Source organism: Barbus barbus, assembly GCF_936440315.1.
Source record: "Barbus barbus genome assembly, chromosome: 15".
In the NCBI taxonomy this organism is placed as follows: domain Eukaryota; kingdom Metazoa; phylum Chordata; class Actinopteri; order Cypriniformes; family Cyprinidae; genus Barbus; species Barbus barbus.
Window position 1 is genome coordinate 20,499,082 of NC_136743.1, and position 288,358 is coordinate 20,787,439.

At 38.0% G+C, this 288,358-nt stretch overlaps 9 protein-coding genes and 2 pseudogenes across 15 annotated transcripts in view; 4 read left to right on the forward strand and 7 right to left on the reverse strand.

Moving 5' to 3' along the window:
- Positions 1-18,047: 18,047 nt before the first annotated feature.
- On the reverse strand, positions 18,048-20,475 carry LOC306881573 (RWD domain-containing protein 3-like; annotated as a pseudogene). The gene is made up of 4 exons: positions 20,457-20,475; positions 18,615-19,060; positions 18,276-18,388; positions 18,048-18,159 (listed from the first exon to the last, which is right to left on the reverse strand). The product of its transcript is annotated as an RWD domain-containing protein 3-like (transcript).
- On the reverse strand, positions 20,233-23,985 carry LOC306881575 (holocytochrome c-type synthase-like; annotated as a pseudogene). Its single transcript has 6 exons — positions 23,877-23,985; positions 22,707-22,924; positions 22,503-22,651; positions 22,261-22,380; positions 20,970-21,056; positions 20,233-20,826 (listed from the first exon to the last, which is right to left on the reverse strand). The product of its transcript is annotated as a holocytochrome c-type synthase-like (transcript).
- A 3,368-nt stretch (positions 23,986-27,353) lies between these two features.
- On the reverse strand, positions 27,354-29,150 carry LOC306881251 (TLC domain-containing protein 4-B-like; the record flags this gene model as incomplete). The annotated part of the gene is made up of 6 exons (XM_079435256.1): positions 28,990-29,150; positions 28,801-28,890; positions 28,607-28,665; positions 27,921-28,015; positions 27,763-27,836; positions 27,354-27,672 (listed from the first exon to the last, which is right to left on the reverse strand). Exons 1-6 carry the CDS (start codon positions 29,142-29,144, stop codon positions 27,354-27,356), a joined length of 792 nt encoding a protein of 263 aa, XP_079291382.1. The 5' UTR covers positions 29,145-29,150.
- Positions 29,151-32,491: 3,341 nt separating this feature from the next.
- On the forward strand, positions 32,492-51,788 carry LOC306880997 (calponin-1-like). 2 transcript variants are annotated; one of them, XM_079434796.1, is made up of 7 exons: positions 32,492-32,798; positions 47,960-48,081; positions 48,825-48,891; positions 49,023-49,160; positions 49,260-49,376; positions 49,506-49,652; positions 50,667-51,788. In XM_079434796.1, exons 1-7 carry the CDS (start codon positions 32,742-32,744, stop codon positions 51,003-51,005), a joined length of 987 nt encoding a protein of 328 aa, XP_079290922.1. In that variant the 5' UTR covers positions 32,492-32,741; the 3' UTR covers positions 51,006-51,788. The 2 variants fall into 2 exon arrangements, with proteins under 2 accessions (XP_079290922.1, XP_079290921.1); XM_079434795.1 differs by having other exon boundaries at positions 32,618-32,798; positions 49,023-49,376; positions 50,667-51,781.
- A 10,594-nt stretch (positions 51,789-62,382) lies between these two features.
- LOC306881106 (tissue factor-like) lies at positions 62,383-67,907 on the forward strand. Its single transcript, XM_079435015.1, has 6 exons — positions 62,383-62,578; positions 62,853-62,976; positions 63,109-63,296; positions 63,381-63,559; positions 63,675-63,843; positions 66,751-67,907. Exons 1-6 carry the CDS (start codon positions 62,509-62,511, stop codon positions 66,882-66,884), a joined length of 864 nt encoding a protein of 287 aa, XP_079291141.1. The 5' UTR covers positions 62,383-62,508; the 3' UTR covers positions 66,885-67,907.
- On the reverse strand, positions 67,287-77,427 carry LOC306881105 (ATP-binding cassette sub-family D member 3-like). Its single transcript, XM_079435014.1, has 23 exons — positions 77,116-77,427; positions 76,882-76,918; positions 76,611-76,709; positions 76,388-76,476; positions 75,995-76,064; positions 75,296-75,393; positions 74,169-74,292; positions 73,990-74,046; positions 73,757-73,899; positions 73,600-73,669; positions 73,442-73,511; positions 71,831-71,928; positions 71,439-71,530; positions 71,212-71,303; positions 70,776-70,845; positions 70,542-70,605; positions 70,354-70,431; positions 70,200-70,265; positions 70,018-70,107; positions 69,163-69,282; positions 68,947-69,051; positions 68,646-68,702; positions 67,287-68,545 (listed from the first exon to the last, which is right to left on the reverse strand). Exons 1-23 carry the CDS (start codon positions 77,220-77,222, stop codon positions 68,468-68,470), a joined length of 1,974 nt encoding a protein of 657 aa, XP_079291140.1. The 5' UTR covers positions 77,223-77,427; the 3' UTR covers positions 67,287-68,467.
- Positions 77,428-78,580: 1,153 nt separating this feature from the next.
- LOC306881725 (rho GTPase-activating protein 29-like) lies at positions 78,581-122,598 on the forward strand. 4 transcript variants are annotated; one of them, XM_079435959.1, is made up of 23 exons: positions 78,581-78,724; positions 81,518-81,868; positions 95,106-95,249; positions 98,468-98,564; positions 99,325-99,397; positions 100,381-100,435; positions 101,278-101,433; positions 101,520-101,584; positions 102,174-102,284; positions 102,375-102,455; positions 102,541-102,708; positions 103,107-103,244; positions 103,787-103,977; positions 104,327-104,499; positions 107,599-107,730; positions 108,624-108,722; positions 109,191-109,354; positions 109,443-109,631; positions 109,724-109,861; positions 117,194-117,420; positions 117,678-117,948; positions 118,033-118,135; positions 120,660-122,598. In XM_079435959.1, the coding sequence occupies exons 2-23, from the start codon at positions 81,598-81,600 to the stop codon at positions 121,598-121,600; spliced, it is 3,987 nt and encodes a 1,328-aa protein (XP_079292085.1). In that variant the 5' UTR covers positions 78,581-78,724; positions 81,518-81,597; the 3' UTR covers positions 121,601-122,598. The 4 variants fall into 4 exon arrangements, with proteins under 4 accessions (XP_079292085.1, XP_079292086.1, XP_079292087.1 ...); XM_079435960.1 differs by having other exon boundaries at positions 120,663-122,592; XM_079435961.1 differs by lacking the exons at positions 78,581-78,724; positions 81,518-81,868; positions 95,106-95,249 and adding an exon at positions 97,443-97,837.
- Positions 122,599-125,617: 3,019 nt separating this feature from the next.
- LOC306881257 (retinal-specific phospholipid-transporting ATPase ABCA4-like) lies at positions 125,618-167,530 on the forward strand (the record flags this gene model as incomplete). Its single annotated transcript, XM_079435263.1, has 50 exons — positions 125,618-125,683; positions 127,426-127,519; positions 127,682-127,823; positions 128,140-128,279; positions 130,022-130,149; positions 131,279-131,476; positions 137,790-137,879; positions 141,318-141,558; positions 141,690-141,829; positions 142,756-142,872; positions 143,332-143,529; positions 146,980-147,185; positions 148,426-148,602; positions 149,123-149,345; positions 149,659-149,880; positions 150,228-150,432; positions 150,550-150,642; positions 150,777-150,992; positions 151,350-151,527; positions 151,640-151,771; positions 151,856-151,995; positions 152,550-152,687; positions 152,831-153,012; positions 154,164-154,263; positions 154,361-154,566; positions 155,159-155,213; positions 155,345-155,398; positions 155,851-156,005; positions 156,212-156,336; positions 156,425-156,523; positions 156,687-156,879; positions 156,978-157,072; positions 157,157-157,189; positions 157,697-157,802; positions 157,929-158,003; positions 158,142-158,311; positions 158,878-159,055; positions 159,179-159,294; positions 159,384-159,531; positions 160,295-160,418; positions 161,693-161,822; positions 162,016-162,136; positions 162,310-162,372; positions 162,483-162,589; positions 162,666-162,807; positions 164,120-164,254; positions 164,335-164,438; positions 165,239-165,331; positions 165,541-165,790; positions 166,081-167,530. 50 exons carry the CDS (start codon positions 125,618-125,620, stop codon positions 166,198-166,200), a joined length of 6,963 nt encoding a protein of 2,320 aa, XP_079291389.1. The 3' UTR covers positions 166,201-167,530.
- A 359-nt stretch (positions 167,531-167,889) lies between these two features.
- On the reverse strand, positions 167,890-186,606 carry LOC306881086 (very-long-chain enoyl-CoA reductase-like; the record flags this gene model as incomplete). The annotated part of the gene is made up of 13 exons (XM_079434992.1): positions 167,890-168,017; positions 169,331-169,376; positions 169,592-169,680; positions 169,916-169,973; positions 176,441-176,484; positions 176,564-176,636; positions 177,073-177,178; positions 177,485-177,600; positions 177,713-177,816; positions 178,259-178,303; positions 178,692-178,743; positions 179,202-179,252; positions 186,469-186,606. 13 exons carry the CDS (start codon positions 186,604-186,606, stop codon positions 167,890-167,892), a joined length of 1,050 nt encoding a protein of 349 aa, XP_079291118.1.
- A 12,846-nt stretch (positions 186,607-199,452) lies between these two features.
- Positions 199,453-206,792, reverse strand: LOC306881369 (noelin-3-like). Its single transcript, XM_079435449.1, has 6 exons — positions 206,558-206,792; positions 203,595-203,738; positions 202,863-203,018; positions 202,279-202,498; positions 202,043-202,149; positions 199,453-201,110 (listed from the first exon to the last, which is right to left on the reverse strand). Exons 1-6 carry the CDS (start codon positions 206,624-206,626, stop codon positions 200,433-200,435), a joined length of 1,374 nt encoding a protein of 457 aa, XP_079291575.1. The 5' UTR covers positions 206,627-206,792; the 3' UTR covers positions 199,453-200,432.
- Positions 206,793-217,252: 10,460 nt separating this feature from the next.
- Positions 217,253-288,358, reverse strand: part of LOC306881365 (collagen alpha-1(XI) chain-like) — an 86,284-nt gene continuing 15,178 nt past the window's right edge. Inside the window, exons 5-67 of the mRNA XM_079435437.1 lie at positions 279,323-279,448; positions 276,812-276,910; positions 276,063-276,146; positions 274,483-274,788; positions 273,782-273,841; positions 269,187-269,228; positions 268,987-269,049; positions 267,387-267,461; positions 266,917-267,000; positions 266,601-266,657; positions 265,238-265,291; positions 264,019-264,072; positions 263,437-263,490; positions 262,404-262,457; positions 261,615-261,668; positions 261,466-261,510; positions 259,328-259,381; positions 259,192-259,236; positions 258,221-258,274; positions 257,093-257,137; positions 256,514-256,567; positions 254,712-254,756; positions 254,402-254,455; positions 254,263-254,307; positions 253,562-253,615; positions 253,325-253,432; positions 252,929-252,982; positions 251,454-251,507; positions 251,231-251,275; positions 251,083-251,136; positions 250,938-250,982; positions 250,776-250,829; positions 249,962-250,015; positions 248,571-248,624; positions 248,341-248,448; positions 248,070-248,159; positions 246,254-246,307; positions 240,434-240,541; positions 239,719-239,826; positions 239,130-239,183; positions 238,455-238,508; positions 236,323-236,430; positions 234,123-234,176; positions 233,571-233,624; positions 233,438-233,491; positions 233,257-233,310; positions 232,097-232,204; positions 231,940-231,993; positions 231,435-231,488; positions 231,308-231,361; positions 228,943-228,996; positions 228,241-228,348; positions 227,969-228,022; positions 227,804-227,857; positions 226,595-226,702; positions 226,401-226,454; positions 225,969-226,004; positions 225,824-225,877; positions 225,449-225,698; positions 221,233-221,345; positions 221,053-221,121; positions 220,299-220,532; positions 217,253-218,989 (exon numbers count right to left, since the gene is read on the reverse strand). Coding sequence (XP_079291563.1) covers positions 218,843-218,989; positions 220,299-220,532; positions 221,053-221,121; positions 221,233-221,345; positions 225,449-225,698; positions 225,824-225,877; positions 225,969-226,004; positions 226,401-226,454; positions 226,595-226,702; positions 227,804-227,857; positions 227,969-228,022; positions 228,241-228,348; positions 228,943-228,996; positions 231,308-231,361; positions 231,435-231,488; positions 231,940-231,993; positions 232,097-232,204; positions 233,257-233,310; positions 233,438-233,491; positions 233,571-233,624; positions 234,123-234,176; positions 236,323-236,430; positions 238,455-238,508; positions 239,130-239,183; positions 239,719-239,826; positions 240,434-240,541; positions 246,254-246,307; positions 248,070-248,159; positions 248,341-248,448; positions 248,571-248,624; positions 249,962-250,015; positions 250,776-250,829; positions 250,938-250,982; positions 251,083-251,136; positions 251,231-251,275; positions 251,454-251,507; positions 252,929-252,982; positions 253,325-253,432; positions 253,562-253,615; positions 254,263-254,307; positions 254,402-254,455; positions 254,712-254,756; positions 256,514-256,567; positions 257,093-257,137; positions 258,221-258,274; positions 259,192-259,236; positions 259,328-259,381; positions 261,466-261,510; positions 261,615-261,668; positions 262,404-262,457; positions 263,437-263,490; positions 264,019-264,072; positions 265,238-265,291; positions 266,601-266,657; positions 266,917-267,000; positions 267,387-267,461; positions 268,987-269,049; positions 269,187-269,228; positions 273,782-273,841; positions 274,483-274,788; positions 276,063-276,146; positions 276,812-276,910; positions 279,323-279,448 — 4,788 coding nt within the window. The 3' untranslated portion in view covers positions 217,253-218,842. The remainder of the gene's footprint in view (positions 218,990-220,298; positions 220,533-221,052; positions 221,122-221,232; positions 221,346-225,448; positions 225,699-225,823; positions 225,878-225,968; positions 226,005-226,400; positions 226,455-226,594; positions 226,703-227,803; positions 227,858-227,968; positions 228,023-228,240; positions 228,349-228,942; positions 228,997-231,307; positions 231,362-231,434; positions 231,489-231,939; positions 231,994-232,096; positions 232,205-233,256; positions 233,311-233,437; positions 233,492-233,570; positions 233,625-234,122; positions 234,177-236,322; positions 236,431-238,454; positions 238,509-239,129; positions 239,184-239,718; positions 239,827-240,433; positions 240,542-246,253; positions 246,308-248,069; positions 248,160-248,340; positions 248,449-248,570; positions 248,625-249,961; positions 250,016-250,775; positions 250,830-250,937; positions 250,983-251,082; positions 251,137-251,230; positions 251,276-251,453; positions 251,508-252,928; positions 252,983-253,324; positions 253,433-253,561; positions 253,616-254,262; positions 254,308-254,401; positions 254,456-254,711; positions 254,757-256,513; positions 256,568-257,092; positions 257,138-258,220; positions 258,275-259,191; positions 259,237-259,327; positions 259,382-261,465; positions 261,511-261,614; positions 261,669-262,403; positions 262,458-263,436; positions 263,491-264,018; positions 264,073-265,237; positions 265,292-266,600; positions 266,658-266,916; positions 267,001-267,386; positions 267,462-268,986; positions 269,050-269,186; positions 269,229-273,781; positions 273,842-274,482; positions 274,789-276,062; positions 276,147-276,811; positions 276,911-279,322; positions 279,449-288,358) is intronic.

A 288,358-nucleotide genomic window follows, 5' to 3' on the forward strand; every position in this document is an offset into this window, starting at 1 on the left:
CATGAGTGAAACATAGGCAATTAAAATCAGTCTCATGTCTGTATACAAAAATTTGTCAAAATAAAGATTCTATTGAAAAACTGTGGAGCTTTGCAAGCGATGTATTTTGTAAGGCAAGAGTACAAACCTTTCCGGCTTTAATTATAAATTTGATGTATAAATTTATTTGTCGGTTGGATGATTCACAGAATGCTATTAATAACATTGCTGTCAAATCCTAGGTTATTCTGCGCAAGACCAGTCACCTATGAGATAACATTGTTATAACTTTCTTTTTTAAGTGTATTGCATTGTTTTGTATTCTGTACTGTCTGTTTTATTGTTTTTCTAATGGAACTTGAGTCTGGAAATAAAATTAAATGAATGAATGTATGAATGTTAGTATACAGTATGTATTGAACTGTTATTTTTTAACTGATAGACAGATAGATATTGAGGCAAGTTGCCACATTTGTTGTATATTATTTTACTATTACTATTTTAAATTGAAATGTAAATTCATTATTTGATTTCTTGTTTATAATTGTTGTTTTTTTAATGTTACTAAAAAGTTGTTAAAATTATTTTAAACTATGCTGGTGGATGTGATTTTATTATTTTTTTTCTTAAATCAACAGCAGTATAACTGCTTCCCTATTTATTGTGACGACAGGTTGATTAACTTTTTTTTTTTCAAAAACTTTGAAAATGTTAAATTGTTTAATTTTTATATTTAAGAGTTACATGTTCTTGCATGTTGTAGTTTTTCTTTTACACCCTGAGAAATATTCAGTAAAGTAAACTGTGACAACCCAGTCTCATCGACTCAATAAAACATGGCAGTGATGATTATAACAAAAGCATACAAAATAAAGCTGAAATTATTGTTTAAATAAAAAAATCTTGGGTCTTTTTATGAAGACAAATGCAACAGAGTACAGTTCCCGACAAACGGCTCCTGAAAAGCGACTGACAGCGACCGTTTCTCACCATTTTTCACATCCATTTTTATATCTTCCTCCCTCTGTCTCCTTGCCCCGCAAGCCTCCCACAGCTTGTTAAATCACAACATGTCACGCTGCTTGATTGCAACAGTCAAGATCTAACATATGCCACCTGTGGGTGTGCTTTAAAGCCTGTAAATTATATTAAGCCTATAAAAATAGATCAGCTATCACAAGCCCGTGATGGACTGGAATAATTATGGCGGGTCTCACTTTGACTGTAAAGCTCACAAGACAAAGAGGTAGAAAGGAAGAATGATCGAATAAAATCCTGTGTGTACCCCAAGGAGACAGCATGCGTGATTCCAGACCCCCATCAGAAGCATCTTGTCATGCAACCATAAACAATGGCTATTATATCACACAAGCCATTATTTCGTAAAATACATCTGAATACTGAAATTAATATGTTGGACTTTTTAATCAGAGTTCTATGTAGTTATTTCAGTCTAATTAAGACTAATTAATTTTATGGGCGTGGTTTATTATCACACTGAATATGAGTAGGAAGAATCTCCTGCACAAACGATCACCACGCACTGTGGTAAATTTAGTTACAAAACACGGCGCTCTCGCTGATGTGACTGTTCCAGTGATGACATGATTTAAGGGTCAGCTCAGCTAATTAACTCTCAAGCCACAGATTTCATTACCCACAGTGCTGCTGGTCTGATCAGTGTCTCTCACACTCTCACACCTATAGGCTGGGTTGCGTTGTGGAGGTGTGCTGGTCAGTGGCTAATGAAAAAGATGATACAAGTATATCTGGCAGGCAACAGAGTGAGATGAACCTGTTCATGTTAAGTGTGGCTCATAATGATTTCTGTGATAAAATTGTTGTTTTAGGTGACAAAATTATATATTATTATATTATTTATAAATGCTGCTCATTGTGTCTTTTGTGTGTGTTTAAAAACAATGTAATCAAAATTCACAAATCCTTACAATTTCTACCCATTATCAAAAACTATATAGCCATCTATCTCCATCCATCCATTGGTGTGTTCACAGAGGCTTTCTTTTGATTAAACATGGCATTTGATATTTGTGTTTGCACACAAATGCAGAAGTATTCTGCACTGTATTCTGGCCCAAAGCAACACATACTTAATTTTCCATCGTTCAAACAGCAGTAATGGCAACGCTGTCAGGTACAACTACAAATTAACAGAACATTTCTCAGTTGCTTCCAAGTCCTTACTGAATGGTTATCTATCTAGTTAGCTATCCAGCTGTCTGTGTGTCTGTCTGTCTGTCTAGGTAATGTATGAGACCTAAGAGCTGTCTATAAATAATGTTAATACAACATTTTCTACATAAAATCTTATTAGGACATTAAACATTCTAAAATTGCTCCATGAAAGGTTCTCTCAAAGTAAAATGTTGTTTCAAAAATGTTGATAGAACATTTTCCATAAAGAACATTCTTAGTCTAGATAAATAATCACAAAACATTCTGTAAAGGTTCTCGCAAAGTTATAAATAAAATGCTCTTGTAGTAATGTTATTCATCTATCTATCTATCTATCTACTGTATCTATATGTCTGTCTGTCTGCTTGCAACATGTAGGTAATAATTGAGATATAGTCTGTCTAAGGGATTACCAGTGCTTGGCAGTTTAAAAAAAAAAAAAAGAGAAAAAACCATCTTTTCAAACAGACAAAGTCGACTCAGCGGAGGGAGCACAAATTGGTGTTGTTGAAGGAAACCTTGTATTGTTGAAAAAGGTGCTTTTCAAAGAAAGTGAAGGGGGCAGGGCTGAGTTGCAGTTGTGGCCTTGTCAGAGCAAAACACTTGCCATTTACCTGATGCTTTCATCTGAAGTAAGTTGCAGTGCACTAATTGCAGGGACAGTCCCTTCGGAGGAACCTGGGGTTAAGTGCCTGGCTCAGAATCCCATCGGTGATACAGCAGGATTGTAATCTCAGTAATGCAATGAGATCACTCCACTTCAGTTGCATTTTTACCGTCAAATCTGTGCAGTTATTAAAGGTAAGATTTTTGAAGAATTTAGTTTAGTATCCACCAACAAGACATGAAGAGTAATGTTATCTTTTATTTTTACAAGAAAATACACTGGTCTTGTAATGCAAATGTTATCTCCCAATAGTAACAAATCTCCCAATTAATACATCAAATTTTCTGATAATCCTTCAATTGCTGTGTTAGTATACTTACTTGTTCTTCAGAATTAAAGTATGGCAAGTCAAATCTTTAAAACAATCAAACAAATAGAATTTGGCACCATATCATGTGTACAAGAAGCCTCATTTAAGACAATCGCTGGCATAATTTACCTCGTTTATATGCTCCTTGAATAAACCAGTTAATCGTTTAGTTTTTTCTTTTTAAAGCCAGAATTAAATCTAGGGGGCTGTTTGTAGCTGATGATTAAAATTTAGGTATGCATCAGCGCTTTAGTCAAACATGTGGTTAACGCCTCCTGTGCTACCTGTTTTCAGATTTAAACTCGTCTCTCCCAGTCGGCCAAAAAAACTCCTGAGCACACCAGAAAGTGAAAGAGCATCATCTGTTCCTCACTTAGATCATCTGTTATTCAAATCTACATGTGTGCTCTGTTACCTACAGTACGAGCCAGATCCAGCATTAATGGACACTGCAGTCTGTTGTGGGATATTCAATATTCAAATGATGCTGAGGTCATGGGGTCCAACTCATTATGAGTAATGAGAAAAGCGCATTTGCACTGCTGGTATAAAATGTGGCGCTGTCAATGCGGCCTGTCCATAAAGGGCTGGTCATAATGAACAGCTGCCAGGTATGTCTGTAATGGCATTGTTGCCGTAATTGCGGTGATATCACGTAATTCAATCACGCATGCGAGTTCCAGCATCCAAGCCGCATGGAGATTTGTGTAAGAAAAAAGTTGAGATGATTATTTCATATGAAGCGTTCTGGAGAAATATGAAAATGATTTTTTTTACATTTGCTACCTGTGAAATTTACTTTTAGTGAGTCACCTTCATGTGGTATTTGCTTTTAATATATTACACGCCTCTACGGAGAAAGTGGTCTTATTCAAAAAGTCAACGGTTTCATTTCCCCAAAGGTTCAAATCTCAAACCGTAATGAACTACAGTAGAGGAACTCTTCAAAATAATGTCACCTTGCTTAATCCTAAAAAGATTTAGCTTTTTTTTATAATGTTAACAGGTTTTCAAATATTTAAAAGTAATAATAACAATAATTATAAATAGGTTTTCGAAGTCTAAATATAAAAAAGCAACAGCTTTTACAGCTGTTCAAATAGACTTCACAGAAGAGTGTAAATTCCACGTCAGTTTCATCTATGTTCAAAATTAAAATTCCCATGATGTTTGCAAAATGATAAAATGGAACATTCCCTTAATTTTTTTTCTATAGCATTTGCATAACAAAGACATTTTTATATATATATTTTTAAGAAATTCTGTTTTGAACATTTCAAATATTCAAAAGTAATAATAATAATAAATTGGGTTTAAAAGTCTAAATATAAAAAGCAGCAGCTTTTGCAACTCTTCAGATAGACTTGTGTAAATTCCACATGTCAGTTTAATCTGTGTGGGATGTGGCTCAATCTCACCCAGGCCTTAATTGGAGTGAAAATTGTTTATGTGATAATAATGAAAGAATCCTAATTTGAGGAGTTTGTTAGTGTTAATGATTTGTGGGGCAGGGTGTATTCCAGTTTGATGGCGCGTTAAACCAAACCCACAAATTCTGCCAGAGAGAAACAAATCAAAGTCGTTGCATTCCCACAATGACCCTGGCACAGGAATGAAAAGTAATTGTTTCTGATCACAGTACGCAGTTATTTAAGTTCTGCCTGCTATGCAATTTCAGCATGCTGACAAATTTGTGTGTATTTGAGCATCTCAAAGAGAGGAGGTGACACATGTGAAAATGTGCCATTAAGCTGGCAGGTGGCTCAATTATCCTCTTCCCAGCAATTAGGCAGCACACATCGTCATCTTCAAGGGCATCGGCAAATATGTTTTCTCACTTGTTTTCCAGCAGGATGAGTCAGCCGCAGCCAGCATAATTTTCCTCCAATTGTTTCCAAGCCGGAGGATGACATTTTACAAAACTACAAACTTCCGGCGCTCAGCCCTAACAACTTGTGGAGCGTGGACCGGCTTTTTGTTTACACCCTGCCAACAGCAAATATCGGACAAAACTGCCTATTTGCACTTGGCAGAAGGAAAACGTTCACACCATCCCCCGCACACCATGCAGATCTAACAAACAGCATTTTAGGAGAATGCTGCACTAGTAAACTAAACCCGTCTGATTTAATGATGTGTTATTGTGAGACGCGTACGCCGACCCGAGAGGGGCCATGTGTGGAGACATGGAGAGGAAAGCTCTGTTTGGAAATGTGTCTGGGATCTGTGATGATGAACTGTCTCATCAGAACATGCAGAGAAGGTCACGTTCAGTCATCGACACTCACGAGTGGGAAATGCACAACGCTATAATCACGCTCTTGAGCGCTGCGACCACAACCCTCTCAAGTCTAATTCACACTGCAACGACAGACGCCGACCAATGGCGACAATCACCAAATTACAGTGTCACTTCCCAGACATTCCACAACCCACCAAACGCTGACCGAACATGTTCACTTGGCGGAAACAAGAGCTGACCAGCGCCAACCAAGCTAACAGGGAATGCTCAAAAAACTTTGGCTAACATTCTGGCAAGATTCTGTCAAAGTTATAGGAACAAACGTTCTTCCTGTAACATTAATGCAAGTTCATTCAAAGTTATCTGCTATTTAATAATGTCCTCAAAAGTTTTTTGTTTTTGTTTTTCCCCACAGAAAGTTTTTTTTTCGATTTAATTGAAGGTTTGTCTAACATTTTTTAAATGTTCCTATAGCTACTTGTTTTAGAATGTTGAGAGAACATTCAAAATTAATGTTCCCATAATTTTTGCAAAATGATAAAATGGAAAATTCCCTTAATGATTTCTGACATTCGCATAACCAAGAAAAATTTACTTAAAAACATTTTATTTTTTAAATTGAAAACGTTCAGAGAATATACAGAAATTGTGTTTTCTTTATATAATTTAACAGGAACCTTAACAAAATACCTCGACTTACCTTAACTTAGTTGATAGCTGGGACCAGACATTGACGGGGTAACATGCTAATTCAACAAAACCAGACGAATGTGTTTGTCGCCATTAATTAGCCTACAAAGTAAACTTTGTTGTTTACACGTATACTATCGTGTATGTATAGTATGTACACGCGCATTTAGATTTTTCTAACCATGTGTACAATGTGCAATCTATTCACACCTGTGACTTAAAGAGATAGTTTGCCCAAAAATTTAAATTCTGTCATAATTTTCTCACCCTCAAGCTGTTCCAAACCTGTAGGCCTATATATTTTTTTTTCTTTTGTGGAACACAGAAGAATATATTTTTAAGAATGAGGGTAATCAGTTAACTGAAGTTACATATCAGTAAATTGCCATAAAAGTAATTTTAAAAATGTGCTGTTCACACAGGCAATCTTTTGAGCAGTAAAGCACCATTCACACATCAGTTTCAAAATACTGGAAAATTCTTACATTATTAACCAGAAATGACCTCAAAATGGCTGCGCCTTCCAGTGTTGTGTTTGTAAACATGGAGAGATTTCCGTTGTCATTGTTTTTGTTGATGTTTTTGTGTCAAACGTTCAAATTTTTGCAGCTGCTTTGGCCCAGAGACATCGTATTAGACAACCTCAGATATTTCTTTGACTTCCATAAATAGTCCGTAGTAAATGCGTCATCTGCATCAGAATGTTATGATTGGCCCAGAGTAGACATCTTAAGTCAGCATGTTCTGAAGTTGTACGCGTTCATATCGGTAATCTCGTTCTGCATTCACACATCAGAACAAATTTACCAATATTTTTGAAAAGGTCCTGTTCACACATGATTTCTTAACGGTAATTTACCAGAAAAGACTGTATGTGTGAAAGTGACTATTGACTTCCTAGAAAAAATATTCTAGAATACTTTGGTGTTCAGGAGAGGAAAGAAATTCATACTGGTTTGGAACATCTTGAGGGTGAGCAAATGATGACAATTTTATGTTGTGTTCTTGTATTATTGATTCACCAGAAGAGAGCACTATGGGTTACTAAGTTGGTACCTATAAATGGTGTAGAAGAACAGTTGAATATGTGCAACCATGTGGCATGCTAGCTGTTGACTGCTGATGCCAATAAATCATTGAATTGTAACCTCTGGAATCTGACTCTTCATGCTTACTTGGATTTGAAATACTACAAAATTGGCGACGAGGATTTTACCTTTATGAATGAAAGATGGCTGCAGTTGCTTCATTTCCTACGCCTTTCCTGCCATGTCCTGGTGAGCATGCATTACCTTTTGATGTTTGGCTGAAGATGTTCAATAATTATTTACTGATCATTAATGCATCTGGAGAAGAATGGCCTGCTGCACGAAAGAGAGTTTTATTTCTTCATTGTTTGGGCACAGAAGGTCAGAGATTATTTTATACTTTGCCGAATCAAGGAGAGACGATGGAGGAAGCTATTGAGGTTTTGCAAGCATACTTTGTTCCTCGACGGAATGTAATTGCAGAACGGCATGCTTTTAGAAAGCGAACTCAAGTACCTGGTGAAATAGTCTTACAGTATGTAACCTCACTCCGAGATTTAGCAGCCACATGTGAGTTTGGATCAAATCTTGATGAAATGTTATGTGGCCAGTCATCGTATTAGAGAAAAACGGTTGCTGGAGACTGACTTGACTCAGTAAAGCCATCACAATTGCTACTTAAATTGAAGCTGCTGGTGAACAAGTTAAAACCATATCAGACCAGAAGTGGGTGCCTGTGCAAGCAATACAAGGAAAGTCTATGGCAGCTGTTGGTCAGTATAAATCTAAATACTCTGCATCTACAAAGCCTTCTGGTTCCTCTAAGATTTTTAAGACTTCTATATCTTCGAAGATGACTTCATCAGTTCGTGCGTGTTATTGTTGTGGATCAACAAAACATCTTGCAAATGATTCTAGATGCCCTGCTGCTTCAGCAAAATGCCATAATTGTCAAAAGATTGGACATTTTTCAAGAATATGTCGTTCACAACAAATACGCTCAGTATATGAATTTGAATTGCCTGAACTTCAAATTTTATGCATGCAAAATGTGCTAACTGATAAGATCAAGTGTACTGCTACAATCACGACTGCTTCTGTACCTGTGGGGTTGATAGTGGATTCTGGGTCCTCTGTTTTCATTCTGCCAAAATCTGTGTACGAGATATACTTTAAGAAAGACTCCTTGCAGCCTCCTTCTGTTAAATTGGTGACTTATTCCCGTGATCCAATACCAGTGCTTGGATGCTTACCTGTTACTGTCACCAAGAATGATGTTAACTGTGAGACTTCAATTTTTATAGTTGAGTCTGGCACTGCTCCTCTGGGAATGGATTTAATTAAAGGCCTGCATCTTCACTTTGGAGAATCTTCAATTCCGACGAAATCTGCTCAACCCCAAAGGGTTTCCTGCATAAGGTAAAGACCTCTTCTAATGTTGCACCTGTACGTCAAAAACTCAGACGTTTACCATTGTCTGTTCGGAATGCTGTTTCTGAAGAACTTCAACGTCTTCTTGACCTAGGTGTTATTGAGAAAATTGATGCATCACCTTGGGTTTCACCAATTGTAGTAGTGCAGAAAAAATCAGGAGGCATTTGCATTTGCGTAGATCTACGAGAAGCAAATAAAGCTGTGATTATGGACAGTTGTCCTCTGCCACATATTGATGAATTGTTGTCTAAGCTATGTGGAGCAGCTCTTTTCTCTACAATTGACTTGGAGAGTGCTTACTTCCAACTTCCATTACACGAAGAAAGCTGTGATTTGACTGCATATATAACACATGAAGGCCTATTTAGGTTTTGCCGTGTACCATCTGGCCTAGCTTTGGCACCTTCTGCATTTCAGAAAATGTCATCAACCATACTACAAGGATTGACAAATGTGGCCCATTATCTTGATGATATCATTGTCTGGGGCCAGACACAGAGTGAACATGATTGCATGCTCAACAAAGTTGTTCAACTCTTACAGAGTGCAGGACTTCAACTGAATGCTCCAAAATGCCAGTTGAGTAAGACAAGTCTATGTTTTCTGGACCATAGTGTCCGCACAAGGTGTTCATCCAAACGAGGATCATCTTAATGCAATGCTTCATGCACCAGTTCCTACAGATGCACATCAGCTTTGTTCCTTTCTTTGGTTAATATCATGGTACAGCAAATTTATTCCAAATTTTGCCACTGTGGTAGAACCATTGCGTGCTTGTATCATAAAAGGAGTTGACTTCAGTTGGTCGGAAGAAGCTCAGAAAAGTTTCAACACTGTGAAAGAGTTGCTGCTTAAAAGTTCTGCTTTGGCTTTATTTGATCTTAATTTGCCCATGGTGGTTTCAACTGATGCATCAAATTATGGACTAGGTGCTGTACTGGCTCAAATTCATGAAGATAAAACTGAACGCATTGTTGCATTTGCTTCCATGACTTTGTCAACTGCTGAACGCAAGTATTCAACAGTTGAAAAAGAAGCCTTAGCATGTGTCTGGGCTGATGAAAAATCAGAGAGTCTATGGGGTCGAAAATTTTTCTTGCATACTGATCATCAAGCTTTAACAGTGCTTCTATCTCCCAAAGAAACAGATCGTGCAGGAATGAGAATTGCACGCTGGGCAGCACAACTCTTATGTTTTAATTATGAAGTCATTTACAGTTCTGGTTCACAAAACCATACTGCTGACTGTTTGTCTCGATTGCCTTTGTCAGCCACTGAAGAGGATCTTTCTGATGCAGAACCTGAATTCGTTGCATTTTTGTCATCTGAGATGTCTGCTGTAACTCCAACTGAGTTTGCTTCTGCCTCTGCATCATGTCCAGAACTGAATTTGTTACGTGCACAAAATGATTGTGGATGGCCTTCTTCATCAATGGCTGTTAATAAAGATCTACATCCCTATTTTCAAGTAAGGGATGAACTGAGTGTTCAAAAGAACTTTGTATTCGGAGGGTCACGTCTTCTTGTTCCTGTTTCACTACGGCACATCTTGGTGAATCTGGCCCATGATGGCCATCAAGGAATTGTACGTAAAAAGCAGCGCCTTCGGGAGCTCTACTGGTGGACAGGTATTGATTCTTTGGTCAAGGAAAAGGTCAAGAACTGTCAAGTTTGTGTCTCTTCTGATAAGACAGCTATTGTTTCTGCTGCACCTCTGCAACCTGTACCTTATCCTTCTGGCCCATGGGAAAAAGTAGCTGTTGACATTGTGGGCCCGTTTCAAACTGCTACTTGGGATTATCGTTATATGATAACTCTGATTGACTACCATAGTAAGTGGCCTGAAGTGGCATTTACTTCCTCGATCACAACTCAAAATGTGATTAAGTTCTTAACATCTGTTTTTAGTCGATTTGGAAATCCTCTGTACCTTGTGTCTGACAATGGATGTCAATTCCGGTCAGTGGAGTTTGCGGAGTTTCTGGAAAAAGCGAGATATTCAGCATATATGTACATCAGTCTATCATCCAGCTGCAAATGGTGCCATTGAAAGATTTCCTCGTGTGCTCAAGAGCTGTATTCAAACTGCTATTGTGTCTGGAAAGCCATGGAATCCAATAGTAACACAGTTTCTTCAAGTTTACCGTGCTACTCTGCATGCTGCTACTGGACAATCTCCATTTGAGTTATTCTGTGGTAGGAAAATGCGTACATGTCTGAACATCCTTCCTCCTCCTGTAACCAGCAAAAGTGTTGTGAGTCAGAAAGTATCCCTGTCACAAAAGAAAATGAAAGCATATACAGACTCTAGATGAAGAGCTCATACCCCTAACTTCAAACAGGAAGATTGGGTGCATATACAGAGTCCAGTTCATGTTCCAAAAGGACATCCAAAATTCTCAAAAGCTTTGCAAATCACTCGTCAGATTGGTTCATGTACTTACCAGTTGTCAGATGGGAAAAAGTGGCATGCGTCTCATCTATCCTCTACCTTGGCACCTATAGAATGTTCCACTAAAAATGAACTTGTGGCCCTGCCCCTTCATACGGGTCCCTCATCTACCTCTGGAGTGTTGCTTAAAAATGAACAATCAAACTCACCTATTCAAGTTCCTCTTTCTACAGATCCTTTAACTGCTTCTGGAAGAGGTTCAGCACGTCTAAGACGCCCTCCACGTTGGCTGCAGGATTGTTACTTGGTTTTAAAAAGTAACTAGTATTAAAGTAGTGCATTGTTCCATGGTGTATATTTAGAATCAGTTATGCTGCATAGCTAAACTGTTCATTAATATTTGCTTTAGTGTGAATAATATAGAACTGTGTTAACTTAAAATTTTGGATTCAAGAGGAATGTATGATTTTCTAAGTAATGGGGGAATATGTTGTGTTCTTGTATTATTGATTCACCAGAAGAGGGCACTATGGGTTACTAAGTTGGTACCTATAAAAGGTGTAGAAGAACAGTTGAATATGTGCAACCATGTGGCATGCTGGCTGTGTTTGCTGTTGCCAATAAATCATTGAATTGTAACTTCTGGAATCTGACTCTTCATGCTTACTTGGACTTGAAATACTACATTTTCGTTTTCAAGGTGTTGCAATAGTTTCTCCATAAGGTGACAACAAAAATGTGTGAAGACATTTTATCGGTGAAAGCTTCTGGAGAGAAATAGTATGCTGGACATTTTCTAGTGCACATGTTGAGCACCTGTATTTGCGTACCAATGAAATGGAGCATACTTTGCGTCAAAACTGAAATATACTTTTGCACTTTAGTCTCCGTCTCCTGGTGCAGTAGTGTGAATTAGCCTTTAGGCACAGCAAGCTGCTGTCACGGCACATTTGGATTCTAAATAATCAAAAAGCTCTCTTGAGAAATATGCATACAGAAATAGTGCCACGAAATATGAGTGGAAGCCCCACAGAGCATGCCAGAGGTAAAATTTTAGTCCCGATTGCACTGTAATTGACTTTATAACCTGGATCTCTTCGGTAACTCATCCTGGCTTTAACCTCCGCCATAATGCCAATAATCACCCAGCAAGACGTGATGTGTAGCGAGCCACAGGCATCAGATGTGACCATCTGCACTGTCCAGCAGAGCATCCAGATCCTCATCAGTGTTGTAGGTGGGACAGTCCTCAGAATGGCCTTTGAGTACAGCACAGTTGGATAGATGGAGGGTAAATAGTGACTATTTCAGGTATATTATAGTCTGAGACTGTACGCCTATGAACCGCCCACAGCCTGTTTACTGACCATCTGATGCATATTACACACAAAACTGGCAGCACTATCCGAAAACCAACAGTTCCAGTTTGATTAGTTGGTTTAAAGTATTATCTGAGAGTCACAAAAATGCATGATGCAATATATAGGCCTATGAACTGCTTATTTTACCAACTATACTACCAGTCAAAATGAAAAAAACAAAAAAAGTCCAGTACCAGTCAAAAAGGTTTTTAAATGTTTGAGTCTCTTATGCTTTTATTTAATAAAAACTACAATAAATATATTTTGAAATATTGTAACATTCACAATATAATATGGTAAAATATTATTGTTTTTTTTGCATTTCAATATATTTTAAATAGTAATTTAATTTAAATGTACAGTCAAATGATCCTTCAGAAATGATTCCAATATGTTGATTTGGTGCTCAAACATGTCTAATTATTAAAACGTTTAAAACATTATGTGCTGATAAATATTTTTGTGGAAATCATGATACATTTTTTCAGGATTCTTTAATGATTTGAAGGTTCAAAAGAACAGAATTTATTTGAAATAGAAATTTGTAATGTTATAAATATCCTTACTGTCACTTGTGATTGATTTAATGTGTCCTTGCTGAATAAAAGTAATAGTGCCTTTATAAAAACCGACCCCAAACATAAAAAATAACAAAGAAAATTAATAAATATGGAACTCAATAATGAATGAAATTAGAATTTTAATTAATTATAAACCGTACGTAAACACCAGATTTCAAAACTGAATTATATCTGCCTGATTTTTTTTTTGTTTTTTTACACTTTTGCATGGACATATATTATGTTCACAAAATCAACATGCATTTCCACTCATTTCTTTGGGGTTTCCCTTCACGGACTGTTGCTTATGCAATCATTTAATTGGTTTTTTTGTTTGTTAAATTGTAATTGGTCACTGTACATGTCTAAATGGGACAAACATCAAAAAAGTTGGCAGTGTGTGACTACTGGTGATATTTTAAAGCTCTGTGATGGAAAGAGTGTAATTTTGCAGATTTAACAACAGGTACAGGTGACCTGTGAACTGAAGAGTTATTGACAGAAGCCTCAATTCTGATTTCCACCATGACCTTGAGCGAGGCACTTAACCCCAGGATGATCCACACGGCTGCCATGCAATTAGAGCACAGGAAGTTGGTTTGAACAGACAAAACCCTGCTAAATGACAGGTAAGAAGCACAGACCTTTCAGTCAAACACATTACAGTGCTTCAGGAAGTCATGTCAGATTCACAATTAACTTGTGTAACACAAACCTGCCAAGCAGCTTTCAATCGAACATGATTTCACCAGCCAGTGACAGAGAGGTTCTCCACTGATATTAGCCCTGTCAGGTCACTTGTCCTCAAGTCTACCTTCCAGGAAGAGAGAGAGATTTAAAGAATTAATTGAATTCCCTGCACACAGACATGGGTACGCCACCGGAGCCCAAAGGGGACGTTTGCTCGGGGCCCATCTGGAGCGCTCTCCACTGCATGGCTTGTCAGGACTCTGTGATTTCCACACACGTCACTGCATTTGAGAAGGTTAGCAGTGAATCACAAGAGCAGGGAGACATGGAGAGAGAAGACAGATGCACAAAAATCTGATAACCTGACACGTGTACCTTTCGGATTTGACACAGTTATCCGGGCTCAAACTGGCAGTCACAGGACCTGTATGTGGTTGCACACGTTTAAAAGGCTTAGTGGTTATTTTATTACTCTTGAACTTCAGGAGAGTTAAATATAATCCAGCTGTCTGTCACCATGTCAAATGCTTGATAGGCTGAAGAAGTCGTGAGACAAATCACGCTTGAGATCTGCGTGCGCTCAACAGCACATCAGGGCCCTCTGCTGTTTGCTCACAACTCACACAAGTTTTCCCACGTTAACTGACAATTTTCTATCTGTATTACCGTAGATGCTAGCTAGAACGATACAAGCAAACTGTCTAAAGCTAAAACACAAAAAGAAAATAAGTTATTAAATACTGATTCAACATTTAAATATTTACCCAGATCTCTTAACCCAGCCCAAACTAATTACAGTTACCCCAGACAGCAGCTATTCCTCAAATTACCCTGCGTTTAGTCTTCCTGTGTGTTCGCTTGACATCCGAGACTCTCCTTTCTGTCTTCCTTTTTTTACTTAATTAACAGCAGGTTTATCTCTCACCTAAAAAACATCCTGAGTACTCCAGTTTAATTAAAACAGGGGGCTTGCATTCACGCGCCACATTATTCAGGAGTGTGTCTCTGCATGCAAACAAGCTAGTGCATCTCAGCCATTATGATAATTGGGAATATGAGCTCAATAATGGAGAATCCAAAGCTAATGCCAGGTAAAGACAGATGTGCACCTCTGCAACCAGATGGGATCAGAGCATTAACATGAGTCAAAAATGATTATTCACAAGAGAATTTTATTATTGGGCTTTTATAATGGGTACTTTATGGGTCATTGCCGCTTCAACTCTGTTACTTGAAAAATGTATGTTATTTAAGGAAATATTTCTATAAAAGGGTAACAGAAATGTGCTGATCAGGCACTTCATAGTATTTATTATGACTTAATTATGCACAGAATTGCAAGAAAATTAACAAAACAGAACTTAACAGGTTGGAAACTTTCATTGCTAATATCACACCACTTTCTGTACATTTATTAAACAGGATGACATTTCTGTTGTGAGGAAAAAACCAACTGATACCACAAAATAAATGGTCAATACACACTAGTTTGTGCTGTTGTTTGCTTCCCTATCAATAGTGATGCCACTTCCTAAACAATAACGTCATTAAGGCCAGACCTTTGCTGTGTAAAGATATAGAAACTAAAAAGATGGAAAGTAATAATAATAATACAATCAAAACAATGTTCCCCCACAACAAAACAAAATAATAAAAAAAACTTTGTTTGAAAGAAAGAAAAGAAGAAAAGTTTTTGAGGAAACGTTGTTTTGATTGTTGTTGTATTCCTTGATTGTTTTACTTTTGTCTAATATATCCTTACATAACAAAATTGATAGGTCTCCAGGTGCTATACAACTTTTAACAAAAAAGAAAACTTTTTTTGTTAAAAGTTGTATAGTACCATGGTGACATGGCAGATAAATAAACAAATAAAATCAATAGTTAGTGAAATAAAATAATTAAAACCACACCAAATGATTTATGATTTAATTAATTACATTAAATTGAAATGAAAAGTAATATGAATTCCATTCCTTTAAAAATGTTAATATATTATACAATATTAAGGCATATGCTGTATGAAGATGCAGTGCATAGCAGGAATGACCCTTATGTGTCGCTGTGATTAAGTTTCTTTTGAAATTAAAGTTGCGTGGTCATTCAGACTGAGGCTAATCGTAAGGTTTGCTTGTGACAGAGTTCATACGGCATCAACCTGAGTAAAGTTGGACACGGAGGGCCGCATCGGTTCATCGGTGCCTCTGCATTGAATTAACCAGTCTTCAGCAGTCGGATAGAATTCCAAATTGACGCTTTTAGCAAGATCAGAAAAAGCAAAGAACAAAAGTCATAGATGTAGCATGAATTTTCCAAATTAAAATGTCATTTGGCTAATAAATTTTTAAGTTCAACCTAACCTTTGTACATTTTAATGGGCCATAATTAAAATATTCAACATGTAACAGGTGCGTGGGGTCGCCGAGCGTGGCCTCATGGCCTAGGAAAGGTAGGAAAGTGTGCTTCTCCTCCGGATCAAAGCCCTGTTTTATACAAGTAAATGCCACTGAGTGGATGACATTTAACAAGCAGTGTTGTTTTGTAAGAACATGTCAGGGAAAAGGTCAGGCAAGGTGAATTTATAGTTCAGAGTGGATCATTGTAAAGGGCGAGGAGGTGATTTTCATTAAGCCGTGTTAATTATGTTTAAAAAAAAGTAATTTCATGTCAATTGCTTCTGGACCCTCCTAGGCAACAGCTGTCTACACAATGTGTATAAGATAAACATAAGATGACAGCCAGCTATACAACGTGTGCATGTGGGTGTATGAAAAACAGAGCTAAAAACAGAAATGCTTCATACCTTTTGCCTAATTAAAGTTGATGTTGAAAAACCAATCTCTTATAAAAACAGATCGCTTATTAACCTGCAGAAAAGTAAGCATAAATTAAAAGATGAGTCTTAATTTGTTTGAAGTACGAAAGCTGTCTTTAAGGTCACTGAATGTGCCAAATTCAATTTACAAGTTTAATTTAAAGAGCATCCTCACACCAAAAATGTACTTTGTCTTAATTGTATTAAAGAAACACGCTGAGTTCTATTCTTAACATTAAGAAGAAAACTTTGTACTTAGTGTTTGTTCTTATAGCGAGGAGTAAGGTAAACTGAAGCAGTAACGACGGCTTGTTTTTGCCCCCTAGAGCTTTCACTCTTCCATTGCAATTCAAATCTCAACAATATCCCTACATAACTGGGAACATCATATGTGCTACCACTCTTACTTCGGGGTACAAAGATTTGAAAGATGACATTAAAAAAGGTACAACTAATTAGAAATATTTAAGATTTGTAAGTCACTAATCAAATATATAAATTTGAGACGCTGTGTGATAATGTGACTCTTTGTACAGATGGTCAAATCAGGTACTTCCAATCTTTAGATCTTCTCAAGTCATGCTGGAGAATATGATCAACAAGTTTAACACAAACGTTTATAGTTCATGCAGCTTGAAAGCTGCTGTCATTAAATTCATGCATATTTCAGCTTTTCACCCAATTTTGGCTAATGATATAAATAGTAATAGAAAAAAGTTATATTGCACTTGAATAAAGCAAAATAAATTAGCACTGATACGCCACCCTAAAGGAACAGTTCATCCAAAAATAACAATTTGTTCAAGATGTAGAAGAGTTTGTTTGTTCATCTGAACAGATTTGGAGAAATGTAGCATTATATCACTTGCTCAGCATCCACTGCAGTGAATGGGTGCCGTAGGAATGAAAGTTTAAACAGAGCACAAATCCATTATTAAGACGTTTTTAACTTTAAACGGCTGGTTCTGTGCAAAATAGCAGTCCGTAATCCATAGTAATGCTTCCTTCAGTGAAAAATGGACAGTCAGAAGCAACAGTTTAAGATTAAAAACATCTTAATGATAAATGTGTTTCTTATAAACACACAGCTTTCCACTTCACAAGATGTTAATTGATAGACTGGAGTTTACTTGTGGATTATTGTGATGTTTTTATCAGCTCTTTGAACTCTTATTCTGATGGCACCCATTCACCTGTTCACCAATTTCTCTAAATCTGTTCTGATGAGGAAACAAACTCATCTACATCTTGGATGGCCTGAAGTGAGTACATTTTCAGCCAACTTTCATTTTTGGGTGAACTATTCCTTAAATATATTTACAGAAAACAGGAAATTAAATTATAATAATAAATCAACAATTTACAACATGCATTTACAACTGAGAGGGTTCAAATGGGTTGTTGAGGTTTTGTCATGCACCTCAGCGATGCCAACCAAAAGTTATTTTACCATACATTTTATTATAATGTTGTTTGATGTTGTTGATGTGAACATTTTCACCTGTCCAACTCTATGAGGAGACATGTTGTCATATGCTGAGAATATAAAACAGCATATTTTACATTGTATGCTCCTTAAGAAAACTGCATGATGCTTTTATGATGGGATTCCAACAGCAGTAGACAGTACTTGAGTCCGGCTCCACCCAGTGGAGAGAGAGTGTGTTAAACAGCAGCTTCCTATCAGATGAGTGAGGACACAAACTGCTTATAAAGCTCGGTCAGTCCAATAAGATCAAACTCCATTTTGAGGTCGTCAAGTGATAAAATGTATTTTACTTCAAATGTATACATCCTAAAAAAAAAAAAAGTCAGCTGTGACACAATTAACAGTGGAGTAAATATAATACACAAAATATCATACAAAATGTAAAAAGATGTGTTTAAAAAGTAGGCATTGTATATGCCTACATTATCTTCTCTGGCTGTGGAATCTCACACAGGACACGCATCATCTTTTCCTTACAGCGGTTCCCTGAAGAATCAACATCAACTTTAACTGTCTTCTGAAGGTGGATGTATTCCTACATGTATATTAGCTATATGTCATCATTAGAATGAAAACACAAATGAAAAACCAAATCAAATACTCTAGACAGCCAGGAATCACATGAGAAATTCATTAAAAAAAAGAAAGAAAACATAGGTGCTATAAAGATGTCCAGAAAATCCAGTAATGGCTTTGGTATTTATATAAGTTACTGAATCAACTGTCTGGAAAAAAGAAACTTTATGATTTTGTACTCCTACTTTAATATTTGCCTTCCTTCCTTGCAGAAGAATCAATATCAGCTTCCCCGTAAAGAGTCTCCCAGTGAGACACAGCTCTGAAGCCCATTTCTCGATCAGTTTGATGTATTTTGCTTTGGACCTCATGTGATCTAAATGTAGTAAAGCAGTCCAGGTTTCTTCAATGTATTCTGGTCTGATCTCCGCTTGATGTTTTGATCAAGTCGGAGAAGTTTTCCTGAAGCCACAGCATTAAGTCATGGACCATGGGCTCTGGTGGAAGTGATTGTGCTGTTTCCAGTAAATGCAGCCTCAGGTCGTGACACTGTTTTCTTTATAAGCGGCTGGAAGTGATGCTGACATCTGGAGGGGTGTGAGGGTAGTCAGGACGAAAGTAAGGGCTAGTGGTGTCTTCTCATTGTTTCTTTCAATAAGTGTGTGTATGTGGTAGACGATTCCCCTCTCAGCTGCATTTAAACATAATATGACATATGAACAGAACTGGGAATACAATTATGGGGTTAGAACTTTTTTATTTGTCCATATAAATAGATTATGATCTACAGATTGTTTGTGAAACTCTTAACATATGTTTGTGGACCTCATTCTGTTTATTAGTGAATTGTTTATTTTGTGTGAATCTCTTCACATTTATATTGTGGATTACAATCTGTTTATCTGGAAATATGACATAGTTCTATCTCCATATAATACAATTGATTCAATAAGCCCCTTTCACACCAATTGAAAGTTGGCTGAAAATGTACTCACTTCAGGCCATCCAAGATGTAGATGAGTTTGTTTCCTCATCAGAACAGATTTAGAGAAATTGGTGAACAGGTGAATGGGTGCCATCAGAATAAGAGTTCAAAGAGCTGATAAAAACATCACAATAATCCAATTTGTATAATGAGATGGGTATGACATAGGTATTACAAGGAGAAGGTGACTTATGAGGACATTTCCCCCATGTCCCCATATTTCAAAAGGCTTAAAAATCATACAGAATGAGTTTTTTTTTTTTTTGAGAAAATAAAGGGGTAGGTAAGGGGTAGGGTAGAGTTGGTGTACGACAATAGAAAATACACAGTATAAAAAGTACAGTACAGTATAAAAACCATTACGTCTATGGAATATCCCCACAATTCACAAAAACAAACGTGTGTGTGTGTTAATCAATACTCGTTGATAGATGATTCTATTGCAGCACTGCACAAAAGTGCAATTTCCTGGAAGCTCAAATACAAATTACAGCATTTAAATAAAATGAGTTTAATGAATTTACACACCAGGCATAAATAGTTTTGTTTAACTGTATTTGATTTCAGTTCTGTAGAGTAAATTATTTCTCGTATTTTGTTTTTAATATTGGTCAAACGATTAATCGCAATTAATCGCATCCAAAAGAAAAGTTTTTTGTTTCCATAATATATATGTACTGTGTATTTTTATTATGTATATATAAATACAAACACATGCATGTATGTATTTTGAAAATATTTTCATGTATGTACATTTCTATATTTATATTCTTATATTATATATAAGTATATTTAATATATAAACATAACATATTTTTCTTTAATTAATCGTTTGACAGCACTAGTTTTTAACAACATTTTAGTTAAAAAAAAACTTAATGGACAACAATTCTTTTAATAATTGGCATCATGGTAAAATAAATATAATTGATAAGCAAGAAAGCAGGAAAAACAAAAAAAAGATGTATCTGCCTATTTACATTCATTGGATTCTGTCATTTTGGATGGTTAACATTGTAAATATTTTAAAATAAAACAAGAAAGCAAAATGCATCTGTCAATATTAGTTTCTGAAGTCATACTTTACATTTTATTTTCACACAGAGTGTGAAGGCACTCATTTTCAGAGTGCCTTCATAATGCTACTAAAAGATGTATGACACAATGATATAAGGTCATTCTGGATTCATTTAAACAAAGAACATGTCAAAAAACGATTCCACAGACTAAGCTATATCAATATCAGTTCCAGTATGTCCTAAAGATCACAAAAGAAAATTTATGTGGAGGTCTAGCGCCACCAGGCCACTTTCATACGGTCCCAAACAGCTTCTAAGGAATCAAAGGCTGGACGCACATCAAGGATAGTGTGCTTGGCCACCTGGCCTCCATCATAGTAGTCTATCACATATCTGACTTCTTTTCCACACCGGTCAATAATCCAGTCATGCCTGTCAAATGGTAGCTCTTGCCTACAACACAGAACACCAAAAGCAACTTATAACTGTATTGCCATTCCACTTATATTGTCCTGAAGATGATCACAGAAGTTTTATGCAGAGAAAAATTAAGCAAAAACATCAAATCAATTTTATACAGAGATAAGATGACTTACCCCATCCAGTGGCGAAATCTGGCTCTGGGTGAAAAGTCTTTTGCTTTTCCACCAAACCTTAAAAGAGAGGGTCCACATGGGCATTCTCTGTGAAGGACTACAGCAGGCTCATCTGCTTGATGACATGTGAGGATACACAGTTGCTTTTAAAGCAAAAGTTGCTTTAAAAAGCAAATTTGCTGAAAATTTACTCATCCTCAGGGCATTCAAGATGTGGATGAGTTTATTTCGTAAGCAGAACAGATTTGGAGAAATAACATCACTTGTTCACCAATGGATCCTCTGCAGTGAATGGGTGCCATCAGAATGAGAGTTCAAACAGCTGATCAAATAAATACGAAAAATAAAAAAAAATCACAATAATCCACATGACTCCAGTCCATCAATTAATATACTATGAAATAAAAAGCTGGGTGTTTGTAAGAAACAAAACCATCATTAAGGAGTTTTAACTTTAAACTTTTTGGAAGGTGTGTGTCCCATTACATCTGGTGTAAATGTAACACAGCATTTCAGAAAAAGAACATCATACCAACAGTAAAATACGGTGGTGGTAGTGTGATGGTCTGGGGCTATTTTGCTGCTTCAGGACCTGGAAGACTTGCTGTGATAAATGGAACCATGAATTCAGCTGTCTACCAAAAAATCCTGAAGGACAATGTCTGGTCATCTGTTCGTGATCTCAAGCTGAAGCGAACCTGGGTTCTGTAGCAGGACAATTACCCAAAACACACCAGCAAATCCACCTCTGAATGGCTGAAGAAAAACAAAATGAAGACTTTGGAGTGGCCTAGTCAAAGTCCTGACCTGAATCCTATTGAGATGCTGTGGCATGACCTTAAAAAGGCGGTTCATGCTCAAACCCTCCAATGTGGCTGAATTACAACAATTCTGCCAAGATGAGTGGGCCAAAATTCCTCCACAGCGCTGTAACAGACTCATTGCAAGTTATCACAAACGCTTGATTGCAGTTGTTGCTGCTAAGGGTGGCCCAACCAGTTATTAGGTTTAGGGGGCAAGCACTTTTTCACACAGGGCCATGTGGGTTTGGATTTTGTTTCCCTTCATAATAAAAAAAACTTAATTCAAAAACTGCATATTGTGTTTACTTGTGACAAACATGCAAAAAAATAACAAATAAGGAAGGGGGCCAACACTTTTTCACACCACTGTATCTAAATCTATTCTGATGAATAAACAAACTCATCTACATCTTGGATGGCCTGAGTGTGAGTACATTTTTAGCAAGTTTGCATTTTTGCGTGAACCATTCCATTAACAAGTGACTTACTTCGAATGGAGCTTCTCCCATCTCAGGATTTCCTGCCAGGCTTGCTCATTATTCTGGTTGTGAATCCTAATGATGTTCGTCATATCTTTCTGGTTGATGTCACCATTGTTCCAGCGCCATCTGGTGAAAGTTTGAGTCATGAAGCAATAGTTGATGATACTATATGTTTCTGGATCCTTTTTGGACATATAAATATACAGAGCTCTGTTGCTCTTTCAGCTATATTCACCATCAGAACTCACCCCTTCCTCAGCATGGCATTCCAGAACATCTGCTCTGAGGGATAAACCCACTTCTGTTCAGATTCACCACGTGGGATGGTAGATTCCTCTCTTACAACAGAAAGGGGAAACGCTTGACCAGATGAAGGTTGCTGGTTAGGTGGTGGCATCTATAGAGAACTGTAAATAAATAAGGCTAAATGTTAAAAAAGGGAAACTCGCTACATCTAGGCTTCTAGGTATTAGGTAACCGGTTTCAAGAGGGCAAATTTCCATGTTTGCTGGATTGATGTCAGACATTGTGGGTTTAGCCCCATTGGCAGCTCTCATAGGACACTAAAATTCATAAGCCCTGTCCTGATGTGGTACATCTGGCACTTTCTTTAGCTTATCGCTTACAGGTGCAGATGCCTGATGCATTGGACATTCTGGTGGAGGGGCACCTGTTGGAGATATTAAGGACAAAAAGTAAGGAGAACATCCACATATTTTTGACGTTTATGTATATGAGGGCTCCAACAAGTAATCGCTAAAAAGAACCTTCAACCTCGCTCCTGGAGGACCACTGTCCTGCAGAGTTTAGCTCCAACCCTAATCAAACACACCTGAAGCAGCTTATCAAGGTCTTCAGGATTACTAGAAACTCATAGCCAGGTGTATTAAAGAAGGTTGGAAATAAACTTTACAGGACAGTGGGTCTCTAGAAACAGGGTAGAACATCTCTGCATAAAATTGCTGATAATTAATCATGAAAATAATAGCGAATGAATTTGATTATCAGTTAATTACGTATGCATGAGGGGAACAGAAAACATCTGCCAATCATGTCACTTTACAGCAGCAAATGGTTGAACCACTGATGGCAGATGTCTTTCATTCTTTCTGTGCCTCGACAGTGTTATTTACTTGGCAGACAATGGGACAGTCACAAGCCTCTCGGTTCTCATCCAAAATATCTTAAATTGTGTTTCGAAGACGAACAAAGCTTTTACAGCTTTGGAACGACATGGGGTTAAGTGATTAATGACACAATTTTCATTTTGGGGTGGAGTAACCCTTTAAAAATGTTAAGTAATCAGTTTTTTTGTGTTTTAGAAGGTAGTGTTTATATTTAATCCTTCGCACACATAATTTATAGCAAACCTACATACATTCACTATATTTGTTTTTGTATTTTTCAAACTGCACAATGCTTGGTGGACAACATTGGTCAGGATACAGAATAACATTTTGTAAATTTATTATTAATTTAATTGTTAATTTTAATTAATTTATTATTTTTTATTTAATCTGGTTAAATAATAACATTATCAAAAATAGGCAATAGGGCAGCAACTAATGATTATGTAAAAAAAAAAAAAAAAAAGAAGAAGAAAAACTGTACTGGTGTCTTACTTTTATTAACATCTTGATGCATCGGACAGCCTTGTTGTGGTGCGCTGCCAAAGTCTGGCACAATGATGCCCTCTGCCTTCACTGTAGGGCTGGACATAGTGTCTCCCATCAGCTTCCCAGACAAAAAGATTAACCAACAGTCAGTTTTGAGTGACCTTACATTTTACATTGTTGCTGTCATATATACACGCGTGTTATATATACAGGTGCTGGTCATAAAATTAGAATATCATGAAAAAGTTGATTTATTTCAGTAATACCATTCAAAAAGTGAAACTTGTATATTAGATTCATTCATTACACACAGACTGATATATTTCAAATGTTTATTTCCTTTCATTTTGATGATTTTAACTGACAACTAATGAAAGTCCCAAATTCAGTATCTCAGAAAATTAGAATATCAATTAAGACCAATGCAAAAAAAATTATTTTTAGAAATGTTGGCCAACTGAAAAGTATGAACATGAAAAGTATGAGCATGTACAGCACTCAATATTTAGTTGGGGCTCCTTTGGCCTGGATTACTGCAGCAATGCGGCGTGGCATGGAGTCGATCAGTCTGTGGCACTGCTCAGCTGTTATGAGAGCCCATGTTGCTCTGATAGTGGCCTTCAGCTCTTCGGAATTGTTGGGTCTGGCGTATTGCATCTTCCTCTTCACAATACCCCATAGGTTTTCTATGGGGTTAAGGTCAGGCGAGTTTGCTGGCCAATCAAGAACAGGGATACCATGGTCCTTAAACCAGGTATTGGTAGTTTTGGCAGTGTGTGCAGGTGCCAAATCCTGTTGGAAAATGAAATCTGCATCTCCATAAAGTTGGTCAGCAGCAGGAAGCATGAAGTGCTCTAAAACTTCCTGGTAGACGGCTGCATTGACCTTGGACCTCAGAAAACACAATGGACCAACACCAGCAGATGACATGGCACCCCAAACCATCAATGACTGTGGAAACTTTACACTGGACCTCAAGCAACGTGGATTATGTGCCTCTCCTCTCTTCCTCCAGACTCTGGGATCTTGATTTCCAAAGGAAATGCAAAATTTACTTTCATCAGAGAACATAACTTTGGACCACTCAGCAGCAGTCCAGTCAAGACGCTTCTGACGCTGTCTGTTGTTCAAGAGTGGCTTGACACAAGGAATGCGACAGCTGAAACCCATGTCTTGCATACGTCTGTGCGTGGTGGTTCTTGAAGCACTGACTCCAGCTGCAGTCCACTCTTTGTGAATCTCCCCCACATTTTTGAATGTTTTTTTTTTCACAATCCTCTCCAGGGTGCGGTTATCCAAATTGCTTGTACACTTTTTTCTACCACATCTTGTCCTTCCCTTCGCCTCTCTATTAATGTGCTTGGACAGAGCTCTGTGAACAGCCATCCTCTTTAGCAATGACCTTTTGTGTCTTGCCCTCCTTGTGCAAGGTGTCAATGCTCGTCTTTTGGACAACTGTCAAGTCAGCAGTCTTCCCCATGATTGTGTAGCCTACAGAACTAGACTGAGACCATTTAAAGGCTTTTGCAGGTGTTTTGAGTTAATTAGCTGATTAGAGTGTGGCACCAGGGGTCTTCAATATTGAACATTTTTACAATATTCAAATTTTCTGAGATACTGAATTTGGGACTTTCACTAGTTGTCAGTTATAATCGTCAAAATTAAAGGAAATAAACATTTGAAATATATCAGTCTGTGTCTAATGAATGAATGTAATATACAAGTTTCACTTTTTGAATGGTATTACTGAAATAAATCAACTTTTTCATGATATTCTAATTTTATGACCAGCACCTGTATATATATATATGCATGCAAGGAAGTATGTATAAAATCTTATAATGGACATAAAATGCTTGAAGTCAACAACTGAACACAACTATCATGTTCTAGCATTAGTAAATGCAGGTTTTGTGAGTCCGCATGACTCTAAGTGGCATCACTTGTCCTCATTTTTGTCTTGTAGTTGCAAACTGTACACCTGACTGACTGTTATGTCACTGTGAATATGCCTATGTACTGAAGATCTGACAGCCACATGTGCCTTCCTTTCTACCCCAGTCCATTGATATGTAACTTAATTGATATGTGCAGCAATTACTACAAAATTATGCTTTTGAGAAGTTGTGCAACAAAAGTTACACAAGACACTTATAGAACAGGACAGAAGCATAAGATAAAATCATGTGCCTGTCTGCAAACCTACAAAATCGCATGCGCAAGATATCGCTAATGAAACATTAACCGCTATGTAACAGTAGAGCACATTACCATCCCCTCTACTGTCAATGTCGTTCACACTACAACATGCCACATATCCCACCATGCTCTGGGTGATTGCATCACGCTCGGACAGACACAAGCACACTGCCCCCTAGAGTATTGGAGAGTTTCGATTATAAAATGAATAGCTTCTAAGTGAAATGGCACTGTAAGTAAAAATTTAAATAAAAGGCTGGTTTGTTCTCTTACTACCTCATGCACTATAACGTATTAAAACCATGTTGTTTATTCAGATTAAAATATTATTGTCACACCACAGAAACACGCATCTCTGGTCACTTACATGAGCATTTTTGACATCACAGAATTTGTAGAAATTCATTCCAGTTGGAATAGCTCATACACCTTTTTCAAAAATCATATATATTGTTGATTTTTAACCACATACGTAACTATTAAGTAAATAATGATAAATAACCTGAAAAGCCTTACCGTATTGAGGCTTATAATGGTGTCATTATTCCAAATCCAACCAACAAACCATATATTACAAGCAAAAAGCTTATACACAGCTGCCTCAAGTTATAGATTTTCAGAAACACATATTATATAACATTGTGTCACCTAATATGTTTTCCATTCCAGACACATATAATACTCTCCATACATAATGTTCGCCCATATATGCAATAATTACATGTAGACATACAAGGTTTCTTGAGTATAATATCCTGCACTGCTGAGCTGCAAAGGCAGGAACTCTCACCCATACATTTTACATTTCCTCTACATTTATAATGGCAATTTCCTCTATTTGCATAACCCTATCCATATTGTAATCAAAAAGTTGTTTATCATGGTCTACAGGCACACACTGTGTATCTTTGTGGAAGTTCAGATGTGCTGTTGCTTTGTTAATTGCATTCATAAAGGCAAGTTGGTTGATCATAATAGCAGCTTTATAATAAATAGTGCAACCACAACTGTTGTCCTGATTGATGTGATCAGTCTCATGCCTCTTCATCACCTGATTTCTTAAAATGTAAAGGGGCGCCTGTGATTGAATTCCTGCAGTTGAGCCCATATTTGATGACATCATGTCTGTCATTATTAAAACAATAAATGGTTTCTCACAACTATGATGCCACAGCATTACAGTAGTAGGAATAACAAAACATATATGGCATTTGCACTCCAGCATAAGGTTGGGCATGAAAGGTTTTTGTGCTGATGTGTTCATTTTCTGTCTGTATCTCCATGTCAGTCTGTCTTTCTAGTTTCCATCTCAGTTCCTGTTTTTCTTGACCAGGCCGAGCGAAGGACTTTGAGACATCCGCGGATGATTCTGCGCATCCACATGATGTTCATGACATCCAAAGACACGCTTGAAATAACCCAGGCACTGCGGCCCCCCAGAGGTAACCGGTAGAAGTCATCCGTACCAAAGACCGAGTACATATGGCTGTAGTAGCCTGGAATGACTGCGATTCTCACCAAGAAGAATGTAAATGCCATGGCAACACCATTAACCAGACTTGGTTTGGAAAGTTTGTGGTAGCCCAATATGTGAAAAAACCAACTGAAAGACATCAAAAATAATGCAATTTAAAAATGAGCTCATGTAACAGTTGCATTGAATGTTTTAGATGGATTTTTAGGTAATACTTACCGCTGGTTCACGAAGGGGGTGGAGAATTCTGAAAGCAGGCGGAAATTAGCAAAGTAAGGCAATATCCCTTGACTCTGCAAAATTAAAAAAAAAACACAAAATGACCTTGGAGATCTTGAGGAACTAATAGTACTCCAGACCAGCTGACAACATCTTACCAGCACATAGTAGTATGCATAGAGAGCAGCAAAATGATGCATGACGAAATATTTCTCTCCAATAGACTCCCATGAAGTAAACATGAGCAGGAGATCTGAAAAAGCAACATTTTCTTTGTGTATCCATCAATTTAAAAGCGAAAACATATTTTCATTTGACCTTAAATACAATAATGTATTTAAATACATCTTAATCAATATTTGCAAACAATAAACAAAAGTGTTTTTTACAAAAATTATTAATTACTAATTAATGAAGCAGTGAAACCATTTTCTTAAAATGTTTCACTCTATGAAATAATAAAATATCATGACAAAACACTAAATATGATTTCCTTTTTCACTTTTTAATGCAGCCTTTTTTGTTTATTATGATATCAGGACAATTATTTACTTTATACCCCCAAAATGAATTTTAATTCAGAAATAAAAATGATCATCAAATAGGTGTATTGAATCATATATATATATATATATATATATATATATATATATATATATATATATATATATATATATAATTATTAAAAATAAATTATTACTCTGAAACATAAATTAAAATATTAAAATTTATTTTAATTGAAATATGACAAAAATGCCCATCATGCAAGAAATGTATTCAAACCATGTATGAACTTTTGCATCAATTAATAGATATAGCATCACATCCTTAGCCCTCCACCCACCTGAGATAAGGTAGCCTGAGGTAACGGCCACATTTAGCTTCACCAGTGTGGCATCTCCCCTGTAAACACAAATTAGAGGTTAGATAAGAAAAACAATTGTGTTTGTAAATCCACCAAAAACATCAAGCCCAGACTGTACTTTCTAGACAGAAACCGTTATGCATTTGTAATGGATTGCATCCTCAAATCCTCACCAGACTGGGTCTTTCTGGATAGGTTCATCAAAGATATATATGTAGAGACAGAAAAGTCCCACAACCAAGGCGTGTACTGTTGAGACGGCCCTTTGAGAAAACAACAACAACAGTGAGAGTTTATAGATCTTCTAACTTTAGGTAAGAGTGCATAATAAAACACATGCTTTTAGAAGATAATTCTGACACCTGGAGTTCCACTCTGTCCTTTGTGTAGGGCTGAGCCTCAGGAAGCCTTTGCAGAGCTTCTCAGACACCCAAGGGCTACCTCTGTGGAACAGCCACTGAAAGCCCAAGAAGCTCCCTGTTACAACCACCAGCACCTGCAGGCTGAGAGGCTCCATGCCTGCTGAGCCCTAGAGAAAGAAAGAGACGAGAGCAAGACGGCGGCGAACGTTCAGCAATAACTCTCCCATTGACAAACCCCCCAGCCCGACACATAATGATCCCCCACCACCCCACAAGCACTCTTTAACAAAACCAAATGAATCTTACTCCAGACCAGTTGCAAGCATAAAAGCCCAGTCATCACCTGAGCTGCCGCAGTACCTCTCTACTGCCAAATCCCCCAGTATACAGAATCATTTGCATATGTGCTGACACAGCCACACAGACATCCAGAGGTCAGCCGACTCAGACACGTCTGAAATGCAACCGAGTCCCAGAGATCTTGGCGTCCCGTAGGAAACAGCTGATTGTGTGGGTTTGTGCTGCATACACTAACTTTTATGCTGGCTGAGGGGAGCGTGTCCATGTTACTCCAGCTATACATCTCTGCAGTATGGACACCGATCGAAATGAAACAGCAGGAAATCAATGTGTGTGATCAATGTGGCATTGTTGTGGTCCACTGGGACACGACCACTCCCCTGCTTTGTCCTCGTACCCTTGAAAAAGACATCATGCTTCAGTGCTTTTAGTAACTGATAGTAGAAGGAAGTCAAGCCGGTGTGACCTTGTCAGATTTGAGTTCTACAGTTTCTTTGAAATGTACAGTTATATTAGAACATGCTTTTATCTGAAGTGACTCACAAAAGAGGAACAAAACCAATTTGTCAAGGAGCCAACAATATTTGTAATATGCATTGCCATGTGTATTTGACAACTAGATTTGGAAGCAAACTAGAAAAGAGGAGAAATGCAGAGATTAAAAAAAAAAATGTGAGTGTGTATGTGCATTATATATGCACAGTAGGAGTAAAAGGGCCAAATAATCAGGTAACAAAGCAGTAGGACATGCTATCTTTATCATTTTCTTTGTCAGATTCATTGGTTCAAGCAAATTCATTTTCTCTTGCATGCGTCCTTAAAAAAATAATTCAATAAGCATATAATGCATGATCAGACTTACCCTTTCCGTTATGAAAGACCCATGTTGAACTGGCCATGGAGAGTGTGCATGCACACAGCTGGACACGAGGATAAATGCAGGGTTTCAGAGATCTGTGAATCTCAGGTGTTCATCTAGGGGAGGATGGCGGAGAGATTGTGCCTTCTCCCTCTCCACTCTCCATATTAACTCAGTAAGTGCCTTCTCTTGTGTGCAGATTCCCAGTGTATTTTTTTTTTTATCTTTGAATCCTAAATTAACTTCATGGCATAGAGGAACCACTAGATGGAGTGAGACATCCAACTGGCTAACTTTTTTCTCTTCATGGTAGCAAAAGAGCTTGTGTTAGACCATGAAAGGGTGGGTGATAAAGTCAAAACAAGGACACTATTGGTAAATGAATATTGTATATTTAGCAAGGGCAGCCCTGTTGTCCTCAATTTCCTGAATCCTCAGCCTGACCATCAGCTTAATCCAGATATATTACCAAACAAAATAAACCCTAACCTAATTTAAAATAACTCCAACAGTAACACTCCGGGGGTTTCTTGTATTTAGAGGCATAATGGAGCAAGTTTAGGGCAGTGTGGTTAGTCTTGCCCTGCAGCTTCAGGTAATAACCTCCCATCCCCCTCTAAAGCACAGTTGTTGTTGTTGTTGTTGAGTCCCTCTGCATGTTGTGCCTCAGGCATAAAGCAATGAGGCATTCCTGTTTGATGAACCATTCGCCCCAGAAGAGTTCTGCTCATGGAAAATAAAACGGACGTTGTATCTAAATGTGTATTGCAATAGAATATATTCTTCTCACTTTATCAGCTCTGGGTTGCATAATAGGACAATGGAAACTAATAGCCAACTCAGTGCTTGCTGCAGAGGCCAAGTGCAATGAACACTCCAGACACTTTTACCGGAGATACAGGAACATGGGGGATTTTTGTTGCTGACAAAACATCCCTTTTTTATGTCTCGTGTGAAATATTAATGGTTTTCGTATAACCTGTTGATTTACTGGAAGACTGCAAACATATCCTGATAAGATACTATAATGAGTTTAAACATACTAATACATTTATAACCATTGAGTATGTATGCCAAATGCTCTTCTGTTACTATTGTTCTAATACTATTGTATTACTATCTGTTACTACTGTTACTTCTGTTACTGCTACTAAGAAAGCCCATTTCGGCCACATAAGACAATCATAATCATTCATTATGACATAAGAGGTTGAAATAATGAGATAAAAAAATCTAAATTATGACAAAAATGTGACAGCGTCAAACGTACGAGTCATAATATGACAAAGTCGATATTATGAGATAAGTCATACTTTAAAGATATATATATTTTTTTAATTATAAGCTTGAATTTCTAACATACTAAGTCATAATTATGAAGACTTAGTATGTTAGAAATTAAGAAGAAATAAGTACCTATTGCATAAAAAGCTACTTTACACTTCCTATCTTATAATTATGATTTACCAAAATCATGTTTGTTTGTTTTTTCTTATGTGGTGGAAATGGGCTTCCATACATTACTGATATAAATGCTATTTCCCATATGCATTTATTAGAAGTAAGTGTTATTCAGGGTTAACCACAGTACTGTTATGAAGTGGAAATAGGTCTTGTGCTTTTCCTGTCTTAAAATAAAAGTCTGGGAACAATCACTTACAATGACAAACACACCTTGTTTTCCGACAGTTTCTTTGTTTGATCACTATAGTGATGGGCTAAACATGAGCCATATATCATTAGAATGCATGTTTTGACTTGTCTTTAATTAATTGCAAGTCTTGAAGCATGATGGTACTTTCCATTTTCATTATAAATCAGGGTTGAAAACAGTTTTATATGTCTGCACTGACACAACATCTTTCGTCTTCAGAAGTTAAAGACATTTCAGATGATGATAACAGTAATTATAGTATAACATGATGTGGCATTGAATGCTGAACCCAAAAATGACCAAGGAGGATTTCAAAAGGGGAGACACATTTGCTTAATATCTTGGATGAATTCTTTCTGGCATTGAATCTTCAGTGTTGTTTCCTGTTAATGGACAGCAGTGTCTCAGGACACAGAGGCTCAGGAAACACATGGTGAGGAGACTGAACTCCACAAAAAAATAAAAATAAATAAATCAAGGTCTAGACCTCGTGAGGGCTTTAGGTTATGAATATTAATAGAGTCAGCCGACGTTGCAATTGGCACCTTCCTGTAGCGTTTAGCACGTAATCTACTTAATATTCATAAGCTAAACTTCCACCTTAGCCATTTCACTAGGGCCACAAACTAACATCTGCATTTTAGCCAATCAGGAAGGTACACTATGTTGCGTCACGCAACCTAATTAATATTCATAACGTAAGTCTTCGACGTAGTAGAATTCGTAAATCGCTCAACCTCAGCAGACCTTCTGCTGCTCTTTAATTACTTTGCTGAAGAGAAAGAGTTCAGTGCATCCGCTCAGCAGCCTAAACTCACATATCTGTGGCCTTTTTTTTAAGTTGTGTAAAGCATCTTTTCTCGAACAAGAGGAGCCGAATTAGAAACCGGGGGGTTTCTGATTATTTCTTTAGTTCGAATCGACGTAAATTAAAAGACAATGACTCAGTTCAACAAGGGCCCTGCATATGGTTTATCTGCTGAAGTGAGAAGTAAGGTAAGGTTTGAATGAGTTTATAGTTTGTGTACTTTAACGCCAGTTAAACGACGAAATGGCGTTTATGTTTCTTTGCATCGCACTGCAACGCATGGATTCAAAAGCATGAAAGTCTAACTGTTTCACTTTAGAATGAACTGCCTAGCATTTCAGACCTGTTCAGAAACAAAAATGCCGCATATAATTTAGTACTAAACGTACTTCTGATGGGCAAATGCACTGTTTCTGTAGGTTTTCAGAGAAAGCCATTGTGTTTCCTTTACACCTGATTCATGTGATTTGATACTTCTAAGATTTTGGTTTTAGGGTCGATGCATCATTTTGTTTTAATGCTCATAAAAGACGAAGGCTCATACTGCACGTAGAAAGTAGGAAATAATCCATGTTTCATGTTGCACTAATCAATGAATGAAACTTTCATTTTTGTGCACGCGACGTGTTTCGCTTTTCACGCCATGTTGAGATGCTATTTGTCATTTTCAAGTTACAAAACCTGACATTCTCTCACTGCAAATGAAGTTTACCGTGTGTTATTCTGGCTGATAAAGCTTGCCTGGTGTGTTGGGTCATGGGGTCTTTTGTTGAGTTCTGGGTGGAGCTCCAGTTTGAGAGAAAGCAGCGAGGCTGCCGCTGTCTATACAGAGAAACTAAAAAAACTGTAAAACCAATTAAACAATGACGCTATCAGCCTAAATAAGCGATACTGTGTGTATAATAAAGGTTTAGTGATGTTAGCGATGTAATTTGTTCTGCTTTGTGTGGAAATGTGTTATGGAAACTTTAGTAGAGGTGATGCGCGTGCAGCATCTGTGATTTTTAAAACAGGAAGGAAGGGTTAAAACGTCACACTGAGGCGTTTCTTCTGAATGCAATGTGCCCCATCTGCAGTGACTGATATTTTCTTTCTTATTTTTATTTCTTCATGTTTAGATTCCATTCTGTGTGTTATTGTCACAAACGCAGCAGAACTTTTTATTGCATCAAAAGTCTGTAAAACTGTGTAGGCCCCAAACCTAGCCTATAGTTCTAGAAAGTACACTAAACCCGACAAGTTAAGGTAACTCAAACCGTTTGAGGAAACCTATTGCCTTAAACCATTTACGTTTTAAAACTAATAAATAAGAGTACTATAACTCATTTACATCGAGTTAAATTAACTTATTTTTTTAGTGTTGGCTCAGTCAGTTATTAGAGTAAACTGAACTTAAGCATTTTAAGTTTATTCCACTCAGTCAGTTTGAATTCAGGTAACTAAGTCTAAACAACTTAAATTAACAACTTGGCTACTTAAATGGTTTGAGGAAACCGATTGCCTTAAATGGTTTGTTCATCAAACGTACTCTGTTACTAACGTAACCTCGGTTCCCTTAGATACGGGAACAAGTACTGCGTCGTTAGACGCTATGGGGAAAACTCCTTTTTCTCAGAGGACTGAAGACTTTTTCAATCACGCAGTGTGACTGCACGGCCATTGGTTCGTGCAGTAATAAAAAACAAACCAATGGCTCGTCAGCTGCACGAGCCTATGGCGGCAAAGCCCGCCAGAGCCCGCCAGAAGGGGCGGGGTCATCTGGCTATATAAGCGGGCACTTCGCCATAGGAAAACAGGCCAATTCGACTGAAGCGACGACCTGAGTCGTGCAGCTGCATGGCATAGTACGCAGTACTCGTTCCCGTATCTAAGTGAACCGAGGTTACGTTAGTAACCGAGTACGTTCCCTGTCGATACTTCACTCGTACTGCGTCGCTAGACGCTATGGGGAACAAATACAATCCCGCCATGCCATGAAGAGAAACGACAAACATAAACTGGCCTTGAGCAATAAGGCTCAGAGGGACCAATTATGAGCAGGAAGAATCCTGCAGGAGGCATGAGGACCAAACTCTTAGAGGTCTGTCCAGCCTAGAAATCGTTTCAACAGTCATAAGTACAGCCTCAGCACCAGGAATGGGGCCAAGAGCATTCTTGGAGAATCAGGCAATGCCTGAGGGGACCGCTTAAGACAGGCGTGTGCCATCTAAGCAGAGAGAACCCGAGCTGGGACATCCAAGTTATAGAACCAGGCAAATGTGGACGGCGAGGCCCAGCCGGCCGCCGCACAAATGTCTGCAATGTCCTCTAGTGGAATGGGCTCTCACTCCAATGGGGCTCTGGAGGCCCAGGGAGGAGTATGCTAGTGCGATAGCGTCATCTAACCATCGAGATATTCTGTGCTTTGTGACCGGAGACCCCTTGGAGCGGCCTCCAAAGCAGACAAAGGGTTGTTCCGTCTGCCTAAAGGGCGCGGAACGCTCGATGTACATTCTCAATGCCCTGACCGGGCAGAGAAGGTTGAACTCTTGGTCCTCCTCAGAAGAGGGGAGCGCAGAGAGCGTAATAACCTGGGCTCTAAACGGAGTGTAGAGCGCATTAGGGACATAGCCGTGTTTTGGTTTTAGGACGACCTAGAGTCGTTAGGCCCAAACTCAAGACGGGCAGGGTTTACGGAGAGAGCCTGCAAGTCACCTACTCGCTTCACCGATGTTAGCGCTAGTAGCAGAGTGGTCTTGAGCGACAGTGTTTTTAAGCTTGCAGATTGTAGTGGCTCAAAAGGAGGACCCTTAAGGGCTCTCAGGACCGTTGTCAGGTCCCATGCAGGTCCTCACCGCGGGCTTGACACCAGGCGGAGAAAAGCGACCATTTAGAGGCGTAGAGGCGTCTCGTGGACGGGGCTCTAGCCTGTTCAAGTGCATTCAGGAGATCTATTGAGTCCCATCGAGTGCCCATAGATGCAGGTGCCACAGCTCGGGCTGGGGGTGCCAGATCGTTCTGTTCGCCTGAGAGAGGAGGTCTCGGCTCAGGGGAATGGGCCACGGAGCCGCTATTAGCAGCTGAGATAACTCCGGGATCCAAAGCTGGTTCTTTCAGAGTGGGGCCACTAGAAGCACTTTGTGCTTGCATTCCCTGATTCGCCTGATTACTTGAGGAATCAGAGCAATCAGGGGAAAAGCGTATAGAAGGAGGTTGGGCCATTCGTGGGCCAACGTGTCCTCGCTCTTCGAAAAATAAATCTGGCAGTGAGAGTTGTCTTTGGAGGCGAAGAGGTCGACCTCTGCCCTGCCAAAGGTCTACCAGACTTCCTGACACGCAGGCCCGGTTCACCCTGACGCGAATGCGTCCATGACGCCACGCATGAGGCGGAATTAGAGGTTTCAGCCAGTACTGAAGTGGTCTCATCTTGAGAAGGCCCAACCGAAGAACTGGCGATGCAGAGGCCATGAGTCCCAGCATCCTTTGAAACGATTTGAGTGGGTAGGAGGCTCCAATCTTGAAGGAAGCCGCGAGCTGCCGTATGGCCAGAATCCGATCTGGCGCGACTTTCGCCGTCATGTGGACGGAGTCGAAAACTGTCCCCAGGAACGAGTTTGTTGGCTGGGGGACAGGGAGCTCCTGGCCAAATTGATCCTGAGTCCCAGGTCCAAGTGACTGAGGAGGGGCTATCTGAATGTGAAAGTAAGCGTCTTTCAGATCCAGCGAATTTGTGAGAGGATCTGCTTCAGTGTAGTCATTCTGAACGGCCGTCTCATGAGGGCGCGGTTCAGATGTCTGAGATCGAGGATGGGCCGGAGGCCGCCACCCTTTTGGGGACGAGGAAATAACGGCTGTAGAAGCCTGACTCGCTCTGAGCTGGAGGAACTGTTTCTACAGCCCCCTTTTTCCAGCAAATTTTTCTGAACCACAGGGGTCTCTGAGCGAATCTAAGTGAATAACCTCATTCTATAATCCCCAGAACCCAACGAGACACTCCGGGGATGGCCCGCCAGGCCTCGGCCCGTGTGGCAAGGGTGTTGGAATTCATTTGGGTGGTGAGTCGCCGTATGGGGACTCGACACACCTGTTAAGAGAAAATTACTCCTTTGAAAATGTTTGTTTTATTTTTCCTCACTATAGCAGTGATCGGCTGTGTGGGGGCTATATGAATGGGCCCAGTTCACAACAGTATGTACACAGACACATTGCCGTCGACACGCCGAGCTAAACGGGGTGTTCGGAAGCATGACAGAGGCCGTTTCGCGGCGCTAAACTCAATGCTTCCATCAGGAGAGCAGTTAACCCCCCCCGTGGGCGGGGTCTAGAGTCTGAACCTGACAGAGATAATCATGATGACAGCCCTTTCTATCGATCTGCCTAAAAAGATCAAACCACTCATTAGAAGAGGGGTGCTGATGATCTTTGTGTGTGAACACTCTGGCAGATCAAAAACTGATGCGCGCATCCCATCAGATCCGTTCGTAGCGGACGAGGGGAGGCAGGGAAAGACCGATCAAAGCTGTATGGAGAGTGAAACACGGGGGTTTGGCCAGCGTAAATTCACTCAAGCCTGAACGCTCAATCCCGCGATTTGATATTTCTTCTCCGAGGTAACTGGGAGAGGAGAAACATGAGAGCAGGGGAGGCGGGGCCAACTTCGTTGAAGTAGGATAACCGCGAGCGCAGCAAGGACAGGTTAATAGTGAAAATAGCGCTAGCAGATCAAAGAGCTGCGAGAGGCGCTAATCCTTAGTGCAAACACACCGGCAAATCAAAGCGCTGTGTGCAGAGTGAAACACGCGGGGCTATGCCAGCACGCAAAATCACTCGAGCATGCCCGCTCAGCCCCGCGATCTCTGTTTCCAGAGAGTGAGAGCGAGGAAGGCGGGGCCAACCAGCACAGTATTGTAAGATCTGTATAAAAGGATTGTGCCACTCAGTGCGATGAGGAGCGCAGATCCTCGCGTATTTAACACACTCTAGCAGATTAAAGTGAGCACACGAGATAAACCGGCGTGCAATACTCAATCCTGATCGCTTCGCTCTGCGAGTTAAGTGTTCCTTCCTCTGAGGTGTCTGGGAGGAGAGGAACATGAAAGCGGGAAAGGCAGTGGCGCCTTATAACGAGCGAATCAGGGGCGGCTTTCGACGAAAGCAGTCTTGTTTGTGGGGGAGCAGCTTTAGCGACTCACACGGACACGCAAAGCTGTCAAAGATGGCTTTCTACTCCGGTCAGCCCAAGAGGATATAGCCGCTCATGTAACGAGGGGCGGTGATTCTCACGTGTAAAAACACCGGCGAATCAGAGCGTCATGTTAAGAGTGAGCACGCGGGCTCTTGAGCCGGCGTGGGATCACTCAAAACCGGTTACTTAGCCCCGTGGCTCTATAGTTTCATTCTCCGAGCTTGCTGAGAGAGGAGAAACGGAAGAGCGGAGTTGCCTTGCCAGCGAGTGGAGAAGAGCGAGACTCATACTCGAGTGAGCATTCTGTCTCAGTGAACGCGCAGTCTGTGTGGGCGTTGCCCACAGAGGAGAAGCGCTCACTGCCCTTCTGCATCGGGCAGAATTCCCTGCGCGAGCCACACTCGCAGTGCAACATTTGCAACAACGTCGCTTGAAATTTTGCTCTTTCAGAGAAATTTGATTTTAGACTCACCGGATGGCCGCAGGGGACGAGGCCGGCATCTGCACAGGTCACTGGAGCAGCTCGAAGAGCAGGCAGAGCAGCGAGAGGACTCGGAGGAAAAGGCAGCTTCTATCCGCAGCGAGGCGTTTCTACGGCGAGTGTCTTCCAGTCTCGAGTGTCAGCAAAGGGATGGTCGTCGTCGCTGAAGGAGAATTGATCTGTTTTCCTATGGCGAAGTGCCCGCTTATATAGCCAGATGACCCCGCCTCTTCTGGTGGGCTTTGGCGGGCTTTGCCGCCATAGGCTCGTGCAGCGCCGCTGACGAGCCATTGGTTCGTTTTTTATTACTGCATGAACCAATGGCCGTGCAGTCACACTGCGTGATTGAAAAAGTCTTCAGTCCTCGGAGAAAAAGGAGTTTTCCCCATAGCGTCTAGCGACGCAGTACGAGTGAAGTATAGACAGGGAACTCAAAGCAATAAAGTTACATAAGACTAAGAAAAAACACTGGTACAAAGAAATCATGACAGAACAGTAGTGTTTTCTCAAGTATTTATTGAAACACAACATAAATATTTTCAAGCATAAAACAAAATCAGTGGGCTGTATATTAAAAAATATAACATTTACGCTATCTTATCAGACTTTTCACCAAATAAGCAACAACCACACAAACAAGGAAATGTTTAACAAAATCCATTTTAAATGTTAAATATAATAATAATAATACTAATAATAAATAACTGCTAAATAATATGAAACACAGTGGATAATTTTTCTGTAAAAAAAGCACCGCTTTCCTCAAGATTAACAGTACTTATATACAAACTTTAAGTAGTTTGTCTACTGTACCTAACGGAATACTTTAGTTCCAAAAAAAAAAGGACCAGTACACTGACCCAAGACTTTGCAGTCATCTTCAAATACAAACAAAATATCCAATGGGTTTAAAGACGATGTTCCCTCTTCCTCCTTAACAGCAAAGATGGCGACAACTGCCTTGTGTACCTGATCAGGCTCCCTTTTTCTAAATGCAGTAAAAAGTTTTGTTAGTGTATGTCACCAAATATCATCATATTTAAACAAAGCGGACATCATATTTAATTAGGGATTAGGGATGTCAACGATTAATCGACGGTCAATTAATTGTTGATAAGCGATGTAATCAATAAAAGCTATCGATGGTCGATTAAAACTGTTAAAACGGTCCATGGGACACCAGTAGTTCAACCGCAATTTTTATGAAGCTGTGAGAATACTTTTTGTGCTCAAAGAAATAAAAAATAATGACTTTATTCAACAATTCTTCTCCTTCGCGTCAGCCTAGTGTTCACCTCAAAATGACAATTGCCATCATTTACCAACTATCATGTCATGCCAAACATACAAATCTTCATCTATGGAACAACATTTTAGATATTTTTAAAACTCTCACCATTTTGTCAATCCATTGAAAGTCCAGGCAATCAATATTAAGCTTAAAGACAAGTTTATCCATGTGAATAAAGTGGTTTCATTCAAGTCTTCTAGGAAGATTCTAAGGGCTTCGGCCAATTTTCCCATCATAGTTCAGACGCGGGCCGGGCCTCGGGCCTGTTTTAGGCTTCTCCTTATTTTTATATTTTAGACATCCATCGTTTAGTGATGAAAAAATTGCCGCGCTGGAAACAACACGAGAGCATTCCGCGACTGAGAGCGGCTCGACGTTGTTTAGCCGTCAGCAGCTGAAGAGTTCTGCTTCAAATACACGCAATAAAGCTTTCTTTCCGTAAAGCCCAAGCAAAGGTAATTACCATCAATGTGTCCGGGCGGAATAGTAAGAAGATATTTTAATCTACTAATAAACAAGTGTTTTCTGTGTCAGTGTCGCAAAGATGAAGATGATGATCCTGACTCGCCATCTCCTCATTAGATGTGCCTTTAGAGAGAAATGCATCTTACCGGATTATAATGAAAGCGTTTTTGTTTTTGATTTGATTTATTTCGATAAGAGGTAATTTAAAGCTTTCTGTAGATATATTTATCATGTCTGTGAGGCATGTATTCGCTGACTTTCAATTCATTTTTGTGAAGCGCTCCTGTTCAAGACGAGACAGCAGAAAGCGCATCATGGTTTTCTTTGTTTTATAAAAGGATTTTATATATTTTATAAAATGTTTTGTGAGTGCACACAAATAAATGTAGACCCTTTACAGTTCCGAATGATGGATTACTCTTTCTTTTATGAGCAAAAATGATAGCGTAATTTGTTTCCATTGAAAAAACTGCAATTGATTGCGCTGCTGCCTCCATGAACTACTGATGCAGCGCACATTTATCTAGGTTTAACGTTTAAACATTGTTATATGCTTGAACTGTTTTAGTATATTTAGATTTTATTTAAGGCACGTCCTGATGATTTGAGAAGGCTAAATTGATCAAGCATGGTTATGATCACCCTGCCGGTCTGTCGTTGGCCGCTTGGTCGTTACTTTAAGAAAGAAAAATAAATTATTTAACGAACGCAAAATGCTCCAAACGTTTTTCTAAATTAACTTAATAAAAAAAACGAAACTATATATAAATTCAAATTTAACTTTTGAACATGAAACATTTATGGAGGTCTGGACCTCATCAGCTGGCTATGGGCCTGGATGTGTAAAGTGAATGAGTGTAAGCTAGCCTATATGAATGAAATGAGCGCAAGCCGCGTTGGGGTCTATGCGCGTCTCTCAGAAATGAGAGCTTTGTCTGGAGTTATATCAACTAACTTGACAAAAATATCCTAAAAACGGTCCTAACATTTAATTATACAAGACCAAGAAAAGCGATGTTTGGTTAAGGCTTTTGGAGGGTCCAAATAATTTGTTGTGCTCTGTTGATAAAATACTCGTAAATTGTACAAGTTTCACTGGAAAACAAGAATAAAGTTATTGTTCTCTTTTGATCAACATTTTCTGTAGTTTTAAATAGAACATATTTACAAAGTCATAATTATAATAAAAAATAATACTTTCTTTAGTTAGCCTATACAATGCATATTTTTTAAATGAAAACTACGAATCAAACCGATTTGCTTTTAAAATGGTATTTCCATGTAATTTGACGAACTTCCAGTTTAACCCACGCCTACTTCCGGATCCATCCGAATACAGATACAGATACAAATAATTCTGAGATTGTCACAGATACAAATAATGGCTCTGCTGCACACCCCTACTATCCATTTAGGACAACTCAAATGTTCAACTATTCAGTCATTTCTGCTGATCTCAGCTAAAAGGTTAAAATGTTGCCAAGTAAATATAAAGTTGTCCTGTCATGTGTCCTACCTTGTGTGTCTTGAAAAAAATCTTTTCAGATAGTAGTAGATCTGCCAGGATCATAGCTTGAATGACGCCATTATTGACCATGAAGACAAAACACAAAATTAGAGAAATTTAACTCGCAATTAAGCAACATTTATGGATAGCTTATTTTTATGAATTATATGAAGTAGGGCTGGGCGATAAAACGATAACGATATGTATCGCGATAGACACGTGAACGATATCAATAAAAAATGTGTTCGATAAAACGTTCAATATTTTTTATTCTTCGTCGGAAGAAAACAAAGGCTGCGAAGCAAGTTTGGTTGCATTAACAAAGGCACTCGCTCTCTGGTAACCTAGCAACGTAGGGAGTGACACGCTAACAGCCAATCATGTAACAGTATCATGTTTGGTTGCGCCATATCGTTGTCTCGTGTCTAAGTGCGCACGCGCGGCTGAGAGGCACGTCTGCAGCCAGACCCTATTGGCTGGTCTGCTGGATTCCTCTTCATAAGCAGAAAATGAGTGCCGCAGCGAGCGAGAAAATTGTAAATAAAAGAGAAAGTCAGCTCGCCAGTATGGCAGTTTTTTGGATATTAGTAGTCAGACCAAATGTCGTCTTCAAATTATGCAAGACCGTCGTCCCCGCCAAGACTGGTAATACCACGAACTTGATGTACCACCTTAAAAAAAAATCAATAATTATCGATATCGACCGATATGAAACACTGATATCGTGATACAGTTTTCAGCCATATCGCCCAGCCCTAATATGAAGACAACTTTCAACCACTACAAACTTAGCATTGGCAATTACCTGACATCTTTATGAAAAACCAAAGCAAGAAGTCTTAACATTTGTGCTTCTGGTCATCATTACATTTGCATTAATAGCAATTCATCAAAAAATAAAAACTGAAGAACGATGTATTTAAATAACTGTTTATAATGTGAAAAATTAAATTTTTCAATTTGTTTAATGTGAATTCTACTTCATTTTAGGCTCATATTAGTTTTGCAGCCGTCCTGTTGCCAATGACATCACACCACCCCTCGCTGCCTTTGCTCTGAAAAGATTGATTTCAAAAGCATGACAACAATTTATTAGTATGAATTTTAAATAAGACAACAGTGTAAAATGTTAACTAAGGTTAACAAAACAGCCATTATAAATGCTCCTCAGCTCCGGCTTCGGCGGATTTAGTAAACTTGATCGGCATTGCATGGATATTCTAGATGAAACTGACAAAGAAGATAATAAATAACGGTTAACAAAGTTTAAACGTATTGTGATACAGGGAATGTGTGTTTGCTTTAACGTTACCTTGCTTCAGATCTGTGGCGCGAGTGACGGTTACAGATGAGGAAGATGGTCTGTCGGCCGTCTCTAGTTTAAAAATACAATTTGCGTGTTTGCGTCTTGCTGTGAGATACCACAAAAAAAAAAGAAATTCTTAATTTACCACCACTGACAAACTGTTGTGTATAACACTGCATATTTAACACTTGACGTTGATAACTTTGACGTAATGGCGCGTTAGCTCTTTGCTTTGCTAGCTAATGTTCCACGCATTATGATAACTGAGCTGGTTAATCTTCAAATAAAGTTGACCAAACACAAAACGTTCAAAAGTGCTTTAAACAGGAATAAAGAAGTTTGAATGCTTACCTGTTATTTTCCGTGACCGGCTGTGACTGAGCGAACTGCAGACAGTGGGGGTGAGCGGACTTGACTGATTTTGAAAAACACCCGGATAATATTTTGTCTCGAGTAAAATTAATTTAAAAGGTTTAATCTATGCTTAATATGAAATAGGTTTATGTATTTATTATATTATGGCTTAGTTATTTAATTAGTTATGAAAGCTATGAAGCATAATAACTTACAGCCCTATGTTGTACAAACGTGACTTCTCGAAAAACAATGTTCGAAATCATGAATTAAGCTCATATTTCTTTTAAATATTTTCTGGTCAGCCATTTAGACGTAATAATCATAGACTGTATGATAATAATAGATTTAAATAATTTATAGTAACTTATTTAGATTGAGTTCTGCTTAACCTAATTAGCTTTTGAGTTCACATCACAAATATATATTGAGCTAAATGAACTCATTTCATTTGTGTATAGTACAGTGTATAGTATTTTATTTATTTAAAGCCGTTACCCGTAGGCTACTAATGACAGTCCATCTGGTGCACATATAACCCTAGTGTCTGCGGTTGGTCACTTTAAGTCTATTCAGGAGTATTCCCAATTCCCATCACACTATGTATCTCATGAAGAGTGTGTGTGAGAGAGAGAGAGTGAGTGTGTGTTTAGTCAGAATGAGTGGGAGGGTGGATAAACAATGTAAACCGCAGTGGGGTGATGCTTTCTTGAATCCTGTGCCATCTGCAGAGGTGTGAGGACACTTGACCACAGCTGACTTTCATTAGCATTTCAACTGGGCCATGCATATATCTGAAGAGAGCTTACTGTAGGACACTCCATTACTGACATTATATTTTGTGTGTGTTTGAAGATAGTTTACTTAAACTCATATTTAATACTTGAAAAGTGGTACAAAATCAGAAAAATTCCTGCCAAATCATACAATCAAGTACCTGTCATTAATTGTTTAATTGTCAACTTTTGAAATCGCAATTTTCTAATTTGCAGTCATGTTTTAATTTAAATATGTAGAATATATTGTACAGTATATAAAATATATAAAGTATCTTAGAGTGACACATTGTTTTGATTTAATATATGTAAAATGTAATTTATTTCTGTGATGTAAAGCTGAATTTTCATCATCATTACTCCAGTCTTTAGTGTCACATAATCATTCGTAAATCATTTGAATATGCTGATTTGCTGATCAAGAAAAATGTCTTATTCTCAATTATCAATGTTGAAAACAGTTGTGCTACTTGATATTTTTGTGGAAACCAAGATTAATGTTTTTCAGGTTTCTTTGAATAGTCATTTATTTGAAATAGAAATCTTACATCTAACGTATAAATATCTTTGCTGTAACTTTTGATCAATTTAATGAATCCTTAATGATTAAAGCCAATACTTTATCAAAATGATTTGAACTGTAGTGTAAATTCATATAGCTAGGCCTATAAATGTGTAGACTGTTCTCCTTGCTTTTCAGGGTTTCAATATGTAGTGGACTAGTGGTCATATAAACCAGTTGTTCTCCAAACATATCTTGTAGTCTGTATATACATCAGAGACCTCGCTGCCACATTATTTGGTCTGCTAGACATTTCCAGAGCAACAGGGTAATTAATTGATCAGCAGAAACGGCTGTGCTGTTCACCAAATCCTCTCACAGCATTAGATCTTTTTTCTCTTTCCTCCAGCAAATGTGTTACTGGATTTTAGACAGGGTCCTTTCTCTCTGTATAGCTCTGGCTGAATATACTGTACCTTATGTACTTCCTGTGTTTCTCTCTTTTTATTATGCACTGTTTTTGCCCTCCACATGACTTTGTCCATGAGGCCAGCAGAACTCCCAACATGTTGTTCTCACATGGCCAAATACAGATGTTCTCCCTGTTTGCTGTCTTCAGGAAGTTCACACTTTGCTCTGGGCCGATGTGCTCTATCTGAAAGTCAGAGAATGTACCAATGCACTCCTACATTGTTTTTTTTAATTAATTTATTTTTTTCTTTAAATGCTCTTGTAAACATTCAGGAACACAAGCTCTATTGTGCAGAAAATTGCAAGCGGACAGTTGGATGTGAAGACACCACTGATGTCTAGTAGCAGAGCACCCAGAGATGATAAAGGACACTGAGAGGGATTCATGTGCATGTGGTTTTTGAACCTCCTTTTGGGCCTCCACACTTTTTGTTGGCCCTTTATATTATTAAATATCTTGTTTTATTCCAGCAAATACTCTCTGGTGAATACTGTCGCTTTAAAGTCATTTCTCTCTTCCATTGTAATGGTTCTGTTGCTTGAGTCCTCTGAAAACTCTGAGTATTATGAAAAGTTGAGAAGATACTTTAACTCGGGGTGCACCTGAATTAAACATGGCCAGTGCCAATAAATATTTTTGGTATGCCCCTTATAACAGTTCCACAACATTGTCTAATTAAATGAAAATAAAAATACTAGAATCTATCTGGTTTTAAATAGAATGTTGGCATCACAACATTATAAAGTGCAGTATGAAAGATGAATGTTAATTGAGATTTTCTGTAGATTACATTAGTGTTAAGTAAATTAGATGATACAAAAGTAATCTAAATGTGAAATTAGGGAAAATGATCATAAAAAATTATCCAGTATTGACTAATATAGTAAACTTAAAAGCATTAATAATGTCTCATAACCAATATGGCACCTGGATTTTGGGCAGCTCTCATTTTTATATGCAAAAGTAATCTGATTTGCTATCTTTACACTGTCATAAATTGATTTTGATGCAAGGATAACAAGTTATTACAAATACAGTTTATTAGCAAATAAGTTATACACAGATATTTGGAGATTATTTCATTTTAGGTTGATTGGAAAGTGTTTGGGGTTGCTGTGAGAAGCACCATATAAAGGCACAGGATGTCCGTCAGCTCTCAAGGGGAGTTTTGTTGTAAAGTGAGATGGGAGGAAACATACAGGTTGATTGTTTTGAGCTTTGTCCTGCTCTGGTGAGGTTTGTTTTCAGTGTATGTTGTGGGTTGTGTTATGCTGTAGTGTTGAAGGATGTCCACATTGATAACTGTGACACCTGAGGCATTGTGTGGTAAGTGATGACTATCTCTCGCTTTTTTTTTTTCTGTTTAAGGAGACTTTACAATAGCACTTTAATAATGGGGTATATGGTCTCAATTCAAGTTCTGCTTGTCATCCATCTGTTGTTCAATTATATCTACCAGGAGACCTTTAAAGAATGATGGCTGTACTCACAGTGACACGTGGAAGGCCCTCTGATTTGCTGTTGTTTCTCTCACAGACCCATTTCCCGTTGTCGTAATGTTGACAGACAGCTGAAGTAAAAGATGACAATAGGATGTAGAGCACAACAGCTGTGTACCCAAAGTGAAAATCCCTCTCGTTTTCTTTTTAGGGAGAATGATTTCAAAGAAGAAAATTTAAAAAGTTGAATTGCCGAAATCCTATTAAAGAACTACTAGTAAGCCACCAATTAGGGAAATCACTGTTGCCATGGAAATGAAGGCAGAAGTGCTTGGCTGCAACCAAATAATTCCTTTATTATTTTTTTAAATCAATGGAATTATTAGTGTTCTGCAGTAACATCTTAGTTTGACCTTTAAATCAAAGTTTGTAGTGTTATAGTTGATTGGTTTGGTTCATGGCTTTGAACGGTTTATTAAAGAATTGATTGAAATGCCTGTGGAGAAAATGAATGGAAAAACAGGCCTCTTGAATCAAGGGGTGGCCGCTGTTATGCTCTATTTGTCCACTTATGAAGAATTTTTAAAAGGGCCAGTCAAAGCTTTGTGCCTTTTGAAAGTGTATTTTTATGAATGTTAAGCTTTGTAAAAATTGTAATACAAAGGAAACTTCCCAATTGTCATACATTTCTTAAAGGGGACAACAGAATTGTCAGTAAAACAGACATGCTCCAACCTGTCACCTCTTTGGATCCTCAGACATTCAGCATGACATTCAGTTGAAGTTAGGAGCCAATCCTCATTTGTTTGGTTGATGGAATATGTTTTACAACTCATTTACAATTGATTCAAGACCAGACCTGTTGAAGGAAATGAACCTTAAAGTGACAATGAAAGGAAGGACTACCTTTTTATTCAAACATGAAGTGACTTGATTTCACTTATAAATTATTTGTAGTTATACATTATTTAAACCATATCTATTTACACATTGTTGGAGGTTTTTTTGCAGACAAGATAAGCTCTTTCAATATTTTTCTGTTTGCTGGATGGCAGTAATGAGGTCTGACAGGTGTCTGGATCTGCTTCTGAAGCCAGAGTTCACAGATGGAGCAATGCTTTGTAATTTCCTGTCCATCTTACTGCACTTGGCTCTAGTATTGCACAAAATACCCAGAGACGAAGAGGAGATGTTTTCCAAAGCAAACCTTAAAACATGACAGTACCTGCATGCTCAAAACCCCTTTGTTTAGGACGTTTATGAATTCATGAATTGAAACTGTGCAAAAGTTTCCTTGTGTGTTGAATGCACATGTTCTCAGTTCCAGACAGGTAAAGAGTCACCAGTGAACATACCTTTGGTACTTCACTTTTCATTAGCCTATCTCAGCGGTTCCCAATCGCAGTCCTTGTGCAGGTGTGCAATTGAAATATGACATTGACTCATACTGATTCTAAAACCCCCAAATTTAATTTAAGGAAAGAATTGAGTCTTGTTGGAATATGTGTCTTTGTATGGCAGGCCTTGGATTACACATGGAGAAACTGTTTAAGGAAGCAAGAGTTTTCAGTCTCTCTTTCTGGTCCCTGTAGATTGCTCAGAAGTACGACCTGCAGAAGGAGGAGGAGCTGAAGTACTGGATTGAGGATGTAACGGGCATGCCAATCGGAGAAAATTTCCAGATGGGATTGAAGGATGGCGTCATACTGTGCGAGTGAGTCTGCGAGGCATGATGTGCGTTTCAGCTTGATTAGGAGCTCAAAACATTGGAGGGCAGATGGCTGAGTGTTTGTTTGGCTCTAAACAATGACTTTCAGCCCACCTGTAACCTTTTGTCTTGTTTATTGTAACCCAACAACACGCCAAAATGTGGGGTGATTTTAATATTCAGGCATGAGACGCAAAAAAAATAACACAGTTCTGCCAAGCTTAAACTGTGTCCACACCTTCTTTTGTTTGCTGTTGCCCTCAAGAGAACTTTCCACAATGTTCCTTTAGAGCCTTTTAATGGGAAGAAATGTTGTGACATGATGTAATCTTGGTATTACATCATCATTACACCTTCCTTTCAAAAGATGATTTTTTTTAAGCAGTCTTTTATGCTTACAAAGGGTTAGGATGCAGTTTTGATCAAAAATACAGTAAAAAAATTTATATTGTTAAAGTTACAATTTCTGTTTTCTATTTGAATACATTTTAGAATTTATAAATATATTTATTACATTTATTTTTGTGATGGCAAAGCTGAATTTTCAGCAGTCATTACTCCAGTCTTCAGTGTCACATAATTTTTCAGAAAAAGTTTCATATTTAATAATAATTTTCTTGTGGACTTTGGACAAATAAGATCAATTTAATGACCTTAATCATTTGAACGGTAGTGTGCACTGCAAAATCAGACCATGTACTATAAGTTGAGTCTCTCTTAGAAGATGTAATATTTGGTCTTTCTCATAGGCTCATTAATAAATTTCAACCTGGATCCATTAAAAAAATCAACCACTCCAAAGTTAACTGGCACAAGGTAAGGAAGACCTGTTTATGTATTGCATTATTTCAATGTTTTTATTTTTTATTTTTTTTAACCCAAGTCAGTTTTATTCCTAATGTAAAAATATAATAGCAAAGCCACTTGTCTTATTCTTTTCACTAAAGCTTGAGAACCTGGGAAACTTCATCAAAGCCATTCTTTCTTATGGCTTGAAGCCTAATGACATCTTTGAGGCCAACGATCTGTTTGAGAATGGGAATATGACTCAAGTCCAGACCACACTTCTTGCTCTGGCCAGCATGGTGAGTTTGGTGCAAAACTTCTTGAATGGAGATGATGAAAGAAAGATGTTTGGATTTGGAGTTTGTGGTATAAAACCACTTTCGTTCTTTCATTCAAAGGCAAAAACCAAAGGTATGGACACAAAAGTTGACATTGGCATAAAGTATGCAGATAAACAAGCCCGCAACTTTGATGATGAGAAGTTGAAGGCTGGTCAATGTGTGATTGGACTGCAGGTGAGGAATGTCTTATGTGTTGTTGCTTTAGGAAACCTTTTAAAACCATTTTTTTCTTGGGATGCCTTCAGTAAGATTCCCTCGCTCATGCTTTGTATATTGATACGCAATCGTTTTCTCAATGGCTAGATGGGGACAAATAAATGTGCTAGTCAGGCTGGGATGACCGCTTATGGCACCAGGAGACATCTGTATGACCCAAAGACTCAAGCAGACAAGCCTTTTGACCAAACCACAATCAGCCTGCAGATGGGCACTAATAAAGGAGCAAGCCAGGTGAGTGTGTATTTAAAGGAATAATTCACCCATATATTTAAATTCAGTCATTTATCTCATGCCATTCTAAACTCATAAGTCTTCTTTGAAAAGCAAACTAAGATGTTTGTAATTAAATCTGAGGTTTCTGTTCCTCTCCTGAAAGTCCAGGGCCCGTATTTATCAAGCTTCTCAAAGTGCCATTTTAGTCTTAACTGCTGAGAATTCATGAAATTTACTCCTACTTTCAAACTTAAGTATAAAAGCAAGTTATGAAATTTCTAAGAATCTAAGAATCACTCTTGCTCTCACAGCTCGAGAGGTCTCTCAAGTGGTTAGGAGTTGCCAGTAGGGGCTTGTGATGACGCTGAGAAGACATGCGCAAATCTTTCAGGAGAGGAAGAATGTTCTTAATGTTTGACGACGAGCAGTTAAAATGGTTACATTTCCTCAGTTATTCAAAATGAGCAAAGAATATTTACATTACCAAAGAACATCATAACTGACTTCAGTCTAGTGCGAGTAATTATACCTTTGTACGGTGACAAAATACAGTCACCTGAATAGGAATCCATGCAGTCTTTAATTTCACATGAGGAACGTGTGAGGCGAAACATTTCCACCATTTGTATTTCACATTGCATTCAACTTTAAAATTTTAACATGCAAATGCACCAGTTTAAAGCTTGTTTTGGAAGTGATCTCTAGTAGTTGCATTGCTACACCATTGATGATGGACCTACTTTGACCACAAAATTTCGCAGAAGGTTCGCTAATGTGACCCCACCATTAGACATGGCTGTTCTATCCTGCTCCTAGTGGGCCAATGTTCTGCAGAGTTCTGCTCCTTCTTACTCCAAACATACTTGCCTAGAAGTTTCTAGTGATGCTTGGTTAGCTGGTTCTGGTGTGTTTAATTGGGATGGCATGAAACTCTGTGGGACTTTGTCCATCTGGGAGCACAGGTGGATACCCGTTGCCTTAAGACATTTTAGTCATTGGATTCCCAACTTTAGTTTTCACTTTATTCCTCAGGCTGGTATGTTGGCCCCCGGCACCAGGAGGGATATTTTTGACCAGAAAGTGGCTGTCCAGCCACTGGACAACTCCACCATCTCGCTGCAGATGGGCACCAACAAGGTGGCCTCTCAGAAAGGCATGAGCGTGTACGGGCTGGGCAGACAGATATATGATCCCAAATACTGTGCCGAACCCACCATCCACAGCAATGGCAGCCAGGGCACCGGCACCAATGGCTCAGAGATCAGCGAGAGCGACTACCAGGCTGAATACCAAGGAGAATATCAAGACGAGTACCAGGCAGACTACCACGAGGAATACAGAGGCAACTATGACCACGGCATTGACTATTAAACTGCAAGCTTACAGCACAGATGAATATTTTTGGATCCTCACATAAACAGAGCGAGTTGTTTTTTCTCTCGCTAGCCTTTTTATACATAACAAGAAACAGATGTTAAGAGGAGTGTTTCCTATATCATCGGCCCTCTCATAATACAGTATTTTATTAGTTAGACAATAGACTATAGTCTATAGTATTGTTTTGCCCTTTTTTAAAAAAAGTTTGGCCCTTTTTAAAAGTCAAGATGGGTTAGAGAAGCAGTGTGTTTGTCAAATGTCATTCATGGCATATTAACTACTTGTTTTTTTTAACTTCCTGCTTTTAAAATCATTTTAAAATTGTGCCATAGACCTTTGTATTTTTAGACAAACTCATGACTTTTTGATCAATCCCCCTCTTTTCGACTGTCTTGTATTTATTGCCAGTAATACTCAATAGAGACATCAGTCCTGTTGAATGGCTTTTTTTTTTTTTTTTAATGAATAAAGTTTTTAATTTCCAAGTCAAGTCTGTTGTCATTCTGATTAAATCAATAAGTCTTTCAGGTTTATCAGTAGGTTTTCTACCTAGAAAAACTAGCTTTTTTTCTACTTGTTTTCTTTCATTTAAAAAAAAAAAAAACTTGCTACGTGTACTGCGTTAGGCTAACTGAGACTTGTCATAGCGTTTGCATATTGTTGCTCTTTTGTTGGTTTTGATTGCTTCTGTTGTCCTCATTTGTAAGTTGCTTTGGATAAAAGTGTCTGCTAAATGTAATGTTTTCTCACACATTTCAATACATTATATTTACATTTATTTTTTGTTCTGTGCTTTAACTTATTTGCCATTCATCAGCCCCACCAGTTTTATATCTTAATCCATCCTGGAAAAGATGAGCCCTTGCGTTTGGACAAAGGGGCATGAGTGAGTCTGAATGCTGCTTTGTGTCGGCATGGAGAGGGAAACCGAGAGCTGTAGAGTGAGAACACATCTAGCACAATCTCAGAGCAGTCATGATGCTTGGAGGACAAGGACTGGCCGGTGTAAAGGGTTCGTGAGAAAAGCAGCAAACCCCCATCTCTTCCTGCAAACACCCCCGACGGGGAATAATCCCTGCTTTGTGTGCCTGTGGAATTTGGCTCTGATAATGCAGCACTCAATTAGACAGTCTGACAGAACAGCACAGGTTTCCCCTAGCAACGTTCCCTTTGTATCAAATGTGACTCCACATAAGCATTTCCAAAGCTGCTACCTGCTTTGGGAAGAGCTTGACTGTTACAGAATAGTTAGTGGTTTTCCAAGTGTGGTGTTGAGAATTTCTACCAAAATGTACTGCTGTTGTGCTCCCTGTCCTTAAAGGGATAGCTTTATCAAAATGGAAAATTCTTTGACAGACTTCTGTGGAAATGGTTTTTCCAATAGTCATCAAAACTGGCTCCTCAAAATATCATCTTTAGCATTCCACAGAAAGAAGTCAGTCATACAACACGAGGGTGAGTAGTGCATTGGGGTTTGTTGCTTTGTTGATGACCGATCACATAATCCTATACTGCCGGTACATTTAATTCCTAACTTATTGGTAACGTTAAAATATGGGTAAAGAAAGTGGTCTAAATTGACTTAAACTTGCAACAAACTGCTGAGATTTCAAATGAACATTGAGAATGAAATTCAGAAATAATGTAACGACCCTGCAGGCTGAAGACTTGAACGGAACCTGATAGATCTTTTTTTTTGTATTGTATGGAAAAGCGTTTAGCAGAAGACAGTCACTTCTTTCATTCTGCTGTGAAACAAAGCAGATAAATGATATAATGGAAAAACTACGAGGTATGAGCTCATGTATGCCTGAAAATGTCAATCTCAAAGAAAACTATCATTTTGCTTCACAAACCACGAGATCAGTCTGAAAACACTGAAGTAACTTGAAACTTTAAATATTTTAATGCCTGTGGCATGAGCTGCTCCTCTTCAGTTACAAAGGCTGTACATCTGCCAAGCATTCTCCAACCCTTTTGAGTCGTCGTCTCATTCAGGCTTTACACACTGTATCATCACAGCGGGCCTGGCTTCAAGCACGAGGTTGGATTGGGTTTTTTGATTAGGACTTTCCACTTGTGGACCAAAGAGAGTTCCTCTCAGCATTCACCATAGCTGCCGAGGGACCGAGACTGGAAATTGTTTGTCACACTTCTCTCTCTTTGTCCCCTCGCTGCTTACTGTGATGGTTTGTACTCTGGACAGATTTTGGCTTATGAATCATCAGATAAGATTTCTGTGAGTGCAAGACAGCTTCCACTGTTTCTTTAAAGTATGTTTGCTTAAACTTAATATTTAAATTTATGACCTTTGACTTCTCAGGTCAGATGTTAGCTGTGGGAATAGTACACTGGACATGATGCCTAGAGCTTGTCCTTGTCTTTTACCCTTATTTACAACATATCTGTGTGGTTTTAAACTCGTTTCTATTATATTAATGTCACTAAATGGAAGTGCAAAAATGGTTGTTTTTAAACGGGTTTCCTAAACATTCCCCTTGTCCTCCATTGGTCAAACAAAAAGATTGCCCCACCCACCCTAAACACAACAGTCTAAACACTGAAATAAACAAAGCAGTGATTGGTCTTCAGTGTCACATGATCCTTCAGAAATCAGTCTAATGCTGATGTGCTGCTCAAGAAACATTTGGATTATTATCAATCGAAAAAGAACTATTTTGTAGCATTGTCAATGACTTTACTGTCACTTTTGATCAATTTAATGCGTACTTTCTCCATAAAAGTATTAATTTCTTGTGAAATTAAATTAATTTCTTTTCAGGATTTTATTTTACAACTCAGTTTTTATATGCGTTTAAATTCTTTGCTTTGAGAATTCTTTTCTTTGCAATGCAGATGCAACTATCTCTTCAGTATTTCATTTGTTTGCTTAAATTGTGGTGATGGGAATCTGCAGAGACCTCTGCTGACTAGTGGCAGAATTACACCCATGTGTCATGTCCTCAGACACGTTACAGATAAATCCTGAGCGCAAACAACTTTAATCCCTTAATATTTTAAAATTATGTCATCTCTTAAACTACATACCAATTATTAAAATAACCTTCGGATTAGAACTTGGCATGAGCATGTACATAACAGCCAAAAGATGGCGCTCACATAGCAAGGTGCAAACAGGGTCTATAAAAGAATTGACTTTAACTAAAAGAGACAACCGTGTTTTGCTAACAGGATGAATTCCAGCTGTTCAGGGAAGGTAGAAGCCACTAATAACATTGAAATTATCAGTATAGCAACACAAACTGCTGATAACTGAGAATAATCAGTCATGAACATTCCAGCCAAAACGGGATTTCATCACTTCAGAATGAGAAAACACAGCAAACATATCTGCTCTGCACAATACCAGCTCTGTTCAGTGAGGCCCATAGTGAACCAGAGCATGTGGATCACGTGTTTAATGATCTTGAAAGCGTCTTTTGACTAAAATCTTTAGTAAATCTAATTCAAGTGCAGCAGATGATTACCCAAACTGTGAAAGTTATATCACAGCTTTTTTAATCTCACCCAAAACAAAATCAGTTATTTACAGCAGAATGCCCAAGCTGCTTTTCTACATTCAATGAAAGTGAATAGAGACCACATTTGTATATTTTCAGTGTATAACAACTACTCTGTTCTTCACACAATTATGACTTCAGAAATTTAGAAATATAAGTTATGAAACATTTATGGTGACTATTTCTATTTATTTATTATTTTTTCTTAGCTTTTTAGAACTTGACTCCCTCTGGTCACCATCAGGGTTGTTTTAATATCATCGAGGTACTGTTTTAGTTTTTATTAATATTTTGAATTTGTTTTTATTTTTTGTTTTAGTTTTAAAACTTTAAGAATTTTGTGTTTTTGTCATTTGTTATTAGTTTTTTTTTTCCGTATATATATATATATATATATATATATATATATATATATATATATATATATAATATTATTATTATTTTTAGTGCAACCAGATAAAATGAATTAAAATTAGAAATATTACTTGGAAATAATAGTTTGGTCTTGTCAAGATCGACTTTCATTGCATGCAAGCAGCTAGAATTTCTGCATTAAATGTCTCCCACTGTAGAATGCAAAACAGTGTGAAGTTTACACATTTTTATTTCTACTGAAACATGCTTTATCATCTTAATTGGTCATGACGCACTGTACATTCTGAGAAACCCAATGATATAATATGCCACACCCATATATTCATCTTTTCTTAATATCAACCTTTTGTTTTAACACTTTAAAGGAAAGAGTAAGTTTTACATTGTATGTAAGCATCAGCATTATAACTTTAATTTTATTAATCAGGGCTATAGATCTGCTAACTACACTCTGCTTGGCATTTGTGTGAAAAGTCACAGCTAGCGGAAGTGACTTATAAGTCATGTGTTAATACAGACTCATACACATGCATTACAAAATCCAAACCTGCACAACATACTCTTTATGGTAAATTAGTGCATCGTGGACTCATCTGAATGTTGTTGATGATGAGACCAGAGTTTGGCATGATCTCCGAGAGTCAGCAGGAATGTTGTAGAATGTGGAGGTTGAACCAGTGAGTTCATAAGTGACTCCTCCCTCGTGTGAGCTGTTGCATAACCACGCTGAGAGCAGTTTAGAAGGTTCAGAGAAGATACAGAAAAAAGCTCAGTTTTCTACCCTTTCATGTTCTGCATGTTTTTCCCTATTAAAAAGAACAGTCCCTTGAGTGAACGGATCATGGTATTTCTAAAATGGGAATGGTTCCCAGTCTGCAGGGGTGTGATCGATGCACATGAGAGCATGGGAAACTCAGAAAGGGACTTTCTTAGATGTCTATATTTTTGTATATTTGTTTTCATCAATCTGGCCAGGACAGATGTTCCTACTGGCCTGTTCTAAATAGTTGACTTTATATGTATGTTAAGTGTAAACGAATGGAGTTTCCCATATTTCCATCACAAATCAGTGTATTTTCACTTTCATTTCCAAATAGTTGGAGACTTAATGGAAGCACACTTTACAGGAATGAATAAATTCTGCTAAAAAATATGAGATGAAGGGTGTGGAGTTGAGTTGGTTGTGGAGCTGAGTGATTGGTGATAACGCTAGTAAATGTTTGTAGAGGGCGATTAAAAACTGTTCATTTGCAGCAGGGATTGATTAAGACTCCTGAGCTCCACTTTACAGAGAATTTTACCAGAGAGTTCATGCTATGTTGTGTTTATTCAACAAAAGGCATTCATCCAGCCATGTTTCAGTCTTTTCATCCATCCATTTATCCATATTTCAATCCGACATCCATCCTTCAGTTCTTAAATCTTTCAATCTTTTCATCCATCTACCCATCCATCCATCTGCCAATCTTTCCACCCATCCATCATTTAATTTTTCCATCATGCTTCTTCAGTCTTTTCATCCATCCGTCAATCTGTCAATCTTTCCATTATCCATCCATCTGTCAATCTTTCCATTATCCATCCATCTGTCAATTTTTCCATTATCCATCCATCTGTCAATCTTACCATAATCCATCTATCTGTCAACCTTTTCATCCATCCAACCGTCCTTTCATCTTTCAATCCATCTTCCATTCACCCATCCATCCATCCTTCAGTCCATCCTTTCATACATCCATCCATCTATCAATCTTTTCATACATCCAACCATCCTTTCATCTTTCAGTCCATCTGTCTATTCATCTTTCAGTCCATCCATTCATCCATCTTTCTATCAATCATCCATCCATTCGTCAATCTTTCTATCAATCATCCATCCATTCGTCAATCTTTCTATCAATCATCCATCGGTCAATCTTTTCATCCATCCAAACATCCTTTCATCTTTCAATCCATTATCCATCCATTCATTCATTCATTCATTCATCTTTCAGTCCATCCATTCATCCATCTATCCATCTGTCAATCTTTCCACCATCCATTCATCCATCTGTCCGTCAGTCTTCCGTCCACCCATTCACCCGTCAATCTTTCCATCCATCTGTCCGTCCGTCCGTCCATCCGTCGATTCATCAATCCGTTTGAATTGCAGTGTTGCGTTCTGTTTGCTAAATTCAGTTTAAATTCAGGAACTGAACTGGAAATTAAATGCATTCTCAGTTCAATTCTGAATGGCACACAACCCTGGTAAAGACTCTTACTAACCATGTTTTATCATACACTGGACAGCTAAATGACGTAAAGATTGTAGACAGTCACCAGCCGGCTGTAACCCTATCTAGAGGAAAGAACACTGTGGAGAACAGACCGGCACTGCTGACAGGTATAATCAGTAATATCCTGGTGCCAGTAGAGGACAGACAACCGCTCAGCGTCTCTGAATTTGAACTAATGCCCTGGCCACGTGTTCACTGTTTCCTGTTATCATAAACTCAGTCCTATGGTCATTATGATGATGGCTCAGGTTTGTAACAATGGCCTGAACCAGGGGTAGGGATCCTTTGTATTAGTCTGATCAGATCAGTTACTCGTGTCTGTGTAATGTGTTTATACTGGATAAGAAGCCGACTTGTTGGAGTCTGGGAGACACCTGGGGTTTCTAGAGCTGGGGTGTAGTAATTTCCTCCCTCCACAGTTAAATTCCTCTGCATAGAGGGATGTTTTAGCAGGCCTGTCTCCTGGGGTGGGATTGGGAGGGGGAGTGTCAGGGGGTGTCTGAGAATGTTCTGTTGAGCTGTCATAAGAGCACTCTGTTGAGGCAAACTCACAGCATGAAATTACACAATAGAAATGTATCTCTTTTTTATTTTTCAGTCAGTATAAGATTAGACTTTGTGGCGCAACCTCCTTTGGCAGTTGACAAAAGGGCACAGCAGAAGGACAAGCAGTGGAGGGTTGAGTAACTTACAACTTACAACTATGTTTAGAAAGCTGTAAGTTACTCAACCCTCCACTGCTCGTCCTTCCGCTGTGCCCTTTTGTCAGGCCTTCATTTGAATTTTCATCATCACAGACTTGATTAGAAGCAGTCTGAAGACATGTAGACTTCTCTGATTGTGACAAGTTACCAAGTAGGGTTTTAGTCAAGAAACTCATTAAAGGAAAAGAAAGGTGATGACACACTTCAAAGTTCTGACACATCATTTCCTCTTTAATAAGCCTTAAAATATAGGGTTAACTTGGCAAACAGCCTAAATATTGACCTGGATATGACTCTTTCTGTGTTCTTTCTGGAATATTCTACTTTCTAACTAACACTGATATAACACTGATATTAATAACACTGAAAGTAGAAAGTACATGAACAATTTTCAGAAATATGTAGTGCTCGCTGAATGAACTCGCCCACATGCATTTTTCACATTCAGTCGCTGGTAAAACTCCAAATTCTAACACAGAGATTTTTTTTTTTTCTTTATTCATTAATAGAAGTGATCAAACACGTTTTTTTTTTTTTATCCAAGAACATTCTCTTTCTGCAGAGTGAAAGATTCATTTGTTAAACCTGAATTTGGTCGTAGTTGGCCAAAGGCTTTACTTTTAATTTCATCACAGCACAATATTTTCCACCAAAAGGCTTCAGTTTTGTGATGCAGCTTCAAGTAAATTCTAGCTGTGACGTAACATTGGTCTTTCTGAGAAGTAGCTCCCCTCTAGTCTTTTTCATAGAACTATATTTGTCTAAATTATTGCAGGAGTGTTATGGGAGGTTGTCAAAAAACATTGTAGGCTGATGTGGTTAAAGGCCTTCCTTCCTTATAAAATGGTATTTTTACCCATGTTACTATCTGCCAGGCAAAAATTATATGTCCAATTAAAAAGTAATTCCATACCTTCCCTCAACAAGCCACATTTTTGTTTATTTATTTTAAAATACCTTGTTTTGGAAGCTTTGGCCAATGACTATGATTTTTCTCACTGTTTACATGATTTTAGTTGCATGTGCAGTATAATGGAAATCTCATCTGCACTGTACTATAGATATGATGATGACATTTCAGTCTGTGGCACTGTTGTTCAGAAGCACGTCACACTCCATATAAGGCCCATGCCCAAGAATGGTAGTCAGACCTGACGGCCCATAAAGGCTGGTATTCTCACTCCTTCCAAACAATGAGACCAGACATTGTGAATGGTGTAGTCATGGAAATTGTACACCACAGGTCTGCCACTCTTATGTACGTTATTGCATCTCCAGGAACAGGGAAAATAACTAAATGAAGTTTAAAATACAGATTTTAAAGAGGACTCGCTTAGTATACTCTCCAACGCAGTGATTAAACACTTTCTGTATTTGAGTAAAATCGTATTCTGTTATTCAAAAATAGAATCAAATCATCCTTTGGTCACACAAGTGATTTAAATTAGTATGAAATATCATTTTGGAGATTATAGGGACATTAAAAATCCACACAGACTGCCGAAATTTCTCACAAGAAGAAAGATTTTGGATATAAACTTTGCTTAGGGAGAGTCCAAACTGGCCACTATTAGTAGCAGCTGTAAAAACAAAGAATCCAATACAATCATGAGGGAATTACAGTACATTTTTGAAAGCATAATTTGTCGTTTATATTTAAACTCCTGAGAAACTGAAAGCCACATTGCATATTTATGAGTTTGGAATTTATAACAATTTAAAATTAGATGTAATTCTATGCTACATATTTTTGGTTGGGATGTGTGGAACTAGAATGCTTGTTGTGTTAGTGTCATTCATTCAACCAGTCAGAAGCAAGGCTTCACTTTCACACAATGCCAAATTGAATTTCCTAACATTTTATTTCTTTATTGTTGCTGTTTTAGATTAATCTTATTATTGGTTCCATTTCCTTCTTCTTAATACCAGACAAACTGTAAAGCACCCTATTATAAGGAACTGTTATTTCCATTATGTGGACAGTAACAGACATCCGTCACAGTTGCCACATTCTGGCAACATCGTTCCTATTGTCTCTTGCATTGAAAACAGAGTATTTAACAATCCAGATTAAACTGATTCATTAGTACTCACACATGCAAGGTTCCTATTTCATCTGTTACTCTCTGTTTACCATAAAAAAAGAGACTTTTATTAGATTGCTTGATGCAACAATTAAGTAAATGAGGAAAAACACAGAATCATTGAAAGAAACTGACCACACATGTGACAAGATATTTTCTGCAGTGTCACTGCTGGGAGAAAAATTACAGTTATGAAACTGAAAGCTCGTTAAACTTGATGATGTCAACTGGCAGCTGATTAAAAAAAGTTAACTTTGTGAAAAAGATGATCATGAGGTTTTTAATCTTCATTCTTTTCTTGTGTTTTCCTGAAAAGTTAGTTTTTGGGTTAGAGTTATGGTTATACATTCATAAAAGAAATTATACATGCATACATAAACTATGCATATATACATACTGTATATGTTTTAATAATGTTTAAATAATATAACAAAAAAAAGTTCACCGCAAATATGAAGTCCACCGAAGACCTGTCATATTCAGCCTCAAATAAAATGTTCAATCATTTTATCATCTCAAAATATGGCATTATGTCATGCTATTATGATATGCCCTGTCTGGCTAATATCTTTCTAGTGCGTGACTGTCAAGATGCCTCAATCTCATACTACATGTCACGCATTTGGAATGACTAGACTTCCACTTAAGCTTTAATAATCAGTCACAGGAAGCAATATTACTCAAACAGTTTGAGTCTCAGATGTTTATCAGTCATAAATAAACACATTGACATTGCAACTACTCTAAACATTTAAATTTAGGTCAACGGATGTAAACTCTTAACATAAACTAATTAATCTTCTGGCATTTAGAATTGAGTTTATCTTTGTAGCCTCCTAATAATCAACGTAATGAATAATCTCAGAGTATAATAATATTGGCAGCAGTAGAACATTTTACTGGTTATTATGCTTTGAATGGATGACTTTATTTGCCACATGTGAGAATGTATGACAGCAGAGACCTTTAGACAATAGCAGCTTTTTCTTATTTTAGGCAATAAAGCCTGTGTTATTAAGAAGCAGAGGTTCATAAAGCTCTTTTAGCCAAAATTGAGCTCATCTGCCATCTATTTCCTCTGAAGGATAACGATGAACTATTTGTTAATCTTTCCTTCACAGAACACATGATCTAAATGAACAGAGTTGCTAAATCTGACTAATTATACACAAATATTTCCATCAATCATAGCCATTTTTATCTCCTTATTTGATCTCAAACCGGTAATGTTTTCACCTAATACCTATTTTGGATTTTGACCAGCTAAGTAAGTACAGCCAAAATCGCTTTCCTGGCAGTCGGGTGGTCCGACAAGGCGTCTTATAAAGAAAGAAAGGGGCCACCTTCAAATATTTTGTCCTAAGTGTTGTAAATTCAAGTGACGGGCTTGAAACAAAAATAAATATTTGTAGGGGTAAGCTAGAAGGAGCGCCTCTGTTTTTTTCCCCATAGGCATATGAAGTTTCCAGAATTATAATTGTGTTTGCTCATAATGAGCTCAAGTCAGAGGCACAGGAACAAGTCAAGCACTGAACTGTGGTTACAAAACCATGCTCGGCTGGTATGATGTTCATTGCCACAGACTTACTTAAGCGAGAACCTTCCCCCCAAGAGTGGAACATCTGACTGAAGAAAAAGCTTTTTTAAGCAAACCTATAGAAATTTAGAATGGGAATTGATAATTCTTTGTATAGTTCATATCAAGTCAAGTCTGCTCTATTGTCAATTCTTCCACATGTACGGCACATACATACAGAGAATTGAAATTGCGTTACTCTCAGACCCTTGGTGCATACAGTTAACATTTAAGACACTGACAGTAGACGTTCAAATACAGATAAGTACAGTTTAAACATATGTACATACAACTATACAGATATACAAATGAGGACATTGTAGAAAAATAAAGAGATAGATAAAGTGGCATAAGGCACATGGCATATAGAGTGCAAACCAGTTAAATAAAACAAAACTGTGCAGATATATGTAAGATGTAATATAATATAAATACAGGAAAATAAACTTCACTTTTAAAGTAGCTTTTAAATTACAACTGACAAAACCTTAAAATGCAAATAAATCTCCCATGTCAGAGTTTGGATGATTGATAGGCCTAGTTAAACACAACTAAATTGAAATAATGCATGTATAATCTTAATTCTCATGCACAGCACAGTATAAAAGCTGCTAAAACGACATAAGAAATGACTAATTTAATGACAATATAACATGATGACATGGCAAAAACCACAGGATTTTTGGATTATCTGTATTAAACCGGTACCCGAATAACCATATATGGTCATAAGGTGCTACAATGGAAGCCCAGCCAGTGACAAAACCCCAAAGTTAAGAAAGGGGCGGAGCGCCATTCATGACTCATGACTAGTCCACTCTGTGGCTGGCAGCGCGAGAGCTCTCCTCGCGCACACACTATAAATACAGCTGCTGGAAGATTTAAATGACAAACGCTCCTCAGAGGGACAAATTGGATTAACTATTTTACGCCTGATTTGGGCTGTTTGCTATCACAAACGATGGAAAACAAGACTGTAATATTTTCGGCACTTTTTCTTATCTGGCTTACGCTCGTAAACGGATCTCCAGGTAAAATTTTAGGGATGCTTTTTTTTTTTTTTAAACCCGTAAACTAATCCAAATGTTAAGTGTTTATCGTTACTCATAGTGTTGTATTGTAGGCCTGTAACGTTAGTATTCTATTGCACCGTGCATTACACTATGGCATGGCACACTAGTGTAAATTAGCAATGTAAACTTTAGATGTAGGCTAGATTTGTTGTATCTCAAGATTGGTTCGTAATTGAAACCATGAAAGCTTTCATACTGTATTGGTTTGACTGATATCCACTGTCCTATTTAGCATCTTTGGAAGTGGGCAAGCTTCCCAAAGCAACAAATGTCTCATGGACATCTTACAATTTCAAAACAATTCTAACATGGGGACCTAAACCTGTCAACTACACATATACAGTTGAATTTTCAAGGCAAGTACACAAATATGCCATTTAAACTGCGTAGCAATTAGTCTTGCTTTGTATTGTTCACATTAATGTTATTTTAAGATTAAAATTCAACACAAAGTAAATATGTATTGATTGGATTAATTTTCTCTGCAGATTTGGGAGGGACAAACAGAGAAACCCTCACTGCATCAGAAGCTCTGAGACCGAGTGTGACCTGACTAATGAACTAGAACTGAAGGGGGTTTATTCTGCTGATGTCCTCTCAGAGTCTCTGCAGGGGTCTTCTGATTATGTGGAGGCCCCATACACCAGATCAAATAATTTCTGTCCTTATAATGACAGTGAGTGTCCAACACTTCCTCCTTCGAAATTCAACCAATTTTTATTTAAAGCCGTTGCTTTAATATTTTTTCTTTTTCATGTAGCTATAATTGGAAGACCTGAGTTTAATTTGAAGGTGAATGGAAACAAGAAGATTGTGCTGATCATACAAGACCCCATCACAGCTTTGCACAAAGATGGCAGATCTCTGAACATCCGTGACATCTTTAAGAAAAATCTCAAGTATAAAATTGCATATAACAAGGCTGGAAGCACAGGAAAAGTGAGTATAAGCACATTTACAAGCTAAAGATGCTATTGAAGATTACACGGCATGGGTTTCCTATTTAAATGCCCTCTAAATTGCAATCTGTACATGTTGGCTGGTTCGTTTTCAGAAAATACTACCTGTGGATGAGAGCAAAGCAGAGTTTAATAGTCTAGATGAGGATCAGAGTTATTGCTTCAGTGTGGCGGCATACATCCCCTCTCGTAAAGGAGACAAGATGGTCGGAGAGTGGAGCCTCCCCAAGTGCTCACCACAGGAGCACAAGAGCCTGATTGAGGGTAAGCTTATCTAATACTTGACAGCTTACTTTTGACATTTACTAGGGTGTTACACCCATTTTAGAGACAGAGGATGGTGGCAAAGGAGTATTCAAGTGTTCCAAATGATTCAACTTTTGCTCAAAGATTTAGCTGTCTAGAATTGCAGTGTTATGGAAAACAGAAACGTTGTTAAGCATGAAGAGGCCGGTTCAGTTAACTGAGTAGAGGAGGGAGGATGACACACACTGCCATTACTCACTGACCTGGGCCGACAGCTGAGCTGAAATGGTGCCATTCAGTTGTGTGGGAACCTCTGTTTCTGACCCTGGAGTTTTCAAACTCGCACTCAGTTAATTCAGCATCAATTTCCATTATATAATCTGTTAATTTAATAAAAATACTTATTCATAATTAATTAAAACATTAGATTTTAAATATTTTAAAACTTCAAAAAGAGTCATATTTAAAAACTATTTAAAGACTCACATTGTTTAGTCAATAAATATTAAATAAAAAAAAAAAAAAACTTTTGTTGAATGTTCTTTCAGGTTTTTCCAAATAGTTTCCAAACTCCCAATATTTCAGGGTCAATGATGCTTTATTTATTTATAAAAAATACATTATTTATAAATTGATGATTTGAGATTTGTGAATACATTTAATAGATTTAAAAAAAAATATTTAATAACTTTTTGAAGACAATTTGTTAGATGAAACTTTGTTAAATGGTTATTCAAGGTTTTTTTTTTTAATTTATTCCAGGGTCAATGATGCTTTTTTTTTTATCGACTAATTTATTAAAGTAATTCATAATGAAAATGTATTTTTAATAAAGTACATTTTTCGTTATGAGCTAATCATTTTTTGTTATTTTGAAAGTTATTAAAGTTATTAAATTGAAAGTTTTGTTAAATTTGTATAAACATTTTGCCAAATGTTTATGAACTTGGCACACTTTTCAAGTTAGATTAAAAAAATAAAAATAAAACCATAAAAGAAAAAATCTTTAACTAGGGGTGCTCCGATTGATCGGTCACAGATAACTATCGGCCAATAATCGCTTAGGGATGTTTGATCGGTGGTCTCTAAAAAGGCCGATCTCGAAAACCCGATCTCAAGCTGATGACGCGCCTGCTGTGAGAGATTTGGCATGACACTCAGTGCACCGTCTTTGTCCGGCGTGGTTGAAATAATTATAATACTGAAGGCGAGGTACAATTCATATTTCTTCATTAAACAATTGAATTTGAAACCCTTATGCGAGACATAATTTCACAAAAAGCATGAGTGAATCACCTCTTTCTCTCTCAAAATGGCAAAAGGCTTCAAATCAAATAGCGTCTGCACTATAAGAGTTGCACACTGAACAGTTGACAGGAACCGTCACTTGCACAATCGAGGCAGGGTCGCGTCGTCACTATAGTTTATAAATTGCATTTATTTTTCATTCTCGCCAGTGTTTAAACCATTCAGCACACACACACACACACGCATAACGCCAGCGTTCACATCTGTATGCAGTGCGTATTTTTCCCACGCTCATAATGGATTAGAGCGTTCACACTGTTGCGTTCCAGGAGCGGTGCGTCTGCAGCAGTGCAGAGATCATTTCCACTGCACGCGCTGAATTAAAGTACATTGTTTGCAGTACATATGAACATGGATTGACACGAAAATGTAGTAATAACACCATAAATGCATATAATTAAAGTCTACTGTGTTTTACAGTCAACACGTATGGCTTTTTGTCTAGGTTTAAAGGGAAAGAGCACTTTTAGATAAGGCAATAATAAATGGTTCTAGTGGAGGTAGAAAAACAAAGTCCTTTATGAACCGCAGGATTGCTTGTAATACATTTAAATGCAAAAGGAAAGGCAGCAGAGCTGACTGTTTCTGTCAATGGTAAGTTTGTGATAACGTAAGAAAAGTAGCTTAAATGTTTTGCAACTTGAGCAACTTAATATATAAATCTAGAAGTAAATGCAAAGGTAAAAAGCATTGAATGGGTTGCTTTGCTTATTTATTGTTTAAACATGTCTATGCAAGATTGTATTACTGTACTGTGTAAAAAAATAATCACAATGCTGAAAAAGCATTTTCAGTGACAATGTTTGGATTTGAAATCAAAATAATTGATAAATGTTTGTGGTAAACGGCCACAGATCAGTTGCAGACTCCTGTGTGAAAGCACAGTCAGTGCTGCTTCTGCACCGCTTGCGTACCGCACATGGACTGCATACACGATGCAAACGGAGTAGGCCTATGTGTGAACCTGGCATAAAAGGCCACCTCATATACAGCTCACAAAATCAGACTTGTGCTATGTGTAAGCTATTGCACGATTGTAAAAACAAAAATGCACAGCATGATCAAACATTTATGTGAGATAAATAATTTTGAAAAATGTCAAAACAAATGGCCCCTTCAAATAAAAAAAATCCCCTCTCACAAGAGCCCTGAATAAATGTCTAAAAATCCTGATTGGAGTATCACTATAATAAATAATTCTACATAACAAAAACATCGGGATCGGTATCGGCAGATACTGCTTTCTGTGATTGGTAATCAGTGATTGGCCTCAAAAATCCCGATCGGAGCACCCCTATCTTTAACATGAACACTTATCATTGACCTTCCATACAAACTAGCAGAGAACCGTTCTGTTTTTTGAGCTGGATTTGAGCAACCGCTGAGCAATATAATAAATTCTGTCTTATGTGAATTTAAAATTGCCAAACCATTACATTTTCCATGGTGCCATGTGCTCTGCTCTTTTCTATACTGGTTTATCAAATGCTGTTTTGACATCACACACACCAACATACCACCTAATTAAACTTTCTACTTGAATAAAATGCATTAAAATGAATTGTACACTGATTTGTAAAAATATGATCATTTAATATTCCAATTTCTTTTCCATAGAGTATGGACTGGCTGTGATTGGAGGAGCTGCACTCATTATACTGGCTTTTGTCATTGCTGTAATCGTTCTGATCGTGGTTTGCTGTAAACGAGCACGAAGACAAACATCGATGGTCAAGGAAACCATAGTATAGACTCTGGCATAAAGGAATACAACATTTCTGCTGTTTGAGCTCAGAACGGGATGTACAGCTGGACTGTAACCGTTTTTGAGTTGAGTGTAACCTGTGTGTGCGTCACATACCTGCAGTACAGCACTGGACCGGTTTCTATGAAACGCTAACACTACACGATATGTTGTACATATCGGACCTTTGATTTAAGTTTTTATGGAGGAATTTAACTATATTTGTTTATTAAATGGCATTATTTATTTTCTTCACAAATACATGTATATTAGCTGCTTCGTGTTTACAATATTATATCTTGTAGAAAAAGTATTTAAGGTTCATAAAATATATATTTTTTTTAAATGTGAGTGATTTAGTTTTTTTAAAGGTCTGGGAACTTCACAAGATAGAAACGGCAAATAAATTATACTTATGAATTTATTTATTTTTAAGAGGTACCCAAACTAAACTTAATTGACCTATGCTTTGTAAGAACTTATTTAAAAGCACTTGCACAATCAAAAATGAGGAAGACGTGCTTTTATGAGACAGTGATTCCTTTTTTTTTTTTTTTTTTTTTAAACCCTAATGGCCTAAAAATCATGTTCAGATTGCGCAACACAATGTGAACTAAAAGGACTTGCACAATCAAAAATGAGGAAGACGTGCTTTTATGAGACAGCGATTCCTTGTTTTTTTGTTTTTTTTTTAAACAAAAAACCCTAATGGCCTAAAAATCATGTTCAGATTGCGCATATGTGAACTAAAAGGAACAGGGCGACACTCACTGGTGTAGAATGTGTTGCATTCTGGTCTCAGTAGCTCATTCTTGTGGTAAGCTATGGTAAAGATGTAAAAGTCTGTTTTTTTTCAGTGCAAGACTTAAAATTGGACTTGAAACATGATGTAACTAAAATGCAAACAATTGTGCATATGTGATATATGACTTCCAAAGCAGTAACCCATCCTAAAATGCTTTTAAAATCACACAAGATCTCATAGTACGTTCTGTAATTCAGTAAAATGAATAAAACAGGTCTGTAAGACACAATGTATCCAGTAGGTTCTCAAACATATATTATTAGAGAAAATCAATTTCCCATAAAATCAAATTCATAAAGACAGCTCATTACACTTTAATACAGTTTCCATATTATAATAATTATTGTGCCAGGGGCATGCAACAGTATGTTATTGACAACAACATATGCCAAATCAAGTATCACAACAAAAAACATGATTTTTAAACGACAAATGCTTGATTATTAAAAGGGATAACAAACCCAATTTTATTCCTTACAAAAATCTTTTCAGATAATGCACAGTAATCTCTCCCTGAGAGATAATTATCCACAGAGTTACAATCCTTTCCCTCACATGAAGAAAAGCTGTTATATTTCAACAACGTCTTATAATATAGTTATGAATTCAATAGGTACACAATAATATTGCTTCAGATCCACATTTAGTAGCAATAGGCCTCATTCATGAGTGTGAATTTCTGTGTAAAATCATTCTTGCACAAATTTTCACAAGCAACAATTTAAGAATAACATTACGAATGGTTTACGCAAAGATTGGCCCATGAATAAGGCCCAGCGTCATTATTAGGATCCAAACTCCACTGTTTCCTGCGTGATGGGTTTAAACTCATAGTTTCCTCTTCCATCCATGTGCAAGTAATACTGCAGTACAGAGATACAAAGAGTTTTAAAACTTCATAGCACATAACTTGAGGTTTGAATTCTGCAAACTGTATGAAGAAAGACAAGGGCAAAGTTGTACCTCATGATGCTTCCATAGTGATTTCCTGTGGGAGACTGTGAACAGTGTGATGCCAACCTGAAAGGAGGAAACAGATGATTCCAGTTGAGCTCAGGGAAACAGATGTTTCTAAAGCAAACTCCCACAGGAGCAACAAATACATTCCTGACTTCTCACTTTTGACAGGAAACGAGCATGATGGGGTGAGCAGCACCTGTTGTAACTTCTCTAACCGTATGTTATGAGCATTTGCCTCAAATTCTTCTTCTTTCACACTAACATTTTTGCATTTATTGTGTATAAGAAGGCGACATCTGACTACCTTTCGACAGTGGCTGTAGATGAAGTCCTCCACATCCACGCTCACAGCACTGGTGCACTCATCCAGAATAGCAAACTGGGGCTTGTGGTAAAACAGACGAGCCATCTGTGCAATTCAATAAAGAAAATGTGGACTTTCGGATATAATACAGGCCACATTAATATCTGTCTCATCCTAAATAGAGGATGATTAACAAATGCAAAGATCAGCGCTTACAGCCATCCTCTGCTTCTCTCCACCACTGAGGACATCCATCCAGTCCTGCACCCTGTCCCAGCTGCCCTCTCTCTCCAGGATATGTCCCAGCTGGACATTGTCCAGATATTCCTTCAGCACCTGACCACAAGTACATAATATATATTAATAGTAATAATAAGCACATTTCTTAAAGGGACAGTTCACCTAAAAATTTCCTCAATGTTTATTCATTTTTTATGTCATTCAAAAAAAAAAAATGAAATACAAAAGACGGCATTTAGCTTTGTTGTTCTTTTCCATACAATGAAGGTAGACCATCAGGCTCCAAAACGGAAAAAAGAAGAGCATCATAAAAATAGTCTATATGATTTTTGACTTACAGTTATACTTAGTTGAAGTCAAAAGTTTACATACACCTTGCAACTTTGAATGAAGATGTGTGAAGATTTTGCCTAAATATCATATTTTTTTAATTTAGTACTGCCCTTCAGAAGATACTTACGTTTCCCAGAAGACAAAATAAGTTAAATTTACCCTGATCTTCAAATTCAGTAAGTTTTCACCCCTCTGCATGGTTTTTCCTTCTTCCTTTTTTTCTACATGTATGTGGACTGTTTGTCAATGTTTATAATCTGTTAATCTTATAAAGAATAAAAAAATATCTTCAAAAGATTTGGATTAAACTGTTTGACTTATATTTATTTATTTTGTAATCTCTTTATGAAATTTCTGAATCCTTAAGTGAAGTTTTTGTAGAATTTCAGTGAAGGAACCTAAATCCCTTCAGTTTTATTAAATATATCTTCATTTGTGCTTCAAGTGAACTATCCCTTTATAACATAACATATTTTGATGTTTTATTATGAAACTCACCCGATCAGATGTTCCTTTCTTCTTTTGGTCTTCATGCGTGTCAGGATAAATCACCTGATCTCTAAGAGAACCTAGTGTCAAATAGGGCCTCTGAAGAAAATAAAACAAATTAATCTTCAAAAGGGAAGAGAAACGCAGAACGTTCTCACATTTAACCGGCTGCCATGAAAGAACAAGCCCACCTGAGGAACATAGAAGAGTTTCCCTCTCTCTGGTTTTGTGAGTTGTCCTCCACATAGAGGCCACAGCTGGGAAAGCAAAGAGACAATGTCAGCAAATAATCAAAAAAACACAGGTTTCTAAAACCACATATTTCTGCTGAATAACAGCTCTAACCTCTCCCAGCACTCTGAAGAGTGAACTCTTTCCGCAGCCGTTGGGCCCACAGACCAACACATTTGTCCCAGAAGACACCTTTATGTAAGAAGAGAAGGTGGTAATTACCAAAACCAGATTACTAAACCCTGTTTTACAAGCTAAAAAACAAGTTTAGACTAGGAAAAGTTTATTTATGGAGCACTAACCTCAAAAGACAAGTCACGAATAAGAACGTCTCCATTGGGCGTCGCTAAAGGTATATGTTCAAACCTGTGGATAAATTTGAAACATTGATGATACACTGGGTTAGACACGGTGTCTACATTTAGAAAAATAAAAAACAGGCCTTGGGAATTGAGGATTACATGAATGCATAAATGTTAAGAAGCTAACTATGATGGCTTTGTTGATGTTTATTTAGTGAATAGTACATAGCTTACTTGATAATGTTGTCTGCGATGATGATTTTACCTCTCCCAGGGGTAAGAGGGATTTTCTCTACTGAATCATCTGTGAAAAATTTAGAAAATAGATAGATACAGAATATTACAATTATTTCTGAAAGATCATGTGACTCTGAAGACTGAAGTAGTAACAGCTGAAAATCCAGCTGCAATCACAGGAATAAATGACATACTAAAATATATTCAAACAAAAAAACTGTTTTAAATTGCAATAATTTTTCACATTATAACAGTTTTTACTGTATTTTTGATTACATAAATGCAGCCTTAGTTTTAAAAGCAACAACAACAAAAAAACTTACAGACACCAAACATTCAAACGGTATTAATATTAATTCATAGAGACATTTTGATATGACACAAATTTATGCTTAAAACAAAAGAAAAACACATTTCACGCAATAGTCCAGACCTTTGAGTCTCTGTGTTACCATGGTCCGTTCATATCTGCCTGAATTCAGCTCCTTAAGGACTTCCTGAATTTCTGTGATCCGTGCAGTGAACCTAATAAATGGATTCAGACTCCAGATAAACACACATATACTCAAGCAGATGAAAGACAGACAGCAGGTGAGCCCTGATAAGGGTAGAGATTAATGATGGCAAGAGAAACAAGCTAAGAATGAATGTAGCACTGACCCGGACAGTCTGGTCATCTCTCTGCCTGCCAGGATGATCCTTCCCAGGGCCTGCGCCAAACTCATCAACATCCGCCCACTCTGGTAATAGTCCTGCAGTGTAAAACAAACACAGAAGAACTTCTATCTTCTGTGCAAACATTTATCTAAGGAAATCATTATTGAACCAATAAAGCAATTTTACAAAACCATGACGACAATTAAATCTGAAGAGATCAAAGGTCAGTAATTAAAAGTGAAATATTATCTGGATTTGCAAACAGTAGCATATTGCCAGCGTGAAAGTGATTTACACAATTTAAACTGCTACCATAAAAAATATCAGGTACTAAATCAAATAAAATAAACCAGCCTTATTAAACAGAATTTCTGAATGTGTTCATGCATACTCACTTCCAGTCGTTCAGAGTATGTGCTGTTCACATGTCGCTGGTTTGTGAGGTCCAGGAACGGCCGACTAATAACCAGGTAGCCCACCACCATGGCTATGTCTGGAGAATCAGAGAAATGTTTTTCCAGAAAAAGAGCCTTTATATTTATCTTAACAATACCTTTCATTCTAGGGCAATATATAGGCCTATATCACATCGTTCTTAGTGACATAAACAGTACAAATGATTTCAGAGGACATTACGTTTTGATTGAAGATTATGAAGACAAAACAATTATTTGTGGTAATATATACAAATAAATCTCTCACAACAAGAACAGAAACATGCATTAAAGGGGTGACTGATTGCAATTTCACTTTTTTTACTTCAGCTAGTGTGTAATGTTGCTGTTTGAGCATAAACAATATCTGTAAAGTTACGGCGCTGAAAGTTCAATGGAAACTGAGATATTGTCTTTTAAAGAAAAGTCTGTTTAATGCCTACAATTACAACTGGTAGTGACTACAACAAGCTACTTACCGGGTTGGTGATATCACAAACCCTGCAATTAACATAAACCCTGCCCCTGGAAACACGCCACAAAGGGGGCGAGGCTATGTTGCGCGACTTTTCCACCGGAGCACATGCAACTATTTCCCGTAATAGTAAGAGACATGAGGTTTCCGGGCAACGTGCAATATGTGGTTAATGAATCACAATACACTGGGCCAGCTAACCAATCTGAGCCCATTACGTATTAAGGAGGGAGTGGTATCATAGAAACAGGAAGTCAACCATTCAAATGACAATGGAGACAGCGGCGTAAAAATAAACGTAAAATATATGAAAAATAAGAGGGTTTTTCAAAAATGAAGCATGAAGACATGATACACAAAACCTCATAAACAATCAAGTCTAGAAAAAATGCAGTCAACCACCCCTTTAAAACAGATAAAGGGATAGTTCACCCAAAAATTAAAATTCGTTCATTAATTTCTCACCCTCATGTCGCTCCAAACCCGTAAGACTTTCGTACATCTTCGCAACACAAATTAAGATATTTTTGATGAAATCCGAGAGATCTCTGATGCTCCATAGACAGCATGGGTACCATGGTCAAAGCACAGAAACATAGTAAGGATATTGTTAAAATGGTCCATGTGACATTAGTGGTTCAACCATAACTTTATGATGCTACGAGAATACTTTTTGTATGCAAAACAAAATAAAATAATGACTTTATTCAACAATTCTTCTCCCGCAAGTTACCATCTTCTGTGTTCTACGTCAGCAGCACCACACGCATGCATCACAATACTCTCTGTAATGGTGCCAGGATGAGAAGAATTGTTCAATAAAAAATTTTTTTGTTTTCTTTGTGCACAAAAATATTCTCGTAGCTTCGTACGTTTATGTGCCTTGACCATGGTAGTACCCTTGCTGTCTATTGAGGGTCAGAAAGCTCTCGTATTTCATCAAAAAATCTTAATGTGTGCTTCAAAGATGAACAAAGGTCTTACGGGTTTGGAACGACATGAAGGTGAGTAATTAATGACAGAATTTTCATTTTTGGGTCAAATGTGATCCATGTGGATTCTGCTACCATCTACAGTAATTGTCCATATCTGCTTACATTTGGCTAAGATGGTGTCCATGACACCCATAGAGAAACGAAAGTGTATGAAGCGACTCAAGTGGTCCACCTAAACAACAAGAAGTCTGATTGAAAGCTTCACCAACATTGTGTTTGAATTAGTTAAGGGAAATCAAAACTATTTTTATTTTCCTCACCAGTTTCTGGAATGTTCCATTAATAGTTTGCTTTTCTCTCCTGTTTCCATTGTAGAATGCAATCTCCTCACTGAAACAATATACAGAAATCACGCATCCTTCATAAAATACATCAGGAGACAAACAGCCAGGCAAAGAGATGGAGTCCCATACACACCTGTTAGTGATGAGGCGAGAGTTGACGTATCTGTACTCCCCCTCATACCTCTGCTCTGTTACAGTCATCTTACCAATCGGCCTGCGTAGCCTTGTAAGGAGCAGACCGGAGAACACCAGATAGCTCAGCAAACTAGCTGGACCCTACAAAACAGCAGGCAGAGGTTTCAAACTTAACACTACAGAGACTGAGGTGCTGAACTAGCTGGTAATTTCTATGAAACTGACACTTACAAGAGATCCAATGGCTGTGTTCAGTTTGCAGATGTAGATCAATATGTCTAGTAAAGGCTGCAGGAAAAGGGAAAAGAATCAAGCAGGCTCAAACTGAAGACATCATATTATCATACAACATACATCATAACAACATATTGTTCAGAATAACAGAGCGCTTTTTGCTTTTTCCTCATTACCTTGCTGACGTTGGAATAGAGGTCAACCACACTATTACAGAATTTCTCCACATCTTGGGTTATCAGCTGGTCTGGGTTGGCAATACGGTTGTCCAGGTTGCCAATTTGATAGTACGTGAAACCCCTATTGGAAGAGATGGCATTGTAAAACAGCAGTGCAGTAGATATGATTAAATTAGTAAAGATCAAATCTTTAACCATAACTTAAGAATTGACCTTGCCTGTTATTTCAGTGTGAATTTGAAATGGATTGGGCCACAACTTACTAACTAAAAAAACGGATATAAACAGGTAATAACTGCATTCTAGGAAATGTATAATGTAATGATAGTCCACTATAGACTTTAGGCAATTAAACTGACAATGAAAAATACTTCTAAAGCATTTATTTAGCTTAGTGTTAATTTCTTAGTTAATGTATAATAACACATTATTAAAATCAACAGTTGTAACAGCATTAGCATATTTATTGGACCTGAGCTAACAACTATCAAAGTCCAGTTGTATTTTTTGACTAACTTTAACATAACTTAATGTAAAAACAATTTAGCTAATGTTAATGTTAGTTAATGCATTACTAATGAGACCTTATTGTAAAGTGTTACCTATAGTTCTTTCACATATTAATCTATTCGAAACATGTTTACTTAGAACATTTCAATACAATAAAATAATACACAAAAATGTTGGGTTTTTATTAAAGCTGTTATACCATTTTTAGTATAACACTTTGCAACATATTTCAATTTCGTGATAATACCGAGATATTGTGAGCTTCATCAATCATGAAAATTTGATATCATCATGTGGGCTTATGGCGTCATTCGTTTCCAGTTATTTTAGCTGCAAAACAACAGTATGTCATGCTCCTTTATGTTGCAAAATGGTATAGTTTCATATTAACAGAATTTCTTATTGTAATCATAAACAAACTGGATTATTGCATAAATCGTTTACCATATATTGCACTGTTATTCTTATAGTTATTAACTTACAGCAGCTAATAAATTGAATAAATGAAAAAGTTAATTGAAACTTGCAAAATCAAAGAAAATAGGTTACATCCGCTAGAAACATGATACACTGGATTCAATTTAAGCATCGTTAGGTTGATGAATATAACTTACGTCAAGTAGTCATTGTAAAGGTGATTGGTCAGTCTCACTCTGAAACACAGCTTCAGTTTGTTGAGTCCTAGCTTTAACACGTTATTCACTAGAGATATCTGATGTGTCACATAAAACACAAAACAAATGGACTTTTAAATAAATCTGTGTGAAAATAAATGTGTATGAAATGTGCAGTTAAAGATGTTACATTCCTACAGCTGCAGAAAAACAATGATTACTAAAATATATCCATACATTACCTTTAAATAATGCAGAATTATTGTTTATGGTATACTAACTATATTTTAGAACATATATGAAGAGTTCAGATGCAAAAGCCTCTAAGTGCCATCTGAAATTTTCATCTAAAATGAGCATTTTTATCAGGCGCCTTTGTTTAGTAATTTTACTCTTATGGCAATATATAGGTCATTTTCTATGCAATTAAAGTAAAAAAACTGAACATAAATATAGGAACCTGATAAAAATGTTCATTATAGATGAAAATTCCAGATTTTTTGCATCTGAACTCTTCATATGATCCCTAACAGATCTGTTATGATCCCTTTATTAATATTATGAGATGGAATATGATCCCTTTTTTATTTAATACTGAGAATTAAACTTTATATTATCAAATTAAATATATGCATAATGCCTTGTCAACCGACTTGTAAATAGGACACAACAACCCTGTGCAAAGTTTAGACCACTTACAAAAGGCATGACTGTGATAAAGTTGACCAAGTATCTTTTGAAAGAGGTTGTCGAACGTCCAATAATTGCACTGCAAATCACACACACACACACAAACATTGAAGAACAGTCATTTTGAGTCTTGTAGTCAAGAAAAACAGGACAGACAGCATTTAAGTGATCTGGCATGTTCTGCTGGCAACGGCACCCAGAGGAAGTCATACCACTGAGAAATGCACTCCACTACATATACAACAGGTTTAGGAACTTAGATCAGATCAGATGCATATGATGTATTTGCATATAAAAACATCCCCAAATATCAAGGAGTGATCTGAGAAATATGCACAGCACAAGAGACTGTACTCTTACAGCACGTGGTAAATGTGATCAAGGATCTAACATCTTGAATACCTCTCAATCATGGTCCCATTATGTATCATCCAGACGTCACAATAGGTTCTGGCCATGAGCACGACAGCAATCAGAAGCAAATATCCTGACTGGGGAGAGAAAACAACCAAAAATATAGCTGTTTATTTAAATTCTTTCACAAAATAGTTTGTATTTGACCTAGATCAAGTAGCCAGTGGAATCAAATGACAGCAAGTATACAGAAATTGAAACATACACTGACCTCTTTGCAAAAGGTCTGTGGCAAAAGGATTTTGATGATATGACAAATGCGCCTGAAGAACACCGTGTCCACCGCAGCCTTGTCAGTTTTTCTATCCTTCTGAAAATGTGAATATATACATATGTATATGAAGAATTTAGATGCAAGTCTCTAAGTGCGTCTGAAATTTTCTTCTAAAATGAGCATTTTTTTTATCATGCTCCTATATTTATGTTGTTATTGTGCAAATATATATCTATATATATTATTATATATAAAGGAATATACGTACATCATTGTCCAACAATGGTTTTGATGCCCCTTTCTCTCTAGAAATGAAAACATGGGTAAGGCGCAAGAAAACAACAACCTTTGAAATCAATGCCATTGAGTTTCTATGTAACTCGTTTCCAGAAGCACGTTAACGTCTGAATAAATGAATTGTCAATGATATTTCAATGTCGAAGAGGTTATATAGTGCACCGGGTAAAGAAATGGCTACAGGCAGAAGAAGCAATGATCTTACCCATTGGTTTCCGAAGACAGCCTCTGTTTTAATACGTACACGGCGAACAGCAAAGCACCTGCGATGGAGGAATTGCCGGCTGTCAGATACTTACTAACAGCCGCCATGTTCAATATGAAACCAATCAGGAAGCGACGGCGGGCAGCGAAGGACCCACGCGGTGGATTTCCTCCTGTTTCTTCAAAGCACGACTGTTAAAGGAGAGTTTCTCTAGGTCTACACATGCCTAAGCTCATACGAACACATAATCACACCTCAGAAATATCACACACACACGGATGTAAACACACAGGTAATGACACTTTCAGCCGCGAGGTGGCGGCAGAGTCACGTCATTCTTCAAAGGCGAGATCAACATTTCTATTGTTACGTTTTTGATACGTGCTGCTTTTGTTTTAGAAATTATTTTATTGCGATAAACATGGATTAGAGTTGTGATTAATAGTTAATCAGGATAAACTTTATATTTCACATTTCCTCCATCTATCTAGTTATTATGGGATCCGCTTCTCTGTGCCAATGTCTCTCGTTTATTAAATATTGATAGTACTATTTACATTTATTTTTATTAGAAAGTTCACAATTTGATATAACATGTGGAGCATCAGTGTTTTTCTTATTATTACGTTTTTTTTCATGATTCCTCCGTTTTACTTTTTTTCTTTTTACTGCCTGTATTTGGTCATTTGTATGTGTATATATAGATACTAAAATATGTCCATACATTACCTTTAAATAATGCAGAATTATTGTTTATGGTATACTAACTATATTTTAGAACATATGAAGAGTTCAGATGCAAAAGCCTCTAAGTGCCATCTGAAATTTTCATCTAAAATGAGCATTTTTATCAGGCTCCTATGTTTACTAATTTTACTCTTATGGCAATATATAGGTCATTTTCTATGAAATTAAAGTAAAAAAACTGAACATAAATATAGGAGCCTGATAAAAATGTTTATTATAGATGAAAATTCCAGACTTTTTGCATCTGAACTCTTCATATGATCCCTAACAGATATAGATAGATAGATAGATAGATAGATAGATAGATAGATAGATAGATAGATAGATAGATAGATAGATAGATAGATAGATAGATAGATAGATAGATAGATAGATAGATAGATAGATAGATAGATAACACTATTTATTAAAATGAGGTAAAAAAAACTCAATCTATCTAGCTATCTCTCTCTCTCTATATATATATATATGTATAGCCTACTTATTAAAGTATGCATTTTTATCATTAATATAGCCTTGCTGACATATCGCTCTATGTGATCAACATCTCACTTACTGTTATCTCTAAACGAAATAAAGCACCTTTATTATTACTGTACATTTCTTCAGTCTCAGAGCAGCACATGTAATTTTGACGAGGAAAACAAGCGGCGTGTTCTGCCGCACTCCACCAGCCAATCTGAAGTTTGCTTTGAGGTCACGTGTTTAAGTTTTGAGTCAGTCAGTCACTCGGTAAGTTTTCTCTCAGTTGTGATGTGAAGAGCGGTCAATCTGCGAGCGTCTCTTTTGAGCTTGTTTTATGGATTTATAGAGGATTAAACTAAATAATTCTGCAGTATGATGCTCTTCATGAACTATTCATGTAAGTACCACTCGTTTGAGACGCTCTAAACACAGAAAATAATTGTTAAAGGGTTGTATGTGTGAAGTGGCTAGCTAGCAGCGCTAAAGTGTAAAGCAGCTATGAAATGGAGAACAGTTACAGTATTGAGAGGTGTTAGTTATTAAACTCGCTTTGTCACAACATGTGCTCCCTAATATACTCTTAATCAAAATAAGAGATTTTAATAATACATACGTGTGTTTTAATGCTTATTTTATGCTCTGTTAAAGAGCCAAGTTTGTCAAGCCAAATCCGTACATTTCATTTTGACGTAAATCTATTATTGGCCTTATTCAACCTCGTGTCCGTGTTTTTTCCTGTCCATTTTCTCGCATAGCACTGAATACAGGCGAGAGGGTCAGTTTTGAGTGACCGGTGTCAAGCCCCTGTTAAATGATAAGATCGGTGCATTACTCGGCAGACATGCGTCACCTGTAGACAAAGGCAGTCACGTAATCATAGTGCACAAGAAAACAGTCCTGATTGCAAGAAATACATGTGAATGGATGATGCATCCGTAGATAACGGGGTCAGTTCTAGTTGTTCCTTCCTAGATCATCATAGTGATAGTGAAGAGCTTGAATGAGAGCCCTCTGGGATCTGTCGAAACTGGTTTTAAAATTAAAGTTCCTGTTTGCTTAGAAAGGCAACCCTGATATTTTGATGAATTTATAACATGTCAGGGTGACCTATCCTTTAAGTATGCAAGTGAGGAGAAATGTGTGCCTTAGATTATTTTTTTTATATCCAAACTAAATCAAAATTCACTTAATATAGACCTAATCCATCTGGAGCAACCTAGGTTGAGGTACAGTATCTCGCTCAGGCGCACAACAGTGAGAAGCTATAGATCACCCTTGTGGGAATTGAACCTACAACCTCCAGTTACCACTTCAAGTTGCCTATCATATGCCAAATAAAGAGCATGCATGCAAACTTTATGCACACTTATATAACAATAATTAAGTTAATCCAACATGATTTTATTTTAAGTTTTTGAAAAAAATGTTCATCAAGGCTGCATTTTATTTACTCTGAAATAGAGTAAAAACGTTAATATTGTAAAACATTGTTACATGCATATTAAATGCATATTATTGCTGAATTTTCAGCAGCCACTTCAGTCGTCAGTGTCACATGATCCTTCAGATAGTATTCTAATATACAGATTAGCTGCTTGAGAAATGTTTCTTCTTATTAATGTTGAAAATAGTTGTGATGCTTAATATTTTTGTGGAAAACATGAGACTTTTTTTCATAATTTTTTTTGTTCAATAGAAAGTTCAAAAGAACAGATTTAATTTGAAATAGAAATAGAATTGTTTTTGTCATTTTTGATGAATTTAGTGTATCCTTGCTGAATAAAAGTATTAATTTTTATCTACCCCAAACTTTTACTGTAAATGCTAATATATCGCAGTTTCCACAAAAATATTAAGTAGCAAAAACTGTTTTCAAAAAGGGCTGCTCGAGATTAATCAAATGCGATTGTCATGCGCATCATGTCAGTAAAGCCGGTTCTGTAATCAGTAGTAAATCTCCATCACGTGCTTTCAGATGGAGCCGCATTTGTTATTATTACACAGAGCCATAGTTCACTGACAAGCTACGCAATATCGCGTTCATAATCACAGACCGATTTAATTGCGTGATTATGAAATCGGAGAAATCGTTCTGCGATTAATGAGAGCTGTATGCGTAGGTTGTCAGTGAACTATGGCTCTGTGTAAAAACAAGTGCTGCTCCATCTGAAAATACAATTTTTAATAAAATATTTTTACGCCAAATTCACTTCGTAACGTCAGTCGAGTTTTTTAAATAAATCCTTCTGTGAGATGATGTGGCTTCTTACACAGAATAAAGGTCACTGCACACTGAGTCCAAAATTTTCGCACATTAAAAAATAAATACGACCTCACGTTGTGTCAATCACGTGTGCACACTGCCTCTGAAACTTTCGTCCGTCAAAAAATTTGGATCTGGTTCGATTTTCTGCGTTTTCGCATCCGTAGCATGCATTTTGATAGGAAAGGATGGGGAATACAAAAAAAACGTAAAAACGCATGCGAAATTTTAGTCCATGTGCAATGACCTTAAGGCACGCAACATATTTCATAGTATTCTAAGCAGTGATAATGGCTATATCGATTAGCATTGCATTATTAGATACTTTATTATAATGAAAATTATAATAAGAACTCAGAAAAATCATATATTGTCATAGTCCTGTGTTTATTAGTCACGTTGAATCAATGAAAGCAGTTAAATCTTCTGTTTATTCAGCTACAGCGAGTTTCTTCAGCTGAGTGTATTTGGAGTTTCCACGCGAGAGCGCCCTCTGGCCTTCGGATGGAGATTTACTACTGATCACAGAACTGTGCTTCACTGACAAGATGCGCTTGACAACTGCAGCTTCTGCCTAATCGCGATTGCGATTTTATTTTCATTAATCGAGCAGCCCTAGTTTCTAGTTCCCATTGACATCCACAGTATTCTTCCATACTATGGAGGTCAATGGGAACCAGCAACTGTTTGGGTGAGTAAATGATGACAGAATTTTATTGAGTGAACTATCCGTTTAATAAAGAGATATTTCTGGGCATTGAGTTGTTGCATATTGCTCTTGAATTTAATCAATTGTTCATAGGAACATTTGGTAAACTGTTCACATTTAGAATCATTCTGCAAATTTGTTTACAAATGAGGCTCCAGATCTTAGGCTCTGCTATCTCGTATGTTGTTTTAATTGATCATCAGCTTTTCGTCTTGCAGTGCCTTCAGCTCTCCACTGGCAGGAGGGCGCTTGGATCCTTGGCTGAGGCGGCTCAGTATCGGCAGAAGCGGCTGCTGGAATGTTCCGTCAGGGCAGCAACAGTGGGAATAAGCGCTTGACAAGTGGTGCTCGTCTCTCCCAGCCCAACATCCCTGGGTCCCTGTTCCCCGGGTCCAACAAAACTCTAGAAATGGGCCGCAGCTCTAAGACGAACCCTCTCAATGCTATGGGCCTGGACCACACCACCACTGCCCCTGGAGGGGACCCTGACTACATCATGCAGCTGGTCAATGATGTGCGCAAGTTTTCTGACATGCTCCTGAGCCTAAAGGAGGCTTTTCACTCAAAAGGTGAGGTTCTACTTAATGCTTGCTACTAAAAATGCTTTGTTGCAGCTGTGGTTGATCTTGTGGTATTGCTGTTTATGACAGATCAGTTTCTTTTAAATGTGCAAATGGGTCGGTCCATGCTGATGTCGAAGGTCTGTAGGCTGTGTTAGTGTTTCTCATTCCCATCACTGGAGGAGTGCCACGTCTGTCAGGATGCCACTGGTAAACTCCTGGCTATCCTGCTGAGAGTGTTTCTTTTCTGCTGCACAAGGCATCTCTGAAATTTGCCTTCTTGTAGTGAAAGATTGAAAAGCTGCTATTATGTTGTCTTCCACAGTAAATACAACATTTATGAGAGAGCTCTGGAGTGTGACTGGCCAATTATGGTTTGTGGTATAAACATATTTAAATACTTTCCCATCTAAGAATAGTCAAACTGTCCCACCCCCAGCAGGGAATTATTGCTTCTTTTTTTTTCTTTTTAAAAAGCATTTCAACACCTAAAATGGTGGTCAGCTGCAAAACAAGTGTGGTAGCTTTAAATGAGCTCTTTTGTCTTAAATATGTTTATGTGCAGGACTGTAAAGGATTTTGGTTATATTAAAGCAGTAATTAATCTATTTAAAATATCTTGTAAACACTATTCCAGTGTAAGTTCAACTAACAGATCTACATTAAAATGTGTGGGGTCAATAATATTTTTTATTCAGCAAGGATGCATTAAATTGTAGTAAACACATGCATAATGTTCTATTTCAAATAAATGCTGTTCTTTTGATCTTTCTATTTGCTGAAGAATTATTATTAAATTATTACAATTTTAAACATTTATAATAAAGATATTTTTTTTTTCTTGAGCACCAAATCAGTATATTATAATACTTTCTGAATATTCATGTGACACTGAAGACTGGAGTAATTGCTGCTGAAAATGTTTACTTTATATCCATCATATATACGCAGCATTGTGAGCATAAAAGACTTCTTTCACAGACATTAAAAAAATCTTACCGACTCCAAACTTTTGAACGGTAGTGTAGATAAAATAACTGTTGCTTGACTTCATCCAGCATGTACACTTTAATCAGACTGCAGAAATATCTCAAATATTCAGTTGTTTTGTGTCTCGATGAATAATTGGACAGATAGATAATAGCTCACTAGCTCGCTACACTGTAAAGAAATTGCACAAATTCAAATTACTTAATTAGCATGACATACTTTTAGATGTATTGCCAAAGCATTTCCTGAAGTTGGTAAAGGGGGAATAAAAAAGCACAATCGTTATCAAAAGATGCTATTATAACATCAGTACTGTGAGAATGTGGCAGGTGGCCACAACAAAAACACACAACCAGCAAATCAAATGGAATGAATAATCCGGATAAAGATTTGGTGCGTATTTGAATGAATATGAACAGCTAATTCTGTTTCCCAGTAGTTCTATCAGTGCAATGGGATTCCAGCTGCTTTTATTTCAACTATTTGGTTAAGTATTGATGAGTGAGATTCTCCACACCACCCTCTGTCAAGAGCCCCGGTGACACTTCCCACAAGCACATGCTTTTGACTCTTGCACTGCCCTGTTCCCTTCTAAGTTGAGGAGATGCTCACTGACCCTCTAAATGTATGATTCATCCCGTCTGCACAGAGATTGATCATCACAACTCTCCTCGCCTCCCTGACTTTTATTTGACGCTAGCTAGGATCTACAAGCCATCTAGGAGGAACGCTACAGGAACTCCTCTGCGTGCTTATTTGCTCTGCAGTCTGAATGCACGTCACATGCGAGATTTTTGAAGCCACAATGTGGTTAATTTAAGCTACAAAACTAGTGGGTTGTAAAGTGTTTATCAGAAAACTGCAGTCACAGTACTTTTTCATTAGTGCTTATGTTGACAACGATGAGCTTGGCTCATGACTTTGATCGGTGCGACCAAACTCTTCTCGTTGGTGATTCCTCCTCCGCCATGAAGCCCCCTCCTCCTGCATACCCCGCATTCCTTCAGAACAAATGTTCACTTGTTGCTATGGTGCCTTCGATTGACTGTTGTTAGGTGTGTGACACATGAAAAATGACTCTTCCTCACCGAAATTTCTGAATGTTTTCAAAGGCACTTTTCACCTGACTTTCACCTGACATGACTGTCTGGCAGCCGGGGAATTTTTAAGAAGTTCAAAGTTGTCATAGTCAAATTGTTTTTAAATGCTTAAATGGTTTTGTACCTTCCTCCTTTCAGATCGACGTCTGTCCTAGTTAAACACAGAAATGATCCCTTTTTGTTGTTTCCTTTGTCATAACACATCAGAAAGCCAAGCCTAGTGTGATTTTTCTTTCAATCCAACACTGAGATGTTTTTAGTGTAATGTTGAACTCCCGTGACAGTTGGACATTCAGAAGGGTGGGATGTTTTTACTGGAAGGGCTAAATATCAAATAATTCCCTCTGTGATTTTAGAGAAGCACGTCCAGAGCGAATGGAAGTATTGTGGCCTGTTGACACTCATCATGAGCTGAAAGAATGTGCTCTTCTGTTGTGAAGAAGAGTTTGTCTTATCACGTTCATTATCGCAGATGAATCGCCTTCGATAATGAACGCGATATTGCGTAGCTTGTCAATGATCTACGGCTCTGTGTATTAAATACCGCTCCATTTGAAAGCAGGTGATGGAGATTTACCGCTAATCACAGAACCGGCTTTACTGACGAGATGTGCATGACAATTGCATTTGATATATCACCCAGCCTTACTTGTCCTTCTTCATTAAATGAAATAATAATCATAATTGTAATTTGCAAAGAAATACAAAACATTTTTACATTAATTTATAAAGGTCATGAGAAACATAAATTCGTAAAATGTGTCCAAGTTTTGAATTTGTAGTTATATTACCATTCCAGTTTATAGGATCTGAACCAGGCATATAAAATATAAAGTAGTCTAAGATTTTATTCCTGTTTTATTTTTATTTTATTTATTTGTGTTTTTTAAGACTTTCTCAACCCTTAAGCGTGGGAACTGAGTCAAGCAAAATGATCTCTAGTTTAAAATTAGCTCAAGTTTTTCTATTTTCTTAGACATGTCTTCCAGTAGAGTTATTTTCCTCTGGTCGTAAAGCTCTTATTATGGCTCTCAAAGATTGTACACATAGGCCACGTACATACTACTAAGTTTTGGGAGTGACGACCACATTTAGATGCAGGAGTACTATCACTGATACACGAAATATGACTCTCTTGACGGTGGGTTTCCCCGAGACCACAGGCCTTGTGGGTGACACTATGGTGCAGAGAGACAGAATCAAAATTTGTAATCGAGTCTAGATGTGTTTTGAACAGATCTGAGACACACCTAAATGATGACAAAATGTTCATTTTTGGCTTTTGTAATTTTTTTTTTGATACTGCATGGATTTGTTCTTTATAGACGTACAATACATTTATTTGTACGCATCTTAAAAATTTGTTTTTTAAAACGTCTGCTGGTTTAAAATTTAAACAGCCAGTCAGGTGGTGGATTTCATTTATTTTTTATTACATTAGATGTAAAACAAATCAAGGTTTCAGGCATAAAAAAGAGTGTTTTCTCATAGCTGGGCCTGGTGGATGAATTGTTTTCGTGAATGCACCAGCCTGTTGGAGGTCTTGGTACAGAGGCCCCTTTGGCATATTGTAGTGCTGTTAATCTGGGGATATGGACAAAACCCTCTAAATTGAAAAAGTGGAAAAAAAAAAGACACCCACCCTCTCGTGTAACGAGTTTTGCGGGTGGCACCATTGCCGAAGCCCCCGTGGTAGGCGATATAATGGCTCGCTGCGCTTGTGAAGTGGAGAAGAGAGATTTGTTGGGCAGTAACTTTCCCACTGAAGGTGAGGGATGTTTTTGTGTGGGCCTGTGGTTGGGTAGCATTTCCTGGGGTGTGGATTTACAGCCGCAGTTCAGCAGATTGGTCATGGGGATGTGCCAGTTGGCCCATGAAATCCTAGCAAAGGACAGGGCCATCATTAGTGCTGGATGAAGAGCGTGTTTTTTGGCGGTACACGTCAGATGAAGGCCTCTCGAAACAGGTTTGGTTGGATGAAATATGTAACTGAACTGAATTTGAACATAAAAAAATGTTACTTGTCGGTTTAGAGTGCTGTGTTTATTTACCTTAACATGCTAATAGGACACTCCAGTCTTTGCTAATTTCCTGCACTTCAAAGAATGCTCTTTCTGTTCCCATAAAAGAGAAGTGGTATGGTGTGAGGAAGGCTGACAGGCACAACGGCAAACCATGAGCCGCTTTCTCACAGGTGAATCACAACAGTGTCGCTAAGCTCGTCTGCCGCTTTGGGCAAAGCGCAGCTAAGGCAGGTCGAGACGTGCCTATTGATTACCTGTTGTTAGCAACAGAGGAAATGCCAGCAGCTGTGCGTAAAAGCTTTGAAGTGTGTGATGACATTGTGTCAAGCGACTAATGTTCAAGAAAACATTTGGAACATATGCTGGAACAAAAAACGTACAACCTATTTTCTCAGGAAAAGTGTGATGTTTTCATTCCTGGCAGTAGCAGCCTTTAACATGTTGCTGATGTTTAATTGACGAGCACAAAATATCATTAGCGTGGAAATAGTTTGTGATAATATTGGGAAATTGAACACATTAATTTCTGCATTTAATGTGGACAGTTTAATGCCTTATCTGCATTTTCTGTTGCTAGCATTAAAAATGGCATTAAACAAATGTTATTTAAATTGTTATTTTATTATTTGAATAATAATTTTAACTATTTATTTTTTTAAATGTCAGCTACAATATTAGTTGTTTCATTAGTTGATTCCATATCAATTTGGGGAATGAATGTGCAAATATATTTATTATTACAGGTTTCAAGGTGCAATTATTATCAGAAAAATGTGTGATTTAGTTGCTTCTTTCAGTTCGATAATTATGATGATTTGACACCACCCAAAATTTTATATAATTTCATATTTGATTTCAATGCTGCTTCTGTTGCTAGAGTTGAAAAGAATACATAATTCAATATTAATTAAGTTATTATTAGTGGTGTAACGATACATCAGTGGCTCGGTTCGGTTCAGTTCACGGTTTTGGAGCCACGGTTCGGTTCGGTTTGCTGTGGGGGTAGGGTTCATGTCATCTTACCAGCAATGCTAAGGAACAATAGATTCACTTAACTCAATAATAACAATAACTTGACTTAACCTTTTCTTTATTAACTTTGGCTTCACATTTTTAGTGCAGTCAGCATACCGGAGTAAACAAAAATGAAATAAATACCTCCAATGTAGACTAGTCAGAATAAAACATTTCTCTCTTTAGTGCAGCCATCTTAACAGAGTAAACTAACATGCGATAACTCCAATGTAGGTACTCAGAAATAAACATTCGTCTCTTTAGTGAAGTCAGCTTACCTGAAGTAAACTAAAATGAAATAAATAAACTCCAATGTACTCTAGTCAAAAATAAACACTGGCTTGTCCACTCTAAGAAACATTTGGAAGTTCAATTAAGTTTTAAGTTCTTTTTCAAAAACACCATCATGCAGCACATTCTGACTGAAATGCGGTCGCCTCATTCGCGCGAATCGCGCCACAGGATGTCTATTCGTGTCTTTGCATTGACTTAACATGTAAATCACTCACGCTTATCACGCTTCATTCGCGTCTGGTGTGAACGCACAATGAGATGTTTTTCCTGTCGTATAAGGGGCCGTTCACATATCGCGCCTAAAAACGCTTGGAAAGCGCTCGGGCGGTTGCGCTCCGGCGGCATCTGTCGTTGCTAAGCAAGTTGTCCGTTACAACAAGGAAATTTCAGCAGTGGATTTCCACCACCGAAAAACCCTTGCTGTAGCTCTGTTACAAGGTTTATTTACTAAGAAAAATAAAAAATGCCGCAGTGTTTGAGTGCACCCCATACTTCAAAAAAGCTGCTGAGGTTACAAAGTAACGGAAAATGTGAGGAAGCTGATTGGCTGGTTCTTGTCACATGACCTGCGGTGCTCTTGCGGCATTCTGAAAAGTTGAGATGTTTTTATCTCGATGCGGCGCGGACGCGCCTGGAAAAAACGAGCCGCTTCCATTATGAGCGCGCATACCGCGCTTCTACATTTGAAATAACGAACTTGAGCGCGCAAAAGACGCGATATGTGAACGGGCCCTAAGAGAGTTTTGTGAAACAGTTACGACAGATTTTGTGCGCTTTGTCTACAACACGAATTCCATTCCTGTAACTTACTCCACTGGAAAACCAAAGTGTTCCCACACAGGAGACTTAAATGCGTCCGGGGATCTGCAATTTCAGTACTATGTGAAGCAGCCATCCTGCATATACTAGCAACCGAGTGTGACGCTCACTCCCAAGTCACGTGAAATGACATGCACTTGGAAAACAGTAACTTTAGAATAGAATTTAGAATTTAGAACAAAATTTAAAAAGCTCTTATTAGTCGTTACTAATACAATTTAATCAAATGTAAGCAAAGAAAAATTTGTTTAAATTAATAGTTAGTTAGAGATAAGTGCCATTAACCTCAACAATGGGAAGCAGGGGGCGTGAGAGTACCGCGGTACGCAACGAGAGTACCGCCATTCGTATCGTGGGTGGTGTATCGCGATCTTTCGGTTTGTGATATCGTTACACCCCAAGTTATTATATATTATTTTATTAATAAATTGCTGAAGATTAATATTTAAATAATTTTATAAGGTTGTTTATATTTATTCAGATAATAAATAATAATAATAATGATTTTATTTTATATATATATATATATATATATATATAAACTACAATATTATACTTTCCTCTGTTGAATTTATTTTAATTAAGTTACTAAATTAAGTAATTAAGTATGTACCGTAAATATGTTTATAATCAGAAAAGTGTGCGATCAACTAGCAGTTGTATCAGTTCAATAGAGACTGATTGATTATAATGATTTGAAGACACACACACTGCTTGGATTTCAGTGCAGTTCAGAGAGACCTTAAGCAAAGTAAGATGAGTCCTGTGATCAGTGTGTCATTAATTTGATGGACCTTCAAGTCTGTAATTCAATAACATCCTGTTGCATTTTATGCCTGTGAGCTAAGGACATAAGGAATTTTAAGACATCCATCTTTCAGTTTAACTGAGATCTAAAAAATGTGTCAGACCAGTCAGTGAAGTGTGTGTGTGTGTTCATGAGAAACTGTATTGACTTTTTTGTCGATGGGACTGAGATGTGGGATAGGGGCCGTTAGCAGTCTTCGTTCTCACACTGCGGTGCGAGGCTTGTTGGCAGTTGGGTGAGATTATGTTAAACGGCTCTGATCAGAGACAGCGGGGCGGGCGAAGAACACAAGTGAAACATGAAGAGACTGAGCGTGAAGCGTGGCTGGGCCAACATGCACACCGAGCGTGGGAGGGACGGAGACTCGCTGCTGGAGCTCCCGGAGTGAAATAGACCCAGGACGGTGGGCCATCAGCAGGGGGCTAGTCCCAAACAATGCATGTGTGCCTCTCTGGCGGTATCCCCAACGAAACAATGCCCCTCAGTTTCCCCTGAGCAGTTTTCATGCATTCTTTTTAAGAACCCATTGTTTCGACACCACTGAAGTGTTTGGGGGCCCAGATGATACATTATTCAACAGAGTGAGAGCAGGTTTGGAGAACACCGGTTGCTATGCTGGCATGAAGACGTCCCGGGACCCCAATCAGCTCTGACACATGACATAGTCCCCAGTGTGGTGGGCCCCCATTGGGTGGACGCAACAGCATTCCATCAGTCTTTTGGGGGGTAGATCATTCCCTGTCAGTCAAGCGGGCCTGTCCTGCATGTCAAGCCACACTTAAATAAATTTTAAATAAACTTTGATAAATCAAACATCTTTAAATACCAAAAGCGCTTCGGTTGCGCTTCTCAGACCGGGCTGCAAAACATCATCATTAAAAAATAAAATAAAAAAAAGCTTGATCAGAGCAGGCATTTTGGTCTGTGACCTGCTGCTTGACCCCTCACCAGTAATTAGGAGGGCAGTGAGGGGAAGACCTGAGCTGGGGTGGGGGCTTCTGATGGAGGCCTTTTGTTTAAGGAACACTTCAAAGTCAAAGAGGAGAGAGGACACTCTTGAGTATCCCTGGGGCTAGAGCCTCCTCTCCTCTTACCGCACTGGAATCTTCTAATCCTGACGGGTCGAAGAGGTGCACCTGGTCTTCCAGGTGGAGGAGGGAGGTCGTTGTGTTGTTGAGATAATGCAGGATCATTTAGTGGCCTTTAATACATTACTTTAAGGTTTGGCTTTTATAAATACTGGTCTGTTGCCCTAAATCTCAAGATAGAGGCCTGAATTGAACGGATTTTTAGTTCCACTCCCATCGACTCCCAGAAAAAATTGGGTTCTGTTTTGTCCAGTTCCTGCATGTAATTTTCAAGTTTTGTCCTGTTTCCCCCCACAAAAGTCCATACAAATATATGTATATTTCGTTCTGGTGCCATAAACCTTTTTTTTTCAATTTTTGTTCCTCTTCAAACTTCACCTTGCTGCATTTGTTGCAGCAGGCAATAGAAAGGTGCTTACCCCTGTTGCCACGTTCAATCCAAAAAGAATCAGCCTAGCACCTGTAAAGCATTTATTTTTGTGGCTGAACAGACAAATAACACATATTTTATTTGTATACAAATAAATTACATTTGATTGAGTTTTATTTCATTTTTTTTATATTTATACTTTGAGGGCGTCCCTTGCTTTTTTTCTTTTTCCCACTTCCTGTATCTTGTATAAATCAGTATCTTCTATTCCACACATGCATTCAGCAATTAAAAATTTGTCCCAAGCTGCACTTTGTCGACATATATTTTTTTTGGATTTGTTCAAAACATTTAACTTTTAATTTAAAGAGACAGTTCATCCAAAAATGAAAATTCTGTCATCAATTACTCACCCTCATGTAATTCCAAACCCAAGACCTTCGTTCATCTTCGGAACACAAATTAAGATATTTTTGATGAAATCTGACTGCAGTACTCTCATGAATGGTTGCGGAGACTGACCAGAAGAGAAGAAATTGTTGAATAAAGTCATTATTTTTGTTTTCTTTGTACACAAAGTATTCTTGTAGCTTCGTAACATTAAGGTTAAACCACTGATGTCACATGGACCATTTCAACAATGTCCTTACTACCTTTCTGGCCCTTGAACGTGGTAATTGCGTTGCTGTCTATGCAGGGTCAGAAAGCTCTCGGATTTCATCAAAAATACCTTAATTTGTGTTCCGAAGATGAATGAAGGTCTTACGGGTTTGGAACAACATGATGGAGAGTAATTAATGACAGAATTTTCATTTTTGGGTGAACTAGGCCTGTCCCTTTAAATTTAGCAGTTTCTGTTGGATATGACGTTTGTTGTGGGAAAAAACAAAAACAGTCCCACACAAAATCTGCGCCGGTAGAATTCCGCAAACAGATTAGCATATTTCAAAGAATGTTAATTTGTATATTAAATCCAGATTTTTAATTATAAAATTAATTTTTATAAATTTTACAAATATCTGGCCCATAATATTTTTGTTATGCCTTTAGCTCATTTTATTTCTGCAGAATTCCAAAAAATTTCCCACAAAATTCTCCTGGGCTATAAAAGGTATCTTCATGTTAATCAGATTTTTTTGTCCAAGAGATGATACGTTTTGTCGGTTGCTTGGTTTTTGATTTCTGAAGCATGACCCAGGGTAGCCCCGCCCACAATGAAGACTCATTGGTCAGAAGTACTTAATCATGAATATTAATCATTACATAATGACTTGATGTAAACAGAAGTCTTACTTACACATAGATTCATGGAATTGAGGAGAGATAACGGAGATTCACGGCAGAGGTGATGAGGCAATAAACAGCCCATCACTAATCATTTTGGCGCCACACTGAAGGTCATGCCTTTGTTTCCCTGACATCGTTACTCGCGTGTTTTTCCATGTGTTTTCACACTGAGGGGAATTAAGGGTGGTAAATACAGGATGATAAACTGAAGCTGCTTAATTGTCAACAGTTTGTGCTTTCTACTTTTTTCTTCCTTTTTCTTTATATTGGGAGAAGTGATCCTCTGTCTCTGCCGCCAAACACACACATACCTTCCACATTGTAACTGCACTCATAAAGCTTCTGTCTCATCCTAGTGGCATGATGTACATCTGCACAGAGAGGATAAAAAACAGATGCTCCTGCTATCAAAACTCTTCGAAGCCTTCACAACATTCAGTTAGATATGAAGTCATCTGCTACACATAGCCAAACGACCGTCCACTTTATCCTAATACAAACAAGAGATTGTGGTGTTCCTTTATGGGTTCGCATGATGTAAACAAATATTTTGAATCCCAATATTTATTTGTTTACATGGAGTCTAAATATTTATAGTTTGAAAAACATGCATAATAATATTTTGAAACTTGTTCAAATTTGTTAATTAATATTTTTCATTTGCATCCAAAATGAAAAAAAAAGAAAAGTTTTTGTTCTCATAATATATGTGTACTGTGTATATTTATTATGTATATATAATTACACGCATGAATATATTTCAGAAAAATGTTGTTTATATATTAAATATATTTTTTCATAATAAATATTATATGAATATACTGTATATGCATATAAATATTTTCAAAATATATACTATGTGTGTATTTACACTCACCTAAAGGATTATTAGGAACACCGTACTAATACTGTGTTTGACCCCCTTTCGCCTTCAGAACTGCCTTAATTCTACGTGGCATTGATTCAACAAGGTGCTGAAAGCATTCTTTAGAAATGTTGGCCCATATTGATAAGATATCATCTTGCAGTTGATGGAGATTTGTGGGATGCACATCCAGGGCACGAAGCTCCCGTTCCACCACATCCCAAAGATGCTCTATTGGGTTGAGACCTGGTGACTGTGGGGGCCATTTTAGTACAGTGAACTCATTGTCATGTTCAAGAAACCAATTTGAAATGATTCGAGCTTTGTGACATGGTGCATTATCCTGCTGGAAGTAGCCATCAGAGGATGGGTACATGGTGGTCATAAAGGGATGGACATGGTCAGAAACAATGCTCAGGTAGGCCGTGGCATTTAAACGATGCTCAATTGGCACTAAGGGGCCTAAAGTGTGCCAAGAAAACATCCCCCACACCATTACACCACCACCACCAGCCTGCACAGTGGTAACAAGGCATGATGGATCCATGTTCTCATTCTGTTTACGCCAAATTCTGACTCTACCATCTGAATGTCTCAACAGAAATCAAGACTCATCAGACCAGGCAACATTTTTCCAGTCTTCAACCGTCCAATTTTGGTGAGCTCGTGCAAATTGTAGCCTCTTTTTCCTATTTGTAGTGGAGATGAGTGGTACCTGGTGGGGTCTTCTGCTGTTGTAGCCCATCTGCCTCAAGGTTGTGCGTGTTGTGGCTTCACAAATGCTTTGCTGCATACCTCGGTTGTAACGAGTGGTTATTTCAGTCAAAGTTGCTCTTCTATCAGCTTGAATCAGTCGGCCCATTCTCCTCTGACCTCTAGCATCAACAAGGCATTTTCGCCCACAGGACTGCCACATACTGGATGTTTTTCCCTTTTCACACCATTCTTTGTAAACCCTAGAAATGGTTGTGCGTGAAAATCCCAGTAACTGAGCAGATTGTGAAATACTCAGACCGGCCCGTCTGGCACCAACAACCATGCCACGCTCAAAATTACTTAAATCACCTTTCTTTCCCATTCTGACATTCAGTTTGGAGTTCAGGAGATTGTCTTGACCAGGACCACACCCCTAAATGCATTGAAGCAACTGCCATGTGATTGGTTGATTAGATAATTGCATTAATGAGAAATTGAACAGGTGTTCCTAATAATCCTTTAGGTGAGTGTATATATACATAATGAATATACACAGTACACACACACATATTATGTAAACAAAAACTTTTATTTTGGATATTATTAAAAAAATGGTTAGTTTGAAAGCACTAGTGAATAGTTTTGGTTTAAAAAAATGTTTGTGAATATTTTGCCATTTAGTTATAGCAAACTTGGTAGCCTTTAAAGTCGCCTTGAAATCAAAGTTGATCACGTTATTTACTCTACAGTTGACCTTTATTTAGGCTGCATGTACTTTTGATATTTGATTATAGAATCTTATGAGGTTCAAATATAAATATAGCTCTTTAGGCATTGCATTAGCCAGCATTCGATCTGGCTCCATTCTAATATGGAAAGCCCACTTTTCTATTCCCAATGGATAAAACAGTGTCCCACCCTGCATTTTGTTCTTGTTTAATATCCTGTTTCTATTGAATTTGCATTACAGAAGTGGATTAACATTCAAAGGGGTTTCATGTTGATTTTAAGGTTGTTTGCATACTTCTGCTTATTTTTGGCATTTCCCAAAACCAACTACAGTAAAACAATTATGTTATGAAATATTATTACAAATTAATTTAACAATTAAATAACTTCTCTATTTTAATATATTGTTTAAATGTCATTTATTCCTGTGATGGCAAAGATGAATTTTCAGCAGCCTTTACTCCTGTATTCGGTGTCACATGATCCTTCAGAAATCATTCTAATATGCTGATTTGCTGCTTCAAATAAATGTTGAACACAATTGTGCTTCGTAATATTTTTGTTGATACATTTTTTCATAAACGTTTTTTCAGGATTTTTTGATGAATAGAAACTTCCAAAGAACCTTCTTTGTTTGAAATGTAAATCTTGTGGAACATTATAAATGACACTTTTGATGATTTTAATGCAAAAACAGGAAAGAAGCAAGTCAAAACCAATGACAGCAGTAATGAAGTACCTCACTCTGTCATTTATAAACAGAAGAAAAAAAAATCTGATCACACGTCTGATAGGCGTGCATTCTAGCTGTTGTTGTGTTTGTCTCTTTTCTTATCTTGTTGTTGGCCATCTCTCGAGTGCACAGAGCTGCGTCTGCATCTCAGCCAAAACGCAGCATCATACCCAGCTCGACGTGTCTCACCACAGGGGCTTGCACCGTCACAGATCAAGCGTGCTGTTAGGATGCACCCGTGTCACACATGGCACTTCATGTGCACTTTGAGGAGGTTTCATATGGGTATTTTTAACCAGACTCAAAATTTCAAACCTTTCGATGTTGCTGCTGCACCTATATTGTTTTAAATTTGTGCATCTTCAAAACTCGTGGAGGAAGTTGAGCCGATGACATTGTGGTCTCTGTCTGTATGTTTGTCACCCACAGAAAACGAAGAGTGCTCGCAGCACGTGGTCAACGAGCGACTTGGAGAGCTGGTACGCGTGCTAAAGACCATCATTGGCAAACACCAGGCACTGAACTCGTCAGAAATTCTTGGTGCTGCAGGCACCGTCATCGCCAAAGTTAAAGGTGAGCATCCTCCTTCAGCTCCACCCCACTTCAGAATCAGCAACTTAGAATTGATCTTGTCTTTTAAAAAAAGTCCATTGCTTGTGTATGTATTAATAGCTTTCAGTCACATGGTGTGGAGTGCTGAAAGGCAAAACATTCATAGAACTGCAAAACAGACATGTTTCATTTGTTTCAAGCCACAGTTATTTAGATCACCTCTAAAAAGAAGAAAAACTTTGCATGTTGCATTGATCTTTTAAAAAAGATATGGTTTAATGCATCAAGACAATGGTTTTGGTGGACAAAATGCATCACTGTTTTAACTTGTTTTTAACTCAAATGTTATATATTTGAAGTTGTGTTTTTGTGTTGATGGCAGTCTTTTTATTCATGTGTTATGAATAATCTAAAGTAAAGTAAAGTAAAGTCGTGACGTATTGTCAAGTATGGTGACCCATACTCGAAATTGGTGCTCTGCGTTTAACCCATCCAAGTGCACACACACAGCAGTGAGTAGTGAACAAATGCACACACACACACCGTGAACACACACCGTGAACACACACCCGGAGCAGTGGGCAGCCATGCTGCAGTGCCCGGGGAGCAGTTGGGGGTTCGGTGCCTTGCTCAAGGGCACCTCAGTCGTGGTATTGAGGGTGGAGAGAGCGCTGGACATTCACTCCCCCCACCTACAATCCCTGCCGGCCGGGGACTCGAACCCGCAACCTTTCGATTACGAGTCCGACTCTCTAACCATTAGGCCACGACTTCCCCACTAATCTTATGTTTTGCATCTATCAACTTCAAAAATGAAAAAAAACTGAAAGTACTTTCATGTAAAAAACACTTCCTGGATTATCAATAGAAAGACATTACGTTGGCGCCGATAGCCTTGTGGGCAGCACGCCGACATACAGCGCCGTTGCACTACGGGCGTCCCCTGTTCAAGTCCCGACTTAAGGACCTTTCCCGATCCTGCCCCTTTCTCTCTCTCACTTCACTTCCTGTCAATTCTGATCTGTCCTGTCACAATAAATGCTAAAAAAAATAAAAAAAGCCAAAAAATAAAGAAAGACTGATACATGGTTATGTAACATATAAAACAAAGTGCATTGTGAATTATACTCTAAAGTTTCAGAGCATGATATTGATTTTCCTAGTCTAAAATAACGGGGTGATTCTTCTGGCTAGGAATGTCCATGTGGTACATCAGTGCAGTTTGCAATCCAGATTGCGGCTGCAAAAGAGGGAGCAGATGATCTCTGTCATACACGAACAGAGTGAATATGTTTCTTGTTGGTTATCCACATAATTTCCAGCTGTTTACAACATTGTGTTTTCACTTTGGCAGCATTGATTTAAGTGGCCACTAGAGTATCATCCTTAACCACTAGAGGGCCAGTGACCCCTCTGAGCTCCCATGTGTCCCTTAAAGGGCCAGACTCGTCATTGTTTCTGTCAAAGGGAAGTCTTTAACAGAGGAAAATAATCTGATTGTCTTTTTCTGACATGCTTCAGGTCTTCGCCTTTTTTTGTTAGAATGGGGAAGTTGAGAAGAAAGGCCAGTCGCCTCAGATACCTGCCTCAAGTTACCTGTAAAACCGATATTCCAGCATGCGCTTCCCACTAACGCTTGCATTTTAACACTCCACAGCCATGTCAGCCGTCAGTCTTTCTCCTGATGGAATGTTATGAACTTCAGGAAATCAGATGCACATATTTCACCCCATTCACGCTCAGTCAGTGCAGTTTTTAAAATGCTGCATAGTTTTGCTGAAGAATCTCTCGGGCGCTGCAAGTGTCAAGTGTCTCAAGTTATTGAAATTCTTTCTTCCCCCGCCCTTGTCTAGAGTGAGTCAGTGGCATCTGACTCACTGTATTTTTATCTTTTCTTCTGATCTGGAGGAGACTCTGTTATCTCAGGTATTTTATCCCATCTTGTGACGCATTGTACCTGATAAAGTGATACCTGCATGTGTTACTTTACCAGTATATGGTAAGAATCATTCTTAGTTATTTTCAGAAATACAGTTCATATTGATGCAGAAAATGCTTTCGAGGGTTTTTCTTTGAGGGAACTGCTTTCTGAATGTAGCCATTCCCGTATTTGAGCTGTGAAGGGGGCAGAAGTGGAAGCATTGTTGTGGAACTGCAGGATGTCCTGAGGAAGAAGTCAGCGTTCCATTGCAGGGGCCACTGAGCCGCCCGCTTGCATTCAGAAGCAGAGAGGCATGCACCAGGAGCCACGCACCTCTCACGCTCTCGTCTTCAGTGCCATCTCCTCTGCTCACTTCATAGCTGTGAGTATGGGTGGCAGTTGAGGGTGGGAATTCCCATCTCTGCGGACAGTCGCTGCATTTTAAGTAACATCAAACCAAAAAATCGCCCATGCGGAACTGGAAACTACAGATGATGATGCTTTTTTTATGGCCTCGTCACTTTTTCTTGTATGTGACGGGGAAAAGTGGAAGTCAAGCTTCATTGAATCATTGTGAACTAGGCTGTGGCATTAGTTCCTGAAGTTCTGGGCAAGTTTTGCCTGTCGTTAATCTATGCTTTACCATAACGAACGTGGATATGACTGCAAGTGCAAGTTACAGGGGTTGGTAAGTTGGGCGAAAGTTGTATGAACGTCCTCTGAATGTTTTGAGAGTTCAAGCTTTGTCAGTGTTTCCTGTAAAGGGGAGGCTCAGCTAGCAGACAGGAAGCTCTTGGTAAATGCAAGTTTCGTAGTCTTTACTTGTTGTCTGTCACATTTCTGATTTTTAAAATTGAGATTTAACATCAGTAGGATTTTAATTTATAGCTCAAAACATTTTTGAAACATTGAAATCAGTTTATGAAGAAAGGCATCTGCTGATTTATTTACATGCAAACTATTCAGCATTTGTTTTGTACTCAAAGGAAGAACGACCTGATAACAAAGCAGCATAGACACTAATTAAGGAAGAACCTGTAGAGGTTCCTTTTCTTGTTCATTGTTCAGAACGAGTCTAACTATACAGCAGTCTAAAATTACTGGAATGAATGAATTCTATATTATCAGAGAGTGTAGTTACTAATCAGTCCTCGATAGCTGTGGTGGTCTACTGTTGAGTGATTCATATTTTCACAAACACAGTGAGATCTAGGTCTACACTACTATTGCTGATCATCATCTATTAAGAATTGTAATTTTGCTGCAGACCTTTGTGCCATTTGGCTACACTTCTCATGTGGTTTATCACTTCCCACAGGCGTGAACGTCAAGGAAGTCAATAAAGAAAACAAAGACACAATATTTGGCGAGATACACACATCGATCGATACTTTGGCATTCACCTTTGGCAATGTGTGAGTACCATAGACATCCCTTCTGTAGTCATATGTATATTCTGAATGCTCTTCATCTGTATAGAGTTACTTTCAGTTTCCATGGCCAGTTTTACTGAATACGTCAGCTGTGCATCCTGTCATCACTCTCTTAATGCTGATGAAATGTACTTGCGTCATGTTGCAATGTTACTTAAAGGGATTGTTCATCCAACATTTAAAATTCAATTACTCATCCTCATGCCATTCCAAACCTGTAAAACTCTTTCATTCTCAAAACACTAAACTGAGAGATTTCTGTCCCTCCCTTGAAAGTCCACACAACCACAACTTTGACACTTCAAAAAAGACGTCACAATCCATATAAATCTAGGTTTAAAAAAGTCCTGCTTTATATGATGAACAGATTTAATTTAGCCTTTAATTCATGTATAAACATCGATGAACACACATACATAGAGCACATCAAACATGGTCAGCGGAAGCTTAACCAGGCTTATGTGAAAAGCGAGAACAAATCTTATTGGTTCTTACATGTCAAGCAAGTAAATTTGAAATTCTGTTTACCATATTTGATGTGCTTTCAAGTTGTTATACAAAATGATCAGAGAATATTAAAACTAGCTTAATTTGTGGTTTGAAGGTTAGAAATGATGTGAGGTTGAGTAAATGATGACAGAATTTTCATTTTTGGATCAACTAACCCTTAATACTGCTCACATTCTTGATCTGTTTGGGATGAAAAATAGCACCAGTGACTTGTCTTACTCTTCCACCTCAGAGTGTCTGACTTCCTTATGGGAGATGTGGACAGTGGCTCCAGGTTGGGGTACCCCCAAGCCAGAAGAAGTCATGTAAGTAATCACCTCCATTGCATTGAAAAAAGAAAAAAACATTATTTACTCGCCCTCATGTTGTTCCTAACCTTTGTGCTATTTGTTCAGTGGAGCACAAAAGGATAGTTTTGCTCTTTTCCATACAACAACAGTTCATAGTGACCACGTCTTCCAATATATAAAGCACCATTAAAGTAGTTCTTATGACTTGTATGCTGAGCCCCATGTCTTCTGGAGCCATACAATAGCTTTATGTGAAAAGCAGACTGACATTTAATGTCATGCCAGTACTCTCTATTTATAAACAACATCAAATAGCTTCACAAGACTTGAAATATTTGAAATGTTTTTGACAGAAGTATCTTCTGTTCACCAAGGCTGCATTTAAAAAAAAAAGTTATTTATTCCTGTGGTTTGGTGCTCAAGAAACGTCTATCTAAAAAGGTTGTGCTGCTTAATATTTTTGAGAAAATTGTGATACATTTTTTCAGAATTCTTTGATGAATAGAAAGATCACAAACAGCATCTATTTGAAATAGAAGTCTTTTGTAACATTATGCATGTCTTTAAGGTCACTTTTGATCAATGTAATGTGTCCTCGCTGAATTAAAACGTGTGTAGTTGTATGGACTAATTTTATGGCATGTGTATGATTTTTATGTCCTTGGCACTTGACAGATGTGGTTACTATGAACTGTCATGTGGAAAAGACATGCATGACGCTTCTGCAGAATTCTTCTTTTGTGTTCCACAGAATAAATAGATAACACTTTTAGAACCAGTGTGAGTAAATAATGGCATTTCATTTTTTTGGTGAACTATTCCTTTAAGTTGAGAAGTCTGCTTTGAAAATAATGAAACCTGGCTGGCCCCTGTGATTTAAAGAGCAAGGTTTGATTAACTGATACATTGAGAGATAAGATAAAAGAGAAGCACTCAAAAGAAGCACCTTTTCATCCCTCACCTCTGTAATCAAACGTATTTCTCTTTTTCTCCTCTAGTCTTTTGAAATCCTCTCTGAAGATTCAGGAGGCTGCAATCAAAATGATCTTGCAGGTAAATGGATTTCCTTTTCTTCTCCTTTATGTCTTGCCTCCTCCTATCAAAGTTTTCATCACAAAGCACAAAGAGGTGTTGAAGAGAATCTATCTTATCACATATTTTATGTGCCTCAGAGCAACAGTAATGCAAACTTCAACAAAGTTTTCTAGTTAAACAAACCACACATGAAAAGTGTTGTTTTAGCAGAGAGACAGATGATATGTACTGACACTGAGCTCTACACACCCTGTACCTTCACACTCGTGTTGTTTTTCATATAGTCTAACATTCTTCTTGTTTGCCAAATGGTTGACATTCTTTGGGGTTTTTTTGGGCGTTTGAGTGAGGAATGGGAACCACATGTGGCTTATTGGGCGGGGTGCTTGGATTCGGCGCAGCTGAGTTGCGTGTCAGTGCATTTGACAAAGGTTAAGCACAGATTTTACGAGATGATCTCACACGCTCATGCCATGCAATAAATCGTACTGTACATACATCTAATGCTACCACAGATTAGTGTCAGTTTTAGAAAGACCTCTTTTTCTTTTAAGTCAAGGGGATGGTGGAGAGTATTTATTCCTCTTAAAAGCAAGTTTGCCACCCATTTCAGGGCTGTCGCTGCCTTTAACAAAGCTGACTTGTAAAGTTTGCCTTGTAACTGTTGGCCTATAAATCCTGTAGGGCGGTAACATTTAAAACTAGATTTTAAATGACAGTTTTAGAGAGCGGAGAGACATGGTTGAGGAAATATAAATGTCTTCAAAGGGTACCTCTGTGCATTTTCAACAATCTTTTTAAACAATGTGGAGCATTTTTTGGATGTGTGTTTATTTGCTGTGTTCTGTGTGTGTTTCTAGATCTTGCTCTGTCCCCAGAACTGTCCTCTGTGGAGCAGGTGGACCTTCTTCTGCTGAAGAATGACAGTGGAGTAGAGTCAGCTTTGCTCTATGCCAAGGCCTGGTCCAAATACACCAAAGACGTGCTGGCCTGGGTGGAGAAACGCCTCAGCCTGGGTCAGTCCATTCTTAAAGCCTGATTTTTTTGTTTTGTCTCAACTGTTGAACTTTAGTGTTTCATTTGGTGTCTCTGTATTTGACAGACATGGAATGTGCCAAAAGCTTTGCCAAGATGGCAGAATCCGCAAAGGCAGTGGCAAGTCAGCAGGTGATGGTCTTTTCTTTTGATAAAATGTGATATATGATGTACTACCATTTAGATTTTTGGGAACATTTTTGAAGGAAATTAATTATTTTATTTGACAAGGACATAAAATGAATTAAAAGTGAGAGTAAAGACATTTATAATGTATTTCTATTTCAAATACATACTGCTCTTTTGATCTTTCTATAAAAAAAATCCTGAAATTTATTTTAATGGTTTCCATAAAAATATTAAGCAGCACAACTCTTTTTTTTTATCAACAATAAAAAGAAGAAGAAATGCACCAAATTATTTCTTAAGATTAATTTGATGCTGAAGACTGGAGTATTCAATTTTGCCATCACAGGGATAAATAGGAATACATATATTAAAATAGAAAATAGTTATTTTGAATTGCAGTAGTATTTCACAATATTGCCCTTTTTAATGTATTTTTGATATAAAATAAATAAATACATAAAAATTCAGCCTTGTGAGCATACAAGACTTCTTTCAAAAACATTAAAAAACTAAATCTAACCAATCCCAAGTTTTTAAATGGTAGTGTATTTGATTTTTGGCCTATTGTGTGACTGTGTTTCTTTATCTAAAGGACTTTATGCCGTTCCGGGATATTTATGTCTCTGCTTTTAAAAATGAGATTGAGTACAATCAGGTTCTGCTCCAAACAGCTGCAGCTCTACAAACCAACAAATTCATACAGGTATGATCAGTTATATCTGCCGTACACTTGTAACTAACTATTTAACAAATAAGTTCCTTTAATTCCACATAATTCCCATAATACCAACAGCCACTGCTGGCCCGCAAGAACGATCTGGACAAGCAGAGGAAAGAGATAAAGGAACAATGGCAAAGAGAACTAAAGAAAATGGTAGATGTTATTATTTGAATTCTTTTAATTTTATCACTAATATTTCTTCACGACTGATAGTGCTTAATAACCCACATGTTTTCAGAGCGAGGCTGAGAGCACTTTGAAGAAGGCTCGGCTGCTGAAGGTGCAGAAGAGGGAGGAGTACGAGAAGGCACGCAGCTCCACCAGCCGCACCGAGGAGGAGCAGCCAACAGCAGGAGGCAGAACTCTGGAGAAGAAACGGAGGGCGGAGGAAGAGGCCCTACAGAAGGTACTGCAGAAACTGCACTATAACTCTAAATTCAACTCCAACAGGGTCACAGACTGCACAAACACACACACCCTTGAGTTTATTGACCTTGTTTATTGGGCATCAAAGTGGTGATGAGAAACACAGAGTTTGTGGGGATTTGTTTGATATTCCTTAACGTCTGATGTACTGTCTGAAAATCAGGCCATATAATCTGTTGCTATTACAACCCAGACACCCAGCAACTGCATAGCATCACATCTTAGCAAATGTGAGCGTTTTAAAAAAAAAACATTTTTGCAGTCCTGTTTGGTGCCGCTGGTGGCATGGAAATTACACACTAGCTTAAAACAGGCTAGGAAAATCACTATCCTTTTGTTTTGTTTTTGGCTGATTGTCTGTTTTTGTGGTGAATTTAGGCTGAGGAAGCGCAGGAGCAGTATAAAGTGTGTGTGGCCGATCTAGAGGCGAAGAATGTCAGCCTGTCAAACGTTAAGAGTGAGATCCTCGCTCAAATTCGGAAGCTGGTCTTCCAGTGTGACCTGACCCTCAAAGCGGTCTGTATCCACGTCACAGCAACACTACAGCACAGTTCAAAAGTGTTTGGGTCTGTATGATTTTTCAATGTTTTTGAATAAAAAAATACAGTAAAATTTTAAAATATTATTACAGTTTAAAATAACTGTTTTCAATTTAGTATATTTAAAAATTTAATTTATTCCTGTGATGGCAAAGTTGAATTTTCAGCAGCCATTACTCCAGTCTTCAGTGTCACATGATCCTTCAGAAATCATTCAAATATGCCTATTTGCTGCTCAAGAAACATTTATTATTATTATTATTATTAATGCTGGAAACAGTTGTGCTGCTTAATATTTTTTGGAAACCATGATATGAGTAGAAATTTCAAAAGAATAGCTATTATTTAAATTACAAATCTTTTGTAACATTTTAAATATACTTACTGTCACTTTTGATCAATTTAATGCATTCTTGCTGAAAAAAATAAAATAAAATCTTACTGACCCCAAACTTTTGACCTTCTCCATGAAAATAAATACCATTATTGCATACTGACTATTCTCAAAAACTCTCGCAGGTGACAGTGAACTGGTTCCAGATGCAGCAGGCTCAGACCCAGCCTCTGCCAGTCAACTACCAAGCTCTAAGTGAACAGGCCAAAAAGTATGAGCCAGGCCAGCGCTACTCTGAGTTTGTGTGCAGCCTGCCCAAAGAGCGTGTGTGGCTGGAGTCTCTGTCTCAGGACATCGCAGCTTCCTCAAAAACGGGGTAAGTCCACACTCAAGTTTCCGTGTGGGCCAGAGAGAGGCTGCATTGTTTGCATCTTCCTCAGGAAGAATGATGAACGAAACAACGGTCGGTGATAGCGTGTTGTTTATCCAGAAGTTCTGCGCTTCATAATCGCTGCCCCGTGTAAACTCTGCTTTTCAGCTTGACCTCTGAATCACACCCACGTACAAACATGCTGGCCAGTGCTATAACCTCTCTTTACAGTGCATTCAAATCTCACGCTTTCCTGTTGAGTAATCCATTTCACAACCAGCAGAGATTTTGCTCAGACTGTTTTGCCTGCGGTATTTTAATAAAGCGTATTTTAACAAGTGACTTTCCTTTCTAGAATGTCCCTTCATAAGAGGTCTCAGAGCAGCACCCGCTCATCCCATGGGAACCTGTCACAAGGCTCTGTAACTTCTGCAGATAACCACAGCATAGATGGAGTTGAGGGTACCGTACAACCTTGCAAGGCCAAGATCGCAGAGAGACGGTCCAATAGCAGTTTAGACATGCGAGGTAAGAGTCCCTAAGGATCTAGACGGGCAACTAAAATTTGTAGGTTTAAAATAATCAATTTATTGTTACACTAAATGGAATGAAAACAATAATGACAATAATTTGAACAGATTTCCCTTACTTTCATTGTTTGGACAAACAGATAGTCCTGATCCAAACTCACATTGAGCCTAAGTTGCAACGTCAGGCTGCTCATGCAGATCTCATGCAAGTCTTTGGGTGACGTCAGCCTACTCAGCCTTAGAGACCTATGAAATCCATTTACATTTTTTTTCCCAAATTCTGTTAAAATTTTTAAAAGTTTTTTTCTGTTTTTAAATTTTCTGGATTCCGTTTTTTTTTTGTGTGTGTGTGTAACTTTTTCTATACTCTGGTTTAATGGTTAAATTAAATGTTATTCATCAGAAAGCATGTCTAATTAATTTAAATCATGAAGCTTAGAATATTAAACAGCACTTTTGAACTTTTATTAAAAGTTTAACAATTACATTTTTAAGGCCCTGTGAAATATATGTTTTATTTTTTTCTCAAAATCAGTTTTATATATATTTTTTTTCTTACCAAATTCTGTTTTCTATTAATATTTTTGATTCCATTTTAATGTTTTCATTAAATATTAATAATCAAAAGGATCTCTAATTAATTTATTTAAAAAGTATGTATTTAAATAATTATTTATTCATTTATTATTTGATCTATTTCTTCTTTTTTTCAGAAATAGTGTGTTGTGTATTTACATTTTTCTGATAAATGAATTCTGGTAAATATTCCTTAAAAAATAACGTTTTAAAGAGTTAGTTCACCCCAGAAATTAAAATTAGCCTGTGTTTTACTCACCCTCGAGGACATTTTTGGGTGAACAAACCCTTTAATAATAATTGTACTATTATTAGTATTATCGTTACATTAAGTAATATTTTTGTCATGGTTTCTTCAAGTTAAACCAAACTTTTATTTTGACGGGTTGCTGTGAAGACCTTTTAAAGGGGACCTATTATGCAAAAATCACTTTTATAAGGTGTTTGAACACCGTTGTGTGGCTGCAAACAACCAGCCTATAATGGTAAAAATCCACCCACTCATTGTTTTATAATCTAAAAAAAATCATAAACAGCCTCTCCAAAAGAGCTGTTTCAGATTCTCTCTCTGTTCACGTCACCGAGGGGAAAAAGTCCCACCCATTTGTGACGCTGCCCTATAAGCATAGACACAGCCCTGAGTGAGAAGCTGCGATCCACCTCCCCCATTACTGATAACTTGCTGTAGCTGCTGGAGATATACGTCAGCGACAAAGAGGCATTTCAAGTGTTGTGTTTTGGGATGCACTAATGAACATAGGAGTCTCCGTTGACTCCCTCCATCTGAGCCGCTGAGGACACTGTGGTTAAGTTTCATTGTCTAAGGAAATGTCCCGGAAAAAATCGGTAAAGTCCCCAGTATGTGTAGGGATCAATACCAACGCTTTGTGCGCAAACGTCAGCTCCAGACAAAGTAAGTATCACGCATTTGTTTTCCAAATTGCCCTTCTGAAAGAGCTTCTTGGCACTCTGTAAGGCTAATGATGCTAAAGCTACCATTGTCTCTGTCTGTTTTCAATGGTGCTGCCTTCATGAATGATCGTGAATAGGAATGTGGTGATTAAAAGTTGCATATGAAAGCAATGTGAGGCGATCGCTTGAGTTTGTTGAGCTCATAATCACGAGTGGGTCTTTATAAAGTTTGGATAGCATGCCATGCACCATGAGATCAGCTATGTTGTTATTTTTATCCCGCCGTGCTCCCTGTCTGTGTAATTCACAAACGCAAATTTATTATGCACAGTACAATCAGATGACTGACTTTGAAACAGAGTACGTTTTCTGTAAAGATAACAGGCTTGTACTAATAGGGGAATGTTTATTTGCAAAGGCTAGCACTGCTATTGCGGAGCATGAGCTCTTGAAGCTCCGCCCTCTTCTGCGGGAGCACCAGCTCATTTGCATTAAAGCAACATACTCAAATACAGAGCGTTTTGGCTCATACCCTAAAAGTGGCAATTTTAACAAGCTATCAAAAATGATCTGTGGGGTATTTTGAGCTAAAACTTCACATACACACTCTGAGGATATCAGAGACTTATTTTACATCTTGTAAAAAGGAGCATAATAGGTCCCCTTTAAGTCTCTTGTTTGTATATGACGATAGTTTTACTAAAAAGAAATGGTGAAATGCTCATGAAGTGACTCAGAAAGTATGTTTATGTGTTCATGTACCCATATATTGAGGCGGCAGAGGCTGAAAACACTGCGAGCGTCACACGTGCTTCAGTATGTGTGTAGTAAACAAACCCGCGCGTCTGCGCCATTCATTCACACAGAACATGCAGGATTCATATTTAAATGGTATTTTTACGGCTTAATATTCACAGACACTAGTCCATATCACGTTTTGATTTAAGTGTAGTTTACCTACTTTTGATGCATCCATCCAAAATTTGGCAAATTCCGTGAAATTCTGCGTTATACAGTTCCATTTTTATGACTGGATTCCACAATTACGTCTACATTTTCTGCTTCACAGAAATCATTGGGCCCTATAACCTGCATTTGTTAGACTCTAAAACTCCCAGACATTTATTTTCTTCCCACTTAAACAAGATCCTGAGATGTTTGGCACTATTAGGCACATTATTAGGCACATATGTTTGGCAAGCTTCAGCATCCTGAACAGCTTATTAGTTTTGTAGCTTGACACGTCCACTGTGGGTTTTTACCCAGCATTGGCCATCCACAGCTTGGGCAAAAGCTGCCAGCAGTCAGGAATAAGGCCCAAGACCCAGATCGGCCCTCGGCTTCCAAAAAGCCCCTGTGCTGTGACATCATCAGCCTGTTGGATTACAGCCTGAGCTCACATTTAATGCAGCATCCACACTAGATGACTAAAATAAGCACAAAATTCTCATGTTTTCAGTGATGAGAACTCTGAACTGAATAAAACATGTAGACAGACTGATTCTCCTAACTCCTAACACACGCAGGATTTTCTCCCTCAGTTTTAGGAATAGAGATTTCCTAGATGAAAGACGAAAGGTAATTCTGAGGTTAATTCTGTGTGTTGTAGCATTAAGGACGCAAGGCTCCCAGCGGGCCTGGAGCTCAGGCAGTGCCGGTGGAGGAGGGATGTGCAGTGACTCAGAGAGTGCCGGAGGAAGCAGTGAGTCTCGCTCAATGGACTCCCCCACAGCTAGTCCAGGTACTTTTTCTGGTGTCAGCAGATAGCATCCTACAACACATTTCACAATATGAAGTTAATCCCCCACCAAAATTGGTTTAATGTATACGTTGGCCAATATGTTTGACGTTTAGTTTACATCAAATCAAAGTCATGTCAAGTTTTTGACTTAATTTTGATTTGCATATTTGACCTCTTTCTTGATGTCAATTTTGATGTCAGTTTGATGTCTTTTCAATATCAGTTGACCCCTGGGTTATATCAGTGACCATTAGATTATTTTCTATATATTCTATATTATTTGTTTGTTGTATTGTTCTTGCCAAAAATAGCCTTCTGTGCTGGCATTAAACAATATACTACTACTATTGCATATTTTATTCTATTTTATTTGCCAAAATTAACAAAAAATTTAAAATATATTTTTCATTAAACAACATGCAACATAATTTATTATGTGCAGTAATTACTGGAAATTCTACAGATGTTGTGACAGCTATAAATCATGCATACCACAAAGACTCATCTACATCAGCCAGCTAGATAGTAACATATTTACATCAGCCGATTTAACAGAATGTGCAAAACAATAATGTTCACAACATTAAAGAAAAAGCAGGCATAAAACATGTATGTGATCAACAGATTGTTAGGACATGAGAATGTCTGCTCTGGCCTAATCAGGCAAGTTTTGTCAGATGTCCTTAAATGTTTTACTCTGGCCAGTTGCATCAGCCATTATAATTGACAAGTGCAACGTGTTTAATCCAAAAAAATATTTCCTCTAAAAAATATTGCTTGTTTAGGCACGTTTGTAAGTTTTGCGTGTAAAGTGGTTGACCTAGTTCTCAGTGGACAGGATGGAGAAGTGCTCTGCAGGACGGAAGTATCTAATGTGTGTGTTCGTTTTACAGGGGATTTCAAACGCAGGCTTCCCAGAACTCCCTCAACTGGTACCATGTCTTCTGCAGATGACCTGGATGAGAGGGAACCACCCTCCTCATTAGATAATGGTTGGTAGTACAGACCGAATAGTGTGATTTTGAGTGTCTGTGTTCATAGATGTGTGGTGACACCTCAGGTTTGTGTTTATTATGCAAGTGCTGAATTCGTCGCACCCATGTTTTTGCTTTCAATACAGCTGCGCAGATGGGCTGGGTGTTGACATTGGCAAAATGCCACAGTTGGCAGTTCCTGACTCTCCACCAAAAGTGTTACATTTCAGTAATAATTGCTGAAATGTATAGTAAATAATAAAGTAGGGAAATACATTTGAGGAACTGGAGAGAAGGTCATGCTTCCTCAAAAGTACTAAAAGAACCATTAATTAAATAGTAATGCAAGAGTCATGAACGTTCTTTCAATTCCCATCCCAACTCACATTTAAGACTCTTGATGATCCTGTGGCCACACCAGAACATAATTTAAAAAAATAATTTAGCTATTAAAACTTGTTTTCTTGTTTCCTTTTCTTGTTTCAGGCCTTTCTGAAATGGTGATGGAAACGGCCAACTCTCCCGGCCCTTTTCGTAATGCTCAGATGTCAAAAGCGGCACAAACTCACAAATTGCGGAAACTGCGAGCACCTTCTAAATGCAGAGAGTGTGACGGGCTGGTGGTGTTTCACGGGGCTGAATGTGAGGAGGTACGGTCATCATCATCAACACCCACATCTGTTCTGTTCACATTGTTAATTAGAGCCGGTTGTCATTCCCTGATCTCTTTTTACATAGTGCTCTTTGGCCTGTCATAAGAAATGCCTGGAGACTCTTGCCATTCAGTGTGGTCATAAGAAGCTCCAGGGCAGACTGCACCTGTTCGGGATTGACTTCGCCCAAGTAGCTAAGAACAGTCCTGACGGCATCCCCTTCATCATCAAAAAATGCACCTCAGAAATCGAGAGTCGTGCCCTGAACATTAAGGTGAAGAATCGAGATGCAACTGAAAGGAATTTGTTTAATTCAATGTTTGTGAGTCATTTTGTAATTGACGCCTACTTTCGGTTAATTTCAAGGGCATTTATCGGGTGAATGGGGCGAAGTCTCGTGTGGAAAAGCTGTGCCAGGCCTTTGAGAATGGAAAGGACTTAGTGGAGCTTTCTGATCTCCACCCACATGACATAAGCAACGTGCTCAAGCTTTACCTGAGACAGGTGTGGTGGGACAAATAATCCCAGTTTCATCATGTCTATATGAAACTTGACATAATAGAGTGCAACAGTGTCCGCCCGCTTTTTGGTTTCGGAAGTATTTTTCACATAGGAATTGTTTCTTTGTTATAGAGTTATAAGCCATGAACCAAAGCAACCAGCTACAAGGTGAATCACAGCATTGCAAACTTTGTTCTTGAAAATCTTACATACAGGTCCTTTTAAAAAAATTAGCATATTGTGATAAAGTTCATTATTTTCTGTAATGTACTGATAAACATTAGACTTTCATATATTTTAGATTCATTACAACACAACTGAAGTAGTTCAAGCCTTTTATTGTTTTAATATTGATGATTTTGGCATACAGCTCATGAAAACCCAAAATTCCTATCTCAAAAAATTAGCATATTTCATCCGACCAATAAAAGAAAAGTGTTTTTAATACAAAAAAAAAGTCAACCTTCAAATAATTATGTTCAGTTATGCACTCAATACTTGGTCGGGAATCCTTTTGCAGAAATGACTGCTTCAATGCGGCGTGGCATGGAGGCAATCAGCCTGTGGCACTGCTGAGGTGTTATGGAGGCCCAGGATGCTTCGATAGCGGCCTTAAGCTCATCCAGAGTGTTGGGTCTTGCGTCTCTCAACTTTCTCTTCACAATATCCCACAGATTCTCTATGGGGTTCAGGTCAGGAGAGTTGGCAGGCCAATTGAGCACAGTAATACCATGGTCAGTAAACCATTTACCAGTGGTTTTGGCACTGTGAGCAGGTGCCAGGTCGTGCTGAAAAATGAAATCTTCATCTCCATAAAGCTTTTCAGCAGATGGAAGCATGAAGTGCTCCAAAATCTCCTGATAGCTAGCTGCATTGACCCTGCCCTTGATAAAACACAGTGGACCAACACCAGCATCACTGACTGTGGGTACTTGACACTGGACTTCAGGCATTTTGGCATTTCCCTCTCCCCAGTCTTCCTCTAGACTCTGGCACCTTGATTTCCGAATGACATGCAAAATTTGCTTTCATCCGAAAAAAGTACTTTGGACCACTGAGCAACAGTCCAGTGCTGCTTCTCTGTAGCCCAGGTCAGGCGCTTCTGCCGCTGTTTCTGGTTCAAAAGTGGCTTGACCTGGGGAATGCGGCACCTGTAGCCCATTTCCTGCACACGCCTGTACACGGTGGCTCTGGATGTTTCTACTCCAGACTCAGTCCACTGCTTCCGCAGGTCCCCCAAGGTCTGGAATCGGTCCTTCTCCACAATCTTCCTCAGGGTCCGGTCCCCTCTTCTCGTTGTGCTGCGTTTTCTGCCACACTTTTTCCTTCCCACAGACTTCCCACTGAGGTGCCTTGATACAGCACTCTGGGAACAGCCTATTCGTTCAGAAATTTCTTTCTGTGTCTTACCCTCTTGCTTGAGGGTGTCAATGATGGCATTCTGGACAGCAGTCAGGTCGGCAGTCTTACCCATGATTGCGGTTTTGAGTAATGAACCAGGCTGGGAGTTTTTAAAAGCCTCAGGAATCTTTTGCAGGTGTTTAGAGTTAATTAGTTGATTCAGATGATTAGGTTAATAGCTCGTTTAGAGAACCTTTTCATGATATGCTAATTTTTTGAGATAGGAATTTTGGGTTTTCATGAGCTGTATGCCAAAATCATCAATATTAAAACAATAAAAGGCTTGAACTACTTCAGTTGTGTTGTAATGAATCTGAAATATATGAAAGTCTAATGTTTATCAGTACATTACAGAAAATAATTAACTTTATCACAATATGCTAATTTTTTGAAAAGGACCTGTATATGACGAAGGTGTATACTTAACAGCTTTAATAAGGGAAACAGCTACAATCCCATGAAGCATTGCAAATAACATAATCAAAATAAAAACAATGGATAGATATAAAACTATTGATTTAAAGATGTTGATTGTGTATAGAAACAATATATTTTACATACAGTGGCATGCGAAAGTTTGGGAACCCCATGCAGAATCTGTGAAAATGTGAACAATTTTAACAAAATAAGAGAGATCATACAAAATGATGTTCTTTAGAAATGATGTTCTTCATTGTTCTTCAGAAAAATCCTCCGTGTCCTGCAGATTCTTCAGTTTTCCAGCATCTCCATATTTGAACCCTTTTCAGCATATTTTCAAACTGAGGACAATGAGGGACTCAAGCACAACTATTAAAAAAGGTTCAAACGCTCCAGAAGGAAACATGATGCATTAAGAACCGGGGGGTGAAAACTTTTAAACAGGATGAAGATGTTCAAATATTTCTTATTTTGTTGAAATGTCATTTTTTTCCATTTAGTAGTGCCCTTCGGAAGCAACAGAAGATACTTGCATGTTTCCCGGAAGACAAATAAAGTACAATTTATCTTAAAATTCAAAAAGTTTTCACTCCCGGCTCTTAATGCATCATGTTTCCTTCTGGAGTCCCTCAGTTGTCCTCAGTGTGAAAAGATGGATCTCAAAATCATACAGTCACTGCTGGAAAGGGTTCAAATATGGAGAAGATGCTGGAAAACGTCTCAGGTTACGTATCTAACCATGGTTCCCTGAGAGTAGGGAACGAGACACTGCGTCCTCTAGGGGTCGCTATGGGGGACACCTCGGCTTGACCGGTGTCTTGAAGCATACATCTAATCACGACAATAACATTGGCCGGCGACAGCCTATGACGTTACTACCTGCGTGGCCACAGTATAAAGGGGCGCCGGGAAAATACGTCATTCACTTCTTTGTCTGAAGCTTGCGTCCGAAGCATGGCACCGAACCTAGAGGACGCGGTGTCTCGTTCCCTACTCTCAGGGAACCATGGTTACATGCGTAACCTGAGCCGTTCCCTTTCGAGGGAACTTCGTACTGCATCCTCTAGGGGTCGCTATGGGGAACGGAATACCCACGCCACCATGCTGACGGGAGTGCAAGCCAAGCACAAAAGCCAAGCACTAAGTACCAACTCTACTCGGCTAAGGGAGTTGCCCTTGGGACAGTACGACGGCTGTCAGTGACATTATACCATTTGGCCAAAGGCCAGAGCTGCATACCCCAGAACTTACCTGTTAGGGGCCGGGCCTCCTGGACCCAGGGTAGAGCTCAGAGGCTTGGAATCAGAAGAAGAGATTCCTTTAAGGGGATACAACCAAGCGCTTAGGATAGTAACTAGGGCTGCAACAACTAATCGATAAAATCGATTATTATCGATTATGAAAATCATCGACAACGATTCTCATTATCGATTAATCGGGTCTGCCCACAGTGCACGTCCAACTTCAGCTGGTTAGTCAAATTACGGCACTGAATAATGCATTTCTATGGACAAAATGCATCTAAAAATAGTGGAGGAAACAGAATGAGATTCTGCCGGAGAAGCACGTGATCCAAGCTGCCCAAAACATGATAATTCTTTATTTTAAGCTTTAAGTTAATGCATAAGAGTAATGGCTTGCCCTGTCAGGCGCTTTGACAGATGCGTGTGCGTCCTCAGCGCAAAAACGTTCGGTTTACGGTCATATCCTTATCTATAAATGCCACAAATTCACGCGAGCATTTCCATTTTTGCATAAAGGTCCGTCCTGACAGTCTGTGTTAAGTTTAAAATACCGAATGAGGGCCGGCGCGGCGGGCGCGCGCACGCGCGTCAGACGGACAGAGCACAGTAGAGAGGGAGACAATTAATAGGCTTTTCAGCGCAAACATATCCATTGTGCTGAATTATCTGTTGTTGAAAGTTAATTTAAGGTTTAAAATAAATTTAAATATTTTATGAGGGTAGGAACTTTAAAGGGATAACAGCGTGTAATTGTCTGTCTGAATATAAACATGAGACGCTCCATAACGGCCTTTTACAGGATAAAGAAATGACGAGGTGACTGTGATCAAAGTAGTTCCTGCAGAACATTACTCTTACCTGTTGGTTAACACTGAGTTTGTGTTTTTATTCGTCTTTATTATTATCTTTATTATTTAAATTTTTAATAGAGGTTTAAACTATATTCAATTTTTACAATGCTTAACAAATTTATGTAAGTTTTTTAACAATGTGTTTATGTAAGGTTTGTGCCACTGCTGCTCTAAAGTAACAGTATTGGTGATAACCAAAATAATTTTTCGGCTTTCTGTACTGGTTAGTACTCCAATATGTGTAAGCTCTTTAGTAACAGTAGTAGGCTATTTTTAATGCTATAATATCATTATTGCTGTTATCTATGAAAGAAAACCAGAGCACTTATTTTGTTTTGTATTTTTTATTTGAGTATTTTTTTTTCGCGATACCCAATTGCAGTCAAAAAGTACATAAACAATACCAGCAAGAATGCAAGCTGTTATGAGGACATTTTTTATTATTATGTCCAATAAATGACAATAACATTTTTAAATTTAAACAAATTTTTGACAAATTTCTAAAATATGTTTTCTCTTTATTATGATAAGTGGTCTAATAAATTAAGCACTGTATGTTTTCATAGCATTCAGTTGTCACGTTTGTTTGAAGGACATTGGGCAGAATGTGGAATAGTGTTTTTTTTGTTCAATATTTTTTTAATCCGATTAATCGAAAGAATAATCGGCCAACTAATCGATTATCAAAATAATCGTTAGTTGCAGCCCTAATAGTAACTAAGTCTTGGCCTGTCATCCAGGGACTACTGCTTGCTCTGCAAGAGCTCGCTGAAGGAACTGTCTCAACAGATCCTTGGTAGCAACACCCTGTTCAAGTAGTATCACTGGGGATACATAGGTAGAGTGGGGCTGAAGGTGAAACCGGGGCCTGACCGACTCTAAGAATGGGCACGAAGCCGCAGCGTGTAACCCATACCTTACAGGATTTTAGAAAGGCTGCAAAACACTTGGTGTGCGATCTTACCACAACGTGGCTTTCAGAAAGTGCGCAGACATGCGTGCGCACTTACCATATCATGGATTTGAAATATTCTCGGGAGGGAGCAGCGTGCTCATAGGTGACCCTCTATGCTGAGGGGAGCAAAGCTAGCTCTACCAACAAGGAGAGCAAATTTACAGGGAGGCAGAGAGAAGCCTAACAACCTGAAGTTGCTGACTCACAGAGCTGAATTCTTTTCAGATGCTCTACCATGGCTTTAGAGCTCTGGAGAGCGGAGAACTTAACGCTCAGCATGAGAGGGCACTCCGCACATACATAGGTAGAGTGGGGCTGAAGGTGAAACCGGGGCCTGACCGACTCAAAGAATGGGTACGAAGCCGCAGCGCGTAACCCATACCGTACAGGATTTTAGAAAGACCGCAAAACACTTAAGTGTGCGCTCTTACCATAACATGGATTTGTAAACACCGTCTTTTCAAATGCTCTGGAGGGAGCAGCATGCTCATAGGTGACCCTCTATAGTGAGGAGAGCAATACTAGCTCTACCAAGGCAGAGCTCTGGAGAGTAACTCAGACGCTCAGAAGGGAGCGGCATGCTCATAGGTGACCCTCTATAGTGAGGGGAGCAATGCCAGCTCAACCAACAAGGAGAGCTCGGGAGGGAGCAGCGTGCTCATAGGTGACCCTCTATAGTGAGGGGAGCAATGCTAGCTCTACCAAGGCAGAGCTCTGGAGAGCGGAGAACTTAACTCTCAGCATGAGAGGGAACTCAGACACTCAGAAGGGAGCAGCATGCTCATAGGTGACCCTCTAAGTTAAGGGGAGCAATGCCAGCTCGACCAACAAGGAGAGCTCGGGAGGGAGCAGCATGCTCATAGGTGACCCTCTATAGTGAGGGGAGCAATGCTAGCTCTACCAAGGCAGAGCTCTGGAGAGCAGAGAACTTAACTCTCAGCATGAGAGGGAACTCAAGACGCTCAGAAGGGAGCGGCATGCTCATAGGTGACCCTCTATAGTGAGGGGAGCAATGCTAGCTCGACCAACAAGGAGAGCAACCTAACAGGGAGGCAAAGAGGGGCCTAACAACCTGAGGCTTCTGAATCACACAGCTCCGGGGAGCGGACAACCTAACTCTCAGTATGAGAGGAAACTCAGAAGGGAGCGGCATGCTCATAGGTAACCCTCTATGGTGAGGGGAGCAATGCTAGCTCGACCAAAAAACAGCCTACCAGGGAGGCAGAAGGTGGCCCAACAACCTGGCATGACTGCTAACCGGAGCTCTAGAGAGCGGAGGCCTAGCTCTCAAAATAGGAGAGGGACTCAGACGCTCAGTTTTGGGAGCAGCGTGCTCATAGGTGGGTTCTAGGGTGAGGGGAGCACTGCTGAGCTCAACCAACAAGGACAGCAACCTGACAGGGAGGCAGAGAGGAGCCTAACAACCTGAAGTTGCTGCTCAACAGAGCTCCAGGGGGAACAGGACCCAGTGAGAGGAGTCCTCAGACCCTCGACCGGGAGTGGCAGGCTCAAAAGTAACCTCTAGGTGAGGAGAGCATTCCCAGGCCTGACCAACAGAGTGACTCAACAGGGAGGCAGCAAGCGACCAACTTCCTGGTGTCACTGCCACAGAGCTCATAAAGAACCTCCCGCAGTGAGGTTTTGGAGCACTGCCATGTTCAGAGCGGCACTAATCACACAATATTTCTTCCATATTTTAATTTTAACAAAATAAAATTTTTAAATTTCATAAATTAAAAGAAATTAAATTTGGGTGAAACTTGTATACTGTTTTTCATACTTTATTACTTGCGAAAAAAACTTGAAACACAATTTTAAATAAATATAAAGAATGGCATTGATTTTATTTTTGTTTGACTTTATTAATAAAAATAGTATGTTTTTTAATTAGCATGTTTTTGTGTTTTGCTTTGGTACTGAAATTGGTACCGAGAACCGTGGATTTTCACTGGTATCGGTACCGAATACTGAAATTTTGGTACCGTGACAACACTACTCGGGACAGTACTAAATAGAAAATAACATGCATTTTGTATGATCTCACTTATTTTGTTAAAATTATTCACATTTTCACAGATTCTGCAAGGGGTTCCCAAACTTTCGCATGCCACTGTATATTGCAAAATATATATGTACACTGATATTTAAGTAGTCTGACAGCACATGGAAAATGACTTCATGTGACTTTCAGTGCTTCATGAAAGTGGACAGGCACTAAAATGTTCTTTTGCCGTGATTTGCTAGTTGCGATTCTGTTCGATCTAGATTATATCACCAATTAACAACCTTGTAGCGCATTGTAGGTCTGTCTTTAAGGGTTTGTAAGTTAAAAATCAGTTCCTTATGGAGAAAATGAATGAGATTTTTCCTGCCAAAACCCAGCTGTTGCACTCTATAGGGTTCCATTGCTGTTCATATTTTGATGATTTAACACTATCTAAAACAGAATTCAATTGTCTTTCAGCTGCCAGAGCCATTGATTCTGTATCGGTATTATAACGATATCATCGGGCTGGCAAAAGAGACTCAGAACATGGACGAGACTGACTTGACTAAAGAGAAATCGCCTGGAGAGAAGCTGTGCATCAGTATTGAGCTTAAAAGAGTCCTCTTCAAAATCAGAGACCTCCTTCGCCAGTTTCCTGCGGCCCACTACAAAACCCTGCAGTTCCTCATCAACCATCTGCACAGGTACGCTAACACAAACCATTAACCAAACCGTGTTTAAAAAGCTCATATAGCAAAGAAGCAGGAATCCGTTATTGGGATCTGTTGTTTTTTTTGCTTGTTGCTTGATGTCTTTAAATGTGTGGGCAAGAGCTGATAAAATGTAAAAACTGTAACTTGAATGCAATGTAAGTCGCTTTGGATAAAAGCGTCTGCTAAATGCATAAATGTAAATGTGTTTAGTGAGAGTGAAATATAATTTATCACTCATTGTTCTGCAGAGTGTCAGAGCAAGCTGAGGAGAACAAGATGACCGCTAGTAACCTGGGTATCATCTTCGGTCCTACACTCATCAAGCCCAGGCAGTTGGAGGCGGAAGTGTCTCTGTCCTCTCTGGTTGATTACCCCCACCAGGCCCGCATGGTGGACTTGCTCATTAGGCACCACCATATGATCTTTGATGTCCCCTTGAGCCCTGTGTCTCCTACCAGTCCGACAGCACCACAGCCATCACTCAGCCGCCACTCCCGGTCTCTCATGGATATCAAAGAGGTGAGCTGGGCCAGAGAATTAAAGCTGGACTTTTTTTTGGAAATATTAGAGTTTTGATTTCTGATCTGTTTATCCTTCATACAGAGTGCAAAAGTCTACAAGAGACACTCGTCTGTGATTACCTCTGCACAGCTGATGGAGGAAGTGAAGGAGATAAAGACAGGGGACAATAGAGCGCAAACACCTGGTTAGTATGATTGTCTCTGCTCATCTTTGGTTTTAAAGTTAACATGAAATCAATACTGACCCCCTTGAAAAATAGATCATATTTTTTGTCTGAAAGCATAGCATGAAAAATAGATAATATTTTTCATTTAAATATGTTTTGAAAATATTCTTAAGTAATATTGATGTGGTTTTGTTAAAATAAATAATGTATAATAATGAGATACAAATTAAACTAATTTTTCATATACAGTAGGTTTACTTAACATGAATACATTTATTTAACATGTTTTGTTGGTTAACAATAATGAGACCGAGGTATTTAATTAGGAATGCTGTCCATTTAAGACGGAAGGCATGCATGTAATACTGACACACATACAGTTTTCACCCACCTGTATAATTAAGCCATAACCGACTGTATTTACGTGAGATACTCTGACGCTACACGATAGACATTTGGACTGCTGTGTGTGTATTTGAGCACTGAGAACTGATCACGCGCTGTAGAGTGAGACTGAAGAAGTGGTGAGTCCGCGAGAGAGAGCACTTCTATTAGCGCGATTCTGCCTATTCTTCACTAACTTCTAAGTTAATCGACAACAAATTGTGACTCCCGGGAAAAACGACACATCTGGTCACCCTATCCCTAACCTTTCGGGTGCTGAGGCCATTGTTTCAGATCGCTAGCTCGCGTTTTGGTAGCCTGTTCGTTTTGGCTGCCATACTGAGACTAGATATGCAAACTCCCTTTATGATCCAATGACAGGGACGCACATTTTGAAAGACAAGACAGTTAACTTAGCCTATAGGATGTATTTTGAATGTCCGTTAGTCCTCAAATAACATTCTAGTCCCGTCTCGTCTTGTTAAATTTCTCGTCGGCATAAATTTCTTCATAGTTTTTATCAACAGATATTGGTTTTAGCTCATGAACGAAAAAATGTTCGTTAACGAATATTTTCCGTTGTCGTCTTCGTTGACGAAATTAACACTGCTGCAAATTGACATTAACTGATGTTATGCAACTAAAACCTGATTTTTTTTTTTTTTCCCCTCTTGCAATAAGTCATGGCAACAGATGTTGCTAGGCTTACCTATATTGCAGCCACTGCACTAGCCATTATTTTTAACGTATAGGCATGTATATTTAGTGAAGCAGCGTTAAGAGCCGCATTCTGTTGCAGTTTTGCAAAATATTCCTTTTTCCAATTGCCTGAAAAATCACCTCACGCAAACATAAAAACTTTTTGCGATATATCAGAGTTTTTGCAAAATTTACGTGTTTCCATTAGGCGTATTTTCAATTCACAATTTCAGTTTGCGCATTTTGAAGGGTAATGGAAACGTGACAGTAGTTTTTCTATAGTTTGTAAAATTTGAGAATTTTAATTAAAGGTGCCATAGAATGCATTGATACAGTATTTTAAATTGTTCTCTGATATCTACACAGAAGGTATGTGGCTTAGGTAAGGGCAAAACATCTCCAGAAACGATTTTACATGTCCATTTACAACCCTAGGATCTCCCTAGAATGAAACGGTCTGTTATTGGCTTATTTGGCAGGGTCATGAATAATAATGAGCTCTGCTCTGATTGGCTGTTTCACAGTGCTGCTCAATGTTGAGCTCTGCTCTGATTGGCTGTTTCACAGTACGGCTCATCAGCAAGAAGGAAGCACAGGGAGGAAAATATATATTTAAATACTTTCTCTCGCAGTTATATCGTCGGGTAATTATACTGTATATAAAACGCGGGCATCAGGGAGCCGTTATTAATATGTGAGGCATTGAAACTGCTTTTGAACGATCCATCGATCGCGTTATAGTTTCACTTTCAAGAGACGCGATCACACAAACTATGTTTACATTATGGAGCAACAGTACTTACCACACATTTCACAAGATCAGATGCTTGTCAGTGGTGCTCAGGATCTGTAAGTCATTCGCCATCATCCTCATCTCTCCTTACTGAGAGTGAAATCTTATGTACTGTAACAGGCTACTGCTAGCAAGGAGCTAACCATGTCCCTTTAGTGGCTCGCGTTATTTGCTTTCTGTGCCTTTCTGAACACAGACACCAACCCATCCCTGCACTTCACACCCCCTGCACGGCCTGGAACATAACATTTATTTTGTTATTTTCGCTGTTGTCCGCGCTTGTTTATTTACAATTTATTTACGGCTTAGAACAAGGGCGGGTTTATGCAAATGTTGGGGGCGTAGTGATCCCGACTGTTGCGTCACAGTCGGTGTTATGTTCTGATTCGCCTGTTTTTCAGTGGTCTTTTTTAATCACGAGATTTACATATGAAGGAGGAAACTATGGTGTTTGAGGCTCACTGTATGTCATTTCCATGTACAGAACACTGTTATTATTTAAATATGCCAGGGTAAAGACAGTTTTTCATTCTATGGCACCTTTAATGAAAGTGGGTAAGTATAGTAATAGCAAAAATTGTGGGCAGAATTTGAGAGTAATATTTTAATGTCTCTTCTAAATTCATAATTTGTATAAATTAAGTTTAAACATATTTTTCTTATCAGCAGGTAAATGCTCAGATGTCAGTGGGGTTGGCTCAGCTCCTGTAGACGTGCAGAAGGCCACATCTGTGTTCAGCCAGCCCGGTGCCAGCAGCCAAGTGGTGCAACTACGTCCTCCGCGCACCAAGCCAGCGTCTCGGCCCATCAGCATGCCCGTGGAGCGACTGCTCAACGAGCGCAACAGTCGCAACACAGAGGAGCATGAACACTCGCAAGCCGCCATTCAGGAGACAACCGAACCGGAGAAACCTTCGACACCACGCTTCACCAACTATTACAGAAACCCCTTCATCGACACACAGACGCTGAGGAGGACCTGGGACAGACAGTACAGGCACTATGATGTGACACCCAGAACTGCTATGATAGTGGCCAACCTGCCATCCTCTGGTGTGCCAAAACCGTCGGAAATTAGCGTTGTACCCCAAAGCAGCACCAGTAGAAAAGATGGTACAAGCCAGTACAGCGGGGCTCCGATATCCTTCCGAGCGCCACGGACACTGAAACCCCCTCCCGGAACATTCTATAGACCTCCATCCGTAAGCCAAATCAGGTCATTTGACTCGCAGGCAAAAACCCTTTCAACAGCAACAACCACTACCACAGGAGCTATATACACAACAGCTATTACCATATTTACAACAGCGGCCACATCAACAGTTACGACAGTTTCCACAGCCATCACGACTCCCCCAACAACACCAACGACTTCAGTGAGTATCGGTCTAACGGCCAAGCCGACCTTTACAACAGTGATGAGTGCTGTATCAGGAGCAGAGGAAGGATTGTCAGAGAATGACTCCATCAGCCCCATCACACTCTCTCCGTCTCAATCTCCAAGCTCCAGCGCAGAGGAGCTCAGCCCTACGGACGCCAAACCCCTCTATCAGAGACGCAGTCGCCGTATGGAGGAGCTAGAGAACCGAGAGGCCCATTTTGTTTAGAAAAAAAAAAATAAATGCCCTATTGGACAGATCTCTTGTTTCGCTTGGTACAGTATCCTATATGTGACACTCAGAAAGTGACTGATTCCTCCACAGGCCTCACAAGGTCAATTTTAATAATCTAGTAGATCCATCTACGGCTTTTTGTGTATGTATTTGTATGTAAACTGTCATTTTTGTGCTATACTGTATATATGAAAATTGTTTTAATATCCCTTTGAGAAAGGGCAAAAATATTAGAAGAGAGGTGAACCGTCTCTATGAAGTTTTGTCTCTTTAAGCTACTGTTTGAGCCAGAAATATCACCAGAGGTCCAAAACATTTGTGACATTCGCTTCTCCATAAGTGAGCACTCTTTTCTGTTATTTTCGGATGTCGTCTCTGAACGTTTATGCCAAATGTGTCTTATTCTTATTATCTCCTTCACTGTGATATGATGAGACACTTCTATATCAGTGAATAATCAGCTATGTTAATGTGTTTATAAAATCAAAAGTTCTATGTAATAATTGTATAAACACAAAAGAAATGCGTATAGTATTGTCTGTAAATTCATGCCATCTTGCTCATTTTGATGCACTTGCTAAGCCTAACTTTTTAACATACATTCATCACTGCCCTTGCATGATGTAATGCAGTCACTGTTGGCTGTTTTGTTTGTTTTATAGTTCATCTCTTGGAAACACTCCTGCTTGTGTGTGTTTTGGCTGCGAAAGTGCATCTGTTTCTGTTTTAGTTATGCATTTGTTTACATTTTTTACACATAACCTGCTGCCATAAACATACATCTATACCAACATTTCTTGAAGACATGCAACATGTTTGCAGATTAAATATTTAGTTAAAACTATTTTCTGCTCTTTTTTTTTTTCTTTCATGTTTTGTCCATTCAGTTGTAAAAGTGTAAAAGACGAAATGTGGTTTGAGTCCCTCCAAGTGTTGTTATTGTTAACTGAAACGTATTATTAAAAATGGTTTGCATTAAAATAGAAATATTGGATGAAAAACTTTAATTTAGAGCTTATATATTAGATAATGAACTAAGAAAACTTCAAAGAAAAATAATAAAATCTGAAATTAATTTAAAGGGGAAAGTTCACCCAAAAATGAAAATGCTGTCATTAATTACTCACCCTCATGTTGTTCCAAACCCGTAAGACCTCCGTTCATCTTCGGAACACAAATTAAAATATTTTTTTTTTATGAAATCTGAGCAGACCCTCCATAGACAGCAAAGGGTCCTTACACGATCAAGGTCCAGAAACATAGCAAGGAGATTAATAATCCATGTGAAATCATGGGTTCAACCGTAATTGTACGAAGCTACGAGAATACTTTTTGTGTGCAAAAAAACTACTTTATTCAAATTCGTCTCCTCTGCGTCCCCCTAGTGCCATTTTGGAGAATATCCACTGGATGGAAACTGCTTACACTCTTCTGTGTTAGCCTCATACCGGATGTGCTGTTTTCGTTCAAATCAAAGCATAAATATACGCAGAAGACGTATCCGCGCCTTGCGGCTGACACAGAAGAGCGTATGCAGTTTCCATCCAGTGGAAATTCTCCAAAATGGCGCTACGCTTACGTAGAGGAGACGAACTGTTGAATAAAGTCGATATTTTTGTTTTCTTTGCATACAAAAATATTCTCGTAGCTTCGTAAATTTACGGTTAAGCCCCTGATGTCACATGGATTATTGATGATCTTGCTACGTTTCTGGACCTTGATCGTGTGACTATCGTGTGACTACCCTTGCTGACTATGGAGGGTCAGAGAGCTTTCAGATTTCATCAAAAATATCTTAATTTGTGTTCTGAAGATGAACACACTCACGGGTTACATGAGGGTGAGTAATTACTGACAGAATTTTCATTTTTGGGTGAATTAACCCTTAATAGTAATATTAGTATTAAATATAAAGAAATATAAAAAAACTTTACTAATACACAAAAATTAAAATATCTGATTATATAAAAATCAAAGCTCATTCAGAATATTAATAAATACTAAATACACCATGATTTTCTTCCCCATTTTTCATCTGCCAGATAAAATTTGTATGCTTGATCACTTAGAAAAGTAATAGTACACCTCTTTCAAAAATAAATAAAAGCACAATTTGAAATCATAGTGGAAGAATTGTTTAATACTTAAAAAAAAAAAAACAGTAATAGAGAATTCCTGCCTTAGCAAGGTGAGGTGAGCATTTAATCAGGTGAGCATTTAATACTTCATGTCAGGTTATTTTGGGGGAGGCCACACTTTCTATCCAGTGTCCTGATAGCAGAGGGTGTTCTTGCCTGTTTGTCTGAAACTGTCCCTGACAGGCTCTCCCTCCTCATCCCTAATTAGCCATGTCACCTGAGCTCCAGCACAGAGCTCATCCAACAAACACACAACACTCAAGCAGAAGACATCAAATATATCACACAATCTCCAAATGTCCAAAATTCACAATATAACAACACACACCATCAATATTCCGAAATGCCTCCCCAGTCTCCCACATGTACATGTAAATAAACAGTCATGTTAAAATGGAGGGCTTTGCTGATGGCCATGTTAACCCTGCAGATTAAACCAATCAGATTAGTTGAGTCAGTCAGAAGCAGTAAGTTTAGCTGCTGTGTTTCAGGGACAATCATAGACTGTAATTATGCACTTTTCTTCGTGAATGATAAGGAACTCATATTTCTTCAGCACTGAGGTAAGTACCATTTGTTTTCAGGGAACACTATTTAACTAGCTGCTAATTAGCATGTAGCCTATATTACTGGGATGCTAACTGTTTATTAGCATTTAAACACATTTTAATGCCTTATTCATATTCTAGATCCCTTAACCTTTCCCAATGCCTAAACATAACAACTACCTTACTATTAATTAGGTGCAAAATAGGAGTTAATGAAAGCAAAGTCTCAGTTATACAAGTTATACAAATTTAAAGTGAATCTGTTTCCTAATCTAAAATGTTACCGATTTAAATCATGATTTGTTTGGTCAAATCAAAAAGAATTGATTGTGTCTTTTTTTAATAATACTTCTATTCAGTAATTTAATCAAAAGTGTCAGTAAATACATTTATGCTACTAAAAGTTTCAAATAAAGGCTGACCTTTTGAACTTTCTATTTATTTAAAAAAGGAATAATGGCTTTCACAGAAAATATTAAGTGTTTTCAACATAATAGATGTTTTTTTGAGCAGCAAATCTATTAGAATGATTTATAAAATATCATGTGACATTGAAGTAATGACTGCTGAAAATTCAGCTTTGCAATCACAGGAATAAATTACATTTTGAAGCATATTAAAATAGAAAACAGATCATTTACATAGTAATTATTAGGGTTTTTACTGTATGTTTGGTCAAATAAATAGCTTTGGTGAGAATAAGAGGCTTTCAAAAACATTACAGTACTGTATATTCATGAAGGGTTAAAGTTGCTGGCCTTTGTGGAGGATATTGCCATTTAATATTTTTGAATATTTGATATTCAGGCCTTTGATATTCATTTAACTATTAAGATCAAGAGTTTGTGCAATATGTCTGTCAAAAGAGACTGTAAGATGAGACATTTGTATCTCTGAACTGAAAGAGCTTTAATCAGTGTTTGTGTTAAAAGACTGTGGAAAATTAGACGTCTGACGGACATAATAACAGCTCTGTCTGAGACTGCTGTGCTGTTTTGGTCCTGCTGTAGTAGTCATTGCTGTGGCTCAAAATAGTTCAGTGGTTCAATGCTAGGCCCAAATTTTCCTTTAAAGATTTGTGACCCAATTTCACATGACTAACAAACAAAGTCTTCAAGCAACGTTTCACTAAAACAGCTGTTTTCATTAATAAAGACTAGCTGTCTGAAATCATGTGTACAGCTCTGCTAATGACATTCATCTGTCGTTTGAATTTCTGTACATCAGCTCTGCGAGTTTTCTTTTAGTTTGATTGTGAGGGTATGTGATGTTTTGGCAGGTTTGTTGCAGCTTGTTGACCCCCTCACGGGGGTTAAGTTGGAGCCATGAACACAGGCAGCCAGGTCCGTCTGCTTCTCTGGAAGAACTGGACGCTCCGCAAGAGACAAAAGGTACAATTAACCCATTCACTGGGACACAAAACAGTCATCATCACGGTCTGTAGTTTCTAAAGCCTGAAAACAGCTTATATTTAGAGCACTCTGTTTATATCATAAACAGAAATTTGGTTACAGGATTTAGGCAATGAGGTGTGACATACCACACAAAACCAAATATAAGACCCTGAAACTGAAAAGACAGATTGTTTTAAAGGTGTATTTTTAAACCTCTGCTATTGTTTGTTTAACAATAACGCAACATTTTACAATATGGCTTAATTCTAGGGATGATACATTGATATATTGGCATCAAATCGGTTATTTGCATTACAGTTGATATTGGATGTTAAAGTTTACATTTTGCCTATTTGTCCAGTTAGACTACCATCTAATGCTCATTTTATTGCTTGAGTTAATCTTTTACAACATTATAATTGAATCGCATGTTATTGAATACATTTATGCAAATTCATAGGCCTACCTAAATATCCAGCTGTTATACTATACTTTATAAAGTCGATGCTTAAATTCAAAAAGACTTTAATACTCAGTGTTTTCAAATTATTTAGACAAAATAGTATAGATTTTAAATTTTGGCCAAAACTTGAAAATTATTATCATATTGCTATTGTACATCCCTATTTAATTATATAAGGTTAATGCATTATGACATACCATGGAACAATAATTTATTACAGCATTTATCTAGGCCCATACAGACAAATAAATTCCATTATTAATGTGTTAATACAGAATACTTACAATTAATTGTTGAGAATGGGGGGGGGGGGGGGGGGGGGGGGGGGGCATGATTCAGTTTACATCTTAATTATAATTGTTTTGACATTTTAAATTATAGTTATAATTATAGTTTTAGTATTTGTTTGTATTTGTATAGTTTGTTTTAGTATATTAATTTGTACAACGTGACATTAACATTAATTCGCTGTAAACTACATTAATAAATGCTGTAAAAAAGTACAGTTTACTGTTAGTTCACAATACCTAATGTATACAACCTTTTGGCAAAGTGTTGTTTTTGCCATTACTAAAATCCTACATTCAGATCTGACACTCGCATCAACAAAAAAGTTTAAAGGTCAGACTATTGAGTATGCACAATCCTGTAAAAACCTTGGAAATTGATGCAAAACTGAGCTTTGAAGCTAATTGCGCAGCTGTGTGTTAAAAAGGTCACCAGCACTTCCCACACTTCCACATCGAACGAATTATCCTGCTTTTATTGAATCATTTTTTTCCTTTTCTTTGGTTGCATAGCTTGGTCGCATATCCTTAAAAGCGAGAAATTCCTTGAATCATATAGTTAAATAGTCTAGTCGATTGGTTGGTGAATCAGAGTTGGAAGCAGCATCCCTGTATTCGGTACCAGACAGTTAGAGCGAATGGCTACTTCTATTTTAAATGACGACTCCCACCCTTTGTACAGTGAGCTTTTTCCCTCTGGATGGAAGTTTTTAGTCCCAGTGTGTAAAACAAAGAGGTATAAAAACAACTTTGTTCCAACTGTTTTAACTGTTAAGTAAGCTGTAGGATGGTGGAGTTTTGAGCACTTGTATCATGTATAATGTTATATTGTTGTGTTGTATTATGTTCTTAAATGTGTTTTGAAATGATGTGTCAAGGATGGATGTCACTGTCATTTTACTGCAAAACAAATTTACTTGCAGCTATAAATAAAGTAAGCTAAGCTGACATGTTTCTGAATAAATCGCTCTCTTGTCGTGTGCACACAGATTCGCTTCCTGGTTGAGATTCTGTGGCCTGTGTTTTTATTCATTGGGCTTGTGTGGCTCCGAAAAGCCAATCCTCTGTATCGCCAACATGAATGTAAGAATACACATTATAGTATCGTTACTTTAGGTACAATTTCACACTCTTGTGTCTGAGCCAGCAATTGATAATTGTATTCAGAAAAACAACACAGCTTGAAAGTTCATTAGCATCTGTGTGAGGTGCCTGAGGACTTACTCATCATATCTGTAAATACAGGTCATTTTCCCAGCAAGGCTATGCCCTCAACGGGAATCCTGCCTTGGATTCAAGGGATTTTCTGCAATGCTAATAACCCATGTTTTCGCCATCAAACTCGAGGAGAGTCACCTGGGGTCGTTTCCAACTACCACAACTCCATGTGAGTCAGACATGAGTCTTCACATCTCAAATCTGGAAGATTTTCCTATCTTGCATATTTTGTGTTGTAGGCGTCCAGAGATATTCCTCTGACACAATTCAGTTTGTTGGAAAAATGACTCTTCCAGTGTAGAGGAGTTTTGCAGAATGTCAAACAGCTCGATAACCAACAGTTGGGATTGTAAATTTAGTCTTATCCCATTTTTTTTGAGTTCATGCCATAAAATGTTGGGAGATGTTTGTTTTTAATGGACTAAGTTAGTTTGAATCCAAGTTCCAGTTTATTGTTGTAGCTCATTTCTTTCTATCCTCTTTAGACTGGCACGGTTTTACCAAGATTCACAGGAGCTGCTGTTCAATGACACTGAGTTCCGTCAGCTGGGTCGTCTGTGGCACGAAGCCACCATCTTGAGCAACTTCATGGAGACGCTGCGCACCAATCCTGCGCTGGTGGCAGGTATGTAGGGCGGGAGGGGGGGGTGTCTGCTGTCTGACCCATTAACCCGGCCCTCAGAGGAACTGATGGGACCTCTTTAATGGATCTGAATGATGGATGGACAGAGTGGGCATTTCCTCTCTTGTACTTCCACTCCCCTCATACCTGTTTCCTTTTCCTGCTCCTCTAATGGGCCGATGACTAGTCCAGGGTGAACCTAAATCTATCTTAATGTATGGAGAGGATTCGTAGGAAAATGTCTAGTGATCGTGATTTTTAAAAAAAATTTTTTAAAAAGGACATTCTCATATTCTGGGTTTGGGGGTTATTGATTTATATTTATATATACAATTTATTGGTTTATTTTTATTATTCTTTTTTTTATATTTTGGAAGTCTCTTATTTAGGCTATTTGATCAAAAACACAGTAGAAAGGAGTGATTTTTAAAAATATTATTACAATATTTTTTATCATAATGCATTCCTGTGTGTGTGTGTGTGTGTGTGTGTGTTTTTAAAGCAGCTACATTTTTCAGTGTCACAGGATCTGTCAGAAATCATTATAATATGCTGATTTGCTGCTCAAAAACATTTTATTAGTATTATTATTATTAAAAATATCAATGTTGAACACATTTGTGCTGCTTCTTATTTTTGTGGAAACTGTAACACATTTTTCAGGATTCTTAGGATGTTTAAAAGAACAGCATTAACATGCATTGATAAATCTTATTTTACAATGTAAAAGAATTACTGTCATTTTTAGCAAATGACAAATTCTTATCAAACCATAACAAACCAAACCAAAATGGTCACACTTTCTAACCATTAACAACCATTAACTACTAATTAACTACTAAACTACTAGTTTTGATATTAGGATTAGGGATGTAGAATATGGTCATGCAGAATATGTGCTTAATAGGTACTAATATATAGCCATTATGCTAATAATAGGCATACTAATAAGTAACTAATTAATAGTGAGAATTACTGTATTCTGAATATACTGAATATACTGTTAACACCAAAATAAAATAAAAAACAAAACAAAACAAAAAGTAAGTCTTACACCACAAACTTTTTTATGGGAGTATTGACAGAAATGTTCAAGGACCAATTAAGACCAAAACTTGGACCAAAAACATTTCCAGTTGTGATCGCATAATCATTTACACCTTTTTAATGTCATAATTTAATATTTGTAAAATATTTCTTTTCATATTGTTAACCAAAACAACCTGTAGTGCTGTAGTTTACCTCTGAAGGCCTTTAACTGGAGTTGGTTAGTTGAATCTAGCAGCACTTTCTCCACACACGACTCTCATGTCGTGAGTCCTGTTGAGTGACAAAGCTTTCAGTGAAGAATTCAGTGATCAAGTGATCCATTCAAGCACTTTGTCAGCACAGTTTGTCCTCTAAATGAATATATGTCAAAGTCATTGTACACGCTGGTCAGCACACTGCTGCAGTCTTAAGAGTGCTTCATTTAAGGAGGAGTGGAATGCATTCTTCCATTGTGCCCATGTATCTAGGTCACAAAAAAGGGAATATTTGTATTTGTTTACTTGCATCTCAAGTAAAGCTTTAAATGATTTAGTTTAAGAAGGCATTTTTAAAATAAATCCATCAAAATCCTAATTTTCTCACATTTTCAATGTAAAAATCTTATTTTTTCCTTCATGTACTCATGTTGACCGTCTCACAGTATGCTGTTGTTTAATTATATATTTCCCTCCACATCTTTTCCTTTGTGCCATCAGGTAAAGGACTGAAGGTAGAGCACATTCTGAAGGACGATGAGGGTCTAACGTCATTCCTGCTGCGGGACGCTGGGCTTTCAGAGGCTGTGGTGTATGATCTTACAAATGCTCAAGTGCGGGTGGAGCAAGTACGTTACTGCAAATTAAGCTTTTTAGGCTACTGCTTTTAAAAAAGCACATTAGCTTCCTTCTCTTGTGAGCCATTTGTTTTCACAAATACTTTTAACAGCTTCCACTGCAAACAGAATCCTGTCACACAGTCACATCTTCACACTCTCCTATGGGGATTTACTAGATGCTTCCAGCAAAATCTAGTGGATTCATGTGGTGTTAACAGCCACTAAGAGTCCTTCCTGAGTTTGTATGGCAGTGTCTTCGTGACGTGCGTCTTCTTTTGTTTCACGCTGGCCTCACACACAGACTGATTTATGGTGTAGCCCATTGTCTCAGTGATTCAAGCACTCTTAAGTAGACTTCTTTGATCCTACACTTTCCTAAGTGCATCTCAGTGTATTGAGAAACACACCATAAATAATGTATAGATATATGCGACCCTGGACCACAAAACCAGTCAGAAGTAGCACAGGCCAACAATACATTGTATGGGTCAAAACTATTGATTTTTCTTTTATGCCAAAAATCATTAGGATATTAAGTCCATGTTCCATGGATATATTTTGTAAATTTCCTACTGTAAATATATCAAAACTTAATTTTTGATTAGTAATATGCATTGGTACTTACTTCATTTGGACAACTTTAAAAGCGATTTTCTCAATATTTCGATTTTTTTGCACCCTCAGATTCCAGATTTTCAAATAGTTGTATCTTGGCCAAATATTGTCCTATTCTAGTTAAATGAGACCAAATTTTTTATGAGTTTAATGAGACCAAATAGTTTAAGCCATCTGAAGGTTTATTTCTTATTTCTGTAAGAACATGCTGAGAGAGTTGTTTTTGATCTTGAAACTAGTGTAAGAAACAAAAATGAGGAAATATCCTATTTTTTTTTTTAGACAGCAACGAGATTAAATATAGAGCAAATATAACCAAAGTCTAAGAAAAAAACCCCAGTAATCTCATGTCCTCTAGCGTGCCAAAAACATCTTAGCAATGTTTCACATTGTTCTCAGATTTGCCAAGATACCAAACTCTGCTGCCAAAAGTCAGATATTTCACAGATTTTTCATCAAATTCTCCCAAAACATGGACATGCTGAACTACGTCCTCATTAACAATCATCTCCTGTGTTTCTAGTTTGCATATGGAGTCCCAGATCTGACTCTGAAAGAGATCGCCTGCAGTCAGGCTCTTCTGGAGCGATTCCTCATCTTCCCCAGCCGTGGAGGGCTGTATGGGGTCCACAATGCCATGTGTGCCCTTTCCCAGCAAAGGCTCCAGAATATCGAGGACGTGCTTTATGCCAACATAGACTTCATCAAGCTCTTACGACTGGTCAGTCATGACGCTTTTCTTTACACTCTCTGTTTTGCACAGTTATACTTATGTTTAATAGACTGAGATGTTATTCAGTTCCAAAATATGACCAAGAGTAATGCAACTTTGCAGGGTGACTTAAAATAACATGAATAATATGCTATACACTACTGTTCAAAAGTTTGGGGTCAGTGTGACTTTTAAAAAAAATAAATTATATTCTATCTGACTTATATTTAGCAAAGACCTGCTAAATTGATCAAAATATAACTATAAAGACATTTGTAATGTAATACTTTTTTTTTTTTCATTTTTCAATGATCAAAAAATCTTATTTTAAATTATATTAAATTATCGCTGTTAACAAACCATTAAATACGACTTTTGCCTCAATAAACTCAGCATATGTTGCTTATCAATAGTCAGCAAAGTAGTTGTTAAGTTTGGGAACTGGGTAGCTTTCGTGTCCCAATGGATAGAGAGTTGGACTTGTAACCCGAAGGTCGTGGGTTTGAGTCTCAGGTCCGGCAGGGATTGTAGGTGGGGGAGTGAATAACCAACACTCTCTCCACCCTCAATACCACGACTGAGGTGAGACCCTTGAGCAAGGCACCGAACCCCCAACTGCTCCCCGGGCGAGCAGCACTGGCTGCCCACTGCTCCGGGTGTATGTTCACTACTGTGTGTACACTTGGATGGGTTCAATGCAGAGCACAAATTACGAGTACCACACACCCTTTCCCTTTTTAGGGATGTCATGCAAAATATGTGCTTTAAACATGCTAATAAACAGCCAATATGTTAATAATAAGCATACTAATATATTAGGCAACTAGTAAACAGTGAGAATCGGTCCCTATACTGAAAAATTATGGTTTCCAGAAAAATATTAAACAGCACAACTTTTGAACACAGAATCAGGATATTAAAATGTTTTTGATGGATTGTAATACAATCCTTGTAATACAAGTTTACAATTGTAATGCAATTTTAAAGTATTACTGCTTTTATTGTATTTTTGATCAAACTTTTGAATGTATATTTTGACTGGATTTTTAAAAATAATTTGACACTAAATTATATTATCATTATAATAACTTACATTTCTAAATATAATAGAGTAGTTATAAAATTGAATAATTATTATATACATTTAAAACATTTACAGTTTAAAAGATTTATTATTTAATTATTTATTTAGTTCAACTGTAAGCTAGTTGTGGGTCCAAAAACCAGCTCATAAATTTGTCTTAGATTTTGAAACATATTTAAACGGACACTGCAGAGGTCAGCACTCTCTGTTTTAAAAGCAGTACATTTTGTTGCAGAGAAAGTTTATCTAAAACATTCCGATTGGAAATATTTAGCTTAGATTCAACAGTAATTCACTATGTTCTCCTCTATAGTGTGCGGCATGTCACAAGATGTGTCACTTGCTTGGAATTATGGAAAAGCTGTTCTAAACACATCATAAGTGTTCGCAGATGGTGCACTAAACTAAGAATGTGGATCATGAGCCAGACCTACTTACCTGTTGTTAGATTTTAGAAGGCCTATGAATACCACTGCTGAAACAACACTACTTATCAGCTTTCTCTTTCTAAGTCTCTCTCTGTGTCTGTGAGGTTTACTCAGGGTCAGATTGAAGCAGATGGTAGCGTTAGCAAGATGACACACTGCTTGGCCTCATTTACTAATGAGATTAAAGAAGACACTCCCTCTGGTGATGAGGACGGCTGAGGAAGCAGTTTTCTGTTCTTTATGCAGTTTTGCTGCCTCTCGAGATGATGTTTAAGATTCGGGAATAAGTTGCTGCTCATCTTGCATCTCTCTAATTGTGTCTTAAACACCAAATATCTACAGTGATTAAACAGTCATTAAATATTAGCTTTCATCTGCTTCAGAATTTCATATGTTTTAAAGTCAACAATGGACTCCGTATTGTTCAGACTGAAACAAACAATCAATGAGAAAACATTTAGGGTGGGAGTTTATTCCTTGGGTGTTTGATTGGATGGTGAAAAGTGGACCTTACGTGCCACAATAAATCAAGAACATTGCTCAGATAGCTTTTTGGCTTTTGCTTAATATTACCAAATTGCCTGTATAGCTATAGTGGTGTCAATATAAAGTCATTTCAGAGGAAGAGCAAGTTATTATATTTTGATGAAGGATTATGAAAATATTTTTCCCCCAGTTAATCATTTGCCATAAAAAAAAATCTTTTGTAAAATTTCCTTTAAAAACTTTTTTTTTTTTTCAAAGCACAGATATTCAAAATAATTAAATGTTCAGGGCACTGTGTAGTTTAGAAATTGTGTTTAGCATCCATTTGCAAAATAAATTAAGATTGTTGTCCAACAAGGATGCATTAAATTGATCAACGTTAAATACATTTGTCACAAAAGATTTCTTATTAACTTTTTATTCATTGAAGATCCTAAAACAAATTCAGTTTCCACAAAAATATTAAACAGCACAACTGTTTTCAATATTGATAATAATAAGATATGTTTCTTGAGCACCAAATTATCATATTATAATGTGACAAGATGGGATTTCAAGATGGCGCCGCTGTGTTCGGACGCCGTCCAGGTCGCTCCGCTAAGATTGTGTTTTTATTTACTTTTTTACTTACTTTTACTCTCTTTTTACACATTTCACGTCAGCACTGATCACCTATAACAAAGAAACACTTTTGGATATTGGAAACCCCTACACCAACCTGTTTCAGGACACTTTATCCAAGAATCCATCGTGGCCTCTGGAGATTCTTCGGAATGCGGAGATAAACAATAACCCCCCGAGGCGACGGATCAAGAAACACCACGGGAAATGCGCTGGGATTCGAGATAGACTCAGGAAAAGGGCTCACAGTCCTCCTCTTCCGAGCATTCTGCTCGCAAATGTCCAATCCTTGGAGAATAAGATGGACGATCTTAGAGCCAGGATTAGTTTCCAACGGGACATAAGGGACTGTAACATCCTGTGTTTTTCAGAAACATGGCTTTCGTCCTCGTTCCCGGACACTGCTGTAATGCCGAGTGATAACTTCTCTGTTTTACGGATGGACAGAACAGCAGAGGCTGGTAAATCCAGGGGTGGAGGAGTGTGTTTCATGATTAACAAGAAATGGTGTGATCCCAGGAATATCTCCATTCTGTCGCGTTCCTGCTCGCCTCATCTGGAACATCTTTCCATTACTTGCCGCCCATTTTATCTGCCCCGGGAGTTTTCATCGATCATTGTTACTGCTGTTTACATTCCACCACAGGCAGACACCGGCTTGGCTTTGTCTAAGCTTCACAATGTGCTCAGCGGCTACATTAACAAACATCCTGACGCTGCCTTTATCATCGCGGGGGACTTTAACAAAGCTAACCTCAGACGGGTCATGCCGAACTTTCATCAACATGTATCCTGTCCAACTAGAGGACCAAACACACTGGATTATTGCTACACTCAGTTCAAGAATGCCTACAATGCCCGCTCACTACCGGCTTTTGGCAAATCGGACCATGCCGCCATTTTCTTCACACTGGAATATAAACAAAGGCTTGTTCAGGATCCCCCGGTGCAGAGAGTAGTGACGCGCTGGTCCTCCCACTCAGAGGTTGCAGGCGGCTCTTGATGACGTCGACTGGGACATGCTCCGGACGAGTTCTTCTGACGTCAGCAAGTTCACGGATGTAGCATTGAGCTTTGTAAACATGCTAACCGAGCAAGCTACAGAAACAATAACTATTAGGACATTCTCCAACCAGAAACCGTGGGTGGACAGAACTATCCGTGCTGCGGTTAACACACGCACTGTCGCTTACAATGAGGCTCTTCTGACCGGGAATATGAGCGAGTACAAAGCATCGTGCTATGCTCTCTGACGCGCAGTAAGAGCTGCCAAACACCGAGAGAGAATTAAGTCTCATTTCCAGCTCAAGGACTCTCGACGGATGTGGCAGGGACTGAGGACCATCTGTGCCTTCGGAAACAAATCCTCCGCGGAGGTGAGAGCAGATCCGTTGCTGGCCGATGAGTTAAACATCTTCTACGGCCGCTTTGATTGCAATGGCGGCGGCGCGACTCTGCCGTCCAGCGCATCAGGAAGCAGCAGGCAGAGCAGCGATAATCATGTAATCACTGTGTCGGAGGATGAGGTTCGGAGGGTGATAAAGAAAGTGAACGTCAGGAAAGCAGCTGGACCTGATGGGATAACTGGCCGTGTTCTGAGGTCCTGTGCTGATCAGCTCACTGGTTTTTTCACTTCCATCTTTAATGAGTCCCTTGCTACCTCCGTGGTTCCCACCTCATTTAAAAAATCTGTCATTATCCCTGTGCCAAAGAACAATAAACCCTCTTGCCTGAATGACTATCGCCCAGTTGCCCTCACATCTATAGTCATGAAGGTTTTTGAGAGACTTGTAAAGAGCCACATCTGCTCCTCCATACCTGATACTTTGGACCCTCTTCAGTTTGCCTATCGCCCAAATAGATCTACTGACGATGCAATCTCTCACGTCCTCCACTCTTCCCTCACACACATGGACAGCAACAATGGGAATTATGTAAGGCTGCTATTCATTGACTATAGCTCAGCTTTCAATACTATAGTCCCCATCAAATTAGCATCTAAACTCACAGACCTCGGCCTAAACTACTCACTCTGTGACTGAATTCAAGACTTCCTCACCGGCAGACCTCAAGTGGTGAAAGTTGGCCAGTTCACCTCAATCTCCATCACCCTGAATGTAGGAGCCCCACAGGGCTGTGTCCTGAGTCCCCTGCTTTACTCTCTCTACACGCATGACTGCGTGTCCTCTCACATCTCCACATGAAACTGTGGTTCTGGGCCTCATCTCCAACAATGATGAGACCGCATAATTGGATGAGGTAGAGAGACTCACAGCACGGTGCCAGGACAACTGTCTCTCTCTGAATGTGAGCAAAACTAAAGAGCTGATCATGGACTTTAGGAAGAGACAGCAGCGGCCCTACACTCCTCTTATGATCAGTGGGACCCCTGTGGAGAGGGTGAGTAACTTCAAGTACCTCGGTGTAAACATCTCCGAGAACCTAACTTGGACTACACACATCCAAACACAGGTTAAGAAAGCCAGGCAAAGACTGTACCATCTGCGACAGCTGAGGAAATTCAGGGTCTCACCAGCAATCCTGAAAACTTTCTATTCAGGGACCATAGAAAGTGTATTGACTCAGTGCATCTCAGTGTGGTATGGAAACAACTTCACTCAGGACTGCAAAACACTACAGAGAGTTGTGCGCTTAGCTGAGCGCATCTCAGGGTCTGCTCTCCCCTCTCTGCAGGACATCTACCTCAAACGCTACAAAAATAGAGCTGTCAAAATCATCAAGGACTCAAATCACCCTGGTAACCGTCTATTCACTTTGCTTCCATCTGGTAAGCGCTTCCGTACCCTGATGGCAAAAACTGAGAGACTTAGGAGGAGCTTCTTCCCCCAGGCCATCAGGCTCCTAAACTCTAACTCTGTGTCATAACATGACTTGACTCCATGTAAATATCACCATATCAATAAGCTATTCATAATTTTTTCTACCTCCTATTGCTGCTATTTAAATACCCTTTACAACTTTTTTGCACATTCTTTTGCACATTCCTCTTATATTACTATTTAAGTCAACAACATACTGACCTGCACATTTATTTATATTTTTTATCTTTTATTTTATTTTATTTTATTATTTTATTTTTTTCTACTTTTCTTTTTCTTAATATGTGTATACTATACAATTGCACTGTCCTTGGAGCGGACCTGACCTACATTTCACTGCTGGTTATACCCTGTATAATTGTGTATGTGATGAATAAACTTGAATCTTGAATCTTGACACTGAAGACTGGAGTAAAGTCTGCTGAAAATTCAGCTTTGCCATCACAGGGAAAAAAAATTAAATATATACAAATTTAAAATCAAAATTATAAAAAAAATTATAAATTGAATATGAATACATTATATTACATATAAAAATAATAATTCAAATATAAAACAGTTATTTTTGCAATAATATAACTGCAGTAATATCTCACATTATTTGTTTCTGTAATTTTGATTAAATAAATAAATGAAGCCTTGGTGAGTATACAAGATTACTTTCAGAAACACTAGTGTATATGTGCTGTATTTTAATTTTAGTATTTAAATCATAATGTAAAGGTATTAAAACATGTTTAGAATTATGTAGGCCCACTCAAATGAATGAAATCAGTATTTGGCTATTTGTGGTCATTTGTGTATTTGTGATATCACATAAGGTTAATGTGAACTCAAATGTCTCTCTTTCTGTCTGTGTTCAGTTGCCCATGGTGCTGGATAACCACACGACTGGGATAGACCTGCAGTTCTGGGGTCGAGTGCTTTCAGCGTTGTCCGACAAGCTTCAGGAGGTACGGCTGCTTGAGAAAGCTCAGTTCCTCTCCCCCTTTAAAGACCCTTATTTTAGCATCCAGGAAGCTCCTCGCTTCCTTTCAGCTCTTCAGAAAGCTACATGAGAGACGTTAGGAAAGTATGTGTTACGGATCATTTTTGTCTATCACATCAACCTCAGTTTCTTTATTAAATCACCATAACATGTGTTTATATGACCAGTTCGTGCATGTACATGCATGTGTATTATCACTCCTGTTTCACAAATATGTCGAAAGCGCATTCCACTGAGGTCACATCCTGTAGGTGGAGTACATTTCTTTCCCTTTTGCTTGGGTGACAGAAAGCCTGGCCAACTAATGCTATCACCCATCACTAAATCCATCTGCGCTCAGTATGAATGTGTATGAATGGGATGTAGGGAGGTAAAGTGTTAGTTTAGTGGAGGTTGAGCAATGACATTCCTCATACTGAAAGCCTCTATGGAAATCTTTGTCACTTATCTTGACCCGGTTTGACTTATTTTGGCTATCATGGTGTGCATTAGAGTTCATGACCCACGGAAGAGCGCTGAATCTCACGTTCACCTGATAATCGTCTGGCCTCGTATTTTGAGAGAGCAGTGTTTGCTAGGCTTTGTGGTTCAGTCCAGAGTCAAACCTCTATGATTTTATTTGTTCTATGGTACACAAAAGAAGATATTTTGAAGAATGTTGAATCTGGTTTTGTCAGTACAAATTAAAGCACAATGAAAGTCAGTGGGGTTCAAAACAACACTGGATATTGTATTGACAAAAAAAACAATTCTATACAGAGTTTCCCAGTTGTTCATGCACATGGCTGAATTCAAATGAGATTAATTGCAAACCTCAGGTTCTTACATTATTTTTACCTCCAGGATGCCAAATTCAGACACAACTGTGCCTTAGGGTTTATTTTGGGATATCCTCTTCAAGGATATGCATCTTTAGGTTGCCACGTGTTATGTAAACCTGGATAGAGAGGTTCAGACGTGGCAATATGGTGACATAACACAACACATATATATATATATGTAGATATATTATTACAATTTAAAATACTGTAACTGTTTTCGAATTTAATATATATATATATATATATATATATTATTTATCAATGTATATTTATTCCTATTATGCAAAGCTGAAATTTAAGCAGCCATTACTCCAGTCTTCAGTGTCACATGATCCTTCAGAAATAATTCTAATATTATGAATTGGTGCTCAAGAAACATTTTTTATTATTAATGTTGCAAACAGTTGTGTTGCTTATTATTTTCTGGAAACCGTGATACATTTTAACAGTATACAGGTCCTTTTCAAAAAATTTGCATATTGTGATAAAGTTCATTATTTTCTGTAATGTACTGATAAACATTAGACTTTCATATATTTTAGATTCATTACAACACAACTGAAGTAGTTCAAGCCTTTTATTGTTTTAATATTGATGATTTTGGCATACAGCTCATGAAAACCCAAAATTCCTATCTCAAAAAATTAGCATATTTCATCCGACCAATAAAAGAAAAGTGTTTTTAATACAAAAAAAGTCAACCTTCAAATAATTATGTTCAGTTATGCACTCAATACTTGGTCGGGAATCCTTTTGCAGAAATGACTGCTTCAGTGTGGCGTGGCATGGAGGCAATCAGCCTGTGGCACTGCTGAGGTGTTATGGAGGCCCAGGATGCTTCGATAGCGGCCTTAAGCTCATTCAGAGTGTTGGGTCTTGCGTCTCTCAACTTTCTCTTCACAATATCCCACAGATTCTCTATGGGGTTCAGGTCAGGAGAGTTGGCAGGCCAATTGAGCACAGTAATACCATGGTCAGTAAACCATTTACCAGTGGTTTTGGCTCTGTGAGCAGGTGCCAGGTCGTGCTGAAAAATTAAATCTTCATCTCCATAAAGCTTTTCAGCAGATGGAAGCATGAAGTGCTCCAAAATCTCCTGATAGCTAGCTGCATTGACCCTGCCCTTGATAAAACACAGTGGACCAACACCAGCATCACTGACTGTGGGTACTTGACACTGGACTTCAGGCATTTTGGCATTTCCCTCTCCCCAGTCTTCCTCCAGACTCTGGCACCTTGATTTCCGAATGACATGCAAAATTTGCTTTCATCCGAAAAAAGTACTTTGGACCACTGAGCAACAGTCCAGTGCTGCTTCTCTGTTCAAAAGTGGCTTGACCTGGGGAATGCGGCACCTGTAGCCCATTTCCTGCACACGCCTGTACACGGTGGCTCTGGATGTTTCTACTCCAGACTCAGTCCACTGCTTCCGCAGGTCCCCCAAGGTCTGGAATCGGTCCTTCTCCACAATCTTCCTCAGGGTCCGGTCACCTCTTCTCATTGTGCTGCGTTTTCTGCCACACTTTTTCCTTCCCACAGACTTCCCACTGAGGTGCCTTGATACAGCACTCTGGGAACAGCCTATTCGTTCAGAAATTTCTTTCTGTGTCTTACCCTCTTGCTTGAGGGTGTCAATGATGGCCTTCTGGACAGCAGTCAGGTCGGCAGTCTTACCCATGATTGCGGTTTTGAGTAATGAACCAGGCTGGGAGTTTTTAAAAGCCTCAGGAATCTTTTGCAGGTGTTTAGAGTTAATTAGTTGATTCAGATGATTAGGTTAATAGCTCGTTTAGAGAACCTTTTCATGATATGCTAATTTTTTGAGATAGGAATTTTGGGTTTTCATGAGCTGTATGCCAAAATCATCAATATTAAAACAATAAAAGGCTTGAACTACTTCAGTTGTGTTGTAATGAATCTAAAATATATGAAAGTCTAATGTTTATCAGTACATTACAGAAAATAATGAACTTTATCACAATATGCTAATTTTTTGAAAAGGACCTGTATTTTGATGAATAGAAAGTTTAAAAGAACAGTATTTACTGTTAAGGAAATATAACTATTTTGTAACAGTACACTGCTTTATTGTCACTTTTGATCACTTTGATGAATACAATTTCTATAAAATTCATTTCTTTAAAAAAATCATTATTTTCTGATTTTTGAATGGTAGTGTCTGTCCTTTATATTCAGCTTTATATTATAAGTCTTCTCACGTAAGAGTGGTGTTATCAGTCATAATGGCTTGCATAATTAAATAAACATTTAACACAATGTTCTCTCAGTATTTATTACTGTCATGTTGTTTAAAACCTTTATCTTTATCTTTTTTCTTTGAGTCACTAAAGGAGATGTTCAGCAGAATGTCCAAGTTAAAGAATTTAAAAAGTTCTTTAAAGCATCATAAAATTATCATATGATTTGTACTGAAAATCTTGCCTTCCTCCAGCTATCATGCCCTGATGCATTTAAGGCCCATGAATAAACTAATCTGTACATTCTGAAGCTGCTATGTAGAGTTTATTTTTAAAATCAGGCTGTAAAAGTTTACATTTACTAAAATGCCCTTCCTCTCATAGCTTGCGGAGAGGCCCAGCTCCCAGGACTTGATCCGGGTCATGTACTCCATCTTCCAGTCCGAGGGTCCCTCGTCCTTCAGTCAGCTGATGTCCACTGTGTCGGATCTCTTCTGCGGATACCCAGAGAGTGAGATCACCCGGGTCTTCTCCTTTAATTGGTATGAGGACAACAACTACAAGGCTTTCCTTGGCATCAACAGCTCCAGAGGACACGACAGCTACATCTATGACAAGACAGCAAGTGAGAGCTATTGATCTGTCTGTTCTGTTAATTTCACTTTTTTTCACTCTCACTTTCGCTTTGTTCTAATTTCTCCTTTTCACTTTCTTTTTCTTGCTCTGTTTCTCTTTCACTCTCTCTTTGGCCCACAGCTCCATTTTGTAATGCACTGATGCAGAACCTAGAGTCGAACCCTCTTACGAAAATCATGTGGAATTCAGTGAAGCCTCTGGTGATGGGGAAGATCCTCTACACCCCAGACTCCCCGTCTGTCAGAAAGATATTAAAAAGTGTAAGATAAAGATATCCACCTACTTATACAGATATCCACGTACTCTCACACATGTCTTGTAACCGCTGACAATCAAATCATACACTAAAGTTTGGTGTCGGTAAGATTTTAAAAATGTTTGTAGAAGAAGTCTATTATTCTCACCATGCATTTATTTGATCAAAAACACAGTAAAAGCTGTAATATTGTGAAATATTATTAGAATTTAAAGTAGCAGTTTTCTATTGTAATATATTTTAAAATGTGATGGCAAAACTGAATTTTCATCAGCCATTTCTCCAATTTTCAGTGTCACATGATTCAGAAATCATTCTTATATGCTGATTTGGTGCTCAAGAAATGTTTCTTATTAATATCACTGTTGAAATCAGTTGACCTGTTAAATATTTTTTTTGTTGAAACCAATTATCAGATTCTTTGAAAGTTCAAAAGAACAATATTTATATGAAATACAGGTAAATACAATCGAATGTATTTTCTGTCACTTTTGATCAGTTTAATGTGACCTTACTGAGAAAAAGAGACCACCATTGAAAATGCTGGTATTCTGCTTAATCCGTTTAACAATTTGTTTGAAAAGTTTAATGGACAAATTCATTTTAATGATCCCTCTTTTTCTTTAAGGACTTTAACTCCACAAATTTGTGCGAAACCTGAATATCATGTTCTCCAGCATTATTTGAGATGATCCAAAGAGCATATTGTGTGCTTCAATTCATTGTGTGTGTGTCAAGGCTACACTTATATTTTTCCATCTGGATAGTTGTTTTTGTTTCAATGAGATGGAACATTGCTGAGTTGTTTTGTTATTGTGCATCCCTGTAGACAGGTTAAGGTGCCCTGTACACACATACAGTATGATGCTGACAATGCATATAAATATATATATATATATATAATATATTGTATGTGTATGTTTTCTCCAGGCCAACACTACTTTTGAGGAGCTAGAGAGGTTGCAGAAAATGGGGAAGGTCTGGGAAGAGGTGGGACCGCAGCTTTGGGAATTCTTTCAGAACAGCGTCCAAATGAACATGATACGGGTAACGTATCTGTTTCTTTTCATCACATACACACATGCACACACACCTCCCTTTATCCCTTCACATGCCACGTTATTCCAATAATCTCCTGAATATACAATCCACTGTCCTCCTTTGGTCTCTGTGTAATCTCTCATGGGATTACGTTGTTATATTTTATTATCTGTCATGATACGTATCTATAAGTGATTTAATTCTTAAATATTGTCTATGTGTTTTTATACACTACAGTTCAAATATTTGGGGTCTGTAAAAATTTTTTGTAAGAAATTAAATTCAGCAAGGATGCGTTACATTGATCAAAGGTTACAGTAAAAACACTTATAATGTTACAAAAGATTTCTATTTCAAACGAATGCCATTTGTTTTACTTAAAAAAAAATGTATTGTGGTTTCCAGAAAAACTAAGCAGCTCAACCATTTTCACAACTGTTTCTCTATCTTTCCAACCCACTGCAGGACACACTTAGAAACCCCACGGTGATGGACTTTTTGGACAGGCGTCTTAAAGAAACACAGTTCTCCACTAAAGACATCCTTAATTTCCTGCACAATGGCCCAGAGCAGGACAGATATATGAACATGACAAACTATGACTGGAGAAATGTCTTTAGGCTGGCTGATCAGGCTATTCGGATGTTCAACCGGTACAGTGAGGTAAGAGTGGTCGTCAAGTCAATTTAGGTTTAGGGATAAGTTAGTTAGAAGTGACAAAAAAAGGCATTTAGTAAATGTACTCTTTTAAACCACCTCACGTTTTCTTTAGAACCAAACCAGATGACAATTTAGTAGTCTGAATGACATGCAAACATATCTTGTTTGAAACCAGTTTCAGCATTTTTCAGCTTACAAACACTTCCACAAGTGGAGTGTGCATTGAAAAAGCACTGAATTGAAAAACATTTTACAATGGCTCTTTCTGCAGTTGTTCCACCTGTACACTGTAAAAAAATTTCAAAGGGTTTCAACTTATTATTATTTAGTAACTAGTTCCACAGAAATTCTACGTTCAGTCAATTTCTGACTTCAAAGTGTTGCCTGAATTGTTATTGTTTTGTTGGCTCAACCTTTACTGAAGTTTTATAGTGCACGTGCATGTGTTTTAGTTTAGTCAACATTATAATAGCATTTTGTTGACTGGATTTGAAAATAACCATTCATTCAATGTTTTTCAAATATATTTGTGTTGACTTAATATAATATGTCCTCTCAAGTAAGGCCAAGCCATAAAATTAGCTCAACTTAAATATTTTTGCCCTTCCAACATTTTTTTAAGTAGATTTTTTTACAGTGTAGGTGGTGAATTTTTCATTAAACCGATTGGTTCAAAAACACTGGACTGAAACAATCATTTGTTCCACAGATTTTACAAAGACACTGATTCATTCTGGAACAAAACAAAAATTATTCAACAGATTCATTCAAAAACATTGATTTATTCTAGATTAAAACAATAATTTAGTCAACAGATTTGTTCAAAACACTGATTCATTCTAGAATTAAACAATGTACTCAAATTTGTTCAAAAACACTGATTCATTTGAAATTAAAACAATAATTTAATCAACAGATTTGTTCAAAAACACTGATTTATTCTGGAACAAAACAAAAATGTATTAAACAGATTTGTTCAAAAACATTGATTCATTCTATATTAAAACAATAATTTACTCATCAGATTTGTTCAAAACACTGATTCATTGCGGATCAAAACAATAATTTACTTAACAGATTTGTTCAAAAACACTGATTCAATCAAAATAATAATTTACTCAACAGATTTGTTCAAAAACACTGATTAATTTGTTATATTTCAAGAGCAATATAACATATTGATATTTTCAAGAGCAAAACAATCTACAGATTCATTGACAAAACTGATTCATTCTAAAGCAAATGGAGTTAGTGAAAGCAGGAATGAAACAAATTAAAGGAGTGAAAGGAATATTATTTTGCACTGTAATAAGTTAATATTATTAATTATCCATAAATAGAGTCAAATTTACAATCCTTTAACCTTGCCCCTAAAACATTCAGCTCTGTCCAGATTCGGGGCTCCAGCCTTTTCCATGAGGTCTAGCGATGCCCCCGTGTAGAGCATCTCCCTACAAACCAGCCTATCTGTTCCTCACTTGACAGAATGAGGCTCTTTAGCTCTGAGCACCACAGCTCTCATTCTGCAGAGTGCAGATTGCTCTCAGCACATCACCACAAGAAAGACCACTTAGCACGGCTATATAGAGCCCACCGTGGCCAGATGGGTGAAAGGGAAAAGAACAAGCAAGCTGTCAACAGCATGCAGGCCTCTCTATTGTGTGGCTTTGATTAAGTGGGGAGTGGGTGGGAGAGCCAGCCTTTGCCAGCACCGTGTTGTTTTTGTGGACGGGGGGCTTCATTGAGAAACAAGAGGGGCAAATCACTCAGCTTCACTCTGTTACCTCACCTCCCCGGCCATGACCAGCCCCTGTTCCGTAAGCTGGAGTCCTCTTCCCGCAAATTGATTAGAGTGGGACGGCAATGGTGGGAGAGGGCTAACATAGGGAGACCCAGCCTCCCTTTATCTACATCCAAACGGCGAGCCTTCGTGCTTTACAAACAAACCTTACCCATTTAACCTATTAGCTATAGCTGTCACTCTTCAGCCCTGCTCAAATGCTACCTTGACGACATACGGGATCGTTGGTTACTGAAACAATATAATTGTATTCTCTCAATTTTGGTTTATTTGTGTTTTTTTCAGTCCATGAGCTCAAGCTGAGTGCCTCTGAATGTGAATGTTATGTATTTCAATTGAAATGTGTTGAGAACATGTGAGTCCTGCAGGGGTCCTATTGAATCTTTCCATTCAGTTGTTTGTTCGGGACCTCTGGTGGCATTGTACATTACTGTGAATGACTCCATTAGATATGGTGTGCAGAAGAAGGAGGCCTCTCGCCTCTAGTGCGGTGGCATGTGATGTGAGAGCAAGCCGTTCACTCAGCTATTGTACAGCAGTCCTCCAGTGAAGAGCCAAAACAGACTCTGTGATTTTCCCATGTCACTGGAGCGCTTTGAGAACAAGAGGCCTGCTACATGGAGAACTGCTTCGGCTCTTGAAAGTGTGACATTCTTACATACCAATGTGCACATACACATTATTATACAACATTATTAGTTCCGGTCTTTGAATCTGATTGGCTGCTGTGTTTGCACGCTCTAGGCCGACTGTCAATCTGTGCATTAGTGGTTGGGATTTTACAGTGACTCTTTCTGCAGTTGCACCAATTTGTTTAAAAACACTGATTCATTCAGGAGCAAAATAATCATTCACTTAACAGATTTGTCCAAAAACACAGATTCATTTAGCAGCAAAACAATCATTCACTCAAAAGATTATTTCAAAAATACTGATTCATTCAAGATCAAATCAATCATTTAATAACAAATTTGTTCAAAAACAAATTATTTCAGGAGCAAAGCAATCATTACCTCAGCAGATTTGTTCAAAAACACTGATTCATTCAGGAGCTAAACAATTATTCACTTAACAGATTCTTTCGAAAACACTGATTCATTCAGCAGGGAAACAATCATTCCCTCAACAGGTTTGTTTAAAAACTCTGATTCATTCAGGAGCTAAACAATTATTCACTGAACAGATTCTTTCGAAAACACTGATTCATTCAGCAGGGCAACAATCATTCCCTAAACAGATTTGTTAAAAAAGCACTGCTTCAGAGCAAAACAATTATGCATTTGACAGGTTTGTTTAAAAACACTGATTCATTCAGTATCGAAACACCACTACTGTCTGTTGTTGCTATGTTTAGAATTATTTTTGTTGGTGGAGCAAAAATAAACTAATTAACGGCAATATTGTGTCTAAAATGGAAGTTGTTGATTATTAATTGAATGTTTATTGAATGGTCTGTTTTATAAAAACAAGTTCACATTTGCAGTTGTGCTGTTCATCTGAATATTCATAACAACAGTGGGACAACAGCACTTGATTTCTTCACAAGCAATAAATAAATAGTTTTGCATTGGTATATTGATGCCACCACAAGAACATACAGGATTCAACATTCAAACATTACATTACATTGATTATTTTTCATTTCCTCACAGTGTATAAGTCTGGATAAGTTTGTGGGTCACATGGATGAGAATCTGATGACCCATCAGGCTCTGCACCTGCTGGGGGAGAATAAGTTCTGGGCAGGTCTGGTCTTCATGGACATGTACCCCTGGACCACAGAACTGCCCCGCCACGTCAAGTTCAAGATTCGAATGGACATTGATGCAGTGGAACGCACCAACAAAATCAAAGACAGGTGAGAGGTCATCCATAATTGTGTAGGATGAGACTGCCTCATTGTTCATCTGATCTAATAAGGGTTGTTCCTTTTGTACTTTAGGACTGGGTGGTTCAAATTAAGAGACCATTAAACCACTGAAGTAGAGTCAAACTCAATCTATTTAATATACATCTCAATCGCCAATTTTAAAGAAACCATTTTGGCATTTAGGATTTACTCTTCAAAATCATATAGTAAAAATGAATAATGAGAATTTATGGCTTGAGGGATGGCAAGCAAATGTTTAAACTGATCTCATTTTAACTCTAATCTGATCAGGGTCAAGGGAACACCGAAGGAACATTAGATTATAAATTTGTGTCTCATCTTTCAGAGTTCATGTTCTGATTCAGCTTTTATATAAAATTGATTGTGTAAGGAGAGAATAGAAGATCTTCTCTTAATTGTTCAGGTAAGGTGTTAATGCTCAACACACCATTGTTAGAGCAAGAGAAAGAGCAGGCACAATCATACATCCAACATGGAGCTCCAGTGTGCTGTGCCGTGCAAAATGACACCACTCATTACTGAGAGTCCCTTTGGAGCACAAAACTTGCCTGCAGGTGTTCGTCTGGTTAGATCTCACTGTAGCCGTCCTTCTTTGACACAAGAAGACAAATATCCAAGGATCGAATCACACTGTGGGCTTGTGGGTTCATTGTGTTTTCATTATGTGGGCATAATGCAAAGTGCAGCCACTATAAACAAACAATGTGAATTGAATTACAAATTGTTATTTTGCCACTCCTATTGAAATAGTTTGGACTCATTTTAAGCATGTTTTATGAATTGTGGAAAAACATTTTCAGGCTTTTAGTAGTGCAAAATTTCAGCATTATTATAAGTATGCAATAATCTTCTTGGCTTTGACTTTCTTGTGAAGCCTTCCCAGTACTATGAGGTTGAAATTTCTATACATGTCATGTCAAACTAGCCCTCTAACACTCTATAAAGTTTCATGGTGCTGGAATATTTATATATCTCACTAACCCCTTGAAAGTACACATTTAGAGGCGTACAGTTGCATTAACTTTTATAGATGTCTTCCCAGTGAGCTAGAAGGCTGAATTTTAAGTATGTTCATCTCATAGGAGCCCAGTGACACTCTATAAAGTTTTATTAGTCAGCTCAAGAAATATTTTGTGTTCTTGTACTTGTTCATGTTTAAACCTTTTTGAATTAGCACCAAATAAATGTTACCCTCCATTTCTCTTAGGTACTGGGACCCTGGCCCAAGGGCAGACCCTGTGGAGGACCATCGCTACATTTGGGGAGGTTTCGCCTACCTGCAGGACATTATTGAACATGGAATCCTCAAGTTACACATAGGTCATGACTGGCCTTTAGGTGTTTACCTGCAGCAGATGCCCTACCCCTGCTATGTGGATGACATGTGAGTGATGGCTGAAATTATGTTGCCAGAAAGTGCTAACTCATCCTATCCCATAATATCACACCTGCTTAGAGGGATAGTCCGCCCAAAAATGATAATGCTGCCATCAATTACCTTCATGTTGTTCCAAACCTGTATGACTTTCTTCTTCTGCAAGCACAAAAGCTGTTTTAAAGAATGTTGGTAACCAAACACTTTCCATTCCCATTGATTCCAAAATATCAATATTCCATTGATGTTTTTTTCAACATTCAGTGGAAGTCAAAGAGACCTGATACTGTTTGATTACCAACACTCTTTAAAATGACTTCTTTTATGTTCCACAGAAGAAAGAATAGCAAAAAGGTGTGTAAATGATGACAGAATTTTCATTTATGGGCATCTTCAAGTCCATTTTAATGAAGTCAAGAAATTATCACTTTTGACTCCATTCACATTATTTCATGGCATATGGTTCTCAATGAAACCTTGCAATTACGCAAATGTCCAATGGAACTTTTTGGTTTTGTCCCAAATCAAGGTTCATGCTGACTCTAAACCGCTGTTTCCCCATCTTCATGGTGCTGGCCTGGATCTACTCAGTGTCCATGGTAGTGAAGAGCATCGTGCTGGAGAAGGAGATGAGGCTGAAGGAGACACTGAAGGCCATAGGCGTCTCTAATGGAGTCATCTGGTACACGTGGTTCATTGACAGCTTCCTCATAATGGCCACCAGCACTGCTCTGCTGACTGCCATTATCATGGTGAGGAAGAAATGTGATGACTGATGAACCATGTCAATTGAACTGTCCCTCTGAGCCTTTCTCAGATTTGTTGAATTGTGACCTCTGCTGGATGTATGCTGTTAGTACAGATCTGTCATCTCATCATCTCATCTGTCACTCTCCCTTCTTTTTCTCTGTAAAGTATTTCTTAGAATTTGCATGGACCATATCCTGTGTTTTTGGTATTGCTACCTCATTGGTAGCAATACAATGAAAGAGAGATGTGTGACGCTAAAATTATTTACACTGCAAATAGAAGAGTATCCTAATTTTTATGCGTCTTTGTCCTCAGGTAGGCAAAGTGCTGAATTACAGTGATCCCATCATCCTGTTTCTGTTTCTACTCACGTTCACGGTAGCCACTATTATGCAGTGTTTCTTGATGAGTGTGTTCTTCAATAAGGCCAACTTGGCTGCGGCTTGCAGTGGCATCATCTACTTCACCCTCTACCTCCCTCACATCTTCTGTTTCGCCTGGCAGGATCGCATTACCAAGGAAATGAAGTTAGCTGTGGTGAGTCCACTATGCTGTTCCACTTCTCTTCTGATTGATCCAATCTCAAACGCCAGCATTCAGAGTAACTGAAAACATTTTAAAGTGGTGATACTTCACCACTAGGGGGCCTCAGCAAACTTCTAAGAGGGACTCAAGATGACTAAATGTTTTACATTTAAATTAATAAATTATTATTATTAAAATAATCAAAGTCTAATATCAATTAAAATGCTAAAAACACATACAATAATATTTAAATAGAAATTATTTCATTCAGAAACTATTTACATTTAGAAAATAATCTCAGTGGTCAAAATGGCTTTTGCCTGTAGTTAATGTTTTGTGAAATGGTCCTCCTTTTCCAGAGCTTTCTGTCACCAGTGGCCTTTGGTTTTGGGACAGAATATCTGTCCCGCTATGAGGAGCAAGGCCTGGGGCTGCAGTGGGACAATATTCGTACAAGTCCTCTAGAGGGTGATGAGTACTCCTTCTTCACTTCCATTCGCATGATGCTATTGGATGCAGTTGTCTATGCTTTTTTGGCTTGGTATCTCGACAATGTCTTTCCAGGTCAGTTTCTTTCAAATCACTGCACTGTTACTAACAAGAGAAAATATGCTTTTGAATGTGTGTGTATGAGTATGTGTGTGTATGCGTGCTTACTTCTTTTTACCATTGGCTTTTCAGGCCAGTATGGCATCGGTCGGCCCTTTTATTTCCCACTTCAGCCCTCTTACTGGCTGAAGCCGACACCTCAACCCTCACAGATTCCAGATCCAGGTATGGTTGATTGTTTACAGCTGATATTAACATCCAGCTTGTACGAATTTATCAGAAGTTTAGAGAATTAAATACAGGTGTAAACAGGGCCTACATTACATTCATTTTGTGAACTCACCCACATGTCACTATAGGCCCTGAGAAGCCTGTGGTAAACAACATGGAGAAGCAGGAAGATGTGGAGTATGGTGGCCTTTCGCCGGACCACAGGGAGTGCAATGGTTCCCGCAGCAGCAAACAATGCAAGCACAGGGAGAAACGAGAGAGGATGGAGAAAGAGAGAGAGCGGGAGGAACAGCTAAAAACGCAGGAAGAGATTCAACAGGAGGAGATACAGCCTGTGCACGATGGTAAGAATGTCAGCTTAATTTGAATTGAGAATACCTTTTAAATTACAGTGATCAAATTAAAATGTAAATTTCATGGATCTATCCATCCATCCATCTTTTACTTTTCTGCAAAAATAGTCTTGTACTAATGGAAAACCTTTATTGTTTACATGTAATTATGTTGAATTACTTTGAACATCAGTAACTTCATCTACCTGTGATTTTACTTCAAAAATTCAATTTATTAACTTGGTTCAATTTATTCAATTTATTAACTTTATATACAGGTGCTAGCAATAGCACCTGTATATAAACCTGAGTTTGCTATGTTGTTAGTTGTCTATCTGATTTAGTGTCCGTATGGGTATTTTCCTGCAGGGAATCTGTTCTTTGAGCCAGAGCCGGAAGGTCTATTAATAGGAGTGTCAGTGCAAGACTTGGTGAAGGTGTATTCGAAGTACTCTAGACCTGCAGTGGACTGTCTCAACATGAACTTCTATGAGAGCCAGATCACTTCTTTCCTGGGTCAAAACGGGGCAGGAAAGACCACCACCTTGTGCGTCCCTACCGTCTCTTTATCCTTTAATGTCATTGACATGGAAACATAAATCCTATGTGTTTTGTGTCATTTGGACACATTTCTTACATGTGTACTTGCACTGTCATAGGTCCATATTAACTGGGTTGTTTCCGCCCACCTCTGGAACGGCTTACATATATGGTAAAGACATTCGTACAGAAATGGATGCCATACGACAATCGTTGGGCATGTGTCCACAGTACAACATCCTCTTCAATCAGTGAGTGATCTTGCTTGGAAGTAAAATTGTAAATGCTCTAGTCTGGTTGCCTCAAAAATGTGTATTTTATTTTATTTCACTCAGCCTTACAGTAGAGGAGCATATTCTGTTCTACTCTCTGCTGAAGGGACGTGATCGCAAGGAGGCCATGCAGGAGGTTGAGAACATGCTGGAGGACCTGGGACTGCCTCATAAACGAGATGAGGAAGCACAGAACCTCTCTGGTGGGTCTGAATGCGAACCTGACACAATAATCTGGTAATCTGTTGTTATAGGTTCTTAAAGTTTGCCTGCTGATGATCTGTTTTAGACAGATACTTAAAAGCAGGAGAGACAGGGTACATTAAAGTTAAGCTTCTTTTTTTGGGCTGATGTGGGTTGCAAATAAAGCAATGAAGCTTACTGACAACATTACTAAGCATTTTGACTATCTTGTTTGTGAACAATGACACAAGGACTTTTCATTCTGATGGCACTGGTATGTTCATTGACATAAATACTTACTTTTAAGAGATGAACTAAAGATTTTGAGTAAGTTACAGGCTTTTCCAGGTAATCTATTGTGTGGTGCTGTTTGTACGAATTGTTTTGAGAAATGCACATAAAGCGACTGAGAAAAACTGTAATTTCTGAGACAACAATAGCACAATTCAACAGTGGTGTAAATATCCTGCTGTGTTATCCTGCTGTATATAATAGTTTGTTTGTGCGAGAGTAAACAACCGGCACTAATGTCTATCAAGTCAGTGTTGTAATTGTGTTTTGACTCTCTCTATAGGGGGCATGCAGAGGAAGCTGTCTGTGGCGATGGCTTTTGTGGGTGGTTCTAAGGTGGTGATACTGGATGAGCCAACATCAGGAGTGGATCCATACTCCAGACGCTCCATTTGGGACCTGCTACTCAAGTACCGCACAGGTACTGCCACCTTCTGGCCAAGAAAACAGTTTACACTTTGCAGCTGCTCATGCAATAAGATACAAAACTGATCTTCATGTTGTTAAATATCTGTATCATTCACTTTCTCTCTCCCATGTCTCTTACGCATGCACTTCATCCAGGACGCACAGTAATACTGTCCACTCATCACATGGACGAGGCAGACCTGTTGAGTGACAGAGTGGCCATCATCTCTAAAGGGAAACTACACTGCAGTGGCTCTCCTCTCTTTCTGAAGAACTGCTTTGGAGTGGGTTTCTACCTCACGCTTGTGCGTCGCATGAAAGACCAGCGCAAAAAAGAGGTGAGAGACTTTAGCGAAAGGTCAAAATGTTGCAATGAATAGGGTCTATTTTAACTAATGGACATCACCATACTTCCCCTGATGATTAAGGACATTAGCTGTTTTGTATTACAAGTTTTCTGAAATGCTAGGTTTAAATATGCAAATAAGGTGTTATATAATTCATTATGCACTCATTTGCATACATTTCCAGCACAGAAATCCTTCAAATATAGATAGAAATAAAACTGTAACTGTTTTTGGCTTTGTATTGTGCTCATGAAGTGAAGGTTTCTTGCTCAGTGCTTGAGAAAAAACACAAACCCTTTAAAAAATATTTATTGTAATTGAAATCTACTGACACAAATAGATAAAGTGCAATAAAATAACTTTAATGTGTATTTTGGATGTTTTCCACGTCTGAAAGAACACATGTTTAGGAAGGAAAATGCACAAGCAAAACATGCATTGAAAAACAATGGTTTTGTCTGTAGTGTCTTGCCTTAAGAATAAAGTGCTTACGTGCGTTTATCTAGTTTGTAGTATTTACAATCCACAGCTTTGCTTCGAATGTGCTCGTTGGGAGTGCTTTGACTGTCATTATCTTGATACCATAGCACACAGACACTGAATTATGGTGTTTATATGGACAACACAGGTTTAGTCCTGCTTGCAACACAGAATTTTAATAGTTTGCCACATAACTGGTTGCACAGTTGCTGCTTATACAAATCGTATCTTAAAACTTGATTATCAGGTGCCATTTTACACCACATTTACTATTTTAATCAAAAGCACAAATGGACAGCAATCATCCTTTCTTCTCTATTGTCCAATTGCCATGTATATTCAAGTGAAACGTGCACAGATAGATCTATAATACATCTATGATCAATTTATAATAGATACTGCAACATTCCATAAAAATAAGGGTTAGAGTTGTATGTTCATTTTGATTTTATGGTGTCTATAAAGCTACCAAAAAACAGCTTAACAACTGCATACTTTTGTATTGGCAAACACTAATCACATTTTCTTCCCAAAATGTAAAAGTACAGTAGGTCTAGCTAATACAATAAGAGGCAAAACCCCAAAAATATCATTAAAAAGCTTGGACTGTGTTTCTTAAGTGTGATTGTGTCCTATAAGAGTTCTTTGACTGTGCTCTTCAGAATGAGTGTGACTGTGCATCTGAGTGCTCCTGCAGCTGCTCTACTTGCACCAGATATAAAGAGGAAAGTCATGTATTACAGCCTGAGAGAATACTGGATGGTCAGTGTACTTACAACTCAACATATACAGTGATATAACAGACACTTTTTGTCTCATTTCTTTAAAAACAAATCTTTTTTGCTATCTCATTACACAGGGAACGTTGAGAGCATCACTACTCTGATTCATCACCATGTACCGGAGGCGAAGCTGATTGAAATGATTGGTCAGGAGATGACCTATCTGCTGCCAAATAAAGGTTTTAAATATCGTGCTTACGCCAGCCTTTTCCGTGAACTGGAGGAAACTTTGGGTGACATGGGCCTCAGTAGCTTTGGCATATCTGACACCTCACTAGAGGAGGTTAGACAACATTTCAATCATTATGCTAGCAACCATTACTATCAGTGATACCTGTCAATAGACTTTATATATTTATATAGCTGTAATGTTTGTGTTAGTCATTTATGGTTATTAGCAGCATCTATGCATTTTCAATGTAAGTTTAAATCAGTTGCAGTCAGTTGTGTCCAGTGTTTGTACTAAAACTATTAACTTTTTTTGTTAATTAAAATAAAACTGTATTAATATTATATATATTAGATTAATATTAAGATGAGACTTAAACTTTAAAAACAATGTTTCTTTAGCAACTATAGCTGAAATAAAATTGTTGAGTAAGTTGAAACACTAAAATTGAAATAAAAATAAAATTAAGCTAAATTGAAATATTTACAAACAAGTTAAATAAAATGACAAAAAGACATAACAAAATTACTAACATTTAAAGTAAAATTAAAACTGAAAATAAAAAATAGAAGCTAATTCAAAATATTAATAAATACAATAACTGTATATAAATAATACTAAAACAACACTGGTTGTTACTGTGCAGAGTTTTATAGATAAATGTGTGCTCACTGATGCTTTAAGAAAATGTGTTGTGTATATCTAGATCTTTCTGAAAGTCACAGCGGACGGAGAAGCAGCCAACAGCTCTGTCACACCAGGTGAATATCCTCATATTACTTATATTTACAATCATAATTACAGACAAGTAATACAGACATTTTTGTCCTGTATTTTTAATAAACCAGTAGTTTATAACACTGTTTGACTGTGTGGTCGCCTACTCCCTCAGAGCAATGGATGCTACAACAGAGGAAAGACAGAGAGGCTGCGAGTAATGTTGAAGGTGAATTGAGATCCCAGATCTCAGCTTTGCTTAGCGCTCATGCTAAGAAGCTAACAGGGTGCTATAAAGGATTGGACTGAAGTGCTATGCTTTTTGTAGAGCTAAAGCTTCTTGAGATACAGTAGCTCCTGGCAGATACCAGTCCAGCCTAGACCAGTGTGAATTTCCATGTTGGTCCAGACTGGTTTGTACTGATTAGTGCTCATGCGCCAGTCAATGGTGCTGGTTGAAATGGTTCCTGGTTAAGCTAGTAAAGCGAAAGGGTCTTGCTTGTTAAAGAAACGAATGCAAGCTTTCTGGTTTAAAAGTTTGTGCTGGTCAGTTGTCAATGGTTAATTAGCCAGGTGGGGACAAACCAGTAGCCTAAATATAGGCTTAATGCTTTGGACCAGTTATGCATTTTTTTGCCAAAGGTCTAATAATGTTACATCCATATATGGTCTGGTTTACAGATGCTAATGGTGTAAACCCACTGGAGTCTGACAACAGTGCTGGTAGAGCCTCCGGGCAGGTTAAAGGCTTTAGTCTTGTGCTCAAGCAGTTCCACGCTCTTCTGGTCAAGAGATATCACCATGCCACACGCAGCCACAAAGATTTTCTTGCACAGGTAAGGTGACATTTCCATTTGAACACAGTGTTCATTCATGTTCAAGGGATAGAGCAATCAAAATGATCATTCTGCCCTCATGTCGTTGCAAAACTTATATGACTTTGTCTCTTCTGTGGAACATAAAAGTACAAATTTAAAAAAATGTCCTTACCACTTAAGTAGCCAGTAAGTAGATGTTTTCTTTACATTTTGCTTTTTTGTAGATTGTTTTGCCAGCCAGTTTTGTCCTTATTGCTTTGGTCTTCACTATGATTGTCCCACCATTTGGAGAGTATCCCAGTCTGACCCTCACTCCGTGGATGTATGGACCACAGTTTACCTTCATCAGGTGAGCGTTGTTCTCAGAATCTGACCCGTAGTCTGTATGTTTTCATGGGAGATGTGATTGAAATCCGTACTGTTCTTCTGTGTCTCAGTAATGAGCAGCCAACACATCCAAAGATGAGGCACTTCATACAGACATTGCTGAAGGAGCCTGGCATGGGAACACGCTGCATGGCAAATCAGCCTTTGGAGTGAGTTTTCCCCGTGTACTTATTGGCATCAACTCAGTGTTTGTAATGGGATATTGTGTTGGAGCAGGCTGGTTTAGTTCTTAGCTAAGAACTCTTTATTGGCAGATTTAAAATAGGTGGCATACACTGTTGGACACTTGTATTTGTGAATATGTGTGCACAGGAGCCTCTTTACCTGCCTAAACACAACTTCTGATTGGGAAGTTCCTCCAGTTTCTGCTGAGGTCGAAAACATCTTATTGAGTCCCGAGTGGGATACAAGAAACCCCTCCCCTTCCTGTGAGTGCAGCACTGGTACAAAGCTCACCATGCTGCCCATCTGTCAGGCTGGAGCTGGAGGACTGCCGCCACGCCAGGTCAGCATCTGAAATCTGATCTGATGGAACTGAAATGTTTAATAGTGCTTATGGGGGAAGTTGGTTTAGTGATTTATTTATTTTTTTCTCTGATGTAGAGGAAAGAGCCAACAGGGGACATTTTGCTCGACATGACAAACAAAAACATCTCTGACTACTTAGTGAAGACTTACCCCAAACTCATCAAGACCAGGTGAGCTTATAATATCTACAATGTGATAGTAGTATCACTACCGTTTCATTTTATATAACGACTGCTGTTTTTCCTCATACGTAGCTTGAAGAGCAAATATTGGGTGAATGAACAAAGGTAAGGTTTCTGTCTTTTTTATTTAGTTGTATGCTTGATGTGATTGCTTATATGAAACATTTGAGCAGTTGTCAATTTTAACATAGCTGTGGAAAACACATATCTTGGTCAAAGAATTTCTTTCTGCATAATATCTCAAGATTTCAATTAATTTAAGTCAAAAAAGGAAGTTCTTTTTTGTATGACATGCTAATTTTTTAGCTATTTTTCTGTAATTATGCATTTATTATGCAATTATGCATTTTTTGAAAATTGAAATTTGTACTTTTAATTGTGGTATTGCTTGATTGTTTAGAATGAATTAGTAGAGGCACAGTACAAACAGATTAAAAGAGATGGATAACCAGTCACAAAACCTAAATGAGACTTTTTCCCCTAAAAAAAGTTTCATTCAATTGTATCCTAAAATGTTGATGCAATCTTAGACATGTTATGCATCTGCATTTGCAACAAAAATACACTAGTGTAAAATGTTACTTGATTAAATCTATTTTTTTTTTCCCACAGGTATGGTGGTCTCTCTGTTGGTGGACAACTGCCGATTCTTGACGTTGATCCAGAGGAGATTCGGGCCGTTTTTTCCCAGCTTGGACGGATGATGAATATAACAGGGGTATGATATTGTGTATGCTACACATAAACGATAATGAGATTTTGATGAGAGGCATTTAAATATCTTATTTTGTATTCTGCTTGCATAACATATACACTGTTGAATGATTGCTTATCTTATCCTTAGGGTCCTGATTCAAAGTCAGCAATGAATGAATTAGGAACGTTCTTGCATTACATGGAGAGTGAATATAATGTTAAGGTATGTTAAACCATCTATTTAACATTACAATGTCCCAAACAGTATTTTGCACACTGAAGCATGTCTTAAAAATGTCTAAATGTCATTGCATTATATAACAAACTATCAAATTCTTAACATTCTGCTCCCTTGTCACAGGTGTGGTATAACAACAAAGGCTGGCATGCCATGGTCTCCTTCATGAATGTAGCAAACAATGCCATTCTCCGTGCTTACCTGCCACCTCACGCCAATCCATCAGAGTACGGCATTACTGCTATCAACCACCCACTCAACCTCACCAAAGAGCAGCTCTCAGAGGTCACTGTGTGAGTGTCAGTTGACACATAGAAATGTTTATGACAAATAGGCCCAGTTTACATCATCTTCCTTGAATGTCCAACATGTTTCGTAATTCTAATCACTTGTCAATCAGTCAAATAGTACATTCACATTGGGGTTGGTAAAAAAAATATTTTAATCTTTTTGAAAGGAGTCTCTTATGATCACCAAAGTTGCATTTATTTAATCAAAAATACATAAAATAATTTTGTGAATTATTATTACAATTTATACTTTTATATAATGTATGTATTTAACTTTTTTTTGTGTGCAATATTATACATATCTTTATTGTATTTAAAAAAAAAAACTATTTAATGCATCCTTGCTGAATAAGAGTATTCATTTCTATTTAAAAAAATCTTACTGACCCCGAACTTTTGAACATTAAAGTATGTAGTCAGGAAATCAGAAACCCTGAAATCTGATACACATTGTTTTAGTTGTTTTCATACATAAATATAAATACTAAACAAGTGTATGGATAATGTTTTTTAAGAAAAACATAAAGTCTTCTTGTAGTGAGTAAAATGCTGCTTTTCCTTTTGGACAGTCTCGCCACATCAGTGGATGCTGTGGTGGCCATTTGCGTCATCTTTGCCATGTCCTTCATCCCAGCCAGCTTCATCCTCTACCTCATTCAGGAACGTGTGACCAAGGCCAAGCATCTGCAGTTTGTTAGTGGAGTCAGCCCTCTGGTCTACTGGGTCGCCAACTTTTTCTGGGACATGGTGAGATTCATCAGCGTTGTGTGTTAACAAGGACAGTTCTGAGAAATGTCAGTAATTAGTCATAGCAAAATGTGTTTGGATTACTGTTTGATTGCTCACATCCCTTTCGTTTGTTTGTGCCAGATAAACTACTCTATCAGCACAGCAATGGTTGTGGGCATTTTTGTGGGTTTTGATAAGAAATGCTACACATCAACAACCAATCTGCCAGCGCTGGTCGCTTTGCTTTGTCTCTATGGGTCAGTCAGTGGCTTATGTAGGTTCAAACTCATTTGAAGAAAATCAGCTAAGCACAACAGTGATTTTTCTTTCACTCTTCCATATGCAGGTGGTCAGTGACGCCCATGATGTACCCCATGTCCTACTTGTTCAATGTCCCCAGCACGGCATATGTGTCCCTCTCCTGCATCAACCTTTTCATTGGTATCAACAGTAGCGCCATCACCTTCATCTTAGAGCTCTTTGAGAACAACAGGGTATTTTATTTTTTGTGTCAGTTTTTCTTCAATTTTAAACGATAAATTATAATTTAGTACCTTTTAGTCTCAGTAATGGTTTAAAGTACCCCTATTATGGGTTATGAAAGGTTCATATTTTGGCTTTTGGAGTCCCAAACAACAGGTTGACATGCATGGAAGGTCAAAAACCCCTTTCCTTATCTTATAATATGCATTTATTTTTACCTTATTTGTTCAATGACTCCCAAACGATTCATTCAGCGATTAATTTTTCCAAACCCCTCCTTTGCCTGATGCTGATCTGCGGTGATTGGTCGATTTCATTTAAAGCAGTGTTTGTGAGCTTTTAACGCTCCAAAACCGGCACCTAGTGGCAAAGAACGAATTTGCATATTCATTCAGACCAACGCGAAAATCAAGTTTTGTGGCCATTTTTGACCCCCTGCCAAATTATTACCCCTCTTGTTGAAATCGCTATATGATTGCCTGATCCTAACCCCTCCCCAACACCTAACCCTAAACTATACTAGGGGGGTAATAATCTGGCAGGGGTCAGAATTGGGCACAACACCAGGTCTGCGCGTGCAACAAGTGGGCGGACAATAACTGTCTCTCAAAAGAAATAGTGGACTCTGAATCATTGAAACAAGTGGTTTTTAAAATGAATCACAAAAAAACAAAACATTTTTGTGTAAAAGTCCATGTTAACAGACAAAGTAACAATTTTCGTCTTTCATATTTTGTAGTAATTGCTTGTGTTTTTTCTTCACATATGCTTCAGTCTCTGCTAATGTTTAATGAGGTGTTGAAGAAGGTGTTACTGGTCTTCCCTCACTTCTGTCTCGGCCGAGGTCTCATTGATATGGCCATGAACCAGGCCGTGACTGATGTCTATGCCCGATTTGGTAAGTTTATCTATTAACAATATGTAATAATGAAACAACAGTTGTTGTCATGCCTGTTCAAATTGACATAATGTATCTTGATCCATTTGATAATGGATTTGAGTGCAATTTCTAAAAATTTCAAAGATTTATCAAAATGTTACAGTCTTATCCTGTTGTTTATATTATATTATATTATTCTCACTAAGACTGCATTTATTTGATCATTGAGACAGTAAAAGCATTAATATAGTGAAGTATCATTACAATTTGAAATAACTGCTATTTGAATATAATTTTGATGCAAAGCAGAATTTTCAGCAGCCATTACTATAGTTGTCAGTGTCACATGATCCTTCTAATATGGTGATTTGGTGCTCAAATAACATTTCTTATTACTATCATTGTTGAAAACATTTGTAAAAAAAAAAATCAGTAATATTTGATGATTTGAAGTTCAAAAGAGAAGCATTTATTTGAAACAGTAATGTTTTTTGTAAAGATTTCCACTTTTGATTAATTGTATTTGTCTTTGCTGAATAAAAATATTGATGTCTAAAAAAAAAATGGTAAAACTATACTTTTAGCCTTAATGTATAATGTATTACAAAGGTATTCATAATGTGTGTTGTAATGCATATATTTTATATATATATATATACATATATATGTATAATATATTTTTTATAAATAATTGTAACCAAAGTTAAAATGCATTATATATTGATAATATAATATTTGAAGTTGTGTTTGCCATGTGTTTTTAAATGCATTGTGCTTTCTAAAGGTGTAACAATGAATAAAAAAATTATCATTACATCATACAATGCATTATAAGGTGCATTACAAGACCAAACTAATGCATTAAAACTACTTTTATAATGCATTATATATAAAGGCTTTATACCTAAAGTGTTACCTTACTGACCCAGTAGTGTTATTAATATTACACAAAAAATGAGATGGTCCTCACTGCAGAACACAAGATCCAGGGGGCGTGTTTGGATCTAGATCCAACTCCTCCCACCTTATACCTAAACCTACCCGTCTCCACCCCCTGATCCCTAAACCAACCCATCTCCACCCCTAAACCTACCATCTCCACCCCCTAGATGTGGATCCAACCCCGCCCCCTGGATCTTTGTTCTGCTGTGATGGGCTACTGCAAAAAATTGCTAAATAACACTGCTAATATAGAGAAATATGGTAACAAGTGAGGCAGACCTGCCACTGGTGACTCCAAAAAAGTATAATTGCATGATGCTGTCCTTACAATAAATTCTGTTTTGGCACAGGGGAGGAGTTTGCAATGGATCCATTCAGATGGAACTTCGTGGGGAAGAATCTCTTCTGTATGGCTGTGGAGGGTTTTGTCTATTTCATCTTTAATCTGCTCATCCAGTACAATTTTTTTCTTGATCACTGGTGAGGACAAAAAGACATCGTTGATATTCTCTGAGATTCTGCTCAGTTTCATGTCATTTATTTCCAGATTTTTAAAAATAAAAAAATTGCCTTTAATCTGTTTACTATTTAAATGCTTTTCTTTTTGTTTACTATACTGTATGTTAAAACAGCATATGATGGTAACTATTATTTTTGTCTATTATTTGTGTAGGGCGTCAGACTATGGGAAGAGTCCTGTTAAAGATGAAGATAATGATGTAGCTCAGGAGAGAGAGCGCATTTATAAAGGAGGAAACAAGAATGACATCCTTCTAATCCGAGATTTGTCAAAAGTAAGTGACCAGACCAAAGGCACTTTCGCACCGGAGGAACCGTTTCATAGTTCCTAGAAAAATATAAAAGATAAAAAGCATCCATTTTATATTTTGTAAGCTATGTCAGAGTTTAATTTGTAGCGTTTTAAATGACCGTTATTGTCATGCTAAAGAGTACGGTCTCATCTTAGACATACAGACGCAGAAAACGACCAGCAGTGGACAAAATCTGTGTAGGAGTTCCAGCAGGAGAGGTATCACTGAAAAAAACTTTTTTGTGGATCATTTCTAAGCCATACTGTTGCTCCAATTGAAATGAATGACTGAACAGTAATGTGGGAATCAACTTAAATGTTTTCTGCAGTGCTTTGGGCTTCTTGGTGTAAATGGTGCAGGTAAAACCACAACCTTTAAAATGCTGACTGGAGACACAGATGTGACATCAGGGGAGGCGTCAGTAGCTGGATACAGGTAATATACAAACTATTAAGAGTCGTGTATCTGCATTGGATACAAATGCTAAACATGAACTGTGCTTTCCTTAAAGTATTCTCACCAATATCCTGGATGTGCACCAGAATATGGGCTACTGCCCTCAGTTTGATGCCATAGACGAGCTGCTGACGGGGAGGGAGCACCTGTACCTGTACGCTCGCCTCCGCGGGATCCCTGAATCTGAGATTAGCAGAGTAAGTCTCACAGCCGAACTCCTCATTCACCTTGGTCAAAGAAATTTTCAATCTGGTTTAAAGGAATAGTTCACTCTAAAATGAAAGTTTGCTGAAAATGTACTCACCCTCAGGCCATCCAAGATGTAGATGACTTTATTTCTTCTTCAGAATAGATTTGGAGAAATTTTGCATTACATCACTCGCTCATCCTCCACAGTGAATGGGTGCCGTCAAAATGAGAGTCCAAACAATTTATAAACAATCATAATAATCCACAAGTAATCCACATGACTCCAGTCTATCAAATAACATATTATGAACTGAAAAGCTGTGTGTTTGTAAGAAACATCCGCCATTTTAACTTCTAGTCTATAAACTATAATAATGCTTCCTCCATTGATAAAGTCCATCCCATGTTGTCCACTCACATCAAAATCTTGTTTACAAACACACAGCTTCACTATCACTCCACTGTCACTTCACAAGACATTTATTGATGGACTGGAGTTGTGTGGATTACTTGTGAATTACTGTGATGTTTTTATCAGCTATTTGGATTCTGATGGCACCCATTAACACACCCCACACCATCATCTCAGACCACGATTTACACCGAGGGGGACCAAAAGCAACAATCTGCACCAGGGTCCTAACTATGCCAGTGGTGAGCAAGTGATGCAATGCTAAATTTCTCCAAATTGGTTCTGATAAAGAAACAAACTAATCTACATCTTGAATGGCCCATGGATGTGTAAATTTTTTGTCAACTGTTCTTTTATAGGCACTGGAAACTCTGTTGCCTATGGTGTATTTTAACCACCCAGGGGACAGCGTCCCATCCAAGAAGACACTATCATTGCCTTACCACTTCTAAAGTGTGTGATAGAGTCCTCAGTGCCTTCCTGCCTTCCTTAGCTGTGCAGCATCAAGCACCAAGTTATTTTTTCAGTAATAAGATTGATTAGCGGCAGGCAGGGAGTCGCTTCAGACACATCAGAGCAACTCCCTGACAAGAAAAATACACAGGCTTTTATAACTTGATGATCATGTTTAAAATAACCAAGTTGCATAAGGCTTGCATGTGCTTTACAGCGTTCTATGGGTGACACTCATACTGGCCTTGCTTGCAGCTGACAGTTTTCCCAATTTAATCACTTTAGAGTCCGTTTAGAGTCTGTTTAATCTTGTGATAAGCATACAGTTGGTGCATGGCCTTAGTGTGGCCACTGGAATTATAAAACATCCTCATTCCAGTTATTTCTGAGGCACTGACAGGCATTCTGTTACAGACTTTATTACTGGGTACTGTATGAGTGTATGTTTTCTGTAGGTGGCTGAGTGGGGGATTCAGAAGCTGGGTCTGTCTGAATATGCAGGAAACTGTGCTGGTACCTACAGCGGGGGTAACAAGAGGAAACTGTCAACTGCTATTGCTATGATTGGCTGTCCTCCTCTAGTTCTCCTGGTATGTTTTTCCTAAGTGTTCTCAGTGTCATTGTGCAAAAAGAAAACATTGGTGTAATTTAACTCTGTAAATGGGTTTAGGATGAGCCCACCACAGGAATGGATCCTCACTCCCGCCGCTTCCTGTGGACCGCCATTCTGAGTATCATCCATGATGGGAGGGCAGTCGTTTTGACGTCTCACAGGCAAGAATATAAAGTTAACGCTGGGTTTCCCAAAACAGGGTTTATGAACCACTTGGTGTTTTTGAATGAAACAGTTGATGAAACTTTAACATTTTAACATTAAAATCCACAAATGAGACTGCACAATTAATCAAAATAAAACTGAAATATGTCTTATTAAATCACAATTTTCAAATAAAAGGTTGCGTGTCAGTGTGTTTATTTACATGCACACAGCTTATAATATAGTGTTTTTAGAGTGGCTTGGTTCATAGTAAATAAAAGTAAATCAGTTGCAATATGAGACATTTACATATCAAATGTCATATCGCAGTTCAAAATCACAATCACCAAATAATCACATTATAGTTTTTTGGCATATTCGTGCAGCCCTAAAGAATTTTAAGATAATTTCAAATATCTAAATTAAACATTTACTAAAAAGATTGCATGTCATGTGACCATTAACCAACACAAGAGAACTGTAAACATCATGCAAATGTGTTGTTAAATTATTGAAATACTAACTTAAAATCTCAGAGGGTTCATCACGTAATATATTTTATGTCTAAGTGGTTTGGGAACCCCTGTATGAATGCTATGACATTCATAATTTCTTTAGTGACTTAAATATCTCAAGTTGACGCTAATGTCTCAAGTTAATTATTAATCATTATTATTTTAATTCAAATGAAAACTTTTTATATTTATTTATATATATTTTTTTAAACTAATGATTCATTATTATTTTAAATCAAATTAAAATATTACAAAACATTAATTAAATAATTGATTTATTTACTTTTTGTTTGCATTTACAGTATGGAAGAGTGTGAAGCTCTTTGTACTCGCTTGGCCATCATGGTCAATGGGACGTTTAAGTGTCTAGGCACAATCCAGCATCTGAAATACAAGTGAGTATGTTCTTTTGGCAAGTCTTATCATTTAAAGTCAAGGATGCCGTTTCCATGCTACCACAAATCAACTAAATTGCTCTTCCAGCCTTAAATTCTGAACTTTGAAAGGTGAAATGCAAAACAATGTTAATCCATGAAATGGCCAACAATACAAGTGCTTGCTTAGTTTTACATGTATTGTTCATATTGATTGTGCTTGTGGACAGGTTTGGAGGTGGCTATGTAGTCACGATGAAGATCAAAGCTGAAAAAGCAGGCATACCTCCTGACCTGATCCCGGCCGAGTCCTTTATGGAAAGCAGCTTCCCAGGATGTATACAACGAGAGAAACACTACAACACTTTACAATATGAAATCGCCGCTGTCTCATTGGCGCGAGTCTTCCAGCTGGTGTTGACCAACAAAGAGAGACTGAACATTGAGGACTACTCTGTGTCTCAAACCACATTAGACCAGGTAACTTCATCACCATGTTGTGATGTGATAAAGCTTCAAGCAACAAATCTCTTTCACGTCAATCCATACCAGCTGTCAGCAGCATGTTAAGACTTTAAGTTATTTTAGCATTTCACTTTCACTGCAGACAAGAAAAATAGCTTGATGCTGTAAAATTGACTTGCTGTGCTCTAGGGGCCTTCCGTTAGAAATGAATTATTGGTTGAAATTCCCATGCTGAGATTGAATTCGATTTGCTCAGCAGATGTGACTGACAGGACTAACAGCTAATCTGTTTCACTGCCTTCCAGGTGTTTGTGAGTTTTGCCAAGCAGCAGTCAGGAGAAGATGATACTCAGCTCAGAGCATCAGTGCAGAGACGAGACACAAAGGTCTCACCGCTACAAAGAGTTGCGACGAAAAACAGTTAAAATGAACTCATATGCTCATATGCTCCATGTTGTTTATGAAGTTCCTAAAGCCTTTTATATATGTATTTATACACAAAACCTACTGCATCTATTTGAAGTTGTACAAATGTCATAGATTTTTTTTTTCATAATATATAACATTTTTTAATATCTAATCTCAGTCTACAGCACTCTGAGCCAAAGGTCAATCTCCATCCACTGAAAGAAAACCTTCACATTGATAGTCTACTCAAAAATGAAAATTCTGTCATTTTTTTTGCTCACTCTCATCTTAATCCAAACCTATGTGCATCTTGCTTTGGAACATAAGATATTGTGAATAATAAACATTTTTGGCTCATATTGACAAAAATACAATGGAAGTCAAATAGAAACAAAACTGTTTGGTTACTAAAATTTTTCACAATATCTTATTTTGTGCAGAAAAAAAGAAAGTAATACTTGTTTTGATAGACATGAGTGTGAGTAAATGATTTTTGTGTGAACTGTAGCTGTATTAAACGCTTAAAAATATAACATTTCCACACACTAAATTACTTTTTGGTTTCCATGCAATTTGAATTGCATTTATTATATTTATACATTTGTAAATATTAGTGTTTTTCTTTCTTGCAGTTGCAGTTTTTCTTTGTTGTTCAAATCTTTCAAATGTTAAATCAGTGTTACAGCAGCAGTGTTACAGCAGTGCCTGTGAATGCATACGCAATGAAATGCTTTATGCTAATATAACTTTGATAAAACATTGATTTTGTACTGCTTGAACATCAACAGCATGAGCTCAAATCTGTTATCCCAACCTGAAACTTGTGCAAATTTGCAGCATCATTGCATTATTCCATCAAAGTTACTTTTTATTATTACTCCTTCTCAGTCAGCTGGCTGGCGCTCACTTTGTAGCATTATGCTTGGCTTGCAGGTGTTTTTTGAATGCAGTGAATACATACTGACGAAGTAATTATGGCATCTATCAACAGACTAACTTGACCATGTGAACCAGGCAAGCCTTGTCCTCATGGTGTAGACAGTGAAAATCAGTAAAAATATGTTTCTATTTTGGGGAATGAGGAGGTTCAATTCATTCATCAGTAAATAGTTTTAATATGCAATAATGCAGCTTATAATGTCAAACACTATTCTGTAAGATTGTTATTTTACCATGTCTTGAAAATAATGACATTTGGAAACTGATGATCACTTATTTCTGGGAAATAAAATCTTCAGTAATATTTTATTTATGACACAAACACTCAGATATGTGCTGCAAATGTTTTAATGGAATACAAAAATGAACAATCAACATCAATAAAACAGTATCACACTGTACACCATGTTTTCTGCTTTGTGGTCTGAAGGCTTTCACAATTAGGACTCATTGACTTGACTTGATGTCAAGCAAATGTTTAAGTTTGCACAATAATACACCGTCTGCTAAAACACCCCTTTTTGCAACAAGTTTCTGTTAGTATTTCCTCCTCAAACTTGCAGTACAACCTCAGTCTGTTCTCAGTAAGCCTCTCTTCATAGTAATTACCATTTCACACTTCAGAGAGTACATCACAATCTTAATTGTGTCTGAATAAATCACAAGGTCTGACAGAGAAACAATAGACTCTTGCTGCTTATAATATGTTGTTTGGTGAGGCATCCAATGACAAAAGTGCATGTAGGTTCATCCTCCATCCAATCTATCTAGAAGAAGAGTGGAATGATGGCCGTTCTCAAGTCAGGATAGTCTTCGAATTGCTCAATGTAGGTTTTATGCTTTGCCCGTGCCCATATAGTCATCTGAATAAAACCCAAAAATGCAAAAACTCCCACTGCAGAAATATGAAAGATTCACAGTTTTATCAGGCAGGTGCAACAAAATATATACTCAATAAAATATAATGGTCAGAGACCACTGGTGGTGGTCTAACATAATGCAGAATATTAAATGTAACTCATTAATTTTGCATCAATGTATATTATGTTTTTAAACTTTAAATAACTTGTTTATTACTTCCCCAGATTTTTACTGTGGTCTTAGACATATAGGCTGTATCTGAAATTGCATAGGCCTACTCTCTAAATTAGTGAAGGCCAATTTCGAAGCTCTGCTTCATGAAGTTTCGAAACCTTTGTGAATCCTGTGGTTCAGAGCATGGAGCGCGTATCAAACTGCCAAAGTCAAGTGATTTCAGTAAACAAGGCTTTGTTACATCTCAACTGTTTTGAAATGTTTCGAAATTTCGATGGTTTGTCGTTGATCTCTGTGAGTTCATTGAGCTGGTTTTTACCCGATCTCGATATTATTTTTAATACAACAGTTGTGTAATTAAAAGGAAGAATAGTAGTTAGTCTCTTACTGGCCTGTTAAAGGAACACGCTACTATTTTTGAAAATAGGCTCATTTTCCAACTCCCCAAGAGTTAAACAGTTGAGTTTTACCATTTTCGAATCCATTCAGCCGATCTCCGGGTCTGGCGGTAGCACTTTTAGCGCAGCTTAGCATAGATCATTGAATCTGATCAGACCATCTCGCTCAAAAATTACCAAAGAGTTTCAATATTTTTCCTATTTAAAACTTGACTCCTCTGTATTACATCGTGTACTAAGACTGACGGAAAATGAAAAGATTCTAGGCCGATATGGTTAGGAACTACAGTATACTCTCATTCCGGCGTAATAATCAAGGAACTTTGCTGCCCTACCATGGGTGCAGCAGGCGCAATGATATTATGCAGCACCTGAAAATAGTCCCCAGCTATATTATAACTAGTTACCTAGCTGGGGACTATTTAGAAAAATATTGAAACTCTTTGGTCATTTTTGAGCGAGCTGCTAACGGTCTAATCAGATTCAAGGACCTGTGCTAAGCTACGCTAAAAGTGCTATCGCCAGACCCGGAGATGGGCTGAATGGATTCAAAAATGGTAAAACTCAACTGTTTAACTCTTGGGGAGTTGGAAAATGAGCCTATTTTCAAAAATAGTGACGTGTTCCTTTAAGGCAAGCTCTTCAAAAAAAAAAAAAAAAAAAAGTGCTGCTGTTTTTCGCTTACTATATGGTAGGCCCTAGGAAAGTATGCAATTTAAGATGCAGCCTTGGACTCTTTAGTGCTGTGGATGGTGTGTGATGGAATACTGTCTACCTGGAACACACTGTGTCATGAATGTGAAGCTGATCCATGATGCCACCTGGAAACACAGATTTACAAATTTACATCACTACACAAAACACAGACAATATTCCTCAAATTCTCAGGGATACTTCATTCAGAAACATTTCACATGCTGAGATACATGTGTTCTCCACAGGTGTGGACACAACCTCAGACATTCCAAATGTTTCATTTACTGTTTTTTTTTTTTTTTTTTGACATGAAACAGGTTATTTTGTAAACTTGACAAACCTCATATGTGTAGTTTGGGCAGGACACGAAGAAAAAGAGCCAAGTGAATGGATTATTTGTGGCATAAGGAATCTCTGTAGGCCTGGACCCTGTCAATGTGTTGAGAAGAGCATGCGGTTATGCGGTAATGGAAATATCTAATATAGTTAAGGAGAATGCATAGTCTCTGAAGGTATTAATGTGACAGATAATTTTACTTCGGACTCCCACACAGTCCTTTATGAAAGGAACAAATAAATGGTAATTAATCACAGTCACTAGGTTTCATTGTCTGCCTTGTTTACGCCCACGCAACTACAGAGATGAATCTTTATTAGGACTCACCATTAGAGCTGATTCGATTCAAAATCAGATGAACTGAGAAGTTTCCAAACTCACAGACCTGAATAAAATGAACAAAGAGATGACGAAGAAAACCAGCAATGAAAAATAAAAGCTACACTATGTAACATCTGGTCCTCTAGCGATTAAAAAATACAATAATGCGGAATAACATTATTATTGCTCGTTGAACCACTGCGAACATGGATTCAAGACATCTTAACAGAGTGGATGATCACATAAATAAGTTTTTTCTTGTTTGTTGTCACAATAAAAATTCAGCTGTCTGTGCTACTCACAGCCAGAGATTTCTTTACTGACGGGCACTTTCGAAACACACCTTTGTGTGTGTCAAAACTTTTGCAAACCATTTTTTGTCCAACTAAACCTCTGATTCAGAGTTCATATATAAACTTCCAAAGCTATGAGATTTTGTCTTAGTTAAGTCATTGTTTAGAAATGCTTTGAAATTTCAATTATTCACCATTGTGAACCCGTGAACTGATCTCAACGATTTTATTTTGGTTTTTAAATCAAAGACGTTACAGTTCCTAATGAAGCTTTAAATATATATTTAAAATATAATACTAAATACTTAACCTGTTTAATCTAATTTTTTTCCAGACATGAAAACGTCCAGATGATGTGTCATTAGTAACCCTTTGAAATAATCAAACTATTATTTTTTGGAAAAGTGTGTGAAAAATTGCGTTTTATGGTTAGTCACAATTGTGACCGGTGGGATAATGTGTATACTGAATTAACATATTTCTGCAGTCATCAGAATTTGTATATATCTCAGCCCAGCTGCTTTAAACTGTTTGATCGCATTCTAGGGTCACTATTATGCATAAAAAACCATATACAACACTGATATGAATACTGAGATAAAATACTAAATAATACAACCATCAACGTATTTCAAAATTGTTACTTTATTGTAACATATATCATACAATTGTTATATTAGTGCTACCAGTATTACAACATCAATATTGTAACTTATTTGTAACATTTGAAATTTTAATTCAGTGCAATATTTTGTCATTGCAACATTTTAGTGCAACCTTCACTAACAACTGCAGTTGGATTTATATGTATACCTAAATTCACTGTCATCCACCGGTCACTATTGTGACCATCAACATTTTTACTCATTCTATGACAACACTCAACAAAACATAATAATTGTGAATTCATATATTAATACTAGACACTTTAAAGATAATGTGGAACAAAAATCTTTGTAATATCTTCATGTTAACATAATTTACTAGCCTTTTGTTTTGGAGCTTTGATACAGCCATCATCTTCTCATGGTGCAAACCGGAAATAAACTGCTCTGGTCATGTGACAGTTTGCACTAACCATGTGAAACACTAGTTACGTATGTAACTGTGGTTCTGTGAATTCTGGATGACCGCCAGAGGCGGTGCTAAGCACTAGAGGATAATCGATGCGCCAGCTAGATAGGTCAAGAAAAAATAACAACAACAAAGTCACGTCATGACGTCAACCGAGATGCGAGGATATAAACCACAGCAGCTCGATGCCCAGCCTCGGAATGCTTTCTCGCGCATTCCAAATGACGAGGAACTCTGGCGGTCATCCGGAATTCACAGAACCACAGTTACATACGTAACTAGCGTTCGGTTTCATTCCTCCTGACCGCTAGAGGTGGTGCTAAGCACTAGAGGATGACACATACCAACACAGTCACGAGGAATGCCACCCACCTGCAAACATCAGGGATCTTCCAGAAGAACTGCAGAACTCACATCGTGGGAAGCAGCCACGTTCACCTTGTAGAACCATGCAAATGTACATGGAGTGGACCAGGTAGCAGCTGCACAGACTTCCGCCAAGGAAACTCCCCATAAGGCGGCCCAAGATGAAGAGACAGCTCTAGTAGAGTGACAAGTAACACCCACTGGTAAAAGCTGATTAGAATTATTATATGCTAGCTTTATCAACTCAACAATCCAATGTGACAATCTTTGCTTAGACAAGGGGGCGCCCTTGCGTACCTCACCATAACAGACAAATAACTGATCCGTCTGTCTAAAAGGAGCAGTAGACTTAACATAGCACCTCAAAGCCCTTACAGGACAGAGAAGATGAGACCTCCCCCCATCTGGCCGAAGAATGACCCCAGAATCCTCTGGTAACTAGCGTAAGCACGGCGCACTCACTGACAAGGCATGAAGCTCGCAAACGCGTTTAGCAGAAGCAATGGCTGACAGGAAAGATACCTTCAAGGACAACCACTTAATATCCACAACATCCAATGGTTCAAATTGCAGTGTGCAAAGAAATTCTAGAACAAGTGGCAAGTCCCAAACAGGAAAGGGAGTAGAACGAACAGGTTTTAAACATCTCGATCGCTTCAGAAAACTACATACAAGGTTGTGAGATGTGGGAGGACGCACCATCAACTGGGGCATGATAAGCAACATAAGCAACATAAACCTTTAAAGTAGAAGCCGCCTTGTTGTCATCTAACAGATGCTGCAAAAAACTCAACACTTTTGGAACAGTACAAAGAATTGGGTCAAATCCTTGATCCCCACACCAAGAGTAGAAAATCCTCCACCGAGCAGTGTAAAGCGGTCGAGTTGAAGGAGCCCTAGCGTTACCAATAGTGTTCAGTACTGCCGGCTCACAATCAGTTAACTGAGAAGTGGACCCACTGGCCAAACCCAAAGCTGAAGACAAGCTGGATCTGGGTGCCAAACACGGCCATTCAGCTGAGAAAGGAGGTCCCGTCAGATGGGAAGCTGCCACCGTTCGCCCCGGAACAGACTCAGAAGAAGAGGAAACCCTGTGTTTGGACAGGAATATTCGATGTAGGGTCTCCCATAGAAGTGGAAAAGGAGGGAACACGTACAATAGGCAGTTCGGCCGCTCGTGAGCTAATGCATCCCGTCCCAATGGGCTGGATGTCTCGGTCCTCGCGAACCACCAGCAGCAATGCGTGGTCAGCTCTGAGGCAAATAGATCGGCCTCTGCCCTGCCGGACTGTTGCCAAATCAGCAGCACCACATCCGGGTGAAGCCTACATTCGCCCGGAAGCAGTAGATCTCTGGACAGAGCATCTGCCACTTGATTGTCCAATCCTGGGAGATACATTGCCTTTAATGAAGCCAGTCAGCCCTGAGACCATCTGAGGATCTTGCGAGTTAGCTGTAAAGAAGAAAGAGACCTGGTGCCCCCTGGTGATTCAAATGAAAGACTGTCGATGTGTTGTCGGACCGGACAAGCACATGGCGGCCTAACAGATGTGGTAGGAAGCGTTGTAGTGCTAGATACACTGCTTTCAGTTCTAGAACGTTGATATGTTCTAAGGCCTCCTTTGCTGACCAGTGACCACCAATCCCCCTCTGGTTCCATGTTGCCCCCCATCCTGTTAGCGAAGCATCGGTTGTGATCACTTCTCGACGAGAAGGCACCACCCCTAGTGGCACTCCAGCCCTCAGAAACGTTACCCGTTTCCAGGGTTTCGTTATTCCTATGAAGGTTATGGTCTGCTCTGGAACCAGATTACTTTTTGTGTCGTTCACAGTAAGGCCCAGCTTCTGTGTGTGCTCCAGAACAATCGTCTAAATAGGGCAGAATCCTCATGCCTTTGGACCAAAGAGGAGACAGGGCTGCACTCATGCATTTCGTAAAAACACAAGGAGCCAGAGATAGCCCAAATGTCAGAACTCTGAACTGATAGACCTGACCCTGAAAGCTGAATCTTAGGAATTTCCTGTGGTGGAGAGCAATGGGAACATGGAAGTAAGTCTACACTCACAAACCAGTCTTCTTTCATCACAGATCGAAGAACGTCGACTGTGCGCAACATCCGAAAAGGGAGACGCTTCCAGAACACATTGAGGCGTCGCAGATCCAAAACTGGGCGAAAACCGCCATCTTTTGTTTGGAACGAGGAAATAAGTTGAGTAAAAACCGTCTCTTTGTTTGAGAAGGGGAACTTTCTCTATGGCTCCTTTCAACAACAGCGACAAATTTCCATGGAAAGGGCCGTTAATCTGGTTGAATCTTTGACGACTGTCGGAAGGATTCCTGAAAACCTTGGAGGCTGGCGTCGGAACTGCAGACTGTATCCCTTGTTCAGAGTCGTCAGATCCCAGGGGTCAGATGTTGAATTTTCCTAGTAATGTAGGTGTTCTGCAGTGAAACGGCCGACTGCCAGCCCAGGAACTTCAGGGTTTCGGGTTTCTTCATTTGGGGGGGGGGGGGGGGGGGGGGGGGCGCTGACGTGGCCCTCCTTGATGGAGGCGGGGAAAAGGCCCGCGTGACTGAGTCTCTTCAGCCACTCTATGTCGCTGTGGCGTTTGAAGTTGCAGATCGCTGTGGGGACGCAACCGCTGCTCCGAGCTTGAGTAGCGTGGGTGAGCCGGTGTCGATGGCTTCCTAAAAGAGGGAGCCCGTGGGGCCTGAGTTAACTGTCGAGTGGCCTCTGATAACTTCATTCTCTTTTCTAATAGTTCAGAAATGTTGGGGCCAAAGAGATGTCCCGGTACAATTGATAGTTCTCTCAATGTCTTCTTACAATCTTCAGACAATCTTGTCTGAGCAAGCCATACCTGGCGTCTTGCTGTTAAAAGGGTCGCCGACAGTGTCCCAAGTTCACGTGTTACATGACCCATAGTCAATAGGGCAGTCTGTAAAAACTGAGGCACAGAGGGATCAACATTTGCTGACTCCAATGTGGCGTTACAGGCAAGCAGTTGGCAAATGGTATTCTCTGCTCGGGTTATGTAGGCTACGGACTCATATGCTCTTTTCAGTAATGTGTCAGTATGACCACATTGAGCACTTTGGCAACGCACATTGCCTCTAAGCGCTTCGTCTGGTGATACCACTAAGGCTGCTACCCGCTGTTCAATTTCAGGTGCCCGACCCACCCCAATAGAATCAGCCTCAGCCATTGAGGCCAGAGTACGGGCTGACTTTGACCTCCTCCTAGGTGCATTGGAGCTTGTTAATTCACTGGAGAATTCAGTAACAAAATCCTTACATTGTGGCATGGTAAACGTAGTATCAGGATTTTGCCTGTAGAACACATTAGATTTAGCAGGCTGAACAGCTCTATCAAGACCTAAACGAGCCGTTGCCATCTTCAAAATTGAGAGAATGTCATCAGAAGAAGACTGGCCTGCATTAGATGAATGTACAGACCCACTGCTTGAACAACCAGCAGCAGACAGGCTGGAGAGAGCCTCCTGTGGGGGGCCAGGTTGCATGGCAGGATCCACCAACTCTTCATCAAGGAAATGTGAATTAGATGCACTCATGGAGAAAGCGTCTAAATCTATCATATCTGGAGGCTGGAAATCACTCTCTTTCACTGAAGTTTTGGTTGTTTTAAGTTTTAGTAGGTGCGATTGGTACCGGGGGTTGTAATGACTGGAGAAGGCGTTTTATCGCTGCCATCTCTGAAGAAAGAGAAGCAACAGTCTTCGATAGCGAATTTTCTGTTTTCGGTAAAGATTTCTTCTTGGTCGGCGTAGCACCAGCAACCGCTGATGTGTGACATTTTTGAGCGTGTCGTGGCGCTGTACACGGTTGTGCGAGGCTAGCAGACGAGCTAGGATCTAGCTCTGCAAGACGCAGCTGTCTTTCTGACAGCGGCAGCATGGCACAATACAAACACGGATCAGTCAATGCTTCTTTCAGATGCTGAATCCCTAAACATGATGGGCAGAGATCGTGTCCGTCATCGGGAAAAAGTGTGTTCGGGCACAGTTTACAACTCAGTGAAGAAACGGAGAAATGAGAGCTGTGATCCATGACTCCGTCAAACATGTCCTCGATAGCACGCACAAAAGAAAAACAGGCGTTGATAAAATCTTCGGACAGAACCGAAAGATTTAAGTGAGAGAATCACACGTGGATTATCAAAGCTGCCTTCGGATAGCACCGGAGGGCATACGAGAGCTTGCACGACGGTAAGCGGTGAAATCAATGATAAATAGGTCTAGCGGGGAATGCTACCTATGTGCGGTCGAAACCAGCTACCGGATAGTACCGTGAAGCACAGGGTTTCGCCGACACAATGATTAAATGCAAAAATGTGTACTCACGTAATGAAGAAGACAATCCAGAAAACATCCGTCTTCATGATAGTGCAGAGCACGCTGTCACAGCTTGGGAGGGCGAATCCTTGCGACTCAGGTAAGCTGCACGGGACAAAGCTAAACCAACGACCTATCAAAAGCAAGAAAGCGAAAGAGGCTGGGCATCGAGCTGGTGTGGTTTATATCCTCGCATCTCGGTCGACGTCATGACGTGACTTTGTTGTTATTCTTTCTCGACCTATCTAGCTGGAGCAGCGATTATCCTCTAGTGCTTAGCAGCGCCTCTGGCGGTCAGGAGGAATGAAGCAGAACTGCACATATGTAACTGAGACCCTTTATTTTTTATTTTTTCCATATTTGCAGGAAATGCACTAAAACATCAGTCAGTAAGATGTTTAGAGCTTTATAAATGAAAACCTTCTTTACATTTTGACATACATACCAAAAACATTGCCAGTGCAGAGTAGATTTGAAGTCTCCCATATGCTAAAGAAACAGAAGTTAAAATCAGATGTTAATATGAGGCTCACAAACTAATGTAATGTGTGACATAATGAGCACTTACTTGGTGGGGTGTAGAGCGGATGGTTGATGTAATACGCCTGCCATGCTGCAAATCCCCAGTAATACAGACAGAGCTACAGAATCACAGTTTTCATTCATATAAGGATCGTGTCTGATATAACAAATAGTCACTGCTCAAAGAATAATTCCTTAGCTTTATATCAAACGCAAACCTCAATTGTATACTTTAGCTATGTTTAGCTCCATTTAAGCTCGCTCATATGCATGATTAGAATTCACATGTGCAGGCAATATTTTGAACGACTCTTCCATATGGTGAAAGCATATGTATTCTGAGTGTGTTGAAAGATACTGGAGGGGTATAATTTAAACCAGCAAGAGGACGCTTAATGGAAAGCAGCCAAATATTCCCCCCCAAAGCTCCTCAACGTTTCACTGACACCACTGAACTAAAGCCAATGTCATAAGCACTTCAGATACATTAGCTAATGTGCCAAAACAGGAAATACTGTGACAATTTCGTATGACAAACTACAGACATAGACATACCAGCATGATGGTGCGTAAAGGTAACGTTCCGTCAGAAAAGCGATGGATAAAAATAGTTTCCACAAGCCTCTTAATGTAATGAAGAGAGTGGCACCAGCTAGCCAGCCTGTATCAGCAGGGTCAAATGTAAACCACAAACAGTTTGCCACACCTTTGGAACATTATTCAATATTAATTTCACACTGAAAAAAAATGAGCAACATTTTTTTAAACTTAAAAATGTTATTCATGCAGTAACATCTAAAGTCCAAAATACTGTTTAACACCACTGAACCAATCGAAATACATTAGGTTACGCCAACAAAACTGAATGCAATAGTTTGATCAGGTCTTTAAGAAATATAATGATTATATTAATGTTAAATATTCTGTCCATAAATCATCTAAATAAGGTTTTTCACTCTGAACTCACTTGACAACTTTAAATGGACTTCGGGTGAAGTCATACTCGTGATTGTAGATGTATGGGAGCCGATAGTAGAACAGCAGGTAAATGAAAAGCGACCCGAGACACTCTGCCAAAAACACCTGCAATCAGCCCCCAATAAAAACACAATTACTGTCATAAACACAATTACTGTCGTACTCACTATATGAGATGCTGTTATCTAAATGAACATGTATGAGATGCTTTCTTTACCATAGTCCAGCCTAACTGTGGGCCGAGGTCCTGGAAGAACATCGTTGCGGTCGTGCCAACCGGTAGATCCTCCAGCACATCATCATCACTGAGGGCCTTTCCCTCTGAGAATCAAGCAGCTCAGTCATAATATCAAGACATAGCAAAAGAAATGCACCTCAGTTCAAATATTATAAATTATTTTTTAAAAATAATCCAAAATAAACAACTTTTCTTGTTGTTATTGTTAACTAGCTGAAGTTTTCTCACTTATGTCTTCTCCCGTGTGAAATGATGCCTGACATCTGTCAGGAGAAGTGCAGACATGCACATATGCACCACAGCTGTTACACATCTAAGATTGCAAAAGCATCTGGCTACTGTACTAGGCTTTAATTCATCTAGATGTTTTATTTTACCATCTACTTTGAAGGTTTGGTGGACATTTTTGAATAAACATATTAGAACTTGCAATGCAATACACAGGATGTCCTAAAGAATAAAAAAAAAAAATACATATTATATTTATATAATATCGATAAAATATTGATGGATGGGAAAGTTTACCTGGATGTAGCTTTAGTGCCTGTCTTGATGGATAAAACTTGGGGTCTGCAGGGATTTTAAGAATTGTAATCTTTACAAAAACTTCACGGCAATTCGTACATATTTTATGAGGTGGCTAATTTGTACGCATTCGTACAACCTCACTCGTACAATTCATACGATTTTTGATAAATCATACATATTTTACGAGTTACACAATTCGTATAAATTTGTACGAATGACCTACACCTAACCCCACCCCTAAACCTAGCCGTCACTGGGGTCTAGACAAATCGTACAAAATCGTACGAGTCAGGTCGTACGAATTCGTATAAATTAGCCACTTTGTAAAATACGTACTACTTGGTCATGAGATAGCATTGTTTTTACAGATGTAAGTTTCACAGCTTGAATAAGCATATAATTTAGTCTTTTATTATGCAAAAACACTTACAAATTTTGTGCAACAATGTCTTGATCTCTGCGATGGTGGCGTTGGGCTCCACCTGAGAAAGTTTAAGAATTTTTCTCAGCTGTAATCAATTTACTCATGATTTCTGACCCAATGCCAGCGCTGTTATCATTAACAAAAGCTAAAACTAAAACTATTAAAAACATTTTGTTAATTTAAATAAAAACTGAAATAAATTAAAATAATGAAAATGTATATAAATGTAAACATGAATATGAATAAAAAATATTTTATATCAGTTAGTTGTCCAATTTGAAAGTACTAAAATGTCAAACTGAAGTCAAAATCACTAAAAACTAAATAAAAATATATTTTAAAAACAAACTCTATTAAAAATGACAAAACATCAGAATCACTAAATATAAAATTTAAATTAAATTAGAAAATAAGATAATAAATTATAAGATAATATGATATAATAATAAATTGTAAAATATGATTAAATGCCATAATAGTATGTTAATTAAAATAAAATAACACTGCAAAATGCACCTTATCCAGGTAGCAGAGTTGTGTCTTGCTCTTGGGGTCCAGGATCTCCACCTCAAAAAAGACATAATTCTTATTCTCGCTAACACCAGCTTTCAGGCCGTGCTCACATCTGGCCTTTATGAACTGAGCTACGGTGAAGAGACTCCTTAAATCCATGATGCCTGCTGAGGGCTGTATGTGAGCCCTGGTTTTGCTGGTTGGAGTACAGATGCGATCAGACCCTTAGAGGCACATGCTAAGCGATGGAATGCGTATGATGACCTCACAGGGATATCGAGTTGAGTATCACAGCCAGATTATTTGTTGACATAGCTACATAATTTTGCTCAGGTTACAACAATTTGAGATTTCAAACACTGTCAAGCTTGCATGACTTTTCATTTCCAAAAAGCAGGGCCTGTTGTACTTTATTTGGAATATTTGTGATCTGTGGTTGCAGAAATATGTCTGTCATGCACATGCACACGGATGTACACCGGTGAAGAGACGTGAGGGGCATGTGCATTTGGAGCTGCAGGCTGGTCTATATTTGTCTCTGACGGCGAGGGGCAATTTATGAGCCCCGCTGCACCCTGCCTCACAGACCTCTGAACCCCAATAACACTGTCAACTATCATTTCATCAAGTGCTTTGAGTTTAATCCTTCTGGTAAGGGGAGACGGCCCCCCATCATGCTTTAACTGCATCCAGTCTTTTATTGATATTTTAGCCCTGATTACCAGCTTAAAGTATGAAGAAAGGAAGAGCAGTGCACTGTTGAGATATCAGCAGTGGTGTGCGGTGGTGTTTTAAAATGAGGAGGCAGTTATATATATATATATATATATATATATATATATAAATTCATGTCCCTGATACACTAATGTTTACACTAAGTGCAAATAGCTAGATTCTATTTACATCTAGCAGGGTTTTCTGCTATTTATTCTACTTTTTGCAAATAGTGGCAATCATCTGCACCTCAGTATTGTAGTACATTATAAAACAGTATGCAATAATAACATATTGAGTGTAAATTATCATTTTAATTCAAATTATTAAATGGATGCTGCCTTATTGGGACAATAAATCCCTCCCTACACTTATCCTACCCCTACCCGATACTTTAAATTCAACTTTTAGATTATTTCCTTCATTATTATTGAAAATACATGCCTTTCCGACGTGATATCTGATTTGAAAAGGTAGGAAAAAAAGTTTGGCAAAACACGGATTCGAACCCGTGTCGATCGTGTTAAAAATGACTTCACCACGTACTTCACCGTCTGCACCACTAGAGCCAGGGCCGGATTATCCACTGGGCATTATGGGCACGGGCCCAGGGGCCCATGCGCACTTGGGGCCCAAGTGAGGGGAAGAAAAAAAAATGGAGTGTCTTTAGTTAAGTGCAAATAGCATGCTTGCTGGCAAACACTGTTTACAGTATGTATTTATGGACAATGTATGTATTGTGTATGTTTGTGTGAGTGTATTTTTATTTAAATCACCATCACACCACTGCGCACAGACGCCAGAGTTGAACTTCGCTCAAATTTCAAAGGTAGACTTTAAACAAATGCATGATAGAAATGTTTGCACTGAACTATGTTCTTAGGGTTTCCACGGGTCCTTAAAAAGTCTTTAGTTTAATTGTTTAAATTTAAGGCCATGAAAACTCTTAAATAGTACAAAAGTCTTAATTATTAGAGGTCCTAAATTTGGGAACGGAAAGACAAGAATTGCTATATAGATTAATAATGCGATTGAATTTAAAAAGGCTAGGATTTCACTGAATAAATATGAGCGCTGTACGTTTCAAAGTCAGGAGCTGTGCTGTTTTGTGCTCTGCTGTTACCGGGGAAACCACTATATTTCTACTGTTCTGAAAGCGAAACCTGCTGGCAGAGAACAAATTGTCATTTTCAATAAGCCCATCTGCTATTTTTGCTATATATTTTTAAATGTGAACCGGTGGATCAACAAGAATCTAATGCATTATAAAAATTTAAACAATTAAGTCACTAAGATATATGTTATTTAATATTTTAATAATTGATTGATAATAATTTTTTAATTAATATAATAATTGATACTTTTGACTCATCCCTTTTCTTAAAAATAGTTTAAAGGCTGAAATTGAAGTGCAGGTCTTAAAAAGGTCTTTAAAGGTCATTCACCCTAAAAAATATCTGGTTATATTATGGTACCATTTGGAATATTCTTTTTTTTTTTTTTTTTTCTGAGTAAGCCCTTTTTAACTGTAGGCCTACTCTTAGGTTATTTTGAGAATGTTCTGTAGGCCACTAACAAAAAATGGGACCTCTGTAAATGAGTTTTTTGCAGTTTTACAGCAGTTTTACAGTGCAAGTGAGATTGGCTTGTTGGGGTAATATTGCTGTCAACTGACAACAAAGTTTCCCTTCTGAATTAGCATAACTGCACAAGTTTTATAGTAAATGAAATCTTTAAAAACAAATTACTTAAATTATACTTTAATTTCTTTCAATAAAAAGGAAGTTGAGTAAGACGGTGTAAAAGGATTAGTAATTTGGACCCTTGGTATAAAAGAGAAAAAACGCTGGCCTCATTATCAAAGTTGCCCATCCCTGCTGTACACTCTATGGGCCTCATTCATGAAACATGAGAAGAAAGAATTATTGTGTAAATCGTTCATAAAGCTGTTCTGACGTGAACTTTTGAATTTATGAACATGTTTGTATTTTCTAAATGTTAGTTAGTACTATTTACACTTATTGCAAAGATTACTGCTGGTCCAGGAAAGCATTATTGCAATTATGTGATGTAAATCCTGTATGATGGCGGATGTGTACAGGTGATCATAGGCTATGTCCGTGTAAATCCTGTATAAGATAGAGGTGTTTCCAATAAAGTACACTATATTTTAGACATTGTGCCCAGGATCCTCTGGATTCTTAATCCGGGCCTGACTAGAGCTGTTATAAAATGATAGTCTTAGCGGAGTTAGTGTAAAGAACCTCTGCCACAAGGCGGCCTATATGCACTTGTAAACAGAATTATTATTTATGAACTGATGTTCAACTGTTCTTTTTAAGTCGGGTCATCGTCATAAAAGCCCTGTCACAAATATTGTCACAAGCACGAAGATACATCTTTCGTTTCATCAAGCTGAATGCTCACTAAAAACTGACACAGTCATCATGTTTTCAAGCCATTTCATGTTTCATTTTGACGTGGCACAAAGCAGTGATATCTAAGCGGGACAGTTGCTTACATTCAGTGCTTGAAGTGGAAAAAAAGAAGTGTCGGTACTCACCCCCCCCCCCATCCCCCCATTTATTTATTTATTTATATTAAATAAATAAGTACTTTTTAATAATTCATAATGCAAGTATAGTGCCACAATCAATCAATCAATAATTAAATAAAAGTTTTCAATACAAATTAGCACAAGTCAAGCTGCAATACCAAACAGGACCACAGGGAGACGCCAAAGACCACTAAATCTCCTGCCTTTAATATACGGATCCATTCAGAATCACTAAATCTCTGACCACCGCATAATCAGCGTTCATTATAAAACACACTTGCTTTTAAGCCAAATACACACTGAAAAGAATAATTTTACTGACATCTGGACGTAATTCATTATTCTCTCCGTAATCGCTGATTAAATCGGCCGTGTTTTCTCTGCATTAGCGCTGTTTTGAGTTTACTGTTTGAATTCATTCACTGGATCCCTGGACTTTCCAGGAGTTTACGGTTTAAAATGATGTGATTGCTAAAGCCTGCTTCTTTTCATTTTAAGATATGATTTTCGTTATAAAGTACTGATTCAAATTAGTAATCAATAATTAATTATTATTATACTCCTCCGTGCGTCACCCCTGACATGCTCTCGCGCACCACACAATGAAGTAGACCGACTCTTGCTTCATTCACGTGATTGGTCGAGATGAGAGGTGATCCCGTCTGGGTAGTGTGATTTACATAGTTTCTATATAATTTCTAATTTCTACTCCGCAACATGTCAGAAGTGCCGGAACGCACAATAAAGTTCAGGTACTCTAAAGGCTAATATATATATATATATATATATATATATTGCCTCCTCTCATGTGACTTTCCCCCATTCATCTCAATGAGCCTCCAGAAAAGTCACCCCACGCTTTAGGGTCTCTGTAGAAAGTCTATGGACCGAAGGGAGGCAAGCCTCTGCTGTAACTTTACCTGCGGGTGTCGCTGTTGTACAGTGTTATTTTATAAAAACGAGTGACTTTTAATATCATATTTAGTCATATTTGCGCTGTTTTATTTTTGTAATATCGATTATTTTCTAATCCGATTTTGAGGAGAGGAGCCCTCTGTTCTGCCCTCTGCCTCCCTTGCCTCCTTGGAGGAAATGCCCCTGAGCTCTACTATGAAAGAGTACAGTAGATGTGACCACACGGAAACAGAGGCATTCTCTCAAAACCTCTTATTCTTATCAAATACAAATTAAGTTCTTGATTAATAATAATAATAATAATAAACTGCATTTTAAACAAATAATTCATGGTTCATTTTTTATTATTTATTTTTTTATTTATTAACAGTTACTATCACCCAACACCACTGAACATGTTTACGAACAATGCCAATATGGATTATAGTTTGTTTTGTATATTTTAGTTTGAAAATTGATATGCACTAATAAGTTCTGCCACAATAACTAAATAATCTACAACAACACAACATACAGGTCCTTCTCAAAAAATTAGCATATTGTGATAAAGTTCATTATTTTCTGTAATGTACTGATAAACATTAGACTTTCATGTATTTTAGATTCATTACAACACAACTGAAGTAGTTCAAGCCTTTTATTGTTTTAATATTGATGATTTTGGCATACAGCTCATGAAAACCCAAAATTCCTATCTCAAAAAATTAGCATATTTCATCCGACCAATAAAAGAATGGCCATTATGTTCAGTTATGCACTCAATACTTGGTCGGGAATCCTTTTGCAGAAATGACTGCTTCAATGTGGCGTGGCATGGAGGCAATCAGCCTGTGGCACTGCTGAGGTGTTATGGAGGCCCAGGATGCTTCGATAGCGGCCTTAAGCTCATCCAGAGTGTTGGGTCTTGCGTCTCTCAACTTTCTCTTCACAATATCCCACAGATTCTCTATGGGGTTCAGGTCAGGAGAGTTGGCAGGCCAATTGAGCACAGTAATACCATGGTCAGTAAACCATTTACCAGTGGTTTTGGCACTGTGAGCAGGTGCCAGGTCGTGCTGAAAAATGAAATAATCTCCATAAAGCTTTTCAGCAGATGGAAGCATGAAGTGCTCCAAAATCTCCTGATAGCTAGCCGCATTGACCCTGCCCTTGATAAAACACAGTGGACCAACACCAGCATCACTGACTGTGGGTACTTGACACTGGACTTCAGGCATTTTGGCATTTCCCTCTCCCCAGTCTTCCTCCAGACTCTAGCACCTTGATTTCCGAATGACATGCAAAATTTGCTTTCATCCAAAAAAAGTACTTTGGACCACTGAGCAACAGTCCAGTGCTGCTTCTCTGTTCAAAAGTGGCTTGACCTGGGGAATGCGGCACCTGCAGCCCATTTCCTGCACACGCCTGTACACGGTGGCTCTGGATGTTTCTACTCCAGACTCAGTCCACTGCTTCCGCACGTCCCCCAAGGTCTGGAATCGGTCCTTCTCCACAATCTTCCTCAGGGTCCGGTCACCTCTTCTCGTTGTGCTGCGTTTTCTGCCACACTTTTTCCTTCCCACAGACTTCCCACTGAGGTGCCTTGATACAGCACTCTGGGAACAGCCTATTCGTTCAGAAATTTCTTTCTGTGTCTTACCCTCTTGCTTGAGGGTGTCAATGATGGCCTTCTGGACAGCAGTCAGGTCGGCAGTCTTACCCATGATTGCGGTTTTGAGTAATGAACCAGGCTGGGAGTTTTTAAAAGCCTCAGGAATCTTTTGCAGGTGTAGTTGATTCAGATGATTAGGTTAATAGCTCGTTTAGAGAACCTTTTCATGATATGCTAATTTTTTGAGATAGGAATTTTGGGCTGTTTTGAGTTTTCATGAGCTGTATGCCAAAATCATCAATATTAAAACAATAAAAGGCTTGAACTACTTCAGTTGTGTTGTAATGAATCTAAAATATATGAAAGTCTGTTGTTTATCAGTACATTACAGAAAATAATGAACTTTATCACAATATGCTAATTTTTTGAGAAGGACCTGTATAATAATAATAATAAATAATAATAATAATAATTTGGTTTACATCTCAAGAATTTCTTGAACATCTCACTTCAGCATGAATGGCTTTTTAAAGGCAAATAATTGATGCAAACAATATATATATTTCTAAAATATTTTAAATATATTCTTAAAGTTTTTAAAGTTTTTAGCACAGTAACCAAACTTTGCAAATGTGGCAAGGCTAGTAAAATGCATATTTTGCACAAAAAAATAAAATAAAATTATATATATATATATATATATATATATATTAGATTTAGTTTTTAAAGGGATATAACTTTTAATTAAATGTACTTTTGTACACAGCTCCATTATTAAAATTAATTACGTGCTATTTAATTTAACACTTCAGCATGAATGGCTGGAAAAAGCCAAATAATTTATATAAACAATACATTAAAATATTTAAAAACTATTCTTAAATACAAAAAAACATGTTTTTCCCTTTTTAATTGATATATAATGTTCTTATTAACAATCAAAATGCATTTGGGTCAATTTTGCCCTTTTAGAAAAATGTATTATTATTATTATTAATGCATTGTTTTTAGTACAGGAACCAAACTTTGCAAATGTGGCAAGATTAGTAAAATGCATATTTTGCCTAATTTATTTTTATTAGATTTTTTTTTTTAAGAGATATAACCTTTTTAAAGTTACACAGCTCCATTGTTACAGTATTTAATTATTATTTAATTTAACACCTTATTTAATGGTATTGTTATGTACTATTCTTTAGAAGTCATGAATTAGTAGTACCTGATAGGGTTATGGTTAGAACCAATAACATAATTGTATAACCATAACCAGAAAATTGTCTATATAAGTAAATATAGGTAATAGTTTATCTTCAGCTAAAGCTATTAAGTAATGAACTCAGTATTCTGTTAATTCTATCACAGAGACACACGACACAAAAACAGTTCACTAACTCATCCATTGCATTCAGATATTTTAGCTCTTCTATTTAAAACAGAACATCTGTGGGATAAAAAAAAAATAAATAATGCCAAAATTGAATTCAATTAATTACCTCGAAATAGGCGACTCTATTAATGACTCCATGTCTCCTCCAGTCCTCCAGATGAAATCCATGCCACACAATCGCCTCCCAGCCTCTTAAAGAATCAATGTTTTCATCCAGCATGTCCATATGAGCAGAAGAGGCCATAATTCCTCATATGTAACCCTGCCTTGCCTTTGTTGAATGAGATATTATCAGCCCACTAAATATCTCCTGCTGAATCCTAAGGAGAATGTCAAATTGAGATAACTGCTCTCCACTGCTGGAAATTAATTGACAGTTGTCTCCAGTGATCAATACAGTAGATAATTAGCCATAGAATCAGGCATACATCAAGAGGTGCTGAGGAGGAAACAACTGTGCTAATTAAACTGACTGACTGAACAGTGAAGCACAGAGTAAATGCTGTTGTAATTGGAAGTAGTGGCTAAGATTCTTTCATAATGAACAATGAGTTCATTTTACAGACAACAAAGTGTTTTTGTTAGACCATTTTTCTAACTTTCAAAAAAAAAAAAAAGCGCGAGAGATAAGTCTGATGATGGTCCTCATAATTTTATTTCATTTTTAGCCGCTAGGAGGCAGCACTCGCTCTCGCTGTAGATCACACAAGAGCTTGTGCTTCTTGTTGACGATGTTGCTTGCTCTGATAGCAGAATTATGCTGTTCAGTCCTTAAACCCGGAAAACAATTAGCATTTTTGAGCCATTAATTACTTAGTAATGAGCTTTTAGAATGACTAGTTTGATCAAGGTTGGAGCTAAACACTGCAGGAAAGTGGACCTTGAGGTTCAGAGTAGAGAACTATTATTATTAGCCTATAACTAAATAGTAGTAGGCTAAACTACATTTTGAGAACGTTTGAGTTGTTACTGTAATTGATGCTGAACAAACCATGAAAAACGTCTCTGTTACGTATGTAACCCTAGTTCCCTGAAGGAGGGAACAGAGACGTCACGTCGGATGACCGACAAAATTGGGTTCTCGCCAGAGAGACCAATCCACTTCGAGTGTAACTAAACGAGCCAATGGACATTGGCATACGATCATTGCATCCAGCTGCCACTGATCACAGCCTGAGCATAAGAGGCATCAGGTGCACCGCATTAATTAATGCTTTCGCTGAGGAGCCGAGGTGGTGACCCGGCAGCTCAGCGGTGGTACAGCGACTGTGGCGACGGGACGTGACGTCTCCATTCCCTCCTTCAGGGAACGAGGGTTACATACGTAACCGAGATGTTCCCATTCACTCGGTCACTCCGAGTCACGTCGGATGACCGACGAAATTGGGATCCCTACCAAAGCGCCACAGGAGCTGCCCCTTCCAGTACCCTGTGTAGGCCTCCTGATCCTTCCTATAAGGCAGACGATAGGACCGGGCTCTACACAGAGAAGGTCAACTACTGTTATTCCTTGAGCAACCCAACAGTAGGACTTATATAACACTGGGAAGCGTGCCCTTCCACTTGGAAGAGACACACTGCGGAGTCACCTCCTCCCAGAGGGGGTTAAAGTGACATTTAGATATGTGAAGTAACCCCGTAGGGCCCTATAGCACATGGAAGTCTCTGAGATGGCTTAGGCTGCATCATTAGAGATGGCAGAATGTGGTATGCCAGGGGAAACACGGCTCTAATAAGCATACCGTGGAATACACATATGGGATCCCGACAGGGTCTCTCATATGGGCACTAGCCTCACCCCAGATTTCAAGAATTCATTGGCTGAAGGCCTGGCACCGGACGTTCTGCCACGTCTGGACACCGGAGTGCTGGAGGACTTTACAGGGTTTGTGTGGTTAAGGAACTCTCTGGAGAGTTAGGTGTAAGGACGCCGCAAGCCGACTCTGAGCCAGGCCTCTCAGTGCGACTACCCGTTTGAGGTGAGAACACAGGAGGAAACCGGTTCGACACGTAGGCTATAAAACCTAGCGAACGTGTTGAGAGTCACCGAACCCACAGCTCTACAGATGTCTGCTAGCGAGGCACCATGAGCAAGCGCCTAGGACGATGTGACACCCCTAGTGGAGTGAGCACGCAACCTGAGCGGGCAGGGCACACCTTGTGCTTCATAGGCCAAGGGGATGACATCCACTATCCAGTGGGCCATCCTCTGCTTGGAGACAGCCTTCCCCTTCTACTGTCCTCCATAACAGACAAAGAGCTGTTCTGAGGTCCTGAAGCTCTGAGTTCTATCCACGTACTGTCGCAGTGCGCGTACAGGACAGAGCAAAGCTAGGGCTGGGTCTGCCTCTTCCAGGGGCAGCACTTGCAAGTTCACTACCTGGTCCCTGAAGGGAGTGGTAGGAACCTTGGGCACATAGCTGGGCTGGGGCCTCAGTGTTGCACTGGAGTCAGCAAAAAGGAAAGCACGGCTCTGATTGAACATCTCCGGGGGTCCTCATTAGGGCTGTGTGATTTGGGGAAAATATCTAATTGCGATTTTTTTTTGACAGATATTGCGATTGCGATTTGATTTGCGATTTTAAATTTGCAAAGTCAAGCTTCAGCTCAATATTGTCAATAATGTGCAGCACAGTATGAGTATCGTTACCCTGCTGAAAAAAACACACACACAAAATAAACAAAACAATAGAAACCATCAGAAATTCTTATAGTTTCCATAAAAACCATTACAAAATTCCTTTTTCTTTTGGGCATTATTCCAAAAGGAATTACTGTTGTTCTATTGGTTGCCACCAGCTAGATTACATCCCACAGATAGAATGCATCAAATACCGGTAGACACCATTATAGTTTACATTAAAATCAATACAATTCCCATCATAACCCTTAAATCCATTATATTATACACAGCGCGTGTACAGGTCCTTCTAAAAAAATTAGCATATTGTGATAAAGTTCATTATTTTCTGTAATGTACTGATAAACATTAGACTTTCATATATTTTAGATTCATTACAACACAACTGAAGTAGTTCAAGCCTTTTATTGTTTTAATATTGATGATTTTGGCATACAGCTCATGAAAACCCAAAATTCCTATCTCAAAAAATTAGCATATCATGAAAAGGTTCTCTAAACGAGCTATTAACCTAATCATCTGAATCAACTAATTAACTCTAAACACCTGCAAAAGTTTCCTGAGGCTTTTAAAAACTCCCAGCCTGGTTCATTACTCAAAACCGCAATCATGGGTAAGACTGCCGACCTGACTGCTGTCCAGAAGGCCATCATTGACACCCTCAAGCAAGAGGGTAAGACACAGAAAGAAATTTCTGAACGAATAGGCTGTTCCCAGAGTGCTGTATCAAGGCACCTCAGTGGGAAGTCTGTGGGAAGGAAAAAGTGTGGCAGAAAACGCAGCACAACGAGAAGAGGTGACCGGACCCTGAGGAAGATTGTGGAGAAGGACCGATTCCAGACCTTGGGGGACCTGCGGAAGCAGTGGACTGAGTCTGGAGTAGAAACATCCAGAGCCACCGTGTACAGGCGTGTGCAGGAAATGGGCTACAGGTGCCACATTCCCCAGGTCAAGCCACTTTTGAACCAGAAACAGCGGCAGAAGCGCCTGACCTGGGCTACAGAGAAGCAGCACTGGACTGTTGCTCAGTGGTCCAAAGTACTTTTTTCGGATGAAAGCAAATTTTGCATGTCATTCGGAAATCAAGGTGCCAGAGTCTGGAGGAAGACTGGGGAGAGGGAAATGCCAAAATGCCTGAAGTCCAGTGTCAAGTACCCACAGTCAGTGATGCTGGTGTTGGTCCACTGTGTTTTATCAAGGGCAGGGTCAATGCAGCTAGCTATCAGGAGATTTTGGAGCACTTCATGCTTCCATCTGCTGAAAAGCTTTATGGAGATGAAGATTTCATTTTTCAGCACGAACTGGCACCTGCTCACAGTGCCAAAACCACTGGTAAATGGTTTACTGACCATGGTATTACTGTGCTCAATTGGCCTGCCAACTCTCCTGACCTGAACCCCATAGAGAATCTGTGGGATATTGTGAAGAGAAAGTTGAGAGACGCAAGACCCAACACTCTGGCTGAGCTTAAGGCCGCTATCGAAGCATCCTGGGCCTCCATAACACCTCAGCAGTGCCACAGGCTGATTGCCTCCATGCCACGCCGCATTGAAGCAGTCATTGAAGCAGTCAAGGATTCCCGACCAAGTATTGAGTGCATAACTGAACATAATTATTTGAAGGTTGACTTTTTTTGTATTAAAAACACTTTTCTTTTATTGGTCGGATGAAATATGCTAATTTTTTGAGATAGGAATTTTGGGTTTTCATGAGCTGTATGCCAAAATCATCAATATTAAAACAATAAAAGGCTTGAACTACTTCAGTTGTGTTGTAATGAATCTAAAATATATGAAAGTCTAATGTTTATCAGTACATTACAGAAAATGATTAACTTTATCACCATATGCTAATTTTTTGAGAAGGACCTGTATATGTATTATACATATACGCGCGTGCGTCAGGCCTCGTCCATATTGCCAGATGCGCTCGTGAGAGACTTGTGGAGCAGAACCGGGCGCGAGACCGTGAGTATAAACGAGCATTAAGAGACAGGCTGCGTGTGAACGGCTCGTCCGTGAGACGCGGGAGACACGCAGCGAGGGGCATGAGAAGCATTCAGAGACACGGGCTGTGTGTGCGGTCTTCTGAATTAGTGAACATAAATTTATTTCAAATTAATCTGTTGGGGAGATGAAATGTGTAAGATGACGTTCATGTAGCCTACAGCTCTTAAAAATTACCTTTTTTTTTCGTTGTCTGTCATTTCGAAGCTGAAGTTACATACGTTTTTCTTTAGTTTTAATTTGCCTAACTTTCGATCTGACCCTTTTTAAATGGTGGGCGTTTACGCAGTTGGCTAGAGCAGTGCTGATCGGGGAGAACGGAGGTGCGCTCACTCTATTGGTTAGTAAGACTGTCACTCAAGGCTGGCAGTCGTGCATATGCTCTGGAACAGAGTAATATCGCCTCTACATCGCAGGCTGTGCGATTAGCAAATCGCAACGTCTCAAATCGCGATTTCGATTCGATTTCGATTAATCGCACAGCCCTAGTTCTCATGGTGAGAGGAACACCATTCGACGAACAGGTTCCACTTCAGAGCATAGGCCCGTCTTGTGGACGGTGCACGTGCTGAAGTGATAGTGAGTGCTACCTCCTGGGATAGGTCAACTAGAACCTCCGCGTCCCATCCAGGGACCACACGTGGAGTTTCCACAGGTCCGGACGCGGGTGCCAGAGGGTGCCCCGTCTCTGAGAAAGCAGATCCTTTCTCAGAGGAATCGGCCAGGGAGGGGCTGTCGCGAGGAGCATGAGTTCCGGGAACCAGGTCCTGTTGGGCCAATATGGAGCCACTAACAAGACCTGCTCCTCGTCCTCCCTGATCTTGCACAGTGTCTGTGCTAGTAGGCTCAATGGGGGGAACGCATATTTGCACAGGCCCTGGGGCCAGCTGTGTGCCAGTGCATCCGTGCCGAGCGTTGCCTCGGTTAGGGAGTAGAACCACTGGCAGTGGGTGGTTTCCGGAGATGCAAGCAGATCTACCTGAGCAACTCCGAACTGACTCCAAATCAGCTGGACCGCCTTGGGATGGAGTTTCCACTCCCCTGGAAGTGCTTCCCGATTGAACAAAATTTTGACTGGAACAGAACCGGAAACAGAAACGAAATCAAATTTTATAGTTCCGAGCAGAATCAAAAATTTGAAATGGCCATTAACCGGTTAATAACGTTATTTTATCGTTCCATTTAATATTTGAAATTGGCTGTCAACCAATCAGGAATTCAAGTAGTACAGACTATGCAAATGTGATGCTGACGCAGCGAGTGAAATACCGCCCGCTCTCAGCTGTGAACTCTAGTCACAATGGCAAGGAATTCTGCTACCATCTGTTTTAATGGGAGGTAGCAAAATCTGACAGTGTAGCACAAATCGTCAGAACACCGGCATTAGAGTTTATCCGACGACAGTGTAAGATGGATTCAACTATAGGCTTACATAAAAAGGAACATATATGCCTATACACTAAATATATTTCAGGTAAATCATTGACAGATTAATAAAACGAAAGAAAAAAATATGCTGAGTTAGGCCTACGGTTCATTGTGAGGCATTCCAACGTTCTCGGACGGACAACGAGACGGCAGAAAGTAGTTTTCTTTATTTTGCAAAAGCTTTACAGTTTTATTTTACAGTTTTATTTGTTTTGCAATAGCTTGACAGTTTTGAATAATGTCTTGCATCTGTATAACCAACCAGCGTTGGTATGGCCATATCGCGCTGGCGCCTCACGCGCACAAAGACACATATTTTGACCACCGCCTCACTGTGCTGTTATTGCCGACGTGAAGGATGATGTTTTACGTCGATGAAAGTAAAAGCTTATAAATAATATTTTAGTATACGTTGAGAATATGGAAACATTTGGATTCGTGCCGAGTGAGAAAGGTAGGCATCAGTTTCACCTTTAATTTGTTTTTGGAATGACGTTTTTATAGCCTATAGGCTATATCCTTAAGTTTAGAGAATTTGTTGTGGAGAGAAACTAATAACTGTGTTTATAATGTTTGTAAACATTTTTGATTTACCGGCATTTTAGCCTACATCACTTCTGAATAATAGCCGAATAAAATGCGACACGACTGGCTTTTCTTTTCTTTTTTTTTTCTCAAAACGCAATTTTATACAAGTAGCGTTTTTTTTTTAACAATTTGCAGCAAACATTTTTAAATATCTTTAAAAAAATACTTTAATGTCTTTAAAGCATTAATAGATTTTTTTATTTTGTTTAGTAGCATACATTTAGAAATGTAAAAATCTAGAAAAGATGATGCTGTATTGGCAGCGGGATAAGATACCATCTCTTTCTGTATTTTTTTTTTTATTTTTGTGCAAAGAAAACACTGTACTTTATTATTATTATTATTATTATTATAGGCAAAGACCATTTTAAAAATAACGGTATTAACCGTTATTTTTTCTACTGGAACCGGTTTCGGAACGGTAATATTACAGAGGAACGCAGGAACGGAAACGTTAAAATATTGATTCTGCTCGGAGTGAACCGATTGACTTTTTCAAGCCCTGGTTTTGCGGCAGGCTGGTGTAATCTGAACCCAGTGAGTACCGCGTTTCCACGCCCACCTCGGGATTTGGCTGAAGGTCTCATATGGAGCAGACCGAGCAGAACTATGGCAGCTGCAGCCATATGCCCCAGGAGCCTCTGAAAGAGTTTCAGTGGGACCGCCGTCCTGCCTGATAAACTCTTGAGGCAGTTCAGCACCGACTGAGCACGTTCCTGGGTGAGGCGTGCTGTCTGGTTGACCGAATCCAACTCCATGCCGAGAAAAGAGATCCTCTGCGTTTGCACGAGTTTGCTCTTTTCCCAATTGACCCGAAGGCCCAACTGGCTGAGGTGCCTGAGCAACAGGTTCCAGTGTGCGCACAACTGCTCTCGAGACTGTGCAAGTATGAGCCAGTCGTCGAGATAGTTGAGGATGCACACACCCCGTTCTCTCAGGGGAACAAGGGCCGCCTCTGCGACTTTGGTGCCCGCGGAGGGGCAGCAAGGTGGAACACAGGGACCCGCCCTGTGGCCTGTGACGGCCTGGCCTGTGACGGAAGGGGGCGGGGTCTGGGTGTGTAGTGCAACACTCACCTGATTCCTCCTCATGCGGGAGGAAACACAGGAACCCGGTTTGAGGCTTGTGACAGCCTGGCGTTTGACGACTTGAAGCGGGGACTTGAGTGCTACCGCCCTTACCTGGTTCCACGAATGGGCAGGAGGGGTGCTCTTGGGCAACCACCCGCTGCCTGGCGAGAGAGGAGGAGGAGGGAAGTGATCCCGTGATGCACGGTTCACCACTCTCCTCCTCTTGAGACCCAGAGATAGAGGAAATGGCTCTTTTATTGAAGTAAAAGGGAGTGGTGCGGGGGAGGGAGTGGTGCGGTCACCATCTCCTAACGACCAGTCTCCTCCATCTCTGGGTCGCCCGTCTCAGGGCCTCTTGCACTAGTGCTTGCCGCCAGGTTTGGCGGGGGCCTGGACGGGCTGAGCGGTCCTCCACGACGCTGCCTGGTGGAAGGCTGCTGCGGCTGCGGGGGCGGCCGCAGGGGGGCTGAGCAGGCTGAGGGGCTGCAGCCGGGGTGGAAGAAGCAGGTTTCCTCCGGCGCATGATGTGTTTGATCGCCTCAGTCTGCTTCTGTGCTGCCGAGAACTGCTGGGCAAAGCTCTTGACAGCGTCGCCGAAGAGGCCGGTCTGTGACACAGGAGCATTCAGGAACTGTACCGTCTCCTTCTCCTTCATGTCAGCGAGACACAGCCAGAGATGGCGCTCCTGGACCACTAGTGTGGACATCGCACGGCCCAGAGACTGTGCGGTCACCTTCGTCGCACGAAGCGCGAGGTCCGTCGCAGCACGCAGCTCATGTAGAACCGCCAGGTCGTGACCACCCTCGTGCAGGTCTTTCAGGGCTTTGGCCTGGTGAACCTGCAGTAATGCCATGGCGTGGAGGGCAGAAGCCGCCTTCCCACAGGCTCTATAAGCACTGCCAGTTAGACCTGACGAATACTTACAGGCCCGTGAGGGGAGACACGCATACCCCAAAGCGGCCCCACCATCGAGGGTGGTGAGGGCGGAGGAGCCACAAAATTAGTTTTGGGCAGTGAAAGGTGCCTTCCACGATCTTGTAAGCTCCTCATGCACTTCCGGAAAGAATGGCACCGGAGGGGGGTGCTGAGAACCAGCGTGACCCCCACCAAGAAACCATTCATCCAGCCTCGAAGGATCAGGACACGGTGGAGGGTTCCACACGAGCCCGACATTCTCAGCGGCCCGGGAAAGCATAGCCGTCATCTCTGGGTCTGGCTCGGACAACGCTACCACACCCGAAGGGGGCAACGCAGCAGAGTCGTCATCCCCGAAGAGAGAGGGCTCGCCATCCGATGCAGCGATCAACATCTGGTCGTCAGAGGGGGCACCAATGGAAGCGCGTGGTGCACCCCGTCCAGCAGAGGGCCCAGCACGCTCCTTCGGCAGCTCCACCGGCTGCGGAGTGCTTGAGGGGTGAGGAGCTCCACTTGGGGAAGCCCTCACCGTGATCCTCAAATCACCTCTGACTCCACCGGCCGCAGCATCACCCCGGGTGCCAGGACGAAGGCTGGATCGCGGCAGAGGCAGAGGGACTCCGCCATGTTTGACATAACGGAGTTTATTACGCATGGTCATGTCATGTCCCCACAAGGAGAACATGAACCATCCACGAAAGTTTCCTCAGCGTGCTGAATGCCCAGACAGGCAGCAATCGCGCCAGGAAACGACCACACTCAGAAACGCACGGGTGATAAGACATCTTTAAAAATGACGCGATCACTCGTGTTGCTTAGAGAAATTAACTCTTTCAGTGCTGAAGCACGCAGGGGAGCTGGCCACCGCACACTTCTAGTGTGACCGTCCTCACGGAAATCGCTTTTCCTTCCCGTGGGATCGCGACCACCACTGCTGCTGATGCACCGCCACTCGGCTCCGAAGTGAAAGGATGAATTAATGCGGTGCACCTGCTGCCTCTTATGCTCACGCTGTGATCAATGGCAGCTGGATGCAATGATCGCATGCCAATGCCAACGTTTAGTTACACTCGAAGTGGATTGGTCTCTCTGGCGAGATCCCAATTTCGTCGGTCATCTGACGTGACTCGGAGTGACCGACTGAATGGGAACCACAAGCCTTATTTTACTTATAAACCTAAGACTCCAGGAATGATTTGATAACCCTTGGATACGTATAGAACTAACACTATAAAAAGAAAGGAAACAAAGAAAGCAAAGGGAATTTTTTAATTTTCAGATGGATTTGAAGCAGGAAATGGGAACTAATTATTTTAACATCATAATAAATCTGAGAGGACTTGCCTGTGTTGATTGTTGATGGGACCCTAACAGCATTTTCCCCAATGGAGATCTTTGTCCAGCTATTTGCGTTAAGAGATAAAATGCAGATGCTTTTGAAACCTTACATATGATAAATGATACATATGATACATGTGATAAATCAGCGATTCTTTCTATTGACCTTCATTTCCATGACCAAAGGGGAAGAGAACATTGAGATATGCTGATTATTAAGGGCAGCTCTTGGCTGGTTTAGCTTGAAGGGACACACTCACTTGAGACAACTAGTAGCTATATAAATTGCTCTCTATCTTGTTTTTTTTTTTTTTTTTTTTTTAAACAGATATGAATTTAATAAAATAGACAGTCATGTATACAGGAAAACTAGGCTATATTGCAATAAATTCAAAGTGCTAATGAAAATTCGTACAAAATTGGTTAAGATGTCCGCATCAAAATAAATTTACAAAAGTGATTTTATGTCCATAGAAAGCACATTAAATGTAAGTAAAATGACTACTTTTAAGGTTTCAAATAAGTTTTGGGAGAATAAAATGTCCACATTTTGTTGAAATAATGTTACATTGTCATTCAGTTTAACACAATATTTATGGAAAAATTCAAACAACATGCGTATTGCGACTTTACATATTAAAATATGTAAAAGAATAAGTGAGCATATAAAATTTTATTGTTCATTGTTTTAAATGAATAAAAAATTCTTACTGACAAATGGGCAAAGCCTAGGATAGTGGCAAATTTAAAAATTGTAAAATTACAACTAATTAATATTTGGGGTGAAAGTGATTATTTTATATATATATATATATATAATATGAACATATGCACGTGTGTGTATTGAACCAAAGGACAGCATAACATATGGCTGTGCACAGTTATTGACACAGTTTATCACAGTTTATATGCAGCTGAAAGCTAATAAATGCACATTCTTAGCAATGTGACATGGTATCTTTCTCATTTCACCATGTCTAATGTATTCAGACCCAATCACCCTGACAGTCCACCTGAGAGCTGACTCAACTTCATATGCCTGCAACACCCACAGGCCTGCTGCTCGCACACAGGAACTTAAGTCCATTTACTCAGCTTTTTTTACTGTGCCTCCTCTGTTCTTCTCGTTCATCTTTTTTTTTGGCTCTCTCTCTTTCCCCCTTCATTTTCTTCTTCAAAGCATCTCTGGCTGCCTGTTGAGAGGGGTGTTGAGAAAGTTAATTTTAGTGTTGGCCTTATATGCTATGCTTGGCCTGTCTCAGTCAGCACCTGCCCCAGCTTTGATACGGGGTGACAGTCTGCCTGATTCATCTGCCCAGGAGCTGTCAGTCAAACGGCCCGTCATGGTCATTGTAGTCAGCACAGAGACACCCCAGTGCACCAGGCTAACCGGAGCCAGGTCACACACGACAAATTACGAGGAGACCCTCATTCATTTTTCTCATAATAAGTTAGTGATTATATTGTCTGTTATAGAGACATGTGATATGTGAATAGAACTGAATGGGCAAGTGGTGAACCGAGCCAAATTTCATTGGTAAAAAGACGATAAAGCTATGATTTCCCTTACAAATGAATGCTACTTATTGTTTTATCTGATATTATTTTTATTCCTTGGTAAAACAAAAAGCACACTGAAACAGGGTTACAGCATGTTTATTGATAAATGGAGGACATCACTGATTTCCTGAGAACTGCAAACAGAGAGAGTAAAAAATATTATATTTTTGTATAATTTAAGTTTTATATTTTTTCAGGTGATTCAGAGGGTATTAAAACTTTAAATTATATTACATATGACACTAGAAAGGAAATAATTTCTAATATACACACCTGCAGTGGTAATTGAGTAATTTTTAATTTGCTGAAAGCTGCTGAATATTTTAGTGTCAGCACATCTTGACTCCTCTCAGGAACTAAAAGCTTTTTGACTGATCGTGAACATAGAAAAACTAAAAGAGAACAAGGTAATATTTATACACAGAACTTTACTTATTCATTTATATCACCTATATATATATAAATATTTCCCCCAATTTGTCACTTTATATATTTATTTATATAACTTATATATATACATACATACATATATATATATATTTTTTTTTTTCCTAATTATCATACAGCTGTCCAAAATATTTTATTCTGATTGGTCAATTTCAGCACTGTATAATAAACACTTAAACCAGTCTTTCTTGTTCAGTTGTTTGTTCATTTGTTATATGTAATAAGCAGGGAAATATACAATATAGACAGTTGGTTATAGCAAATGAAACCCAGACAGGATCTAGAAGGATACAAGACCTGATCCTGAGATCCTCCTGTCAGGGTTTATATTGTGATAATGCCCGGCTGACTGTACATGATCCCTTACATTATCCCTTACGTAAACGTACTTATTCTCACTCTGCTGAATAATATTCCTGTGAATCAGGGGCCTGCAGAGTTGTGTTGACTGAAGTGAAATTATGTTTGTCAGAAGCGCTGTCACTTGTTTCTGCATCAGCAGATGAGAAGAGAAACAAGATGTGCAAATGTTCCTTTAAGAGGAAAATGGATGACTTTGTTTTAGGTATTTGTGATTCAGGTTTATGAATATTGATAGAGCATCCTCTGGCAAAGAACTGGTTGAATCACAGAAAATAATAGCATAATTAGCTGTTCTGTGTCAATGTTTGCAAATTCTGAACCTTCATCACTGTCTTTTATCAGGGAGAGGAATTCTGAATGAGTAATAAACAGAAGATAAGTTTTTTTTTTTTTGGTCTGATCATTGTCACTAAATGAAGAATCAACTCTTTGGTGTAGATGAGAACTCAAATAATTTCTCATCGACATCAAAAGCAAAATCACAAAGCCCTCTGAAATTTCAGAAGTTCTTTCATCCACAAATTACCTTGGGCAGAAAAAAGAAAGAATGAACAAAGCCTTTGTCGGATTACATCTGGAAATTTGAGGTATAGAGGTACCATTATTGAATTGCATTTCTGACAAAAAACACCACGACTGCTGCCAGCTGTTGTGGGAAAGTTGAGATACTAAAATTAATTATTTTCTCAGGCTGTATGTATATTTGAAGTACACAGAAACAATGTCAAACCATAAACACTTAAAGTAACAATTTTTAATTGTAATTACACTGTACAATGTGAAATAATTTTTGATTTGACAGCTTTAAAGGGACAGTTTACCCCAAAATGAGGATTCTGTCAACATTTACTCCCCCTCATTTTGTTCCAAATCTGCATGTTTTTCTTCTCTCTGTGGAACGTGAAAGAAGATATTTTAAAGAATACTGGGAACCAAACAATATCGGAGCCCATTGATTTCCATTGTCTAGATATTGTTCTCAAAATATCTTTTTTGGTGTTCCACAGAAAAAAGGAAGCTTGTTTATTTTTGGGTGATCAATTCCTTAAAATCAGGGGTGTCAAACTCAGTTCCTGTAGGGCTGGACCCCTGCAGAGTTTAGATACAACCCTAATTAAACACACCTGATCCAGCTAATCCACTCCTTCAGGCTTATTTGAAAGCTACATGGTGTGTGTGTTGGAGCAGGGTTGGAGCTAAACTCTGCAGGACTGTGGCCCTCCAGGAGCTGAGTTTGAGACCTGTGCTTTAAATGTATGTCATAAAAAGAGCTGAAAATATGTTCATACTTCTCTAAACATTCGACAAGCTAAAACTAAGAAACAATTTGATAGATCAGTATATAATGTCCATAATAAGGATGTTTTATTTCATGTTTCTAAGTTTCTAGTAGAAAGTGTTTGTTACATTCTTTGCAGAATCGAGTATTATAGCTGAACACCACTGCTATGGACTGGAAGTTGCACAAACATTTAATAGAGCTTTAAAAGTCCATGAATATCCTTATCTGAGTCCGAGTTTGAGTTTAATCATGATTGATTTACAAATGGAGGAGTGCAATGCTGACTGACATCTGCAGAGGCACTGAAACTCAAACTAAGCTCATCTTTTGACTTAAATATATAAAACCCATTATTTCACAGCAATACTACGGGGATTACAGATCAGTGTAACTGCAGAATCAAAGTTTTCCTCTGACCTCAGGGTAGATCCCTCAGGATTCATCGTCAGTTTTAATAATGTGGAACAGCGTGACGTTGAACAGTACCTGGTGGCCATTGTTCCAGCCATAAAGTGCGCGATCCCTGGCGTTATAGTCCAGCATAGACATGTGAAAGTATTGGTTATGGATGGGGATGTCCATGTACTCGTAGGTAGAGGTTTTGGTGGAATAAGAGTAGTATACCTTAGCACCGGTCAGGTGGGAGTTGGTGATGTACAGCGTGCCGCAGATCATGAAGGACTCACCTGCATTCCGTTTGGAGTATTCTGTGTTCCAAGAATTCAGCACCTGGATGGTCAGAGGATCCAGCTGGCTGATCACTATATTCCCTGCATTCTGATTGGTGGCATAGATGGCCCATAAACCGAGCTCATCAGCCATCAGGTCAATGTCGGAGAATCCGCCCCAGGTGTACGGGTAGACGTTGTGGAATCCGGCGGACTCAAGCGCTCTTTGGGTCATAACCCGGCCACTTTCAAAGCTGTATCTGACAATGATGTTGCTCTGATATTTGTTGTAGTACAGGGAGCCGTTGTAGACCACATGATTAGTTCCCGCCCAGTGGAACGGAAGGTTGTAGGTTCTTAACTCGACCCCAGACACAAAGTCGCTTACTGATTTGTACTCACGGACAATCTTGTTGTTTGTATAGCTGTCCATGTACCAAACCTGCATTTGAACATTACAATGGTGATAAATAACATTTGAAACTTGTATTTGTATGCATCATTTATAGAGCACAACATAGGGCTCGGGAAGTAAAACTCCATACAGAAATTGATTTTTACAGATAAACCCTTTAAGACACCTCACCGTGAATTATTCTTCAGCAGAAGACATAAGTCAGTGTGACATGAAAAATCAAACTTAAAATGTCAAAAAATAAAGTGGTGGAACAAACCATCATATTGATGTGAGAAATTATATATATTTATTCAGTAAAACTTATATTAACATAGTACAACTATTTTGATACATTTTTAAAATGTGATTTATATCTACAGTGACAAACTGAATTTTCTGCATTTTTTTTTCAAATCAATGCTGAAAACAGTTGTGCTGCTTAATATTTATTGCAGAAATCATGATACATTTTTGACATCTTATTTATTTGATGACTAGAAAGTTCAAAAGAACACCATTATTTACAATTCTGGTAACAACTTAAAGTTTGTATTGTTACTTTTGATCAATTTAATATGTCCTTGCTAAATAAAATAAAATAATATTTTTTTTACACAAAACTAAATAAGATTAAATTATTTATATTAAATTGTATTTTTATTAAATTATATAAAACAAAAATATGATTAATATTAAATAATTTATATAGAATTTTATTTAATGTATTACATTTTTATTTATTTTAATATTAAATTACAGTCTTGTATCTTTGTCTCTTTTTCTATCTTTTTTTCTTCTTCATTTGCTTCAAATCAAAGTTTATAAGTTATGATTAATCTCAGAGCTGATTGGTTTTGTTCATGTCATCGAACTCTTTATTTAATTTTTTTATGGATACAAATAATGGAAAAACTAGTTCCTGGAAGCAATGCTGCTGAAAAGTGGGCAAACACTGTGGCATAGTCATAGATTATTACCTTGTTGTTCTTAGGTGAAGCCTGAGGGTCTGTCATCCAAGCTCCAAACCTCGTTCCTGATGTCTTTACAGTGATGGGCCCCGTGATTTTCATCAACTTACCACAGGCTGACACAATGAAGAATGACAAGTAATGTCAGCTGTTATATAAGCATGTCAACACATCTTGAACTTTAAAGGAACACATAACATATCACACAAGGAAATACCACGAAAGTCATGTTGAGTTCAACTCACTGAGTTTGTTCATACAGTTCCTCAGCCTTCCCTCCAAGCCGAGGACCCTTTGTTGGAGCTCCTCATAATCATACGCTCCTATCTCCTCCTGGATAGCAGTCAGCACCAGAGACAGGTTCTTGATCTCCTCCTTGAAGTGGGAAATGAGTGTGGCGTCAGTCTTGTACTGCTCCAGCACTGGAATCAGCGGCTGCAGTTCGTTCATCTTCCCCTTCAGCTCCTGCAAAGCCAGACAGACATTTAAATAAGAATCACACGAGACAAGATTTGCTTACATTAACAGAATTGACACAGCTAGTCCAGTAAACAGCAAGATGCTCTGAACAATGACATGTTAGACCGAAATGATATTACGGGTTGGAAATAAAACATGACCTTTAGAGGTTTACAGGATTTCCAGGAATGCTGAACTGCGTGTGGCCTTTTCAAACGTTTGTGATGGATAAAGACAAGAAGCTTTTAAGTGGGATTTGATTCTTCATTCTTGGAGAGTAATGGCAAGAATGTGGCTCTTTCAAACCGTTCTGTTCGCATGAGAAAGGACCATTGATTTTCTCTGAGGCATGACTTTAATGGTTGCCCACCTGAAAGTTTTTAGTCAATAATGTTCTTCGGTTCGACTCGATTTGTCTGAACTTTGATCGGAGTCCTTTCATCTGGCTCTCCATTTTCATGACATACTGGAAGTCCCTCTGGGTCCTCAGGTTCAGCACTTCGATTGATTGCGACATGTTCTGAATCTGAAGAGAGGAAGATGGACCGAAATGAAGTTAGGATCCATTAATCATTCTTTGAACTGCAAAAAGGAAGATGCGTTAGATTTAAATGATATTTTCAACTGGTGTATATCAGCCCTGACACCATGTCTCCAAGGATTTCTGCATTTCCATAATTCCACTCAACGCAACCCAAGCAAAGACGGAAAGATGTTATAGCTGACACATTTAAAACAGGACAAAAATGAGACTATGAATCGGTTAACCCTATTACTTCCTTCACTATCATCCACCAAACAAAAAAGACACAAAGGGGCCAATAACTATTGCAGAATTTTTACAGTAACAGAGAAGAAAAGCGTAGGAAGTAGAAACACGAGGGGGCTTAAAACACCCTTCAGTCCTTTCTGCATTACCGTCATCTTTATGCTCCTCCACAATCAGCTGCAGAGAAGCCCGTGGCGTTCTTAATAGATGACAATGGAGTGCAGTCGAGCATAATGCTTTCAATTTGCTAAAATGAGAGCTTTTGTTATCTAAACCAGATCTCAATATAAAGCGCCATCAGAGTTCTTAGACACACATTATGTGCACACACACCTTCTCCAGTAGCTGGCGGAGCTGTCTGCTCTTTGCGTCTCTGGAGCACAAGTTCTGTTCTGGTGCCACCACCGTACAGATGCAGCGGCCGTCGGCATCTTGCGCTGAACTGTACACCTGCCAGCCTTCCTTTGGTCTGATGGTCTGTACACAAATACACACAGGCATACATTGCATATCTTGGTGTCTGTTGTTTACAATTTAAAATTCTAAATGACATTTTTCATGCAATGAATTTTAATGACATATAATGCGACATAATCTGATTTTCATGCCTCAAGCATGCTTTAAGCAGCAGAGTGATACTGAAATGTGGATATTTAGTGAGAACTACAATAAACTTGCATGGCACACTATTCACTTCCAGTGCTTCATTTTATTATGCTTTTTCAGTTTATAACTTATTACATTTTTTATATGGAGAGATGATTGAGTAAATATGCAAATCATTTTTAAATATGCATATCATTTGTTTTGTGTGTAAATCTGGGGAGTCTATATTTTTGTTAAAATGAATAGCCTGCTTCAAATTTCTTTGATTCCACAAGCATGGCTTTCATTTATTATGTCCAGCTATCCGGGTAAAATGATTTTAAAGAAATAGTTTACCCAAACATTTTGCAGAAAATTTACAGCGAGTAAATCAGGCCATCCCAGATGCAAATGAGTTTGTTTCTTCATCAGAAAAGATTTGGAGAAATTTAGCCTTACATCACTTGCTCACCAATGGATCCTCTGTAGTGAATGGGTGCCGTCAGAATCTGAGTTCAAACAGCTGATAAAAACATCCCAATAATCCACAAGACCCGAGTCCATCAATTAACATCATATAAATTGAAAAACTGTGTGTATGTAAAACACAAATCAAAAATAAGACATTTTTAACTTCAAACTGTTGCTTCTCGTTAAAATGTCCATAAAATAATTTTCTCCAGAGAAAAAGTCATCTCAGCTGAATCAGGAGATAAATATGCACAGAACAAGCACATTTCACAAACGAAAACATGTTGGTGGATTTTGATTTGAGTGGACATCAGAAAATGAAATTTTTCACTGGAGGAAATATTATTATGGATTACAGATTAAGTAAAAAACACCTTAACAATTGATAATGGATGCAGATTTTCGCTTCACACATCAATTGCTGGACTGGAGTCCAGTGTGAATTACCTGTAGATTATTGTGATGTTTTTATCAGCTGTTTCAACTCTGATTCTGACGGCACCCATTCCATTGGTGAGCAAGTGATCTTATGCAAAAGTTCTCCAAATCTGTTCTGATAAAGAAACAAACTCATCTAAATCTTGAGATGGCCCCTGGGTGAGTACATTTTCAGCAAACTTTAATTTTTGGGTGAACTATTCCTTTAAATCTTTTGTCTCTGACTCTATAAGACTCTTTACGGCTACATTTGAAATCATATAATAAAATCACAGGAGAAATATCATGCAGTATTCCACTGAATATTAATTTCCATTCACACTAATTCATCAGAATTCTGAAAGCAATTCAAGCACACGCCACTAAAACATGGCAGGCCATAAATAGCATGTTTTGACGACAAATAGCACCCCGTCGCAGCACCTTCATGATAAAGCCTCTCTCTGCATTCATCCTCCAAAATTTCCCTAGATTGTCTGCAACAATAAAGGTGCTTTGTAAACACCCACATTCATTTTCTCCACTCTTGCAGCGGGCTCTGAAAGGCCGGCTCTGGGGACTAGCCTTTTACAGGCAAGCTGAAAAAGAGAGTTCTTTACACACTCTGGCACACTTCCTGATGCTGCTGCAACTAACAACTAACTGCAATTTCAGCAAATTGTAACATATCCAAGTTGGATGGGTACTTCCTGCTAGTTCACTGCCATTATGAAATATGAGCAGAGGGATTCTGCTCCTCAAATAAGACCTGCAGCTGGGTTTATTAAAACTGGATGAGAGATCCTCATGACACTTTGACTGATACTACGGATTTCTTTTATTTCCGTTCACGAATTGCATGAAATTCATGCAGTTATTTGTGTGCCACATGACAAATTATTGGCTGTGCCTCAACGATGCAGATCTGATCTTGACCCAGTGCTAAAATAGACCCATCAGGGATTGTGTACAGATTAATAGTAGTGTTGAGAATAGACATTTGCTAATTTAAACATTTTATCATTGCCATAGATGGTAGATTACTACTGAACTCTCAATTTAACAAAATACATTACTACTATATTAGTATAACAATACTTTAAAGTAGGTTAAAATTAAGTTAAAATGTATTGTGTACATACAGTACTGCAGGTAATTACTGGAATTATAGGTTATTATTGTACTACTTACTGTAGTAAACATCCATCTTAAGTTGTTTTACATTATAAACTGTAGCCTAATATATTCTAGTATTATAATTGTAACAGAGTGGAGAGATGAAACACAAAGAGCAACATGTACACAATACACCGTATGACATGCTTTATTTTTTAATGCAATATATAGCATTTAACTAAACACTAGACACTTTATATAAAATGTTAGCAAAGCCGAAGGTGAAATAAACCCATTCAACGCCAATTCTCAATACAGGCGGATGTACAGAACAGCAGAAATAAGAGAGAATGCTTGCTGAATGATTTAATGTACAATAGCACATTCGCTGTAACAGAAATAAAAAGGTCTAAAAATATTATTTCGGACCATTTGTGCTGCAGTCATCGAGGACGTTTTGGAAAATTAGACTTTTTCGCTTTTGAATCACATTTTTAAAGTATCCCACATCTATCAGCATTTATTTTCACTTTCGCTCTGAGTTTCCATTAAAATGATATTATCACACAAGTAGATCTTACTAAATACATTGCTTTTGTTTATCACTTTGCAGATATCCCGTTCCCATGTCTCAGAGGTGTAGTAGGAGCGGGACTCAGTCATGTCAAGTTTGTGTCTGTAAAGTCAGGAAGGTGCGCAGCACTCACCGCGGAAGGGCAGTAGCCGAGCAGAGCGAGAAAACACAGCGGTTTCAGCACCACGAACAGCGCCCGCATTCTGCCTCCAGTCTCCCTCCTACGTCTCTCTTACAACCTGCTTCAGTCTCCGATGTTTCAGACCGAGCTTCTTGGCAGTATCTTGGGATCGGAGACCCTCGATAGAGCCGCGGAGAGTGCGTGCGCTGTCATCGTCGCTCCGGGCGCAGAAAAGTTTGAGAGATGTGTGGAGACTCCCAGCGGATATTACATCATTAGAGCATTTCTGTGCGGGGTTACTCATTCATTACTCGAACTAAAATACATCCAAGAGTAACTTAAATAGATAAAATCACGACTTTTATATCTGTGCAATGTAAGGATTAAAGATGAAACATAATCAAAATGTCCATTAGATGTTGCTCACTATCAGGGACGTGCAGAGAATTCCTCAGGGGCTCAAATGGGGCAATATGAGGGGGGAGGGGAGGGGGCGGGGCCAAAAGATTTGATCCATTACTATATTATATTTTTGCAAGAAATCACTTATAGTCATCAAGCCTACATTTATTTGATCAAATCAAATTTTAATATACTTTACTAATTTACTTTGCATTTTATGCAATGTTGAATTATTAACAATGTTGGAAACCTTTGCTACTTTTTTCAGGATTCCTCGATGAATAAAAAGTTAAATAAGAACAGCATTTATTTAAAATATAACTTTTCTAACAATATACACTATACCGTTCAAAAGCTTGAGGTCAGTTTTATTTTTAAGGAATTAGTTTTATTCAGCAAGGATGTGTTAAATTGAAACAGTGATAGTAAAGATTGATATTGTTAGAAATCATCTCTACTTTGAATAAATGCTGTTCTTTTAAACTTTTTATTTATCAGTGAACCCCAAAAAAGTATCACAGGTTCCAATAAATAAATAAGCAGCACAAGTGTTTCCAACATTGTGTCACGTTCCCTCTCGGGATACAAGGAGGTGCGGAGACGTGGAAGTTCCAAACAAGGTTCTTTATTGGAATCCAGCAGACAGACAGGGAGCATGGGGAGAGACGAACATCAATGACGTTTATGACAATAAGACCGGACACAGGGGCTAGGAAACACAGGGCTTATAAACACTAGGAAAACAAGGAACAGGTGTGGACTAATCAAACACAGGGCTAGGGACTAATTAAACTAATGAAGACAAACGAGGACAGGAACAGGAAGGCCAAATATGGGCACGGGAGGAGGGGAAACACAAGACAAGGACTGACACATTGATAATAAATCAGCATATTAGAATGATTTCTGAATTAAGGACCATGCATTGAAGAATGGAGTAATGATGCTGAAAATTCAGCTTTGAATCACAGAAATAAATTATATTTTATTAAAATAGTATAAATGTATATTAAAATAGAAAAACATTCTTTTAAATTGTAATAATATTTCACAATATTAGGTTAAATTTTTTTCTGTATTTTTGATCAAATAAATGCAGGCTTGATGAGCATAAAACACTTTCATTATGGTGCATAATTAGCAAAAATGGTAATATAATAAAGTCTTTTCACGTCACCATTTCGCCAGCCTACACTTCACATAACAGCTGCTAAGATAGTTTCATCAAATATTAAACGATGTATATATCATACATAAATATAGGTGAATTGAATAGCCTGTATTAACATTATTGCGACTTTTGGCGCTGCACGGTTTTGTGCAGTGCTTTTGTATTCATTTAGCATGCATTTTCCCAGAGATGTAATTTGATTTATAAAATTAGACAAATCCAGATCGCTCCACAAATAAACTCGTCGGTCCCATGTAATTTTCAACCGATTTATGAATAAGAACGAAAAATAACCTCTCCACTTCACATATTGTCCAATGAAATTTGAACTTCTTGTGCCAGATCATGATTGATTGGTGTAGCTACATGACTAATGGACATTGGTGAATTATGTAATATTCTAAAATATGTAATATGGATTTTTAATTAAATCGACACACTAGCTTTGATGATTGATGAAACATGTTTAAAATATTGTTTGGTTTAATTTTTCATATGCACTCACTGAAAGAACCATATATGGCTCGAGAGCCTATGGTTTCCGAAAACGCACACAACCCATAGCTACGCCTCAGAATGACAGATATGTAAAAATAAACAGGAATTTTTGAGCGAGTAGTTACTGTTTTTGTACAAATTGTCATGTTAATTAGAATTCAAATGCATTTTGTTTTATTGACCGCAATATCATTGCTATTTGTCCGAGAGGGGCACTTTTGAATAATTTTGAAAAAGGGCAGGGGCTCGAGCCCCCAAAGCCCCCCCCCCCTTCTGCACGTGCCTGCTCACTATAGAGATAGAAATATCCTAAACAATACAATTAACGATTATTTTAGTAGTTTACAACAAAATGTATTTGGAAATAAGAATTGCGGTTTAATTGTAATTTTTTAACGTAACTTAAATATAATAGAATTGGTCTTATCTAAGTTATAGCCTATGTTATGAAACAAAAAGGTGGTAATCATTCATTCTTTTTTTTAACACCACTGATTTCAGCAAAACACATGATGTGTATCTTTCATTCCACATTGTTATGTGAACAACCATTCAGTATCTTACAAGGATTTTAAGTCTCACGAGTAGAGATATCGATATAAATTTTGGTTCATGTCCAGTGACACATAACTAATAGGCCTGTCTTGTGGTCCATTAAGTGACTCAAATTCAGAATTCAGTAATTGCCCAAACTAGAGGTTCACACTAAGAACGATAATTATTAGGATAAACTATTAAGTTTTAATTCTAGAATGCGGAAGTCCGCCCCACACGATTTGGTTCGATGGCGTCTTTTCACCAAAAGCCAAGGTATGACGAACTCAGATGCGTCCAAAGATGAATCACGTATAGCCCAGCTTTGATCATTACACAGCAAATGGGAATAGACCGCTTTAAATACTATAGCTACTTTTCATGGAATTTCCAGTAGCCAAAAAAATAAATACAACACTTTAAAATCCAACACTTTAAGCTCAAAAGACTGAATGTAATCATATGTTCAATGTGATGACTAAAACCTATTTTTTAGTTCATCCTTCAAAGATTAAAAGTTTCAGGATGTAGGAAAACTAACACTTTTATTTTATAATTATAAAGACGTAAATTACCACAGTACAACAAGTAGATGGAATTGTTTTATATAACATTACAAATAATTTTTTGTCACTTTTTGTACAGAAGTATGAAGTATATTAGGAAAGGTCACAAAGTCTCAAGAAAAAACTTTTTCTTTCTCAAATTGTGAATGAAATTAGACAGCGAGCGAAAAGGCTTTCTTTATAATAACTGAAGCTATCAGTCAGTTCAGTGCAAACTCATCGAGTGCCACAACTCCTAATCAATGAATCTATGTGACTAAACTTCACAATGAAACTTTTATTTACATTGTGTATCCACTTATTTGTGTGCATGTAAAACATCCCTAAACAAACCCATTCAGTGTTTTACGAGATACTGAGCGGATTCTCGGTCATTATTATCAATGGTTACAATACTCAACGCTGCAAAATGACATTGTAAATGGGCTCATTTACTGTGCTGTTGAACAACCATATCGCTTAATTTATTTGTTTTTCTTTTTTATTGAACAATTACAAATTATGTTCCACATCGTAGTAATATATCTCAGTTAATCCCGCAATATATTACTTTGCATTAACCTGACCAGGCAGCCAGGGTATGGCAATGCCCCTGATTCAGATGAACTATTATTGGAATAACTTTCAACATTTTTATCCCAGCTGATGAACGATAAAAACACAGCCCATAAAAATCCATTCTTATTTGGAGAGCTTGCATTTAAAGCTGCCGCAGTGCACACTTATAATAAACAGAACATTTAGAAACATGAAGTTTAGAATACTTAATAATCCAAATGATTTATTTTGAAATATGAATATACATTAAAAAAGGTAAAAAATATAGTTCCATGACATTTCTATTTGATTGTGTATTTGCTACAACACTACTGCATATAGAAGGAAAGGTAAATGAAAGGTAGCCTAATATAAAAGGTCACCTCACAATTGCTGTACACATGATTAATCAGGAAAACAAGTATCTCTACATATCATCTACAGACCAGTATATGTTAAAATTGCCTCATCAGAGCATAAACTTCACTGTGCCTCTGCTCACATTCCCAATTAGTTGCTTGGCAACGTGTGGTTAGTCTGTCCTTTTTTTAGAGGTAGGCTTCTGTCTTTATCGGTTCCTTTATCAAAAGAGAAAACCTTTTTTTACTTTAGTGTCATACCAGTTTACAGTCAATGTCAGTGAAATCACACTCATTTAGATACATTACTGAACAATTACAAATAAGTTGGCTTTGAATGATGCAAGCAGTCATTTTAATCCAGTAATGCTTCACTGAAACCTGACGGCACCAGCTGGGGCCAGAAACAAATGCCAGGATAAGCAGGGCATCTCTGTGTTCATAGTTAGCATGTGAGGTATCCTTTTGATGTTTGGCTTAATTAACTTAGTGGCGTGTAATGGCAAGTTTTACCCAAGTGCAGCAATAATACACATCAAAGTCCCTTTAAATGGTTATTGTTGTATAGACAAGGACATATGAGTTTACATTAAAAACCTGCTCTCCTTTATTGCAGAAGCTGCAGAAGTCACCTTGGTCTTTCCAGGAGGTGCCCACCCCCCCGAGCACACATCAATCTAGCTATGTATCAAAGCTCAAAGCATCTGCAGACAGACATCTCAGAGACTGTCTTCAGAACACAAGCCAACATAGTGTCAACAAGTAGAGAAAGAGAGAGAGAGAAAATTTTAATAAAAAAATCAATAACCATGCCCTAATGAGCAGTTATCTTTCTCACTATTCTATGCATTTACATACAGGCATATTTTCAACACTTGGAGAGAAGAAAGGATGAAATGTGAACTAGCAAACAATGTACAGTCTGCCAGTCATTATTGCTAAATAAACCTTTTCTCTTTTATCAGAGAGAGTTTTGTTTTGCATAAGGTACGGTTGACTGTACATTATCCCGTTTACACAGCTACTCATCAAATAAATATATAAAAACATAAAATATTGATCTTGAAATGATATATTAGGCCTGTCTTGAAGCGTTCACTAATACAATGTATTAAAAAATTGCTATCTGTACCTTCTGGATCATCTGCAGTGGATGGGTGCCGTCAGAATGAGAGTCCAAACATCTGATAAAAACATCACAATAACCCACACGACTCCAGTCCATCAGTTAACTTCTAGTGAAGTGTAAAGCTGCGTGTTTGTAAGAAACAAATACACCACATCCGTAATCTAATAACGCTCTCTCCTGTGAAAAAGTCCATCCCCTGTTGTCCTCTAACATCAAAATCTTCTGACATCTTCTGACATATCTGTTTTCACTTGTAAACAGTGATTGATCTGTACATATTTCTTTTTTGATTTAGACTGGAGAAAGCAATATTATGGATAGAGGACTCACATTTTAGCCAGAACCGATGGTTTAAAGCTAAAATGATAGATTTATTTCGTACAAACATGCAGCTTTTCACTTCACATTTACATTTACTGATGGACTGGAGTCAAGTGGATTGCTTTTGGATTATTGTGATGTTTATATCAGCTGTTTCATTAGTGAGCGAGTGATTTAAAGCTCCATTTCTCCAATTCTGTTCCGATGAAACGAACTGACATCTTGGATTGCCTGATGGTGACTAAATTTTCAGCAAATCATTTTTGGGTGAACTATTCCTTTAAAACTCAGCCCCGCATGGGAGGCATTGACTGAGACAATAGATGGCACCAGTTTTGTTTCTATGAAACAAGAGGGCACGAGAAGTTTACGGTGTGAAATGAGAGACATGTAAGTTGTGTCGTTTCAGTTACCAAGATCAGTGTTCATATGGACTATTGTAATATCAGGAAATGGACAGTGTGTGACTGACAATTAATAATGAAATATTCCATTGAGCTGTGTACTAATAGCTATAATCAATAGAAATTGTGAATTTACAAAAGAATACAAGCTGTTAACACATAAAGTCACTTTTCTTTGAAAGCACTTAGAAGCTCACACAGAAATCACTTTCAAAGCAGCTTTCTTTTGGTCAGTATGGTGAATCCACAGGCCGTCGACACATGCACAGTAAAAAGTTTCGTTCTTGCCAATGCGATATTTGTCTTTCTACTCATTTAAACTAGATTTGAGCGATCTCTTAACCTTCGCACACAAGTACGTCAAAGCAGGTGTCTATTGTTGTTGCTTTCTCAAGGAATTTGTTATGTCATCTTCTCTGTTTTTTTTTTTTTCTGTCTATAAAACTAAGGCCTGGGCTAGTGTTATAAAACTTTGTGGTCAAAGTAATTAGTGCCAAAAAAAAACGTGTATGGAAGCTTGTTTCCACCAAAAATCCATTTTTTCTTCTTCTCACGATACTGAGTTTATATCTCATTATTTTGACATTTTCTCTTGCAATTATGAGAAAGAAAAAAAAAGTCAGAACTGTGAGATAACTCAGATAACTCTGAACTCAGAATTGCAAGATATTAAAGGGATAGTTCACCCCAAAATGGAAATTACCCCATGATTTACTCACCCTCAAGCCATCCTAGGTTGTATATGATTTTTTTGTTTATTCTTTCTTTTTAATAAAGGCCTTCAGAAGTGACTTGATGTGAAAAAATTCCATATTTAAATGTTAAGAAAAGGAAGAAAAGTGAGAATCGTTAGAAGAAAAGTCACAATTACCTTTTTATTCCGTGGTGGAAATAAAACACACACATACAACAAAAGACACTGAATTGCACCTTTTTCGTTCATAATTCAGAGAAAAAAAGCCAGAATTGTGAGAAATAAACTTGGAATTAGTGAGAAAGTGTGAGAACTGCAAGAAAAAAGGCAGAATTGTGAGATAAACAGTCAAAATTCTTTTATTTTTTTATCTTATTCTATCTGATTTGATCTTATTTGATCCAAATTAGATTTTTTTATCCTGTGGTGGAAACAATACTTAAGCAAGCTGAACGTACAGTGAAAAATCTGCCTACAGTATACGCATCTTATGCTAATGATGAAATTGACAGTATGTCACATGCACTGTACGCATACCCTGGTGTGTAAAAACTGAAGTATACTTTGTATTTATATGAGGCCTTAAGTGAATTTTCAGTCTTTAAGTTGTTCTAATGAGAGTCTTTAGGGCATGTTTTCTTTTTAAGAAGATAAAAGTCTGATGGTGTTTCATAGTGTACTGAATAAACGGTCTCTTCTCTGACACTTGTTTGATTCCAAGAGCAGTGCTAAGGTTGCACAAGTGCGAGCGCAGGACGTTTGCTTCCCTCAACAGGTTATCACTAATGGCCTGGTTGCCTTTGATTATACTTCATGTTGTTGTGGCTTCAGAAAAGCACAAAAAGATTTTGAATTAAAAGAGACTGCGAATAAAAGAGAGAGAAAAACGGAGAAAGAGGCCACCACACGCTGAGACACTGACCCAGCAAGCTGCAATGTGCGTTGCCTGAATCACGCTAACACATTAACTCTGGGCATGTTTGTGTCTGGCATCTGGCCACAGCTGCTGCCTGCTAGAGCTCTGAATGAAAGGTGTTCCCAAGAGGAGCGGGTGCCAGACACTTACACACACACACACACACACAGGCACACAGCACACAACACACCCACCCACACACACACACACACACACACATGTTGGTTTTTGTGGTTTATGGGGACTCTCCATAGGCGTAATGGTTTTTATACTGAACAAACTGTGTGTGCTATTGCCCTACACCAACCCTACACCTAAACTTAGCCCTCACAGGAGACTTTGTGCATTTTTAGATTTTCAAAAAAACACCATTTAGTATGTTTTTTAAGCCTTTCGAATTACGGGGACATAGGCAGTGTCCTCATAAACCACCTTCATATTGTAATACCTCTGTCATACCCATGTCATTTTACAAATTTGTGTCCTCATAAACCACATAAACATGCACACACACACACACAAACAGAACATTTACGAAGAGACGTTATTCATGAGCTGGAGCGGCTCACCAGTCATTACTCAGACAGGAGCTGTCTCAATAAAGGCAAATAAGCTTTGCTGATTTATTTTGGACACTTAGGCACATCAAACATGGAGGCGGCAGGGAAGCCAAAGATAATGGACTTTCTTCTCGTGGAACATTTGGCAATAAATCCATTTAAATTTTCATATGACTATCGCTGAGCTCTCCCAGTAAAGCTTTGCATGTGGTATGCTGTATTTAACTTAATGCATGTGGTACGGTTGAACCCGTCAACACCCAAGAAAGCATTACAAGAAAGAATACAAAATAAGTTTTTTAAGAATTAATGGGCATGATGAACACAAACAAGATTTAAGCCTCTGTCAGAAATTTGTGTCCTGTGAAATGAGCTGTAAAATATATCAGCCATGACTAAATAGAAAATGTAATGATGATTAAATAAGTTCTGGAACTGGATAAGAACAGTGACTCACAACGGACAAATAAACATTTTTGTCATGTGTAGTTGCTCATCATTTGCAATTTTCTCCTCCTTCAAATCTGTCATTCCCTAGCTCTTTTTCTGTCTCTGTTTGACTATATCTTTTTTGAATTATGTATTCATAAATTATTTTTGGTTGTCTGTGGCAGCTATGTCACATGCTCAATAAGTGCATAATTTGTTTTAACAATTACATTAAACCATGCATATTCCACCGTTCAAAAGTCTAGGGTCAGTAATTTCTTTCTTTTTTTTTATTAATATTTTTATTTAGCAGGAGCACAGTAAATTGACTAAAAGTTAAATTAATAGTAGCTTGAATAAACTAATCACAAAAACAAAAGGTATTACTGAAAATTATGAAACCCAAGCAGAATCCCAAACAAGCAAAGTCATGCAAGCAAACTTTTTGTCAGTTTTACTAGAGAATATTATTTCTGGACATTAGTGTTGCCTGTTTTGTCCACCGTGTAATCTAAAAAGTAATTAAAAGAAAATTGTGTTCATCTGTTTTGCACACAAAATATTAAAAATAGACAAATGTATTTATTTGTTTGAAACTTTATATGAATGGTCCACCTTTTCCCAATTATGCCTTTTTTTTTGACAAATTTAATATTTTAATGCATTGGGATCATTTTAAAACCGCAGTACTCTATTTCCGAGGCTAATAATAAAAATATTGACAAAAATGTCTGTAAAACAAATCTGAAGTCTTAACATGACACATACATGAAAGATAAATACAGTAACTTACATAACTTAATCTGATCCAATTTCAGTCTTTTTCTGATCATCTTTGGCAGCTTCTGTAATGATGCGCTAATGTTCTTCTAAATAAATTTGAATGCAGTCACTATAGTTGAGCTATATCTGATCTGCTAGCCTTACATTCACTTTTAACAGACATGCATGTTTAAAATGTTCAGTCTTACCAATATACCTCCTCCTATTACTCTTTGCTCGTTTACTTATTTCATACTGGAAGTGTTCTATAACTAGTAGCTAGTATAAATTTAGTCATTATTACTATGATTATTTGCACAGGTAATACTGTATTTAACACTGTGGAATCACATTGCTCTTGGCACATCGATGTTTGTTTTTCTTTTTTTTTGACAGAAGGATGACCCCTCAAGCTAATCAAATTCAATTACACCATAAATCATCCAACAAAGGGCAGAAAGGCAACAGAAGAGATCTACAGTAAAAGCTGATGCAACGCCAGGTCCTTGAACTCTAATTCAATTACTGTTATTCTAGAAGTACAGTTTAAATTCAGAGCAGCTGCGTACATGCAACTGTACCAACTCCTGATTGATGAATATTATCTTGAAAGCACTGACCCCTCTTCAGGATTATAGGTAGTTGTTTTCAGATTCTACACAGATTTTCATTCATACACTGCATAGGTATTTTTAAAACGTGTTTTTAAATGGAGATTACTGGGGAGAATCTCCTTTTGTATACACCAATTGGAATTAAATACATATTGTAAATATAGGGAGCCAGGGAGAAAAATAAAGGAAAAACTTTACTAATATAGCCTACTGCACTCTCCGAGTGATACACAGACACACTGGCCTTTTTTCTCTTCACCCACAACGCTTGAAATGTTTTTTCATTAAAAATGTGTACTACTTAAATTTCTGTAGCCGTTTGTAATCATGTCCTCTGTCCTCTCTTCAGAATCAAACTGTTTCCGTACCCCTTTATGAACCAATATTTTTAACCCAAAAAGTAATTTCCTACCTCAGACCATTAGTTCAGGGTCGCTAAATGCATGGCTGTTAACATCCAAGGCACTACACATGCAGGAGCTCATAGCCGTGTGTTGCTCATCAGGTGAATTACCATATTGAGTTTCTGCTCCAGCAGCTGAATAATTACTTCTGCATGAGCTGTTCACCTATAGCACCATGGCAACATCAGCTAGTAAAGAAACTGCAAATCATTCTTCTAGATTTCAGCATCATTCTGTTAGCATTCTGTTACAAGATTTAGTAGAAGATCAACAAGACATGCTTCAAAAACCAAACATGCTTTACATCCAATGACATTATGACTTAAATGGTATGACTGAGAGTGGTTTTGAACTGAAATGATAAATCTTTGTTAGTTTGGGCAAAACTGAAACAGAGTAGATTATCTACTTGAAATGTAATCGATCATTTATTCCAGGTTTTACATAAATTATAAGTATGTTACACAGACGTAAGTTCTGAGTCTATTGTCATATATTGGAAGGGGTTTCAGGGACACAGATAGAACCTAAAAACAATGGAAGCATAAGAAAAATAAAGCAATCAAAACAAAGCTTGAGCATGACAGAACCACAAAACCCGAACAAATTTCAGCACAGAAACTTTAAATATGAAGAAAAATGAAGAATGCAACAAGCTTTTGCACATACAGCACAAAAAAGTGTGACTGAGGATTCACACAGATGTGATTCATACAAACAGTAAACAATTAGCAATTTTAATACAATACTGTCCAGAATCTGCAATATCGATGAAAAGCGCCTCAAAATAGTTGTTTCTGCTTTAGATCTAGAAGGGTTAATTATAGCAATCACAAAATAACCAAACAAAAGTTTAACAAATAGTCTTTTTTATTTTTAAAATTCCCTGCCTCAAATATATAAACTTGATTTTCTAACCAAGGCTCTGTATGTACAGGGTTGAACATCTTTGAATTGGATACGTCTTTTAAGAGATTGAGGTATAGTGTCAAGAAATTCAATCTGACATCAAGTTACTTTTCATCAAGTTTCTTTAGCATTGTAGAGTCACTGATTACCACAGCATCATTGCTACCACTTGAGAACAAAAGAAAGCTAGTGGAAGACTGTTAATCCTTCACTATGTTAGACATGCCCATGTATTAGTGGACAAAAAAGGAAACTTCAAGTGCTTAAATTGGTCAATATTTACAAAATGGATACTTTATAATTACAAATTTGGATAGTTTGAAATGCTTGTTTTATTTTATAGTTGGCAGGGACACTTGATTGATTGACATCTTGTGAAGAAATCTGTCGCACTGGTTTTCAAACATGAAAACAACAAAATTCTAGAGAAAATACTCTTGATAGTTATCAATATTTCATCAAATCAATTTTTATGCACATGCAAGATTTAAAGGCAATCATTAAAGAACAGTATTGTACAAAATAATAATTACAGTTTTACCAAAAAAATGCACTTTCAATAGCACCTTAAGTGTTTGGGTGTTTACAACAAGAGCACACCACTGTGGTTGTCTTGCTCTGAGCAGCACCTGGAGGAGGATCTGTAATGGATACAGGGAAAACGGGCAGGAATGGGATTGGGAATTAATTGGGTTGGAGCTTGGGGAAGGACTGGGATCAGGAGTAAATGGTGCTGGGATTAAGGTTGGAATGGGACAAAAAAAACAAGGCTTAAGAGTTCAAGTGGAGGAAAAAAAAAACAAGTTTGGAAATAGGAAAAGGCTCCTACAGGCTCTAGAGTGGTGAGATGGTAAAGGAATGGGTCCTCCTCCTTCTCCTGAAAGTGCGCCATTGTCCACCAGGTAGTTTGTGTCCTCTTTCTGCTTTATTCCAATTGCAGGTTTCAGTTGTTCGATGAACATTCCATTTCCGATTACACAGTGCGGGTGCTGGTGTGTGTGTTTCTGGCGCAAGGAGAGGGTGGGCAGGGGGTCTCTTGGCTGGCCACACTCCTTGACCTTTGCCAAAAAGGTAAGATGGGGTGTCCTTTAGCCGAGGAAGCAGACAGGGCCTACCTCAAAGCCAAACCTTTGACTGGATTCCCCAAAGTCATTCAACATGACATCGATGATAGGCACCTGGTCGATGCGAGGAGTATTAATTTCCATCACAGACTTAGAATATCCCTGCTTTTGCTGAAAGAGAAAGAGATGAAGTGTGTTATAAACTGTTTAAGCAGAATTATACAAAAATAATCTGTATAATTCTGTCAAATAATTCTGATAATCTAATTTGATTGGACAAGCCAAGTCCAAGATCACTGAGGTTTCACAGTTTGTACGAATTGTTAGCGTTAATGAAAACTATTAAAAATAAGTTACATTAATAGAAATAAAGCTGAAATAAAATAAAAAATAAATATTAGATGAATAACCTAAAATTTGGCAATTTATTCAAAATAAGTACTAAAATTATTAAGACTAAAATATATGTATATATATATATATATATATATATAATACAAGTAAAAAATGTGTAAAATATTTAAAAAAATGGTTAAATATTAATAAATACTATAATCGTATATAAATAATGCTAAATTAACACTGATTCACTGGTATGTTTTTACAGTGCTTCAGACCACAATATGAGAAAGGAAGTGAATTAATGTTGCTTAATTAAGATATAGTATGAATATACAATATGTGACCCTGGACCACAAAACCAGTCATAAGTAGCACAGGTATATTTGTAGCAACAGCCAAAAATACCTTTGTGTGTCAAAATTATACATTTTTCTATTGTGCCAAAAATCATTAGGATATTAAGTAAAGATCATGTTCCATGAAGATATTTTGTACATTTCCTACTGTAAATATATAAAAACTTAATTTTTGATTAGTAATATGCATTGCTAAGGACTTCCTTTGGACAAATTTAAAATCAATTTTCTCAGTATTTAGATTTTTTTGCACCCTCAGATTCCAGATTTTCAAATAGTTGTATCTTGGCCAAATATTGTCCTATCCTAACCATAATGCTTATCTATGCAGCTTTCAGATTATGTGTTAATCTCAATTAAAAAAAAAAAAATGTAATCTTATGACTTTTTTTCTGGTCCAGGGTCACATATATCAGTACATACTGGATATTAGAGTTTTTTTTTTGTTTAAATATATTGGTATCTGCCAATATTAAATGTTTAATTGTACAGCTCATTTCCTCTCACCTTCGCCCTCATCTAATGTTCACTTTAATCAAGTTCATCTTTAATTTCTTTCAAGTTAATATTTGAAAAAAACATCTTTAAAAGTAGTTAAATGTTATAAAAAAAAAATCTCAAAATGAATATCCACTTTTTCCTACTTTGTTAAAAATTATATTTACTTTTTTGTATACATAGTTTAATTTATTTAGGCAAAATAGTACAGAATTTGCTAACTGTAATATGGGAGCATCCCTAATGTACAGTATAAGCAGCAAACTGATCAACAGCACTCTCACCGAGCAGCCATCTGAAAGAGCCTTGATGAAGGGGTTGTTGTCATAGGACATTTCCTCATCATTAGAGCCCAGGAAGCGCAGCGCCTTGTCATAGTTGTCAGCCTTGGCGTCATACCAGGCCACAGACTGATGGCATATGTATGTGAAGTTCTGCCGGGCAGAAGAGCTGAGCAACTTGAGGAACGTCATCTGGACTGAGGTTATTGAGCTCTCCTCAACATCCACATAAGACAACTGAGACACAGGGAATAGATGGGTCAAACATCTGGCCTAAAGAAGAACTTTCAAAAACTGTTCAAAGTATCGCAGGGATGGAAATCGTTAGGAATTGAATGGTTCTTCTTTACAATTCTTTTAGTACTTTTGAGAAAGAACCTTTTAATAATTAGTCTGTACATAAAAATAGTAAGGCCGGCTAGTAAGCGATTTAAACTGACAACATGTGAAGACAAAACTGATTTTAGTCTTCAAAGAAAAAAAAAAAAACTCAGACTAATTAATTTGCTAACTGAAGCACTCTGAAGTTACCATCCAGGTTAGATTGGCAGAAGAATGCTGACATTTAAGGACAGTTAAAAGAACCCAATTTTATGAAAATAATCCATTTCCTTTTTTTTCTGATTGAGAACCATTTTTCCCCACCAGCCCTAAACTACTGTCACTCTTCAAGCAATAGAGACATTCATGACCAAATTGCTGAGCTATGATTCAAAGTTTATGAAGTTTATAATGCAGGAGAAAAATGGACACTTACAATTTTTCCACGCTTAAATTCACTGAACCAAGATCCTGGGGACTCCTTTGGCCAGTTTGATATTCTAACCTGGAACAAATGGAAACTGTGATCAAATACTTCCCTAAGATAATACAGTTCTTTATTTTTCATTTATATTACTAGCAATCATGAGATTTAGCAGAGATGAGTTCCTCTTACCCCTGAGGATTTCTTATCAGGGTAAATGCAAGTTTCTCCTCCTGCAGTGAAGTTACAGTACACTTTGAAGGCATCTCCCATGCATCCCATATTTGGATCGATCCAGTAATGTCCTGCAGTCAAAAACATGCATGTTAAAATTCTCTTTTTCAAGATTCAAGATTCAAGATTTTTATTTGTCACATACACAATTATACAGAGTATAACCAGCAGTGAAATGTAGGTCAGGTCCGCTCCAAGGACAGTGCAATTATAAAGTATACCAATATTATACTATTATAATATATAGGGGGCAGTCGTGGCCTAATGGATAGAGAGTTGGACTTGTAACCCGAAGGTTGTGGGTTCGAGTCTCAGGTCCGGCAACCACGACTGAGGTGAGACCCTTGAGCAAGGCACCGAACCCCTCAACTGCGCCGCATTGATGGCTGCCCGCTGCTCCAGGTGTACCTGGATGGGTTAAATGCAGAGAACGTCCCTTTCCCCCTTCCCCTGGGGGGGGATAATAGAGGCCTAATAGAGTCGGACTCGTAATCGAAAGGTTGCGGGTTCGAGTCCCCGGCCGGCAGGGATTGTAGGTGGGGGGAGTGAATGTACAGCGCTCTCTCCACCCTCAATACCATGACTGAGGTGCCCTTGAGCAAGGCACCGAACCCCCAATTGCTCCCCGGGCGCCGCAGCATGGCTGCCCACTGCTCCGGGTGTGTGTTCACGGTGTGTGTGTGTGTGTGTGTGCATTTGTTCACTACTCACTGCTGTGTGTGGGCACTTGGATGGGTTAAACGCAGAGCACCAATTTCGAGTATGGGTCACCATACTTGACAATACGTCACGACTTTACTTTACTTTATTAAGAAAAAGAAAAGTAGAAAAAATAAAATAATAAAATAAAAGATAAAAAATATAAATATAAATATATATGTGCAGGTCAGTATGTTGTTGACTTAGTAATAAAGAGGAATGTGCAAAAATAATGTGCAAAAAGTTGTACAGGGTATTTAAATAGCAGCAATATGAGGTAGAAAAAATTATGAATAGCTTATTGATATGGTGATATTTACATGGAGTCATGTGATGTTATGACACAGAGTTAGAGTTTAGGAGCCTGATGGCCTGGGGGAAGAAGCTCCTCCTAAGTCTCTCAGTTTTTGCCATCAGGCTACGGAAGCGCTTACCAGATGGAAGCAAAGTGAATAGACGGTTACCAGGGTGATTTGAGTCCTTAATTTTAACAGCTCTACTTTCGCAGCTTTTGAGGTAGATGTCCTGCATAGAGGGGAGAGCAGACCCTGAGATGCGCTCAGCTAAGTGCACAACTCTCTGTAGTACTTTGCAGTCCTGATTGGAGCTGTTTCCATACCACACTGAGATGCACTGAGTCAATACACTTTCTATGGTCCCTGAATAGAAAGTTTTCAGGATTGCTGGTGAGACCCTGAATTTCCTCAGCTGTCGCAGATGGTACAGTCTTTGCCTGGCTTTCTTAACCTGTGTTTGGATGTGTGTAGTCCAAGTTAGGTTCTCGGAGATGTTTACACCGAGGTACTTGAAGTTACTCACCCTCTCCACAGGGGTCCCACTGATCATAATAGGAGTGTAGGGCTGCTGCTGTCTCTTCCTAAAGTCCATGATCAGCTCTTTAGTTTTGCTCACATTCAGAGAGAGACAGTTGTCCTGGCACCATGATGTGAGTTTCTCTACCTCATCCAAGTATGCGGTCTCATCGTTGTTGGAGACGAGGCCCAGAACCACAGTATCATCAGCGAATTTGACAATAGATGTGGAGCTGTGAGAGGACACGCAGTCATGCGTGTAGAGAGAGTAGAGCAAGGGACTCAGGACACAGCCCTGTGGGGCTCCTACGTTCAGGGTGATGGAGTTTGAGGTGAACTGGCCAACTTTCACCACTTGAGGTCTGCCGGTGAGGAAGTCTTGAATTCAGTCACAGAGTGAGGAGTTTAGGCCGAGGTCTGTGAGTTTAGAGGCCAGCTTGATGGGGACTATAGTGTTGAAAGCTGAGCTATAGTCAATGAATAGCAGCCTTACATAATTCCCATTGTTGCTGTCCAAGTGTGTGATGGAAGAGTGGAGGACATGAGAGATGGCATCGTCCGTAGATCTGTTTGGGCGATAGGCAAACTGAAGAGGGTCCAAAGTATCAGGTATGGAGGAGCAGATGTGGCTCTTTACAAGTCTCTCAAAAACCTTCATGACTATAGATGTGAGGGCAACTGGGCGATAGTCATTCAGGCAAGAGGGTTTATTGTTCTTAGGCACAGGGATAATGACAGATTTTTTGAATGAGGTGGGAACCATGGAGGTAGCAAGGGACTCATTAAAGATAGACGTGAACAAACCAGCAAGCTGATCGGCGCAGGACCTCAGAACACGGCCGGTTATCTCATCAGGTCCGGCTGCTTTCCTGACGTTCACTTTCTTTAGCGCCCTCCGAACCTCATCCTCCGACACGGTGATTACAGGATCAGAGCTGCTCTGCCTGCTGCTTCCTGATGCGCTGGTCGGCAGAGACGCGCCGCCGCTGTTGCAATCGAAGCGGCCGTAGAAGATGTTTAACTCGTCGGCCAGCAACGGATCTGCTCTCACCTCCGCGGAGGATTTGTTTCCAAAGGCACAGATGGTCCTCAGTCCCTGCCACATGCGTTGAGAGTCATTGAGCTGGAAATGAGACTCAATTCCCTCTTTGTATCGGTGTTTGGCGGCTCTTACTGCGCGTCAGAGTGCATAGCACGATGCTTTGTACTCGCTCATATTCCCGGTCAGAAGAGCCTCATTGTAAGCGGCAGTGCGTGTGTTAACCGCAGCACGGATTGTTCTGTCCACCCACGGTTTCTGGTTGGAGAATGTCCATATAGTTATTGTTTCTGTAGCTTGCTCGGTTAGTGTGTTTACAAAGCTCAATGCTACATCCGTGAACTTGCTGACGTCAGAAGAACTCGCCCGGAACATGTCCCAGTCGACGTCATCAAGAGCCGCCTGCAGCATAGCCTCTGAGTGGGAGGACCAGCGCGTCACTACTCTCTGCACCGGAGGTTCCTGAACGAGCCTTTGTTTGTATTCCGGTGTTAGGAAAATGGCGGCATGGTCCGATTTGCCAAAAGCCGGTAGTGAGCGGGCTTTGTGGGCATTCTTGAACTGAGTGTAGCAATAATCCAGTGTGTTTGGTCCTCTAGTTGGACAGGATACATGTTGATGAAAGTTCGGCATGACCCGTCTGAGGTTAGCTTTGTTAAAGTCCCCCGCGATGATAAAGGCAGCATCAGGATGTTTGTTAATGTAGCCGCTGAGCATATCGTGAAGCTTAGACAAAGCCAAGACGGTGTCCGCCTGTGGTGGAATGTACACAGCAGTAACAATGATCGATGAAAACTCCTGGGGCAGATAAAATGGGCGGCAAGTAATGGAAAGATGTTCCAGATGAGGCGAGCAGGAACGCGACAGAATGGAGATATTCCTGGGATCACACCATTTCTTGTTAATCATGAAACACACTCCTCCACCCCTGGATTTACCAGCCTCTGCTGTTCTGTCCATCCGAAAAACAGAGAAGTTATCACTCTGCATTACAGCAGTGTCCGGGATCAAGGACGAAAGCCACATTTCTGACAAACAAAGGATGTTGCAGTCCCTTATGTCCCGTTGGAAACTAATCCTGGCTCTAAGATCGGCCATCTTATTATCCAAGGATTGGACATTTGCGAGCAGAATGCTCGGAAGAGGAGGACTGTGAGCCCTTTTCCAGTCTATCTCGAATCCCAGCGCGTTTCCTGCAGTGTTTCTTGATCCGTCGCCTCGGGGGGTTATTTTTCATCTCCGCGTTCCAAAGAATCTCCAGTGGCCATGAAGGATTCCTGGATAAAGTGTCCTGGAACAGGTTAGTGTAGCGGTTTCCAATGTCCAAAAGTGTTTCTATGTTGTAGGTGATCAGTGCCGACGTGGAATGTGTAAAAAGAGAAAGTAGAAGTAAGTAAAAAAGTAAGTTAAAGCAAAATCTCAGCGGAGCGGCCTGAACGGCGTCCGAACACAGCGGCGCCATTTTGGAATTCTTTTTTTTTTGCCCCAGATAAAGAGAGAAGTAACTCTTAATTTCTCTCTTCATCTCTATCTGTTTTATCTTTGATTATTAACTCTTGTTTACCTCAGACAGACTTAACTGACTCTTAACTGCCTTATCTATGCTAAAGTAACTTTCTCTCACCATCTGGGAAGTCTGGCTGGCTGAGATGCAGGTCTTTGCAGGTTCTGGCTGGGTTATCCTGGGTTCCCAGTGGGAACTTCATGCGTTCAATGTCCTGCTTAAGAGTGTTGAGGGATCCAAACACATCCTCCATTCCCTCCATACCATAATCCATCATTCCTGCTGCTTCGTCATCCTGCATGTCAGGTGACCTCCGAGATTTTTTACTTGTCTGGATGGGGAGGGGTTGAATGAAGTCACCAGCTGGGCCCTAGTGTAACATCAAAGAATATCAAAAATAAATCACTGACAATTCTGTAGGGTTGACTTCAATCCCATTGGACACATAAGAATGTCAATTTGATTTATTTTCATGCAATATAATATTTTTCTTACAGGAGGACCTGGTGGTCCAATCAGGCCAGGCTCTCCCTTCTGGCCAGCTGTACCCTGGAGAAACAGAAAACACGTTTCATTTAAACTGGAACAAAAAAATTAACCACCTCAATAACCATGTGTAATGGAGAGGTTCAGCACTTACAGTTGATCCTTTGGATCCTTTCTGTCCTTGTGTTCCCTGAAGATAGAGACAACGAGGAAGTTAATTAAGCAAATGTTAGGGTGGTTAAATGTCATGTTTACATGCACAATGCATTAACTCGACTGTCACGGCCAGAATAAGATTCCTGAAATCTGCATTAATGAAATCTGAATTTTGGGTCATGCACAGCACTTTTCTTTTAATGAATGTAAAAACATCATGAAATTATTACATTACTGTCCAAAATAATTAAAATTCAGTGGAATAAATGGCAAGAGTGGGCGAGCATCTTCAGGTTTGCCGAAAGAGCAGCTTAATGATATCTTATTGAGGAATACTCCTAATAGCTGTGGAGCATATAAATGTATTTTCAGAAAAAAAGGTTTGACCAGAAATAAGAGTAAAAAAACAAAACAAAAAAAAAATGCTTACAGGAATACCAGGAGGACCTGGAGGACCGAAGGGACCAGCAGCACCAACGGGACCCTGTGGTCAATAAAACAATTCATATTTTTCAAGGCAAAACCAAAACATATTCTTAAATAACAGCATCTATGAGGAGCAGACAAAAGCCCACCCAGATCCTGAACTGACTCAGGTGTATGTAAAGAGCACACATCACTCACAGCGTCACCCTTGCCTCCACCAACTCCCTGAAGTCCTTGCAGTCCTCGGTCACCCTTCTCTCCTGGCTCACCGGGAGGACCGATCAAACCAATCAGACCAGGATGACCCTGGACGAGTGAAGGGAAACTTTATTACTAAGTCAAAGGTTTTAATAGCAGTGTACATGCCTATATTTGGCAAATTCAAACATACAGTCACACTTTTCTGATAAATTGCATTCCACAGATGCTTTTGAGCATAAGTTGTATTTAACCCAGAAATCTGGGTTACTTGAAACCTATGACTACGAAATTTTATTGCCAAAATGTTCAGGGGAACAATGGCATGCATTATTCAGAAAAAGAATCGTTGCAAATATCAATTTAAAGGCTGAAATGGCAAACAGTTATTATTATTTTTTTATCATGTACTAAATACAAGTTATTGTTCTGGATCTTTTGCCACCACAGTCCACAGTGTGTACAATATAAATCTTATTTAATGCAGCGAATCTGAGAGGTGCTCAAGTGCTTCAGTTTCTATTCAACACCTGATATTTACAGCCACAGCTACTGTACATGCCTCTCCAGAATATTAATACTTCACATCTAAGCAGGTCTCCTCTCATAAAACAGATTTACAGATGTATACTGCATTGATTATGTATCGCATGCAGAGTAACAGTTCAAGCATTGTCTGACATTGTATTAATTTAAAGCACTAAGAGCTTGTTTATATTTGTCATTATTTGAAATAGAGATGCCAGTGAGGCCTGTTGCTCTCACATCTTAAACTTTCAACTGAGCTCAGCATTATTGTAAATATACATAGACAGGTTTAGGAAAGGAGACATTTTTAAGGTGTAGAACTTCCTTGGAGATGATTTTGGCATATAAAGTATATAATGAATGCTTTTAAAGTCTCTTAAGCTCACAAAGGCAGGATTTATTTGATCAAAAATACAGTACAAAGAGCAATATTGTGAAATATTACAGCAATTTAAATTTAAAATAACTGTTTTCTATTTGAATATATTTAAAAATCTATTCTATGTCTGTGGTGGCAAAGCTGAATTATATACTGTATGTGTAAATAAACCCCAAATTCTTTAGTAAAATATATAAAATTACAAAATTGATCACATGACATTTACTATAATTATATATTGACATGTTCCATTTGCAGTATTCTTAATTTTGTGCTTTAGAAAAGTACTAGTTAAAACCTACCTTCTCACCCTTAGTACCAGGGTCACCTTTCAAGCCAGGAAGACCAGGAGGACCCTAGAATTTGTCAAGACACATAAATATCACATTCTTTAGGCAAAAACCACATTGATTGACACTCATTAGTCTAAATGAACAACTTAATGGTGCCCGATTGTATCTACTTACCAATGGTCCAGGAGGACCATCTTGGCCAGCAGCTCCAGGAAGTCCCTGCTCACCCTGAGAGAGAGCAGACAGAAACCAGAAGCCCATTAATACATACTATAATATCAAAAATGAATGCACGGAACATTTACTCAAATCTACTGTCTAGACAAGGAGAGTGATTAAACTTGAAAAGCTTAATTATTCAAATTAAGAGATTCTTGTGTACTATTCTGCTCAGCTGATATAATTATGCAGCAATTTGAACTATATAAGAGTTTCCCAATGCATACCACAGGCCCCGGGATGCCACGTAAGCCCTCAGCTCCAGACTTTCCAGGAGGCCCCTGGGGGCCCACAGGCCCAGTTTTGCCCGCTGGTCCTTCAGCACCGGCCTCACCCTGTATGATGAAAGTACAATTAAGGACCAATATAGTGGGGGGAAAAAATCATACATAAAAAAATTAAAATAAAAATACCCCTGACATGGCGAATGGGACCCGACATAAAATACCTACTTACTAAACTAAAAGGAAAATAAAAGTGATTTGAAAAAAATATTTGTGAAGGACATTCTACATAAATCTAATGTTTTTGGTCATTTAGCTGACCTTTTCAATGTAAGTGTCCTAAAAAAAATCAAATATGATATCCATGCGAATGTGATAAAATGAACTGGATGAACAAATCATTTTGAAGAACAAAATCTTTTAGGGGGAAAATATAGATTTCCTGTCACTTCCTCTGATTGAACCTGTAGTATAAGCTTAACTTGTTGTGGCATCCAATTAGGCTTTCTCATTCTCAGATCTTTCAATAAGGATTTTAAAAGTCAGGACCTCTAAGTGTTGTGAGAGATTGGACTCGACAGACAAAAGCATGAACAGATAACAAATCAAGCTTTGAGGAGGACAAACGATTTACTCTACAATACAAATGACAATCATGTTGTTTGGTTGTTCAGGTGATAGATTAAATAACGGAAACTATCTTACCTTCGCACCCTTCTCTCCTTGTCTGCCTTCTGTACCAGCTGGGCCAGCAGAACCCTTGAATAGAGAAAAACAGAACTCAAAACCTTCTGCAGCAGATATCTATAAAGAGCCATCAACAATAAAAAAGTATTGCATCCAAATGTACCATGGCAACAAGGTAGTGTACTTTCTTTTTTTTTTATCAACACGACATTATGTTTTTGTTCACCAATATCTCACAGAAAGCAAAACATACTCTGGAAATCACATATAAACACTTTTATACCTCTTACGTCTGTTATGACGTCTATGGCTCAAAGGTTTTACTATTGTTAATGGACTAACATTTGCTAATGGAGTAACATAATTCAAGATACTCAAAAACAAGACTTATTTTCATACACAATATTGATTCTGAAATAAATGTATCAAGTTTTAAGGGTGTTTAGATATTTTTAATGGAAAAGAACAAAATACTGATTAAGGCAATTATTTTTGAAGCAAAGGTATTAGTAATGGCTTGGGCAGGCATCCAGACATTTAGCATTACTGTCCACACATTTGTGAACACTATTAATATGATTATCCAGACAAATAGTAACTCGTGAAAGACTTAGTGATGGTATTGTTTTCTCAGTGTGAGAATGTCCATGATCAATATGGGTGTGCACATTTAGATTCAAGACACACAGAAGGCCGATGTCTGCCGAATGAATCAGCTTCATGCACAGACCCACTTAAAGTTGTAAGTAAGGCGGGTGAAAATGGAAAGCCCTGAAATGCATTTTTATTGCTACTAACAGCTCTGCTGATATGAGAAAATTCTATTTTTCAGACTAAAAGCCTGACTTGTTCATATGTTGAAACCAGTCTTAATTTCTTTCCTGACATATATATATGGCAATAAAACTCACTTTGGAAAACAACTGAAATGAAATTCTCTCTGAAGTTGAGTCCGCTACTGAAAATTAAAAGTTTACTGTGGTAAATACATCAGAAGATGTGTTAGGGCTAAAAGTGTAATCAATTCTAAGCCAAGTCTTGAGGATGGCACCAGAGCTGACAATGACAACTTCATTTCCTTTCGGTTATCACATTGCCGGCACAGTGCTGCATTCAACCCACTTTGGTCAATATTCTATAATAGAACTGTCTAAATGTCAGCCTCAGCTCAACTGCTCTTCAGCAATGCAAACTGATGTGAGAAGCCCATTTTTTCCCAAACAGGTTTTATATTATACTGAGATTTCACAGGAATGCCTTTTCCCAAGCAAAGCGTGCACTCTTTACTCACTTGGGAACAATTTACTGAGGGAAGACCCAGTAAAATCCTGACTGTGCTCTCCTTTTAAAGATTTATTGTTTGTGCTCTACAGATCTGTTAAAAATAAATGTGACCCATAAAATATAGGCTACTTTTAACATGAGTTTACAAGGGAAGCTCATAAACCTACTTGAAAATGTTGGTCTCAGCAGATTATAGAAGGAACAACAAAGGGGTAATGCACACAAGTACTTTCTTAAATTTTTTTAAAGAACGAAAAGTTATACACCAAACATTTGGTACTTACAGTGGGTATATTCATATAAAGCTGGGTATATTCAAGTATATTCAAGTCTGAGCTGTTGGAATACTACGTTAGTTTGCTACAATGATGCTACTAGTTTAACTAGATTTCTTTTCAGTAGCTTGACAGTAGAGATGCTACTTTTAAAATAGGGTAGCATTTTTTTTATTTTTCAACCTGGTAGCATAGTGACATGAAATGCTACATCACTTTGCTTAAAATATGAACTGTGATGCCCGACTGGCAAATTACTCACTCTTTAGAGTCTAGAGTCGTTCTTTCATTGAATGCATCAAAAAGATCCAAAATGGTTTGAGAATCAGTCTGAATCATTCACCCAGTTTACTCATGCACTGAATCATTTGGTTGGATAAAGCAGTCCAGAAAACACTCCAACAACACTGATACAAGAACATTTCAGATGTATATGAAAGATGCAACCCCCCCCATGGCACATCATAAAATAAATGTTTTCAAAAATGTGTGCATTTCTAGATATAACCAGTCGCCAAACAACTGTCGGTCCACAGTTGTACTCCTGTAGGCATAACACATCTGAAATAATAGATCACCACCAGACACATCACCTATTTTTCCAATTTTTGAAATATTTTTTCCCCTAATATTTCTAATATTTGAGCAGAGACTTTGTACAGAGCATTTAAATCTAATTTAAATTAGTTTAAATTAATTTAAAAGCATATTTTGTATTTTTTTTTATATGTAATTAAATCAAGTACAAAGAATAAGAAAGTGTCCCTTTAAATAGCTTATCCAACACTGAACCAAAAGAACAAAATGCCTGGTAAAGTACTCACTCGCTTTCCAGGGGGTCCTGGAGGACCAGCTTCACCAGATGGACCAGGTGGACCCTGTGGAGTAAAAATTCAATACATTACTAGCAAGCTTCATTATGTTTGAACATAAAAGTCGACCATCACTCACAGGCTGACCGGCCTCTCCATCATCTCCCTTGTCTCCAGGAAGGCCATCCAGTCCCTGTGTGAAACGACATTACATCACAACATTGCCCTAATACTTCATTTCCATCAAGCATCATATTATAGTTTCCTTACAACATTTGTTTAATACCCTGGACATTAAGCCTGTAACTACCGACTATTTTGATAACTTGTTGATTACTTATTTGAATGATCTTCTACACTTTATGCAATGTTTTCCCTTAAAAATGTGCAATGAAGCCTGTAATATATGCTGAACACTGTGTGCAAAAAAAAAAGGTTTCTTGAGTGGAAACCTGAGGACATGAAACTACATGACTTTCTATGAAATGTTTATATATAAAGTACTTTGAAAAAGAGATGCACAGTTTTTTCCCCTCGCTCTATATCTTCCAGCATTTTCAACTGCATTTGTTCCCCACAGAAATAGTTATTTTACAGATGCAAAGCAAGTAAACTCTTTTTGAATGTCTTCATAGTGAACTTACACCTGCTCCGGGCTCACCAGGAGGACCTGGATCTCCAGGGAAGCCAATAGGACCCTAAATTACAAAAGAAATGATGGATCAATTCAGTCATCATATATTATACTTTCAGTGTAATAGATGAAGAGTGCTTTCTGGGATGTCATTGATGGAGACTTACTGGGTTTCCTTTGGGACCGTCATCTCCAGGGGGTCCTCTTGCACCAGCGGGTCCTGCAGCTCCAGGAGGGCCAGCTTCTCCTTTCTCTCCAAACTCACCTTTGGGTCCCTATGGAAGACACAACCATCGACATCCTTTGAATTTGAGATTAAAATGTAAAATGTTGGCAATAAAGACATTATAACGGTTACTTATTGCTTAGTTTCTGAGTAATTGAATTTCTGAATTTGATTTGAGGTAGCCAACAGGGTGAAATGCAATTCAAATTTTGAATTTAAGGAAACATAAATATACTGAACTGAAATTCCTATTACTGCAACGTGTAAAGATGGTTTTTAAAACTAACTTTGATTGTTGCCTTAAACTACTAATGCAAGCAGAAAGCTTTAGTCTCAAAAATCATTGAGACCAACAGACAAACAGCAGCATTTAAGATGCTGATATCACATAAACAGGTTTGTGCAGCAGGCGTTGGTTGAAATAATGTCCCTGGGTGAAAAAGGATGACGATAGCAGCAACCATCTGGAATGGAAGTGATGTTCTCCTCAGCATATATTTACTAGTGGAAAATATTCACATGGATGTTCCAAAGCAGAGTGAGGTCAAATTAATCCACAATAAAGCAATATAACAGCCTTCACCTGCCTGTGCTAATAACACGTGAGATATTATAACTCCTGAGAATGACAAGGAAAAGAAACTACATGAGTTGTTATTTTTGTTTTCTTTGTGCACAAAAATAATTCTTGTAGCTTCATAAAATTACAGTTTTTTTTTTTACAGTTGATGTCACATGGACTATTTTATCGATGTCCTTACTACGTTTCTGGGCATTGAATGTGGTAGTTCCATTGCTGTCTATGCAGAGTCAGAAAGCTCTTGAATTTCATCAAAATATCTTAATTCATGTTCAGAAGATGAACAAAGGTCTTACGGGTTTGGAACAACATGAGGGTGAGTAATTAATGACAGAATTTTCATTTTGAGTGAACATTTTGAGGTCATTAGCTTTATGTGTTCCGAGTTAAAAACAAGGATTTGTGTAGTTATGCTCCTTGAATGTAAATAGATTAGCCTCAATTACATGCAGGTCAGACACGTCTGGGTAAACACTCATAAAATCAGACTCAACAACTCTTGAACACAAACAAATACTTACTACTTGACCAGGCTCTCCTGGTGGTCCTGGATTACCTGCCTCACCGGTCTCACCCTGAGGGGAAACAAGCTCAGTTTTACCTTGATTACACTGTAACATCTATACACATTCATCATAATAACTACAATACATATTTATGTACATTCATGTTTTTAAAGAGATCTATTCAAGAAATACCCACCTTTTCACCATTTCCACCCATTGCGCCGATACCTCCGGGAGAGCCGGGAGCACCCTGTCAATCAAATAACAACACTGTTGATTCAAATCTTTTTGATAGAGTTTCTATACAAATATTGCCCTCTTAAACTTACATCTGCTCCACTAGAACCTTGAGGACCTCTGGGACCAGGAGGACCAGGTGGACCCTGTAAGAAAAAAAAAACAACAGCTTGTCAATCAATTAAGATAAGATAACTCTGGAAGATTCAATGGATTCATTCAAACCAAAATCAGAATCATTCTGACCTATTTATTACAAGAATCTGCACATCTTTGTTTGTGAATAAGTGGCACTAACTAATAATACGAAGGTGTGGTCACATTAGTGAAATTTCAGCAAAATCACAGGCTAAAAATGTCGCTTGTCCAATATCAATACTGAAGCAATGCATGAAGCAGATGTCGTCATTTTCACAAACACACAGAACACAAGTGAATTTCGAGTTGTATGAATTCCAACTGAAATGACTAGATTCCACAAGAACATTCTTTAACAAGCAACGGTAGATGTGACTGCACCTTACCTCAAAATAAAGATATACAGTACATAAAGAAACTATGCATGTTCAGTACATAGTTGAGACTAATTATGACAAAAATATAGTAAACACTGCATTTTGACAACAAGGATGCTACAAACTCACCATTGAGCCGACATCTCCATTCTCTCCTTTCTCACCTGGCGGTCCTGGCAAACCCTAGAGGAAAACAAGTTTTACATATTAATCAGGCACAACTCCAGTTTACATAAGAGTTGACCTATTACAATTTAAAAAATGCTAAAACCTTCAGTAACAAGAGAGGATACGTTAATGTTTCCTCTTCCCCCATGAACAACATGACAATTTAGAATAACAATCAGTCTCGCAGTGTTGAATATTAATATTATATATTTACAGCTCTGAGCCATCGGGTAAACACTATTAATCAAATAACAATTTTTGGTAATTAGCAGTAGAAGGAACCTCATGGCAATTAACGCATTTGCATTTGGGTCCCTGCGAATATGTCACACGCGGTGTCACTTTGAAAATATGAAACACAAAAAGAGGCAACGCTTGGCAAGCAGTTCATTTTGCAATATAATTGCGCTTGACTAAAGAGGTTTGAATGTTATTCAGATCATTATCACACAACAATACCAACAGACGTCTCTCTCTATTGTTCATAGTCAACATCTGTAATTACAAGGCTATTCTGGGTCATTGTATTTAGCAGACATGCTCTTTTGTATCCGCTTATACATATCTTACTGCTTATTGTTGTGATAAATGTTGTGTTACTATAAAAGGACAAAAGTGATATTTCACAGCCATTTTGAGGGAAACAATTTCCCCAAGTGCCAAAACAGCTTATACGTTATATTTACAGTGGGTTTTGAAAAGATAATGAATAGTCTCCATTCTAATAAAGTCCATTTACTTCTCATTAGCAAGTTATTCAAAACCTGAGAGAAAACAAATTAAGATTAAATCTATTTCTTCGGATCAAAAATCATTATCGTGGAGGATCAGTGAGAGCTACTAACAAGGAGATGCAGAGCACAAACACTTAGCACAGTTGGGATGAATCACTATTCCTATTACCTTTGATTCCCAGTCAATTGCTCTGAGTGACTCTGTAATATTGCTGTGTTGAGTAGCAGCCTCTGTTGCCATTTGAAAATCACCTCCTCATTATTCCCATAAAGGTGAAGGGTGTAATTTTTTTTTTATGTCATAATAGTTTCTTAACACCCAGAGATAGCTACAGTACCAATTTGTGGTCGGTAAGATTTTTTAATGGTTTTCACCAAGGGTGTATTTATTAGACTCAAATCCCAGAAAAAAAAAAAAAAATACAGTAAAAACAACAATGTTGTGAAATACGATTAAATTTTTATTTAAAATTTAACAATAGTCTCCAGTCTTCAGAGTCACATGATCCTTCAGAAATCATTCTAATATGTTGATTTGGTGCTCAGGAAACATTTCATATTATTATCAATGTTAAAAACGTTTTGCTTAATATCAGGCCCGGATTAACACAGTGTAGGGTGCCCTAGGGTGACCACATTTGAAATGCCCCCTAAATCTAAAATATTTAAGAGCACTGTCAAAAATTCAGGAGCACATTCTGATCAATAACAAAAATTAGCCTTCCCATTACTAGGTAATAGTTGACTCCTTAAAGTGATTTACAAGGCCATTTTTTTGTAATGGCATTGTCTTCTAATTTTATTAAAAGTAAGCTTTTCCTAAATTTCTAATAAAAAAATTGAATAAGAACAGGTAGAACACGAAGAATAAGTTACCAATCAAAAGAAGTCAATATTAACAAAATCAGTTTTGACTACAAAGGTGGCACAGAAGAACACAAAAGTGGCACGTAGGTAAATTTACAGACATTTACAAAGGCTCAGAGGTGGCATCAATGTTTTAAATTCATAAAGTAAAGTTACCAAAATTTTTCAGTGTCTCAATGTTTGCAACAATGGCTCAACCAATGGACTGAACTTGGTAAGTTGGAGTGGGGCTCTGTTTGGCCGACCAATGGCAGACAGGAAGCGTTCAAAGAATCCTTTTGAAAAGCAATCATTATTTTTGAAAATCGAATTGGTGGCGCTATTGGCATAAAATTACAATCCACCTTGAAAATGTCAAGTAAACTGAAAGTGATGGAATCAATCAGCCAAGTTTAGAGCAACATAATTGAATCCAGATTTTAAAAATGGCTATTGCTCTCCTTGCTCAATTATCCTGCCTCGATGATATTTAATAGTGGAGCTTTGTGTAAATTAAATAACATGCTTGCAGCAGATACATAACAGGCGTGTTTAGATTAGTGTAAAGATGATAACTGTACCTGCAGTCCGACAGGACCGGGAAGACCTGGGAAACCACGGGGCCCTTCATCTCCCTTCTGCCCAAACATACCCTGCTGACCTCTGGGCCCGGGCTCTCCGTCACTTCCCTACACAAGAAAAAACAGTTAGATAAATGATAACACACTGACGGTTAACATCTGAAGCTGATACAAACTCTGAACATGATGGTGAGGAAGTATAGTACAACACTCTCTGTACATGTAAAGTCAATTTGCTGACCCCAGAATGTCTTTCATACTCTAGTGTACGGCGCAGACAAGCATGAAAATGAGATCTACCCCCTGAGACATCAAAAGTCAAGCTTGAAAAGACGTGCCATTCAGAGGAACGCCCAGGGGAATTATTGAGGGTGAGAATGTGCTGCCCTCATTTCTGATGCTGCTTGCTCTTCAGGGTCAGTGGAAGGGGAAAAGAGGGGTTCAGCACAGTTCAAACAAATGCGGAATGAAGATTAAGTTATTAAAAAAAAATCGCGCTGTCTGTGAGAAGAACATGTCTGAATGGCAGGTCACTGCAGGATATGATGGGAGTGTTTGTATTATAGACTATGAGGCAATGCAGTATTGATGGACCTACAGGACAGACTTCACCATGATGGTTAACAAACGTCATTAATCATAAAAATATACAATTTATTAATGCATGTATTTACTAATTATGTCGCTCTAACAGATCAATTTAATATGCTTAACATTGAAAAAAAAATAGCTCACAATGGACTGAATATCTATTCAGTGTTAACTTGACTGCAATAATGTTTTTGAATTATTATTATGAGGCCTTTTCTTAGAAATTATTGATGTAAATGACTAGTTAATTTCATTGATTACATCCAATATGCAATCAATTAAATTAGTTCATCAGCAAATCATGTACAGGCATGTAATCAGTGAAGGACAAAAAAGAAGGAAAACCGTACACTCCATCCTTAAAATGTTCTAAAATCAATAAAATAAATTATTTTACAGTACAACAGTAAAATTACACTACTATTTCTTTGCTTTCAAATGTAAAATCACAAGAGTTTTTATTTTATTTTTAAAACTACAGGGAGACCTAAAAGCTTCTCTTTTGTTGACAACAGATTTGCAAACGATTATCACAAATCAGGGAATATGGTCGACATTTGTTTCGTTTTCAAATGCGTGTTACAGTATAAGGTCATTTTGTGTTTCATGTGGGAAAATACGGTAATTTATGTGGAAATCACATCATTGCATATAATTAATTTTATTACTTTTTTAATCAAGTCACAATCCTAATAATGTATGCATATAAAGAAAGAAGGTTCAGTCAAATATTGCTTATATTTAAGTGACTAAGATCTTGTAAGCAACATCATTATGTAATCTAATAGATTTAACGTTTCGCACATTTTCCAATTTATAATATCCTATTCAGTAGAAAAGCCAAACAGTTTTCAAGAACGTTCTGCATATAACTGCACAGAATAGGTGTAATTATCAGCTTTTATAGAGCTAATGTATCAAGGAAACAGAGAGACCCAGCTGGGAGTGTTCAGCTTGAGTCATAAACTTTAAATATTCAACTGTGTGCCACCTGGCCCTGACAACATACTCTCACTGCTGCTTTATCAACTCAGCAGGCTGCCTGACACAGGCAAAACTGAGAAAATGCGAGTAGTTAGTCATTTAACAGACACTTTTATCCAAAGCAACTTACAGTGCAACTTAACACAAGGAGCAATGAAGTTAAACAATCAAGATGACCCAATGTAAGAAACTTTTGTCCAGTTGACGTAACTGTCACTTTCCCTACCGGGCCAGTAGTTACAATGTTCTAATGATTTAGCTACATGCAAGTGTTTTTATGCTTTGAAAACATAAAACATTCGTTTAAACATTGTTTCAAGGTTAATGCATCACCCTTTGCAAGATTTAAACCTACATCCTTTTAACTAACATCTCAGATAACTAACTACTTGGCCACAAAAAGAAACTTGAGCAGTGAAGATACTTTTTATGTGTGTAATCATTGCAGTAATAAAATTATATATTTGTGTGACAACTACTCCAGGATGAATGGAAAAAAGAGGTGATCATTTGGATTTCATCCTATACGGCTCAAATGGAAGGTTGTAAGTACTCACAGCAGGACCTGGAGCTCCAATTACACCCTGAGGACCTACTGGACCTGGTGGACCCTACAGCAAAAGACAATCAGGACAACTTTAGGGACTGGTTGTGAAGCTAGATCTCATATGAACATTTGAAGCGCAAAAGATAGCATTTGTTTGGGTAAAAATAGGCATAAGTGAGAGTAAACAAATAATTAACATTATTATAATAATATTAAAATGATACATAAAATAAATGGTTACACTTTACAATAAGGTTCAATTTAGTTAACATACATCAGCTAACATAATCTAACAATGAAAAATACTTTTAAATCATTTATTAATCTTAGTTAATGTTGGTCATTTCAGCATTTACTAATACACTATTAAAATAAAGTAAATAAAAATTAAATATTCAAATAAATATTAAATATCTGTTAATATTATTTCATGGACCTGAGCTAACATGAACTAACACAAACAGTTGTATTTTTAATAATGTTAACAATTATGGATAAATACTGTAACAAATATACTATATATAAAGTGTAGCAACAGTGGCATATGACTGACTTATAAGTACAATTAAGTCAAGTAAAGCATTCAACTAATGGGACCTTATTATAAAATGTTACCAGCTAAAGATATAATAATTCATATATTTTTTAAATATGCTGTATTTATAATAAATACTGTTCAACTTACATGTTCGCCTTTGTCCCCCTTGCTTCCTTTTTGACCTGGTCCTCCAACTTCTCCCTGAGAAAATAAAAAGATAAAAAAGCTTTTGAAAATCAAGAAACTTTAAGCTGTTTAAAACTTTTCCCTAGTTGCCTGGTCATCAAAAATGTATCAAGGTCACTTCAGCATCAACAGCAGAGTAAACTTTACTCCAGAGATTTTAATTTAACAGTAAAACCAAGACCTTGGGATGTTTTTGCAATTAATTGATTACTTGGCCCCTCCAACACCATTGCCGCCACAGCTGAAAAGAATAATGTGGCTTGGGACGTGATAAGGATCTAAAAAAGCACTATTCTACATTTAACAGGGCGATAATAGATTCTGGAATGCATTAGCCTCAAAGCACGTTTGTTTACTTGGTTTACGTGCATGTGTGTGCGCGCCTCGATTTCACTGGTTTCAACATTTCACTATAGTAATGATTTTGTGTCTTGTTTGGTTATAGTGATGGATAAGTGAAAACTCTGTCCGCATTGTCACTAATGGTGTACAGATGTGAGAGGGGCATGATGTCTGTGAATTCTGTAGAGTTTAGAATAAAGTGCTGCACCTTGTCACCATCCTCTCCAGGTTGACCCTGAGGTCCGGCTGGGCCTGGGAGTCCGACTGGACCTTGGATGCCATCCCGGCCGGCAGGACCAGCAGGTCCTTTCTCACCCTGCATGAAGTTAAGAAATAACAGTTTACAAACATGTCTGAAAGTGCTGATTGAGAAACTGTTACATCCTATGAGGAATACTTTAATCTGGTTAATACAGACAGGCTGAGCAAACAAAGCTCCACTGCAATTCATTAACAGCATTTATACACTTTGCAGAGGAATATGTTCAGTATTATTAAAGAACCTTTCAGTCAACTAATTGATTTCAGCTTTAACTGTGTGCTGTAAAAGTCTAAATGAACTGAATTGAGTTTCTGTTTGGATGCTGCATTAAACTGGCTAAGCTATTTGTGCTAGATGTGTTTATTGAAAAGATGGATTTTAATGAACCAAAACTCTTTTCCTCTGGCCCCTTTTGTTTCCCACAGGAATCTATAGACATTAGTGCATCACTTAATGTATCCATGCATCTGATAAAAGCACAGTGACTATTTTACTCTCTTTAGGGTGAATTCAGGTAAATTAGGCCATGTTTTGCTATTCATCTCAACAAAAAGTGGCCCAATTTACTTGAATTCACACTATTTTTTTCTTTCTTATTCTTTTGGACAATGTACAAGTTAACATCAGCATTTTTTTTTATCTCCAAACAATGTGCACTCACCGGACCACCCTTCTCTCCAGCAGGTCCCGGGGGTCCTTGAGGGCCATTGCGCCCTGTTAGACCAATGGGTCCTCCGGGTCCAGCTGCTCCTCTCTCTCCTGGTGACCCCTGTGACACACATATCCCATTAAATCTGACCATCACAACTGGATTCCAGGAGAGATTATTAACCAAATTAGAACATTCTCATTTAAAACAAATCATATCTTGAGTTACCTAAAAAATTTAAACATATGTTTGCATTTCTAAATGAACAATTTTCTCCAGTTCCACTAGCAAACATAATTTGTTCGCAACAATAATTGCTCTTCTGTTGGGTGTGTTGATTCCATAATTTTTCTTTTACTAATCAATTGTCATAATTTTTTTCAGGACAGTCATTTACATTGACTCCTGTACAAAGAGATGTATTACCGATAGAGATAGAGATATCTGTGCAAATTTCTATTTGTATGTTATGCACCAATCAATGAAAAGAATTAAAGTATAGAAAGTATCTATATATCTATTTAAACACACATGCACGCACTCACACATTCTTTCATGCTTTCAAATATAAATATTTATTGCATTTTACTTATTTAATGCCATAAACATCTGTATAATATACACTGCCTTTCAAAAGTTTGGGATCAGTAAGATTTTTAATGTTTTTTAATGCAGTCTCTTTTATGCTCTTCAAGGCTGAATTTATTTGATTAAAAATACAGAGGGGAAAAAATATTGGTTTCTAATATTCTAATATTGGTTTACTATTTGAATATTCTTTAAAATATAATTTATTTCTGTGATGCAGCACTGATTTTTTTTATCAGCCATTACTCCAGTTCTTTTTAACTTTTTTAATTAAAGGTAACAAAAAAATCTAATAAAATTAAGCAGCACAACAGTTTCCAACACTGATAATAAATCAGCATATTAGAATGATTTCTGAAGGATCATGTGACACTGAAGTCTGGAGTAATGATGCTGAAAATTCAGCTTTGCTTTACAGGAATAAATTATATTTTAAAGTATATTAAAGTATAATTTATTTTTCTGTATTTTTGATTAAATAATGCAGCCTCGATGAGCATAAGAAACTTTTTTAAAACATTAAAAATCTTGTTGATCCCAAACTTTTGAAAGGCACTGTATATAGTTCATTAAATATTTTAGAGCTAAACAAAACCATTAAAAAATTATATTTAAAGTGCCCCTATTATGCCATTTTTAAGGTTGCTAATATTGTTTTATGAGTCTCCTAAAACAGGTTTACATGCATCCAAGGTCAAAAAACACTTTAGTTTTCTCCAAAAATAGCTTTAATTTTACCTCATTTCTAAATGAATCCTAAACAACTTGTGCGAAGCAGTTCAAAGAATCAGTCTCTCTAAACCCCTCCTTTCCGTGAGCTGTCACTGCTGTGATTGGTCAGATGGCACAGTCCATTGTGATTGACAGCCCATGGGCGTACATTATGCAAATGTGTTACTTCATGACGTACAGCCGTAACAGAATAAGATTTGAATTCCTAACGACTCGTTTAGGCGATTGCGAGTCGACTCTTTTTTTTTGATAGACAATAACAATATATATTGTGCACTTTTGGCTTCACAACTTTGCAGAAAGTTTATGTTCACATACTGCTACATGACAAGGGAATATTCGAAAAGGCATAATAGGGGCACTTTAAAGTTCCATGACTTTTCCAGGCCTGGAAATGACAGTTCCAAATGTTACTGATATTTCCAGGAGCTCCATGTCTGGGGGAACCGTGTTATTCGGTAGTTTGTTTTTGCTCTGAGGGACATGTTCCCATACAGATCCTTTTTCAGCACTGAGAAACACTAAGGCACATTTGTGTACCACATTAAACATATTTCTTTCTTTACAGTGTATCAGCAGGTCTTACTGATAGACAAAAGTTTATGAGAGAGCGAGCTTTCAGGTTCAAAACCAATGCGTAGCATGTGTTTTTCAGAAACAATCCATTAGAGCATCTATTAGCACTGAAGGATTAGCACTGAAGAGAGCTCTCAGAGAGAGGGCTTTATTCACCATTTACTTAAAGACATCCGGTTGCTTTCACATGCATGCACATACCCATATAAACACATGCTAAATAGGGAGGGGTCAAGGTCACTGCACACTACACCGCACTACCAACACATTCTAGGGCAGAACATTGTGCACACATATTAATTATAACTTTCAAAAAGTTTTTTTTGTTTATTTTAAAGCTACAAATAATGAAGCATGAACAGTTTCTGCTCATTTCCACAATGAATGGTCCACTGACACCACGACCACGTCATACATCCTACTATCAAACGGACACAACACACAGACCTGACTCACTTCTCATCTAATATACCACAAACACACAGGCAAACTGCACACTGTGCAAACTGACTCAACTCTTTGTTAGAAACTTCTCAGAAGAGTTGTACTCTGCTGCTGGTGACGCAATTCAGGCACTTGCGGGAGGTCTATTTAGGCAAAGATAAGATGGCTGATTGGCGTGGGTGGGCCACTGACTAAAAATCCTTCTGATTTCAGAGATTTTTCTTGCCGGGCTGTACAGATGCTTTTTATACAAGATAGACAATGAATCCCTACACCAATCTTCCTCAAGCTGAAAGGGGCTTCACATAGCGCACAGCTGAAGCTTTGATGGTTTTAAGCTCTACTGCTGTGCCTTCACTGCACTACGAGAGAAGACAGACAGCAGTTACTTTAATAGCAGGATGTTATTTCTATGCAGAATGGAAGATCTATTTTACTCTACATTCTATATGATCACAGGGTTGTCATCATACAAAAAATTTAGGAGTCAATAGCAAGAACAGTGAAACAGGATGATTACTGATACAACTTTCAATACCACTTAATTCAACTATTGAACATGCTTCTTTAAATTCATAATAAAAAAAGTATTACATAAATGTCCAAGTAAAATTTAATCTACAATATTACAGTTAATAATACTTTAACACTATACACTGTGTAAACATATAAATACCCTTGAGAAAAATAAATATATATTTATTTGAAATACATTTATTTCATGCTAAGAATACTACATTTACATATTTATATAAAAATACCCCTCAGTTGTACTGCAAATACTAAACTGGTATTATTAAATTCAGCTAAATTGGAACAACTAATTTTGTACTTAATGCCCTTTACTTGTGCGGAAATAGTGCTGAAGTCCAATTAAAGATACACTGAAGTATATTTGATTGCGCTAAAGTGGAGCTATTGTAAGTATACTTTAGGTACACTTTAATTATCTCACATTTAAAGACTGATATTATTCAAAGCGCATATGATTCTCATCAACAGTGACATTAAAAATGTGCATTGTGCACAAGTAGCACTCCAAATAAAGTTAAAATATAATTTTTATATCAGTAAGTCTCCAGCAATATGTCAGTAAATATGTTAATAGATTTGAACTATGCTTAGAATGAAATAAATGAATTTTAAATATATTACTTTTTTACGAGGGTATAATTAATTATATTGTTATTGTATTAATAGCAAAATATTTGTATTAGTAAAATACTAATAGAAAATAATACATTTTTATATTATCACAAAATTTATACTTGAACTCTCATTCTCTATGCATATACAGTGGCGTGAAAAGGTTTTTGCCCCATTCCTGTTTTTTTTTTCTTTTGCATATTTGTCACACATTTTAAAGATTCAAATCATCAAAGTAATTTTTATATATTACACAAAGATAACCCGAATAAATACAAAATGCAGTTTTGAAATAATGATTTAATTTATTAAGGGAACAAAGCTGTCCAAACCTGCCTGGCACTACGTGAAAAAGTAATTGCCCCCTAAATCTAATAACTGGTTGTGCCACCCTTTGCAGCAACAACTGCAATCAAGCGTTTGCGATAACTGGCAATGAGTCTTTCAAATCGCTGTGGAGGAATTTTGGCCCACTCTTCTTTGTAGAATTGTTTTAATTAAGCCATATTGGAGGTTTTTCGAGCATGAATGGTCTGTTTAAGGTTATGCCACAGCATCTCAATCGGATTTAAGTCTGGACTTTGACTTGGCCACTCCAAAACCTTAATTTTGTTTTTCTTGAGCCATTCAGAGGTGGACTTGCTGGTGTGTTTGGGATCACTGTCCTGATGCGTAACCCAAGTGCGCTTGAGCTTGAGGTCACAAACTGACGGCCAGACATTCTCCTTCAGGATTTTCTGATAGTGTGCAGAATTCATGGTCATCAATTATGGCAAGTCGCCCAGGTCCTGCAGCTGCAAAGCAGCCCCAGACCATCACACTACCACCACCATATTTTACTGTTGGTATGATGTTCTTTTAATGAAATCCTGTGTTGGTTTTACCCCAGATGTAACGGGACACACACCTTCCAAAAAGTTAATCTTTTGTCACACAGCCCACAGAATATTTGCCCAAAAGTCTTGGGGATAATCAAGATATTTTTTGGCAAATGTGAGACGAGCCTTTGGTCAGCAGTGGCTTTTGCCCTGGAACTCTCCCATGCATGCCGTTTTTGCCCAGTCTCTTTCCTATTGTTGAATCATGAACACTGACCTTAATTGAGGCAAGTGAGGCCTGTAGTTCTTTAGATGTTGTTCTGGGTTCTTTTATGATCTCCTGGATGAGTCGTCATTGTGCTCTTGGGGTAATTTTGGTAGGCCGGCCACTCCTGGGAAGGTTCACCACTGCTCCAAGTTTTCTCCATTAGTGGATAATGGCTCTGGCCATGGTTCGCTGGAGTCCCAAAGCCTTAGAAATGGCTTTATAGCCCTTTCCAGACTGATACATCAACTATTTTGTTTGTCATCTGTTCTTGAATTTCTTAAGACCGCATGATGTGTTGCTCTTTAAGCATGCTTTACTTTGTCAGACAGGTTCTATTTAAGTGATTTCTTGATTCAACAGGTCTGGTAGTAAACAGGCCTGGGTCTGGCTTGTGAAATTTAACTCAGCTTTCTAAAATAATGTGGTTAATCACAGTTCTTTCATGATTTAACAGGGGGCAATTAATTTTTCACGTAGGGCCAGGTATGTTTGGACGGCTTTTTTCCCTTAATAAATGAAATCATAATTTAAAAACTTTGTTTTGTATTTACTTGCATTATCTTTGTGTAATATTAAAATTTGTGTGATTATCTAAATCTTTTAAGTGTGACAAATATGCAAAAAAATAAAAAAACAGGAAGGGGGCAAAAAACCTTTCCACGGCACTGTACATGAATATAATAAGATATATTAAGATAATACATTTCATTAAACATTACATAATTTGCTTGAAGTTTTAAGAGTGAAATATTTCTCTTTCCTTTTCTATATTTCCATTATAGTCCTAATACACAGGTCCAATATTCTGACACTAAAAATGCAATGTAAATGTTTCATTAGTATCCCGCAAAGTCAGGCATTTTTCCCAAAGTACATTTGATCACTCTGGAGCTTAGCAGAATTATCACGAGTGCACTTCACAAACCACACAAGCACATACCGAAAATCACAGTACTTTTGACATCCCTAATGACAACAGGCCTGAATCTCTAAGCATATTTCATGTATGATTCGAATGCAATTACTGACGTGGTGACGGACTTACTGATCAGGCCTGACTCATTCAGCGTGATCAGACTGTGTGGGATCAGATCACACATCAAACTGGGCTCTCAGTGCCAACATTACTGGTCATTAAATTCACCACCTGCTGACTGTGCCCACTCCAGAATTTGCCTGATGTCACTTCACTAATAGAGGCAAAGCTTGCAGATTGATCATTTGCAGTGACAGAGTTTCCATGGTAGCGCAGGTACTTACAATAGGACCGGGTGGACCTTGTGGACCCTCGCCTCCCTTCAGACCAGATAGACCCTGTGTGAGAAGGAGAGAGAGAGAGCAGTTTAATTCTCTAATGAGAGCTGTGCTTCAGAATCTGTCAAAGCATCTGAAAATCTGTGTGTGCTTGCATGTGTTTGTGCCAGTGTATGGCAGCTGTTTGTACAATATGTCTCCTCGAAATACAGCCCAGAGTGTTTATACAACTGGCAATCTCTCTATTTCCTACATCAGAAACAAATGCTGGCAGTGCATTGTCATGTGACGCCAAGGACGCGTCACTCTCCTCCCATCCGAGTCATGAAAAACATATGAGCCAGCTAAAAGTAAACATCAAAATAGCAAGTGACGGCAAAATCAACTGTTGTTTATTGAAATCATACTGGCTTTGTGTTTCAAATGTAACTTTCAACAACAACTGATTCATGAAAAAAATAACTAGTGGAGACTGAAATTCATCAAGAAGGCAGATGCTGTTTCTTATACTAAAAACAAAACAATTTTTCATTATATTCAGTCCCACAGTTTTAAATACTCTTAATGAAGAAAAACTAGTAGAGACAATTCCAAGTCCCTGTGACATTTGCCTGCTTTGAGTTGGCCAACTGTGGCGGTTTGTTATGTACAAAATAATTTACAAGCCCACAGAGTTCCACATCAGTGGGACAATAAATATGGCAAACTGCACCTTTGAAACAGACTGAAAGTCAAGGATTTTATGAGATATAGGTTAGCATTTTTTGGTAAAACTTTATAATAACTGCAAGCAATGGACCATTAGTTAAGCATTAGTAAATAGTCAATTCATCATTTATATAGCATTGTTCCTACATTAATAGACAGTAGTAAGCAGTTTGTAAATACAGCTATAAATGCTTTGTTCTTGATTTATGAGCATATCAATAGTGTGTTTTATATTTGTATTTTCATAATTTATTAATGATCAATGTATCATTTCTAAATTAAATATTACATTAATAGCAAACCAGTTATTTAGGAGTTGTCAGTGGTTCATACGATCATTAAGATCTGTATTACCCCATGTTTTGTTTGTTTCCTTTTTCTGTTTAGAAGATAACTGAGCCTTTAAATCTCTTTTTAAATTTTTTTTGAGGCATAAGTAGTGCTCACTTTAGATTAGCTCACACAAATAGTTAACTCACAACTACTAAAGGTTTTATAACTATGTGAATTAATCACGAAGTACTGTAAGAATACATGTTAATACAGCGTTTATACTGCTTACTACTGTCGGGTAGGGACAATGCTTTATAAATGATGAATTAGCATATATCGATTCATATATAATGATTCATAGCATGTAGCGTGCAGTTATTATAAAGTATTAGCCTTTTTTATGTCATTTGAGTACCTCATGAACTTTTGGTGTCCTGAAACAGCTGTGAAACTGTAAAATCTGATAAAAACTAATTTTCTAAAATGTTTCTGCAACAAGAGATTATGTTGGTACACACAAGTTTCTTTCAAATAAATCGTGGGCCTTGGTGTATTAAAGTCTATATAAAATCAAAATTGGCTATTTATATATCCCTAGTTGTACTGCAATACACTGTAGTGGAATTTCTCTGCGGTGTTAAAGACGTATTTCAAAAAGCTTGCTAAATGTCTAAATGCTTGTTAAATATGTCAGTTAATCTCCATGAGCCTCAGTCTCATAGTTAGGACTGTACCCTCTCCTGAGGTATTCATCCAGCATAAGCATTTGCATGAACAGCAGGCGGTTAAGCAGCTAATGGCCATTTGGTGGGGCACACGACATTAACTCATTTGTTCTTACCGCTGTGCCAGGAATCCCCCTTTGGCCTGGGAACCCTTTCAGTCCGGCAGGGCCAGGTTTCCCAGAAACCCCATGAGGACCTGGATCACCCTTCAAGGAGAGAGACAATGATAATTTAGTCTTCAAACCTAAAAAAAACCAACCTCCACAGATGCTATTTGTAGGCCTTACCAGCCACCTACACATTGTAAAATTGGACTGAACATTATGTGAATTCTTCCCAGTTATTACCCTTGAGTGATCTGAAGTGAGTGTGTTTAGCAAACCGTACCTTTCCACCTTCTTTGCCAGCAGCTCCGGGAAGACCTTGCTCTCCAGGGGGCCCTGGTGATCCAGGATGTCCTCTCTCTCCAACAGGTCCAGTTTCTCCTGTAGAGCCCTTTCAAATTCAAACAGGTTTTTTTATTTAACTTCTGGCTAACTGCAGGAGATGTTTTATTTGAACAACATGTTGTTGTTTTTATTATTTCTACACATATAACAGCAACTGCTATAGATCACCTGTGGGCCAACAACACCTCCAGGTCCAGGAGGTCCAGTCTTTCCTTGGAAACCCTGTTTGAGGACAAGCATAGTCATTGTGATTGAGCATAGTTATCACATTTCTGGAAGCAAAATTCCAGAAAACCTGATGGAAACTATGTAAATATCACGAAACTACGGTGGCCGAGAAGTGCAAAACAAATCCCGATTCTGAAAACAAAATAACAAATTACAAACGCAAATCTAAAAAACAAAATAACAATTCAGAAAACACAACAACAATTCCGAAAACATTATAACAAGTCAGAAAAAACACAACAAATCCGAAAACAAAATATCAAGTCAGAAAACACAACGACAAATCAGACAAACCGGAAGAGGTCGGTATAGTTCGAGACAGCGCCATTGGTTTGGGAATAGATTACTCACCGCTGACTGGACGAGACATCTGTCAATCAAGGTGTACAGGAAGAACGAGAAGAACAGCAGAGTCAACTGAAGCATCAGCTCCAGTGGCGCAGATAGTAAACCGTGTATCATCGTCTGTTTTGACGCGATCGACCCGGGTTCGATCCCGCCTTTTGCCGAACCCCCCCCCCCCCCCCCCCCCCCCCCTTTCAAATCTCATATCGGAAAGGCATTTATTTTCAATAAAAATTAAGGAAATAATCAAAAAATGTTAAAATAGCAGGATTTTGTGCTATGTATACTACTTGTTGCAAATAGTGGCAATTATCTGCACCTCAGTATTGTAGTAAAAAAAATAAACAGTATGCAATAATAACGTATTGAGTGTAAATTATAATTTTAATTCAAATGGATGCCACCTTATTGGTACAATAAAGCCCTCCCTACACCTACCCTAACCCTACCCGATACATTATTTTCAACTTTTTGATTGTTTCCTTAATTTTTATTGAAAATAAATGCCTTTCCGATGTGATATGAGATTTGAAAAGGGAGGGGAAAAAAGTTCGGCAAAAGGCGAGATCAAACCCGGGTCGATCGCGTCAAAACAGACGATGACACACGATCTACTATCTGCGCCACTGGAGCTGATGCTTCAGCTGACTCTGCTGTTTTTCTTTTCGTTCTTCCTGCACACCTTGATTGACAGATGTCTCGTCCAGTCAGCGGTGAGTAATGTATTCCCAAACCAATGGCGCTGTCTCAAACTATACATTCCTCTTCCGGTTTTGTCTTTTAAGATAAAATGAGTTTCGCCTTTTAGCACTCCATCTGTCAGACGTTCTTGATTAGAAACAGAAAGATAGACCTGCCAAGAGCAGTGTAGCGCCTTGACACTGTCAGCAGCTAAAAGGTAATACACCATATAAACACTGTCCACAACATTTATTCCTCTTTACTCAAGAGACAGAAAACACTTATGAAGACAAAACGATACTCACAGTCTCTCCTCGCTGACCAGGGTGACCGGGCAATCCATCCTTTCCAGGAGGCCCCTGAGGGAATTACATAATTAATAGTGATTAAATCACATTTATGTAATTATTATACAACAGACTTGTGGCTATTACTCTTTTGGATTTTGTGGTTTAATGGTTACAGCTAGACCTATCATTTGAACTATAGTATAGTAAGCCACATAAGGAAAAACAATGATGCTTTCGCAAATCAAAATAAAAAGACATAAAAAGTAGAAATTACTACATAAAAGTAAAAATTGTCACATTAAAAATCGAAATATTTTGTGTCATAATAATTATGATTAATAATTAGGTCATATTTATGACAAATAATGAATCTATACTTCGTGTGTCATCATTTTAACTTAAAAATAACGCAAATTACACTTATGACACAAAATTATTAAATCATTAAATGTCAAAATTATAATTTCAATGTTTTGTTTGTTAAATGTTTCAATGAATTATCTGGAATTCATTTTGAATTCAATTATAATTTAGTAGAAAGTAGAGTAAAAACTAAAATTAAGTGAAAATAAATTGAGTTAAAAAGTAGAATTTATGAGACATTAAAAGTCATTATAATTTGGAACTTGTACCATGAATAATTTTATTTTATAATTTCAATTTATGTCATAATTAGTTATCTCAGAATTTTTCATTTCTTCTCAATTTTGACTTTTCTCTACCTATTTTCATATATGGTGGAAATTCTAAAGTAAGTTGAAGAGTAGAATAATTCCTATCCACAGCATTAAAATGTTTTTTTTTTTTTTAAATGGATAAAACCGCATACAGGTGGTCCTTTAGGGCCTGTTAATCCAACAGGGCCCTGAGGTCCTTGGAGTCCCTAAAACATGAAGAAAGTAACATGTAAGGGAAATGTAATGGAAATGTTTTTGACCAGGAAATCTGACAAATACAACTGAATGGGAGAACTAATTCATTGACCACTCACTCTCTCTCCTGGGCCACCAGCTGGTCCATCATTTCCTGCTGTTCCCTAAAAAAAGAAACACAGTCAAAGGTGGCAGTTAAAAGCAAGCATTCACAAATACCAATAACTAATTAAGTTAGCTGAATCTGGACTGATGAAGCCTGACCTTTGCTCCAGGTTTTCCTGTTGGACCTCTGGCACCTCTTCCACCACGGGGACCCTGAGGACAAGTTATTAGTGATAAGTCTTGTATATCACTAGCGTATGTAAAAAAAAGTGTTCTATTCTACTTAAAAGATTCAAGCTTTACATACCGTTGGTCCTCTTTGTCCTCGTGGGCCTGCTTTACCAGCAATACCCTAAAAAACAAAACAATTACAACCCTATATTTACAATAAGTTAGCTTGAAGACTAGTCAACTTCTGGTAGAAGTTGTCTGTAATCAGAACCAGAGAAGTGTGATAGAAATGGCTCCTTCAGGCTGTAGCTTGTAAAAAATATAATCTTAGAGTGAAATCAAAAGGGCCTCATACATACCCTTGCTCCCTTCTCCCCATTGGCTCCAGGGAAGCCAACGAAACCAGTTGAACCCTGAAGATGCAGACAGATTATTAGATACATTGAGGGGAGCATGCTCACTTCACTTCAAAAGTATCCAATATCCTTTAAAACATGCCAAAAAACTTGGTTTTTTTTAGCAAAAGTGAAGCTGTGTTGACAGAGAGAGGGTGTCCTTGAAGAATAATTCAACATCGTTACTGCTAATGCTAATGTTATGTGGGTGATACTCAGAGGGCAGGCTTTTGGAGTTGATAAACATGAGCGGTGTGCGCTTGTTAGCACAAGGACAGGAGATGAAATTGAAGGTCGAATTATTTTGGCAGGCAAAGAAGGGGAAGCGGTCTGTGCACAATGGATACGCATCAGTAATTTACTCCACGGGTTGGTCACCTGCACAGGATAATGGAGCAAATCAAACAGACAACTGCAAACACACACACATATGCGCGCACACACACACAGAAAAAGGAACACTGCAGTTTGACTGAACAAGGGGAAGTGAGTGGAGAAGGACGACAGCAATTTCCCATTCCTGCTGAAAGTTAACATTAATCGCAACGCTCCAGCTCCACTCTGGGTTTTACATTTTTCAACTGATACATTATTTAAAATATCTAATATCTAATTTAAATTCTACTAGTTAATTCAGGCATCACAACATTATACTTTACAGTATGAAAAATGGGTATCAATTTTGAGTTTGGATTTCTTTTTCAGATTTGCTAAATATTACATTTAACATATAATAATAATAATAATAATTATAATCATCACACAACTCCGCTCTTCGTTCCACGCTCAGACACTCCTCAAATAATTTGAACAGAACCCTGCACAGCCCAAACATCAACTGTAAACCCAGAGCTGAAATAGCTGACAAAGCAGGTTGTACACTACTTCAATGTCACTTTGCACCACTTGCTATTCAAGCCAAGTAGGATCCACTTCATAAAAAAACTTCAAAAGTAAAAAATGAATAAATACCAGGGAGTTCAAGCTATTTGAGTGGACCAGCCCTATACTGAATCAAATACTTGTTTTGATGGTGTCAGCAGCCTGAACGGAATGAATTAGCTGACATACATCACAAACTGTGTTTTGCACAGTCTTGAGATATTCACAGGCCTGCACTTATTGCATACCGGGTGGCCAAGAGATAAAGCAGTCAGCGTCATGGACGCTGTTTATCCTATTAACTCTGTTAACACAGGCTATCAGAGAACAGCAGGCCTTGCGTGTCAAAAGCAGCACTCGGCAAAATATAAATAAAGCAGTACTGACAGTGGCACCGTTTAAGAGACATGATAACTTCATAGTTTTATTTAGGATTAGGGTCTAAATTTAATCTAGAGATAATAATCTTAAAGTTGCTTTGAAAAAATAAATAAAAATAAAACCGAAATAACATAAAATAATGCTAAAGTTGCAACAGGAAACGTGTCAGTACTTACCTTAGGACCTTGTCTTCCTGGGTAGCCAGGCAAACCTGGAACACCAAGTTTTCCCTAAAAAACGAAAAGAAAAAAGAACAAACTCAGCACATTGTCATTTTGAGTTTTTAAATACTCATCAGGACCTATGCAGTAACAATAAAGCATTTCATCACCCTCCATAAACTGTAAAAGCATATTGGAGCTGGGGTGGAGTATTTGGCTGACATTTAAAACTGGCATTCAGAATCAATTTATGATTATGAGTTCGGTGTCATTTTAAGTTTTAATTCACACATGTATTAATAATCCCTGACAGACACTTAAGTGCCCCGAAATCCCTAGTGTTGATTTTTCCAGGGCTGGTCATTTCAAGTACTTTGCCATTATATTGAACATAATGAGTTTCAAACTGACCTTCTCTCCTGCCGTGCCCATGGGACCAGCTTCTCCAGTGGGACCTGATTTACCTTTCGGCCCCTCTGGTCCGTCTTCTCCTCTGGAGCCCAACACGCCAACCTCTCCCTGAACACCAGCAACAATGCACAAACATTATATTAGACTTGTAACACCTAAATGGTTAAAACTCACCATAAATAAGTGTTTATAAGAGTTGATTGAAATTAAATGTAATTATACGTGTTTGCTAATCACCTTATCACCCTTGAGGCCCATGTCACCCTTGAACCCAGGAAAACCATCTTCTCCCTGAAATCAGTCAAACTCAGATTATATATCTGGGCAAAATGTAAATGTATGTACATATGAATGAATAAATTAACAAATGAAAAACGAAAATTTAAATAAAAATTAAATGTAAATCTTGAACCCAGGAAAAACATAATCTCAGAGCATTTATTTGGGTAAAATTCAAAAACTCATTTTAAATAAATAAATATTGTTAATAATAATATTATTTCATAGATTTTCAAACTTCCAAAGAGAAAAACTAAAAATACTGAATAAACTATCTAGTACTTTTAATCCAATACTCCAAATACTCCATAAGAACATAATGGCTAAATGTTGGCATCTTGTGGCCATAGTGTAAACTGCTGGTTCAAACTAGTTCAGTCTGAGAAATTAAATCATATCTATGATTGTACGTTCATTTCACAAACTATAAAAGTGTTCTTGAAATTTAAATTTTAAGTTTGAGACTATAAATAAAGATGCATTTTAGAAACGTCTTAGAAAAGTCTTGATGATTGTATGAATGAAACACTGACACTTGGTGGCCAATGCAGAGGCTACAGCCTGAAGCAGATGGAGCTACAATATGAATCTGTGTGCCTCATTTTAGAGGCTGACCCAAGAGCTCAGTAATGGAGACAGGGGATGGGTAATTTGCTTACCTTTTCTCCTTTGCCACCCTTCAAGCCACGAACGCCCTCTGCACCCTAAATGGACAGAACAATAAACAGTGTCTCTAATGGATAGAATAAAAGCACATAATAAAGAACCAGTTAGATGAAGATAATCAAGGCTGCTTACTTTCACGCCTCGGGGACCGGGATAGCCAATGGACCCTTGGGGACCTGGGTGGCCCTATAGGAAATGAGTAAATATAATAACACTGAATCAATCAGGATTAATAGAGGGGAATTATGTTTTAAACATCTAAAGGGGCCACACATTTAGTGTTAATTACAGACAGAGAAATGGCTTTAATTTCACTACTGAACTTTTAGACAGCTGCAAAATTGTGCCTTGCGGGTGTTTAGTGGCTTTGTACTTGAAATGTGGTTAATAACTGGAACTTAGAGTGACAATTCATTTTGAGACAAACTAAAAATACACTCACAGCTGCTCCTTTCTCCCCGGGAGAACCCTCCTTCCCAGGATGACCCTGTGCAAAGATTATAAACAAAAGCATTGATTCATTGAAAGTCTGAAAGTGGCATGAGGCAAATGCAGCTGGGTATGGTCTTGTGGATTTAGTGCACAGTAATTTACAGTATTCAGAATATTAAAAACGCCAGTGTTATGATTATTCCAGTGTAAGAGTCTTTTTTGCAGGAATGACATTTTTAGAGGTTGTGCATCACTTAGTATTGGAATTGTGGTAGCAAAAAAAAAAAAAGAAAAAATGGGAGAAAAAATGAAACTGGGTCAGTAAGTTTTTTTTTGTTTTGTTTTAGTTTTACTTTTATTCAGCAAGTTAAATTAATCAAAATGAGTAAACTAGCCAAAAGACACAGCAAATACATTATACTGTTATAAAAAAAATTATAATAATAACAAATGTATATATATTATTTAATTTATTTATTGTATTTGCTGTTTTTTTTTAACCTGTCTTTTTGTCAAAAACAGTGATAATAATAAGATAATTTAGTAAGATTATAAAATAATTTTCAGAATCAGAATGAGCTTTATTGGCCAGATATGTTTCCATATATGAGGAATTTGTTATTGTGACAGAAGCTCCACAGTGCAACAGAATGACAGCAACAGGACAGGACACAGATAATAAAATAATATATATATATATATATATATATATATACAAATAGGCAATGTACAAAACAGCAAAAACACAATATATAATATAGACAATTATGTGTGTACAGGTCTGATATGTGCAAATTTGGAATGAAAAAATAAGTGTGTGATGAATAAATGTATAAAATAATGTACTTTTTTGAGCAGCAAATCAGCAAATTAGAATGATTTCTGAAGGATCATGTGACGCTGAATAATAGTAATGGCTGCTGAAAATTCAACTTTGCCATGACATGAATACATAATATTTTAAAATATATTCAAATAGAAAAATTTATTTTATAATGTATTTAATTTTATAATGTTTACTATATATTTTTTTATAAAATAAACATAGCTTTATGTAATATAAGAGACTTCTTTCAAAAACTTTACAAAACTTACAGATCCCAAACCTTTGAATGGTAATGTATATTATTATTTGTGACATAAACACCCATTATAATATCATTATAATAAATGAAATAAAAAAAAAAATACACAAACATGTATATTCTAAGACTATTTTAACATGCAATATTTTTTCTTCCAAAAATAAATAATAAATACATACTAGGTCATTTTCTAAAAAAATCATATTATTTAGATTTTTTTAAATTCTATGAGTATTAGATATTACTTATATCAATAACCAACAACACTAAATATTATAAACAAATAATATATATTTAAATAAATATATAAATTTATGGACCACAGTGGAATTTCATTCCCCAGAATACTATATTTATAGTCTTCAAAATGGAATTAATCCACATGAAACAGGCTATAAGAGTGAAATCAAAGAAGATGTCTGTTTTTGCTCATTTTGATGTTGTGTTGGACTAATGGAAGTCCTCTGTCGTGTCTGTGTTGAATTTCTTTGGACTGCAATTCAGTAAATTCCACTTCCTGCCATTCCAATTCAAATTTCATTTTTTATGGATTGAAAGGCACCCGACACTTTAATTCTAAATTACGCAAGGTAAATATATTCCCCTCAAGCCAGGATCATCATCAAGTGGTTACTGGATAATGATATGTGATGATGCAAAGCATTTTTGATATGAACATGGAGATTTAGGGGAGGGGAGAATATGAAATACAGAAAAATCCACTTACAGGAGGCCCATCAGCCCCAGACAGTCCATGGAGCCCCTGTTTCCCACTGGGACCCTATAAGAGAGAGAGAGAGAGAGAGAAAAGAAAGAGGATAAGTGAGAAAAGAAGGAAGAAAGAGAAGAGCGAGGAAAAACACACACAATTAAGGCTGCGATTACTGGTGTGCCCAAGTGATTCGCTGGGCAACTTTTATAAGCAGTTCAATCCTAAAGCACTTCATCATCATCTTTTTCCTCTTGGTAAAGAAGAGATCTAATCATATGGTACGTCTGGAAACACTCCACCACTTCTGGAGTCACATTTCAGACTCTCTGGCCTCCTTCCAGGAGCCCTGAGAAAATGCTCGTCTGAGAGACCAACCAATGACAGTTATCTGTGTAAGCATATCTCCTGCTTGTCAAAGCATTAGTGAGTCTTGAGGTGTGTGTGTGTGTGTGTGTGTGGTTTTCCTCTAGTCAGCATTGATCTGTTAGCAACCTGCAGCTTGGAAACCGAGGAGTCTGTTCAATCGTTTATAGGGTTAGGGCAGAATAACGCTGTCTGTAATAACAAAGACGATGGCTGCCGGAGCAAACTCACTTTCTCTCCAGGTGGACCGATCGGGCCTTGAGGACCAGGCAGACCCTGCAAGACAAGATTTCAGAAGTCAGATAATACAATATGGAGTCTTCAGGTGAAATCTGATAGTAAGGTTTATATTGGAAAAAACTGAGAATGACGAACATGATATGTTATTCTGTGCATGAGTGTGACTATACTTGTTTCCTCATTACTTTTTCTGTCAAATTCTTTTTTTTATCTACCTTTAACTGAATACAACAGAAAATGCATAAAAAGAGCATATAATAAATCAATGAAATCACTTTGTTGAAATATTTCCAATTAAAATAGGAAGTTTGTGTGGGAGATATTGAAGGGGTGGGTTCCCCTTTTCTTTTAAACTAGCCAAAAATCTATAGCAAATGTATGTCACAGTCATAAACATGATTTGACTAATAGCTAGTCAGTTGTAGGTGGTATTGGGGGAGGGACTTTCTCATTCTGGAAAACATCTGATTGGACAAAATTCTACTCAGTACATGAACAAGAATCATCTATGTTTTTGGCTCATTTACAGTACTGTTCAAAAGTTTGGCGTCAGCAAGGCTGCATTTATTTGATACAAAATATGCTAAAACAGTATACTGCAAATTATTTTTATCATTCAAAAGCACTGTTTTCTATTTGAATATATTTTCAAAAGTAATTTATTCCCGTGATGCAAAGCTGAATTTTCAGCAGCCATTACTCCAGTTGTCAGTGAAAATTTAGAAAGCATTCTAATATGCTGATTTGCTGCTTGAGAAGCGTTTATTATTATCAATGTTGAAAATAGTTGTGCTGCATAATAGTTTAGCGGATTTATTTTTTTAAAGAACAGCAATACTTTGAATTTGCTAAATCAAAATAAGAATTTCTTAAAAAACGGACCTTTTACTGACCTTTTTACTGACCTTAGTGTATCTACAAAAGAATGTGTTTGTCAGCTTTTAGGAGCTCAGTAGTGTATAGATTACTTCAAAGCTAATAGACAAAGACTAAAAACCACAAAAATGTAATGGGAAATGGGAAGTGAAAGATTCTTGATTAGAAAATCACAAGCAGGTTGTCTGAGAGTGTGAGAAAAAGAGCAGACTGACAGAAGGTGATCAACTGACTGATACTTACATGCGGACCGGGGTTCCCCTGTTGTCCAGGAGGTCCAGGCTCTCCTTGAGGACCCTGTTACAATATTTAAAAAAACACAACACTATTATTATTCCTACACTTCACTGCTCCAGGGAGCCGATGACATTTTATAAAGATATGAAAAACAGTCCCAATACCTCAAACTCCAAAAATACTCTACATGTTAAACAACAGACACGTGAAAATTGCAAATCCATCTTTTTTCCATTGGCCGTCCTTCCTGAATTGCACAGGCTACTGTAATAAAATCTATTATAGCAGCTTTAAACCAAGGAAGAGACATAGAGATGGGTACAAATTTGATAAAAAAAACTGCATAAGGCAGTTGTAGTTAGAGTGAGACCTTGAGTGAAAATAAATAAATAAGTAAAATAACTTTGATCTACATTACTGAAGTGATACAACAAACACTTATTCATGACATTAATGAAAACACAATCAGTTATGTCACTGTTAGGATGATTTATTAGTTAATTCATTGTTGGATCTTCTTTTTTAAATATTGGTTTTATTATGATTATTTTTTTAATCATTCATTTTTCAATCAGTCAATCCCTATGACCAATTTGAATTCTTCACAGGCCACAGTTTGTAAACAAATGAATAAGAAACGAATAAAAACATTGAAATGCATGCCTACATTAATCCTACACTTCCTGTCTTGCATATTTTAGTGGCAGACTTCATGCCTTCTTAATTTCAGTAACTCCAGGTCAAAGATCACCCCCCTGCTGCTGCTGCAGTAACAGTGACATTAGCTCTCTCCTGCCAGGCCTACTGTGTTTCTCTCATCTAATAGCCTTACCTAGATGTCACCTTTAGTCTGGACAACAAATATGGTTCAGAGAGGTAAGAGGTTGGGAAACCAGGAAACCCCTTCATGAGGTGACCAGAAGAGGCCCTCTTCTGTGATAAACACACTACTAAAGCAGGGGAGAGAAAGTCCTTACCATATTTCCTTTAGGGCCAGGTGGTCCATCCAATCCAGAAAGACCCTGCATGTGTATAAAACAGAAGTTTTTAGCTGTGAGTTTCATGCTATTTGTACAGTTGTAATTAAGCAAGTGTGGTGTTTATGGTACATACACGCTGTCCAGGGGTCCCAGCAGAACCTCTGGGGCCCAGAAGTCCTCTTGGACCCTGGTAATAAATAAAAGAGACATATTGTGAGAACTAATCAGTCCATTATAATGAACACAAATAGTCTTCAGGCCAAAAGACCCCTTGGTAGATATGGAGCATGGACCCCCTTTTACAGTTCATATCTGTTGTATTTTGAGTAACAACAAGTACCATATTTATACATACTTTTATAAGAGATTTGGCCAAACGTTCTACTATAAGGTGCCAAAAAACAAACTACATTGAGGGCTGTGGGCTAAAAAGTAAATGTTGAATTATATCCAACAATATTATATTAAAATTTACATAAAAAAACAAACAAATCGCATTCACCTAAATCGTATTAACCCCATTTTGTGATATGGCATGGCAGGACAAATCAAAAGGCATCATAGACCAGCTTTGGCCCGCAGGCCCTGGTTTAGGTCACTAAAAATCACTTTATGATGATGATTACACTACAATATCATTAAAATACTATCATTATTGATGAGTAATAAGTTAAAGTGGAGGGATAGGAAAACATTTAGCTGAACTTTAGCTGTGGTTGAAGTTAACTCAATGGTATATATTGTTTAGTGCAAATGTAAATTTTCCACTAGAAAAATTGAAAACTTGGTGGACCCCCCTATAGTTACATTGTATAACAGTCACATTTGTCAAAAGTATGACTACTTTGTGATCTAGACTGATTAAGACTTCAATAATATTTGCATACTGTGTTTGGATCAACTTTATTTTAAAGGACAAATAAAGGTTAATTATTATTTTTCCGGTCTGAGCAAAAGATTTAAGAAAGGACACCCTGAACATGCTTTTTATTAATTAATTCAAAATGGTTTAGAAACAACTATGTAAAACAGAAACAAAGGTACATTGGGTTAGTGCTGTAGACCCAGAGGTTCACTACATCAACTGTGGGACTCGCTCCAATTAGGTTCTACATCTTCAGGGCTGATTCTGTTATTTGTTAGATCTCTGCTGATGGAGTATTTAGTCAAAGAGTGAGTAAAATATGTGAGACTATTAGTGTGTCTTGAGAAACAGAGAAAGAGAGCTGGAGAAAATAGAAAACTGCAGTGCTCCTTTCCTATACAGAGACATTACCTCAATGAGCAATGAGCAACAAATACTAAGATTTGAGGTGGAAAGAGCAGGGGGGACCGTGAAGAGTGATTATAGTTGGCAGTCAAGGTCTTTTAGGCATAAATTTAAGTTAATAACTCTCACGTGCTTACCATTGTTAACTTGATACTTCACTTTTCCTAATTAGATTATATACAAAATTTTAACTTGATAATACACACCTTACATGAAAAGGTCACATTACTTGTGGCCTTAGACACTTCATGAATTAAAAATACACAATCGTTCAAAAGTTTGGAGTCGATTTCTTTTTTAAAGAAATCTCTTATGCGTACTAAGGCTGCATTTATTTGATCAAAATACAGTAAAACAGTAATATTGTGAAATATGCTTTCTATTTTAATATATTTCAATATATAATTTATTGCCATGATGGCAAACATGAATTTTCAGCAGCCATTAGAATCAGTGTCACACGATTCTCCAGAAATCATTCTAGATTAATATAAATTAAATTAATAATAATAATAATAATAATATCTGAATGAATTCGTTGAAAACAGTTGAAACTGTGATACAGTTTTTTTTTCTTCTGATTGATTCTTTCTGAATAAAAAAAAAAAAAAAAAAAAATATACATATACATATATATATATATATATATACATATATATATATATATATATATATATATATATATATATACTGTATAAATATTAATGTCACTTTAGATCAATTGATTTTTTTTTCTAACTGACCCCAAACCTTTGAACGTTAGCATATACAGGAATTTTCTTTTTCTTTTCTTTTTTTGGTTTCTTTTGCCAGGGTCAAACAGAAACTACTTCATAATATTGGAAATATTTCATAAGTCTGTGCTTACACCGTGATGCAAAAGAGGGTTGACGCTTCAAACAATGTTTACTACGATTTGAATAGTTCACATAGAAAACAATATTTTGAAGGGAATTCAAGGCAAGAGAATACAAAATTTAAATAGAGACGGAGATGCTTACACTTTCTCCTGCCATTCCTCTCTGTCCAATCTCACCATCCTCGCCCTGCAGACAAGAGCACAAACACACTTGCCAACGTGTCTGCACACACATATGCAAGTACATATGAATCAAAATAAGAAATTAATGTGTCACTTGGACAAACGCACCCTCGGTCCATCCTCTCCTGGAGGGCCTGGTGAGCCGATAGGACCTGCCTCACCCTAAAAGAAAACGAAAGAGATTAAATGACAGAGGGAGAAAAAGAGTACATGTATTATTACTATCCCTGCCTGCCTACTTTTGGCTCCATGCATTGTTAGGGCCCATGACCACTATTTATAAGACTGCATCCCTATAAGAAGAGGCTATAACATAGCAGGGCCTGTAATTACCCAGGGCAGGATTAGGAGGACAGCACTTTGGCTGGAAATATACACAGCTCCTTGTGATCTGCAGGCCTCTTTCACTATACTAGCCCAGGCCAAGCAAGCCACACTCTGCTGTGCCTAGCGAGTGCAGCTTTCGTTTGCCAGAGGAACGCAAGCACGCCAAACAACCCCCAGTGCCACTATAAGGAGGTAAACTTCTCCTGCCACTGACTGTCAGCACACTAAACAAAACGTACAGCGGCAGACATGGAACATTATAAAAATGCACTCGGTCTTGGCAGGAGCCGTCGAGAAGCTTTTCAAATAGAGTTAATGCAATATAGTCGATTTCTGTAGGAAAACTGCTGCTGAGAAATAAAATGAAACCAGGCAAGAATTGTTCCCATAATCATAAAACACTGTTCGAGACAAGCTGTAAGTTTGATAATTGAACATTAAAAATAAATTTTTCTCACGGGTGGTGGTCAGGCATGCATTCTGCTGTCTAGAACAATTCGCTTTCATTTCAAGTATTACAACAATGAAAGGAAACTACGTACGAGTTCTTAAGAATAGCTCAGCACTTACCCTGTGTCCTTTCTCACCAGGAAGACCAGGAAGTCCATCAAATCCTCGGTCCCCCTGTTAGACAGGAATTACAACGAGAATAAAAATAGGGCTGTCAAAGTTAAAACCTAAGTGCATGTTTTTATGCATTTATTATGTTACTCATTCCTGGTCGTTATTTTCCTCAAAACTAGGGCTGTGTACTGATTAAAAAAAATCTAACAAAATAATTGCATAGCTTGTGTGTGCGTGCGCACTTAATTGAACCTAAAAAATACATTTTTAATCACAAATGCTGTGTATTATAAATATATTTACACAATGCATTTTCAAATTAATGTTGAAAAATTAAGTATATTTAAAAAAATGTTTCATGTTCATCTTCAGGTATCTTATATATATATCAAAAACAATACATCTGACTTTTTTTTTTTTATTTCTGAGGATAAAATGGCCACTTACAGCTATTATTTATGCCTGAACTGCATATAATCAGACCGATGTTTTTGTTTGGTAACACTTTTGTGTAAGGACCAATTCTCACAATTAACTAGTTGTTTATTAGCATGCCTACTATTAACATATTGGCTGTTTCTTAGTACTTATAAAGCACATATTCTGCATGAACATGTTCTACATCCCTAGTCCTACCCAATGCCTAAACTTAACAACCACCTTATTAACTATTCATGAGTAGCAAATGAGGAGTTTATTGAGGCACAAGTCGTAGTTAATAGTGAGATTTGGACCTTAAAATAAAGTGTTACCTTTTGTATATAATTTCCTTGTTACTAAATCAAACAAAAATATTAGTCTGATAATTTTAATAATTATTGTAATTATTCCACAACATTATCAATGTTATAACAACGTTTAATTTAAATGATTATTTTAGCTAGTAGAGATTAACTGATTAATTCAAAATCAGTAATTATATGACGCAGACATGCAGTAACAAACACTCCCAGTTTTCAATACAATAGAAGCAGTTCTGAAACCTCAATCAGTGCTAAGTGTGTTTTGAGTTGAGGTTTTGAGTCAGAGGTGATTTTACCTTGGCTCCTGATTCTCCAGGAATTCCTCTGGCTCCGTCGGCTCCATTTCGGCCCTGTAAAACCAGGTCGCATCATCAGCCTGATGCTGCAGGTTAATGTGCTTAACATATGTTTTAAACAACATCTCCCGACAGGAGATGACATGACGCGAGCGAGTACACACAACCTAAATAACGTGTATTGAGTCTACGGCACGTTTGGGGATTGAGTTATTGTGGTAATTTGACTCATTTATAACACAACTGTGAATAAACTGTGTCAAAGGAGAATCTGAGAAACGTTTGGCATTAAAACTGGCAGATGTGAATGTGAATCCAACAGACATATGTCATTCAGTTAAGCTGAAACAGGTAAATTAAGGTCTAGGCTAATAGACACAGACAGTTTCACGGAAAATCTGGTGCGCGGTTGGAGAGTGAACAGTGGGCTTCTTGCGTAGAGCCTTTCAGCTTCACTTTGCCTCAGTACTTCAGCAGCAGTGTTGCAGATGTATTATGTATGTCACCTTTTTGCTTTTTCAATGTCATGCCACAATCAAACACTACCAATTCACAGCATGAGCAGATTTTTCCTATTCTTACCCTCTTGCCTGCTTTTCCAGGTGGTCCAGTAGGGCCCTGAAGTCCTCTTGGTCCCTTAAAAACACACAACATTCTGTAATGAAAGCGTACTGCTAAATGAAAAAGCAGTGTTGAATATTAAATAAAAGCAATTGTTAAATTGTTACTTTTTACGTCACATAAAAAGTAACAGGAGACTGACAGAGAGTCTCAGTCAGCTAACAGTGAGGAAGAACTATTAGGCTTTAAGCATAATAAAGAGACTCTCTCTGCTTCAGAGTAAAAGTGCATGTTAGAAAGTGCTATTTTACTGCCCCCTCCGCATATTTTGCATTCAATTGCATGTAAGCTATACCATGAAAAGAAGCACTCTAATTTTTATGACAGCGTTAAAATTTATGGCGGCTGCACCTGTGGGCTCCGAGGAAAAGCAAATCTCTATTAAATTAATCTGCAACAAATAATGACTACAACTGGATACCACTTTACCAATTTAATTTCAGGGTGGGCCTAAAGAAAACAGTCACTTATAAGCATTATGCACATCTTTAACTATAATATTTCCTCCAATGTAACGCACCTTTAAGGAATAGATCACTCAAAAATTAAAAGTCTAATGACAGAATCTTTATTTTTGGGTGAACTATGGCTTTTAATATATATCTAATCATCCCTGCGGTCTTCAATCAATCAAAAACACATTAATTGAATAGAAAAGTAGTGTGATTATGTGATTATCAAATGTTCAGCACTTTTAATACAACATTATCCCAACTCAAAGTGACAAGTAAACCTACATAAAGTTTGGGGTCAAAAAGTTCAAAAGTTTAGGTTTGGAAAATTACTCCAGTCTTCAGTGTCACATGATCCTTCAGAAATCAGTCTAATATGCTGATTTGCAGTTCAAGAAATATCGTACTATTATCAACGTTGAAAATAATTGTGCTGCTTTTTGTGAAAACGATACTTTTTCAGGATTATTTGAAAAATATTAATTTTTAAAAGAATAGCATTTATTTCAAATCTAAATATTGTGTAGCATTATAAATGTCTTTACTGTCACTTTTGATCAGTTTTATTGCATTCTTGCTGAATAATAATATTATTTCTTTTAAAATGGTAATGCAACATACTAGGAATAATGATCAGATACTGAGTCTCAGGAATACTCATATCATTATGGATTACAGTTAGGATTAAAGCTGTTGTTAAACAGGTTGTTAAAAAGAGACATAGTCACCTGTGGGCCAGGATCTCCACTTTCCCCTTTAGCACCAGATGCACCAGGACCACCCTGAAACACACACATACATACACAGAGGAGTTTTACATCTCACACACCTCTCTAAATACCAATATCATATGCGTGGAGCTGTGTTTGGGCCACAATCTGGCTATCCAAACACATTCCTCTGCCATTGCTTTTAAAGGGCATTTGATTTGGAGGCAGCTGTGGAAAAGAATGAGAGAAATTCTAGTGGCATTCTTAGTACGATTCATCTCAAGAGGATGAAATACAGAAACACAAAAATGACAAAGGAAATCTGAGAAGGGAACGTGAAAACAAACAGCAGACAGCCTGAAAGCACACCAGCACTGAAGAACTGTTCATTTTCTGGTCATAAATCATAGCTAGATGAAAGCAACACATGTTCCTATCAGTGTTTGTGTGATGTCAACTGGAGGAAGTTAGGTTTGAAAGGAAGACGGGAAAAGAAGAGAGACATTCACGAAGGTAAATCTTGCATGCATGTGGATTTTAGATCATGTTTATCTTATGTGCTCTTCTGTGCCCCTCATCTACATTATAATAATAATGAATTAAATGCATTTAAATCGAACAAGCATCACAATGCACTTTTTGTTCACAACTGGATTTTATTGTGTGCAATATATACTGTATATAGGTTTGTAAAACTGATTATTTAATTAAATTTTATTAATTTACATAGAAAATGATTCATGCTTTCCAAGTACAAAATAATAATAATAAATAATTAAACACATTTAAATTGAACAATGCCATAACTTCTTGATCACAACTTCAAAACTCAATATATTTATGTTTGTAAAACTGTTTATTAAATTAAATTTGATTAATTCACATTGAAAAATGTTTATGTTTTCTAAAAACAAAATAACAACAACAACAACAATGAAAATGCCTTAACTTCATGTTCACAACTTAATTTCATTGCATGCAATATATTTTTGTAAAACTATTTGTTAAATTAAATTCAATTAATTTACACTGAAAATTATTCATGCTTTTTAAATACAAAAAGGGCATACTGTCACAGAAACATTGGCAACTGATTAAAGCATTTTTAAAATCTAACATCACCTATTCATGAAATTTAGTTCATACATGTTTTTTATAGATATATTTTTCTCTTTTTCTTGTTGCATTACAATTACTTACCAACACATACCCAGCAAATATTGGGTAAAAAGCTTGTAAAAATATATTCAACATATGAAGTGTAAGTGGCACAGTAGTAATAGAACATAGTTTTATTTTGTTGAAAAGGAATCATTTTGTTTAATGCTTTCCTCAAATTATATAGTCCTTATTAAATGTCACTTAGAAATGGGACACTCACCACAGGGCCGGAACGTCCTGTCAATCCCATTGGTCCAGGTGGTCCCCTCATAGTCAACTGCAGCGACAAAGTAAATGGTAAAAAAAAAGAAAAGTTTGCAAACCTGACATTAACTGTAGTAGAGTACATAAGTTGTGTTACTGGCAGCTTGTACATGTCCATGTACCATACAGTGTTATGAGAACTATAAACCTGTCTTAGTTTTAACAGTCCCTTTAAACTTGCTCATATACATTCTCTGCACCTAACACACTCGTTTCAGCCCAAAAAAATAAAATAAATAAAAATCATGGGCAACATGAACAAGGGTACACACCCGAGCCTGGGCAAGGATGGCTTGGGCCTGAGCTTCTTGTGCCGTCACCACCGGACCTTTGTGAGCTTCCCCACCAGCACGGAACTGTCAGAGAAACATCCACAAACACAGAAATCGCAAGTTTATTTCAGTACTTTTACTGCATGCTGGAATTTAGAGGGGCCACTGGAGTCACTACTCAATGGTCTTGTCATTATGGCTTTGCATCTGGGCTGCAAAGTGCCAGTTTGTGTAGATTTAATGTAGACTTTTGGGTGTAGTGTGAGTGCAGTGGGGTTACGGCTTTTCGCAGCTGTAACAATTCATAACCTGCAAGGATGTTTGCAATGATAGTAATTTGTCCAATGTTAGAGGAAGTGGCCATTTGCAGCTGATTTTGAGATATGTTCAGTGGTTTCTTTAAGATTGCAGGCTGGAAAATCTTGTCCTTAATCAGAATCATTGGAAATGTATGGGTTGGACGAGCTTACCGGCAACATGAGGATGGTGCCAGAGGGCCCGGGAGCTCCATCTGCGCCTGGCAAACCAGGACGACCAGGAGGGCCCTGAGAGAAAAAGAGAGAAGGAGAAAAGAGGGAGGGGAAACAGAAGGAAATGAACCATAAAGTGTGTGGGAAACGAATGTGTAAATGGCTGTACAAAAAAAAAGAAAACTATAGGCATGGAAAGAGATTGTTTCTTTAACGTTTAAAATACAGGAAAAATACTGTAGGATCATTTTAAATTGTCAGTTAGGTCACCTAAATCAACTCAAAATCCCTAAACAGTTCACAAAAACAAAAGCTTGACTAAACAGTTTAGAGAAAAATGCTGTGGTGCTTTCGCAAATTGCACCTAAACTGCAGGAGATTTCCGCAGCGTTCCTTACGCCCGAAATCAAAAATAGCTAATGTGCTAAAGCCTTGTCATTATCCCATAATAATACACTTAGGTTTATTTCGCCTTATATTTATACTGAGGTTTATGTATGTTTTGTGTTGTTTATAGTTCCTTTCATTGCGCTGTTTATTTGTGTGCGTGCTTGTAATGAAACTAACACTCCACAAGAAAAGCTGGGAGGACTTGAACGCATGCACTCATATGAAGGAATGCTGCTAGGGTAGTTTTGGGAAGAGATCTCTTTAGCACGCATGTCACGGTCCTCTTGTAGATGGCTCACTTTAAATTGTTCCCATATGACGGTGTAATTGTGTGAGTACATGTGTGTGTGTTTTAAGGCTGGGCAAACGTCCTTTCTACAGTATGTAACATATACACTGACACCTAGCGCACATGTGCTTCTGTATATAAATCAGGAAGGATGTACTCGCCATCCAAGGAAGTGGCTGCCATTGTTAATTAAGCATTTTAGGCTACAGATTTCAGCTTCATACGAGGAGGAACTGATGGAGATCAAAGCGAGTGGGAAATCGCTTCCACTCACAGACAAAAAGCCCTTTGTGCTAGGAGACACAGGTCAATGATGGTGGGAGTGCTGTCCGTTTCCCAGAATACACTGCAAAGGTTAACTCTGAGGTTAAGAAGAAGAGGCCAAGCTGCACCACCGTAAAGAGGAAAAACTAATTCCAGCTGTTCGTTAATATGTGGACTTTTTAATCAACAGAGAGCATTTACAATTCTAAAAAATGGTGCGAACAGCACCACATATAAGCATCTATGGGAGAATGAGCATGTGTTAATGTGTATGAGAGGTTATAAGTCTGCTGCTCCTCTGGAAGTGTTAATAGAGTGAGGATTTAAAGGCAGATCTGGTTTCAGCGTGGCCTCTCAGGTCTTATGCAGGTAGTACCTCTCAGGTAATATGCACACATCTGCTCGTTTAGATAGTTACGACATGCTGCTTGTCATAGGCTTATTCTCTCAATGCTTTAAACAATGTAAACTTTACCATTGTCTTTATGTGGAAGTCTAACTCCTTAAGTGAGAAAGGGATTGTGAAAGTTCTGACAGGGATACTGTTATCTATAACTGGTATATATACGTGAATAAGACATTTTAACACCACAAACAGGATTAAGAGATAGCATGTATCCCATATGAGGGATGATTTTTTGGGAAATGTTAACTTACTCTCTCACCAGGATCTCCGTGGAGGCCCGGGGAGCCTTGTATACCTGGAGTGCCGGGGAGACCCTGACAAAAAGGATATGCGAAACGTCAAAGGCAATGTAACATAGACAGAAACACTCTATGCTGCCATTTTCCATAAAGTCAAGTTTTCCTATGTAATTTTGACGTGTAAAAAGAGTGCGGAACAAGGTGATACTCACAGCGGGACCTGGTGGTCCTGGGGGTCCCTCTACCAGCATTCCCTGAAAAGAATTGAACGGGAGAGAGGAAGAAAAACATGAATACGGTAGCATGCTGGGCAGGCCGTAAATCTCACAGTATGAGCAGTACGGAAATAAAAAGAAAATCAGTGAAGAATGAAGAGGAACCCAAAACATGTGGTTCATTTAGTCCAACTGAACCAATTGCCTTTTTTCACTATTCAAGAAAAGCGAATAATGCAACTGCTGTCAAAATCAGAGGAATAATACGTTGACATTTGAAAGTATTAATGTAAGAATTTTTTTCCTGGACTGCTGCCATCTTCCCTTTCCAGTACAAAGAATAATTAGGAGGTATGACTACATTGGCATCTAAAGGATGCATTACATTGAACACAAGTCATAGTAAAGACTTTTACATGGTTAATATAATCTAATAAATGAAAAAAAGCAACAGCTGTTTTCAGCATTGTTATTAATAAGAAATAATTCTTGAGCACCACATCAACATTTTAGAATTAGATTTCTTGCATGTGACACTAAAGGCTGGAGTAAAGGCTCTTGAAAATACAGCTTTGCCATCAAAGGAATAAAACCGTTTGAAATATATTAAAACAGAAAACAGTTGTTTTCAATTGTAATAATATTTCACAATATTACTGTTTTTACTGTATTTTGATCAAATAAATATAGCCTTGGTGAGGATAAGACTTTTAAAAAATCATTTAAGATTTAAAAATCCTCCCGACTTTAAACTTTTGACTGGTACTGCATGTATTAATATACAATAGTTCATTTTATTTGGTCACGCTTTATTTTAAGGTCCAATTCTCACTATTAACAAACCTTTTAATATGATTTTTGCCTCACTAAATACCTAATTTGCTGTTTATTAATAGCTAGTAAGGTAGTTGTTAAGTTATTGGGTCAGATTAGTGATGTACAACCCGAATTCCGGAAATGTTGGGACGTTTTAAAAATAAAAATGAAAAACTAAAAGAAATAAAATGAAAACTGAAAGAATTTCAAATCACATGAGCCAATATTTCATTCACAATAGAACATAGATAACGTAACAAATGTTTAAACTGAGAAATTGTAAAATTTTATGCACAAAATGAGCTCATTTAAAATTTGATGCCTGCTGCAGGTCTCAAAATAGTTGGGACAGGGGCATGTTTACCATGGTGTAGCATCTCCTCTTATTTTCAAAACAGTTTGAAGACGTCTGGGCATCTAGGTTATGAGTTTCTGGAGTTTTGGTGTTGGAATTTGGTCCCATTCTTGCCTGATATAGGTTTCCAGCTGCTGAAGAGTTTGTGGTCGTCTTGGACATATTTTTCGTTTAATGATGTTCTCTATAGCTAAAAGATCTGGACAGCAGGCAGGCCAATTCAGCACCCGGACTCTTCTACTCCGAAGCCATGCTATTGTAATAGCTGCAGTATGTGGTTTTGCATTGTCCTGCTGAAAAACACAAGGCCTTCCCTGAAATAGACGTTGTCTGGAGGGGAGCATATGTTGCTCTAAAACCTTTATATACCTTTCAGCATTCATAGTGCCTTCCAAAACATGCAAGCTGCCCATACCGTATGCTCTTATGCACCCCCATACCATCAGAGATGCTGGTATGTCTCCCTTCTCTTTAGCCCGGAGGACACGGCGTCCGTGATTTCCAACAAGAATGTCAAATTTGGACTCATCTGACCATAGAACAGTTTTCCACTTTGAAACCATTTTAAATGAGCCTTGGCCCACAGGACACGACGGTGCTTCTGGACCATGTTCACATATGGCTTCCTTTTTGCATGATAGAGCTTTAGTTGGCATCTGCAGATGGCACGGCAGATTGTGTTTACCGACAGTGGTTTCTGGAAGTGTTCCTGGGGGCTGTTTCATAAAAGACGCTAAGAAAAGCGGGGATTAAAGTCCAAAACCGGACTTGAAATAACCTAACAAATCAATCGGAACTATAATCAATCGGGTTTCATAAACGACAATATAAGTTCACGCAGTCTCACTAATTCCATCCAGGTTCAATGAGTCAGGATCATTTGATGTGCACGCTTATTCTTAAGCAGCCCTTAATGTCGTTCATGGATCAAATCGATCCACCATGGCAAACATCGAATATTTGTGCTGTTTAAAGCATTTGAGACGTTGTGTTTTCCTCAGTGCATAACTGATACATCACAGGTATATTTTTCATCTGTAAATGTTAGAAAGTCATGCAAATATATCAATTTCGCTGTCAGGAGTGGGCGGGGCTTATGCGAGTGAACGAGCGCTGTTGTGCGCATGCGCACAGCACAGACGGAGCAGAATAGAATAATAGCGCAAGAATTCAGAATAAAATATACATTCTGCTAAAATATTTGTTGTTGGACATTAAATGTGACACATAGTATTTTAATCCTACATATAAGTGTATTTTTATGAGAGCAGTAACTGTAAATCTGTAAAAACTGAAGTGAATGTAAGCTGGCTAATACAGTCATATTAGCTCAAATGAATTAAATGTGTGTTCCTCTTATCAGCTAAAATGTAGTCTGATTTCTGTGATTTATTTAAATTTTTAATTCAGTGATTTTAAGTTTTGATTTAGTGTTTTAATGCTTTAGAGCTTTAAAGAGCCATTTTAGATTGTAATGTTTTAATGTTATTTTATTATTATTATTTAGTAATTTAGCAGACACTTTTATCCAAAGAGACTTACAAACGAGGACAACAGAAGCAATCAATTGTAGTATTAAAACAACTAAAAACAGATCCAAAACTAAAAGCTAAAACTTTATAAATTACAAATACATACAACAAAATTTCAAAACTTAACATTTAAATGAAAAAAATAAAATAAAGCTAAAAACAATTAAAAATATTAAAGAACAAAAGGTATAAGAGTATAATAATGATTCTAACATAACACTAAGCCAAACACCAAAAAAACAACAACTATATATATGCATATGTACAAACACAGACACATACATATATACATAAATATATTGTCAGTCCTCTGTCGTGTGTGTCATGTGTTCCTGCCTCTTGTGTCCATATTTGGTTTGTTTCCTGTCCTTGTTAAATGTAATCATTAGTTAATTCTTGTCCAGCTGTGTTTGTCTCGTTATCTATGATTTACCTGTGTATTTATAGTCCTGTCTGTTCAGTTTGATTTCGTCTGGTCTACTCGTTACTCCCCGGTGTTCCTGTCTGTGTCTTGTCCTGCCTTGTCTTGTCCTGCCTTGATGTTATCAGTAAAGACTATTATTTGAAGTTATATCCTTGTCTGTGTGTGCACCGTGACATACATAACATACGCATTTATAAATTCTATATATATAATTTCATTTCCATTTAATTTGTTGAAGTATTAAAATATCTCAAGCCTATTTTTTTTTTTTTAAGGTGTATTTTCTATATACTTTTATTTTTGGACTAATAATAAAGTCAACTAATTGTAGGTGAGAGAGTCAGTGGTAATATCGATGCATTCCTATTGGTCAGTGTAAGAGGAGCTAAGCTTAGCCTAACAGTTAGCCTGTTTTCTCAGCATAAGTTGCTATAGTGACTGAGCTTGAGCTATGGTAATTTTGCTTTCGGAAACCAAATCAAGTGAAAATAAGTCAGAATTACTGAAATAAGCCTGGCTTATTTGGTAAACTAGTTTTATGAAACCGCACCCTGGGCCCATTTATTAATATCAATACAGAATCATGCCGATGAGTGACGCAGTGTCGTCTGAGGGCCCGAAGACCACGGGCATCCAACAAAGATCTTCGGCCTTGTCCCTTATGCACAGAGATTTCTCCAATTTCTCTGAATCTTTTGATGATGTTATGCACTGTAGATGATGAGATTTGCAAAGCCTTTGTAATCTGACGTTGAGGAACTGTTTTTTTTTTTTTTTTTTAGTATTTCGCAATATTTTTACGCACTCTTTCACAGATTAGAGAGCCGCTGCCCATCTTTACTTCTGAGAGACTCTGCCTCTCTAAGACATCCCTTTTTATAGCCAATCATATTACAGACCTGATGTCAGTTAACTTAATTAGTTGCTAGATGTTCTCCCAGCTGAATCTTTTCAAAATTTCTTGCATTTTCAGCCCTTTGTTGCCACAGCACCAGCTTTTTTGAGACCTGTAGCAGGCATCCAGCTCATTTAGTGGATAAAAGGGCAAAACATCTCTGTTTGAACATTTGTTATGTTCTCTATGATCTATTGTGAATAAAATATTGGCTCATGTGATTCGAAAGTCTTTTAGTTTTCATTTTATTCAAATTAAAAAAAAACGTCCCAACATTTCCGGAATTCAGGTAGTAGAATATGGTCATGCAGAACATGTGCTTTATAAGTACAAATAAACAACCAATATGTTAATAATAGGCATGCTAATAAGCAACTAGTTAATAGTGAGAATTGGCCGTAACACTAAAGTGTTAACTTTTATTTTTGGGTTAATATAATGTTATATATATAACTCTTTGCAGTCTGCCACATTCAGAACTGCCACACTATTGAGGGGAAAAATATGATGCATTATGAGTAGTTGCATTTCATTTGGTACTTGTAAAAGCTTCACGTAGAGTTTACCTACCGGCTCAATGACAGCAGGTTCACCTTTTTGCCCCTTTTCACCACCATAGCCACCACCAACCTACAACAGAGGCAAAACAAACTGAGATTTAATGACAGAGGAGGTACTACTCCTGTATACCAAACAACTTTAAAACAGCACATTAAGCACTACAGCTAATGCCCAAAATTGACTGTATAACTCTATAAAGCCAAGTTGTGAACATGCTTAGTGATTACTGTGAGGATGATTAGAAAATAAGTGTGGAACACAAGTATTAAATTCAGCCCCTTAGTGTGTGCATGTGTGTTTTGTATTTGTGGACCAGGATGATATATCTCTCTAGGAATGAAGAAAAGGAGCACAAAGCCACTGTGGTCAGTGTGTGCATGTGTGTAAGTGTCTGTGTGAACGAGTGCTTGTGTTGAGCTGTGAAAATAAGTCTCAAGTTATAACAGATCAACACTGCAATCACATAGCTAACATTTCATTTCCTGTCTCCCACACACCACAAGCAAAATGGCTACAATTGAGTGACTTTCATGTGTTGCTGTGTCAGCAGACATACTGAAACATAGTAAGGTAAATGGACATTATTCCTATTAATTAGGAACATTAGAATTACAGTTATGTGATTGCAATAAATAAAAAAAAACATCCTCAGTATTCTCTTGCCTCACAACTGACTTGTTTCCAACATAAAGATGGAGAAGTCAACTCACATTACTCTCCGTGACCTGCGTTTCAGCAGGTCGGCCTGGTCCAAACTCGCTCTCGTAGGCTGATCCGGTGGGATTAGCTCCAATAGTATTGTAGTCATAGAACGAATCTTCATAAATGCTGGGGTCTCTCTCTTTTGCATCATATTCGTTAATGTCATATTCCTTGAAGTCCTGGTTTTCTGCACCATTAGTGCTTTTGGACTCCACAATATCCACATTCTCATTGGTGGCAACGGTGGGATCCACTCCAACTTCTTCTATCCCTGTAATGTAGTCGTCTACTACTTCCTCTTTTGGCGATGGATTCTGCCCAGCCCGGGAAGGCAGGAGGTCAGCGAATGAAGGAAACAGGGAGGTTAGTTAATGCAGACACCTATTTAAACTAATTAACTCATTTAATGAAGATCTACAGGTGAAAATACATAAATGGGATCGTTTTAGACATGACAGTGTGTAACTATTTTCTGTAATATGTGTATTTTATGATATGACCTTACAATTGTACAATAGATATTTAAAAAACTGCTTTCTTTCTCAATTAATTTCATAACATTTAAGCAAAAAAAAATAAAAATCTATTTATATTGTCTATTTATAATAATAATACTAATTTATGTTTGTTTCATTAAAATATATATGCATGTCAATATATAGTTATACATTTTACATACATAAACTCTAATTTTCTAATTATATGCCATTCAGTTTATACTGAATGTGTCAAAAAGTATTAAAATACTTTTGGGGGCAACTTTGTGTGACAAACAACTATAACTTTCAATATTTTACCACTGCACTGAATAGAAACAATCTGAAAAAATCTGAATCGTTTTGGTTAATAAAATGACAAACCACAACAACCTTGCCTGTGATAATGCTGCATTGGTTTCTTGTCTTACTTTGTACATCCTATGCCTTCCAGCATTTCTTTTCTTTTACTGGAAAACTATTTTGGCTTTAAGTCTGACAGCCTTCCTCACCCAGTGAACAAAAGTACTTAAGATTTCTCTAGTTAATCCCAGCCTTTGTATTGTATACCAGGAGTGCTTTATGAGGCCGCGTCAGCCCATGTAGGTGTATCATTTGAAGCAGACGTTTGGCCATCGCTAAATGCAAGACATATTGTTCCAGTTAAAGCTGGATGTTCTTCATTTAGACTTCATTTGTGCGATGTCTTAGAACAAACTGTGACAGAATCATCAAACTATTGAAATAACATAAATAATGAAAATGTTATGATTTCACTGCTTTCAGCTGAACATAAATTGTTACATGGAATAGTGGTTTTTATTTGCCTTTTACCCATAAAAATCAGACTGAGCTACAAACTTTCGGTGAGGAAAGACCACAATGAACCACCTCGAGTAGAGCTGGCACCTCAAATGTGGATGATTTTCTACTTTTCTCTCATAGCTTGGTTAAAACGATCTAAAATATAGCAATTATTTAATTAATCAGAAAATAAGCTGAAAAATAGTATTCTAAAGCCAAGAAAGCTTTACCAAAAGAAGGCTATTTAAATAGAAACCCACTTAAAATAGACCATGGGACATAAAAATTAGAAGCATGCAGATCTCTACCTCATTGGCTGGAATGGAAACAGAAGGGGCTTCAGTGCCATAGTCCTGCTCAATATAGTAGTCTCCAGTGTCAGCAGTGCTGGGCTATATCACACACGAGATTCACATTACTCAGAAAAAATGTATATAATGTTTAGATGTGAATATTCATTTATTGTTCATTTTAAAACAACTGCTTATTCTTAGCTGTTTATATCCGAATTTAAAACATGAGCGGTTCAAGTGCAAGTAAAAGTTAGATTTGGCAAGTAAATAACAGCTGGCCGACAACTTTATTACACATTTCAACACAATAGTAGATGGTTTAAATCACTCTGAAAGAAATCAAGCTGTCTACAAATGAAGAAGAAGAAAAACAAAAAAACCTCAGTGTTACATTTCACAATGTCACAACTTGAGATAGGATATATTGACTTGCACTGTTTATCTAAAATGCCAAATTAATTAATTAATTAATTTTAAAAAATGGTCTCTATGACAGTGGAATTATTTCTTGATAAACACAATATGTAATACAGTTTCATGCATGGTCAATACATTTTCTCAAAGTCTGCAGATCTAGCAAAAACTTACATTTGGAGCTTGTATTTGAATGATGGCACATGAGGAGACAGAAAGGCAAAGTGACAGAGAGCGTGAGAGTCAGGGTAATAAATCAGAGACCACACAGTGTGGAAGTGGGCGGGCTGAAGAAATTCCCACAGTGATTGACATGGGTCTGGGCCATACAGATGAGCAAGAGTCTTTACCTCGGTTTCAGTACCGACGTTGTCAGTGGGATTTTCAGTGGCAGTCCCTTCTTCTGTGTAGTCATAGAACTCATTATAATCTGTGTATTCAGTTTTGTCCTGAGAGAGAGATGGATGCATGTTAGAAAGAAAGACTTGAATTCAAAGCCCTTGTACAGTACACAAAATGCACTTCAAATGTCATATCATGTGGGTATGTGATAGTGAAAATGCTAAAAAAAAGTGTCTTAAAGGGTATTAAAATAATATAATAAGACTGCCTGCTAATGCTGTATTTTATCTCATAGTTTTGAGCCACCTGCCATATCAGTCCACTGGTCATTTAGTTAAATGTTCAATATCCAAAGAAGATAATTATTTATAATTACCAAAACAAGGTAATATAATTCAATATTGCCAATAAACATAAAAATTGTTGGTATTACTGTACATTCTGGCACTTTGATAATATAATACCAACATAAAATGAATGCAGCAAATGGCATAAAAATCCCGTGCTGTTTTTTTTTTTCATGTGTGTAAAGTTAAACAGAGCTCATGGTATTCACTGTGTATGTTACACATGGCACTTTGCAATTTATAATTCATTTTTGGGATAATTCTGCTTCTTATAAAGCGTATAAATGAAATGTTACACTCCTAAGCCACCTGCAAGTTTTCAAAAACACAAGTTTTTGAAAGTTGTTAAGCACTTAAATAGCAGTCAATTTAACAATTCAACAAAGAGCTATTGTTAAGTCCTTCCCAATAATAAATAACTTACGTTGTTTATGACAAACGGGCAATCATAAACATATGTTTCCAATTCTCTACTTGTTTTCCTCTCTTATTGTAATAAGGTGCATGAGCAAGGTGAGGTATTGTAGATTGTAGTGGTTTAGCAAGTTAACAGGCATTTTGTGATGTGCCTCTGTCCATCAGAAAGGGATGAATTTAAGTCCCTATGCATCAGCTGAGCTAATAAAAATATCAGAAAAAAGAACTGAGGCCTAGTGGTCTGGCTGCATTTCACTGGCTGTGGAAGAGAAGCGAAAAGGAAGAAATATCCAGCTGCGAGTCGGTTTACGGCATTAAAGGGTCTTGGCCAGGCTTGGAGCCTGCCATGGCTGTAGCCAGCGAGCTGGATGAAAGGCATAAATATCGTCCTGGGCCATTAAAAACGCACCGCTGTTTCCCACATGTGTCTTAAAGCATTTGGTACGGCACAGGGGAGCTCCTTGCAGGAGAAAAGAACGGGTCTATGTCCAAAGTTCTCTGCTCTTCCTAAAAGATATAGACGTTAAGCTGCTGATGCTGGACTGAGTTACAGCACTAGTAAATTAACACGGATTATAAAGCTATATATCATCTGCTTTTAAAAAGCTGACTATATATTTATTTCATTTGTTTTTACCGCTCTGTATTAATTCGCTGATTTCTCCATTGGTTTTGCTCTGGAGTCTTCCACGATACGTGAAGCTAGATTTTCCATCCACTGTTGTGGTGTAGTTCTCAACACCCCAAGCAGCCGTTACAGTGATTTATCATCATGTTACAATCAGGAGTTCTTTAGCAGCTGAGAGACATAACTTCACTTTTCCAGGTATTCCAGAGTTAGCTGTGGAGGGAGAAAGTAGGCTTTCCCAGCAAGCATGCAGGAGTCATTAAAGAAAAATATATTTCCACGCCACTCAAAAGTGGGCTCAGACTCTGTGGCAGGGGGAAAAATAGTTTCCACCATGAGCTCATTGGTTATTCTATGAAATATTATTGGAAAACATTGACGCACTGAAAAAGCTTAATATCGAAAACCAGACAAACCGCACTGTTTCAATTTGGGATTAGCAGAAGAGTTTAATCCCTCTAGATCACACTTGTGATTTACAATAGATTCCATAAGGACAGTCTGTTCAGACCTTCAGCTCTAATAAAACGTTCTGTACCACAATAATAGACTGAATAATAGGGGTGGACATTTCAAATATTTTTAGTTGATTACTCTAACTTATTAAAAAAAACATATACTAACATTAGTATGACAAATGTGAATATATATATATATATATATATATATATATATATATATATAAATTATTTACAAATATAATAAAATATATTTGTAAATATATGATGACCTTCCCTTCCCTCACCTTGCCATCAATTATCCACAGCACCACTTAATACTCATAATTTAGATGAGACATTTATTGGAAAAGTATATACTTCCGGTCTTTCTGGATACGAGGCAAAAGCACCAAAGGAAATCAATTTGAAGAGCTTGAACAGTGTTTTTAATAGAAAACTAGTTGTTGCAGAACAAAAACCCAACTAGGCGATTACTCATATACATCCCTACTAAACACTGATGGATAATTCAGATATTTGGCAATGTTTTTGAATCCAGGCCTAAGAAAGCCCCAGACAGAAGCTGTGGGTGTAGACCGTATGTAACCCATTAATACATCATCACACAACCACACACACAAATACAAACAACACACTCGTCTGAGTCAGATCCAGACACGTACTGACCTCTTCCTCGGGTTCCTGGGCCTGCGGTGTCTCTTGATGGGGGGTTTCACAGTCAGGGCTGTAGTGTTCACAGTAGTCATAGGCTGCATGAGGGTCTGCCACCAAAAGAAGCTGCTGGATGTCTCCCTGGATGACATCACAGAGACATTTCTCAGAAATATACTAGTTACATAAAAATGATATATGCCATTTCTAGACAGACAGACAGACAGACAGACAGATAGATAGATAGATAGATAAATACACACACAAACAGACTATGAGTCCTAATCTGGCACATAACAATGAACAGCTGCACACCTCAGAACCCATCTTTTGATATTGTACTAAATCAAATAAGCATGTGTCTAAGTCTATGTGTCACAGAGAACAATACGTGTGATAACATCGAAAGTATCTGTGGGGCATTGAACATTAGCCCTTCTTTCTGTCATGAGATTCTTTCCCAACCTCTCAAAATTTGCTCACAGACAGGAGGAAGGCAGACGTGGAAGAACGAAAGCGCCAGTTCAGCGCTGTGCGAGCACACGTCGAAACGGCCACTAATCTGTGTCCCATTCAAAAAGCACTATTGTGCTCCACAGTGAGTCACATTTCACAGAGCGGTCCTACGCTAACGACTGAGGAATGGCAAGAAAAATAACCAGCACTCGTGCTGATGTGAAATACTGAGGCCGTCTGTTTTTCATACAAATTTCGGGAAAGGAAATAAGATCCCTTCTCCCACCTCGACACAAAGGCCAAACAGCTCCATGCACAAGCCGAACCCGAGGAATTCTTCAAGCGGGAACTGTCTGACTCTGCTGAGAATGTAAACTACTGCTGGAGAAACCGCAGAATACCTCTGCTGACCCGCTCAGACTCAGACCCCCCGTGCCATTCTGATATAATGCATCGTAAATAGGTAAAAAAAAAAGTCAAAGAAGGGCAAAGGTAAATAAACGCACAGATTTCTTTGATTTGATTGGCATGTAAAGTCGAGTAATGCGGGGTGGCCTGTGGAGGAGAATGCTTACATGCAAATTACATTAAATTACAGGGTCTACATCTGTAGGAGCTTAAGGCGCTGGAAGACATTTTATGGTACCAAAATGATGCTTCCTGCAAGCATGACCAATAAATCCTTGTACACACTGGAGAGCTCTGATATCCCTCTATACAACAAACATCTCACGATTAAGAACTAACACATGTTTAGGAGCCAAATGCATTTTAAATTCCACTTTATTTATTTTTTAAAAAGTTGCACGATTAATGTAGGTAAGAAGAGGTGTTTTTCTCAAAAGCTGTGGCACAAATCACATATTTAAAGTCAGAATTTCACAGATTTTCCCGTACTGTAAAATCAGCACAGAAAATTTCAACCTTTAAAAAAAATGTTTTCAACCTTTATACCAAGGACTCCCAAATATCATGATTATAAGGGACCGACTTCCTAAAATATGACGACAGCAAGATATTTTGTATATGTATAAGTATCCGTTTTTATTGTGCGAGAAAAATATGAACTGAAAACTATATAAATAGCATGTTGCTTCGTATATTAAATGATGTTTACATTGTGATAGTACTAACGCATTTTTTAAAATATTATTATATAATTATAATTATTTATTATTAATTATTAATAATTATATAATTTTATTATATTTGTTATTTTTTACCCATTATCCACTCTTCTATCCGAAAGATGCCAGTAGAAATTTCTGTTAAAAAATAGGGTGGTCAATAATAATAAATAACTGAAATTTATTACATGATGTCTGACTCTTTGGAAAACGATTTGAAACTGTAATAATAAATTCTGCATGTGTTAAATTATGGTGTTAAACATTTACCACTGTAATATCGTAACGTTTCATGCAATAACACTAAAAAACATTATTTTATTTTCAATAATAACTACTTTAGTTTAAGCTGAAGTACTAAAACAACACTAAAACTGAAATAAAAATAAATTCAAGCTAAATAGAAATATTAAAAAAACGAATAAAAATTATAAAAGCACATAAATTAACTCAGTTTAAACTGAAATAAATGAAAAATAAAAATATAAAATTTCTAAATATTATAATATATAAATAATACTCAAATAACACCGCACTGGTGTCCCCTCCAAAAAAAAAAGGTACATAATGACACTCTGATACATGAACACTGATATTCCGTGACCCCATTCAAACAAAAACAAACCATTCAAACACACCTGACCTAGTTCAACAAAGTCAAAAATGTGTTGGCCCACTACTGACATCCATCTCTGGTCAAACACATCTCCCTTTTCAGCTTATTCCTAGTCTGAGTTCCATCCAATTACTCTCCATCACTGGACAGGAGTTGTTTTTCTAAGCGTCTGGCACATGTTCTTCCTCACTATTGAGAAGATAATATACTAGCATGGCTCTGGACTGAGCACTGATGGAAACAGGGAGATATAAATCTACTTTGAATACTTGAGCGTCCATTGGGATTGCCCTGTCTTACAATGTCTGCTGAGTACTGTGTTAATTCATAACAGACACATTATTTTCAAAGGAAAACTCCTTGTAAAGCACGGTGAGCTAATTTCAGATTCTGGATAGTAAATATTGAAAAAGAGGCCAAAAACTTCCAACAACAGATCGGTATCAAAATCCCCACCAGCTACTTGTTGTGGTTTGATTTTCTTCATGTGCATCACCAATCCACTCAAAATCTCTAAATGTATTAGTTACATGCTCTATTAAGTCTGTTCAAATTTAGAATATAAAGAACATTCAAATTGGCAGGAACTGAATACAATCCAGGCTACAGATGTCAAAAGAAACAGTACTTACAGTACTGTTAATACCAAGTTTCTGCAGCAGTAGTACCATGTACCCAAGTGCTGTCTGAGAGACAGACAGATCCTTTCAAATGGCCAGCTAAAACAGTGCTAATGTAAATACATTTATAGTTGTCTGTACATGGACAGGACAAAATAAAAAATCTAAAACCACTCCCTTAACCAATTCATTTTAAAAAGCTTCACCTGCTTCTCCTACTCTTTAATTACAACAGCAACAGCTGTGGCATTCGTCTATCCTGCTGCGGTAATAATACTATTCTCAAGTGTGCCGCAGGCCATGAAGCAATTTTATAAAAGACTGTTCAGATCACTTCCACCTAATGACCACCACTATTACTGTACACCAGACTCTATTGGTATTTGTAAAAATGAACAAGCTTGTACAAAAAAATCACCCTAAAGATCTTGCACACATATTTAAGCATTGGGGTTTAAAAACAAGTGATTTTAACCGTTGAAATGCAATCAGCAGTGAAAGAGAACTCATTTTTCTATGTATGTGTGTGCTGTCTGAGAGGTTGTTTCTGAGCGCTGTCAGAGAGGTGCACGTGAAAACGGTGCTCATACTAGAGTACGGGAGTACTGAACAGAGCACTTTTTGCTGCTTTATAGACTTTGAACGGTTAAATACACTCACTTCTATGTGTCAAAATGGCCGTCTTTGCAAGTATCCTCATAAACAGTTATTTAGGTCTTAAATGAAAGCAAACAGCTGCGAAAGAAAGAAAACACATGTGTAACAGTATATTAGATCCAGGCAGCTCTTAAAATGACTGCAGTCTAACTTTCCTGCTGTCTATCATTCATGTTAATCAACCAATAAAAAATTGAAAATCTCTCACTGCTCTTGACTTAATCACTTTTGTAACATTAATAAGAAGAAATATATATTTAACTTACACAGCGAAGAATATGCAGTCTTTTTATATATTAGATTACTTTATACAATGTATCAAGCATTTCTTATCGCACACCCCATAGGGCAGTACCTGGTTCTATCGTGGATGGATGAATCGCTCAGAATAAGAGCAATGACATGCATATAAAACTGGATGGATTACTGTACAAAAAGTGTGCTGAAAGAACAAGGCCCAGAAGTGTTTTTAGTAACAGCATGACAAGACAAAACAAAACAGAGTAGCTGTAAAATGAGTTCAACACATGACATCCACCCATTCTTATCTCCCTTACCTGATGAAGTGTTAATGCCCTATTCTCCTGAGGACTGTGCAATTCACACGTCAGAGGTCAAGCCCAGAGAGAAAGTTTGGTTCATTATGTGTGCACTGAAACTAAACCAGACCAAAGGTTAAATCATCACTTATGATTTCCACTGTCAGCACTCCGTAATTATGACTTTAAGGAACACCGGGTATTCCTGCCTGTCTCTATGACCTGCCATGTAACCTTTCTGTCACAATAAGCAACAGACTAGAGTGAACATTAAGGTCAAATGCAAATTGACAATGGTGTGGAACCTCCAGCATTGCACTATTTTAATACTCATTTTACAGGTGAGGTTGAGTGAACTTTGCAAAAATTCTGTAGAACTTTTTTTTGTCAAATTATATTTATGTCCCTGCTAAAAAACCATGTCATGGCAGTTTACCAGCCCTAACCAGCTTAACCTCTAACTGGTCAATATCCAGCCCAACAGCTGTGGTCCACAGGACTGGCCAGATGTTACAAAAAGTGAATCTACAAGAAGTGTCACTGACTGAATGAACTTTTCAAATTAAGCTACATTTAACTGGAAAATTCACCACACTTGGCTGCTCGAGAGGTACAGAAAATTCTGTAGTAGCAGTCGACAATAATAAAACTGACTAAATGGCAAAATAGCAAATACATTTTATTCTCAAGAATGTAATATGCAGTCCGTGAGAACCTCTAGCATAACATTTTTACATGCTAGGGTCACTTAAAATGGGTTTTGGACTAAAAACTACTGTCCACCTCTGGTTTAAATGTACTGGCTGAATAGTTAAACACCTAAAATATACACTTGAAACAGAATGTGTTTTTGTGTTTAAAAATGTAAGACGCTCTGGGTCTAATGCAGGGTTGTCCAAACCAGTTCCTCGAGCCCCACTGTCCTGCAGAGTTTAGCTCCAATCCAAATTAAACAAACCCAACTGAACCAGCTTATCAAGGAGTGCGTAGTTCCCAAGTTTAGTCATGGCACTGATCAGGGAGTTGTTCTCAACTGCAAAATCATTCTAGTGCACTGGAACTTTCGCTCCCTGAAAATTTCCACAATGCATCACAAAACCAGTGAGCCAGATTCCTTACCAGTGCCTGGATTCGTAAATATGATATACTGAATCACAAGCCCAAGAGCTATTGGGATGATTGAGATGTGCCCAAGGTCCTCAGATTCACTACAGCAAATTTTCAGATGAGTGTGCTGCAGCTGGCTGAAGCTGAACTCCAACAGTGACGTTAGCCCTCCAGGAGCAGGATTAGACACCCCTGTTCTAGTGAAAGTCACAGTCAGCCATATTTCAAGGCCTGGAGTCAGTAGTTATCCCTCCTGACAGTTTAACCTAGATATTCAGCAAAGAGTTTTGGAAAGATTCGGAAGAAAATACAGACTGGAATAATATCATGGAAAATGCAGATTGTTTAAAGTGCACAAACAGCAACTGACTGTCAAATTTAGAAAACGTGGAGTATCTAATACACCCTAGATCTTATTTCACATTTTCATGAAATACAGACAGGCTCTGTAGCAAGATGTGGGAAAAAGCTTCATTTTATGCACTGGCAGACAGATTCCATGCACACTTTGATTAACATTAGTGTGCTAAGGCAAAAAACAAAAACAAATAATGGTTTAAGCTTTAATACACCCCACTCCCGATGTGCTTGCCATATTCCAGAGCAATCCTCCAAACAGCAGCAGCTACAAAGCCTTGAAGCAGGCTTCAAATGTTACCTTATCACTCTACTGGGAACCGTTAAACAGTAAAATATGTTTCCCAGCAGCATGCAGGACACAGGCAGAGGCCAGTCGGGGGAGAAGAGGATACAGAGAAAGACTAAAAAAAAGAGAGAGAGAAAGAAAGTAAAGGCCAAATGTGTAACAGCATACAGTAACATCTTTTAGGAAACGATAGCCTATATGTCCGGTATGTCCACAGGTGGTCTGACGACAGTTCACTCTCACGAAAAAAAAAACTGTACAAAAGCTGTCACTGGGGTGGTACCTTTCAGGTACTAATATGTACACTTCAGGTACTAATATGGACATTTAAGGTACTAATGTGGACCCTTGATTTCAAGCTGTACCTCTTGAGATTTCCATGACAAAAAAACCAAGCTGAACACACTCTCTCTTAAACAGCTGTGAATCCTCGGCCAAGTCATAGCACACTCTGATCATATTTTCCCCTCGGTCGCAGTTCCAGGTTCACACCTGCGTAAGCAATCTGCAAAGGCTAGAAACATAGATGGTCCAACATGAGGTATGCTCCTTGTTCAGACCTAGTAGCTCATCTCCAACAACAAACAAATCTCACAACAATTTAAATTTACTTGCAACTGAAATGTGAATCTGCGCCTTCTTGAACAACCAGCCTACAAAATGTTTATTTATAGGTGTCTCTATAAATGCGAACAAGTATTCAGCAGTGACCATCATAAAAATAATGAGCGTTATATAACCTAGTAATAAACAAGGTATATTTATGTAACTTTTTAGACATTTAATTTTACTTTTTTTGTCATTGTATTTTAGCCACATTATTGCCAGTTACTTTCAATGAAAATAGCTCCAAACAGAGCCAAAGGAGATACTGTTGCGAATTATTCATTGACTCACTCATAAAAACAATAATTTATCACCACCTACTGGTGTAGCAATGTAACCTGCAGAAAGAGACACTAAAAAGTGTCCCTCAAGGATGTCATGAACAAATTAATGGAGAAAAAACTCCACCTGCTTGTTATTCTGTGACAAAAGGACATTTAATTTCAACAACAAGATGATCACACTTACTAAAAATGTCAAAGATGAAACACCCAGTCATAATCTGAAAGTCAAGTGTTCTGCTCTTGATCAGAGTTATTCAGCTTGATTTTTCCATCCACTCAATGTCTAGCACATGTCCTCGAAGGAGCACTAGTAATTTGGATTCCTTAAGACATGCTGGACTTCTGGCCAGAGATCCCTAAATCCGTGCCTAAGCCTGGCTACTTCCTTGGCCAAGAGTGACAAGATATGTTTCCCACTTCACAAACAGTTCTTGCAAAGAAAAAACGTGTTCAATTCTCAATATCAATTCACTTCAAAAATGATATCTGAATAGTTTAGGGAAGATTTTAACTGAAAAGTTGAGCTGTGTTCTCAGGACAAGGGTATTTTTCTTAAATGTCAAGTCAAAATTGTGATTTTTTTTTGTTACATTTATTCAGTTTATTATCCTATACTATTAACAATTAACAAAGGTTTCATATTGTTGTTTTTCACTTTTTACATTTTTGCTTTTCATGTTTTCGATGATCAGTTTATTAAACAATTAAAACCTATGATAATTTCCAAACACAGAGTGACAACTAACCCTATAGTGTACTTTATATCCAATATTATACAGTATGTATATATCAGTGGTGCTCTGAAATGAGGAGTTAGTCATCAAGTTAGTGTTTTTAAGCATTTTACATTTATTCCAAAATGATAACTGAAGGCAGAAACAATTGAAACTATTTAATTTATTCATGAACTTAGCTTTTAATTTTAGTAGTTATCTATTTTTGAATTTTTTGCATCAGTCATCCAAGCTCAGTAAATTTTGGTCACAGACACAGACATATACTTTAAATTTCACCAAGCTGATTACTCACTAAAAACTCCCTCGGATCATGTTCAGGCCATTTCACGTCTTATTTTGATGTAACAAAGTGGTTATATCTAAGTATCTAACTCACCGCACACTTAAAAAACTCAATGGGCTAATGGGAGGCAAGACAGACGCAGGCTCCCACTGTAACTTTACCTACTAGTGTTGCTGTTGGACAGTATTAAACAAGTAATTTATAATATTAGTGTAATATTTTGAAATATTTAAATAATTTTTTTCGTATTACAAATTTGTGTCATCCAATATTTTGAGGAGACACTGCTTCCATTGCCTTCTTGGAGGAAATGCCCTCGTGTGTGTGTGTATGTAAGCAATATGGTACTCGAGGCTGTGCTGTATCGTGATTAAATCACGGCTGAAGGGCGTTGTTAGGCACGACGTGAAGCATTGTTTATGTTGCTAAGGGTGGTTGCAAAGGGTGTTGCTCAGTGATACACAGAACCGTTGGGTGAAGCGATCATAGCCGTGCTGCATCGTGAATAAAACACAGCTGATGTCCAATCAGAATCGAGGAATGGAACAAACCGTTTTCTAAATATATTTATTCATACACCTATGACCGCTTCACCCAGTGGTTCTGTGTATCAATGAGAAAGACCCTTAGCAACAACCAATAAATCACAGCTGAAGGGGTTGCAGGCACGACGCGAAGCCCTTCAGCCGTGATTTATTCACGATAAAGCAAGACCTCTCTTACCTTTTTGCTTATTTATAAATACATATATATTCCTAAATGGGTGAATTTAATAAGGTAGCGATTTCCTCTTGGAATTATCACAGCAGTCATCAGAATTCCTTCCCTGGGCTGTTTAATATGAATTTATTTCCTGTCTGGCTGCCCTGGTGTATAGGTTGTAACCTTATGTTCTCTTCCAAAACAAACACATATACAAACAAACACAACTTCAATGTTATTCAGCATAAGTATCTGCAAATACTCTCTCCATCTAGAGGAAAGGTTAGAACATAAACTAAAAATCCACGAAAGTCATTTCCGCAAAACAACTACAGGTGTTTGGGGTTATAAACCTGGGGGTTATAAAACTTCCTTACTTATATTTCTATGATTTACAAGCACTCATTTAGCCATTTAAAGAATCTGTTTGCATATAGGCCTAAGGAAAAAATCATGTATAATTTGTTTTATCCAAATACCAATATACTGAAACTTGCATTTTATGTACAAAGCAAAAACCACAAAAAGTTAAACACGCTTAAACCTATTAGCAAAGCTTTTGACAGTTGCTTTCATCATAATCAACTCTCTTGATTGAAACATCTGTGTTTACCACTGGGCAGCACAATTTGACATTATGAGCAACTGTACAGTGGGTGGAAGAATTCAGA

Coding starts and splice junctions, on each gene's coding strand:
- LOC306881105 (XM_079435014.1), bottom strand. CDS start 77,222: ATGGCGGCTGTTAGTAAGTATCTGACAGCCGGCAATTCCTCCATCGCA. Junction 70,846..71,211: donor GGTAACACAGAGACTCAAAG/GTCTGGACTATT, acceptor AATTTTTCACAG/ATGATTCAGTAGAGAAAATC. Junction 70,432..70,541: donor TTCGTGACTTGTCTTTTGAG/GTTAGTGCTCCA, acceptor TCTTACATAAAG/GTGTCTTCTGGGACAAATGT.
- LOC306881106 (XM_079435015.1), top strand. CDS start 62,509: ATGGAAAACAAGACTGTAATATTTTCGGCACTTTTTCTTATCTGGCTT. Junction 63,560..63,674: donor AGGCTGGAAGCACAGGAAAA/GTGAGTATAAGC, acceptor GTTCGTTTTCAG/AAAATACTACCTGTGGATGA. Junction 63,844..66,750: donor GCACAAGAGCCTGATTGAGG/GTAAGCTTATCT, acceptor TCTTTTCCATAG/AGTATGGACTGGCTGTGATT.
- LOC306881369 (XM_079435449.1), bottom strand. CDS start 206,626: ATGCGGGCGCTGTTCGTGGTGCTGAAACCGCTGTGTTTTCTCGCTCTG. Junction 203,019..203,594: donor TCCGCCAGCTACTGGAGAAG/GTGTGTGTGCAC, acceptor TCCTCTCTTCAG/ATTCAGAACATGTCGCAATC. Junction 202,150..202,278: donor GAACTGTATGAACAAACTCA/GTGAGTTGAACT, acceptor TCATTGTGTCAG/CCTGTGGTAAGTTGATGAAA.
- LOC306880997 (XM_079434795.1), top strand. CDS start 32,742: ATGACTCAGTTCAACAAGGGCCCTGCATATGGTTTATCTGCTGAAGTG. Junction 32,799..47,959: donor CTGCTGAAGTGAGAAGTAAG/GTAAGGTTTGAA, acceptor TGGTCCCTGTAG/ATTGCTCAGAAGTACGACCT. Junction 49,377..49,505: donor AATGTGTGATTGGACTGCAG/GTGAGGAATGTC, acceptor CTCAATGGCTAG/ATGGGGACAAATAAATGTGC.
- LOC306881725 (XM_079435959.1), top strand. CDS start 81,598: ATGTTCCGTCAGGGCAGCAACAGTGGGAATAAGCGCTTGACAAGTGGT. Junction 95,250..98,467: donor CGTCATCGCCAAAGTTAAAG/GTGAGCATCCTC, acceptor CACTTCCCACAG/GCGTGAACGTCAAGGAAGTC. Junction 98,565..99,324: donor GCATTCACCTTTGGCAATGT/GTGAGTACCATA, acceptor CTTCCACCTCAG/AGTGTCTGACTTCCTTATGG.